This window comes from Myiozetetes cayanensis, unplaced genomic scaffold (genome assembly GCF_022539395.1).
Source record: "Myiozetetes cayanensis isolate MyiCay16 unplaced genomic scaffold, myiCay2020 scf39, whole genome shotgun sequence".
In the NCBI taxonomy this organism is placed as follows: domain Eukaryota; kingdom Metazoa; phylum Chordata; class Aves; order Passeriformes; family Tyrannidae; genus Myiozetetes; species Myiozetetes cayanensis.
Window position 1 is genome coordinate 292,397 of NW_026087620.1, and position 225,635 is coordinate 518,031.

The window sequence follows — 225,635 nt, forward strand, 5'->3', positions numbered from 1 at the left end:
ACTCTTGCATGTGTATAACGTGAATTGAGAACATGTTAAAAGTTAGTCACAGAAACATTCCTTCATTCTACAAAATTTTAGGGAAGTATGTATCCCTGGTCTTCACTGTGATGATTCTAAGACATTTGTGAGAACAGTAACAAAATAAGAATACAGTGGATATCCTGAAATATTAAGGTATTTGTTCTCTCCAGAAACTGCAGTCTCCCATTATACCAAATGCTTTATGGCTGAGATTCTGTCTAGTTTTCATAGTCGTCCTTTTTGGAGCTGTAGCACCATGTGTAACTATTTATGTTGCCAAGATTCTAAGTACCTGAAGTCCAGGCTTGGAAAATCTTTTTCTGAGTTGTGAATATTTACACAAGATGAAATACATGCATTAAGAGAGCTGGCCATGGAGCAGGTTGTTGGCTAAGCCTTTACCTTGGAATATGGGAGAAGGACAGAAAAAGGACTTACAGTAATGGTTTTCACACTGTAGCCAATTGTCACAATCAACAGACTACTGAGTTTGTTTTTGCAAATTTCCAACCTTTTCTAATTAATCTTTCTCTGAGCAGTGGGTGTCATTGTAGATATTTAATTTAATATAATGAAAATCAAATGGGTTTAGAAGTTTCCTCGTAAGTATGTCCAAGTGACCAACTGCCCTCTTCTTGTTCCAGGTCATGCATGCAGCATCTGTTTGATCACTGATCTGCAAGAGTGAGAGCAGTGGATCTCCTCCTCAAACAGGCTGCTTGGAGTTCCTGCCCCTCTTAAGTGAGCTGTCTGCCTGCAGCCCCTGCTCCCTTTTTGCCCATCCCCACTACAGGTACCTCATTTCACGTGCACTTTGTACATATAACTGGCAACAATAGTGAATATACCTATGTGGAGACATTGAATGTTCTTCTTTGTGAAATTACTGAACCTTTGATATGCAAAATGCCTCCTATGTACACACAAGAGCATTTCACTGTTGACTCAAGGTGAAGTACCGAGCTCCTGAGGAAATTTTGTCATTAAATACACTGAGCACTTGGTGTAGTAATTAGCAATCATTATTTCTGTAGAGTTAAAAATATCAGACAAACCCGTATTTGATTGCTTCTTGGTATTGGTTCACTTGTTTTAGAGAACTGAAGAAATACTGTATTTGCCTGCAAATCAAATCCATGCTAGACGTGATTGTTAGCATTTGCAATCCTGCAGCACTGTGTCCTGCAGAAACACATAGCATGCTGCAGCACTTCCTTGGTTTTTGGTTTGTTTTTTTTTTCCCCAGTGACAGACATAATCACATGAAAAAGTAGAAGGGGTGATGAAAATAGTGGTGCCTAATTTTGGCTTTAAATAATTATGCTTTTAAGCTATGCCTTCCAAAGAAAATTAGGTAAGATGAATACTAAGAGTTAGTTGACTGAGATACAAGAGGAAATCAAATAGCAAAAATAATGTTAGTCTAGATATTTAAGATCAATTTATGATAATTCTTTGGGGGTGGTCTGGGTAGACTGCATACCTGGCCTTGCCTAAGCAGTGCATTCTGTAGGGTAGTATCCAAACCTCAGCTCTTCTATTCCAGTGTTCCTTGGCTCATGTAAGGACCAGTAAACACTCTTCACAGAACTCTTCCTGTTCAAATCTCTTCTCCTTACTGGATCATCCAGAAACACCCTCCCATGGAGCCAATGAGATGCATCTGATTCAGTAGCCATATGAGCCAGACATCCCTTTATTTCTGGAGACAGCACTAGTGCCTGGTTGATGCTCCCATTTTTTGCTTTAGGACATAAATTGATTACTGCTGAAGTCAGAAAGGAAGGCTGTCTTCTGAACCTCTGCCTGCTGCTCCAGGGAAATGCACCCCACAGGGGTAATGGGCAGACTATTTCTCTACCGCTACATTCTAATCTTTCTGTTAACGTGAAGTTTGTTCCGAACGTAATTACAAATTGACAAGTATATATTTATTCTAATTGTGTTTCATAAGACTACTTAATCTTCATAAAGACACTAAGTCTGCACAATGTCTCCATGTCACAAGCAGTGACTCATCAAGAGAAGGAGGAAAACACAGAACTTTATGTCTTTATAGTGCTCTGCAAAACCTCAGTGGGTCTGACAAGGTATTGGATTTTTAATTTGAAAATCAGTCTCCTCTGCAAGACACTTTCAGAACCTACTATTTCTTTCTGACATTAGATGGGGAAATAAATTATAATATGTATTCATAAAAATATCTGGAAAGCTTTTGTTTTTCATCTGACAGCTGAAAATCAGGGGTTTTCCCAGCAGTCCAACAGTATTTATTTTCTGTTCATACAAAATGAATTATTCTAGAGAGAAGAGAATATGTGTGCAAGGGGAAAGAATAAAGAACTCAGTGCAGCTGGTATAGCAGGATTTATAACAAAGCAGTTTTTATGATTTCATCGTCTTTCCTCTCACTAAGACGATGCAACAGAGAAATGTCAGGCAGATGAAAATGATCCTCATACATTGCTATTGCAGGTCCTAGGAGAGAAAATGTAGTTATGCAAGGTGGATATTGTGAAGGTGATAGTCACTAGCAGGCCTTGCTCCTGCAGAGCAGCAGATGCAGTGCTAAGCCAGCATTCCCTTAGTTACATGGTTCTTACAGACTTGCAGGATTTAGGCAGCCTGGCTGGGGGGTTCTGTTACCTCAGGGAGTGGGATAGTGAACAGTAGTATGAGAGCTGAGAAAACTGTTAAACATTGATTCCAAACAAGCTTGAACCTGATTCTTTTGGGCCTGATTCTTACTTTTACCAAGTTATGTCTGGTGTTTTCTATCCTTCTGGAACTGATGTTTAAGAATGTTCTTATACACTGCTACCACCTTGAGCAGGAACTGAGAAGGTGCCTACCACCATGGTAAGTCAGATCTAATATACCCCTTTTAGCAAAGTGTATGGACGCCTGAGATGGTGAACAAATAAAACCACTTTATAATGAAGTAATGCAGAAGTTTCGCCCACCAAATGAATTTTTTTCCCACCTAGAATGAGAAAAAAAATATGCAGTTCAAGAGAGACACACTTCAAAACAGGCTGATGAGTGGATGGATGGGGTAAGTGACTCATACAATGGCTGAAGGACACTGCTGCCTGGCCAAAATGTACGTAGAGCCTTTAAATGAAATCTGTTATTTGGGCTGACTCTCACTGGCATGTATTTGCCAAATACAGCCTAAGAGACTTTATCCCAGTGGCTGGGCTACTCCCCCTGCATTGGCAGAAGACAAGACCTGCTTTTGGAGAATTTATTTTCATAGAATCATTTGGTCTCAGCACTATGAAAACTGCAACTTCAGAGCTTCCACCAGCTTGAGTGCAGGCAGAGATCACCCCTTAGCCATAATACTAAGATATCAAAGCAACAGATTAAACTGGAGTCAGAAAGACAGGCTCTGCTATTCCACCATTCCCATGAGTAGCATAGGAATAACAGTGTTGGGCTAAGTTACACAATTTCTTCAAATCTGTAAGAGTGAAAAAATCTTAAGTGTTCCTGTAGAGTGTTTTTGAAAAGTTCTGGATGAATACAGTAAATACAGGCTGTGTGGCCTTTTCCAAAAATCCTTATCACAGCAGTTAGTGATTAAAGCATTATTTAATTGAAGTACTAATATTAATGCATTAGCCATAATTTGTTTGTGGCTCAAAGTTAGCATACTGCAGTAAACAAATAAGATGGATTTGTAAATTGAAGTCCTACTTAATGACCTAGTGTTTCTGAAATTAGGAAAATTGTTACTTGGAAGCTGGGCTACTCACCTGGCTTCACCAAGTTAATGATTTCTCTGGAATGAAACATGAAAGTTTTTCTTCATAGTGTATATTCAGCACTCATCTGTTCTGTGAGCCGAATAATCTGCTATCCATCCATCCATCCATCACCTACAGCACTGAAAGGAAAGCTAAATGGCAACCTTTTGCAATGAACTGGCTGAGATGGGATAGAAATTATATTCTCACGTCCATCTGACAAGCTGTATGATTGACAGTAAAATATTAGTTCTGAAGACTGAACCATCCTGTATGCAGGGCAGGGACATCTGCAAGAGTTTTACAGAATTCCTTATATCAGTTCAACCTTAGGAGACAAATCCCTGGCAGTTTCTGCAGGGGACTAGCCACACTTCTAAAGGGAAGTATCACAAATCCCTTTTAGTCCAGGTCCTGTGTAGATGTACTGACTTTTGTGAAGGGTGTAGGTACACAGGAAACAATGTATTTGGATTTGAGGGTATTTCAAGCAAAAGATTCAAACATACACTTACATTTTTATCTGCTGAATAGAATCAAATAAATCCTATCAAAATTTCAAGCAGAACAAAAGAAAATGTGATAGTGGTAACTGTGATTTCTGTGTGCCATGTTTTGAAACATAAATATGCTGCTTGCAGACAGGCCTGGGAGAAGATGCAGAATAAGTAGTTTACTTCCTATCTCAGTGATGCTGTTTTACCTTTGCATTGTTCCTTTTAAAGTACCAATTAGATTGTCAGCACATGGTTTTGCTCTTTGAACATGGAAAATACAACACTTAACACTGGGGATTTCAGATCTTAATTCAGTTCCCTGTTGTATATAATTTAGAATGCAGTCTCTAATGACATGTTCACATGAGCTTTCTCTTGCTCTCTCACACACACTATTTTACTTTTGTTTTACTTCTCCCCCGCTCCACTTCACTGAGAGCACAGACAGCTTGCACAAGATGAGTCAGAGCTGTTCAATAAACAGAGACTATTAAATTTTCCCATCCTATGCTAAAAAAAGTTATATTACCTATGCCTAAACAGTCATCTCTTTGAAACTGTAGAAGTGGTTTTCAAGAGGATTTTTAACCCTGCTATAATAGACCAGTTACCTGAAAATATTGAGAGCTTAAAAAAACAACCCAAAGACTACCTGGACAGACTGATAAAAGCAGTAGAAAAATGTTGAGTCATACAGGACATTAATTAAAAAAACAAAACAAAACAAAAAACCAACCACAACAAAAACAAACAAACAAACAAAAAACAATAAGGGAATATTTTTAAGATAAAATTGCCTTTTTATGGGTAGAAAAATAAAATTAGGCTTAAATTATGCAGTGGTTTAAGTAAACGATAGTGAAAAAAGATGGAGAAAAGCACCTTTTTATGATCATAGGTGTTTTGATTTAAAACAGGATGAAAATATTTGTTTAGCTTAGTCTAAACACTTGTGTGATACATTTATCTTTAAAAATGCTTGAGCCTCTTTGGCATTCTTTTACATTGACATATGGAGTGATAAATGTGCCACATTTTATTTCTCAATTCTGCCCTTTACATTCTAATTAAAGGAGAAACAACCCAGTTTTCTGACTGTTTTCAGAAGGAGGAATGATGACATTTCTGCTAGTTTGTGAGTTAGAGCCTTGCACAAGACCTTAGAGAACAGAATCTGTTTCATAACTGCTAGAGGTAGGAATCTTTTAATGAGAGAATCTTGACATAAACATATCTCAGTTTATATCTTATCCTGAGAGAGGATAAACAATGAAAGATTTCTTATGTTCTCTAGTAATTCTCTAGTCATGGTGGTGTTTTGGATGAGCAAAAATAAGAATATTTCATCAAGGGCTAATTTGAGATGTGGATAAACATTCTAAATGAAACAAAATTAATTTTCCAGTATTGTTGCAGATTTTTATATGGAAAAATATTTAATATTCTCAAAGAAAGTTCTTTATATATCCCTTCAGTTTATCATTCATGCTCAGAATCACAGAGTGGAAGGACCCCTGAGTGTTCCTGTTACAATGCTTTTGCTGCCTGGTAATTGTAATTAATAGCCCATAGTCTGTCCTCTGAGTATTGCTTCTACTTGTATGAGCTTTATTCCTGTCCAGGTACAGCAGAAAGTACAGAGGCCCAAAGCAGTGCTAAACAAAACAGTGGCAGAGCCAAAGGCAGCACAGGCAGCTCTAGTAGGGCACAGGAAACCCTGTCTGATGGAAGTCACCAGGGAGAGGGACTGGCACAAAGGATGTCAAACCAAACTGCACTTGAGGTATTCTTCCAACTGAAAGCATAGGAGCACTCATGTAAGTCATATCAAAAACCATAATTTAAGATAATTTTCTGTAGTGATCATCCAGACAAAAGCCCGTAGGAATAGAATTTTTGTTGAGTGAGCCATCAGAGGAGCACTGTCTGGGAAGGTTCTCTGGAGATTACCTATTCTGAGCTCCTGTGGGCAGCCGGGTTGTTGCTGGTCCTGGATGAGGTCAGGCCTGGTGTGCAGCTGGCCTGAGGACAGAGCCCACATCCCTCTGGGTGCTGTCCCAGTGCTGCAGTGCCTCCTGAACAAATTCCTGTTCACAACCAATAACAGTGTCCCAATCTCCAAGCTGGGGCTGCTGCCCCTGGGTTTGCTCCCTTAAGGCTTTTGACCAGTTGTTTTTAAGCTGCCCTACAGACAAGTGTAAGCTTGTATCAGATGTCAGTGTCCCCTCCTATTTGCCAGAGGGACCACTGTATTTCACAGCCACCAACTGACATATCTTCTATTAAGCCATTTAATTAAAAACAAATGCATTTTTACTCTGTCTTCCACAGCAAGTATTTCCTTTTGGTTTTGAATGTCACTGCCTCTCACTTACATTACAGGACTCTCAAATTTCTCATCTCTTACCATTGCTATTCCTGTGTAGGAAATCCCTACTTTCTCAGTCCTTCCCACAAGAAAACAACTGTGCACTCCTTATTGGTTTTTTCCCCCTTCTGTTTATCATTTCCAATCCATCTGTATTTTTTGAGGTGGAACAGTGTGAAGTCACAGTTCCCCAAAGTATTCCCAAGATTCTTCATCGCAAGAGTATTGTGAAGTTGCAGAACATCTTCTAATTCCTTCTCTATTCTTTTCCTATTGCTTTCTTACATTTGGAGTGTCTTTTCATGTTAAACTTACATTCTTAGAGACCTATCAGAATATCTTCATATATTAACTGAGAGGCATCAGCTAATTTTAAAGCTGTAATTGAGGAAGCAAAAGTAATTATTCCCGACTCTGCATTGCTTTGAACTTGTTGACACTGTGTCTTCAGTTTCATCCTCATCACTCAGTGAGTTCCTTGAACACTACTTGGATTTTAGTACACTGGAAAACTCACTGGTTTTCACCTTTTCAGTACTCAGTGGTTTTCACCCTTTCTTGAAGAACATTTCTTCAAGTGGTAAACAGTACCATTCCCACTAAACATTCTTATTATTATTATTGCTTCTTGGTAAAAACTACCCACTGATTCCTAACCTTTTTTATGTATTGAAAGTGATAGTCCATCCAAAGACTTGTCTTTTTGCTCTAGGAGAATTTATTTTCATGAAGAGCCTCTGGTGAGATGTCAGAGATTTGAAAAATGCCTAAGTACACTTAGGTAATTTTAGCAGATACAGTGACTGATTTCTTTTAAGAGCTCTAGAAGATTCCACTTAGCATTTCTGTAATGGGTGTACCTTCCCTTTTTGCTTTAACTGACTAACATTTTTCAGAGAGTTTGCTCCTCTCCTCAAGTATGTATTCATATGTGGTTTTGATTTTTTGTCATTTGTTTTGCTTTTTTTCCGCTTGCTACTATACCTAATAACATGGATTAGATTATTTTAAGCAAATTTAGGATGCACAAAATGAGCTAAATGGTGGAAGTAGAAGAGCTGTCATTGTAGTTTTTAAAGACAGGCCAATTAATAAATGAAGTCCCCAAAACAAGCTCTGAAATTGCTACAGAAACTGACTGAAACTGAAAGCAACAGAAAATGGTTTAGGTCTGGCTCATTAAACAGCACTACATTCTCTGTATGTGTCTATGCACAGTCTTACAGAAGAGGTGAGGATTTTTCATAGTTGTATTTATTCTGTCTTTTGTAGCTGCTCGCTACCGATCCAATAGGCTTTTACAGCTGAAACACATATTGTTACATAATTGAGTTTGTCACTGTATATGGATGGGATTTTCACACAGTCACTGTGAAGAATCTTCTGACTCTTCTGCAAGAGAATTAAATTTCTGAGCCATGCATCCCAAAGGTATGGGCTTGCCATTTGTTGGAGTGACACTTGTGACGCAGCTTGACTACTCCTGGAAACGTGAAAATGAAAATATTGTGCTCAGTCTGGAGAGAACACCCAAATCCCTGACTTTACTGGTGACACAAATACCCACATAAAGAGGAAAACAGGAGCTACAAAAGGAAAGATGTTATTTCTATTTTCAACCTCTCTGTTTTCCTTCTAAAATCCATCCCTGATTTCACAGAATCCTAGAACATGCTGAGCTGGAAGGACCCACAAGGATCATTGAATCCAACCTCAGTCCTGCTCAGTCCCATCCCCAAGAGTCACCGCCTGTGCCCCAGAGGATCATCCAAACCCTCCTGGAGCTCTGGCAGCCTTGGGGCTGTGCCCACTGCCCTGGGGAGCCTGTTCAGTGCCAACCACCCTCTGGGGGAAGAACCTTTCCTGAGATCCACCCTGAGCCTGCCCTGACACAGTTCCAGCCATTCCCTGGGGGCTGTCCCTGGTCCCCCCAGAGCAGAGCTCAGTCCTGCCCCTCCTCTGCCCCTGCCCAGGCAGTTGGAGCTGCAGGGAGGTCTCCCCTCAGTCTCCTCTGCTCCAGCTGAACACACCAAGTGCCCTCAGTGTCCTCACACGGCTTCAAATCAAGGCCCTGCACCATCTTTGCTGCCTCCTTTGGACCTGCCAGATCACTGAATCACAAGATGGTTTGAGTTGGAGGTGCACTTATAGCTCATCTCATTCCACCCCTGCCATGGGCCACTAACCCAGGTTGCCCCAAGCCCCATCCAGCCTGGCCTCAAACACTTGCAGGGATGGGGCAGCCACAGCTTCTCTACACAGCTTGTTCCAGCACCTCACTACCCTCACAGTATGGAGTTTTTTCCTAATATCCAATCTAAACCCGCCTTCTGTCAATGTGAAGCCATTGCCCTTGTCCTGTCACTCCAGGCCCTTGTGAACAGCCTCTCCATCTTTCTCTCAGGCTCCTTCAGGTACTGGAAGGCCTCAGATAGGTGACTCTGGAGCTTCTCTTCTCCAGGCTGAACAATCCCAATTCTCTCACCTTTCCTCCCAGCAGAGCTGTTTCATCCCTGTGATCCTCTTGGTGCCTCCTCTGGACTCTGCAGCAGCTCCATGTCCTTGCTGTGCTGTTCCCCAGGGCTGCAGCAGCTTTGCAGGGGGGTCTCCCCTGAGGGGCAGAGGGGCAAGATCCCCCCTGCCCTGCTACCCATGCTGGGGGATCAGCCCAGGACAGGGGGGTTTCTGGGCTGGGGCACATCCAGCCCCTCATCCACCAGCACCCCCAAGTCCTTCTCCCCAGGCTGCTCTCGAGCTGGTCATTCCTCATTCCTACAGCAGATGTAGCAGCAGAAGCCTGATTTATAAATAGGTGGTGTTTGTAATTCACAATCTCTGTAACTGAAAGGTTCCTAAATATTGTTTTCACTAGGCTTTGTTCTTACAAATCACTGTCTCTTCAAGTGGCATGCAGTGTGGGAAGGCAGCTAGCAATATCATATGAATCAGAATGGGACTGCTGGCAAAATATTCCAAAACCAGTAAGTGTCAATGGAGCCCTATAGATTGAGCTTTTCTTTATGCTATTAAAAAAAAAAAAAAAAAGTCTAGTATTCATGTGCATTAAGAAAAGCTTAAAGATGAAAACACTGATAGCTAAGGCTGTCTTTATGGCAATAGGATACCTTTAGAAAATAGGTAGTAAGTGTAAAATAATGAGTTGGTGCACTATATTGGAACATGGAGTGCTTTTAATTACAAGATGTACCAAAAGCTGTGGGTAACCTGCTTTCTTTACAGGTTCAGCTGAGCATCCCTTTGGTCCTACCTGTCAGTCTTCCCCCAGAAAATGTGTACCTTGGCTGTTTAAGCAGACTTTGCATTGCTACTGTTGTATAGTCATTCACCTTTCAGTTGTCTAAAAGTCAGGGTCTGTTCGTTTCTTTGAATACCAGAAATCTCATTATAGAATTTGATTCCAGTTTCTCATGAAGACATGGGACTTCCTCCTGTTTTATCAGTGGTTAAAAGAGATGGTCTAACCTAAAAGTTTAAGTTTGGCTATATTTCCCATTAATGGCTACACACCACTGTTAGGTAGGTGCAGTTGGTTCTTTTCAATAGATAACTTGAATAAAAAGACTTTTCTGGTGACTACTTTGAGGGAAAACAACAGCGTGAAATGAAAAATTGAAATCTGTCACAGATGTAGTCTCTACCACCTTCCATAGGTAACAATTGTTTTAAATAAACCCAAAACTTAAAAAAATTCCAAAGTGCCTGTAGAGATGAGTTATGGAGAATGTTTTTTGTTAATATTTTTCTTCATCTGGGGGAAAAGAGAGTACAGGATCACTGAGTAGAAAGAAGCAACCCTGAGATGGGAGCAATGTGTCCTGCCCCCAGGGACACTTTGGACACTGGATCATCCAATTGATGAGCATCTGCTACTCTCTGAGAACAGCATATTCTTGGGTTGTGGAGTTACCTTGACCTAGCAATTTTCTATTATTTGCTTTGTTCCAATAGGCCTTATAACAGGATATATAGACCTGGAACATAAGATTTGAGTTTGACTGTTTCTGAGGCCTTGGCTTTGATGCAGGTGGAATTCTTTTGGTTTTAAGTCTAAAGCAGAATCAGCAGTTTCTATGTTTTGCTTGTATTGCTTTTTTTTCTTTTTTTTTTTCTTTTGTACATGACTGGTTCTGAATCTTTTCCACTGAAAAAGGTAAACAGAATTTTTTTTTTCCTTCATGCATATTTATCTTCAGTAAAACATTTACACATTCTCTAATCTATATTAACAATAAAAGTCTCCAGATGTATTCTATAAATCTTTTTGAAGGTATAAAAATTCTATTAGGAAAGTCTGGAAGGAATGTAAAATAGACTTTTTGAATATTTTTTTAACTAAATTAATAGATATTATAGCTATGTAGGACTTAGCACTTGTTGCTGAAAAAAACCCAAAACTAATACAAAGATGTATTGATTTGGATTGAATGACAATTTTTCTCAAACCAAAAATCCCGTTCATTAAAGACTGAGTGGTTTCTCTGCAATAAAAGGAACAATAGTGTATTTTTGTCTGTTTCTCTGTCCATCTCCCCACACATTCTCCTGTCCTGGGGTTCATCTCCACCTGTTTCTCCTCATGGGCAGGCACTGTAACTGTGCCCACCTAAGCCCTTAATTTCCAGTACAAACCCTCGGTTTCCAGGCAAACACTCTGCAGATGAAAGCCTTTCTCTGCCCTGGGAGACCCCTGAGTCTGTGCACAGCAATAGTGGGCAGCTTGGCAGCTGAGGGGCTATGAGATGGTGTCAATGCTTCCCCCACAGAACAGTGTGAACACAGTCAGCCCAGCACCTCCAGGGAGCACTGGCTGTGCTCTGTGTGCAGGATATCTTGTCACTACGTGTGCTTTTTTTTTTGACATACCAGGTTTGTTGTTGATGGAATGCAGTGGGTCTGGATATACCTGTATATGTCTTGTCAGGAAATCACAGAGCTGTGACAGCCCTTGGTCTGGGAATTGACTCTCGTTATGGATCTTTAATCTTATAAATATTACCATTCTGATCTCACTATGATTTTTGTTTTGGTCTAAGGAATCGAATTATGAAAGTTTAAATATAAGATTGTTTAAAGGGGAACTGAGTGAACACGCAGTTTGCTGCCTTCCCCTCTCTAACCATCTATTCTGCAGGGCCAGTCATTAGAACTGTGCTCAGCCAAGACAGTTAAACACTATTTCTGTTTTGCAACCAAAGATCCAGACCAAATTCCAAGGTTGCACTTGGAGATTCTTGTGTGAAATAGCTCAGATGTGAAATGAGCAGTGGTATTTCCATGATGCCTTCTTTAATAAGAACTGAATCTCTTGCTGAGTATTGTTGTCTCCTTCTATGTGCTGGATGTGACAGTGGTATCAGGAAATAGTTAAGAAGAAATAATACATTTGTCCTTTAAAAAAGATCAGCAATTGTTCAAAACTGGTTTTGTTAAAAAATGTGTTAGCTATTAAGTTTTTTCCTATATATTTTTATTTACATCATGAGCTTTTGTCACCAGCTACATGTAGTTTTGCTTTGTAACCAAAAAATGTGTCATGACTTGTCCTGATAGTATGATTTATGTTATAGAATTTAAATAATTGTTTAAAAAATCCCCAAACACATGAACTTTCTCTGTCTAATAGGAAAATTTAGATAGGGAGAAGAAAGCTTGCTTAGGATACTGATCTCAGGAATAGGAATGGAGTGAAACTGAAGAAATAAGACTGAGAAAAAGAATTGTACTATCCAGTTTTGATCAGGAGAACATTGAATATTCCTGGTATGATAGATATAATTAATGCTAATTATTTAAGGCTTTTGGATACAAATAGCCATAGGCAAGCCATCAGGTAGTATGTAAATACTTGAGAAGGAAAGATACTTGTTTATCTCACTCATTCATGAAAGCTTATTAAGGATATGGCAATGTTGACAAATGCTTGTTAAGCAGCCAGCTCTCACTTTTAAATTTTATCTGAGTTTTGAATCCTCAGGCTAACCAGGCAATGTGGTTTGGATATCTTGATTTTACAGTATTTTTTATGCTGATCTCTGCAGAAATTCAGTAGCATAGAAGTAAAAATCTAATTTTCTCTCTCTTTCAAACTTCTTGACATCCATTTAGTCCCCTTTTGAAATGATGGAAGGAATTGAAAATACCTACTGTTTTTGTAAATCCCTTTCTGAGCACTGCTAGTCTTCAGTGACATGGTGTCAGAGCAGGTGGAAAAGAGATCCATAGCTCTGGCAAAGAGCAGAAACATTTCCCACAACAAACTATGTATTTCTGTTTGAACTCAGTACCATCATTCAGTTGGCCAGATCTCACAGACTGGGTGCTGTGCTAACTTGTCTAGATGCAATTTGGCACTGTGGTGACAATCCTGCAGCTATGGAATGGTCAAATAAACCAGGACAACGTACCATCCAGCTAATGGTCTGCTAGAAGAAGACCCTGGAGATAATTAGAGGCATTCTTGGTACAAACAGTCCCATTTGCTACCTGGCTTTGGATAACTGGCTGTGAAGTCTGAGGGCATGAGGGAATATGAAAAACTGACAGGGTTTCCCTGTCTTAAGTCTGGTGTTCCATGACCATGTGGAATTGCATTTGTTAGTTAAGGGATGGAGTGGCTCTGGTTTGAAGGTGTTTGTGGTCCCAGGCCATGTCCCCTGCTCTGTAACATTCACACTGCAGCCCAGGCCCCAGTGTGATGTGCCCACAGAAAGATGTGCAGATTCATCGCCCTTATTGCCATGGAGGACACATTTTTGAATCTTTTACATAGTCCTTCCCAAAGTATGTGATTTAGAGAATAATCAGGAACAGCAGTAATAGTAAGATTGTAAAATGGTTTCTGGTAAATAAGAGGTTATATCCAACTTCTTCAACTCTCCAATAAGAACAAAATCCTTTTGGAAAGTTCATTATTCCAATCATCTTTCTCCAATTTTCACTGGCTGCAAGAGCTACAAATGATCTAAGGACTGAACCTATTGACTGTAATAATCTATCAGTCACCTCTGAGCTGTAAGAATTAATGAAAAGGTGCTTTTAAAAGGAAAAGTAAAAACATTTCTTTTAAATTTGTAGAAAATATAAAAAATATTTTGCCCAAAATGTTTTTTTTTTTTTCCCTTTTGTTTTTTTTTTGGTGGTGTTGTTGTTGTTGTTGTTGTTGTTGTTGTTATTATCTACTGTTGCAAAATCCTTTCTCCAGTGGGATCTCTCTGGCTTCTGAATTCTTATTTGTGGGGTTTTCTTGGTGGTTTTTTTTCATTGCATGTGACAGTTTATGACGTTTTAGTCGATATTCTGCACTGTGCCATGATTTCTTGTTTGTCTGAAGTGTTGCTTAGACATAAACATACACTGTTAATTCCATGATCAGAATTCACAAACAGTTGGCTCAGGCCTTGATGGTAGTTCACAAAACAATGTGTAACAAGTTATCTTGGCTACCTGGGCTTAGAGATGAGGCTTCCTGGGTTCATCACTTCTGAACTTTTGCTACAACAAGCAGAAAAGTAAGACATCACAGCATTTGATGGTACAAGGTAGTTTCAAATGTATTAGAGTGTAATATGAACTAAGTACTAATATTTATTAAGAAATTGCTTTATTCTTCCTTGCATCATACCATAGTATATCTTGATTTTTCTGCAGGGGGTTTAAGTGTACTTCCATGTGGAGTTGTGCTTGTAGCATCAAAAACATGAAACAAAACATCAAGTGAAGGCAAAGGTGATTCAGTAAGTTAGAGCTTCAAAGGAACAAGATGTTTGTTAGCAGAGCAAGCCTCACAGAAGATAAATACAATACAAACCTCCAACAATTTTTTTTTTTTAATTTTCCCACCTTCTTGAGAGGCCACATTAACTCACACAGAAATTAGAAATGTTCTGTATTAGCATAAGCTTTTAGGATCACTTAATTTCCTCAAGTAATTTATCTAAGCGTAATATATTGCATTTTAAGGGGTAATTTTTAAGCTATTACAGAAAATGGTACTTATGGAGCCAGTGTAATGCAGAAAAGTTAAAACTGAAAGCACTTGGCACTTATACAGGTTCTCTCTCTTTTAGAAAGCTTCTTGCCACACATTCATGCCCCTTGTGTATCATGGCTGAGTCCCAAACTGCAGGAGAACCATCCACACCCCCCAGACCTCAGCCCAGCAGGGAGGGCACTCTGTCCTTTGGTGGTGACTGTGCCAGGAATGCAACCCTGTGCCCCAGTGGAGGGACAAAGCAAACACAAATCCATTTTTACAGTATATATACTATATTTCAGCTCAAAGCATTATTTGTAAAGCAGTCTGTAAGTTTAGAGACAGTTTTGAAAGCTACTTATGTAGAATTTTATTTTAATAATCTACTAATTTATGGCGAATCTGAAGGAGATGTTTCCCACAGCTAAGGAATTTGTGGTCATGGATCAGATTAACAGAATTTTTCTGGTCAATAAAAATGATAATTTAGTTGATAATTTCTTAGAGAGGAAAGGTATTGAAGACTGTTTGGAATCCTGCATGCCCACCTGAAAATGGTCTTGGAAAATTCATTTGCTGCTTAAACTTTGGCTTTCCTTTTGCAAAGGGAAATACTGACTACTTCTTAATCATCCGATTGCAAGTCAGGAGTTAACTCTATGTTCTGGGTCATGCCCAGTACAGGAGAGTCAGTACCAGCTAAAGTCACTCCATAACGTACAAACAATTTAAAAAGACCTGCTCATTCCATGGGCAGCATGGAATTGAGACAGCACTGGCAGCCAGTGGTTTTGCACCTGTCTTTAGGAACAGATGTGTCAGTAATGATGTAAGGGCTCTTCTTGCTGCGTTTGCAGTGGCAGGGAGATCACTCAGCACACTGCATTTGTTTGGGCTCAGTATTGCCCAAGCACAAGTTGCAGGCACCCAGAAATATTCCGGAGGAGCTGCGTGGCTGTTTGTCTTGGAGGCATCTGTTGATGGATCACTGAAATCTGCTCATTTGCTGTGTGCTTTATGTGGGTTCATTTCCCACAAATCTCATTGAAATAAACTAAAACCAAAAGTATTCTGCAAGTGTGACACCTCTTCTTTTGCCTTCCTCTCAGCTTTTCCATAAGTCTGGCTTGGCCCTGTTCTCCATAACAGATGTTCTGAGATTCCCCACATTGTGCTGTTTGAAATCCTGGAATTACCAGCTCACTTGTCCTTCACTAATTTTTATCATGTGAAAAATTTTTGTCAAACTATGTGTCCTTTGCTTATTTGGTATTTTTTTCTGAATTATGAGGAAGTATTTATGTTTTACAGAAGCACTCTGGAATTACATGGGGGAATGAAAGGAACAGCTTTATATACTTAGTCAAATACATATTTATCTCTGTAAGATTGTTAGTGGCATGTATGAGGAACTACTAGAAACAGAAAAGGTAAAATAATCCCTCTGAAATACTTAGCCTTTCATTTTATTTTAGATGTTTGGATGAGTAGAATCAGTCTATAGCCAGCAAAACTTAGTCATGTTACAGCAAATTTCCCAACAAATCACTATACATTTTTAAAATTATTATTTATTATTTTATTTTTACCTTCTACTCCAACTTTGAAGTGCAACTCTTCAATGTTTCCACTGTGATATGCTAGGGAAATATGGAAGCGTTGCCCTTCAAACTCAGAGTACAAGGTAACAAGGTTTGTAATAACTTTTTACTGGAATTCTTTCTGCCCACAAAGTGGGAGATTTAAATAAGAATAGAAAAAAAAAAGATAATGATTTGTACAGAAATGTTTCCTTCCCTAGCATATCACATAACAGTACTCTCAGAGCCCAGTTTTAAGTGTGCTGTGCATGATGTGATTGTGAACAGAGCATGAGAGAGGAAATAACCTGTGTGTGACAGAAGTTAGTCAGGCTGTTTAATACAGACAGTGGAGAGGGTTTAAATGGATTTTACTGCCTTCCTGATGAAAGCATTGAAAATAGAGCAGAACAATGAGGGATATATTTGCTTTGATGGCAGATGTGTTACTGGTAATACATAATATGGAATCTATGGTCTGGTTTTGTAGCACTGAAGCAATGCTGAAAGATTATTCTTTATCTTACTAAAATTCTATTCCTATCATTGTTTAGAGTTTCCTGCAGTGATAAAGTCATTTTCCTTTCCCAGCACTGATATGATGGCATAACCTTCATCTTTTTAGAGACTTACTGTTGCAATATAATCTGATTTGGGTAAGAACCTCTGGATGATGGAGTGATAAGGACTGGGAAAAAGTGAACATGGCAGCACTCAACAGAAGTGGTTTTATATGTGGCTTTTGCAAACAAATACACAAATAGCTTTTGGACACAACTTGTGCTGGTGTTTCACCCTCAGAGTAAAAGGTGCCAGTTACAAGGTACTGATGCTTTTAATAGTCATTATACTTTATTTCATTGGCTAAACTCCAGGTATTTCAGTGCTTTTCACTATTGTGAGCAAAAGGGCACCTGTAAAACATGCTCCCTACTACTGGAAAGTGACTGTTACCCATCAGGACCTAGTCATGTCTCAGTCTTTCTAAGTCTATTAAAAACAATATTCTGCTAGATCATCTTTTACTAACAAATGTAGGAAATGCTCAGAGCAGTAAATGGAAGCTGTGGTTCTTGAAGTGCAGGGCTAGACTGACTGAGACACAGAGTGAATGGCCATGAACAGCGGTCACAGAACGTGCCTACAAGGAAAATCAGCAGCAGCAATGAGCTTTTTGCTTAGTGCAGCATTACTAAAGTCAAACTGCCTCTGGCTTGGAGAAAATGCAAGTGGCATTATCAACCTTCAAGAGAATGCTGGAACAGTATGTGTGCTTTGCTCTTGAGAATATTTGCTTCCTTTCTGACACACACATTAAAACTTAGAGCAAATACTCAGATATCTTAATGATCTTGCTGCCTTTGCTGTGCTTGATTTCCATCCTGGGGAGCCATACGTGAAAGGCTTTTGGGATCAGCCACACAGAATGCCTGTTTTCTCTTCCTAGCCATGAAATAGTAATCACTTCTTAAACTAGAGATGGACCTGAGGTGTGACTGTGGTGTGGTCAGCCTTTGATAATACTGATACTGTGCAGCTTTTGTTTGTAGTGCTTGCAGCTTTTATTTATAGTTGGCAAATATGTGCACCCTTGAGGTTCACCTAACTTTTCCAGAATAGGTTAGAATTAGAAGTCACTGGTAGAGAACTCATCTGCTAAAAAGCAAAAAACTGCTTTTGGATTTGCTGTCCTTTCTCTGCAGGCAGTAAAATGCCAGCTTCTTACTTTACCAACACAAACCCATTTGCATTAATAATGCCATACTCAATGTAGTGAAGGAAAAGACCACATTTCCCTCAATAGATACAGAGCATGTTGTAAAACACTAAGCAGGAAATCTGGCAAATAATGAGCACAGATTAGCAAACCAAATCTTGAAGCAGAGAGGTGATTCCTGGCAAAACAAAGTTTCACTTGTGATAATTCAGCATCTCATTTAGATCTTTTGTGTAGGATAGTTGGAAAAAGTATCATATATGTCATCATATCTGATGTATGTTGGTTTAGAAGTGTCCTACATAGGTAACAAGAAAGACAATATTGTAATAAGGATTTACTCACAGTCTTTCCTTATCAAGTCTTCAATGATTTCTGTTGCTCTGAGCCTTCCTGTACCTTGACTTGCACTTTATCTCCTGTCACAGAATCTTTCAAGACAAAAAAACCTAAACAACCAAACCACAAAACTCCCTCTAGTCTAGAAAGGATGGATTTTGCCTTATTAACAGTAAACTGATTTTCAATCAGCATAATTAAAAAAAAGTAACAGAACTTTAATATAGACTAACTACTGCCCTAGATGTAAGAGTCTTCATCTCTCAATAATAAAAGACTGCTATGACATTTCATTGATAAGATGCTAATTTGTGAAGATTTCATTAATGATCTCAAAAAGTCATTAATTTAATTTTAAAGAAGAATAGAACGGAATAAGAAAATGTGATGTTTGTGTTTTACAGGTATCACTCCTAAAGTTAGTGAGGAGATTTTAGTTCACTTTGATCTTACTTACAGGCAAATAGAGTAAAATGTGTCTTATACAGGAAATTAATTTCTCAGACTCTGGGAAAAAAATGTATCTACTGACATCTGACACATTCTTGAACTTTATGACACTACTCAGTCTGGATGTAGATTCAAATTTGAATATGCAACATCTCCAAACTCTAGTGGTCATGTGGTACAGCAGAACTCCCTTCTCTTCATGTTATTAAAATGCAAAGATTCTACTTGAATGAAAATAGTTTCCTCTGTGTATTTCTGACCATGTTGGATGTACCAGAACAACCTTTCTCAGTGTTGTTTAACTCTTTGTTTCTTCTCTGTTCTCTTTGCGGAGGTGATGCTGGAGCTGAAAGGAGAATAGGATTATTCTGCTTAATGTTCATCTACAGACACGCTGATCCCTGGAAGGAAGAATAGCAAGCTTCCAACTCTGTACACTGGTCCTTGCTCTTTCCCTCAAAGCTCATGTGCATTTAATTCCCTGCATTTGATGATAAAGATATAAACTGAACTTGAAACGTTGTTTTGCATACAGAACTTCTAAACCAGTAATTAAACAGCCATTTAATTTGCAGTGAGTGGTTTGTCTACCAGAAAAGTCAAAGTGAGAAAGACTTGTTTTGTTAATGGCATTGTCTCACTGCTGGGTTTTGTCGCTGTTTTGTTCTATCACTTTTCTTAATGGCCACCAATGGAACTGGCAGTGAGCTGCTCCTGGTGTGCAGGGAGCATTTGGGATAGGATCCACCTAAGGCTTTGCATTTTATTATTTTATGTTTGCAGAAGAGACCAAAGAATTTTCTGAGGTTCCATAGTCTTTTCTATTGCTGCATATTTTGCTGTACCATTTACATCTAGAGCACTTTCAGACCATCTGGAGCAAATCTGTGTGCAAAAGAAAATTTGAAAAAACCTCCGTGTTCTTTATGGAAATCTATTCTGTGAGCCCCTGCTCTCAGTAGGCAGGTTTTCATCGTGTTTTTCTCAGGATGGATGTAACACTGCTACTTATGTAACAAAGCAATGAGTTTTCTCTTTTGGAATAAAAAGTAGGGTAACCAAGCAACAAAAATCATCCTTGCCCTGAACAAAAATTGCTTTCTGATCGTTAGGATACTAACACCAATACTTTCAAGAATTCAACACTGATGGTTGCAGTGTGAACAAGTAGCTTTCAGCCTTCCTCATTCTCATTATGTTGTTTTAGTAATGCTCAAAATGTTTTTAAACCCTTTTTTTGTAGGGAACCCACACAACTTCCAAGAAGGTGCTGCTTTCTTCACGAGGATCCTGTCTTGGTATGTTTATCTCCATGTGCAAATCAGAATACAGGATGAAGGCACTTAACTTTCTGGTTGGGTAGAATTTTTTTCCATTAATTTGGCTTTGTTGACACCATACTAGTGCTGGCATTTAAAAACTTAATCTGAAGTTTTAACCCAGGGTTTTCTGATGCCTCAACTGAACTGTAAACTGCTTAATTTGGTGATCTTCTCTGACCCCTCGCACCCCAGGGCTGGGGGGCTGTGCTGCTGAGCTTCCCACGTGCTGCTGTCACTGCTGAGGTGGATCCAGTTTCTGATGGCCCAAATCAGTCCCTTGATAGGAACGTGAAGAGGGTTAATTGGTGGCTTTACCAGGGCTTTCCTCAGATGTCTCTGTGTGACCATGCAGGCTTTGTGCCTGCCTGCCACGCCTGCAGAGTGGGGCCAGCAGTGCTTTGCTACTTGGGACGTTGTGTCCAAGCTCCAGGAGCTACCTGCAAAAGTGTTCTCAGGGCATTAATGATGGCATGGCTCATGTAAGCAAGAGGAGGGAAACAATCCCTTTCCCATCCCGGTCCCTGTAGAGCTACAGGCATTCTGTGGCACTACTGTTGTTTACTGGTGTCTTATTCTTCCATTCCCTTCCCCCTCTGCAGTGATGGGGGCCTGAGCCTGCTTCCAGGAGCTGAGTGTGGGCCCAGCACCAGCCTCCACTCCAGATAGGACTGGGATTGTCTCCAGGCAGGGTCTTTTAATAAGCCAAGAGCTCTTGGCTTATTATAAAGAGCTTAATGTGACTATTCACACAAGCACACTCAAGGACACAGCAAGCCTTAGTTGGAAATATCATCTTGGGAGACACAAGCATAATGACACTTTCTCACATACCAATGTATGCTATGTATGATAAAGGAATTCAGCTTAAAGATACCATTCACCATTCGAAAAGAAAAAAAAACAAGAAAAAAAAAAAAAGAGTTTTGTGATCAAATTCTGAACCACAGGCTTTTTAGGGACCACAAATGGTGAAAGGGACTTTATCAACTGTGCAGGATGAAAATTTCTCAGACTTATTTCAACGTAGACTTTTCCAGTTAATTTTCAAGTTATTTCAATTTCTGCTCATGTAAATATTTACAAAGTCATACTTTACAGGTGTTGTGGGTATAAGCTTGTGATGGTTTGGACCTGGCTCCCTGACAAATGCCTGAACTTACAGTAACAACCCCTTCCCCCTCTGTTTTTCCCTTGGGGTAAAGGAAAGAAACTATAAAAATTGAAGAACCTGAAACCAATCGAATTATATAAAAAAATATATTTTTACATATATTACAGTACACAGCAAAGGGATCCCAAATGTCCCCCGAAGAGAAGGGGAAAGGGGAAAAAGGGACAAAAAGGGACAAAGCCAGAACAAATATGCACAATTGAACCCAAGAACTTGCAAAATAAAGAACCAGCAAAACAGATCTAACCATGTCCCTCAGAAAAACAAGATCACAGACATGGCCAGCACTCTCCAAAACCCCGTGTGGCAGAGCAGCCATCACTGCAGGCTCAGCCTCCAGATAAGCGAGACCAACACAGGGACCACTGCCCTGAATCTCACCAGGAGAGAAAAGAGCGAGGGTTCTCATCTCCAACTTATTGATACCCTGGGTTACATAAAAATCGTATGGAATACTGGGAACGTGGCCACTTCCTTGGTTATGAGCTGGTTTCCAGGAAGGCCTAGACCAAAACCATCCCATTCTCCACGCCTTATTCCATACTATTTTTATGTAACACTTATATTTCTTGTTTGCATACATCTGCCGCATATATACACATATATAGATATAGTCCTTGTTTGTCTTTTGGAGCAATTGTCTTGTTGTAGAAGATTAACACCAACATCAGTTCAGTTCGGATCCTTGGCCCTTTGGTCACAATCACAGTTCTGGTTTTAGGGCTGGTTCTCTGGTCTGGGCTGTTTTGTCATTGGATACCGGCATCAGTTTGTTCAGGTCTTTCTCATCTGGTGACTGGTTTCCTGCAAAACACAACTCAAAGCACATAATTATTTTTTCCCCAAGGTTAAATTTCCTTGAGGCACACAGTGGATCTCTCCATTCTTCCTCATTATCCACCAGGTATTTCCAGGCCCTTGAGCAAAGGCAATCCCATTAATGGGTTTGTCTTGGCCCGAGGTAGGAGTAACCCAGACAGCCTTACCTTGCATACCTTTCAGATGTATCACTGGAACTTTGTCTCCATCTACAGTGTGCAGGGATTCTGCTTGGGCAGGGCCAGCCCGACTGACAGAGCCTCTAATGTTAACTAGCCAGGTGGCCTTGGCTAAGTGCTTGTCCATGTTTTTGAAAGTTCTCCCACCTAGTACCTTCAGAGTGGTTTTTAACAGTCCGTTACATCATTCAACCTTCCCAGAGGCTGGTGCATGGTATGGGATGTGATATACCCCTTCAATACCATGCTCCCCTGCCCAAGTGGCCACTAGATTATTCTTGAAATGAATCCTATTGTCTGACTCAGTTCCCTCTGGAGTGCCATGTCTCCACAGGACCTGCTTCTCGAGACCCAGGATGGTATTCTGGGCCATTGCATGGGGCACTGAATATGTCTCCAACCACCCAGTGGTTGCTTCCACCATGGTAAGCACAGAGCGTTTACCTTGGTGGGTTTGTGGCAATGTGATGTAATCAACCTGACATGCCTCCCTGTATTTATACTTGTCCCAATGTCCACCATCCCCCTGTTTAGTGGCAGAACAGGTTTCACAATCGTGGACAACCTGGGAAAAAGTGTCCATGGTTAAATCCATGCCTCAGTCTTGTGCCCATCTGTAAGTGGCATCTCGGCCCTGATGGTCTGAAGCATCATGGGCCCATCGAGCTAGGAACAATTCACCCTTTTGCTGCCAGTCTAGGTCTACTTGTGACACCTCGACTTGTGCAGCGTGGTCTGCCTGTCTGTTATGAGTGTGTTCCTCATTAGCTCGACCCTTGGGCACATGGGCATCTACATGGCAGACTCTCACATTCAATTTTTTCACTCTGGCAGCGATGTCTTGCCACAAATCAGCAGTCCAGATGGGTTTTCCTCTATGTCCCCAATTTATTTTCTTCCATCACTCTAGCCATCCCCACAGGGCATTGGCCATCATCCACGAGTCGGTGTAGAGGTAGAGCCTTGGCCATCCTTCTCTCTCTGCGATGTCCAGGGCCAATTGGACAGCTTTGAGTTCTGCAAACTGACTCGATTCGCCTTCACCTTCAGTGGCCTCCGCGACTTGTTGGGTGGGACTCCACACAGCTGCTTTCCAGTTCCAGCTCCTCCCTACAATGCGGCAAGAACTGTCAGTGAAAAGGGCACAGCGTGTCTTTCATCTGGCAGCTGATTATATGGCAGAACTTCTTCAGCTTGACTAACTGGCTCTTCTTCCTCCTCATCTGAAGTTCCCACCTTCAGGCCAATTAGTTAGAATTTCTAAAATTTCAGGGCGATTTGAACTTCCCATTCTGACATGCTGCCTAATCAAAGCCATCCACTTGCTCCTATTGGCATCAGTAGCATCATGTGTAGTGGGCACTTTTCCCTTGAACATCCAGCTCAACACTGGTAATCAGGGTGCCAGGAAGAGCTGTGCTTCAGTGCCAATCACCTCTGAGGCTGCTCGTATGCCTTCATATGCCACTAAGATTTCCTTCTCCATAGGGGTATAGTTGGCTTCAGATCCTCTGTAGCTTCAGCTCCAGAAGCCAAGTGGTCGCCCTCATGTTTCACCAGGCACCTTTTGCCAGAGGCTCCAGGAGGGACCTTTATCTTTACATCTGGCCCCATCCTGACAGGCCCAAGAGCCACGGCATGTACAATCTCTGGCTTGATCTGCCTGAAAGCCTGTTGTTGTTCAGGACCCCATTGGAAATTGTTCTTTTTATGGGTCACAAAGTAAAGAGGGCTCACAATTTGGTTGTAATCTGAGATGTGCATCCTCCAAAAGCCTATGGCTCCCAGAAAAGCTTGGGTCTCTTTCTTGTTGGTCAGTGGATCCACTGCTACGATCTTGTTGACAACATCGGTTGGAATATGACGCCACCCATCTTGCCATTTCACCCCTAGGAACTGGATCTCTCTAGAGGGCCCTTGACCTTACTCTTCTTGATGGTAAAACTGCCTTTGGAAGAATCTGGATGATTTTCTTTCCTTTGTCAAAAACTTCTTCTGTTGTGTCCCCCCATACAATGATGTCATCGATGTACTGTAGGTGCTCTGGGGCCTTACCCTTCTCTAGAGTGGCCTGGATCAGCCCATGGCAAATGGTTGGACTGTGTTTCCACCCCTGGGGCAGTCGATTCCAGGTGTACTGAACTCCCCTCCAGGTGAAAGCAAACTGCGGCCTGCACTCTGTTGACAAGGGAATGGAGAAGAACTCATTTGCAATGTCAGTAGTGGCACCACTTCGCTGTCTTGGACTCCAGCTCGTACTGGAGCTCCAACATGTCTGGCACAGCAGCACTCAGTGGCGGTGTGACTTCATTCAAGCCACGATAGTCCACAGTCAGTCTCCGTCCTCCATCGGATTTACAAACAGGCCAGATGGGGCTGTCGAAGGGTGAGTGAGTTTTATTGACCACCCCTTGGCTCTCCAACTTCCAAATCATTGTATGGATGGGGATCACAGCATCTCAATTTGTCCGGAACTGTCTCCTGTGCACTGTTTTAGTGGCCATTGGCACTTGCTGATCTTCGACTCGCAACAATCCCACAACTGAATGATTTTCTGAGAGGTCAGGCACAGCAAAGTTTGGCAATACATTGATTCCTTTGCTTCAGGACACACAGGGTCAGGTGTTTGCCTGTGTTACTGGCAGAAATTTGGTGTTGTGAATACAATTGTACACTAATATTGAAAGCACTGGGTAAGGAAGCTGTATTTTGATATGGAAGGAAGGTTGTCAAATAAGTAGATACTAACTGTTCTGGAAATTAGCACTGAAGAAACTAAACACTTGGAATTAAAGAGAGGATGGCCAAAAAAAAAACCTAAACAAAATGAGAGGACGTGCTTAACAAAGACTAGTCTGGCAAGGGGCCAAAGAAAGTGAAAGTATCTGAAATAAGACACAGCACAGCAACTGAAGACAGAGGTAACTGTCGCTGTGAAACCACAGCTGTCCACCATTCCCAGTGTCTGGGGGATCAGGGCAGAGAAGCTGAAGAATAAATGACAGATGAGGAAGATCCCAAATACAAGGAATAGGTGAAAGTCTATTAGGGTAATACAACTGCATGGTGAGCTGTGTGTGCAGACCCAAGGTAGAGAGGGTTGGGTTTAGTATCCATTCATGCTTGGACAGGACTAGAATCTCATCAAAGCTGGAGTAAAAAAATAGGGTTTGCAGGAAGAGTTGTACAGAGGATGAGATCCCAACCGAACTGTACCATTTGCTGTGTTGTGCTGCAGTGCAATGCCCAGTGGGAGGAGGGAATGAAGGCAACCTTAGCCTGGCAAGGAAACCAATGCCTGGGTCACTGAGCAGGGCTGATAGCAGAGGATGGGAGTAGGATGATGGACAAGGGAAGATGACCCAGATAAGAGAGGAGAGAGAGATTACCTGTCTCTTTGAATCCAATAGTTTGGGGATTTATAACTTCCTTCTATGGACGTTTGGTTTCAGATTGTGCCTTTTAAATGTCAGGTGACACATGTGGGTCTGTTGCTGACCAAAGTACTTTCACTGTATCCTTCTATTTGATAAGAAATGCAGAGTCTCACTGTGTGATGTCAATTCAAAATCTTGAGAGAAATAAAAAGAAATGGGATTTGACTCATTAGGATGGAAGCAAATGCTTTAACTGCATTACTATGTCAAGACTCCTCTGAATTTGCAGTATACTGTGTTTTAAAATTGGTGTCTCTATCAGTTTTGAGTCCATGTAAAGCCATTAGAGGTTACTAAAGTACAACTTCCCAAACTATAAGGAAGACAGCAAAATAAAAATTCAGAGATAATCACGCTTTAACCTCTGGTGCCTCCGTGAAATCAGTGCCAGCCTCTCCTCCCAGGGGCACTGAATTCCTTCATTAATACTCGAAGTGCTGAGTGATTTGGGTAGGCTTTTTATGCAGTTCAAATATGTATTAAGTATTAATGTTGCCCCTCGAACATCACTGTTATTTTTTATATTTTTTTGCCATCCTTTCACTATACTCTGCACTGCACTGATTTCCCCAGTTAAGCTTGGTTTTCCTCTGTTGTGCTACTGAAAACCTACTCAAGATCTCTTTCTTTCCTTCTCACTAAGAAACTGATTGCTTTACTCAGACTAGCAAAACCCATTCTTTCACTAGCTTAAAATAAATTCATAGTTCTTGAGTTTAAGGCACTTTTATTTGTTGTTTTCTTATGGCCAGCCCTCCAAATTTCTTTTCCATTTCATAAATGCATTCTGTAAAGGTGTGAGAAAAGGACAGATGAGGATCTTTATTACAGTTCTCAGGTGTTTTCCATTTCCCCCTCATAAAGAAAGTACCTTTGAGGGCCTTCACTTGCAGAGAGATCATTCATACAGTTTGTGTTTCATAAGAGTAAACTGAATTACTTTCAAATGCCGGGGGCCCCCTCAAGGGGGCTTGAGAGGGGGCATTACATTTATGTTGTAAATTCGGAAGATTTTGTGATTCTGTCTCCCAAGCTCAGCAGAGACCTGAATCACTGTGGAGAATGGCTGGCTCCTCTGGGCTGACAGGGCACAGCTCTCTGGGATGGGAGCAGACAAAGGACACACAGGTGATACTTCTGATGCTGCTGAAGTCACACTGTACTCTCAGTCCCTAAAGGAAGAAGGGATAGGATTGTGTTGGTCAATGATTTCATGTTCCCAGTCTTCCCCAGGTAATTTTTAATGTGTACGTTCCCTGTGTGCAGCTTCTCCTTTGGTTCTGTGTCAGGTGTTGGTGTTTGCAGCTGTCTGGGCCAGGGACTGACCCAGCCCCACACACCTTCACTGAGTTATCCCAGCAGTCACACCACAAATTTTCCAAGTACTTCCTCTTTCATTCACTTTTTATGAATAAATTTTATAGATTGAGAGGAAAACTGTTAGGAAATAGATTAGGAGGGAAATTGGTAGATACTGAATAGGATTTAATGGAAGTTAAATATCTACAGAGACTTGATATCTGTACAGACTTCTCTGCACAGTCCCAGGGACAGAAATCATCTCCTAGGTGACCTTGATCCAGCAGAGTGCTTAAGGCAAATGGGTAGTTTCCCTGAGTTAATTGAGAATATGTATGTGTATTTAAGTGCTTTGCTGGACTTCAGCCTTGCAAACACTATGCTTTAATTTATATACCTTTTTTAGTTTTATGTTTTATGTAAGGATAATGAATCTCCACTGGTTCATTGCCTTATGTTATGAGAGAGACAAGTATCAATCAGTACCTACAAATTGAAGTGAAGGCTGATTTTTTCTTTAATAAATATTTAATAGTTGCCCTTAAGAACCACTAAATTTCTTCCATCAGTAATAAATAAACTACAAAAGCAAATTTTCTTTGGGGCTACTGGGAACAAGTGTGTCTGTTCTGTAAACAGTTTTATGGAGAAAACAAATGAGTTTAAAAGCTCACCTGAGTCCTTTCAGCTGAGTCCACAGGTCTGCTTCAATGGGAAATTATTTCTGGGATGAGCTATTTTATTTAAATGACCACTTACAAGACAAAAGGTGAGAGATGTTGAGTAAAGTATGTTTGCATCACCTACTCCTTCTCTATTTGTGCTTGGATGTCGCTTTAAAATAGTTTCTTAGTTTGCTCCTTTGGTGGAGACAGTAATTCAGTACTTCAAAATACTGATTAATACTAAGTCATTTTCTATTAAAGCCTAATTGAATCAAGATGATTACCTTTAGTAAAACTGTCATTTAGTTAATAATTTTTTTCAAACAGTGACAGAAATATGAATTATTAATTTACACAATTAATTGAAATGCTGAAAATTTTAATTTTATTAAAAAACCCACTACCACCACCACCAATAAGCATCCACCCAGGATTATGAAAACAGTGTGTTACAAAAGGTTCAGATAGCATAAGATCATGACACAGTTCAAAGGGAAATATTTGCAGTTATAAAATCATGATGATAAAGATGAATAACAAATTAATATAAAATCCTTTTAGTGAGACTTAACAGATGCATGGCAGTAAGTGCCTGTTTCTGGACAAATTTACAGAAAGTTTTCCTCCACTGAAAATGGGGAAAACTTCCAATGGAATCAATTCAGGATGTTTTTGTCCTAACGATGGCATTTGCTGGTTTTTGTTTGGTTCCCTGGCAGGAATAACCTGGTTGTTTCCATTGTTCAAACCCATCCTCAGTATTTATTTTTACGACGAGCTTATGAGCAGTAGGGAGTGACATTCCAGTGCTGATGCACCTGCTGACATTGGATTTGCGTCACCTTCTTCTGGGCTGAATACAGAATGCATTCCAGATAATTAATTTAGAGAAATGTAGCCTGCCTGTCACTCTGGATTTCCTAGGCAGTGTTTCTGGCACAATGTATATTTGATCTCCAGGATCTGATAAAGGAGACAGTGTGCAATTTTTTGGGTTGGGTGGCTTGGGGTTTTGTTTTTTGCTTTTGTGGGGTTTGGAGAGGGAGTTTGAGACTTAAGAAACCTTACTTTTTTATTTATTTACATTTTAAATGCTTAAACATGTTTAAAATCTCTTTTGGGGGGAAAAGAGACACATACATGCATGTTATTAAGTCCTAATTTTGCATATTCATAATATTGAACCACCTGAGTGTCAGTAACACCCCTGGTTTTTTCTTCCCTGGCAGTAGTTGACAAAACTTTCCAACTGTTTTAAGTGTACCCCTAATTCTACAAACTTTCAGTGCAGCAAAGCCTTCTTTAATCATTTAAGTCCTGGATAAATACTTTATACTTGCTCTAGACCACCTCTGTTAAAGTGAGTTTGTTTAATAAAACAGTCACATTAGAGATCCAGCAGGGGAGTTCTAAGAAGTTGTGAAAAGACAGAATGAACCCCTTTAGGAGTAAATTGATGGGTGGTGGGAAGAGTGTTTTGAGCTTTGATGGACAGAATGCTGATGGATATCCCAGGTTATTGCAGTGGGGACAGTGCAGAAGTTGGATGTGTTATATTAGGGACCAGAGATCTTTCATGGGTGATCATTTATTTATTTACTGTACCCACTTCTGACTATCCTGAATGGAAGGATCCTCTTAGATAAGCTTCAGTACTGAAGCTCATTGTGAATCAAAGCTCAAACATCAAACAAAAATGCTGACTCTAAGAACACAAGAACTCAGTGTCAGCCTCAGTGGTTTCTTGGGTCAAAAATGAAGTTGCTGCCTGATTTGCTAAATTCAGTTCTGCTTTCTCTACACTTGCCTCTTACAGTAGCAAATAAAGCTTAAAATAAATTGGTTTCAATTATCCTCAGGTAAGTGACTGAAGCAAAATACCTGAAGGGTAGAGATGCATTTAATCCTTGAGGATAGATTGCTTTCATTATACATGCAAGTAAAATTGTCAGCACTTTTTTTTTTCTCATTAGGGAGGACCATTTCTACAGTAAAATATTGAAAATGGGATAGGATAGAAGTTAACAGGATAGCTATTACAAAGATGTCTGTTAATGTTTCAATACTTTACTTATTTACTTTCCCTCTTTCTTATGAAAAGAAAAATTGGCATGAAAAACTCTGAAATACTAAAATTTACTTGGCTTGAAGAACACAGGAACTTAATTAAAACAATGTTTTCTGAAAGAGGAAATAATATAATGAAAATAAACTGCAGAGTATTTAATGATGTTGAAAATCTCCTTTCATTTGAAAACCGTGCCTGGGAACTTTTTCCCCAAGGATTGTGTACCAAAAGTGATTGTTAATTTAGAGGATTTAACCTTAGTTGAAGTCGCAATGCCTCATTTCTTTCAGTGCCTTTTCTTTTGGCATAAAATACATTCAACAGAAATACTAACACCAGTTAGTTATTTTGGACCTATTGTGGAAGATAGTGAGGGAAGTGACCAACTGAGCCAAATCTTTAAAGTTTTTTACTTTAAGGTTGCAGTTCTGAGTCTCACTGACTCAGGTACCTCCATCCTGAGGAATCCTGAGGTGTTTGGGATGGCTGTCCCAGGATGCAGTCTCAGAGCTGTTTGCCTGAGATGTGTGCAATGTCCATAGCTTAGAATTGAATGGATGGGGATTTAAAACAGACTGACAATTGCATTTTCAATGGAATTTTTTTCCATGGGGTGCATTATTACCTGCTGTGCAATGCACATAAAGCCTCTCACCATCCTCCCTGTTCCATAATTACGCCTGTACATTAATTACCTGTGTCTCTACAAACCCACTGTCTTCTAGAGGATTTCCCACGTGAGAGCTGATGTGAAAGTCCATAAACATGCTTGAAAATGAAAGACAAAGTGTGCAATATAGATTTTATAGCATTTGCACTGTGGAGCTGCTCTGGATTTTCAGAGAGAAACCAGACTAGGCATTGAGCTGAAGATTCAGGACACCGAGAACTCAGTCGAGGAGGAAAGCACCCTCCTCCCTGCATCACTGGAGCAGGCACACTGTAAGCATGTTCCAGCTTTCATCTGCTCTGCTCCTTTATCTCAGCCAGTGACTCATACTGCAGTGCAACCAGAGGCATCACATTTGCATCACCTATCAGCTTATTATTTAGGGCAAAGTAATTGTTGTTGGCATCTTAAAATACCCCACTGAGTCCTTCAGACTTTGTCTATGAAATATTAGAATTTTTCTTTGAACCAAATCTCTTCAGCCTAAATCAGCTTAATACATCCATGAAATCCCCCTGGCACTCTTATTAATGTTATTTCTAATACTATATTATTTTGTTCTGCTGGTTTTGTAACAGCTGGCAGGGTGTGTGATTGCAAACCCAAATCTTGTCTGAAGGAGCATGTCTACAACATCAGAAGAGGAAGGTAAACAGCACTTGAACCTTGTAGAACTTTCCAGCCTACCTTCAGTCTGAGATTGGCTAATGGAATATATTATCAAAATTAGAAAGAGATTTTCAGCAGGGCTGGCAGGCTAAGAGCAGAAGCTGTGATATTTGGGCCAAGTGTAACAGTGAGTTTCCTAAGGAAACTAGAAAATGCCTTTTTTTCCATCTTGATTTCTATGTAAAAATCATTCTTAATATTTAAGTTGAACTTATTTTGCTTCTATTTTTGCTTGAAAATTAGGCTTTTGGAAACTTCTGTTCACTGAATGTATGAAAACTGATTTTCTTCTAAAATACGTATTTTCAAAGCAACTTAGCCTTGTTTTTAACAAGGTTACTCTGGTTATACCCAGTCTGTCTGATGAGTTTTATTATGCCAGTATCTGCAAGCTATAATTAGAGGGATTTCAGAACCAATTATTTTCCCAGATATTTTGTTTTCTTAGTGAACAACAGAGAGCGAGGCCAGCAACTGGGAGCGAGTGAGAGGCAGAGCAGACACAGCAGCAGATTTCATCAAGTGTTCACATGAGTAGTAAAGTCCAACATGTTTCTACACCATTTCAGAAATGCTCTGCCTTCAAATACGTTCATTCATCAATATCCAGTTTAGGTAAATCCATCTCTCAGGATGTGCTGCCCTTTGGCAGGGTCTGGATTTCATAACAGTAAAATTCTGCTGCACCACAGAGCCTTTTTATCTTCATCATCTTCCCCTGAACCCCTCTGACTGGCCTGGTGATATTCTGTCACTTGGCACTTTCTTCCAAACATATTTTATTTCATTCTCTCTTAAATTCTCTTTAATACAAATGGAACCATTACCATAAGACCCCACTCATGCCTTTGTATTAGTGAAGTAAATTGGGTAGGTTTTAATGTTTCTTCCCTAAGTTATGCTGTTGGCTGGAGAAACCTTGTAAGACTTCTGTCGCGGGTCGAGGCGGGACACGACACAAAACCCTTGTGGATCCAGAGGCTGGAACACTTTATTGCACGATGTCTGCTACTTTTATACACTTTTTAGGCTACACATGTCAACTCTCCACTGGTTCCCACATACATAAATATTCTTCCATTGGCCACTAACGGTGTTATATAACTCTGCTTACTGCGCATGTCACGAAACACATTTTGCTGTGTTCAGCACATTTTACCAGAAAACCAGATTGTTACAACTTCCAGGTCCGGGCGTAATTCTCCCCTGAACAAAGGTTCCTGTTAACTTTAACTCTTCCCGAATCCCCCAGGCCAGCTGGGGGAGAGCCACCACAGACTTCAGTTTAAATTCAGTAACTTTGCTTATTTAACATGTAAGTGAAAATTAAATGGTCAGAAAAAAAATCACGGAAAACTTCCAACAAAATATTCTGCTTGTTGGTGGTTTTTTTTGTTTGTTTGTGTTTTGGGTTTTTTTGGTTTGGTTTGGTTTGGTTTTTTGGTTTTGTGTGTGTGTGTGTGTGGGTTTTGGTTTTTTTTGTGTGGGTTTTATTTGTTGTTTTTTTTATGGCCTGGAAAGGTTGATTTAACAATGAATGAAAGGCAAAAGGGATGTATTATAGAGCTGCAGGATGGGTTTTTTGGGGGTTTTTTTGTATTGCCTTCCCACATCCATTGACTTCAATAAATTAACTTGAACCAAGGTAAAACAACGGATAAATGGAAGTTTCCATTAAATCCTATCAATGTTTCTTCTGTTTTAGGCATGAAGTGACTGTGAAAGTATAATGAAACTGAGGCAACATTTCTTAGGATCATTCTATCTGATCTGAAGCGTTTCTGCTATTTCACTTAGTGTACCTCTCGTAATTTAAAAAAATAATAATTTTAGATACTTTTTAAAACATAATCATTTTACACATTTCTAATTTTAATTTTCTCCATTCCTTTGTTCATACTGCTGACCATCTGTAGAAACAAACTGGAAATTTCCCACAGTTCTTCTGTGGTGAGGAGACAGTCTTGGCGATGTTTGCCTGGTTGATGAGCAGTCAAGTTTTATCAGCACTGAAGAATGGAGCTACAAATTTGGAAGTGAGACACAGCTTTTTTGATGTTAGTGGATCGTCAGGGCTGGCAGGGATTAGGCAGTCACTGGAAGTGGTGTGCTACCTGCTAGGAACCAGAGAACTCTCAAAAGCTCACAGTCGGCTTGGGTTTTGTTCCCAGTTTGAACTGACAGGCTCCTCCAGTTCTACCTCCCTGGGATTTTACATATCCTTGCATTTCTACAGTTACATTATTTTTGTTCTGTATTCTTTCCTGTTTCTCCTTTAATCCCCATTTCCCAGATCTACAGTACTGCTGCTCTTTTCCTACTGAGCCCTCAGTACAGGCCTAATTGAAGATTATCCATCCTCAGCAGCTGGGAAAATGCACTGACAGACTAGAGAGTTAAAATAGACTCTTCCAGTTTCTAGCCTTACCTGTCATTAATTCTCTAATTTGGAGGAGTTTTTATCTTTAAATGTGAATTTTGGATAGAATTTTTATTAGAAATTCACTGAAAGTAAGGGTAGTTTTAAGTAAATCAGTTTTGCCTTACCTGCCAGTAAACTTCTGCCTCAGAAGCTTTTTGTTTGTATGTTTGGGGAGGTTGTTTCTCCTTCAGCTCCTTGTGTGAACAGATGTCTTGGGGACACCAGGGGCAACTTTGAGATGTTGTAAAATTGTAAAATCAATTGCAAGAATTGTTTTTAATTACCCTCATATACTTGTTGTGAATGTGTTCATTTAAATTTCCTAAATTTTTTGCATTGGAGGGTTTGGAGTATTAGTTTGATAATAACTTTTAACTGCACTTCCAGTTTATTATCAGACTTCGACAGTCACTTGTTTGAACACTTTTTTGGCTTTCTCTGCCATTCTCTTTCTCTCTGTGCCAAGAATACAATAGCTATGATCAGACAAATAAGGATGGTTGCAAGTGAGTGGCACCTGATGAAAACAAATGGATGGAGAACAGCCCACAGCTGGAGCTAGGCAGTCTATTGATTGCTAATTTTTTCCTTTCCTCATTTGTGAATTTTAATTTAAAGGCCAATGTAGGCTTTTCTGTTTCCTAATTATATGAACACCAAAAGCAAAAATTCACTATGATCCTCCTGTTTCCATGTTTGGGAAAATTAAAAAACCCATTCTCAGAACACTGGTGTGAACAAGCCCATCTTTTTAACAAGCAGCATCACAATGGCTGAGCCATCTGGTTGTTGAATTTCAGTGGATGTATCTGACCCAGGCTTTAAACTGCTTTACTAGAGAGCACAATTAATATCATATCACAAACTATAGTCCACTGATGTTTTTGTAGATATACTGAAAATATCACCTGTTTTGGCTACAATACATTACTTGCTTAGTAAAACAGAACTGCAATCTCAAGACATGTACAAAATAGATGCCTGGAAATCTAGGCATTAATGCTGTTACACTGAAGGCAGCATTTAATAGCTGTGGAAAGCACAACCCAATTAATTCTATTAACCCAGAAAAGTTGTGTCCATATATATCTTAACTTTCTGATATGGATCATATCTTCAGGATCCACAAAAAGTTATTAGTAATATTAACAGGGAAGGTATCATGGCTGATCTGAGTGATGTCTGTTGAAATGATTGATCTTTATAATCAATTGATTTGGGTTTTCTGAAAACTCAAGCACAGTTATTTACATCTTTTTCAACGTGTTCCTGTCTTGCAGGGCTCTTCATGGCCTTGATATGTTGCAGGATTTTCCCTGAATGAAGGAAAGCCTGGAATACAATTGAGCTGCACCTGTATTCTGTCTCCCAGGTAACACTCCTGCCTGAAACAACAGAAAGCTGTCTAGCCTGTACTCAGCGGCCTTATGGTATAAAATGAAAGCTGTCACACTGTATTTTGTCACAGATCTTAAAATGGCTTATCTGACATAAAGAATTGTGCTTTCATCTCTGTGGTATTTTAGGAAAAGATTTAGGAGTTTAAGTTATATGGTAATTATTGACTGAACGCCCAACTTGCAGACTTGTAATGTGTTTCTTGGTATATCACACTGTACTCCTTTTGTACCCATGTGCTCACTATGCCTTTTCATTTAAGCTACCACTGTAGTGTAGATGTCTTTTCAAGTGCTAGTTGCATCATATCAGCAAGCTGAAGTGGACTCAAAAGAGATCTTGTCTTCTGCTTTTTAACAAAACTTTTATTCTCATGAAATTCAAAAATTTGTTTTCTTCATAAAGACTTCTCAAGTGATGAAAAGTGAGTTTCTCTGGTAAGGGTAGTGATATTTTTTAAGTCTTTACTTGCTTTTCCCCCCAAGGTTATTGGGTTGTACTGCAAAAAACAGTAAGCACAGTAATATGCACATTTTGTGTAGGTGGATACAGAACTAAATGATCAATTGGAGAGCAGTGGCAGAGTCGGCAGTGGAACCAAGCCCTTCTCTTCTCACTCAACTCCACTGCATTTTCCTATGCAAGTAAGATTAATGTTAAAATTGCTTTTCTGTCATGCCGTATTTGTCATTCCCTCCCCCCAGTAAAATACACCAAGCAAAGCTGGGGTTCAAGCACAATCAGAAGTTGCAGTGGCAGTCAGTGTGTGCCGACCCAGGACCGTGTCTGTCAGCACAGCAGGCAGCAATTCCAAGAAGAAGAGGGGCTTTTCATGTACACATCTACCTAGGGAACTTTCTTCCCAAAGGCCCTGCGCAGCTTAACCCTCTGAACCCTGAAAGATAGTTTAAGATTTGTGTTTTCTTCACTGGTGTTTGATATGCAGCCCTGGAAATGAACTGGGAATTAAGAGAAATGCAGTAAGTAAAGGAGAAACACTTCCCTGTAGAATGAGTCAGGACACAAAGGTCTGTGTCTCCCAGCTATTTACTTTTACCAGAGCTAAATGTTTCAAATCACAGAACTCTGAGCACTCTTTAAGAAGCCCCTTTGTGAATTTGTCATCCATCTAATACAAGAAAGAGCTACTTGGCTAGGAGATATTGCAGGTATTGTGTACTTAGCTGCATTCAAAGTACTCCCTACACGTTCCAGCTGCCACACAACATCATTTCAGTGCTAAAAATGAAGTGCTACAGTCATGAAACCATCTCGAACACACATGCCTGTGAAATGACAGGACATTGTCTGAGATCCAGAGCTCTTACAAAACATGGAGGAACCATAGAGAAGCAGTTACTAAGAACCCAGATATTGGTTAATACTACTAGTGAATGACCTCCTGTAATAATGATAATATTTAAAACTTGGAAGCTTACTGTGTGCTGCAGGGTGCTAACACTCAAACCAGATAGCTCAGATGACCAAATTCATAATCCTATTTTCTCTTTTCTTTTTTTTTTTTTTCCCAAGGGCTCTAATCAGAGCTATTTGTGGGCCTTCAGACTCATTACTGGATAAAACACAAGGCTCTGCTACCTCGTTAATGAACTGAAGGCTGTAAAGAATATCCCAGTAAATGATTCCTGGAGACAGAGACATCAGATCTAAGGGTTAACTTACAGCATAAATCCATCATTGACTGAAACTCTGACAGTGTGCAGCAAGCTGGTCTGTTTTTATGACTTAACCTTTACTGATCTACATCTGTTAATCAGCTCTATATTATGCAGATGGTATTTATGTTTATAGAGATACAACTGAATGACCTTGGTGCTAACACTGCAAGATTTCTGCATTCTGTTTTCAGTCATATTCCTCCATGGTGATGTCCTCACCTCCTGGATGAGGCTCACTGATGTATTTGCTTCCTACTGTGATGGGACTGTTGCTACAATACAGTGACTCAGCTAATGTAAGTCATTTTCCCTGTATAAGGAACCAAAACATAGGATATCCTGTAAAAATATACAGGCTCAAAAGAAAATCCATGTTAATTGCCCATAAAATTAGCTAATTAGTTTCATCTACTTTGCCTAAATCTGTGAAAAATCTAGATTTCTTGCAAAATATAAGCACCTGACTTTTCCTGTCACTCTCATTGCCTTGTATTTAGTTTTAGTAGTTATCCATAGATTACGGAATGTGAAGATGCAGATTATGGAAAGCACTTTGAGCCCTTAACAGAAAGTTAAAATTTCTGTGATTGTAGGAAAAATATTAATATTACTCTATAAATTTTTAAACATTGAAATAAAACTCTTCCCCATAGCTTTCATAGTTGGCAAAAATGGGGCTGTCTCACAACTAAGCATCATTCAGGATTCCTGCTGCAGGGGAACCCATCTGTGCTTGCACGAGTGTTCTGCTACAGAAACAGCAGCTACTTTGGGAGGAGGCAGTTCTCCTGTTTCAGTGCTCTCCTGGAAGTTGTCCTGCCAGCTGTCAGAATTATTTATTTCCTTATTTACTGGGGGAGGGAAATGAGTATACCTTGGACATCTCTCCTGGTCCCAACAGACAGCAGAGAAAGAGGTTCACCCTTGGAGTGGTGCCCATGTTTCTGGATCAGAGCCAACAGCAGTGAAATAAGACTTTGAATAAGTACTAATATCTAGTTTTAAGAGAAAGTCCTCTTTAAGGGTTCCCACTTCTAAGTTCCCATCTCATGACATTTCATATGTCTTTCTTCCACGCTCTGGTTTGATTTCCACTCACAAGCTGTGACAGTTCACTGCACAAAGGGGCAGGTAAAATTAGGGTCTTCGTCCCAGACCATTGCAAAGTGCTTTGAGTTAAAATCTAAATATAAAGTATGAAAGTGAACAGCTTAGAAGGAACTACAACCAAGCAAAGGTTGTGGCTGATTGTGGAACTTCTAGATATATAAGTTTTGGGGAGTTCCAAAACCACTTATATTACTTTAAAAAGCTCTAATCTTTTAATCCCTATGAGAAAAGAAGTATTGTGTAAGCAGGAACAATGTAACTTTGTTTATCTATTTTGTATAATAGTTTTATTTCAGACTGAAAATAACAGGAACAGGAATATTTTAGCACAGCAATTTTGTAAAGGATGGGAAAGGGTATTATTACACAACTCTTTAAAAATCTTGTACCATTTGTGAGTGTTAAATGTCAGAGATCACTTCTTGTTCTCTCTCAGTTCTGTAAAAGAAACAGAATTAATCTCTAAACCCAAAAATGGTTCTAAGAAATCAAGTGCTTAAAGCACAGTTAGCCTTGGAGTGATTAGTGCAGTGCTACTGCATGATGAGATAGCTGAATGTCGTGGGTTTGCCCACCAGCGCTCCTACCCTGGGGCTGAAAATGGCTTTCTCCAGGTGGATTTCCAGAGAAAAAGCCAATCAAAAGTTTTAGTAACGCCTCTGCCAGTGACATATTTAAGAAAATGGAAGAGCAGGTTGTGGCAGATGAAATTAGGAGCCATGTAGGAGTGGTGGCAGGTCCCAAACGGGCCAGGGCCCCCTCCTCCCCCAGCCCTGGGCCAGGGGCAGGTGTGGCACTGAAGCCCCAACTTCTCTCCTGTAGGAGAGTAGAGAAAAACAACTTTAGAGAAGAACCTGGACAAGACATGCTGCAAAAGGAATTCCAGAGGGAGAGATGGCACAGACTCAAAGGTCAAAGCTGGCAGCAGCAGGAGAGAGAAGTTCAAAGGGGGGGCTGCTTCTCCCCCCTCTCTCGCTTGCTCTCTCTCCCTTCAGCAAGGAAAAGATTGAAAAATAAAACCCTGCCACCTGTGGAAGTTTATTGGGGTGAGGAGACCCCCGTGCAGTTCATAGAGGAGCCTACACTGAAGGAAGTTGATGCACGAGGAGGCTGAGACTTCTTGAGAGCTCTGGAAATGAAACAGAGCCCTGCTGGAGACTTGTAGGCCATGGAGAGAGAGAGAGACCTACACTGGAGCGAAACGGCTTGGGTAGGATGTTGGGATCCCAGTGAGGGATCCACGCTGCTGCTTGAGATTTGTGACCCTGAGGGACAGCAGAGAATGGAAGAACTGTTGCCCAAGGGATGAACCCATGTTGGAGAGGTCTATCAAGGATTGTTCTCTGGTGGGAAGGGACCCCACAGGGAACAGGGGTGGACTCAAAAGCCATTATCCCCTGTGACTCTGTGGTGAAGATCTATGGTAGGCAAGTGTTCCCTTGCAGTCCATGGAAGACCCTTCAGGGCCTGGGTAACCCCCCAGCCTCCGGTCTTAGCCCAGGAGGGGGGTAGGCCCAGCCCTGAGGTTGACACAGAGAGAGAGATAGAGTTCCAGCTGTGATGAATCGGAGTTGTCATCCTAGAGATAACAGAAGAGCTTTTGAGTGCTGCAAAGTTATTTAAAAGGCCTGGAGCTCTGGAAAAAGAGAGAAAGAGACTGCTTCTCCTCCTGAACTGATACAAAGTGGGGGAGGGGTATTTTTGTAAATACATAGTACTTCTGCCTGATTAGAATTGTAATATATATAGTTCTTTAGTTTATATCTTGCTAGTAATAAATGTTAATATTATTCTCCCCAGTCAGGTCTCTTTTGTTAGCATAAACCTTCTCTCAACTAATAGCAATTGTGTGAGGGGTGAGAAAAAATTGACCCAGAGCAAACCCACGATATTTTTGGTGGAGAACGCAGGCAAAGACTGCCCAGAGAGGCAGTGGCCGGATCAAACCACGACACTGTGACATATCAAAAGTTTGAAAGTCTTCCTCATTTTCTAAGACATTCAAATCTTGATAAAGACCTAAACCTGTTGTTCTGTCTTGCCCCTTTATCTTTTAGCCCTATTGATTTCAAATAGGATATTGGAAAAGAAATTTCTTTCTAATTTTCATTCATTAATGATCTCCGAATGGAGTACAGCACTTAATGAAACAGATAAAATTTAAAAATTGATGTGACAGTTTTAAGAGTAGTTACAGCACATTAGCAACCATTACTTTATGATTTCAATTCACAACCTCATATAAACATGTCACTGTGATGCACCAGTCTTCATGACAATACCAAAAGATACTGGGTAGATTGATATTATATTTTGGGTAGCTGATTCCAGATATTTTGAACAGAGAAAATCAAGATTTGCTTTTAGGAAGCACTCCGACATGTATTTTATGTCCAGCTGATTATTGGTTGGGTTATACATCAAAGAGTAGAATAGAACATATGCTTAAGATTGGGCTGCAACATTGCTTAGTGTGTGATTAACCCAGCAAGTCTGGGCTGGAACAGAGGTTTTCCTCAATTGTCTTGTGAAATTAGGACCCTCTGAAATCAGCTGTTTTCTCACTAGTGGGCAACGAAAGCAGCTGCACTGCTTCAGATGGTCATGTATTGATAGTGTTGTAGCCAGAGGAGCATTTCAGGGCACAGGGATCCTCACATAGATGATGACAGACTGCTTCAGTCTGTACAGAACTGACTACAGAACAGGTTTTACAGGATTCAATTTCCTTAGCTGGTACTGAACTTACTCTGGTTAAACAGAAAATGAAAATTGCCTGATAACAGCAAATACATTGCCATTTATTGTGCACTCCACTGCACGGATTTAATCACAGATTTAGCCCAAAGGTACCAGCAAATACATAGTCAACTTCAATGCAAAAGAAGTTCTCTCATGGCCGTCCTCTGTGGTTATGAGTGAAGATATTCAGGCTTTTAAGTCTCTGTGAGGGAGAATCTGTGTAAATTCTGTATTTATAAAAAGAGAAGAGGATCTTTTGTTGGTTATTCATTGAAAAATAGTTTGTCCAATTCACATGATTTTAATGGGCAACAAGACAAACTGTTTCACAGTACAAGACACAATAGTAAACTTATTCTTTGGATTTTTCAGATCTCTTACCCTCTGTGTTTTTTTTCTTCTGATGCTAGTGTAAAAATTTTAGGCAGAATTTCCATTGCATAAAACCAGGATGATACTAAACTTATTACAAGCAGAAAACTGGAAATCATTTTCTGAAGAAATCCACAAACAGAGAAGTGGTAACACCTGTGTAAAAGAGAATAAGTGTATTTGGCAGCACTGCAAGGAGGGACACAACAGCTCTAAACTTGGGGCTGGCTGCTTTTAATTGCAGTGAGAAGGACTAAAGGTATGTGCATCTTAATAATGCTTGTGGGCACACATCCAGTCTCTGTGTTTTCAAAATAGTTCTCAGAAATTAATAACTCTTCACTGCTTCAAAAAAAATTAAAATGTCTAATTACATTTCAGTAGCATTTTATCTACAGTGCTGTAGTACAAAGGTATCTGAGACAGAAGATTTCAGGTAAAAAGAGCAGCTGACAAAGCAAAGTTCATTATCCTACGTTCATTGTCCTGCGTTGTTGAATTATCCTCTGCATACAGTGGTTTCTACTCTTTCTCTCTTTCTACTGCTTCCCTCTTTCACAAGAACAGAATCCATAGGTGCACATTTCCACACTCTTCCTGAGAATCTCTGATTCTCTATTTTGCAACTGAATTAAACTCCTACCGTTACCATGTATTTGTCAGTAAATTATATATTCTACTCTGTTCTTTTGTATTCCATAGAAAAGTGGCCTTCGCATTTTAAAAGTGAATTTTAGAGTAGACAAGTGCATGTCAAATGGGATGCTCTAGATTCTGAGCTTCTGCTGTGCCAAAGGAAGGATGACAACATTTTGTCAGCAGAATAGAACCAGCTGATGGCTAATCACAAGTTGCAGTTTTGCTATAAAAGTGAGAAATACAGTGATAGCTAAAGGGTTTGTGAACCAAGTAATGCTGAAGTAATTTTTTTTTTCATTTTTCTGAGTTTCCCTCCTGTTTTTATCTGGAGGATATTTCAGTCCTTCAGCTTTTAGGGTATGGCAATTTCAGGGATGCTGAATGCATGCATTTAGACTGGAACCTGGGATGACTTATGCTTCACCTGCATCTAATTTGTTCACAATTCTTCAAGAAATGGTTGGGACAGGCCAGGCTAAGGACAGAGTTTACATAACTCAAGAACATTTTACTTTGCGCCATTTTCCTTTATTTTACTGCTTACTGGGCTGAGGTGTGAGGTTTTGATATTGCAGCATGGAAAATTATACAGTGACCCAAACTGCTTTAAAAGAGCGAACCCTGCTTTTAAAATATTTGAAGGTGTGCTTGTTGTCAAGCTATTGTCCAATTGCCAATGTGTGCAAGTATACAAGAGAGCTAGAACTGTTTCTGTGCTTTCTCATGTAAGCAACAGAGCAGATAAGAATTGCCAGTAAAACCAAAAGGGATATTTTGCGTTCTCAAGAGCCTTGAAAAATTGTAATCTCTTCAAAACATAACTCCGGAGGAGTGAAAGTATTTCAGCTTTAGGTACTAAGGAATCAGCTCCCAAGAAAACAAACCCTCCAGTTTTCTTCAAATTGAATAAATAATGTAATAGTACCCTAAGAAAATCACACACATTGTACAACTCTTGGATAGGATTTGGTGGCCAAGAAAATCTTATCATAGGATGTTAAAGGTAGGCAAGGACCTTAAAGCTCATCCAGTGCCACCCCTGCCATGGGCAGGGACACCTTCCACCAGCCCAGGTTGCTCCAAGCCCCGTCCAACCTGGCCTTGGACACTTCCAGGGATCCAGGGGCAGCCATAGCTTCTCTGGGCACCCTGTGCCAGGGCCTCCCACCCTCCCAGGGAAGGATTCCTTCCCAGTATCTAATATCTTAGCTAAACTTTCTTTAAAAAGAAAAAAATTGTATGCAAGATATATTACAGATTGGCTATCCCAGCCTGTGTATCCATTCCATGCTTTCAGCTAATGATCCTGAAGAACCTATTGTGAATGCATGTAATTATATCTGCAAATAAATATAATAAATATCTGTATTACATACATGCAAAAATGTATAAGATTTACATTTTATAGTTCACCTTTTACTTAGAAAGCAGTTTTTTCTAAAGTTCTTCATATTGACCTTTTTAATGTCTTATTTTGTAGAGTAGATTGGTATTACCTGACAGTGGTGAAATGGAAGGTAATTTTTGAATCCTAGACATATTGTATAGTACTGGCTTTTGATTCATTTGAGAAAAAAAAAAAGAGTAACAAAACATAATTTCATTGTTCAGCTTCTGTGCTGTCATCCCTTCAATGCTCTGCTCAGTTTGCATATTGCACATCAATGGCTTATCAGGTTTTCACATATATGGTATTCAAAATTAATTTGTGGTAACTAAAGCAGGCAATTAATTAAGTAAATGAGCATTCATCTTAATTACTTGACTAGCAACTTAAAAAGAAAATTACAGTTTTATTGTGAAGACCAAATTGGATGTAAATGTCATATTTTGTTTGCTAGAATTGTGGTTTACAGTGCTTTATTCTTTTTAATAGAAGCCAGTCCTGGGTTCATTTTCCACTACAGAACTGTGCTGCAGTTGATCCCACATTTATCTATTCAAATGAGTCAGAATGGTAGGACACTTTCACTCTAAATTTCATAACAAATACAAAATCTGCAGAAGAAAAAAGTTAAAAGAACAGACTGAACTATTTTTTATTGATTAAAATGACTGTGTATGATTTACCTGGCAGACTTTTTCATCTTCAGAGAATGTTTATATACTGTTCAGCCTCTTATTTGGAGAATAAAAATTTTATTTATATATCATGGGTTTTTTTCTGATTAGGAAAATCTTCAGGTTTTCCAGGACAAGAATCCAAGGCTGTGTAGGGCTGTAGATTGAGTGTACGCCACATGCAGCTGATGTAACCCAAGCCCCAGCTCTGCTGTTTGCAGCAGATGAACATTTTTTTCTTCTTTACTTTTTCTATGGCCTTTGAATAGTATTTCTTATTAGTTTTATTCTTTAGACATCAAACAAAGTGAAGTCCTCAACTATACAACTGGCAGCTATACATTGGCTAGAACCTATGAGGAATTTACATTTTTCTGCTTTTTAAAAATATGTTTACTCTGCTGTCTTGGTGGCATTCCAGTGTAACACTCACTGTGACTATATGTTTTATTTTTGTTACTCAGAACATCTGCTATTTGTTCCTTTTCATAAGGATGCTTCTCCTCCATGCCAAGTTTTGTTGATAGGATTCTCCCTATATAATACTTGTAGTTTGTAAACTGTTTAAAAAGATCTGTATTTACTCATCTGCAAAATACTGAATGTGTCTTACTAGTTGGGGGTTCTGAATTGGTTCATTTAATGATTTTTTTGTAATACAGAACATGGATTTTAAGAAGAAGCACTGCTCACTGAGATGCAAAGAAATAAACCAGCTGATTTTGAGATTAGTTGTATAATAAAGAGTGAGATCTCAAACCAGAGTAGAAAACACAAGCAATACAGGAGGTGACATGGGCATACCAGATTTATTGCATTCCTCTAGATGTATGATGCCAGTAAACACTATTTTATATATAGTTTAATATATGTATATTATCATATAAAGTTAAGATTTATATTAAAATACCTCTTATTATATAGTCAATTTGTCAGTCCATGTGTATAATTGTTATATTTTTTGTCATACATTGTATTTAAAGGTTAATAATTTAGATTTCTGAGGCTTGAGTTCTGAGATACTTCCAAGATTGCCTTCTGCCTTTACAGAAGGTTAGTCTGATGTGGAGGCAGCACTGTTTGGGTCTTAATTACACACTAAAAACTTTGTATTTGTATCAAGGTATTTAAAAAAGAATTTTTTTTTTAATATAACAATCAATAAAGTACAGAAGGTTGTAACCTGCCTGTTTCTATTACAGGTTATTCTCATGTCCTGTAGGGTATTTGTTTGGAATAATCCCCTCCCATCCCAGCAAGTATCATTCATGAGACTGTAAAGCCCTCTTCTGCAGTATGAATACATCCTTGTGCAAAGCTTGCAAAAGGGAAATGTCTAGTCTTTAATAAATTATGATTTATTAAGTAAATTGTCACAGCTTTTCTAGATAAGATTTAATGGGCTGCTGAGCACAAAGGATGTGTTATACTGTACAATTTTTGTTGTTGTTCCTTGACCCAGGAAATGACCATCTGACAAAAACCCAATTCTGGTTAATTTGTGTTCTCTGATACTGTTCACAAATCAAAGCATGAGAGCCTAGATTTGGGAGAGGAGGATTAGGCTAACTTTGTGTCCTTTCTAAAGCAATACCCGAGGAAGTTCCTCACCGGGGTACCTATTTCTGTCACATCTTCATATGGTTTAACTGCACTTCTGCCACCTTGGACAACCAAGTGCAAGGCAGATCAGAAATAGAAAGCTGACATGTTTTTGCTTCAGGGACATCATATCAGTAGGAGTTCTGGGACAATTCAGTGAAGCTGTCTAGTGAAACTCAGTGGAAGTATGCTAGTCAAGATGCTTCATCCTGTCTTCTTATTTTCTTCTCACTTTGCCAGCACAACTAATCCCCACTAATTTGATATCTTTTGGCATTTTGATTTCAATGTTAAGAAACAAAACTGTATTTAAAATTGCTATTGGAATTTCTGCTTTGATATTGAGTCCTTTTGTCATTTGACATACTGGCAATTCAGTATTCACACTTCCTAATTATGTTGAATTACCTCACAGATGTGCTGAAGGTGTTGAAATATCATGAATAATAGGTTGGACAAAAAATGCCATTAGTTCATTTTCAGGCACAGTATTATGAACTACGAAATTCAGCAAACTCCCTGTAATCCCTACTGATACTCTTTGAACAAAGTTCTCCGTCACAGAAACAACAGTGCTACACACAGAGTTCTGCTGTAGCTGTGTTCTGCACGAGGGACCAAGTTTTTGAGACTTAGACAAATTTAACTGCCAGTTGCCTTAGTGCGGTTTTGGATTTAGAAGGTTGCTACAATACTGTTTTAAAATCCTCTGACCCAAGCAGCTGAGAATAATTGTAGGGAGGAAAAGTAAAAACCAACCAAGAAACAAATCCCACAAAAAAACCCAAGTGTAAATTTCTGAGAAGATGTTTGTAGAGAAGAGCCAGTGCATTCAAAGTGAATAAAGTGTGTAAACTGGGAAATACCCTCTATTCTAGCATTCCACATATCCACAGCATATTCAAAGTGAACAGGGTAAGTGAAAAGGCTTCTGCTACTTGTCCAAACTGAATACCTTGTGAAACCAGAAAGGGCAACTGTACTGGAGAATATATTAACCAATTAGAATCAGTCCTTAAAATCTGAAAGTAATTGCTGGGCTGAGAACCTATGAGGAAGTACCATAGTTAGGAATCAGATTTCATCAATCAAAACCCAAGTTTTCCACACAGATATGCTAACAAGGATAGATCTTGCATCGATGCCATCTGAGTAGCTTAACCACTCTGCTGAATATTTCTTTGATTTTGTTTTATGGTAATGGAACCTGACATGCAGATTGCTCCCTATCATTTCCATTTGCTATGTGTATCTTGTCTTCCTACAAAGAACACAGCTGACACAGAAGGTAGTTTTCAGCCCTCTAGTAAAAACCTGGCAAATACTTCTGCTAATGTGCACAGCAAAATATAACACAGCTCATTCCTGCCGTGGTGAACTGGGCTCCACAAGACCCAGTGAACGTTGTCAGTACAATACTGTACAACTGCTCCTCAGTCTAGAATGGGAATCTAACAAATATCTAAATAGATTTCAGTATCAGACTGGTCAAGAGTTTTTTCAGCAATCCCTTTACAGGGAGGATGAAACAGTTTCTATCATATAAAAATCCACATCTGGAAAAGTATAAGCAATCCCTTTTTTTCCTTTGACTTTGGTCAGCTTTTTAGATGAGAAGGAAGGATGGAGTTTCAATATAACAAACAATTCCTCGGTCTTGTGAATTTTATCATTTTTGCATGTGTAATATGAGTGGAAATGCTACATTTGCACTTGCTATGGTGAACTGCGGTGTTCTAAGTGATTTGCTTCTCTGTCATGTGTTGTAGCTGATTTAACTCACATTACTGCACTTACAGACATGCTTTTAAAAAATACAAATGACCCCAAGAGATCTCAACACTACAGAGAGAAAAATATTCTCGCTAGATCCTACTAGGCCTAAATTTATCTAGATGTAAGTACAGGTCCACACGTTCTCTGGCAGCGTGGGCCACAGAGCAGAGAAGTGACAGGAACACTCTAATTGCAGTTGTAGCTCAGGGTGGTTCCACTTGTTTACATTTTCTGCGCCGTACATGCAGCAAGCTGTACCTGCACGGACATATTATGGCTTGGCAGAGGCAACATTTTCCCCCAGTATGTCCATGGTTTTTTAAATGTAGTCATCTTCTAATAAGCTTTCTGTTTTATTAGTATTTGTCATCATATAGCACATGAACATTTCTAAATTCGGCCATTCATTACAGACTCCTGTGCAGTTCTGCTTTCAAACATGTAAACTTCAAGCTGTTAAAGTGCTTAAACCTCTAACTTTAAAAAGAAATCACTGCATGAATTTACTGTGTTTAATATTAGAGCACCTGTTAGACACAGCATGGCCTGGAAAGATCAACTGCAAAATGATTATGTGTATCTCGCATAAAAGGATAAAGGCTGAGTTATGTATTTTACGTTAAACATGTAGGGATTATCCCAAAACTCAGGGGAAAGAGAATTCAAATTACTGTTAAAGAAAGCATAGCTTTTAAGAGATGGAAAAACACCCATAATTCTCGTGACAATGTGGAATTGCTTGAAGATGCACATCATTCCCTTCATTAAACTGCTTTTAAAAATAACCCCCGGAGGGGGGGATTATAATAGAGGTTCATGAGCATTCTGGGGGGTGCCAGTGCGGCAGTGCCCGCTCTCAGGTTCAGCGCAGTTGGAGCAGGGATCGCTGCCCTCGCTCCCTGCAGTGGCTGCACGGGGAGCGGCTGGACCGTGCCCCGACCGGCTGGAGCGAGCGCTGCTGTCCGCGCTGGCCGCTGTGCCTCGGCTAGGTCGGGGCTGTTCCAGCGCTCCCTCCCTCCACCGCCACCCCGACACCCTGTGCTGCGCTGAGGGGCGACCGGCTCGGCCGCCGGGGTTGCAGCTCGGGGATGATTCCCAGCCCTCTCCCCGGACCGGCGCTGCTCCTCAGCCCGCCGGGGCTGCAGCTCGGGGATGATTCCCAGCCCTCTCCCCGGGCCGGCGCTGCCCCTCAGCCCGCCGGGGCTGCAGCTCGGGGATGATTCCCAGCCCTCTCCCCGGGCCGGCGCTGCTCCTCAGCCCGCCGGGGCTGCAGCTCGGGGATGATTCCCAGCCCTCTCCCCGGGCCGGCGCTGCCCCTCAGCCCGCCGGGCCCGCCGCGGCCCCACCCCCGGCGCGGCCCGCGCGCGGCCGCCCCCTGGCGGCGGGCGGGGGCGCTGCCGGGGGAGGCGGCGCCGCCGCCGCGGCCGCAGAGAGGCGGCGACCGCTCCCGGCGGCGGATCGCGGATCGCAGAGCCCGCGCCCGCTCCCGCTGCAGCCCCGCCGCTCCCGCCCGGCCAGATGATGAACTTTCTGCGGCGCAGGCTCTCGGACAGCAGCTTCATCGCCAACCTGCCCAATGGCTACATGACCGATCTGCAGCGGCCGGAGCCGCAGCAACCGCCGCCGCCGCCTCCCGCGGGCTCCTCGGCCCCCGCCTCAGCCTCCCCGGCCGCGGAGCGCCGGCAGCCGCCGCAGCCCGCGCCCCCTCAGCAGCAGCCGCCGCAGCAGTCGGCGGGCAGCAGCTTCTTCAGCTCCCTGTCCAACGCCGTGAAGCAGACGGCGGCCTCGGCAGGGCTGGTGGACGCGACCTCCGCTGTCTCCGCGGCTGTCGGCAGAAAGTTCAAGCTGCTCCTGGTCATCGACGAGCCGCACACGGACTGGTAGGTGCCCCCGCATGCCCCTCCGCGCCCTCCTCCTCCTCCTCCCCAGTCCTTCCCCCATCCTCTCTGCGGTCCCTTCCCCCGCGATCCTTTCCCGGGCAGGTGCGGGCTCACCTGGGCAGGTGGGACGCGCCTCGGGCCCCGGGGGTGAAGCTGCGGGTGCGGGGGCCGGGCCGGCCGGCGGAGCCCCCCGCCCACCGCCCAGAGCATCCCCCACCTGGCCTCGCTGGGGGCTGGAGCGCAGCCTCACCAGCTGGAAGATGGAGCAAAAACCAGCAAGCCCCGGAGCGCCTGACTAGCCGTGAAATCTGTTCTCCATCACTACACTGAATAAAACGTATTTACCGCCCTGACAAAGCATATCCTGTGTTCTCTGGCGAAATAAAGCACCCGTGTGTAGTGGCAGGTAGGATTTAGGTGTCCTGGGTACCTTTTCTGCGTGGAACTGCGTGTGGTCGTAGTGTTACGTGTGTTAATTCATGTTTACGAGCAGGTTTGTTGTCACGCAGATCCCGCTGTTTCTGTGGCAGCGTCTCAAATGCGTGTTCGGGTGAAGGTCCTTCAGGATACTGAGGACCAGCCCTGGGTTCTACCGTAGCCCTTTGAAATCGTGTGGTTAGATTAATTAACTTGGTAGATTTTATTTGGACCGAGTGTTTTCCTTCCACTATCAGCATTAAAAATGTGGCATTTATAAAACCTGAAACTTGTACATCAGCTCGTTTCTCCTGTGCCTGGCTGGTACCAGCAGGAGAGGTTATGGCTGTTTCAGACGTGTTTATCACGAACGGCTCCAGTGGATGCTGTGGTTTATAGGAAGGACATATTCCTATTAATCCTTCTCTCACTTGTTTCCCTGTGTGTTTGCACATCAAGCTGTGAATCGTCTCATTCGCTCTTACTAATTACAGTATAGAAGGTCTTAACAGTGCCTTAAAATAATACAGAGTAAAACAGGTATGTTTTTATAACACTGACATCATTCAGTAATGGATTGTGGGTTTTTTTGTGGGAATATTTTATTGTCAGCTTCTCAAATTTACAGTCTTACTGTCTAAATGGACTTGTGCAGTTCTATGATTTCATCCAATTTATCCATTTTGCTTTAAAATGCTACTTTAATAAAATACCTGAAATAAAAATGTAAGCCTTTATTTATAGCAGATATGCTATTAATGTAAAGATAATATTACCTGTTACAATTTTCAGGTTTTTTCCTTCTGTGTTTGGTTTTGTGGTTGGCTGTGTGTGTTGTCTTTTTCAAAAAAAAAAAAGGTTGTTGTATCTGCCAGACTAAGGCAGCCTCTGTACCTACGTCATGGAGATGCATCCATGGACACTGCTCACTGCCTTGCAGAAACATCTATTTATTTCATATTCTACAGTGCACAGATTTCTGCTTGGGAAATTCAGTAACTCTATATGTTCACAATGTTTGTCTCAGAGAGATTTTCTCAATGCTCACTGAAGCCATCCTGTGTATTGTGGACATGGCATTTTTATGTACTTTATAGATGCACCCCAAATCAACACAATCTGTTGATAGTGGTAGAGCTTTTAAAGCTCTGCATGGTGAGTGCCACCAAGAGCACTCCAGCAGTGACAAATGTGCACAACGTTGCTCGTGCCTACTTGCTTTTGTTTTTTTAATTTTTTTGAATTTATTTTCCCCCTTCGTAGTATGTGACATGGATACATACTAGTTCTAGAAAGAACAATTTGTTGTACTGGCTCTTTCCTCTCCAAGAAACGAGTACTTTGTAACTGAAGATTATAAAATAAATTTTGAAAAATATATGTATGATCCTTGTGGGTCCCTTCTAACTCTGGATACTTGTGTATTCTCGTAATACAGGCAGGAGAGTTTGTTCCATACCTTTGGGAGTATGGATGTCCATATGGATATGCATTGGTCTGCTGTAGTATTTGACTACATGGGCTAAAATGGAATATGTATTATAATTCAGAGCGGGGGAAAAAGGAAGATTGGAACTAGCAGCAGGTGAGTGTCAGTCTGTGGCCACTCCAGCCCCCTGCCTGCTGTGCTGCACTGCCGTGCAGTTTAGCAAGAGGAGGTTGGGAGAGCTGCTGTCACGTGATGCACTGAGCAAAGCCTGTCAATAATGGGAAAAACAGCACCAAATCATCTCCTAGAGCCTCCTAAGGAACCAGTCCAGCTGATTTACTTTAATCCTGAGAGGAAGATCATATCCTGGGCATTTGGGTTTGTGATGCTTTGAGCTGTATTGTGTTTGTCTTAAATTGAAAGTGTATGTTTTGCTTTTGGATTGCAGTTTCAATATAAATCAAAGGATTTTGGTCTGGATCACACTGAAATCCTGTTGATTCAGTATCCTCTTTTCATCCAGGGGCAGAGGAATCTGTCAGCAAAGGATATTCTCTCTTACTCTGGTATCAAGGGGATATTTTATTTCTACTATATTTTATTTCTATGAACTATTGACTCAAAGCCTGAGATTCTGTAACCCAGCGTTGCTGTTGTGGCTAATGGAATCCTGTGGGATATTCTACATAGAAACAAATGCTCACTTGTTGCTTGCATTTTATAATCTTGATCTCAATGACATCTTTCCTCAATTTCTTGCCCTAAGAGGTTTGTCCTAATGCAAGTCTTGAAAATTACTTTACTTTCATGAGATAGGACAGGGCAAAAAATGGGAGAATTGGCTTATCTATGCTAGTTTGTATATTTTTGCCATGTTACCTGACTTCTTAAGGAAAGAGAAAATACAGTTGTTGTGTCAAACTATCCTCCTTTCTCAATCCAATACATGTTAGAGCTGTGAAAGATAATTATTATCCTACAGGTTCACTGAAACTTGCAGCCACCTAGATGAGAGAGACCTCTAAGATCTTCTTCTGAAGGCAGGACTGCAAAATAAGATGATGTCAAAGCTGCTCTACCAGCTGTAGCTTTACACATGCCTCAGTGGCAAGTGAAAGGAAAACAGAAAAACAGGCTGAAGGTTGTAGTCAGCTGTCAGAGACAAATCCAGGACAAGTGGTCTTTGTTGGTTCTGGTTCTCCTGGAAGACTTTCTCTTAGTCAGTCTATACAGTAAATGGTCCTGTGGTCCTAAGGTGGAAGCAAATAGCCAGCAATCATTTCCACCAATTATCTTTGACACTGTCGTTCCAGAACAGCACCATAAGGAAGAGATGGCCTGTAATGCAAACACTCCTTCAATGGAACAGTACTATTAATTTACATAAAGGCATTGAAAAAGCTGATTTTATTTTCAGGACTATTCTATATGCATTTGAATATGACATCCTTTTCAGCTGCAGGTGTGTACTGAACAGACCTTTTCAATAGCTTGATGTCCAGAACCCTTTTCTGAGTTAACATATCTGATTGAGAACCTCACAAAGTATGTAAAGATGTAGTGGAAAAGAGCCTGATTCGCAGGTGCTCTGTGGATCTGTTGGTGCTGGGGAAAAGCTTCAAGAACCACTTGCTGGTTTAATGATGATTTGATGTGGCAGATGACAATGGCTGTTTTACAGCTTTAGGGATCTTTGTTGAGAGCTTTTCAAATGGAGGAAACTAAGAAATGAAATAATTTGTTCAAGGTCATCCAGGAGACTATTAAAACCTAGACAGCTTGCTTAACCTTTTCATGTAATTCTGATTTCCTAGTCACTGTTCTTTGACACTAAGTGTCCAAAATTTTCAGCTAGATAAGTTTATTTTAAAATGTTTTTCATTTTCTCAGGAAATAACCATTTTGTTTTGTACACAAAAAGTACTGAATATTCAGTGCTGAACAAGCCATTGATGAGAGGCCGTACATCAGTGGCAAGGTGCCAAAATGCTGTGTGTAGATTATTATCTTTATTAAAAGCTTATGTGTAATATTTAGAAAGCTGTTTCAGTATTGAAAACTAATCATTGCTTAGTCTGTCCTGTGCTTTAAAGATTGAATATAAAACATGTTGGCAGTAAAGATGAAACTATAAAAAGGAGATGGAAAATTTTGTTCTTGTATTTTTAAGCACAAATATGGTTAAAAGTATCAGTACCCTTTTTTTCTGCTGGAGAATTACACATTTCTTTCAATGTTTGCTGCCTCAGTAGTTAGTCATCTTGTGATAGGTCCAAAAGATAATCCCCAAATGGCTGGGACAAATGTTATATGAAGAGCAAACTTTCTGCTTTAAAATGACTGAGTCATTTATGGGGAAACATTGCTCATCAAGAATGTATTTAATATGAACACTATTGTCATCGTGCAGAAAAACACTGGTTTATGATACAAAAATGTAATAAAGCAAGCAGCATGAGCTTCTTAGGGTTTTAGTGGGTTTTTTGGTTGGTTGGGGTTTTTTGTGTTTATTTTGTTTTTAGATGCTTGTGGTTTTGTGGGGGGGGTTGGTTTGGTTTTTTTGGTTTTGGTTTGGTTTTTGCATTTACTACAAGTTGGGAAACAGTTTCAATTAAAAATACACGTGTGATTGTTTTATGTAGGATAACTTACCAAACAATTTGCATGAATGCACTGCCGTGAGAATTCACTGCAGTCTTTCTATTCAGTTTGTTCAGTGGTTCCATTGTGCATAACTAATTAGTATTTCCTTATTCCAGATGGACAAGAATGCTCATTTATCTTATTTGGTTGTAACATGTTGATTTAGTAAATGCAGTTTTTAATGCATTCAGTGTAAGTTTTCTGTTAGCAAGTTTTCCAGTTTTAGAAGTTATCATTTGATTTCAATAATGCATAAATGAGGGCAAGTGCTTTGCCAGAGCACTCTCCAGTCCTCTGGGATGACTCTGGAGAAGGACAGCATCCTTGCAGCCTCCTGGCAAGACAGACCATACCAGGATAAAGTCCAGAGCCAGATGTGGAATGGGGAGGGAAACCCAGGGCATGGGCACACGTGGGACTGGCACTGGTTGCACAGAGGGAGGGGGGCTGAAGGTGACACACCTTTGGAGGCAAGGCCAGGCAAGGACAGTGGTGGTGCAGAGGAGTAAGAAGTCTGCTTTTTAGAAGAGTCTAAGCTCTTAAAACTGACCAAATAGCCAAATGTAGAGTGTAAGGAAAAGGTAATCTTATCGATAGATGTACTTTCTATGGGAAATAAAAAATACTCAAGCTCAGTTTGTTAAAACTTGGTGCAAATTAACACCAAGGTCAGGGGTTCAATCTCCTGTAGGGGCCATTCACCTCAGAGCTGGACTCGATGATCCTTCCAACTCCGAATATTCTGTGATTCCATGATATACTAAGTTGCTTTTATTAATTTAAAATGCTAATTAACAGCTGCTATGCCTTTTGCAACAAGAAGCTCCTAATATTAAAGTAAAAGTAACCTTGTCTTTGGGATAACACTGTAATCTTTCAAGGAGGCAACAAGTTCCTTAAAACCCCTGAAGCTGAGCAACGGGGATAAAGATTTTACTTTGGTTTCTCGCTAATTTTTGCTTCATATGAAAATTTCCTATTTCAAAATCATCTTTTTGAGACATTTCAGTCTATTTGTAGTTATGGCCTTTAGATTGAGGCCCTAGCACTCCAAAAAGGAACTGGCAACCAGATTTTACTTGAAGACAGCGTATGCTTAGCTCCTTAAAAACAGGTAATTAGATCAGTACTACTTCCCAGCACACACTGCAGTTTCCAGCTCTGCATTAAGGGCTCTCTGCTTTTGCAATCAAAATAAAAACACAATTAAAGGAGAGAGGCAGGCACATGTGTCTCTGGGCTGGGAGGGCACGGGCACACAAAGGAAACCACTTGGGTTTCTACAGAGCAAGGTGAAGCTTATCCTGAACTCTGTCTCATTTACTGTAAAAAAAGCAGTGAAGTTTAGCTCATTGAGCTGTGTTACTTGTTCTTCATCCATGGTTTACATTTTAAGTGCACACTGGGCAGGGTGTGAGGAGCAGGACGTGCAGCTGAGCTCTCTGCAGTGTGGGACATGTTAACAGCTCTCAGCTTGGAGTGCACAGCAACCTCGTGCAAGTTGTGTTTCGTGTCTGTTCACTGAAACAGCCAGCTGGTACAGCACCAGACACTGTGTGTGCTGGTATTTTAAGATGATCTAAGATAAAACTGCTGATTTTTTTTTTTCTGTTTATCTACAGTTCTGTCATGTGTAATACGTGGCTATATTAGTATAAATAGAGAAACACAGTATGGAATAGAGATTACCTCTTTGACTAGATATAAAATTTTAAAAAAGCTCTTAGTGGGAAACACTTTGTCCTCCATACTCTGTGTATTGCTCTATCTAAACAAGCTCTTACAGACTCTAATGTTATTTTAGACAACTTAGTGTATACGAGATTCTGACTATAGAGTTGGACAGATTCTATCTCTTGTCCTCCCCCATCCCACCTGTGTTCGCTGTGCTCAAGATTCAAGTGAATTTTTCCTTTTCTTGATCTTTGGAGAGATAACAGAAATATCTCTGAAGCTTGATGAAACCTATAATAAAATGTTTAGTTGAATAAGTTGTGTTAGAAAAAAAAGGTTTGCCAATGTTTTCTTCTAAAGTTTGCCTTCACAGAAAGTAAATGGAAAAACTGGCAAGGAAATAATGGATTTTAGGCAGGTTTATTTCAAAGTAATGAGACTAAAGTGAGAATTAAAAGGAATAACAAACTGCTTTTTAGACTATAGAACCAAGTGAAATAAGAAATTCTACTTACAATCTATTCAGAATTTGATAATGGTTTGCCAGTAGCAAATTATAACCTGTTGAAAGAATAGATTATTAAAACCTATAATATTAGACTTCTTGTTGTTCATCTTGAAAAAGTGTGTCTAGAGGACTTCGTGTATTCTGAGCTGTCTCTGCTAAATGGATGTTGGCCATTCTGCAGACACTGTAGGACACTGGAATACTGTACATGTTTTGGTGAAAGCAAAAGACTGATGCTAACTATTCCTGCAGTATCCATAGGTTCTTAAAGCAGTGACTTCAGTATATGCAGTTTTAGTACCCAGTTCTTAATAGCACCAAGCAAATCACCCATGGAAGAATTCGTATGCAATACCACATAATTGCATTACCTTAGCTCTTGGAAATCTGCTTAAATATCATTGAAATAGGCTGATGTTTGGGATTTTTGTACATTTGGAGGTACACTGCAATCTGCATTTAAAAACATGATAAAGTCTTAGTGAAAATATGTGAGTATGAAGTTGTGTCTGAGGAAGAGACTGACAAACAGTCAGGTTTCCATATACAACCTCCACAGAAGGGTTCTGGACCTGGCTGGATGAACACAGCAGCAAAGGGTAATTACAAGTAGGTGGAAAAGTTGTTGGTGGAAAACAATGGAGAAGAATAACTTGGCAGAGAAAGCAGTGCTGTAGACAACAATAAGTGAAGCAATAAATTATGAAGTAAATGTTACCTGCAATAATGATACTGTTTCCAAAGATGAGGTGATTTACCCTGTGGAGTGAAAAAATTGTGCCATGAGGTGATAAGACTTCATAGCCCCTATGGGTGAGAGGGCAGCGTCATACCTTGGTCTAGAATGAAAAATGCTTGCTTGATTGCACTGCTGCCTTTGCTAATTAAACAGCTTTATCTTTGCCGAATCAAACTGGTGTTCTCATAGAACAGCTCCTGTGCTTTCAGCCAGCCAGCTGGGGGTACAGGTTTTAATGGTGACAAGAGCTGCAGACTTGTTTAAGCTTTTGCAAAAAGCAGGAAGACTTTGCCCTTTTTACCACACCCACTGTCACCAGAGGTGTGTCCCTACCTGGCTGACACTCAAATAATAATTAACTAATTCCTAACAAAAAATTGGTGAGTAGGGTTTATACATTTGTAAGCATAAGTTATGGAAGTGTTTAATTCAGAAGACACTGACTCTTAAATCTGACAAGGCTGTTTCTGGTTTTCCTTCAGGTGTCTCGAGCAGTGCAGAGTTCCCCTCAGGTGGAGCTGAGGCCTGGTGCCTCTGCATGTGTCAGGGAATAGTGAGGGGTGTGTGGTTGTGGCTGCCCATCCATGAGCATGCTGGGCAGGGCTGCCAGATCACACCTGCTTGCTCCTTTGGGAATTGCAGATGCCAGTGGGATTCATTTGTTCATAGATTGGTCCCGTAGACAGTGCTGAAAAGCTCCAGGTTTGTAGAACCTGGGTTTCTTTGCACACTGTGGTTGTCTGTGTCCTTCCTGTGTCCCTGTGACAGGAGCTGGTAGAAGCCAAATGGGATGTCACAGTGTTGTGTAAGTGCAGCTGGGAACAGCTGGGAACGCCATTCCCTTCATTTTCACCTCCCAACACCCGTGTGTGCTTGGGCTTGCTTGGGAACTTCCTGTGAGCTCCTCAGATGAGGTGGGGGCAGGAAAAGAGACATTAAGGACTTAGTCCCACCAGTACAGATAGAGGCATAAATGGGCTTTCCCTATTTTCCTTTCTAACCCCAAACAACTCTGAGAGGTTTGGTGCCTAATAAAGTGTGATGACCTGTTTTTGCCCCTCATCATATGCCACCATCAGCCAGTCAGGTGGTGGAAGTTGTTAGAAAAGGCAGGTTTGGTACAACCATTAAATGCACTTTCCTTCAGCTTTTTTTTAATAGATGTTCTGTGTTTGACCTAGCTTGATTAATTATTTTGTCTCTATAGCCTTATAAGCCAATTGGATATTGGTGTTTATAACACATGATTGCTTGTAGAAGTTCTTATAAAGAATTAAAAATACACACATTTCTTTGAATTTTTACCAGGTGATTAAAAAAAGATAAAATATTATCAGAGCCCCATATAAAATATTTTAAATATTTTCATTCTGTTCTAAAGCACTCACATAAAGTGCTTTTATATAAACTAGTAGATTTCTTCAATTTAATGAACTATTTCTTTTTACATATTATGTGTTATTAAAGTATTTTTATATTTTAAAATGGAAAATGGATTAAACAAAACTGATATGACATTTAGGAAAAAATGTTGCTATAATTTCCTGTCCTAAACCCCGTTTTAAAAAAATATTACTTCTGCAGAAATAAACTGTGAGTGACTAAGCATTAGGGAATCTGACAATGAACAGATGAAAGCTCAGAAATTGTTCTTTAAAGAGGTGAGAGGTATGGTTTCCTCATAAATCATAAATATTGAGCATAAACAGTCATAAACCAAACTATCAGCAATATGTGCTGCTTACTGGAGAGCTGCTGCAGCTCATACAATCACTGAGGTTGGAAAAGCCCTCCCAGCCCATGGATCCTGCTGTGCTCCATCCCCACCCTGTCCCCAGCCCTGAGTGCCACGGCCAGGCCTTCCCTGGACACCTCCAGGGCTGGGCACTCCAAACCTCCCTGGGCAGCCCCTGCCAATGTCTGACCACCCTTTCCAGCAACAAATTCCTCCTTGGGGCCAACCTGAGCCGCCCCTGGCACAGCTGGAGGCCGTTTCCTCTTCTCATGTTGAATTAATTAGGAGATAATTATTTTGGTGTTTTTGAGAAGGCATAAAGCCTGTGGCATGACTAGTAATAAATCCCAAATTAGGTTTGTGTGTGGATGTGTCCCTGTCTCTAGGAGTCAAAAGTACCTTCATCCCTGTAACGTTCTGAGTAGGGATTTCAGAACTGAGTGTGAGTTTAGATACCCTCCATGCATATCTGAAAATAAAGTGGTTCTCTCATGAAGAAGTGCTGCTGTCTCCCAGTTTTGACCTTGCCAATCTTACATCGTTTATGAAACATTGCCTTGTTTTGTTGAATTGCCTGGTTTGTAGGGCCTGAAGTCTCCATGCTTACTGCTTCCTGGTGAGGTGTGTGCAGACGCCAAGATCCTTTATTGTGGTAAGATTGACTTCTTGCAGGAGAAACCAGGGGTGACTGTGTGGGGGGGATAAAAACAAGCCTAGGGAGGGGGGAGGAAGCAGAAGTTAAAATGCCTCCTATTTTAGTTTTGATTTAAAGGGAATTCCTTGAAGTTTTCTAGCTTAAACCCAAAGAAGCAACTTGACCTTCCCGTGGTGTGTGTATACGTAGCTCTGTGCCTAACTTCAGGTTTGTGTTGGTTAACCTCATTTCTTCTTCATTGCTTCTGATTTCTTACTAATAAAACTGATTATAATTCCACGGAAACAATGCAAATGTAGTACATTAAACTCCAGTCTGAGATCAGTCACAGTATCTTTGGTCTCACATTTGGTGAACTCGGATGGTTCCAGAGAGGAAGACTGAGCACTGTTTCCCCACATCTGAGTTTGCTACAATGGTTTGGTTTGCATTGGAGATCATTTCCAGTGAAAGCTCTTTATGTATGTACACACTTCACCATGGTTTGTCATTAAGAAAGTTTTAAAAAATGTCAAAGGTTTCTTTCTTTTGTAGGACCAAAACCATTTTATTAGAAAAGCCACCATGTCAGATTTATGATTCTGGAAGTGTGATATAAAGGTTTTAACATGATAAATATGTTTAATTCCACTGAGTGGCAATATGGCTAAATAATGTGCTGTGACTACAGGACTTGTTTTACTTAATAGTTATAGCCATCCACTGTTCAAGGTAAATAAAAACCCCAGGGATATTTTTAATTAGAAAAAATTATTTATTAAGCCTTTGTCTTTGAACTGGTAACCAAATTTATTATTCCTGAGCCTTATGTAATTGTTGCATACAATATATATTAATAAATGACAATAGTGCTTACAGTAGTAGTATTTCTAAAATTTTAGAGTAAAAGAATATTTTAAGTATTTGCAATGAGATTTTAATACACAGGCATTGGACTTAAAACAACAATAAGAAGGTTCCTTTTTTGGTAGTATGTGTAGTGACGGATGTATTTGTGTGTATGTACACGTAAGTATAATTTCTTTTTTGAAGAAGAATTTTTAGGAATTTTCCCTGATGGGCAAAGTCCAGATAGAAAAAAAATTTGTGGTTGTAGTTTTCTTGCTTTTGGGTTGCACTGGAATAAAAGGAGGCTCTTCCATTGTGCCAGTGAAAAGTCACTCAGCTATTTTGGAAATGGGTCTCGTGAGAATCTCCTGTAATAATTAAATTTGTATTTTCTGGTTTGCTATGTTTGAGGTAGCTTGTTACTGAGCTTTTTCCTGAATGTTTGTTAGTCTCTTCTTGTTTGAGGGGTCTAGAATGAATTTACGATGCTTTCTGTGGAACAGAGCTCCAGTGTTGGTTTCAGCCTTTTGAAAAACGTGTGGCGAGCTGCTGTCTGTCTGTCAGGGTGGGAAGAAGACTTTGTGCATGCAGCTGTTTGACAAACAGCAGTGGGAGGTTTAGAGAACGTTACTTCATTTCAAGGCTTTTTCCTTCCAGTTTGTGAATTTTCAGTTGAGTGTTTGAAAGGAAGAAAACCTAATTGATATCAAGAAAACATTTATTTTTGAGAGTCAAACAGAAGTTAGAATCATAGAATCATAAAATCACAGAATCAGATGGGTTGGACAGGACCTCTGAGATCATCAAGTCCAACCCTTCATCCAACACCACCAGAATTCTTAAAGAGAGAGCCATAACTTTTCAAATATGTTACCAGGGTTCTTTGTACCCAGAGCTGTTACCTAAGGCAATAATGCTTAAAACTGGTAAATAATTTTTTAACAACTCCTTTTACTGGCCTCTTTTCAATTATTGGATGAAGAATTCAAAGAATTCGAAAAATTTCAACCTTGCTGCCTTTCTCATTGCTCAGATTTTTGGTCAGAATAACTCAGATATTCTAACATCAAATCTTCCATCACCTGCAATGTGTAATTGTAATCCAAGATTCTTGTACCATACACACGTAGGCTGTGTCCCTGCCTGTGGATTTATGCAGTGGTAGGGGAGTGATTATTGCTTACTGCAGTGAGTGCCGAGCCACGTTCCAGGAAAGGACACTGTCCCCTTGCCGGGACACTGTCTGGGTGCTGCCCCAGCCAGGGCTACTGGATTGTTGTGCTTGCAGGTCTGTCACAGCACTTCTGCAACTACTGATGTTGCACAAGATAGCCCCAGAAGAATAAAGGATAGTAAAGTTTTCATGTGTGATTTTATCTTATGATCAGAACGAATAAACATGAACATGCTGGGCCATTGAAAAGATGCAGTCATCTTAAAATCTGTAGTTTGGACAAGTAATGAGTAATCATCCTATTACCATAACTAGTAGGTTTAGAATATATTACAAAATTATTTAAAAAAATATTAAAAGATGCAAAAAGAAAATTTGAGTAAGTAAAGGACAATTTTTTAGAAATCAGAATACTTCCCATATCCTGAAATGCAGGACATGTACACTGCAGAAGTTTTGATTTACTAGTTGGATTCTTCCAAATTTTCTGCTTTGAAGAAGTATTACAAGAATAGAAAGGCACTTTGTATTTCTTAAATAAGTCTGTATTTTAAACTAGTTTTTGAATAGATGACTAGAAATTCTTTAATTCTAGACATTGGACTCCTCAAGATGAGAATATTTTCACTTTGGGGACTTCAAATAACTTTCATGGTGCAAAATAGGATTATGTGCAATATATAAATCCAAGTAAATGATACTAATCAGCAAAAGCAGCTTGTTGTAACACACAGTTGATCAAAGTCACCATCTCTGCTGCGTGACTGAGTTGTGTACTTTGACTGGTAATCTCGTAATCTTGTTAGCAGACAGGACTAATTTCATTTGGGGCATCAAGAACAGGGAGCTTAACATGCATGTGTGTAAAGATGTGTACATCTCTGTGTCTCTGCAGTAAATCAGGAATATTTTCCTGGAAGAGCTGTCCAAGGCATAAAATTGTTCTGCATAACGAGAACAAATTCTTCAGTTTTGTCTGAAACATTGCCTGAAAACTCAGGGTAAAAACCCATGACTATAAGACCAGTAGCAGTTCTGTAAGTCTGTAAATGGAAAATAAATTGATTAGAAACAGCTTTGATCAAATAGTTAAAATTATAAATATTCAATCATCTTTAATACACTCAAACTTCTATTTAGATTCTGGTATTCAGGACCTGCCTCTGTAGCTTCTTTTATTCTATTCAAGAAGAGTAAGTTGGTTTTTTTCTGTTGAAACTCAAATTAAACTGGGGTGAAGCAATGCACAGTTACTGTCTTTCACAATTCTCTTTGTCAGCTGTCTTCACTAATACTGTTACATATTTTGAAGTCCATGTGCAGTCAGCTTAAAAATGTTAAAAAATCCCACCAAACTTCTAGAACTATTTAAAAAGTTGAAATTTTTATTTAATAAGAATATTTTAGAACTTGCTTTTGTTTGAATCAAGCATTAGTGAAACTCTTTGGAAAAGGTGAAGAGGAAAGCTCCAAGTACCTGTATTTTTCATGTCATAGTCTTTTTTTATTAGCAGCTTCTAATCTGACCCTTCATGTTGAAACCAAAATTGAACATTTAGGGTGAAGGTACCTTGGAGGCTTGGAAGTGACAGTGAAAGATATAAAATAGTGATTAGGCATGTTCTGCCACAATTCCTGGGTTTATTTACTCTTGTACTTTCCCACCTGGGCAGTTTAGGATCTGCATGTGATAGCAATGATGTTCTCAAGAAATAGTGTGATTAGACATTAAATTTTTACTACTTGTTGCTTTGTAAAAGAGCTCTTTCAAACCACTTCTTAGGGATTAGTTAATTCAGAGAAGTTTATTCCTGACTTTATTTTGCCATCTTTTATTTCAAATAGGTAAAATTGATGACATTAATTATTATGACATAAATGGTGATATTCTGCTTATAAATTTCTAGTGTAAGCTGGAAATGAAATAATCCTAAAAATATATATATAAAAAAATTCCAAAGCTCTTTCAAGCAATTAAAAGTATGTATTAGGCCAAATGTAGAGTACTGAGGGGAGTGTTGCTGTGGATCCAGCACAGCTCCGTGTCCAGGGAGAGCTCCATTCCATGATCATCCTGACATTTGTCACAGCTTCCCTTCCTACGAGCCATTAGCAATCACCTGGGGGTCTGTTCCCCTTCACAGCAGTACAAATACATGTAAGGATGTGACAGGCAGAGTCCACGGGGAATCTCCAGCTAGGAAATCATTTTCCTCTTCACCTTCCTTTTTTAGTAGAGTCTTCATATGGAAAAACTGGAAGATAATGGAAAATTTAGTGTAGACTTTTGCATCAAGGAATCATCACAGAATGAAGAGTAACATAATTCTTAGTGTACATTAAAGTGATTGCCAACAAATAAAATATTTGCCATTATTGAAACACATTTCCTCGGAAGTACCTTTCTGATTTCCAAATAAAGTATCCTTGCAGCTAGTGCAGACATTGTTAAAAAGTCCCCTCTCCAGGATTTTGGTAGGATAAATGTGTTTAATTTTTTCCTTTTTCACTTTGAGAAATTGTACGTCTGTTTACAGCAGTAGCATCTGTTTGGGAAAAAAATATATACATCAAATGATCGAGACTTGCATTTTGTTTGTGGCTTAGCCACTGACAGATTGCTTTGCTGGAATTTTTTCTGCTTTCCCCTTCTCATCCTTCCCTTCTTCCAGTCTCACACAGAGTCCTTTGGGCCTTAGCTCTTAGTGATTACAAGTACATGGCCTTTTGTGAAGGGTGTGAAGCTTCATGGGCTGGAATAAATTGTCCTTGGTCAAGCTGTAGAAATGGATTTTAAAATTTTCATCACTCATTACTGATACACTCAATTCACCATTGATACACTGAAATACATTCAGTATCTGAACATCCTAGTTTTTTGCCTTATATTTAAGTTACAATATCAACTGCATTTTGGTTGTCATAATTCAGGGTTCTCTCTTTGAGCACTTGCTGTCTGTGTGAAATTAGTTTTTCCTCTTTAACAAAATGTATCAAAGGAAAAGTATCATCACTCCTATTTCATTAGAGTATTTATTCATAAGAACCTGTTATTAGCTCACATGCATGCTGCTCTTTATCCCAATATCTACTCTTTCCTTAAAGCCAAAATGACTTACCAGATTTTCTCTCATGATCTTGCTGTATAAAAGAATAAAACTAAGGAAATACGTGTATAGTACTTAAATTTAGACACTGGTTCGGAGGTAGTAACAACATCTTGTAGTTTCAGTAGTAAAGCAGAATTTGGGAGCAATTTGGTCATAGTTTGTTCCCTGTGAATAAATAGCACAATACAGAAATAGATTACTGTATTATCTAATATTCTGAACCTCTACTTAGTGAGTCATAAGTACATTGGAAAAATATTGAAACCCTGTTTTCATAGGAAAATGTTTGAAGTTTGCATCAACTTCCATTTGTTCATGCTGTTTTCTTTTGCATGCTGTTAGCATTGCAGCATTAGCTTTTGAGAAGACAGATTGAGTAAGTGCTAAAATTCTAGAGTATATTGCAGGGTACTCATGGAGAAGAAAGGTCCATTAATAATCTCAAATTCTTCATCTAACTCTGGATTGTGATTAAGCACAGAATAATATGGAAGAAGTAATAACACTTATAAACAAATGCTTGTATTTTGCAGTTAAGGCCAAGAATTACTGGACAAGCAAACCCTGATGGCAGACTGGGGAATGCAGTGAACAGCTCATTCACCTTGTCAAAAATAGCAGGGCTTTCCTGAACCTGTTATTTGTTCCCAGGGTTTGCTTGAATTGTAGGGCACAGTGTTACAAATTACAAAATAAATGAGGAACAGGATGAAATTGAGAGTTGGACAACTTTGAGTAAGGCTTCAGTTCTGCACAGATGGGCAGAGTTAGTACAAATGATAATTATGGCTGTTCATCAGGTATTGACCCAGGAAATTACAGAGAAACAGCACAACTTAATTGTAATAAATACAGGAATTGCAGGCAAACCTCTACTTGCCTTTTTGGTTTTTACTTTTCTTACAAGTCAGGAATGCTTTAGGTGAGGAGATGTAGGGAACTCCTAGAAATCTCAATTTATTTATTTTTTTAAAATTTAGCAATAAAGAATTATGTGAGTGAGAAATTCCATCAAATGAAGCATATGGACTTAAATCCTGGTCAGAGATACCTGCCCAGCTGAGCCGTGTTCTCTCCATATATACAGACGAAATAAAACACTGGAGGCAAACGTGTGTGAGAGTTCACCTGACTGGAGTGCGAGCCACAGGGAATTAGAAACTGCCACACAGGCCACAATTCCATCATCACAGAATCACTGAGGTTGGGAAAGACCTCCAGTCGTGGAGTCCTCCCTGTGCCCGACCCCCACCTTGTCCCCAGAGCACTGAGTGCCACAGCCAGGCCTTCCTGGGACACCTCCAGGGCTGGGGACTCCAAACCTCCCTGGGCAGCTGTGCCAGTGCCTGACCACCCTTTCCAGGCAGAAAGTCCTGCTGATGTCCCACCTGCCCCTGCCCTGGCACAGCTGGAGGCCGTTCCCTCTCCTCCTGTCCCTGTTCCCTGGGAGCAGAGCCCGACCCCCCCCGGCTCCCCCCTCCTGTCAGGGATTGCAGAGCCAGAAGGTCCCCCCTGAGCCTCCTTTTCTCCAGGCTGAGCCCCCCCAGCTCCCTCAGCCCCTCCTGCTGCTCCAGCCCCTTCCCAGCTTGTTGCTGGTGGCTGAAGGTGCTGCAAGCCTGCCCAGGTCGTGACAAGCCGGTGTGTGGGCACTTCCCTGTGCCATGATGGCACTGGATTTCTACTTCTGCATTCCCCGTCTGCATCTTTGGGTACCAGTGTGCCACAGAGCTGCAGCAACAGCTTTCTTTGAGGGGGGCTTGAAGGGGAGCTTTCTTTCATGGTTATAAAATAATAATTGAAAAAAAAATAGTGTAAAGCAGGGTAATACTTGAAAATGTAGGAAAATTATGAATTTATAATGTAAAGTAATTAAAAAAATTTGAATTGCATTCTGATTATTCTTTTTAAATGCTTTTTAAGCTTCCTGTATATGCACCAAGATTGACTTTTAATAGTGTATTTTTAGTAGGTTTTGTATTTGTGGGACACAATGACATTCTACAAAGCAGTGAAATTCAAAATAAACAAAAAACAGTTTCTGCACTGAATTATTGTTTATCATTATTTCTTTGCTGCTTTTCAGACACATCTAGAATGAGTAGCAAACCGTATTTATCCCTGTGGGCATCTAGCAAACGTAGAATTAAATACACAAACACAGAATTTTCAGTGGAGTAATCATAAAGAGGCTTCAGTCTTGTGTTTCCCATGTTAAATATTAAAGATCTTTGGGTGGCAACAAACATATTTTGTTCATTTGGCTTTAAAAAAGAATTTTGCCTTTTTTTAATTATTATGATGATGATATAATTCCCGCAATTCTGAATCTTGCCTTTGGAATTTTTTTCTTTCCCTTTGATTATCATTTGAGAAACATTTCAGAAGAGGAACCTTTCACCTCCTGATGGCTGATGAACAGCAAAGGCTACCCCTTTTCCATTGTAGCAAACCACTGGAACAGATTTGCTACATTTCTAAAGCAGAGGGTTTTATCCAAAGCAGTTATATCATAAGAAGTTCAGGGCTTGGATGTGTCTTCTGAATTTCCAGGTCTGGTAAAGATTTTGTGATTAATATAACATTCATATTTGAACTGTATCAAATCCTACTTGAGTAGAAGGCAAATACTTTACATTTAAATAAATATAATTGTTTGCATAGAATTAGTGGACATGGAAATTTCCACTCACTTCTTTTTATGAAAATGTATTTTATTTCATCCTTGGATTTGGGCAAAAGTCTGAGTTGAGATCCTGGGGGAAGGGGAATAGCAGTAACCATCAAAAGGAATAAGGATGTGTTTGCATAAATTCTAAGGTTCAGTCCTCTGAAAAGGAAAAATTAATCATCACAGAAATGTGTCTGAGCTTCGAGAAAATCCCCGTCACGGGGCAGGCCGCGCCGTGACTCAGCTGCTGCTCTTTCCGTGGAGCTGCGGCAGCCAGGAGCGTTCTGCTCCTGCCCACACACACCTCCCTCCTCCCACGGTGCTCCCCGGCTCCACCGCTTCTCCTTCATGCTGCAAGGTGTAGAGAGGACATTCTTTGCTCTCTCTGTACGGGAGGGGCAGGTTTGTTGTTTTACAGAAGCACGCTTGTAGAGTAAAGCGTATTTAGGCAGAAAGGTAAAAAATATGTGGGACACTTTAGTCCTTATGTGAGCACTGGCACATGTTTGTCCTCTGTAAACACTAGAAATTTATCATGTTTCCAGCGTGAAGTGGAAGGGATTTGTTTTTTATTCAGAAGAAACCCATCAAACAAAAAATAAACTTATTTCTTTATCATAAAATATCTTACAATATCTTAGAGATGTTCAATGAAACTGTTTTTCTCTAAAAGGCCAGAGATGATGGGCAACTGTCAGAATCTTCAGGAGGTGAAAAGTGGAGAATGGAGGAAGGGCAGAATGGCTGTGTTTTTGGGAGGACACAGCAATTGTTGCACACTGTTCAGGCTCTTCACTGCTGTGTCACTCGGATGAAAGGAAGAGTTAAAACATGTATATATTACATGTATTACACAATGTGGCAGCTCTTAGTTCTTGTTGCATGGATTCCTGGTTTTCTGTTCTCACGTGTTTGTTTCTAGTTTGGATCTCAGTGACACGACAGTCCGTGTATAGACAGAATGACAGTGACTGAAATGATCTCCTGCTGTGTCCCAGTGTCTGGAAGTTGTTGAGGAGGGGGGGTGTGCTCTCATTCTCAGCCATTCAATCTTCCAGGGCATCTGCCATGGCGCCTGTGTTACAGCTTTACTGGAGAAGTCTGACCCTGCAAACCTTGAGGTTTTTCTAATCAGTGCTAGCACTTTGTCAGGTAGAGTTGACCATGTGGAAATCAAATACTGAAGTCAAATGTCCTTGAGCAAATATATTATTCCAGTTCAAAACAAACACAATACCCAGCCAAAATTCCCACTTTTCTGCATTACATCTGTTATAAGTAAAATGAAACTGAGTTGAAATATAGTAATAAAAATTTATTGAAGATTTATAGAAAATGCAAATAAGCAAAATAGCATGCTGGGCGGCTGGGGAGACCCCTGCTCCACTCACAGCCCGCAAGTGCAGTAGGCAAAACCAGTAACTTTTATTCCCTTATCAGTTCCCCTCCCATTGTTACTTGTTCTCCTTCTACTGGATATGAGTTTGCAGGTCTGGTTCTGGTTGGCTTTTCTGTGGGCTCGTCTCAGTTGCCAGGTGCTTTCCTGTCCATAGTTCCAATGAGTCCTTAGACCTTGAGGCCCAGTGTGCAGCTCAGTGCCCAGGCATCTCCAGATGTCCATCTTGGATACTCTGTATCATTCTCGATCCTGACTCTTTGATTCTTGTCCTTCCCTCCATTACTTTATGCTTGCTATGAGACAATAAGCTTTTTATAAAAGTAAGATACAAAAATATTTATTCAGTAAAGCACAATAATTTGTCTTTCCAGCTTAAGAATTGCAAGCTGCATGACTATTAGCTTAACCATTCTGTAACTTACAGTCTCCCAATCTTAACAGAACATTGATTATAATAACATATATATGTATATAAGAATATAACATGCACTACAATTTAATGAGTAAACTACTACTACTAATTTGATGAGTAAATTTAAACTACTACTACTATTACTTATTACACATCCATGCCATGTGTCCAGTTGCTGTTGAGCAGCTTTTCTTCATGCTCCTATTTGATGTTGTTCCCCTGCTCAGCAGATAAACTGAGACTACCTGTTTTCAGTTTATAGATTTTCCAATACCTGATCAGTTGTAACTTTTATTAAATTCCCCTTTTCACTACACTCACTGGCAAGTTTTTTAACTCTTAAAATGCATTTCTTAATTGAATACTTGTAAATTATAAGGGTAATTATAGTGGTTTGAACATACCTTGGTGGTGTTGCCATTTTAAACGATATTTTGTAGGGATCAGGCATGAAGCAAAGATCTTAGTGTTCAAGATGATGCTAATCTGACAGGCTTTCTAGTTATTTTAAAAAGTGCCAGTTGGGAAGATGTTTCGGGAAGCTTGGAATGCGATCCTGAAAGACTCAGAGGATTACAGCTTTAGTTTGTTTTCTGTACAAGTGTTTAAATGTTATCTAACAAATTATTCTCGCTCTTTTTTCATAAGCTTCCTTGGCAAAACCAACAGAAATTTCCCCATGCTTCGTGCCCTTTTCTAATTTAAGTAATTAATCAATTGGTTCTGAGCTCATTGTAAATAGATTGTAAAGAGTCACTTGCTCTTAGGATCTGTTTGGTACAGTAAGATGATTAATGATGAAAGAATTGACCAGCATATTTATAAGCAACTTCAATTCCAGATAAATTTGCAGTGAGAAATTATTCAGAGAGGTTCTCCTGACGGTAAGATGATGATTTGGATTTCTGGGTCCATTTTATATAAACAAGTGGCAGCAGATGGACAGTTTGAGTGAATGTTTTATTGCAACCAGGGAGATCAGTATTTTAGATTCAGTTCTTGTCAGTAGCAGGGACATTATTGAAGTACAGGTTAACAGAGAATATTTTTGGGCTGAATAATCACAGATTTATTTCATTTCAATTCAGAAAGGCAGGCATGAAGAAATTCCCTGTTTACTGATTGAACATCTTGGAGTCATGAACTTTTATTCTTTCAATTTTTGAGCATATCTTTTAGTTTTGCACTTGTATTTTCTTTGCATTGTCTTCATATTTGGTAATTTTATGAAAAAACTTAGTAAAAAAATATGAAAAATTTAAGCTTTACATTTTGCTCTGTTTGCTCGTAAGTCTTGCCAAGTCTGTGGCAATTTCTGTAGGTAAAGTGTGCAAACATAGCCTTTTGGTATTTTGTTTTTGTTATAATATAATTTTGAGAATTAAGGCCTTCGGGTAATTCTGTAACATATCTAATAGTGCCAGATTGTGACCTCAGAAGTGTCTCTAAATCAGACAAAATCTTATTTAGCGATGGAAGCTGCTTTAAATCCCATGACTAATGAAGACACCTTGTTGGAAGTTCTATTCTGATTAATTTGTCTGTGTTCCTATTAAGAAGAACTTCAACTGAGCCATTTCTTTCAACATTGCAGACTGTTAGAGGAAAAAGTTGATACTATTAACATTAGGAGAACTGAACCACACCTTGGCACTGCAGCTTCAACCAGCATTGATGAGTGACCACGGGGAGCTGTCTGAGGTGTGACACTTTTTGGTATTACAATTGCAAGGAATACAAAGTGGTATCTGTGAGGAAGGGAGGGGTTTATTATTTTTATTCCATTGAAAAAGATATTGAGATATCTATCTATATACATATAAATGATGAAACATGACATAATCTAGTATAATTGTATGCTTGTACAATTTTGTATGCTGCTCCCCTCATCGTTCACTCCTGGGACAGGTGTGGACAATGAGATGGTGATGGATGTGAGCATGGCTTGGTCCCACATGCACTGCCCTTCCCAATCCACAGTGGCTCTCTGGCTGGGGCTGTGCTGCCAGCAGAGCCGCTGAATAATTTCAATCTACATCTGCAAAAGGAAGGGAGCCAGGGAGGGCTGCCAAAGCCAACATTATTAGGTTGTACTTGGCCAGTGTACCACTGGGTAGTACATAAAATGATTTTACAAATTATTTAACAGAGAATGGAGATATGGAAGTAGAAGAGATGACAAAGAAAACGTTTTTAGCTGTACTCTGTGGAGTGTTTTAGCTTGTCTGTGAGAACCCTGTGCTGACAAGGAGTGAGTGGCCATTACAGCGTGTGAAAGCTCAGCATGGCTGGCTGCAGCAGTGCTGCCCTCAGGAAGGTGTGTACGTGTGCCAGGCTGTCAAAAATCCCACTAAATGTTGCACTTTCTGATGCTTCACAGAGAAAAACCGAGTTACCCCCCTTACCTGTGGATGGGAACAAAGGCAGAGCTTTAAACAGCGAGTGCTGTGTCCAGGTTGCAGTTCATGCAACAGCGATCAAGTAGCCAGAATAGATGTGGATTTTATTCTGAAGATGCACTGTAATTTTGGCTTTGTTTGTTTTATTCTTCAGGGAATAGCAGCTTGACCAAAGGAAGATTGTTTACTTATGTGTATGTGTGCAATCACAGCTCATCAGTGGAGGTTGTGTCACGCAGAGACAAAAACTATTTTTCTGAAGGAGTTCCTAGTTCCTTTGGGAGAAGCTCTGTCTTGAGAAGCTGCCGGTCCAAGGGTAAAATCTGTTCTTTTTTTCAGTGCTTTAAAATAAGGCTGAGAGGTGTTATTTCCAGTCTCTCCTAGCAAACTACTACTACATGGCTACAGGCTAAAAACTGAATTCTCACCTCAACTTCTTTCCAGATTCTTCCCACTACTAACAATCATTCAGCTTAACAAAATGGTTTGGAAGATACATGTCAAATTTTACCTTTGATATAAAAGCTTCCAATAACATTCATGTTCAGATGGATTTACTGTATGTGCAGAGGTTTTCTTAGGCCATTTACAAGCAACATTCTTGGCAGTAACGTAGTTGTCCAAAGTTAGGTTAGTAAAATACTAAGGATTTCTGGGAGGGTCTGAAATACTGTTAATTTCACCTAATAAAACCTCTCCACTGTTTGGATATTGGGTAGTGTAAAAAAGTTTTACTTAAGACTCTGAAGACAGTGTCTTTATTCTGCATTTGGCTCTCCCTTTCTGATTATGTCTGGGTTTGTCTCACTATTCCCTTTGGGGAATAAAATGTTATCTAAAATAAGCAAGTTTCATGCATTGACCTATATAACATATGCACAACTCTCACCAGCCTTCCAGGCAGTTTGTTTAAGAGTTAGTTTGGATCAAATCTTAGGTTGTTTGCTTTTACTGACATCCTTAATTTTAAATTCCTTCCTACGCTGTTAGAATGTGTGAAGGTGTGTGGAGGAGATGATTATGTAAGGGACATAACAGCAACAAAGAAGAAAGAACAAACAGCAACAAATACATTTGATTTTATATCTAAAAATCAGACAGAAGTTTCTCCTGTTAATAGTAATGTTTTTCCAGAATACATTTGCAAAGAAATCAAAGAGGCAAAATTACATCTCCTTTCGAAACGCTTTATGATGGAGTTTCCTGTGTGTTGACACACATTTCCTTTTTTTCCAGTATTTTTCCTTATGTAAACCATATAAGTATATGCTTCGAATGTTACTGGAGACTGTCACAAAGGCTCTAAATGCATGGAAAATGACTGGTTAAAAAAAAAACTAACATCTTTAACTTGATTCCCATTATTGCATAAATGAACCATTCCATTGAAAGAGATTGTTCAGGTACATAAGTCAGCCTAAAGGCTGACTGTGCATTGGTATCTTACATAGCTTGTGTGTGTTACTGAAAGGGCTGGGCTGGTATCAGAACTTGAAGAGCTGTTTGTTCAGTGGTTCTGGTGACAGACCTGGGAAAGGTAACGTATCCCTAAACACTCCCAGTAGCCCCGAGGCCATAATGAGCTGATACTTTCTGAAATGAGTGCATTCAAGAAAGTAAAAGTAGAAATTTGTAATGCTCTGAACTGCTTTTATTACTCAGTCTCCACTAGTCTTGTGTTTCCACAAGCCAAGGTACAATGACATTAATTATTTTTTCACGGGACAGTTTTTGCAGCAAAATTTACTCATAGTACCAGAAGGCTGTTTTTGGCTTTCTTTACTGCTTGTTCTCTAGTTAATGTCAGCATTTGATTGATAATGCATTTAATAAAGGATGTTTGTTTTAACTCTCACGTTCTCTAAACAAATGAAAACTCTGCTGTCCTTGCCTCCAGAATTATGTTCCTCACAGTGCCTGGCAAAACAATCCCACATTTCTTTAGGTTTAAGATCAAAAAGGCTTTACATGATGAAAGGTGCTGTCTGGAGTAACTAAAGTTGGTCCCTTTAGGCTCTAAGGACTGAGGATATTTAGGAATTTGTTGAGAATTTTGTGAGTTAGGCTGCTAGATGCTTTATCCCTGGCATGCTGCTACCAAAACTGTGAGCTGAGTGAGCACGTTTGGGGCAAGGTGTGCATATAAGGCTCACAGAGTTCTAGTCCTCCCAGTTCTCCCAGTAGCACATGCAGTCCCAGTTGTACATCATTGTCACCACCGTTTTTCCATCTGTACTGCTGTGTTCTTATGTCCAGAGGAAGTTTAATACATTGCCTGACTCCTTATAAGCTGGTAATTTAGAAATGTGTAAGATTTTCCACATCTCTACAAAAGGGAATGAGGTACCTCAAAAGAAAAACCTGGTTTCTGTTCAACTCTTTTTCCCCTGCTATTTACTTTAATTAATGGCTGTGGCATTCACAGAGTCATTTTAGTAATGTGTGTAATGGGTGGAAGTCAGGTGCTTTGTCATTGATTGCACTTGATAACAGGGCTGGCCAAACCAAAAATGAATTCCAGCTATGATAATTATGTCAGTGTTGATAAGTCCTCTTTCTTTTTTGCCAATGCTACACTTTGCCACCCCACTGCAGTTTTTGCTTTATGTTGCATTTATTCTGGTATGAATAAATCTATTCTACGTCTTCTGTAGTATGTTTATTAAGTTCACTTACTGTGTTATCAAAGTGACAAAATTGGACAGTTCTAACAAATGAGATTAGTTCTGTACTGTGCATAAGATGGAATTTAAGCAATTACAAACTTTGCAGATACTTTTGTTTCTATGCATTATTATAGAATAGTAGAAATCATTGATCTGGGAAGAATAAGTTGTATGTTAGATTGTCCTGTAATCCATAACATGTTTCCTTTTTCTGTATTGCAGAGGGGTGTAATACAGGCACTAAATGACTGTGATAACCACTTCTGCTTTTCATAGGACTCTTCTCAGGGGACTGCAAAAAGGTTTAGATTTGAAAATCAGCAACTTCCAAGAGGAAGAATATTGTATCTTAAATGCTCCGTAAATACCCACAGATTCTTTGAGCAGTCACAATCCCGAAATCAGGAAATGTGCGTCTCAGTAGGAGATTTGCATGAGCTCCTTGCAGTTTCATTCAGGAGATTGCTCGAAGCAATTTTGTATTTTCAAGACAGAAATCACCTCCTGTGATGATGCTGGGCAAATACACAGTCAGGGTTTCTCTGTTGGGGCTGAAAGCATGAAGGTGACGTGCAGTGATTACTGCAGGGTTTGTCTGGGGTTTGTGATGGGTAAGCAAACCTGCTGCCCTATGTATGTGTGAAAAGAGGGTATAGATTGAGCATTTGGGGCCGTTTTAGCTGATGCAGATTAAGACTTTGTGCTTATCCACAGCTAAGGACATTCCAAACCTAGTGTTTCTGGTTATCTTCTCAGAAGATATTTATTGGTTTTTAAGGAGAAATATCATCTCCTTATATATTACATGCTTTCGCAAAGAGAGCAAAAATTTCCACTTTTGAAATATAGTATTTTTTGCAAGACTTAAATGTATTTGTATGATAATGACTTCATTGATAACCTGTGAAACATGTCCAATCTGATAATTACTGAAGCTACATAAATATTCAGTGTGGATAACCACATTTGTCCATGTGTACTTGTCATTACGTGTTTTTGGTGACTTTAGACTCTTTGGTCTGTTTCTCAGCTTTAAAAGGCATTTAAGCCACAGGAAATTCAAGCTATAGAAACCTTGCTCAGAATGAACTGATACCGATTTTAGGCACCACTTACTCAGCTCCTTAAACTCAGGGAAGCATCAGGGGTGAAACTTTTGCAAACACACCTGCAGGTAGGGACAGGAGCTGCCATGGCCATGAAGCTGAGGAGTGGGTTTATGCTTGGATTTTATTTTGCCTCTTAGGAAAAAAGACTCAATTCAAATTCAGTTTGTTCTATTAGTCTTTCCATCAGTCATATGCATTTATAAATTTCTCAAAATCCATTTAAGTTGTGGTGAACACATTGAAATAAATTTCCTTTTTAGTATGTGCCATTCTCCAGTTCAGGCAAAAAAATTCAAGGAGCAAACAGCAGACCTGCTAAGAGACTTGGATGGTTTCAGCATAAGCTCTGCTTGCAGTACAGGAGCTGTACATGTGCATAAACAGAAGTGTAGGAAACCAGTGTGGAATGATCATTTCAATGTTTCTAAGCCTTGTTTAAGCAGAACTTGAAACACTGATGGTCACAACTGCCACTGGAAAATCTAAAAGAAATCCGTCCAACCTAGTGCAAGGCTGAGCCATCACACTGATAAAATTTTGTAGTTTTGTTGTTAAAATATAGAACAGGACACATGAGAGAAGTGGAAATTATTTCCTTATTCTTATGAAAGGACAGGTTATAGTTCCCCTAGGGTCTGTGGAAAAAATGAAATACATTTTTTGTACTTTGTGTTTACAATTCCGTTGATAAGACGGACAGAGGTCAAGAAGGGAAACAAATTCTCTGTACCAGTAAATGTCCACCTGCATAAATGATTTTTTAAAAATTTATTTCCTTCATATACAAATTGCTTACTTAGTCACAGCTGTCTGAATAGAACGGGGACAGAATTTTCTCTGCCATACAGGAGATTGTATTTAGAGTTGTGCTGAGTAGATGCTCAGTATATTTCCACTTTCCCTTGCTGAAAAATGGGTTCACGGTCAGAAGAATGTGAACTATGCTCTCAGCAGTTTATTTCTTGAAGTAATTATTTTTAAAAGAAGAAAATTAAAGAAATGGTATTGAAAAGACTCTCTTTAGAAAGAGCTAAAGTCTTCATTTTATACATCCATTTACATAAAACATTGATGAGAACTGGCTCCAGCATATAGTTATTCTACTGTGATATATTTTGTAGATTCAGCTGTGCTGCATCTGCATAAGTTACTTGGTCCAATTAATAGGAAATTATTAAAATATTATTATTAAAATACCAGGGCTGTGTCAGAATGATCTGATACTGAGAGCAAATGTGAAGCTGTGTTTGACGCTGTAGAAGGGCTGTGCTTGCACTCAGGCACTCTGCCCACTGTCAGGCTCCAAACTGCTCCCTCCTGATAGACCCTCAGAATGCTTTCTGTGCTGTCACTGGTTTGGATTGCTGTGCCTTTTGAACCAGAAACACACAGCTTCTGCTAAATGCTGGAAAAGCACAGCATAAACACGGTCCTTTCCCTTTTCAGATGAAGTTGGATTTCAAAATTCAATGTTACATCAGTAGACAGAGATTATTTAAATAATATTTTTAATCAATTACTAGCCAATAGTCATTCCAACTCATGCAAAACAACACCACACACACTTAAATGGCATTTCTGTGTGTTTGTACTTTTAGTAGTCAGCACTGAGAAGAGTTTGGTTCCATCTTCTTCACTCCTTCCCATCAGATGTTTGTACACTGATGATTACCCCCTGAGCCCTCTCCAGAAGATGGGCTGGTTGCAGTTGTAAGTCAGTTCTGTTTACAGTGTACATGTTCCATGTAACTGTTTTCCAGAAGCGTGAGCCTTGAAATAGACTGGGAATTATCCTGGAGGAAAGGGTTTTTGTTAGTACCCTACGTGTTGTCTTGGTGATCATAGAACTTCCTTTGGCAGAGGAGAATTTGAATGTTAATAAAGCCCAGGAAGAGTTCTGCAAAACAGGGTTTACATCATCTGCAAAACAGGGTTTACATCAGGATCCTCTTCAATAAAAGCAAGGAAATTCTTTTAAAAAGTAAGTCTGAAAAAATTCTAATAGAGAGGGGAGGGTCTGCTTACAAACATGGGGTTTATTATACTTTTCTGAACCTAGTAATTGTGGATATAGTGATTGGGCTGGTTATAGAATAAATACTTTCTCTCTGGTAGTATTCTGCTTGCTTTTTATGAAGAGTTATTACATTGTGACTCAGGTTAGAGGATCAGATTAAAAACCAGGGGGGTACTGTTTGGGGTTTGGAGTTATTTAGGTTTTTTTAACTTCATTAAGGGTGAATTTAACAAACGTCAGTGGTCTTATCTAGATGGGATGTAGGAAGGTAATTGTTCTGTTTACATTCTACATGGCTTCTAAATGTCTTTTAATGAATGATTTCCTGGACTGTAGCTCCATTAATTCCATGGGCTGGAACATTAGTTTCAGGAACAAGCAATTGATTGCTGCAGGTACCTTCCAGCAGGACAATTCAATATTTGTTTTTCTACAGCTTAGGGTTTTCCTCTGAGCAGAATTTTGCTAATATCAACTAACCTAATAAAACTCTATTTATTTATTTCAGCTGAGAATGTGTAATTAGGTCAGCTGTAATTTCTGTGCATTGTGCCCAAGGGATCTTGCCAGACATTTTTCCACCCCTGTGTGGAAGCTCAGGTTCTGCATCACCAAAGTGTTTAAACCACAGTGTGGAGGGGTTTGCATCAATATTGTGCAATAATACCATTTAGTGAAAAGGGGGTTAGAAGTGTCCCCCTTTCCAGTAATTTGTGTCTTTGTTAAGTTCCTCAAGCATAGAAAATCACCTCAGAAACAAGAATAAAAGGACTCACTAATACTTCCTAAACCTGGTGGCGTTGAAAGATATGTCTGCAATTCAGTGAATATTAAGCACTGGCTTTGCTGGCATTTCCATGAAAGGAAAAAGAAAAAACCCAAACCAAGACAAGTTTATGGCAGGATCTACTTATGCTGCATGCAATATATTTGCATATATTTTCCGCAGACACCATATGGCAATTATTCACATTGCAACAGCCAAGCGTTGGGAACTTATGTTGCTTATTTCTAAGTATAGGTCAAATATAGATTGCTGTGCTGATCAGTTTTATGCAAGTTTTCATTTATTTCATGCCTCAACTGTCAGTATTCAATATCTTACCCATTTTGGTTATGGAGAGTTGAGTCATTTGCATTTGAGCATTTTGCCTCCAGTTAGAACCCAAGTATTTTTTAAAAAGCAGAAATAAAATGCAAGGAAAATGCATTGTGTCTCTCACAGCTGAAGTGAAGCAATATTACAGACATGCACAGGTAGGATGTTTGTTTTAAACCTAACAGAATGTTTGATTTTGTATCTTTAACAATGCCATACCTTTATTTGCAAACTCCAGTTTTTGATGTGCTATCCTTCATTTCCTATCCTTCCTTAAAAATTGACAACTGCCCAAATAACGTAAAATATTTTATTATTCTTATGTTGCATTTCTAGACGTGGAGGAGTCCATAAAAATAAAATTTTGCAGTTGTGTTAATCAAATCTCTTATTAATTTACATGGCAGTCTATGGATTTTAAAAAGTCTGAGTCAGCATTCAGCTACCAACTTCAAAGGAGGAGTATTCAGTTCAGATTTAAGTAGAGTGTATGAGTCAACTCACCAGCTTTCTGGAATATGCTTTTTATCAAGGGAAAGCAATGCTGAAGCTCAGGATATTTTCAAAAATATAGATGGCACGAATAAGTTAACTGTGAGCAGATGATGGCCATGCTGCAGTGTACAGGGCAGTGCAGATTTTCAGCTGCCTGTGGGTAAGGTGTTATTGGAATCTTCTTAGACTTATCCAGTGCCACAAACTCTTGTCCAGCTTGCAGAAACCAATTAACTAAACAAGCACCAGGCCTATGCAGAAAGTGTGCAAGTAACAGAAAAGAAGCTATTCCGTGGCAAAGAACTCAACCGATATGTGTGTGGTGAATATAAACAGTAAATATACACACAGAGCGTGGATTTTTTCTTCATGATTCTGTAGCTTTTTGCTGTAGTTTAAATTTGTACTCTCATTTTCCATCATGGTATTCCTCGTGGATTTGTGTGTTCAGTTGCTTTACTCCTTCCCTGATTTTTTTCAGTTAGATTTTTTTTTAAACTTACTCCCTACATAGTGTTTATTTGCCAGTCCGTTTCTTTTTAGTTCAAGATGGAAATTATTCAGGCATTTTTTGAGGTCCCTATGAAAAAGGGTGTGAGCACTGATTATATTTCCCACAACATGACATGATCATAGAAATTAAAAAGAAACTTCGAAATTAATATGATAATTTTGGTAGTTCTTGAGGAAACAAAGTGTTTTAAGACCAGAGTTGTGCATTGTAGTGGGTTGCACCTGGCCGGATGCCACTGTAGCAACTCTCTCACTCTGTCTGCAACTGGACAGAGGAGAGAGAAAAACAACCAGCTAAGGGTTCCTGAGTAGAGATGAGAGCTGGGAGAGGTCAGTGCCTGATCACCCTCAGGGGCAAAACAGACTCCAAGTAGGCATAGTACTTATATTTATTACTGACAGGATAAGAGCCAAAGAGTGAGAAATAAAACAGTCTGAAAAACACCTTCCCCCCACCCTTCCTTCCTTCTCAGCTCTCCCTCCTCCCCCCAGTGGTGCAGGGGGACGGCAATGGGGGTTACAGTCAGTTGCTGTTTCTGTCACTGCTCAGGGAGAGGAGTTGGATCCTTCTCTGCTCCCGTGGGGTCCCTCCCATGGGAGACAGTCCTGGATGGACCTCTGCAGTGAGTCCATCCCTCGGGCAGCAGCTCTTCCCACCCTGCTGTCCCGTGGGTCCCTCCTCCATGGGGTCAGTCCTTCAGGGATGAGCTGACCCGGCGTGGGTCCCCCACAGGGGCCACGAGTCCTGCTGGGAAAAGCCTGCTCCAGCCTGGGCTTCCCTCTGCACGGGCTGCAGGTCCCTGCCAGGACCTGCTCCATCCTGGGCCTGCCCCGGGGTCACAGCCTCCTTCCTGCATCCCCCTGCTCCAGCGTGGGAGCCTCCAGGGGCTGCAGAGGGGTCTCTGCACTCCGATGCTCCCTTAGGGGCTGCAGGGCCTGGAGCACCTCCTACCCCTCCTTCTGCACCGCCCTTGGGGTCTGCATTGCTGTTCCCACGTTCCCACTCTGCTCCTTACTGGCTGCAATTCCTTCTGGCCCTAAATCTGTTATCCCAGAGCTGTTCCTGTTGCTCCTGATGGGCTCGGCCTTGGCCAGCGGCAGCGAATCCGTCCTGGAGCAGCTGGCATTGGCTCCACGGGGCAGGGGAAGCTTCTGGAAGCTTCGAACAGAACCCCTGGAACCCCCCCGCTACCAAAACCCACCCACAGAAACCCACTACATGCATGTAATGCATGAAAACAAAAGTAGGTGCAGTATGAGTAACAAAATATTTTGGATTCATTTTGCTTTTCCAGCAGCAATTCACACCTAATTAATATCAAAGATTTATTGACAAATAACATTTTGGCATCTGAGAATAATCATAAAACTGCTCACAGCAAAATGGACCTAAAAGGACTTCCTAAAATGACTTCAGGTCCTTTGATGTTAATTTTCTTTGCTTTACTTGTTTATTTTGATAATTAACTTGTAGTTAATTTTTTCATTAAAAAAAGAAGCAAATGCTTTTAGTAGAGCTTTTGTAAACGTGCTGCGCTTTCAGAGCAAGTAAAACCTTGGCAGTAGGTCTGAACCAAGCTTGAAACCTTGATTCAAATTTGTTGCAGTTCATCTGTTTTTCTGTGATAAAAGCACATACAAGCTCAAGGGCATTTTTCACTGTTTCTGCAGATTTCTGATTTTACTTTTTCTTAAGATGTTCAAGCATTACTGATGTTAATTTGTGCATACAGGCTAAAAGATAAGCTATGAAATAAATAATCTGCTACATGGAATTTCACTTCCTCTGGTTTGCACAACTCCAGAGCTGAAAGAATGAAAAACACAGCTGATAACTGATGACTTCTGAGAGATGTGGAGGGCAGTCCAAAGTGTCATAATTAGATATCACAGTTGTCTGTTGGCAATCTGTACTTTCAGTGGAGGAACTGGAAGAATTTGAGTTCTTCCATACCTTTCATTTTTACCCTTGCCTCACCTTCTGGCTTTGGAGGCCCTTGTTCTGTGGAATATGTGTCTGTGCTCTGCTTGAAGTAGGTTCTTTTCTAGTATCGACATTTTGGAGTGACTCTTTACAGAACTTGTGGCATCAGCAGGAGACGTTTTAGTGTGTGGTGCCTTCCTGGTGTCACTTTAGGTTTAACTACCTAAAGATGTGATTCACAGTGGCTTTGATCTGTGGCATGATTTAGTATAGCACAACATATAAATTAGCACAATCGTGCTGATTTATTTAGATCTGGTAATGTCAGAGGTACCTGCTAAAAGTTTGTTGTCATCCTCCGTTTTTTTAATAGAAACTTACAAATATTAAGAGGAACAGCAAAGGTTACATTCCCTTTGGAATCTTTACAGCAGGAGACTGTGTCAGGTGATACATTCACTTTGTGAGTAGGGCAGATCCCATCTGTCGTGTCTGTACATTGAAATTCTACCTATTTCTCAAAGTTATAGCTGAGTGCCAGAAGCAATCCAGCATTCTTCATGGCAGAATAATGTCTTTGCTGGCCATTAGTGTCTGTATGTTGCAGATATGTTTGGATTCTAAAATTTGTCAGTGAAAATAGTTTCAAAGTCCTGTTGATGTTAATTAATGTCTATTAATTCATGTCCTTTGAAACTAATGTATTCTGATAACTTATAAGATCCACATAATTTGTATAAAATAATATATGCAATTTTCAGACTTAAAAAACAGTGCTTATTTGGCTCATTTAGTAGTGTCTGACTTGCTTTTCTTCCAGTAGTCTAAACATAATATTCCAATAATATGCCAGGTTGGACGGGGCTTGGAGCGACCTGCTCTACTGGAAAGTGTCCTGCCCATGGCAGGGGGATGGAATGAGATGATCTTTAAGGTCCCTTCCAATCCAACCCATTCTGGGATTCCATGATTTTACAGGCACCTGGATGAGCCTGGTGGTATGTGAAGTCTGGAAGGTTTGCCCTGACACATATAACTGACTTCCATGGAGAAAGGTCAAAATCAGTCCCAAGTGACATCTGTTTCTCGGAGGCAGCATGTGCCACAGCTGTGGAAAAGGTGTTTGACCATCAGTTTTGGAGCTGAAAATGGTCAGTGGCTTTCAGTTACCATTTTGGATTATTGAAGTCCTGTGTACTGTGGAGGAAACCCCCAGAGTTTCATTTTCTTTTATACTATTTCAGGACAGTTAACCACGGTCATGTCCTTCTTTTAAAGGAAGATTTGGTTTATACATGACAACACTAACTTTCATCTGTTAGAATAAGGCAGATTTAGGACTTTTGCTGCAATATAGACATTTATCTTTTTTTTCAGAAGTAAATTTTCTGCAGAATACTTGTTCAGTTTTCTTCAAAAGTGTTTTTCTCAGTAGCAATATGCTTTCAGTGTTAGAAAATGTTTGATTTTGGAAATAATACAACAGCAGATTTTTACAGGTTGGGCTAATAATTTTTTTTGCTAGTGCTAAAAATGGAGTTGAAATATTAAAAATCAAACTACAAGGCACAGCCAGATCTCAGATATATTCAGAACGTTCTGTTACAACTTGCTAATTGCTTTTAAATTAGAGTATTTGTGCCCATGATGATTACTGCAAAGCATCATTAGAGTCTCACAACTGGAGTAGTGTCCTAATTGGGGTTTGATTTACAAAAACTACTTGAGAAACATGGTGTTGTGGATTTGCAGTCATATTTTAAACCTTCCTTGTCAATGGCCATCCTGCCAACAGATGTTATCAGTATTGGGTGACAGCTGCAGAAAATAAGTGAGGTCTGGGTTGGAGGGAGTGGTTGTTTCAGAAATATAAATGATTTCTTAATCTACCTCTAAAAATTGCTTCGAGATTTTTAAAAATATTTTCTTAGTCACTTAATACTTTGGGCCTGGTCCAGCATTAACAATATCAAACTTCAAAAAGAGAAAATAACAACACAAAGAAAAGAAGAAGCTATTGACTGACAAGAAGGGCCCTGATGCAATGTACAATATCCAGTGTAGAGGCAGGGCAGAGAGGAATTAAAGAGAAGATATTCTGTTTCTTTACATCAGAAGGTTGATATTCCCCCAAAATACTGTTTCATCATTAGAAAATCAGAAGAAAAAATATTAGTATTTATATATTATATATATAATAAAAATATATTTTAACTGTCTGTTTAAAGTACCCATTTCAGATTTAAAATGCTATTAAATTTGTATACCTTAGAATAGTAACTATACTGATGTGTGCAAATCTACTGTGTGCCAACAACGTACACACATTTTAATACAATGTGCTTTTCTCTGTTCAAGTGATTTTCAGAGATCCTCTACATGTCTATAGCAGAGCCTGTAGCATAATTCCATGACTATTTTTTCTTGAAGAAATCTTGTTGCTATAATAATAGATCTTCTAACATTAGTACTATCTCTTTTTAGCAGATGGTTCCTTCTCTTTTTCTGTGCCACATATCCACTCTTGATTTCTCTCCCACAGTCAGGATTTATGAAATACAATACCTGGTATTTCAATCCTCAGAACTAAGTGGTGCTATTTAAGACCCTAGTTATTATTTACACATATTTTTTAATGGCCAGAAGCTAAACACAGGAAGGTCAGAGAAATTCTCTTTATGGACTTAATTTTTCTCTAAAGTCTGGTGCAGTTTGTTGAATTTGAAGTTCGCTCCTATATTTTGATCTAAATGAAGACACTCCCTGCCAAAATAACTGTGAATATTAAAGAACTTTACAGATCATATTATTCAAAAGGCATTTTCCTTTACATCTTCAGCTGTGTCTTCATTATTTCCAGGGTGTTTACAAAGGAAAAAGATTTCTACCCTCTTTTTTTAATTTTCTGGTTTGTGGGATCAAATCCTAGTATTGTCTCTGTGATTCCACAGAGTGGTGTCAAAGCTTACCAAGGGGAAGAAGAAATAATAGAATCTCTTCTCTGTGCTTGTGACCTAATTCATACTTTCCTATCATGTAGCCTTAGTTACTCCTCTGTTGTGCTTTTCCATCTTCCCCTTGGGTTGTCACAGACTTCTGGTGACCTTCTGAGAAGGGCAAATGCCCCCAGATGGTAAACGGGAGCCAAAATAAAATAATACAGTTGCTGAGAAAGTAGGCAAGTGGAGAGAGCATTTCTAATTTACAGATAATTTAACAGTGGAGGGGAGGAGAAGTTATTTTCTGTACTGGCTTTTTTTTGCCTGCAAACAAAAATCTAGACAGGGAACTCTGAAATATGTTAAGTGAAGCAGTTAAATCCTCAGGAAAACTTGTGGCTGGTGGGTGATGTTATTTTTTTAGTTTCTATTGTGTGTTTCATTATCTGTTGATTGCATGAACAGTTGCTTTCCCTGGGGTGTGGAACTGCTTGATGTTTTGAATTTGAACAAAGTGCTATAGATAAGTTTTAGAAGCTATTATAGAAATTCACCAAGTCAACACCAAGTGTGCACTTGTTTGACATCTGTTTGTAGTTCTTCTTGTTTTGGACATAATGCTGCCATTAACACTGAGAAGTCTTACTTTTAAACTGTTCATACTAGATCATACCAATTATTTAGTCTAGTAATTTCAGTAAAACTGCACCAAAGAAGAAAGCTTGGAAGAAGAAAAATCCTTGATCTATCTGGAACATGACCTTGGTACAGAGCACCATGGAGGTGTTGGAGCTGGAGGAGCAGTGACCGCACCCCAGGGCAGGCCCAGGACGTGGTGTTTCTCCTGAGGCTCTATCCCAAGCTGCTGTGCCCACCTGGGAGGAGTCCAGACCTCCACATCTTCCTGTGCCAGAGCAGCCCAGCTGCAGCAGCACCAGGGTGTGCTCTGGAGCCACCTTCCTCCTGCTCTGCATGCCCATGTCCTGCCAGCAGCAATGCCACTGCATTGCTAGGAGTGACAGATGAAGACTCAAGCCACAGCATTCCTAATTCTGTTGTCTTCTGAAATGGATCAGTGCTGAGAGTCTTTCAGTTTGGGGACAAACACCCACCCCAGCTGATGACCTGACCCGGCTTTTGCCCTCTTTGGAGGGCACCAGGATGCCCCATACAGGCAGTCCCTGTCCTGGCTGGGAGAGGAAGGACCTGCAGCCCTCTGCTGCAGCTCCTGCTGCCTCCAGCAGCACAGGAATCCTCCAGGTCAACTATCAGCACCCTGCTGACTGCACCCAGGGAGAGACACTGGAACTGTTTCCTGTTCCTAAAGGGCAGGTGTTCACATGGGATGCTTAGTGTGGTATGAGGGGTCTCAGGCACAGGGGGTGACTCTTGGGGATGGGCCTGTGCAGGGCTAAGGGTTGGACTCGATCCTGGTGGGTCCTTTCCAACTCAGGATATTGTATGTATGAATTCTCTGATTCTGTTTGCCAGATATTGGGCATGTCTTACCCAAGTCAATGTGGTCTGTGAGAGTGAAGTAAATTGAATGTCACAAAGAATAAAGAAAAAGCTTTAAGGCGTCTACCAGAGATGCACTTTTTATGGGTATTGTTTCTGGCTTCTTAGCCCATAGATTATTTTAAAGGAGTCTATGGAAGGTGATTAAAACCAAAATCCATTTAAGGTATATTGCTGTCCATATGTGTGAATTTCTAAATAGGTGGATAATTCAGCAGTGGTTCTAAGGAGATGGAGAATGAGTTTCCCAGAGGGATACACCACAACAGCCTTTTTCACACCCGACCTTGTGTCATGTTCTCTTACCCCCTCTGCACTGAACCAGCTGGGAAACTGTTAAATGTCTCTGCTTTGCACTGAGCACCAGGGGCTGTGCTGGAGAGGGCTGTGCCAGTGCCAAGGGCACTGGAAGTGCGGGCAGCAGGTGCTCAACCCAGCACTTGGCTGGGAGGCGGGAAGGGCTCAGCATGGAGCTGGCACCAGGGCTGGGGATGGACCATATGGGTACAGAGATGCTTGTGAGGGAATAGCAGAACTAATGCACAGTCACACCACACCAGAGAGCTCTCTGTTTGACTGTCCCTTTCTGATACTGTTGATTGTTGCTCAATATGAAGTAAGAAGCCATCAGGGAATTTCCCTGTCCCCACACAATATGGTTCTTTGTGAAGAGATCTTTGTAGGGAATGATTTCAAGATAAACATAGAAGAAATGAAGGATTTAGAAAACATGAAGGATTTAGAAAAGTAACCAAAATCCCATGGAAGGTGCTTGACTTGTTTGGATGAAATTATTAATATGTGCCTAGTTCTTTCTCCTTGAAGAGATGCTGTTTTAAGTATTTTTGTGCTACCTTTTACTGTTTTCACAAGGCTAAATGGATTGTAAAGTTCCATCTCTCCTTCAAATTTGACTGGAAGTGCCTAGAAGGTTACTAGGGTTGCAGGATGATCACACAAGCCTTGCTTTTACAGAAAGCTGAACTAAATTCTCAGTAAAAACTGTGTATGTATGTACATGAAATTCATCAGTCTAAATACACCTTCTGTCTCATATGATGATTTTTTTTATATCAGTGAGAAAAGCATATGAAGAGTAATTAATCTTTTGGAGGTATTTGTCAGGATATCAAGTACAGTGTAGCTTTATCATATGTTAGGTACCAACTGCAATTAATAATACTGGGAAATTATCACCTTAAGAACTATAATTTGTATTAGTCTGAAGAACCAGTGGCAGGACATGATGTAAAATCTATAATATTGTGTGTTACCTGTTTCATATTTGCAATGCAAGAATTCTAGTTATATAGTTCACAGCTCGTTCTGTGAACCAGATGAAATATGGCTTTAGCCTTACTTTTTAAAACTGAATCTCTATAATTTCTCTATACTTTGGTCAGTGTGAGCATATAAATAATATATTTTTTGACAATTTATGGTGGTTATCATTCAGTAGTGCTGTTTCCATGTATTTTGATAGCTTGTAACTACTAATAGGCAAATTCTACCAATAATTATCCACAGGCTTGTCTTCTCCCAAGTGGAATAATTGTTAATAATTTTATGATTTCTCATTTTTTTGTGTTGAGTTGGTTTTTATTAACTGTTTGGGGTTTTTTTACAACTTCATGACTTTACAATAATTAAATTCATGTGTTTGTACTCAAAACATTCTATATCCTTGCTGATATGAGGAAGACAGAAATTAGGTAAGTAAAATTGTTACTCAGCAGGTAGAAAGATTTAATTCTGCTCTACTAAGCATAATTTGAATGTGAAGCTTGATTTTTCCCAGCTGCCAAGTGCTGCTGCTAATGGAAGTACTTGTTTTATTTTTAGGCACTTCTGTGCCTAAGTGCCTAAATCGTGAGAATTGAGGCACGACTGCAGTGGAAGTCGTGCTGTAGGACTGAAGCACAGCTTCAGGGCAGGGAACAAAAACACTGCAGCTCGTTACTAAATATACGTTGCCCAGAACAAAGAGTGTGTAAATAAGGTTTTAGGAGTGATAGCTTATACTGTATTTAATATAGTGATCAGTGTTTGCACTGATGTTCAACATCCCTGTTCAGTGAACCAGCTAAATCTGCTTCTGTCACTGACCACTGTCTTCCTCCTTCCTGGGTGAAATGGGATCCTGAGGATCCAGGTGTCTGTCTCCCTCCTCGAGCTGAGGTTTATATGCTATTAAACCACTGGAGAGCATCCAAAGGAGGGCCACGAGGATGGGGAAGGGTGTTGAGGGGAAGCCATGTGAGCAGCGTCTGAGGGCACTTGGTCTGTTCAGCTGGAGGAGGCTGAGGGGAGACCTCATTGAGGGTCTTCAACATCCTCCCATGGGGCAGCAGAGGGGCAGCACCAATGTCTGCTCTCTGTGACCAGGGACAGCCCCCAGGGAATGGCTGGAGCTGTGTCAGGGCAGGCTCAGGTTGGATCTCAGCGAAAGGTTCTTCCCCCAGATGGTGGTGGGCACTGAACAGGCTCCCCAGGGCAGTGAGCACAGCCCCAAGGCTGCCAGAGCTCAAGAAGCATTTGGATACGCGCTCTCAGGCACATGGGGGGATTGTTGGGGTGTCCATGCAGGGCCACGAGTTGGACTGATGATCCTCGTGGTTCCTTCCAGCTCAGCAGATTCCGGGATTCTGGGATTCTATGCTGCAGGCAGCTCAGCACATGCCACCAAGGACTGCAGCCTTCACCAGCCTGTACAGCTTCACGTCTTGTAGCACTGCAGGCTGCAGGGTTCCAGGGGTATGGCAGAGGTGCACCATGCTGCGGGGGCGTTTGTGTTCCCACTGCTGCTGTCCCCGAGCAGTGACAGAGAGAGTGTGAGCTACTGCTCTGCTTACTACACCCTTGCTCAGCGTGGGCCTCGTGCCTGGCTTCCCTTGGACGAGTGACCATGGGCCCTGACAGCATTACTGATGTGTAGCTGAAGGGAGACACTTGTGAGGAGTGCAGAAATGCTGCTGCCCCCGTCGGTTAGTGATGTTTAGCTGTACATTGGAATGTAGGCAACAGATTCTGGTTGTGTGTTTCAGACATAATTATTTGCAGAAAAAGGGTTGTAAAATTTTAGTTTTCTATATGGCATTTGGGCAAAATGACTTTTGATCAGGTGGCAGCATCTGAGTCAGCCGGACACTGGGAAGATCCATTCTGTGAGCTGCTTCTGAAGGGAGAGCCTGCGGCCAGTTCTCACCTTCCATCTGCCAGAAAACAAAGCTATGTGAGTAAGGTAATAAACTAAACCCACATTTTATATTGAACTCAGCTCAGAGTGTCTTATGATGACAATAATAGGGGGATATTTTGAATAGAAATTCGTGATTCATGTCTGAATTCACTTTTGGTTTTATTTTTCACTTGTGGTCCTTTTTCATGTAATAATACACAGCTATGACTGTTTAATTTCCTCCTTACTCACAAGTCAATCTGAGCACAACTACCTGACAGTAGATCTTTCTGTCTTTGCTGTGCAGGAACTTTTGGAGAAGGCTGAGCATAATAAAACTGCTTGCACCTCTATATACACTGTGTGTGTATGAGTGGGTTGTGTAGGTATGTATGCAAAATTAGGATTTCAGTTGGTTTTTTCAGCTTGCATAACTGTGGCTCGATGGCTTGACTCAGAGTGTTTGTGTAAAGTGAATTAATTTCTGCTTGCCAAAGATCATATATTCTAGAATCTGAATGTGCTTTCAGACTAAGCACTGAAAACAGGCACCTCTTGCAGTACTTTGTAAAGTACAGGAAAGCAATAGGAGCTTACTCATTAGGTGAATGATTGTAACATATTCTAAGTAACAGCAGAAAATAGGCAGTCCTCTCACTGAAGTCAATGTGGAAGGATGGGTATGGATTGGGTTTTTTCTTAATGTGCACACGTGCTAGAAATTGCAAGTTTTGGGGATATCAAAAAGTGTGGCTTTTCCTTTTGAGCAGAACACAGTGGATTTTTCCCTGCCTTTTTTTCGTGCTGCCTTTTAAAGAGTAGGAATTATTTTACACTGCTGGAACAATGCTTGTGAAGAAATTGCAACACTTTCTTCAAATGGGAGATTTCTAAACTGGAATGTTTCTCCAATCATAATATTTGTAAGCATTCTGTGTAATTACAGATTCCCAGAGCTGACTGCCGCTCGTGCAACTTGGTGTTACGGCAGAGTAATTAAGTCAGGAATGAAAAAAGCAACAAAACAATATTTTGGAACATCTCATCCTTGGAAATTAAATATTTTCACTTTTCAAAACCCTCAAGAAAAAATCCCACTGGAGCACTACAGTGAGAGAAAGGGAAGATGAAGGACACAGAATGCAGACACAAAACTGCCGTTTGTAATTCAGTGATGTAACAACAATATATCATTTGTTATCACCAGTTATTTCAGGTATTGATAAATTCAAGATAAAATATTATTGTGAGCCGGTGTACCAGCAATGTTAGTGAATCACATCAGTTTGTAGCAGTTTAATTCTTGTGTCAATATTCCTAATATGGGTCCTTTTGTTACAACCATTCTTTGTGACACATCTACTCTCCCAACAAGGACTAAATTAAGATATGGTACCTATTAGAAAATACAAATCCAGATCCTGTTCAGAAACTGTGAAGGCCATCATTTAGCAAGTGTTGGTCTTAGATCCATTTAAAACAATTTTTGTGATCTGTGAAATAATTCTTCATATTAAGAAGTTGATTCTGCTAGAAAGAACAGTTCAGGATGTTTTAAAGATTGCTTGGCATAAATACAGTTTTATAAGGGGTAGGGTTTTTTTTACCTTGTAATTCCACATGTGATATTTCAGCTCTAATAAGATTGTGTGGCTGTAAAAGAAAGGAAATTGGTGTAACATGTACTTGGATCCATTTATGTTCTCAGGGGAAGAAAAACAGTTATTCTTTCTTAAAATGAAATAAATTTACTGATTTAAAATGCATCGGCAAGATGCTGTGAAAAAGTCCTGTTAGTTTTTAATGCTGCTGTGAAGAGGTATTGTAGGACCTGGTGCGTCTGGTTGCAGCAGACCTTGCCATGAGTCCTGGCTTTTATCAGGTGCCTGAATCAACTTGTACCATTTTCATTGCAAGAGTCAAAGGAATGGGAAAGTGCAGTGACGGTAATTGAAACCACTCAGGTTTGAGCAGCATCCAAGTGGATAGAAGAGAAAGAGAGAAGGGATGAGTCATCAGGTTTTTCAGAATCACTGCCAATCCTTTATGCTCATATTTCAAATGAATTGGCACTGCCTGGAAACCCCTTTGTCCCTGTGTCTTTTAACTTCCCTGTCAGTACAATGAGCTTTGTTGTTCAAGCCCCACTTTGCTCTGTGTTTTTATTTCCTTGGAGCTTTTTTCTCTGTAGGCTTTATTACAGTGCCTGTACTGTACCTGTACTGACTTTTCTTCTAATTAAAACTGCCCAATTTTGCTATGTCTATAATCATTAAATCACATGCAAAAGGATTTGTCTAAAAGCAAGGAGACCCTCACAACTGACTGGCTTATGCAAGAATTTACATTGTCTTGCTACATAAATTCTGTAGACCAAAGGAGATTTTGTGGCTGATAATTTTCATGCCAAGCATATTTGAGGGCTTGGTTTATATTTTTCAAGCACAATAAAGACATTTGTGTATGTGTGAAAGAGAATGAAATAATAAAGAATCACAGAATATGCTGAGTTGGAAGGGACCCACAAGGATCAAGTCCAACCCTTAGCCCTGCACAGGACCATCCCCAGGAGTCTCACCATCATAGATTTATTTTTAAAATTAAGGCAAAGAATGATGAAATTTTGGAAGATGTGTTGCACTGTTGGCATTACAAAAAAAAAAAGATAGCTAAATGCTAATTTAATATTCTAAGTTTAAGGCCACTGGTATCTGAAGGATGCTTGCAATGTACAAGGAATTAATTTTGGTGGCATTTTGTTTTGCAGTGAGCAAGATGAACAATATCAAGTGGGAGTGACAGCTAAGATTGGCATCTGTGGTTATGGGCTGGAGGAATAAACAGCTCCCCGTTTACGATGCTTTTAGCGTAGAGTAACGTACAAAGGATGTGCTCTTTGGGACAGGGTTCTCACTGGAAGAGGCTGGAAGCCACATGTAGGCAGAGAAGGAGGGAATCAGCCCATTTTTAGTAACTGCAGAGAGGGACACACATCTGCTGGTTTACCTTCAGCTGTGGAATCTCTAAAGCAAGCCTGTCTTTGAAGCCATAATAAAAATTTCAGCAGGGAAAAACATGTCATGAAAAATGGCCTATTTGCTGTGGTAAATCCTTCTTTTTTTTTTTTTTTTATTTTTATTTTTGTGAAGAACTGTCTCCCCAGAGCAATGAAGTAATGAAAAATATAGGTAATCCTTTTTGCCTGGATTGTTCCTGCACACCAGAATGTCGACAAACCAGCAGTATTGTCAATCCTAAGCATTTAAAAGTAATGAAGTCCCTGAAAAACTACTACTTTATTGGAACATGTGAGGCTTTAAAATGTGTGAGTTATGAGAATGAAGGCACATGAAGCCAAAGCTTTCTCCTTTTCTTATTCCTGTTTTCAAAAATTGTGTTTTCCCAAATGTTATGAGGTATAACACTTTTTCTCTTTTGCATTCTCATCTCCTGTAAATGAGATTTTCATCAAATTATGGTGTTAATAATAAATATGCCACTCAGATTTACTGTTCCCAAGCCCAGGTCAGTAACAGGGAAGTCTGTTAAGAGCACTAGTGGGTCCATAGATAAGCTGCATACATCGAGTTTGGTATCAGATTTTCGTTCATCATTCTGCCCAAATCATCTTGAACAATCAGGCATATCTTTCTTATGGAATACATATCAGTTGTGTTAATGATTTTCCAGTTATTTGGAAGTTGCATGGAATATGTTTAGGGGTAGAGAGTGGTCTTTCTGCTGGGCAGACATTTTCCTTCTGCTGTTGAAGTTCCCTGGTGTATCAGATTGCCAGGCCCCAGCTGGGCTGTGACGTGCAGGTGTTCCTGCAGCTCCCTTACCCAACTGACTAAGCAACTTGCACAGATCAAAGGGACAGTGGGCAGAAATGAGTGGTGGTCTCAGTGCTCACACGTTTGTCTTGTAGATGTGGATATTCACATCTTATTCTGAGGGCTTTTTGCCTTCAGCTGAAATACAGGCTCTTCCTTTAATCAATGTTGCCAGCATTGAAACTGATTGTGCTCTTGGTCCGAAATTTGCAGTTACCTTCCCTTTGTGTGGAATTGTGACGTGACCTCTTGGGGCAATGGGCACTGTCTGGGTCTCATTATCCAGAATTCAGACATAAATGTCTTCCATTCAAATTACTGGGACACGAACATTTGTCAGAAAAGATATTTTTCTGAGCTACCACAAATATTCTGTGTGTACACACTGAGGTGCTGGAGCAGGAGATGGTACCCTGCTCTTGCTGTGTGAAAATCAGAGTTACTGTTGAGTTTCACGTCCTCCTCAGAGGCACGAGCTGTGTGAGAGACTCAGGGCCATGGTACCAACTTGTGCAGCAACATGTTGATACAGAAACAGAATAATTTTTGTTTAATATATTACATAATCAAAACCTTGTATTGACTTTTTTCCACCCGAGAAATCCTTTTTGAAGTAATGCTTTTCTTTTTTAACTGAGAGAGGAATTTATGTAGAGGGAGATGAATTGCTTTACTAGGAGTACACGATAGAGTCAATCTTTCAGGTTTCAGAGAGGCGTCTTCTTGTTCCCTTGTGCCTATGAAACTGCAATTTTTTTTGTTTTGTTCTCTTAAGTGACCTGTGTTTTTGCATTGATTTTCCTGCCCTATCTAGTTTAAATCTATGAATTTATAGTAAGATAAAATGATTAAAATTAAATAAGAAAACATGTAGCTTATTTCTCTTGTAGTCTACTGTTTTTCAGAGTAAGGAACATGTACATCGTGTTGAAATGGGTTATGTAAATGGTGTTGTTTTCTCTGGCCTAAGGATTGACTTGCTTGGAAATTTCTTGAAGAGAGAGAACAAGAGAACTCAGTTGTTTGCATGAACTACTTAAAGCTATTTCTCCTTTTTTGTTTCCTTTCCTTTTTAACTTGGTGGCAGATTTGCTCCTGTGTGCAGATTTCAGCCTCACAGCAAAGGAAGAGGAGCACAACCATTGATCTCATCTGTATTCAGCTCATAGCTGAGGGTTATTTAAAGGGCTTTTTACGGTGGCATTTGGGATTTCGTAATGCCAAATTTTGGGTGGTGATAATGCTACTGATGATTCAGAATTAGCCCTTAACCTTACCCTGTGGCATTCAAAGACTGAGTGTTGTCATTCTACCCTTATTCCAATGAAATCTATTGAGTTTTAATTTTCCGTTTCTTGTCAGTCTCAGATGACAACATTGGAATAACTGACCAGGCATTGAGAACCTCTGTTAATTCAGGTGATAAAGATCTTCAGAGAGTTGGTCAGTCAGAATCCACAGGGAGGATTCGACTCTCCAAGTCTAGCATTTTTACTCCAATAAATGTTTTTCTGAAGTTTGGTTAATATAATTATATTCTTATTTAAAAAAAGAGAAAAAACAAAACAAAACAAAAAAATGCACTTGTTAAAAGCCGTTACATCCGTTTGCTGTAATTATGTTTTATACCTGCAAGCTAATGAATAATTTTGTCTTGTTTTCTTTTTAAAAAATAAAGAAGTATATAATGTATATAGTACAGATTATATAGATATAGTCTATATAAATAAAATAGCTTATTGGAATAAAATTTATATATATATAAAGGGATTGAAAGATATATAAATATATTTTATATTAATATAAAGATGAAAAAAATATAAAAAGATTCCTGTGCTATTTATGCAGAATAACAAATTGCACAAAGCTGGATTTAGTGAATCTATTTCTGTGCTTCTTTAAGGTCACCTACCATTGCTGTCATTTAAAGTTACAAGGCCATTCTCACCCATTCCTGCCTCCCTGCTGCTCCTCTGACAACACAAATGTTCTTGGGACAACCAGAAAAATCACTGTTCAATGTCCCTGTTGCTCTACTAGTACTTTCCTTCCAACTGCCTCCTTCTCCTGCACCCTTCTCTTCGTGCCTATCCCCATCAGCATCATGGGCTCCCCCATGTCACGCTGGCGTGGACAGTTCCACAGGTTTCCACAGACTGCACTGTGGGGCATGCCTGGGCATTCTGGGCTGAATTTGATTGGAAATGCCCCGGGAAAGTACAATTTGTGCAGAAAGCTATAAATTGTTGACATAGTGAGTTTAAAAATATGAACCCTCATCATTATGCATATTTTTTCTCTGCCTTTATTGGGAGGTTGAGCAACAGATGATGGAGTGGTTGTTAAGGGAGGTTTCACTGTGTTCATTTTCCTTCTGCCCTTGTAATAATAACGGCCAGTCTTCGCGAGCGAAGATCCGGGGAAGGTCTTTCCACCTTCCAGCCTGCGCATTGGATTTTTTAGGTGAGACACAGTGTGCGCGGAACTGAGCCCACCCTTTAATCCTAAGGTTCATCTGCCGGGGCCAAGCGAGCTTGGACGGTGGCAGCGAGGTCCTTAGGACGTAGGTGGGTTGCCTTTAAGGGCTAACGAGCTCCATCAGCCCAGGAGTGGCCCTGACCGGGAATCGAACCTGGGCCTCGGCGGTGACAGCGCCGTGCCCTTAACCACTAGACCACCAGGGGCTCCCATGCCCTTGTGGTGATTAGTAAAATACCACATAAATATTGATTCTGGACTCTGATGCAATACTTGCACTCTTTAAAAGAAAGCCAGGGATTTATAGAGTCCCTGAAGGAAATGATACACTGTCTTCTTGCAGACCTCTGAATATACATATATGTACATATGTATGTACATATGTACACATGTAAATCATTTATACATAAGCATGCACAGACATAACACCCACCACTTCAGTTTTAGGTTGGACATCTGTTGCTGAAATAATTGAACATGAAACAGAAGCACTGCAAGTAAAGTCGAAACTGCAGAAAATATTACAGCATTTTTTTACTTGATGTTAAGTACATTGCTGAGCATACATGGAGGATGAAATCAAAAAAACTCTGAAACAGCTGGGGGAAATACAATCAATGCAGCAGAAAGGAAGGAGAACCTGAGAGAGAGGAAAAGTAGCTGGTAGTGGGCATCTGACATGCTGTTAGAAAGTCTGGCATGGAAAAGTGGGAGCAGTGTTTTAAGTGACCAGGAAGAGAGCAGAAAGCACAAAGAACATATTGGTTTACTCTGCCTGTATTTCACTGCATAAAAAATGCTTTGCTAGCAGGACTGGGGGGGAGTGTAAGAACCAGGGTACAACTTATGTGTAAAACAGATGATTTTGTCAGTAGGAGACTCAGCTCTTTTGCAGCAGTGTCAGCAGATCATTCGAGAAGATCCACAGCACTGCACTGGGAAATTACCAGTTAAAAGAAGAATAATGGCAGATTTTAATCTCCCTTGCTGGATTTGGGAGTTTCATGCCTCTTTCTTCTTTTTCAAGCTGTGACAATTTCAAATTCATCGGATAAGTTTTATCAGTCAAAAGTACATGTTTAGTAATCAAAAGTACACATTTCAGCAACTTTCAGATAAAAAAAAAATTCCTGTTTCTTAGAGGAAGTTTAACAGTTAATGAACACACTGATACATTCTTTGGGTCTGATTTGTGTCCTTGATGTTGGTTGTACTGCAATGGAATTAGAGCTGAACAGCAGTCGTGGCATCACAGCCGGTCCAGTCACAGCCTGGATTGTCTGACGATTGCTTTTCCACATCTACAGAGGAACCAGCACAGGTTATTAACATCCGTAATATTCCAAGCACTCAAAATTTTCTTGTAAGCATCTTTTTTTTTTTTTTTTAATTAAGGTTACATCTTTTATAAACAAGTAAGGACCCAGTTCTCCATTCAGATAAATAAGTGTACTCTTCCTTTGAAGGGAATCAAAAACGTACAACAAATAAAAGTAATCACATATCTGTTTTCTTTAAAATATCTGTTTCTCTTAAAATTTAGGGATCTCTTAATCCAATCTTATGATTCTTACTAGGCCTGTGACTCAGATTTTTTCATTATTTTTTGTATTCTAAGTTTATGCTCGAACAGATTTTGCCTGCCCACAGACTCCCTCCCATCTGTTCAGGTTAATGGGTTTTCTGCCTGTGCTCAGAAGGGAGCATATTGCGGGATTTGAGAGAGGAATTTTATCTCAAGACACCGCTAGTCCTTAGAGTCTACTTAAACTTGGTTGCTAGGACTACTCCATCCTAGGCAAACAGGATAATGAATTTGAGATTGTCTTACAGAAAAATGAGAAATACAGCCTGCCTACAGAATGAGAAAAAAGATAGGTGTGATAATGAAATATGAATTTTCGATAAACATTGTGATTGAGAAATGTTCAAGCTCTCAAGTCTTAAATCCGGGGAGGGGGACATGGGGGGGTGTGTGAGTGGGAAGAAGGGAAAAGGAGGAAGAAACTGCGAATCCAGAGATGAGACAAAAAGTTGTAATACTTTTTATAGGGGGATAGTACCAAAAAACCCCTCACTAAAGTCTAAATCAAGTGATGCATTTGATATGGTCTCATATTAGAACTGAGAATTAATCAAAGTATCTTAGTATTATGGGTTTGAATTAAACCCTTAAAAGAACTGCTTTCTTCAAGCTGTCGGTCCAAAGAAGATACTCAAAATATGGTGATTCACACAAGTATAGAAAGGATGAAGAGTTTGAAGGCTGGACCCACTACCTTTGGAGACTGTGTTTTAAGAAAGTGATTATTTAGAAAGAGTCACATTTGCTCTTTCCTTTATTTCATAAATCCTTCCCTTCCTTGGCTGTGCATCCCCCCATGTTTGTCTTTCCCTCCCAGCTCGGCAGTTTGGATGCAGAGGTCAGGTGTGGTGTTGTCAGTCTGGCTGTGCTGGCTTGGCTGGTGTTGTTCTCTTTATCTGACACAGTAATTCACATTCCTTCAGGGTTTTAGGACTCCTTGGAAGGGCTGCATGGCAAGGCTTTGCATTGCAGTATTTCTGTTCCTTTGCCTGCTCTGGTTGTTGGAGTGGCAGCTTTTGGGCCGTATTACAGCACGTGGGGGTCCTGTCTGTGCAGTGTGTGCTGGGACAGGGGAGGGAAGAGCTCACTGTGATCCAGCCCAAGGGGCTGACCCTGCTCCTCACTCCGGACGTGCTGGGGCATGGGGCAGGTGGCATTAAAGGCTCTGGAACATCTCTGAGAGAAAGGGCAACAGCAAACCCTACCTTCCTCAGCAGCAAAGTGCAAAAAACAGCCCAATTTGTGACAGGGCCATGGAAGTGTCTTCAAGGTGCTTTTCTAACAGGGAATTGTGTCTGAATGTACAATAGTGATCTGCTGGTTTCTGTCAGGCTTACCAAGGAAATAACACTGCTTTGGAGAGAGCTACTTACGTTAATTTCTTCCTTTCTGGGCGCATATATTGAAAATTGGGTGTTCTGAGTTGCTTTTAGACATGCTGTCCTGCCACAAGAGCGTGTACTGGGGATGATGTGGTAGTTTGAGAAGTTAGCAGGGGAAGGTGGAGAGGAACGAGGGTTCAGCCATCAGTGTGCCCAGCTGTCCCGTCTGTCCCTGAGGGCCCTTGTCAAGATGTTGACACTCAGTCACAAGGCCAGGCCTTGCTTTGATGGGAAATTAGGATTTAATCTCTTAAAAATAATGAAAACTGGATAATTTTGCTTTATTCTTTATTGTTTATATAAATACCTAATGATAAACTGGACTAAAAGTGACCATGTGTTCTGTTCTTTCTTTGGAATGAATGATGGTCATAAACTGGTGCAAAGAATTTCCCAGTTTTCTTTGTCTCACAGTTTTTGATACCTAGACCTGTCTTGTATTCATTTCTGAGTACAGGTTTCCACTTTCCCTCTGACCCTGCCTGTGGTGAGCTTGTTCCAAGAGCCGTGTCCGAGCCAAAGGAGCCACAAGGGGTGTTCCAGTCAATAATGGGGGACCACAACAGGCTCTCCCCCTGGAGATGCATTTTAACAGTTCCCCTTCTTCCACACACAGCACAGCTTCTTGAGTAAGATATACTGTGCTGGCAGGAAGAAAATTTTAGGAAATCTAATGTAGCTGTTATTGATTTATTAAATAACTATGCATGATTTTTTTTTTAATTTATTTTTAATTTTTTCAGTCTCTCATACTGAGGTAAAATGTAAAAGAAAAAGGTGGTGATGGCTTATGGCCAGTGCCAGCACTGTGCCAATGTGTCTTGTGAAATCTGCACTATAGCTTGGGTTGTGATAAGTTCACTTGTTTTATTGTAATCTGAGGGGCAGCTGAGAAAACACCTCATTTCTTTTCCCTTGGAAATTTGCAGAAGCAGAATTAGAGCTCAATACGTAGCAATAGAAAGTAGATGGAAGTTACTGCTCAAATTACCTTTTACTGTTCCGAGTTTATTTACAGCGATTAATATTCCAGTTTAAAATTAAACCACCATTACTTTTTAATAGTTTTTGATTGGCAAACTGGTGAGCCCTGGAAACTGGAATATTTTTTCCGGGTGATTTTCCAGAGCTGCAGCTCCCAGCAGATGGCAGTGCTGGACTGGATGTCGGTGACAACCTGCTTTGGTCTGTTCTGAAGAGGTGGCAATTCATGCAGAAGCTCTGATTCATTTCAGGGATTCATTATTCCATAAATGAGACATTGTAGAAATGAGTCGTGGTTTGTTTTGCTTTCCTTTTCCAGGAAAGTAGTGACAGTGAGCATCCCAGAGCAGTCTTGAAATGGCTGAAGATACAAAATAACGTACAGAGGTGTAGGATTTTTGTCTTAAATAATCCTGGTCGAATTGACAGAATTTGAAATGCATTTAGAAGAAATGCCCATAATCACGGGATCCTTCATTAAAACTCACGAAGATTGGTTTGGTTGTCCATAAATCTTGATGAAGGAATCTGTCCTTATTTGCTATATACTGTTAGTGCATGTTGTGACTATGTTATCAAAAAATGAGATCCACCTAATAAGAAATCTTAAAAAAACCCCAAACCCCACAAAAGTAGTATTTCCAGTTCTGTCTGTAACTCAACAGTGCAGGGTTTTTTTCATGACCTGCTGGACAATGGAATGTAGAAAGCAATTCATGAGAATGGAGAAACTCAGACTGTAGGAGCTTAACATGAAGTTAATGGACATAATGCTCACCAGGTTTGTTGCTGATTGCTATAAAAAATACATATTGTTTCAGAAAATAAAGTCATAAAAACTTCTGGGGATAAGAATGAACGTCTAAAGTGAAAAAGGAGAAAATACATAAAATACCAACTTCTAAAATGGTCAGAAATATTTGCTGACTTGCTTAAAAAAATTAACAACCATGTGTGCAAATCCTGGTGAATTTTCCTTTGACTGTGCTGTTAGGAGCATAGGGACTACTTGCTCATTTTGTTTGGTCTAGTTTTTTTCCTCATTCACATCTGAGAAAAGAAGGATTTTAGAAGAAACTGGCAGTGTGCCACTCTTTGGGATTTTGGTGGGAGAGTCTCCTCAAAGCAGTCAGTGCTATAACTACAGACCAGTTTGTTGATGCAGTAGCAAACTAAACTGAGTGGAGCAGCCCTTCTTCCTTAAGGAAATTAAGCTTGCAGTATGGATACCCTGGGTCTCCAGCTCCGAGAGGTTTTCAACACGTCCTGAATTTTTGTCCCAACAGGCCTTACTGTAGAATAATCACGAACATATTCTTCCTCTGAATACCGTTGTTTGTTGATGTTTTGTTTACTCACCAGGAGGATTATCCTTGCGCAGAGTCATAAATTCATTTCCCAGTAACTCTCTGCAGATTTGGGTGTTACGTAAGGAGGGCTTGCACATGCCTGCCGTAGGCTTTACCAAATGGCAGCATGTCCATGGGAAAAGCACTCCCATTCCCTTCTCTGGTGACTCCCATCCAGATGAACCCCTGCCATGGATTCCAGGCTTGTGGTTACCCAAGGATCCATTGGCAGAGAGGTGACCAACAGCATAAACCAGCCCCTTCCCGCTGGGGACTGACGGGTGGGTGTAGCCCCCAAGGTGAGGTAGGGCTGGGTTCAGTTCATCTGCTCAGCATCCTGGACTAAGTGCTCTGTGTCCCCAAGTGAGTGTAAGGCACAGCTCCTAGAGCAAAGACCTGCTGAAACCTCTGAGATTTTGGAACAGGTTTTGCTGCTGTGTGCAAAAGAGAACAGGTCCTGTTCTCACCCCTATATTCAGTGGGGAAATTAATTCTATAAATGTGAATCCTTCAATTATGTAATGATTGCAACTATTGCTGAGCATGACTTATATGTCAGAAGAGAATGTTTGTTTGCATTTTAGTTGCTTCATGTCTGTTACACTACCATTTTTAAGCAGTAAATCTCAGATTTGACAGCATTTAGTTGTGCAAAATAAACAGTGCTCATCTGGGAAGAGGGAGAGATGTTGGAATCCTGCTCCTGTTCAGTGGCCTCTGCTCCTCACAGCTGGGAGGGCTTTGGGGCTGCTGGAGGCTTGCAACACAGCCTCCTTGGGAGATTGCTGCTCAGTTCCCTGGCACACTGCTGGATTTCAAAATGCCAGTCTGAGGTACAGTGGGATGCTCCACATTACTCCACTGCAGAGTGAACACAGCCTGAGTGAGGTGCAGCCCCTGCCTGGAGCAGCCCATGCAGATGTGCAGCAAACATATGGGGTCGAGTGGAACTTGTTTGATTCCACTGTTCAGGAAGCACTACAGACTCAGCTCACTTGGGTTTACAAGCAGCGAGGAGGGTGTGAGCATTGTGGGATTTTGTATTATTGTAATGCATAATGAGACCAAAGTGAATGTGTCTCTCTCTCACAGAGACTTTTTTGTTTCCAGTTCAGCCCCTAATCAGATGCACTCTGAGCAGACAAACTGTTTGCACAGCTGCCTCCAGAAATGCCTGTCAGATACCACTGTCACACAAGTCCTGTTTCTCACCTCTGATGGCTCCCCCTTTGTCACAACATCCTTGAGGCTTGGGGTCTGTTTTGTATTGCAGATCCCAGTAGATTTGCCTGACTTTTAGGTTTTTGGACTGTTTCTGTGTAGGGATTTTAAAGTCCATATTTCCAAGGCCAGCCTCACCTGGGGAAGGGATGGGTAGTGCTTCCTGTCTAGAGTATGAATTGTGGGGCCAGTTTACTGTAGTGAAAAATATAATTCACTGACTTCAGCAGTATTAGAAAGTTTTTTTGTTCCTTTATCTGTAGTGGGAAGCTGAAAAAACTCAGGAGCACAGGCTCTTAGTTATTTGGATTTTTAGAGAATATTGAAATCAATAAACCAAACATGGGTATTTGAAGTACAGACAAAATTATATATGATTGTACTTTAAAGTAAAATATTAAAATACAGGGTGGTTAGATTAGTTTTCTAACATACTTGGGAAGCTTAAACAAAAGTGAAAAAGTGATAATGGCAAAAACATCTTCTGTTTTCTTGGTATCCATTTGCACTGAGAATTATCAGTATAATGTAATTCCGAGGGCTGTTGTAACTTGAGTATCTTGAAGCAATTGGGTTTTTGTGGCAGCATTCTGGACCTTCCTCTAAAGCCAGTGGGTAGATAAAATGCATGTTTCTGAGGCTCACTCTTCCATAATAACTGATAAATTAGTATTTTTGCTCTCAGTACACTTCATGAAATCCTTCTTCCCTTTGTGGGGGCAATTGCATTGGAGGTACCACCCACCTTTCTGATACGCTGGGAATCTTTAGTTTAGAGTCAGAGGAGACTGTCATGAAGCCAATGGAAACTCTGTGTGTGTGAGAGAAAAAAGACCACCTTAATAATATTCAGTAATTCAACTTAAAATAGGAGAAGTAGCATGGAAAGCATTAGCAATTACAAGTAATTTAATCCCTGTTGATGTCAGTGATTAATTTCCTTGTGGGTTGTTGCTAATGCTGTGTTAAATACATAGGGAGTGTTCTTACTGTTGCTGTTAATATGCTTTTTCTAGTAAACTATTTTCAAGTTGGGTTAATGATTACATGTCATACCCAACACCCATCCCTGAGCCCAGGCAGACACTTGGCTTATGATAGTGAAGTATTGTCAGTGTTTCCAGCCAGCTCCTGTGAGTTATTCCTGCCTGGCCCTGCTGCTCTTGCAAAAAGAAGGTACCCTAAAGCTGGTAAAGCCAGGATGGTCATGGATCTGTTTAGCTATTTATCTAATTTATCTATTGATTGGAAACAAGTTTTTAGCCAATCTGATCTACGTTTCTTCCCACAGAAGAGGGCAGCAAAAGCCATATACTCTTTCTTTAGGCATCTCAACAGAAGCTAAACCAAGATTAGGTTTTCTGATTGATCCACTCAGAGAAACAGGACAGCACTTGACTGTCTGAAGTATAAACATAAAAGCATAAGTTTCAGTTGCATGAAAAAAGTTGAAACATCAAATACTGTTTTACACCACTTATTTGGGCTCTATTCAAATTGGACCTCTAGTATTTCTGGAACATGACACTGGTGACAGAATTGGAAGAGACTGGATCTGCGTGATGAAGATGAGAGGATATCTGAGCCAAAGAGAAAGTAATTGCTGATCTGTGAAAGATATTTTTATCTTCAACTCATTTAAACCTAGTTCAGTATTGGTAGAGTCACACAAGTATTGCTGCAAGGGTGTAATGCTGGGGGGTTCCAGGTGGGGACAAGAATACCCAGCCTTGCCTGTGGCACCAGCGCCACCCTCTGCAAGGGCCAGGGGTGAGTGTATCTGCAGCAAAGTATTCTGGCACTCAAAGCAATCCTCCCTTCTCCATCTCCCCATGCTCCCCTGGGCCTTGTCCCTGCATGGGGCTCAACATTTAAGGTCTGACATTAGGACAGAAGGTTGATGTTGAACTTCAGCTGGTTTGACTCCAAGTCTGGGTGAAAGATGTGCCTCTCCCACTCTCTCCACACATGCATGACTTTCCCTCTTCCCTCTCCTTCTTACACCTGTTGACCAGTTCATTCACAGGCTCATCCACAGGACAAGCTCAGAGAGGAACAAGCTGGAGAGGTTTCCAAGATACAGTTTCTGAATTCAGTGCAGGATCCTCAACGGTGAAAATCCAAACAATGTGATAGCTCAACACGTTATCTGTGAGTAACACTCTGTAATGTCTCCAGGCACAAAGAGAAAAAATAGAAGGCAGATAAATTTCTGCTGAAGATTATATTGACAATATGGATTCAGTCTCAAAGATTCTTTCTCTCCATTCTGGTTTATATGGCTTCTCAGATGTTGCCAGAAATTACCTCCTGGCAGTGTAAAGTCTTTTAGGCTCTCCTTATTTTCTTTACTTCAACAAGAAAAAAGTAAACTAACATATCTCTACATTATATTTCTAGCTGGTTTGGTTTTTTTTCTATCATAAGTGGTTGAATTGTGGGACATTTTTGCCACGTCAAGGTAATTTAATGTGCCTTCCATTCTAAACAGTAGGGTTGCTCATTAACAGGTTGTACCAATCTGTCTTGGTTATCAGCAGATGAGTTGGTAAGAATGAATTTAGGTGGTAGGAGACTTGAAAATGAAAAGTTTGACTGTGTTACTTCAGTCTGCAATATAATTCTCTTGGTAGATAAGATTAAGGAACTTGGAGCAGCTGATGCAGAAGGCAAAGTTTGTCTTCATCAGTAAGAACCATTAAAGCCTCCACCAGGATTCAGAGCAGTGGTGTTTCACAATTTGGCTGGTGATGTTTTTTTGTATAAAAGTTGGAACTTTCTGTTCATCTCATAAATACAAATAATTTTATGACCCTCACCCTGGGAAAATGTAGTAGTCCTTCTAATGAGTCCAACAGATTTGGAAAAGGTTATAATGTGTTGCATCACATATTAGGTCTTCTACTGATGAGGGAATGAACATTTTAAAAGACTCTCATTTGTCACGTAATTTGCAAAAAAAAACCGTCAGAAGTTACATCGTGACATAAATCTTGCACAGGAGTAATGGGCTAATGGTAAATATTACATAATTGGAGGTGTGGGATTTTTGAGACATTACCAGAAAGGCAGCCCAGTGTTTGGGATGTAAGAGGATTTGTTTCACCTTGAGTGGGCAGAAAATGAGGCATTTTCATTTAAGCATGCTGCTCAAAAGACCCAGAAAATTTAAGTTCAACTGAGAGATCCCAGGGTAGGAGGCACTTTCTCCTTCATTAGCTCTCTAGAGAAAACCCTGTGTTAAGGCACAGAGCAGAGGGACCAATAGAAGGGCTCCAGATTAAAGCCACAAATACGGTTTGGGGGATTGCAAGAAAAAAAATGTCTGTGTTTTGTTACAATTTCATAATCAGAGGAAAGGAGATAGCATTCTGATACATGCCAAGGGATGGGAGAACTTGGTAAATAGGGAAGGCTGCTAATAAATTAGGAGAGTAAAAAAGGGATTGAAGTGGAGATTATGGAAGCCTCTGGAGGTGCTACATATAAAACTTCCGTGGAAAAAAACCACCTTTGTAGCAAGAGGGTTTTGCAGCACTGACAGGGAAATGCTTAATAAACTTGTATTCTTTCTTTCTAGATGGTTTATGCTTTATTTTTAAATAAGCTTGTAGAGCTGAATCTCTTTGGGCAGCCTCTCTACTGTCTGGGCAGGGAAGTCCTTCACGGAGGAGTGTTTGCTGTGGTTTTTCAGGAGTTCAGCCATCCCTGGGGAAGGACGTGGGGAAGGGGATGAGGGTTCAGAGCCTCTGCAGAGGAGGCTGCAGGACTTCTGGTTTATAAGCAGGTATTTAACCAAGTTCTTTACTCCAAGTTGCAGAAGTGAGGGAAGGAAAGCCCCGTTCCAGAGGAGCAGTGATTCCTACAGATGTTTCTGTGCAGTGTGAGCTGCTGGGGGAGCTGTGCTCTCAGGGCCCCAGTAAAGGTGGGCAGATCAGTGAGGAAGGAATCCTGGAACCTGAGAGAATTAGCTGTGTAAGAGGTTCCAGGGTTAGGCCATCTGGGGTGACTCCATCGTGTGCTAAGATACACCAGGACCATAAATGCTTGCCTTTGTTCCTAGTAATTCTCTTTCCATAGATTCGGATTGACAAGATTGTTATAGGAGTAGTCGAGACAGTGATTTCAGATGAAAATACACAGTGAAGCCTGAGACCTTACTGGCAGAAGCAGGTTTTTTTCAATGAACACACATTTTCCCCTTCAAAAGGCTGGACTAGGACTTAAGAGTGAAGAACTGCATTAGTTGTGTCCTGCCTGTCATACTGAAAAAATGAGTATTTTTATGAAATTAATCAAGTTTCAGTTGGAGTTTCTGTTAATTGTCATTCACACTGTGAACGACTGCAAAGAGCAATCCTTGTGTCCTTGCCATTGCAGTGCTTGCACTGGATTCCACCTGAGTGATTAACATCAAAATGCGACTGGCCTGATACAAATGTGAGCTATGGAACCTGTAAAATAACCTGTGCTGTTTCAGAGCCAATAAAATGTGCTGCTGTGCTGATTTACAGGCTCCTGGTAATGGAGATTATCATTAATCTGATGAAATCCAACTCAACAGGGAGCACTTCTAAAGCTAAAAGACACATTTGATGTGTTCTGTCATTTATTTTGTGGGGATGGTCTGCTTCTTCTGAGGCAATTTCTGTATGAAGTAATAGCTTGAGTAAACACAAATGTTTTATGTGAGAGTGAAATACTGGCTGGGTCAAGTGCCAAGAATATAACTTCACACTGCAGAAACAAAAAGAATGTGTTTTAAATCCAAATAGGTCTTTGCAGAACCCAAAAACAGTTTTAAGAGTATTACAGTCTTTAAAAGTCAGGTTTTAAATAGGATACTTATTTTTTGTAGGTCTCCTCTCTATCTCTTGTTGCAGAAACGTGGAACAAGTAATATTCTTAATATCTTCTTCTATTTAGTCATGATAACCTCATCAGAGCAGTTCCAAAGGATGAGTTTTATTAGCTTGGCTGATTGGTTGGAAGTCAGCATAGCAAATGTTGTTACTCTCAGATCCAGAGCACACTGATGTTGAGAGACATTCCCACTGGTTTTGGGAGATGGTTGTTTAATTCACATGAAATGAAAATACTGTGCAGATCTTAGCATATGCTTACTTTTTGTAGCAGTTTCTTATGATTTTCATGTATTTACAAAAGTCTTTTTTAAATTGAATTAAAGAATTAGTTATTTTTATTCAGACTTGAACTTGAAGACTGATCTTACTTTCTCTTCACCATTTTCTGGTCTGTCACCGAGTGGCACATTTTTTAAGTCCAGTGAAGTCTGGCTGTGTGTGTGGCATTACTCTGCCAGTGTGTTTACATGTGTGTGGTAATTCCAGTGATATCTGAGCACATTGTGTGTATTTGTATGTGTAAATGTACATTACCTTGCTTGAAGTGAATCCCCCCACCTGTTTGCAGATGTTGGCAGTCTGCAGTTTGTGTGCTCTACAAGGGGCTACTGATCTAAATGATGGACAAACTTTTGTCCTGATGTAGCAATTATTATACTATAATCATTTTAGAGTGTACAGTCTCCTTATTGATCAGATCAGTAATGAGTAACACTTTTAATGATTCATGCTTAATTCATTGTCCTTGCCAAAGTTCAGTGAGTGGTATGAGTTCGTGTTAGGCTGCATCTATGGCAACTGCATATTCAATAGCCTAATTTGAAATGTGCAAGGTTTTCATCCAGAGAATGAATTGTGAAGCAAGAAAGGCATAAATATTTCACATATATTTTGAAAAGATTCTGACTGTAAGAGGTCATGCTGGTGACTCCAGTAGGCAGCATTGCTACTAGAGCTGTCTGCTTTCTCTCAGCTGGCCTTTGGAAAGCACTGTTTGAGTGTCAGATGGATAATGGCACTACTTTTTTTCTCATGTTCAATGTAAGAAATCATCAACAACAGGCAGCAAATGTTCCCTGAACTGGGGCATGTTTGTTTTTTAACTTTACTCGTGCTGACAGGTCACCTCACATGAGACCTGTTCCTGGAAGCTCTGAAAGTGGATATGCAGGTGTTCTATGCTCAGGAGTAAGTAAGAGTAGAGTAAGCTCAGGAGTAAGTAAGAGTAGTAAGGCTTAATAGGAATTTCAAAATACAATTGAGTGGAATTCTGTAAATTCTTTGACTTTTGTTCCCCATCTCCCTACAGTGAAAAAAAAATAAATTAATGTAAGTGTGTAATGAATGTCTTTATGATAAGATTGCACATTCCTTATATTGAAAATGGGAAATTCAAGTCAAGCAAGGCATGACTTTATTTCCTAGTAGAGTAAATAAAAAGGAAGTTAGATTCTGTTTCACAGCAGTTTCTTAGAATTTGTTCTGAAATGCCTGAGTTGTGAGTCTGTAAGTTATTTTTTAGAGATATCAAGATAAATTCTTGTACTTTTTTGGTCACCATTTGGAGAAGAACGCGGAATATCATAGATTTTTATAAAAATTGTTCTTGAAGCTGCTTTGAAATGAAGTCACTAAAAGGTTCAATTTTGCATTTGTTTTCAAGCCCTAGATTGCTTAACTTCAGCACTTACTATTACTGTTTATTTTCAAAGCTGAAGTCATTTGTTGACAGGTGAATCATGCCAGAGTTTAGTTGTTTGGAGATTGCCTCATCTAAATGGTGTTTAAGTAGAAAGACTGAATTTAAAGGAATAACACCTCACTAATTAATAATTAACTAATATTTTCATTGTCTCCCTAACTGATACGTGCAATGCACTTGGGGGCAAAGAGCAAAGAGCTTGTCTTTGGCTCTCTTTGGGCTCCCAGTTCCATTTCCTTTCTCAAGGAAGAAATCAGTTGCTTTTGTTTGTTAAGGTGAGCACTGGGGGAGGTTTAATCTCTGTGTATGGCCAAGTTACACTTCAGCTTTGAAGAAACTACACTTATTCTTCACTGTTCAAGAGGCAGCTGCACTATAATGTAGCCAACATAATTCTATTTAAATTGTGTCATGTGATGTCAAATAATGCTTTTACCTCACCTGTTGCTGCCTCAGAAATAAAATCTGGGAGCTCATCCTGTCCCCAACAGAATTCAACAAGAACACTGCTGTTAAAATCATGGGGATCAGAATGGGAGTTTGAAGTATTTTTTGCAGTGGTAAATCTTAGTTTTTCAGAGAGACATTAGAGCTGTCTTTGTGAATTGAGTGTTTTCTCCTGAGGCAGATCTTTGATGGTGAGACCTTCCTCTCTGGTCTGGCACAAATGTCCTGGGTTATCCTGCCTCTGTTAGATTGAAATGGTCCAGCTGATGCTTCAACATAAACAGCACTATAAAACTTAAGCCAGGTCCAGACATCTTCAAAGCTTTCCAGAGGTAATATTCATATTCCCAACATGGGTTTTCAAACAGATTTAGAAAGAAAAAGAAGTGATTAATGATATTTCTGTGAGTTACACTTGTGCCACAGAATATTAACTTCGGCTTTTGATGTTGGCAGAAATGTTTGCTAACGTTCAGGTGAGTATGCACCTCCTATGATAAAACAAAGGATTTCAAACTTCACCTTGCATGTGAATTTATTGCAAAAATATAGGATAAACCCATAACACAAACACTTTCTTCATTGTTTTCTTCTTATCAACTGCACATATGCACAGAATGAATTGTTGGGCAATATTTTAGTGTGTGATTTCAGTATAAACACTTTTGCTTTCTACCATCCCTTATCCATAACACATAAGATGTCCTTAAGAAATATTCTGCCAAAGAAAGTATTTCCAGTTGTTTATTATGAAGTTTGGTTCTTCCACCGTTGAAACCAGTGGTGAAACTCTTCTGGCCCACAGTGGGAATATGACTCTTCATAAGCAACAATAAATTGTTTTAATGTGTAGTATGCAGTGCTTTCACTGGTGAAGTGGACTTTGTGTAATATAATAGCAATTTGTCAGATGTTGGAAAAGGACAGAGTTACATTTTTTTAACACTTGAGATGATGTTCTGTGCTGTTCTGGTTTTGGATTGTGCAACAAATTTGTGCTTGCATGTAATAGAAGTGGGAAAGGTACTCTAAGCTTTGGCTTGAGCAAAGAAAGTGCAGAGAGACTGATCCCATATCCCTTTCCAATGTCAGTGTTAGAGTAGTTCCCCTTTATCAACAGATTGACTTTTTTTTTTCATAATTTCTCTTCTACTCCAAAGCAGATCCATGCTACCTAAGGGACAAATTCCTAGAAGAATGTCATTGTTAGGCCTGGGAGACTGGATCAGGGAATTCAGTTCTGTTTTATTGCTGCAATCCTGGTGCATAATAATTACTCATAAGCTCTCCTTCCCATTAATTACTTCAACTCAAGTTATAGTCTAGAGAAAGGAAAACTGATCAGTAAACCAGGCACTCGCAAATTTGACAAGTCTTCAGTACCTCTGATGCTTTCTTTAAAAACAATGTAAGGTTTCTAAGCACAGTGTTTCCAATAAACCATTTTTCTAAACAAACTACATGGATAAAGATGAACATGAGTGGTTTCTAGGAATTGGTTCACATTGAAATTAATTTCCACTGGCGTTGTTGACTTTAACAAGAGCAAGATTGCACCTGTTTAGTGGAACTCCTTTTAGATTAATAAATAACTGTGAAACATGTATTTCAGTATGTTTTAATATTTCAGTAGGTTTTCACTTCAGTGTTGAAAATCACACTATGCTTTTTATCACAAAGTACTGCGTGGTGGGATGTTAAGGATACAGGGATGTCAAAGAACAAAGAATTGTGCATGTGTAGTAGATAGAGACAATTATTATGTATATGTGTTTTTAAGACACTTGAAGGCCATGCAAGCAGCTTTTCTGTAGCTACTGATTACAGATACATATATCCTTGATTGTCTCTCTCCCTTTTTTCCTGCAGGGCCAAGGCTTTTCGTGGAAAAAAGGTCCATGGAGAATATGACATAAAGGTTGAACAGGTAACTGACTTAATCTGCATGTTATTTATATTTGTGTATTTATACAAATACAGATATATACCACATTCCTCCCTGGAGGAATTTAAAAGGCATGGAGGGGTGGCTCTTAGGGACATGGGTTAGTGGTGGCCTTGGCAGTGCAGGGTTAATGGTTGGGCCCCATGAGCTCAGAGGGGTTTTCCAGCCCAAGTGATCCCCTGATTCTACAGGCACATGTGTGCAGATAGACACACAATGTCCTCCCAGCCCGCTGGGAGGCACTGACCAAGTTGTTGTGTGGGACTGAGCTGCCAGCTAGGGTTAAACCACAGCCCCTTTTTTGGCACCCAACATGGGCTCTTTTTACAGGATTTTGACCATAATTTGCACAACATGATAAACATCTTGTATTCAAAAGTTGTTGCTTAGAGACCTTAAAGTTCCCAGATGCTCCATGGATTACTTGTGGCATTTCTGTATCACTAATTCCTCACTCAAAAATGTAAATGCTCTCTGGTTGCAGTGTTAGCATGGGGGGTTTAAAAAACCCTGTAACAAATAGGAATAAATGTGGAGATATATTCAAGGTGTATTAGAATTATGGCTATTTTATTTAAGCTGTATATCTGAAACTAGGGGAGTAAATAAGTCTTTTACTTACTTTTCTTAATTTATTTCCTTTTTCACTGCTTTTCAATCTTGAATTCTACAAATAGATCCTACTGCCAGTAGCGTCAGTACTTTAACTGTGTTGTTTTGTCATGGAATTCAAAGAGTGAGGGAAAATGATCACTAGCTGTGTGGATCCAGCTTATCTAAATTCACTGTAATGGTACAGCATCCATTCTTTACAGCACTGAATATCTGCTGATGCTCTTGGCTTGGAAACATGAAGGCTTTGCCAGAGATCTTCAAGAGTTTTGAGGGAGAGGCAGGAAAAAGAAGACAAGCTGTTTTGTCCCAAAGTGCCATTCACACCTAGATCAGACCATGCATTTGACATCACACACACTGTCTCTTTAATGTGAACAAAAGCTCAGTTTAAGCCTGGAATTTCCTTCATATGGTCTGTTGTGGGACCAGAATTGCCTTTAATCAGGGAGAGACTGGAAGTTTCTGAACCACACTGATCACTTTGTAACACATCAGCGCTGTGACACTTGAATATAAATAGTTATTCACAACTGCTTCAGAGGTCTGTTGCTGATACCAGAGCAGGATTTCATTTTACACTGCCTACAGCAACCTATCTTAACACAACAATATTTTCCATCAGGTACTAAGCTTTTAAAATGATTTATTATTCGGAGAGTTCAGTTGTCAGTCTCAGATTTAATGGATGGTAAATGATTCTTTGACATTGTCAGCACTTACACAAATATTTCATTCTCCCAGCATTTGTACTGCTTTAAAAAAAACTTAAAAGTGTCCCCTGTGCTTAGAATGTTCTAATGCTGATCCCAGAAGGTGTAAAAGTGTAGGGGATTTAAAGAGCAGAGCTGTGTGCTGGAAATCAAGTGCACACTGCAGAGATGGAGTTGGAACAGTGGTTGGAAGAGTCAGCACTCCCTTAACTGGGCACCAAGTTGTGAGAGCCTCACACAGATTTCACTGAGGAAGACTTTCAGTGATACCATTTGTCAAGAGGAGACTAATGAGAATTGTGACACTCTCTATTCTGTGCTGGTGTCCGGGACAGCAAAGACGCTTTTATTTATCCCCCAGAAGACAGTTGGCTGCATTTCAATTATTCTGCTGGGTAATGTTATTGTAAAGTGCCTTGAGAGTCTAAGCTGGTGAAAGACTGGGGATAAATGAAAAACATCCTGTCCTTTCCTTTCAAATAACTGTAGATTCAGAGTATGGAAGTGGTTCCTTTTAAATTCCCCATATCCAGTGTGAGAAGACTTTTGAAAAAGTGCTTTAATTGTGAATTTTGTGAGACAATTGTTCATTAGCACCAGATCTTTTTAGAAGAAGAGTAAATGCACGTGAAGGAAATAGAAATGGCTAAGCTATATGAAGAGACACTAAATTCTGTAAGAAAATATTATTTTTGCCTCAATTATTTTAATGCTGCTTTTATACTATTTTCTTCAAAATGTTATGTAAATGTTCAGTCTGTTTAATAACACCAAGCAAAGCAAAAATATAATCCCTAAATTTCTATGCAGACATGAACAAGTAAATCCACTTGCTACTGCCCCACAGTCCACTTTCATCAATGTTTCTTACTTTTTGCTTTATTTGGATTAGAAATTGTTCAAATATCATGTGTCATACTTGGCAAATACTGCTGGATTAATGTCCTCTTGGTGCTCATTGTATTTCAAAAGTATATTGTCGGCAGTTCAGACACTAATGCTTAAAATAAGGGATTTAGGAAAAATAAAATAAACCAGACTGACTAATGTGAGTCTTGTTTTCATAGGCAGAATTTTCAGAAATCAACTTGATAGCCCATGCTGATGGCAATTATGCAGTAGATATCCAAGTAATTCGAAATGGCACTAAAGTTGTCAGGTAAGAAAAACTAAATAGAAGAACAACAAAAAGCAATTAATGGCATAATGTGTGTATGTAAAAGGGGCTGAATGGTCTTTTTGTGTGTGTGCAATAGGGGGTTTGACTGATGCAGTGCACCTTGATCATGAAAAATAGGAAATAAAGTATCTGATCACTGCAGTATGTCCTGCTTGTGACAGGAGGGACATATCTTGACATTTTGGTCATAGGAAAGATAGGTTTGATTAAGTAGGGAGTGAAGTCCAGTGTAAAGAATACATAATTGGAAAATAGGGTTATTGATTTAGGTTTTATTTTTGCTTCGAAAACAAGCACAGTCTTGGTGATTCTGTACTGGCCAGACTTTCCCAGATGAGCAGTATTTATTTCCAGTGTGGAATATTTGCTGTTGAAACAGGCCAAGTAATAACACTTCTCTCAGGGCAGTTACTGGAATATCCCTGTCTGTTTGAAAGATCTGAATGCCTGAGATTTCCCAATAGGCTGTTTTCTCCAAAAAAGATCATGCCAACTGAAGACATAATAATTTAACAACATTTTTTTCAGTGAGGACATCAACAGCCTTGTAAATGTAAGGGGAGAACACGGGGGTATGTCTGGGCAACATAAAAGCTTCAGTATTAGAAAAATTATATCAGGCAGTCCTATATTTTATCTAAATTGTGAAATTACTCCTATTTTGGCTGGTACAGTTAAGTGTGAGTGAAGTGTAGCAGGTTTTTGGCTGAATTGTATTCAGGAAGGTAGAGCCAACAGTGATCTTGGATTTTATTGTTCATGTTTATCTGTGGGCAAGAGTGAGAGGTTAGGGAGCTGGACAGCATGTCTTGGATCTTCATGGCTTTGCACAACATCTCTCCAAATAAAAGATGTGAAAATCTTTACTCATTCATGTAATAAAAATCAGGGGAAAATATATTGAAAATAAGTTTATGCTTCAAAACTCTCAACTGTTTAATCTCTTACATGTTCTAAAAATATTGCAGCTTAATACAATAACAATGGTCTTGTGCCAAATTCACAAGATTTCCTTAGAAGAGGAAGAGATTTCATTGTTTTAGGTTTGGTGGGATTTTTTACCCAGTGATACAGGTTTTGGAGCCAGGAAATCTTGATCACTGCTCCTTAGTGGCTTTTTTGTAGGGAGCTTTCCAAAAAAGAACAAAAATATTGAGGCCAAGTTAGCATGAAAACATATCAGTGGTTTATGAGTTGAGAACCTCCAGAAAACAGCATCTACAAAAGTGTATATTTGTAGTTCATGAGAAAACTTAGCAAAGCTGCTGCTTATGTCATCAGATAACTCTGACAATGAGATGACAAGGGATTTTGTATTTTCAGTTTTATGGGTAATTTGTTTATCCAGATAGAACTGCCTGAAGTTGATAAATGTCACTCAAACCTGGTGTGAGATACCTGCATGTGTGTGTGTGTGTGTGTTGCTTCTGGTGTGAGAGGGGGATTGAGACATGATGGGAGAGCAATTTTCTGTTTCTATGGTAACTGGAGATATGTGTCATTAATTTGAGGTCTGAAGTGACCCTAAATCAGAGATTTATGGGCAGCATATTAACAAAATCAGAGCAAGTGACAACATTTTTCTGTCTCAGTTTAGGAGGGAAAAAACCCCGTCTATCAGGCGCCTACTTGTTTGGTTTCTGTGAATGAAAGTCAAATCCCGAAAAATTATATCTTATGCTACATAAGGCTGAGGGTTTGGATCTTACAGATGCTTGAGCCAGGATTAAAATTTTTCTCATTACCCTTTTCTGTATACAGTCACTGGCCAGCATTAATTACAGAACTAGAACAATTATGTGAATGTATCATATTCCTTTGAGGAGCTTTTGCAAAGGAAAATTTTTAATTTTTAAGAACTACATTCCCTCAATTCCCCAATTGTTTCATTAAATGGGTCTTTTAAAGGACACTTTCTGTTCTTTTATTTAAAACCATGGTGCTGTCTATGGGATGATGTGTTACCCCCTTAGCACTTTTTCAGGGGGTAGAGGTGGTCTCTTTCTTTCACTGAAGGATCTGCAGTTTTGATTGTTAGTCCTCTAAGTATTCTATTCATGCTGGGCTAGTGAATTGGATTTCCGTGTTTCAAACTCTTGGCACAGCACCATGAAACCCAGATCACAAATTGTCAGAGCTGTGCTGCAAACACATCTTAGGAAACCTGCTTAAGGCAGACATTTCTTGACAAGTTTTGGTCGTGGAGCTGCAGTGCCATTTTAATGACTGGACAGCAAATCTATAACGTTGCTTTTGGCAAATCATGCAAGTTTGGTTTGGGGTTTTTTTTGCAATGGCAGTGGTAAAACACTGGCACAGTGTTTTCACCTCCAGAAAAGCTGGGGCTGCCCCATCCCTGGCAGTTGGACAGGGCTTGGAGCAACCTGGGCTAGTGGAAGATGTCCCTGCCCGTGGCAAGGGTGGAACAAGATGGGCTTTAAAAACTCCTTTCCAACTCAAACTGTTCTATGGTTCAGTGGTTTGAAAGCCAAGTTAAGAATCCAGCTAATCTACTTTGACTACTGCATTCAGGCTGGAATCTCAAAATTGCTAAAGCAATTTTAAACATGGATTTTAGTCATTTTGGTTTGTTTTCCTGGAGTGAGACTTCTTAACCATTTTGTGATCTTCAGAGTTTCTCATTCCAATATACAGCTTGTGTTTATTCAAGACATGTAAATAATTACTCTAATTTACCATGTAGTTACACCTCTTTCAGGAAGTTGAAAGCTTCAATTTCTTTCTACCTATAAAATTGGAATGCAGAAGAAACTCTTTCAGCAGTCAAGTTTAGGAGCAAATTGCCCCGTGCTGGTGGCTCTGTCCTGTTGTACTGTTTCTTCTGTTTTCCATAACCTTCTTCAGTAGCCACATGTCAGGGTTTGAGTAAAGTGAAGGTGGTGTCAGACTGCTCTCAGAGGTGGAGGGTGATAGGGCAGGAAACCACAGACACTGCAGCAGGGGAAACACTCATTAGATTCAAGAGGGAAAAGAGGGCTTAAAATGCAGTTGTAAGTTTAGAAATTCATATATTGACAAATCTCTTGATCAAAAGTTGAATTGTGGTTATCTCCATTTTGGTGTGATACCTTTCAGCAGCAATGGTGTTTTTTCATCTCTTACTGTCTTAAGAACAGCCTGACAATAGTTGTGAAAAACATTTTTCTTCAAAAAGCTCAAGTTTCTGGCAGAGCCATTTGCCTGCTTTAGTTTTGATTGTCTTTGCTCAGAAATGGGAGCACACAAGCTTAAGAACATGCTCAGAGTTTATGTATGTGATTGTTATATGTGCTTTTCTTTCTGGAAAACAACATGAAATCAATGATAATTTCTCTTTCCTCTTAATGGAGTCACATTATTGAGGAGATGCTGATGTTTTCTGAACCTCAGTTGAAAAATGATGCAGTACAGATTTTCATAGAGCCATCACAACACCTTCCATCTTGTAGCCTTTACCTTTGGCTTGAGTGGTCTTTCAACCCTTCTCTATCCCTCAGATTTTCCTTTTGAATATTTTGCTCTTGAAGGAAAAGCACTTATATCATTGACTATCAGCAATGTCTCTTTTCCCTGCTAGGTCGTTCAGGCCTGATTTTGTCCTTGTTCGACAACATTCCTTCAGTATGGCCGAAAATGAGGATTTCCGTAACCTGATCATCGGGATGCAGTACGCTGGGATCCCCAGTGTCAACTCCCTGGAGTCCATCTACAACTTCTGTGACAAACCCTGGGTGGTAAGTGATGCACCCAAAACTTCTGCTACTGCTGCAAAGCTAGATAGTGCCTTTTTTTGACTCCTGGTTTAGTTCCCCTTCATGAATATTGACCATCAGACTGCAAAGTTCCTTTGCTGAGCAAAGTGAAAGGAACAGTGAAAGGAATAAAAAGTAAACTTATATAGGGGTTTTTTTTCCAAAGAGACAGTGTGGAGACAGAGAGAAAAAAATATTTGTAGTACAACCAGTGCTCTAAGTGAGAAAGCTAAGGGGAAGGCTGTTCCCTGCTAACATACTTCCTCAAGCGAGGAGAGGGTGTTTATTCACAATTTGTCTGGGAAAAGCAAGCTGAGAATATTTTTCATATTTGTGGTTTTGAGCATAATTTAAACAGACTTTAGCCAGTGTTTTCCTCATGCCTGTGAAATTCTGGGGGCCATGCTGTAGCAAGGAATCTGAAGCTACTCGTTTCCTGCTTTCAGAGCCCTTTTCACAGCCCTGTGCCCATAGGGTAGGAGCTGCTCCTCGCAGTTACACCTGGAGGGTCACTGATCTGGGCCACTTTTTGTGGAGAAGCCAATGCAGTTTATCTTTATGTGCTTTGTTGTGCTAGAGATAGAATTTGGTGATCTTTTGGATTCATAGAGAACTAAACATTGTTAGCCACAAATTATCTATGGTGCAGTCACTATTCCTCTAATTCAGCTGTCCAAGACCTAACAGAATTTTAAAGAATCCCACATGTTATAAGTAGCCAAAACCTTATTTTTTTCTCTGATGTCTGGGTAAGAAAAGAACAGTTGTCAATATTTTTCACATTGAAGAAAAGTTTTTACAATAATACTTCTTATTGCCTTGAAGATGTTTATTTTTTCACATTTACTATGAAAATCCATCCAAAAAATTGTCAGCAGTTTTGAACATATACCTCTTTGTGGCTAATTTTATTATACTTTTATGTAGCAGCAAACTACTGGAGGGAATAAATAATTAATAGAGCATTTATAACTTATCAGAATACATAAGGATCAGTGTTGGATTAATTATTTTCATAAATTACATTTTCTAGCTGTGTGGTATTTCTCAATGGTTTGATTCACTGTATACAATAAAGCTGGGAAGCAAACCCAGTAGCATTTATTTGAAATGATGATGCAATAAAAAGTAGATTAATAATTCCTCCTTACACATTGCCATATCTGTACCTTTGGGTTTTGGCTGAAATTTCTGTTGTTTATCTCAGCATAGATATGAATGAAATGAAAATATTTTTCAGATGATCTTATTTTTACTTGAATATAGAGATGATGGCTATTTTTCCCTTTGAGATTTTCTGCCTTGCCACTTGTACATCTGACAGCCAAAATATGTTTTCTTTTAAATATTCAAGTTTTGCAGAGCTCCAGCAGGAGTCCATTTCACATCTCCTCTGTTCCTCCTCTCAGAAATAACTGTTGTCGAGACATTTTAGCAGCAGACAGGTCCCCTGCTCCCAGCTGGTTTCCTTCATGGTTTGATGATCTGCCGTAGTTCCCGCAGTGGTTTTCCTGAAGGTGTAGGTGGGGCAGGGGCTGTGCATGAGGAACTGGAGCAGCATCGTTCCTGTGCTGTGACTGTGGCCAGCTTGGCTCCACCACCCAGCTCAGTCCTGAGTTTTAACTCCCCATGACCATAAGCTAAGCCTGGAAACCTGAGGTTGGTTCCCTTTCTGACTGTGTGGTGGCAGTGTCCCTTAGCTGGGTCCTAATTAGGGGTCTGGGCTTTGAGTACCAAAATAATTTCTATACAAACAGAGGGGGCTTTCTGCACAATTCCTTTGTCAAAACCAATGACCTGACATTTGTATGAAAGTTATTTCTATAAACATTGGAAGTTCAAAAGCCCTATGAAAAACTGGAAAGGAGAACGCCAGATAAAACCGTAAGTAACAATCTTTATTAATTCATGAGAAATAGACTGATTTTCCTGCAGGTAAAAAATTTGAGTGGCAGAAGTGAATTGCAACTTGGATAACAGCAGAAAAAAAAAAAAAAAAGAAAAAAAAAAGGGTGTGCAATGGAATGGGCTTTTAAAGAATGGGAGATACTGAAGGGCAATCAATCTTACTTACACTAGTGCAAAATCAGGAGTAGTACAGAACTAGGAAGGGAAGTCTGGGAAGTTAGACTACTTGTAAAAGGGCTCTCTAATAAAATGAGAATACAAGACCTTTGGGTTTTAAATTGCTGTTCTTCAGAGTGTCAGGTGTTTGGTGTTTTTAGAACTCACAGCTCCAGGTGCACAACATCTCTTTTCAACCCTGAGGGCAGATGCGTAACCTGCATCACAAACTAAAGCACCTGCCCTTAATTTTCCAGCAGAACTCTTTTTGTGCTCTGCCTGCAGATACAGCTGGGTTTCTGTGCATTTGCCAATAAACAGTGAACAAATTTGTATTTGGCCTGAGTTATATTATTGGAAGATGGGGTGTGGTGGGAAGATTGCCAAGAACATACTGAAATCTTAAAGCTTGTCTTCTCTGGTGTCAGGACATATGTAATTCCTTCAAATGCTTCTCAGAAGTTCAGAGCATTGTATAGCCCTTTGAAAAGTTGGGTGTGAGCAATATGGCAAAGAAAATGTTGAAATTACTGTTTGTGCTGAGATGTTTGAGTACTGAAACATTCATGATTTGGGGTTGTTGCAGTGCTCGGGTTATTTAACTGCTGTGATAACACCACCTACCTCATGAAAAATTCATGATCCTGCCTTGAGATGAATTTCACTTAAATGCCAGTGAGAATGTCAGAAAGTTACTTAGCTAGGGGGAAAGTGTGAGTTTTATAAATAAAGACTGAGTTCTTTATTGCTGAGTTCAAGCAGAGCTGTGGAGGAACCTCATCTGTTCATGCCCCTGTCTCAACACATTAGAATGTTTCATTGCAGTGTCATGTTGCAAGAGAATAGTCTTGTGTGTGACATGTCTCAATCAAATGAGACTAAAATTTTATCTAGTTTAATTTACAGCTTCACTGAATTAAGGTGAGGCAAAACCTTATACTATCCTAGGTGTATTCCCAATCCATCTCACAGTTTCACTTATGTCTGATGTGTGGATCCTATTGTAAAGCATTTATGAAAATAAAAAGTTGAGAGCAAAAAGAGCATAACTAATTACCCAAAGTTATGGTTTTATATTATTTAAAGTAACAATCTAGACATTTAATTATGCCTGTTTTCCTTTCAAAAATGTCATTCCAGAAATAAATGAGACTTTTCTTCACCAAGGCTTAAAGGTTGTATGTAAACTTTCTCACAGTACGTGATGTCACCATCCCTGGAGGGATTTAAGGCATGTAGGTATGGAACTTAAGGACCTGGGTTAGTGATGGACTTAGCAGATTAAAGGTTGGTCTTGATCTTAGGGGTCTTTTCCAATCTAAATGATTCTGTGGTTCTTTGTAGGTGGGTGAAATAACTAATTGTGGAGGCCAGAAGTAACTGGGAAATGTGATGATGATGTCAGTGCTTGCAGTAATAGGTAAAATGTAAGAATTCAGACTGGGGAAATAATATTTTAAAAATATGCTAGTAAGTGGAATTAGGAAGGGAGGGAGTATTAAGTGGAGTACACTAAACAGGAAGACTCTGATTTACTTGTCAGGGATTGCAAGGTTCAATGTCCATGGCTGCTGTAGATAGAATATAGTTTTGGGGTTTTTTTAGTTTCAGTTAGACCTGCACAGTGCTGTACTAATTACATGCATTAAAGGAGCTGTATTGCAACTTCTGGGTTCTGACAGAGAAGTGTTTCAGCACTGCAGAGACCACGGAATCGCTGCAGTTGTATGGAAAAACTGTGTGTGACTGCATGGTAGGGGTTGGGGTATGAGGCTACCAATGTAATAAGTAGTAATAGTTAAATTTACTCATCAAATTAGTAATACTAGTAGTTTACTCATTAAATTGTAGTGCATATTATATTCTTATATACATATATGTTATTATAATCACTGTTCTGTTACGGTTAGGAGACTCTAAGTTGTAGAATAGTTCATTAATCTATCAGCATTGTAAGCTGACAATGATGGGTTTGCAAAAATCATTTGCACTTGAGCACTGTGACCTTAATTAGCTGTTGCCACGGGGATGGAAGGGGCTGTGTTCAGCTTGAAATACTGATGATGGAATCACAGAGGGATGTCGAGAGGCCACTGTGGTGTGTGGAGCTACAGCAGAGCTGTGACAGCTTGGGAAGAGGCGTCTGTCAGTGTGGGGAGGGAAAGCTGGGTGCTGAGCAGGCTTGGCCTCGACAAAGGCCACTGCTGCCATGGTGACACCCTGCTCCAGCGGCCAGGGATGTGGGAAAGGGAGGAACCAAATAGGAAGAGTTTTCTGGGCAAAGGCTGGCAGAGCGGAAGGCAGAGATACCTGTAGGAGGTTGAGACAGCTGAAAGGTCCTGGTGTTTTTTACACAGAGCTCCAGATGAGAACCCACTTTGTCCTGAGCTATCTTCAGGTGTCAGACTCTGCTTCATTGAAGGCATTTATTTTAATTCAGGGTTTTAAGTGTAAAAGAAGTTCCATAGAGCACTTTCTTATGCCAAAATTTACTTTCTTGCTCATCTGCAGCCATTCTGAGGGAAGGCTGGTTATGGCTTTTCCTTTTGTCAGATTTGGTAATACTGTAATCTCACAGTTCTTGTTTGTTTCTTTTCCTACAGTTTGGGAGCAGACGGCCAAATACTTTTTTGCAAGTTTGTTGACATTTTTCTTTTCTGCTCCTTTTGCCAAGCTTACACAATCCTGAGCCTTCATGACAATATTCTGCTTTACCTTTCTTTTGCTACTTGTCTGTCTTCATCTTTCTCCTCTTACTGGATTTCTGTATTCTTATTTTGCTTTCTTTGGAAGGTCTGTTTTAACTGCCCTTTCTTGCTACTTGATGGTATTTTAGTGCTCTCCCCACCTTGTTTTCTCGTTCATGTGTTGCTGCTCAAAGTTACCCTCTTGTGCTTTTTCCCCTTCAAGTTATACTTTAATAATCTTGAGTAACAGACTGGGGACTGGCAGGACACTTGTTGGAACTCCACAGGGAGGAGCAGAGAAAAGAGACTAGTTCTGTTCATTCCAACATCCTGTTAACACAAATTATTGAAGATATGCTAATAGGAGATACAATCACATAGATGAGTTTCAATTTTGTGTCAGAGTATCTTATGGAGAGTGAATAACAAACAAAATGAATGTGTGCAAGAAGAGAAGCATTTTGAAAGCCTATTTACTGTAAATCTAGGAGGCACTGGAATGGCCTGCCTAGAGAGGTGGTGGATTCACCGTCCCTGGAGGTTTTTAAGACGAGGCTGGATGTGGCACTGAGTGCCATGATCTGGTAATCACAGTGGGGTTGGATGAAGGGTTGGACTTGATGATCTCAGAGGTCTCTTCCAACCCAGTTAATTTTATGATTCTATGATTTGCAATGCTTGTCCATGTTTGACTTTAAAGAAAGAAACTATAAATATGTATTGCACTATAAGAAAATTCTGTGCTCCTTACCCAAAACAAGATTTGTGCAATAATGCTGAAGAATGGGATAGAATTTGGCTGTTTATTGCTCTCCTCTATATGCCAGAGGGGATCTTCTTAAAGGTCAAGGCTAAAGAATGAATACCTGCAATCTGAGAAGACATTTAGAGATGTTCATATTTAATGTCTGTTATATCCAGGACTGGAACCAGGAGCTGTGTCCCTCAGGCAGGGCAGAGTTCCTTGTTTGAGGCACTGGACACCATGCCACGGGTGGCAGAGCTTGAACAGCCCCATGTGATGGTGTGTGGTAAAGTCTGTAACAAATTCCATTGGCCTGTCAGCAAATATTTACATCAGTGGGAGAGGTCTTTGTGACCCTTATTCATATGAAGGGTGTTAAAGTGAAGGCAGAGGTCTCTGTATCTACAGGGCAGCCAGAGAACAAACTGTCCACAGGTGCTTTTCCTCCAACACTGCTCTGAGCACAACTTTCTTCAGCATAAAATCTGCAGTTTAATTCTGTCAGCCAGTGAAGATTTGGCCTCTTTGCCCAGTCTGCCAGTTAAAGCAAAACATGTTGATGGCTTTGTAGTGCAAGAGCTGAAAGTAAATTCACAAAACTGTGTCAGAAGGAAGGTGAAAACATTTTAAGCTTTCTGCTCAAAAGACAATTTTACTACCAGGTTTGAACATGGAACTGGAGCAAATTTCATAAATAGTTACTAATTTAAATGCCTAACTAGGAATCTAAATACATGAAACCTAGCAGTGTGTTTGCTCTTTGCACCTCTTTATAGAGCTGCTGTAGTTTAATCTAGCCTTGAAATAGAAAGGGTATATTCCAGTCTTGCTTACTGATTTTCTGTCCTAAAATAAGTAAGCTCACTTGAAATTCCTTGAAAAAAGCAGAGATCCTTAAATAATGACTATAGCTCAGTGTGGTGCTGATTTGTTTTCTGTTCCATACAGACAGTCATTCTCACAGCTCTGTGTTCATCAGTGCTTGCTTGTGCTCTGAAGGGCTCGGAAGTACTTACAATGGATATATTTTGCTTTGACCAGCATTTACTGCATTTCATGCAAAAGTAGGCTCAGATTTTTTAACTGCATCCCTGAATTTCATGGTGGATGGCTGCCACTTTTCCCTGTTGTTCTCTGCACTAAAAAGCAGCAGTGGGAGCTCTTGACATCCATTACAGACTTTCATTGCATTTAACATTTCTGGTGGCAGAAAATTCAAACAGACTTGTAACCATTTCTTGTCTTCTACTGACAGAAACTGTATTTAAAGAAAGGCTGTAAAATTAATCTGAAAAACAGGACAGTAAAGCTGTGGTTCATATCCCCTTTTTTATCTGCTGTTCCTGCCACGGTATGGAAACTCAGAAACCCTCTTTTGTGCTTTCTTAAGGCAAATATCCATAACTGAAGGCCAGATTATGAAAATAAGGTTTGATTTCTTGTGCATTCTTAATATGTCATTAAAAAGGAAACCTGTGGGTTATATTCCCTATTTAAGTACCTTGGAAGATCATTTTTTCAAGTCAAAATCTAGGTAGAGGTTATATTTGCTTCTTTTATATATGACCATGGGGACTCAGTGCTGAGCAGAATCAGCAGGGGAGGACTCCCCTTCCTGATAAAGGAATTTGTCACCCATCCAGGAAAGCCCCTCCCATTGTACTCCATCAGGAGGATAATCCCCCCTCCACCCTCTCCCCTCTCCCTCTACACAAGTATTGCTTTCCCCACCTTATCTCCAGAAGTCCCACCGGTGCTGATCTTCCCCTCTGCTTTCCTTGCTGATATTCCTTTGTGTTTGGATTCTATCCTTACTCCAGTTCCCATCCTAAATGGATGCCAAGTGCACTTGTCCTGGTTTCTTTGGTGAGGTGTGGTAACTACCACACCTGCTCTCTGAAGAGTATTTAGTTGATGGTTCAGTTTAAAATGCTGGGTTTTTAAAAAATGCACTGTTTGGGTATCAAGTACCTCAGAGAAGTCCTCTGATTTTTCTGTGCTGGACTTAACAGAAAGTGGGTTGGCTGGTGGTGTCTGAGGAATGGAATTTTACCACGGAAATCCACCACTGATTTCTTCCTCTACTGTGAAGTTTCATTGAATTCAGTTTTTTTATAAAAAACTACTATTTGAACTGGAAAGTTTCAGGACCTTAACATCCCTCAAAAACCCCACAAACAATAAAATATCTTTCTATTGTAGTGAGCCCCAAGCCCTTTTGAGAAGTGCTTTAAGCACATGCCCGAGTCCCATCAATACAAACAGGTGCACAAATGTTTCCTCGATCAGAACACTGCACATTCTCATTGCTGCAGGAGCACCCAGGAAGGAGTTCCCAGAGCCTCTCACTTTCATAAGCTTCTTTTTTCCCCATCTGTAACTTTGCCTTCTGGAATAGAGAGTTCCAGAAGGCCTCGTGATCTAGGTAGGCATCATGGTATTACTTTTTGCAAATTCTTTTCTAACAAACATGTCTTGATCTGTTTTTTTCCCTTTATGCTTGTAGGCTGTTTTCCTTCATTTTAATCCCTGTGTCTTCCTTAAGTCTCGCTTTCCCCAGTGTTTACACATTTTGTCAGTTCTTCCTCTGTCAGCCAAGGTGATTTTCGTTGCCAGATGCTTTGCTGCCCAGCCCTGCAAGCCAAGAGGAGATGTTTTTGTGTCTCTAACTGTGACCCTTTTCTGGTTGTTTGGGGTTTTTTTTAATCCTGCTTGTTGTTGTAGAAAACATTTTTTTTCTGTCATGGATGCAGTGTGGTAATTTGTAGGCGAGTTCATGCAGTTCTTCCAAGGGCATGAGGTTTTTATTTAAGACTTTTTTTTTTTATCCTGTAGAAGCTCTTAATGGTTTGTATCTCATCTGCTGTAACTCCAGTGTGAAAATATTCCAGCAGTTAATTACAGCAGTGATGAGAGTGGGAGAGCTGTGCCTCTCAGAGGCAGTGCTCGTGCTGCAGGGGAGTCCAGGACCAAATGGATGCCCTTGGAAATTCTGGGTAACCTGGAGCAGACAGCCCAAAGCACTCTGGGAAGGGTCAGCACAATCCAGACAGGCTGAGCAGCAGCTCAGGAGGTGCAGACAAGAACCCCAGGGGTCGATGGAGCTGAAGATGAAGAAGGTGAGGAAATATCAGCTGCAGTCAAAGGTGGAAGGTAAAGATGCTGTGAGTCCCAGAGCAGGGCTTGAGGGGAAGGTCCAGTTGGGGAGAGAGCTCAGCTGGGAAGGCAGAGATCACCACCTTGATCTTGTGGGATGCTGGGCTGCAGGAGGGTTAGGGAACATCATCCATGTTATAAAACTACCACTTGAACTCCAGAGCAGGGTCCATGTCAGGAATCTTTCCATTCGTAGTCCAACTGTGTTGTCTTTGGCTTTGGATCATGATGGAAAGCCACTGGAGGAACACCAAGTTCTGTTGTCAGTTCCCATCTTTTCTGTATTCTGTTAATGTGCCCAAACTGATTTGTAGGCACTGTTCCACCTTTCAGTTGCCATGTCAAACTCTGAATTGACTTTGGAAGTTTGAATACTTCCATTAAGTTGTCTGTCAGCTCCTGCTGACAGAGAAAAGTACATAAGCTGCAGTCAGTGGTCTGTTCTCCTCCATTCTCCTATTAGGTATCAAATAGCAAATCAAATGTGTATGAACTCACCCTTCTGGAAAAGTATTTAATGTTTACTAAGGTGTAAGAGAAGAAGTGTTGGCCAATCACAATAAGGAAGCACATGGAGAGGGTAAAAAGGGTAATCCAGATACTTCCCAGGTAATAATAATTTCAAAACCCAATCATCCAAAGAAACAAACAAAGACAATACAGAAACTATGTTTAAAATTCAGGCATAATGAAAACTGAATTGACTCCCACAGAGTACATGTGCCAAATGTGTCCTCCTGACCCCTTCCACACAACTGCCTAATTCCTTCTCCCTCTGAAGGGTGTGAAATGTTTGTGTCTCAATCTGCTGGCCTCTGAGGACCCCTGATATGTTTGCTCTGATGGTTCTGGGTCTGTGCTTTTGAACATCCCTTACAAGGCAATTATGCTTTTCTGAAATGACCAACCACATTTCTGAAAATGGACATTTCAGCCTAAAAATGGACTTCAGGGTATTTGTCATGGTGCCATCTGAAGGGGGTGAGAAAGTCAATGTGTCGTTTTCTTTATTAGATTCCTATAATAGAACTGTAACATAACCAGCCTATAATGTAACCGAGCTCATCCTCCAGCTTCATAACCTGCAGACCTTCCAAGGGACCTGTGCTGGCCACTGTAGGAAAAAGGGACCTTCCCTTTGGAGATGGAAAGGAAAATCCCATTGCTGAGGGATCAGCAGGCTCACATGTGATCATCCATGCTCCCATGGTGAATCCTGAAACCACATTAGAAACTGAGGAATTTTCCTTTAGGAATTTCACAAACACTGCTGCTCATTAATACATTTGGTAAGGAGCAAGTTTATGTGTGGAAATCTGGAAGTAAACCGGAATTGTGTGGAATTTCTTGACTCCTTAAGTGTGCCCACACCTTAGAGAGGCCAAAGATAAGTCTCAGCTAAAAGTGCTATTTTTTATGACAGAAGGATTCAAGGAGTGTTCAACCATCCAAGTTTTTCTGTTTCTCTGTCTTAGAGAATGCCAACCCATCTGGACTGACTATCCAGAAAACGTTGGGATTGTTTTAGTTGTTCCCATGAAGTATTAGATGGCTGGTTGGAGTTCTCCCACTGCCAGCAGAAGGAGGGACAGGGAATGAACACTCCCAAGAAAGGGAAATCTGTGACAAAAGGTTCAGTGATGCACTGCCTGTGCTGTGCTGCCCTGGCAGGGAACGACTGCAGCAAATGGGAAGCAGTTTGTTGCATGAAAATCTTACTCAACATCCCAGGAAATTCCCCACAGGAATGGGGGATGATATAAATCCTTCAGCCTGAGATCTCTTCAGAGAGATTAGCAGTGTGCTGGAATTCAAGATAACACAAAGCACCATCTGGAGTAATTAGTTTTAAATATCAAGTCTAATTATCTTTGAGGGAAAAGATTGTGTGGTTTGTTCAGGAGCAAATCTGAGCCTTTCAGAGATGACACAGGTGTAATTAAGCACATTTTAACTCATCTAAAGTGATAAGCAAAGTAATTATTCAGACTGTTATGAAGTTAGCAAAGGGATTTTTGGTAGCTACTGCGTGGTTGCAGCCCATTCTGTGCAGTGAAATTTAGAGCGTTCCAGTCTTAGGGTGATGAAATCCCAGAAAGCTTTTATATGAAATAAAAGGGAATAAGTGTCTTTTTGACTAAGTATTTCTTCTCATCTGTGTCATACCTTGTTGGAGAAGAGAAAAAGTACAGCTGGCCTTCTTCTGTTCTGCTGTGGAGGAACAATCTGTAGGCCTGGATGTGAAAGCATTTAATCCTGACTAGAAAAGAGAAGAGCTGACGTGACAGTGAATGTTACAAAATCCAACTCTTTTCCTTTTAAAATAATACCCTGAAAACTGTAAATACATGTACCTAAGGTCACCCCTCCTTGAGCTGAAAACAAGATGCAAAATTTGAAAATAAGAAGTAAATTCAGCTACCTAAACTAAGAACTTTTTTCCACTTCCTTGTTTTTTTCTAAAGATTTTGAGAAGACTTCTGCTGGAATACTAAGCTCTATGACTTTATTTTTATAAAGTAATTATTAAAATCTCCCAGGGTTTTTGGCATATAAAATATTTCATTTAAATGTAAAATGGATCTACTAGTATTTTCTACTTCATGAACATCCCCTGTCTGAAAACAGTCAGCATTGGATTAGATAATTCAGTAGTTTATCATCTAAAAAGATGATGCTCTTGCCCAGGACTGGTATTTATTTGCTTTGGCTGTTCAACAGGAAAATATAAAAAGATATAGTCCAGATCAGACTTAAAAATTGATAGAAGCTCATTAAACTTTAGGGAGATTCCCCTTTATAAATAGCCCCGTAGGAATCAGGGAAAGTAATAAATATTTCTAGGAATTTGTGGATGCAAAAAATTCTGTGTGAATTGAGGTTGAATTTATCAAGGTGCCCTTTGGGGAAGAAATGTTTGACGAGATTCTGAGAATTGTAGATGTGGAAGTGAAGCAGCATCCCAGCAGGGGCAAAGGATAAATCATCCCTGGCAGTGGGAAATCAGAGATATTTCTTTCCTCTGTCTCACAAATTGAAACCTTCTTTTCCTACTTGTTATTTCATAGCCTAATTACTTGACTAGAGGATACTTTAGAGGGATGCATGGGTGTTGTCTGTGGTTGATACTATTTGAAGTAAACAAGCATTTGCTAGTATTAATCTGAATTACAGCTTTCTTACCTCTTGCCTGAATACCACAAGCCCTAAAAACAGTGTCAGTTTCTCACTGTCCTTTCCCCCTTTCATTGAAAATGGAAAAGAGACCAAGAAAAGAATCACAGGAAATACAGTAACACGATTTTTTTAAAGTTTTTTACCTAAAGCTAGGTAAATAGATTTATTTTAACCTAACGATTTCTTGGCAAAAATTGGATATTTAATTGGAACTATTTACTTGTGACATTTTGAATTTGGATTCTGCATAAGAACAGCAATAACTAGTAAGTTGTCAGGAATCCTATTCTCAAACCACCTTATTTTGGTAGCTGTGATAATATTTCCTTTCCTTAAGGTCTGATTTGCACAGCACACTTTTCAGGTACAATTTTGTAGGCTTTTGGTGAAGACTGCTCATCATTACAGTATTTTCCACTGGAATTCCAAATTTAAAGATGTATTTTACCAAACCTAAGTAAACACCACTAAATTAAACAAATCCTCTGTGCCAGCTGGAAATGCATGTGAAGCTTTCATCATTTCTTTTGCCTTTAAAGAGTTTTTGCTCTCCCTGCCCCCTCAGTCTTTCCTCAGAGTAGGTATTTTATCTGCATTACGGACAGGGTTCTATTGTTCTCTGGTTTTTGTGCTGTTTGCAACCAGCAAATCCCACTATTCAGAGTGTTGTGCTGAGTTGTTTATGTCTCATGCTGGCAAAATGACAATTGAACACATCACAGGCATGTCCGAGCCAAAGCTTTGGAGTCCTGGAACAACACTGAGCTTGTGGCTGCCAAAGCCCTCCTGCTCCCTGGAAACCTCCCTGCTCAGCCCCGGGCTCAGGAGTGATTTAGTTTCTGAACTGCTACAAGAGAAGAGTTATCTGCTCACTAAACAGAAAGAACAGCCCCCAAATACATTTCTATTTAATAAAGAATTCTTTGTCTTTTCGTGTGTAAATGTTGCTTTGCTTTCTGTGTTAAGTTACTGCAGTCCAGAGCACAGGTAGGCTGGATGTGCCACCAGAAGGGTCCAGGAACACGAATAGAATATTCTGTTGGAATATTGTATAATAGACATTACTAGAAGTGGCATAACATGGAGCCATTTAAATTATCCACATCTTTGTTGATGGTGGAAGGGTGGCCATGTGCTACAAGGCTGTAGCCTAGGAAATTAAGATTCCCCTCTTTGTTCCTCATCTGACCTGTTACTGTGACATAATTACTGCTTTTATCTCCTTGCCAACTCTGCAAAATCATATTTCAATGTCAGGGAAGTGCCAGACACTAAATTAATGATAAACCTGATCTTTAGATTAAAGATAGTAGAAAAGGTGAAGTTATAATTTTATTATCACAAAATCAGTTTAAAATATATAAACAATGAGATATCTGAAGTCCAGTGTTCCAATATATTTCATTTTCTGTACCTGTAAGGGCTTAACTCTTAGAGATGTTGTGCTGTGCTGATCTCTATATGAGATCCCAGCTTAGATGGATTAAAAAGGTATGTGTGGGAAAGAGGAGGAGAGAGGCCACGTGTACTGGGGGTGTGGACTTGCTGAGTTTGTGAAACACCAAAGACAAGAAGCAAAATGACAGTATGAGATCATTTGGGTATAATGTGGTTTCTCTCCTAAGCTTCCTGTTTTGTTTTGCTTTATTTTACAGTTTGCCCAGCTGGTGTCTGTCTACAAAACTTTGGGTCCCGAGAAGTTCCCCCTAATCGAGCAGACGTTCTATCCAAATCACAAGGAAATGGTATGTGCAAATAGCAATCCTAAATCTGCTGATGGGCTGTGTGAAACAGCAGCTGTGACACACCATTCCTTTTTCCCATTTACTGCCTGTTTTAAAAGCCATTTGGAAAGCTTTCAGGGGATGAGACTGGGTGACCACTTGAAAGCATTGTCATGGTGAGCTGGAGGATTCTCAGATGGGGAGGTGGTAATTTTTCAGCTAACCAGCTTCAGATCTTCAAGAGATCAAATGCTGCTAAAGACACTGAACAGCCGTTAAAGTGCAAGAGTTATTTTTATGGTTTGTTTTCACCCCAGTCCTTTATAAGTGTTCAAAGTGTTTATTGTCTTTTGAGATGATGCACAAGGCTGTGTGCTGATTAGTGAAGGGCTCTGAATTCACCTAAAATCAGGGCGGTTGTGACTTGTGATCATCACGTACCTGAGCTAGCATTGATTCCCATTCCCTTACAGACATGAATGCATCCTAAAAATAACACACATGACCTATACTCATGACCTGTGTTACTCTGCTGTCATTTTTTTCTTATTTTGATTAGAGTTTCTAATCAAAAATTCTTTCCTGAATTCTTTCTTGAGAGGAAACACTGAGAGACTAGAGGAAGGCTCTTTGCTGATTGAATAGCCTGGCAGAGAAGCATCAATTATTGTAGAATCTACTCCATTCAGTGTATGTCCCACAGCTGGGATTCAAGTACTGCTGCAAGGTCAGGATAAATGTGTGAGTTGGCTGTTTGTGCAGGGTCCCTAAGCTGTCACTGCTGTGTGTCTGTCCTGAGACTCTGGCTGGCACTTTGTCACCACAGGTGGGACCTCAGGTAAGCCCCGGGGACAGCAGGTGACTGAGATCCCTTCTGAACTCTTCCTTCTCCCACGTCTACCTCATCCTTTGGTAACAAACACAGCATGGAGCAGTTCTGCTGTATTTTTTGCAAGAGTGGCAGGATGGCTCTTCATCCTGCTTTTCCAATTCTCTCCGGTTCCTTTGGATTATGAATCCACAGATGTTTCCACTTCTCTTGTCATATGTGACAGTTCTGAGCAGAGATCTCACCACACTGAGGTGGTTGGTACACAGAGGTTTCGTAGAGCCAAAGGCACTGATTTGGAGCAGCAGGTCTAAATGTTGTCCCAGACGGTCAGATCTTCCCAGAGGGAAAGGGGGTTTTGTTGATGGATCTGTCAGGAAAATATACAATGCACAGGAAGTGGGTTTTGCCTTGGGCATTCCTTCATAAGCGGTAGAGAGGCAGAACCACATCTCATTTTGCAAGATGCTTTTTAAAATAGTAATAAGTTTTTAGATCTATTTTCCTAAGAATATCTAAGATATTCTTATCTGGTTTGTCATTTCCTGCCTGCAGTTTATTGTTCTTTCTTCATTTTTTTATCATCTACGGGCTCCCCAGGAAACTGGCCATGGCATCTCACCAAGCCTGTCAGAGTTCAGGGAGCATCTGGGTGATACTCTTGGGTGTGTGGTTTAGTGTAGGCATTCCTGGGGGACTCCATGACCCTTATGGGTTCCTTCCAACTTGAGATAGTCTCTGATTTTATTGAAAAAGCAGGTGTTTTGAATGCATTGCTAAATTGCAGTACATAGAAACAAAGAGAATATCCTATAATTTTGGGGCAAGAATGAATGTGTTAGATTTATAAGTTTATATGGCATATTTTGCTGAGGAGTATAACAACAGAGTCAGTGGTTTCTCCCCTCTTTGTTCCCCTACATGCTCATTAAAGTCTAAGCTGCTAATTTATTTGCCTTTTGTTTGAACTTTGGAATGTTATTCTCCACAGCTGAGTACTTTTCTTTACATATTTTATGTAATGAATGTTAATCTAGAGAAAATTAACATGTTTGGGTATTGCCTTGCCATATGTGGCTTACAAGTGCTGCAGTGACTGGGATGGGGCTCATTTCTTGGGGTTTATTCCTTCTGAAGAAAGGATTTGGAACTCTGTGGCTTGGGAAATAATCAGGCAACATGGTACAAGATAACACTGCATTCAAATTTCTAGAATGCAGAGTTCTAAGATGGTGTGGATACCAGTCTTCTGTTGCTGAACTGAAAACACATCATGCTATTTATTTTTTGTTTCATTTTTTAAAAGCTGGACTCATTTGCTTATACAGAATTTGGATACTACAGTTTAAAATATTTTTTCGGTAGTTCCTCTTCTGTTTGCTCCTCCCTTTCTTACTCCCTAAGTAGAAACCTGGAGCTCTCCCTCCCCTCCAGTGCAAAGCAGCCCAGGGGAATGGGGGAGCAGGAGAAATTCCCAAGTCTCTGGGAGTTGAGGGCTCAGCTGAGCGTGCCAGAGGTGCTGCTGTGTTGGGGTTTCCTCTGCTGCTTTCGTGCTCTGCTGCTCGTTTGTGCCGAGTCTTGAGCCGGCAATAAAAGGTAAATAAACAAAGATGCCATTCTTTTGTGTAAAAATGGAGCTGCTTTAATGAAACACTTTTTGAAACAGAAACATTCATCCCAGACTGATTATACAAAATGCAGTAAGGCTTTTGAACTCATTGGTAGTTGAGTCATATCTACAGCCTTTCCCTCAGCAATTAGTTCCCTTTATTTCACTACATTCCCACCTCTTATGTTCTCTGTCGTGGAAAAAAAGACAACACGGCTTTTTCAACATAATTGTTGAACGATTTAATTAAAACTTAACTGGAACATTGAGAAAAAGCCAGCAATATTCAAGGTGGTGTTTCCTCCCTGTTGACCTGTACAATCTCCCTTCTCTTTTTCTAATCTTATCATAAGTTGTGTGAGTCATTTTCAAATTAAAATGAAGTGTTGTGCCAGGCTATATTCCTGCTCTAACCTTTCATATAAACACATACATTTACAAGAAGTAAAAATGAAGTGTTGTAAAAATAATCTGCTGTAGATAATATATCAATGTCACTATGGTAAAAACCTTGATAGGAAAATAACATATTGAGGATGCCACATTGTAGTCAAGCCTTTTCATAATCTTTCTCAGTGCTGAATCTCAGGGAAAATAAAAACTCATTCTGAGAGGGGTTTTTGTAAAGCTTTGCTTGCCATATTTACTGATATGAGGGAGAAAAATAATCTTTGTACCACCCATTGTGGAAAGTTTGTTCAGATTTATGCTCAGCCAGAAATCAAAGTCAACAGCCATTACTTGTGAAACACCTCATGTGGGATATTTTATGGCAGGACAAATATAAAATGTGTTTGAAACTAATTATGGCACACAATTTGTATTACAGTCTGTTCATAAATATAAAAGAAAACATTTCCTTGTACAAGGCACACAAAGACGACAATCTGCGTCAGGTGAGTTGAATTTAAGGTTTAGTTACTCTAAAACTAAAAGAGAAACAGAACTATGTTGAGTTAAAAAGCAGAAAATCTCTGTTTGCTGCAGAGTGCTGTTCAAAAGACACCATCACATCCAAATGGATTTGGAAACAAATGCTACACTGGACATGTATTAAATAATACTCAGCCCTGTGCTTGGGTCAGACATTGTTGGTTATTGAGCTCTCATGGGCTTCTCCAGGAATTGTTTTGATTTGACATCAGGAAATAAGGCCTGGCTTTAAGTCTTTCTTTAAATTAGTAATATAGATGCACGGGACTGTTAGTCAACAGCACTGCCAGTATTTTCACTGCAAAATCAACTCTTTTTGGAAGAAATGTAGCCATTTTATTCTTTTTATTTCATTTATGTAAGTAGCCATAGTAAATCTATGGTCCAGATGAGTAGTGTTTGGTGATTTTAGTTTTGTCTTTACAAATACATGGTGTTTTAATTTAGAATTGCAAATTAAAATAACAAAGCTGATTTACAGTGCTTGAAAAGTGAAATATTGACTTTTATATGTTATAGGACATATTTTTCTCAAAGAAACAATGGCATGCCCTCCTGTTGGCCTTGCACCATTTGCATTTTATTCTCAGAAGAGTGTTTTGAAACCTGTCCTTTAAATATACATTTGTGCAATTGTCAAAATACACTTTAAAAAGCTGAAAATATGTCACAAAGATAATTTGTGCAGGGGATTTTTTATCTAATGCATCATATCTTAGTGTGTTCTGAGTTGCATGGGACATGCTGAATTTCATGGCCAAACTACTACCTGGGTGAATTGAATGGCATCAGAGATGTCTGTGCAAACAAACTGCAGGAACTATTTGGAAAACCCTTGAGCAATAATGTGGTGGCTCTGACTGAGGCCCCAGGCTGGGAATGTCACCCTGGGGTTCACAGGAGCCAGTAAAGGACGTTTGTTAACCCTTTAAATAGACCTGATCCAACCAAATGAGACAGAACTGTCTAAAGCTCTGCCTGTGTTCTAAAGTCTCATATAGGGAACACACAAGAGTAATTCTAGGCAAAATTGGAATGAAGTCAAAGAAATCCAGTATAGAAAATTGGAGAGAGCAAAATACATCAGAGAGGGTGGCTGTTAGAGATTCCCATCCTGCAGGAGGGTTCTCCCCCAGCTTCTGGGACACGAGGAGTTGGAAAACTGTCTGAACTTTGGCATTTACTGAAATAGTTTCTGAAGTTTCACCACTGTGAATTTAATTCCTTTTGTAAACTTAGATATGTGTGAGCTTAGCTACTAGCTACAGGAATCAATTTAGAAAAGTTAAGACACTAAAAAAGTAAAAGGCAAAATGTGTCCTAACACTTCTCTAGTACAAGTTCATGAGAGCCAAATTCACTGTGACAGACTATGGTGGGTGTTCATGAATGAAAAATAATGAAATATGGTCAAATATTTGAGAGCTTTCAGAAATCACTTGCTGTGTAAGTGCAGTATCTACCGCATATATTTTCACATGAGTTTCTAAAGCCAAGGCTTTTAATAGTGCCAGAATGCAATGACCTGGTCACATATTGAGAGAGGAATTACCAAGTGCTGCAGCTGCCCTGAGGGTGGACAAGTTTCCTGTAAATATGAGCAGTTTCAGCCTCTCATCATTTGTGTTGGTTCCATGAAATGCTGAAGCATTAGAACATCTGGCTTGTCTTTCAGCAAGGTGTGGTTAGTCCATAGGAGTGCTGAGTTGGGAAGAGGATTTTGTTTATCAAGGCTGTCTCTTAGCTTAGTTATCAATGAATGTTACAACTCTAGATAAAGAAAGCTGTGACATAAGCAATATACAAAATATGGAGCACAGATTGTTTTAATCCCAGAAGTGTTCAACTTGTTTCAACAGGTAAGGAAATATTTGTGATTTTTTTTTTAATAGCGCATTGTTATAATATTTTACATATACACTGTACAATAATTCTTTTGTGTCAAAGACTTTCATGCAGAAAAAATAGTTCTATAAAACATTCTGTAGTTCACTGGAAAGATCTGGAATACAACGCGGGGTGCTCTTAATCTGTAGGTTATCAAACAGGGGACAAATTCTGGCAACTCTTTTGTTCTTGTACATTCATATTGGCAAAAGGGATATTGTTATGCCTTGGAGGACACAGAGGAGCTTTCTCAGCTCAAGCCTCTGTGCAAAGCATAACAGCACAGAGTGGGTACCTCCAGGAGGTTTGTCCTTGTCCTGCACCAGTGCCAGTCCCACAACTCGGACTTTACTGGGCAGGACAATTTGTGTTTCTAAGCGACAGATACATGAGATGATGGCAGTTCAAAGCTGTGAGCGGGCAGTGGTGGATGGAATGAGACCCCAAGGCTTTTTAGGAAGTGCTGCTTTTAAGGTTCACTTATGTCAATGAACTCCTTCTCAGGGGGGGGCCCACCTCGGTACCAGCTGCAGGTGCCGTCGCTCCTCTTGATGCAGGCGTAGTGCTTGGCTTGGTGCCCGTAGAGCTTCCTCTCGATCAGCCAGTCTGTCCACAGGCACTCGTTGGGGGCAGTGATGGAGCAGGGCACCATGTAGCACGTGGTTATCTGTGGGAAACAGTGCATTGCTTCAGCACCTGGCAGGTTTCCTTAAAATACTGTTTCTAAGAGAACAGTTCCCACTGCTGGAGACTGCTGGTGCCTGCCAGGTGGCTCCAGCACAGCCACTGTTCTGTTCTGTACTCACCTTGCAGCCACAGCCCATTTGATATCTCTGATTCAGACTCTTCTTTTGAGACAAGGATAAATCATCCCATGGTTCAATGTAGTTGCACAAATGGATGAGGACTTTGCCATCACTTAAAATTTGGCCTGCAGCATGGAAAGCACAAAAAATAAGGCAAACAGTTAAAAGTGTTTTCTAAATACTCCAACAGAAGTGTAAGAATACCTCAAGGTTTTTACTAATTGCTTAACACGCTTTAAAAATTTAATTATAGCAGAGAAAATATTCTTCTGCATGCTGTATAGATGTAAAAGATTTAAGAAGGATACTTTTCAAAAGATACCGATAATCTGCCAGCAAGGGACGGATGCAAATGCAGTATGTTAAACAAGATTTTAGGACTCTAAAGAAAAATCTGTAGTTCCTCAGTACCCCAGGCCTGCACACTAACAGGCATGTGTTGTCTCATTATGCATCTGCATATTCCTGGGAAAATCAGTACTGTTGGTTTTAAGCAAATAGTAATGGTATAATTCTTTCTATTTACTAATTATTACTGACCTTCACTTCCTTTGGAACTACTTTAAGATTGTTGGAGGAAGGATGGAAAACATGGAAGATCACACTATAAGTACAGCTTAACACAATTTGTACATCTCACTGTATTTGTGTTTAGTACGTACATACATTCCTTTTTAACAGGGGCTGGTATATTTTAGCAAATTCAATCTAAGTAGTTACTCCTGGTTTTAACACTGTACCTGTCAGAAGATACTGTTTTTTGTTGTTGGCTTCTAATTTCACTCCACAGAGTGACGAATCAAAAGGGGTATAGACATACTGGACATCCTTGAGCTTTTCAAATCCTTTAAACATCTGAAAATTATTAGAAACAGAGAGTCAGTCATGGAAAAAAACGTGAAAAACCAGTTGCAATAAACAGCTGAAAGAAATACATGGTGAGTCTCTTTAAAGAAGGCTCCAAAGTCCAAAATTCTATGAGAAAACACCAACAATTAGACCCTTTCAATTCACTGAATGAAACATTTGCAAGAGTTTTAGAAGGAAATTAGGTAGTTCTTCATTTTTTAAATTATAGGTTTTAAAATGTGCTTTTTCAGTGTTTTTAATGGATCGTTAAAGCTTTCCCTTCAATTTACATTGTACTGGCATCTTCCATTCAAGGAGCAATGCAGAGACATCAATCATCTCAACCTTGGTGCTGCAGCACTGTAAAAGGCAAATGTTTTTCAGTATATTAATATGGGAAATTTTCTCTTCCTCATTGTAATGGTGGGTATCTCCTGGGACATTAAACACCCTGAGGAACTTAGTGTTGTTCTTATATTTGATCACTAAAGCAAGCTGGTTTTCCATATCCAGAATTCTGGTCCATGGGACCTTCTCAGATAACTGTTGGAAAACGGGATCCATCTCTTATAATATACAGCCCCAAAATGGATAGATTCGGGATCAAAGCGCTTTCCAGACTGGCTGCTCCTTAATCAGCGTTTTCAGATGCAGAAAGAAACCTTAAATGAGCCATCGAAAGATGCAAACAAATTTTGCTGTGTCCAAACGTGAGAAGGATCAGCCTCAGAAGGCTCGGCCTGTCATCACCTCCAGTGACATCACCAAGCCCAGCGGTCTGGGGTGACCTCATGCCACGTGTTGACAGCTGTGGACAATGGCAGGACTCACAGCTCCCCAGGGCAGCTCTCCCAGTTGCAGCTGGTGTCACTGCAAAATGTGTTTGTGTTACTCAAGTTCTCCCAGGAGATTTAAATAGCACAGGGCACTAGAAAACACACTGTCATATGTTGGTTTTTCTGAAGCCTTATTTATGGAAGAGAAAAAGCCAAAGTTGTTGTCACTTCTGATCCAAAAATATTAAATGTGATTTGAAACACTTAGTAGAAAAAAGCAAACAGACCAAACCAAAGCAAAACAAAACAAACTGGTATCTTGTAGAGAGCAGCAGAGAAAATCACAAAACCCCTCTAAAATTATGAGGAAAATGTGCCTAATTTTATTAGGGTAAAAGTAGTCTGGTGTGGCAGCCCAGTACAGAAGTTCATCCCTTGATCTCAAGTAACTTAAGAGGCATTATGCAGGCAACACAAATCGATTTATTAACTCCGCCCCCAGCAAACATAGCAAAATATAATACAGATCTAGCTAATATTTAAATGAGGTTGATGTTTGTTTTGTTGCAGGATTTTTGGTTGCTTGGTTGGGGTTGTTTTTTTGAAATTACAGTCTAACTTACCTTAGGTTTTGACCTATATATTTGTTAAAGCATTTATTAAGATTATAGTCTTCTGCTTAACTCAGTAAATCGTATTTGATCTTCTCAATCATACTCTCTCATCTCCTGAAAGTGTGGATGTGTCTCTGTGGTTTGATTTCCATTCTGCCCATTTGGGCTCCTGACAGGACTTCACTGGGGTAGGAAAATAGGGTGAGGAACTGGGAGAACAGAGAGATGTGAGCCTGGTACCAACATCTGTCTTTACACTGTCCCTGTCCTCCTGAGGGGGTAACCAAGACCAGCACACAGCCAGGCTTTAAAACTTTAAAATACTCTTTTTTCAAAAACCCTCTGTATTCCTTCCAGTGTCTCAAGCATGTACTGTTATAATAATTACATTCTTCTATCTTCTTTCTTCTTGAAGGCTTTTCAACTGTATCATGGCTTATTTTCTTAGCTTTATATAGTGATTATTATCTGGTTTTAAAACTGCAGGTGTCACTGTAAAGTGTAGATACCTTTACGTTTAGCTTGAATATCTCCTCATATTCCCACTGGGAGTGACACTCCCCCCACCTTGGAAAAGCAGTCTGGTTCTGTCAGAGGGTTTCCATCCATGCATCTCGTGGAAAATACTTAGCAATTTTGTTTATACTTGTTTAATTTGGTAAAAAGTGTTGATTTCATGTATGTACTCATGGCACTGTTTTAATGTGTAGCTGGCTCCTCAGAGCAAGTGTGATGACCCAGTCAGTCACGGTAATATTATATAGACAAATACTCAATTGCATATAAATCACATATTATGTCCTCTCTTTAGTATAATGCTGTAAATAAGAACAGTAATTGAAAAAAAATTATGGCTTCTCTATATGCCAACCCCTCTCTATAAAATTAATAAACCCCATTGTTATTATTTCTGAAAATAATATCAAAATATTTCATATTTCTGACTAAAATAACAATGTTTTCATGTGAAGCCTAATGCACTGGATTTAAAACAAGAGGAATATCATTTCTGTGGCAGGGTTACCATAAGCAAGCCACATGACTGTTACATGTCAAAAGGCCCAGAGAGCCCAGAGCAGAGAAACAGCAGCATTTGGCTGAATTTTCAGTTGCAGTTAAATGTAACCTTCATAGGTTCTGTGTACCTTTTCCCAGAGGGGAGAAGAATTGATGAGGGAAGTGTGAATATGTGAGTAGCCTAAAAAGTACTCACCAAAACTCACATGGAGTTGATAATTGTATTTTAGTTCAATGCACCTTTTAGCTCAAAAGAGATAATTAGAGAATCTGTTCTTCCTTTCTGTGCTGTATAAATCAAATTCTTAGCCTATCCCCCATCCTGCAGATGTTACTGCACAGGATTAGCCACAACCCCGTGGGCAGTGCCACTGGCCATTCCAAGGGCCTTGCAGTTTGTCCTGCAGGTCATCAGAAATGGCTCTGTAGCACAAGAGAAGACTGTAACAGTGAACAGAGAATGTTCCACCCTCTGACATGCACTGCTGATTTAGATTCTTTGAAATCTTACCAGCTGAGGTGAGAAATGGTGTGACCAAGGGAATTGCTCTAGCCAACAAGTTCTCATTACCCAGGAACTGAGATCCACCTGTGGGTCTGAGGCTCCATTTGAGGGTCTCTGACAAGCTATTCCTGTGCAGTTACTGATCAGGTGTGAGCTGTCCCACTCTGTGGAGATGGCCAAATCTACCTGGCTTGATACATCACTGTATTATTTTAATTGATTATTTTACATTTATCAAATGTTTACATGCACGAGCTATTTAAAATTCCTCACTCTTTTTACTTTTGTGACATGGTGAGGGCTTTACAGTGTAAACAAATTTCTGTTAAACTTCTGTTCATTTAAATGTATTTCTCAGTCATTTTTCACTGTGCTCAGTCCTGTTCGATTTTCACCCACTGACCAACTGTGAATGACATGCTTAGAATGTAACAGGTTGCCTCCCTCTCTGTCACTTTGCAGGATTTATCAGGCACAGTTGCCTGTAGGGGCTCATTTCAGTTCCACAGAGGATGGGCAGTCACAGAGCTCCTGTGTGGTGGAGATTCCAAGCCAAAATCCTTCCGTTTAGGCTGCTCAGTGCCTGGAGCAGGGATGGGTCCCAGGGCAGCTGAGTGCCAGGCTTGGCTCCTGCCTCCTCTGAACTCCTCTGGCCAGAGCAAAGAATTCAAAGGGTGGGACAATTCTGCCCCATTTGTTGTTAGTCTAATGTTTCATGTAATAATGTAGAGCATCTTTTATTAGAAAACAGATCTCTCTGGTTTGTCCAGTCATAGCTGACTTGCCTTCTGAAGCTGACTGGAATTAAATAAACATCTCTAACTGAAGCTGAGTATTGAAAAATAGGGAGAAACTCCAAAGCAGCTTCGATATCCAAATATATTTCAGAGATTTCAGTGTGCTGTTACTGAAGAACAAGATTATAGACTGAAAATAATCAGTCAGGCTAGACTTCTGGTTGTTCTTGTTTTGCTGAAGTGTAAGATGATTTGCATTTCTATAAAGTTACTGAAGTGCTGCCGAGTAGCAATAAAACATTAAAGTGCTAATGGGGAAGGAGAATTCCCCTGGTATTTATACATTTATTTCTGTAAAGAAACATTTGAATATATCCTTAATATTTAAGAAGACAGAAAGTGGCAGATGGTGAAGAGCTTTGGAGTTTGCTTTAGCAATGTATATACTAGCTTGTTGAAATTGCTATAAAACCTTAACAGAAGTTGTGTGTGATAACCATCCTTGTTTACTGTAGATTGTTCTGAGTTAAACCTCCCTGAGGGGATCTACTGATATAGCTTGAATGATTGAATTTTCTTTCAAAAGCACGTAGCCATTCATAAGGATTTTCTTAAGTGTTCTAAATAAATGGAAAAGTGCAAATAATATAAAATAATATTCAGTGAAAAATGAGAGGTGAAACCACCTGGAAAACAAACCACCCAACCAACCAAACCACCCCACTAATGCACACTCACACAGGTAAATTTAGAGAGCCTGGGTTTTGTGTATTGCAGAAACAGGTAGATCATGATTATTTTAACATCAGTGAGAGTTCAGCAGTGACTTGAAGGGGATCAAGATATGTCTTCTTAAAGTGCATTAATGAATATATCCCCTTATTGGAGCTGAACAAATAATGAAAAAATCCTGTGAGATTCTGAATTACTTTGTCTTTGAGTACTCCCACTTGGTGTTTGCTTCCCTAGCAACATTCCTAAAAATGGAGTTTGGTTTATGTGAATATGAGGGAAGAACTCCTGTTCCTGCAAATGTCCCTATTCACTGTGGACAAAGGGCCTTGCTCTTTCAGACTCTTTCCAAGTCTTCTTAAAGCAATTGTGAATAATAAAATTTTCATCAAAATATCATTATTTGACAAACAGCTCTTGAATGTCAGAACAGCTGTCTTTGCTTTTTTTCTTTTGCATTTTTTTTGAACCCTCCTTTGATTTATTCTGTGTAGTTCACCCAGGTCTAACTGTGGAGGCAGCTGGAGTCTTTTTCAGCTTCCAGCATTTTAGGCTAAACTAGTCCTATACAGAGGTTATCACCATTGGATTTCAAAAGAGCAGAGTGATTCCATGTACCTTTATTTGTTTGATTTCATACCGGATCATTTTGTGAGTATCAAGGGGATCATCGCTGGCAGGAACCACCTTTTCGCTGGATATTTTTGCTCGAATCACTGTAATAGAGAGAAAGATTTAAATGCAAATAAGCACATGCCTCATTTTGCAAGCAAAAATGAAAATTATCTTGATAGATATTAGCATTGTTTTGACACTTTAGCTAGAATTAAGGCTCTTAGTATAAGATCACTACCTTAAGTCCTGAAAATAAAAGTAAATGGGCTGCCTGGGATGTAAATCTGAATTCCCATGAATCTGGAAATCTGATTGATGTTGCCACTCAGTTTTGACAAAAACTGTCCATCAAAATTTTTTGAAAGACTTGAATCCCATAAAATTTACAAAATACCCATCATTATAATCAGTGTGGAAAGGGACACTTCTGTTGATGACAGAAGAATTGTTAATCAATTAAATAGACTTGAAGTAACATTGAAAGCCTGTGCCAGACAAAATGAAAGCACTGATTTTATGCATGAAATCAGAAGTCAAGAAGTTTTATTCACTTTTCTGAAGTTAACAAAGCACATCATCAGTTGTGTAAACCTGTATAAATCAATTCCTCCCTCTTCTGACACACTTTATTTCCTGTTCTTTAATCAAGGAAAGTATGAGATTTAATGAAAGAAGAAATTGATTGTTTTCCTCTCTTTGTTTGGGGCACCTCTCTTGTATATGATGTTTAAAACACACCAGGACTATCAGGCACAGTGAATAACAAGGTTCTAAGAGTATGGTATATGGCCAAAAGTCCTCTGGGGACTTCTATCTCCCAAAATTATTGAGTGTCCCGTTTTTGCTCCATTCTGGATGGTGACTGCTGCAGCTCCTCTGCAGATGAGGGGCTTGTAAAACAAACAATCTGTGCCTGCATGGACGCAGACTGGCAAAGGCCACAGTAGAGGAAAATTTCTGGGACATCAAAATCACACTTTCCAAAAAAAAAAAAAACCATTTCTTTGATAGATTGACCTCATATTTATCATATCTAACATCATATCTAAAGAAAAAGACTGAAAAACACAGATTGAAACCCAGCCAGGTAGAGGTCAGTCCCACCTAACCACAGGCAATTCTCATTTCCTCGCTCATTAGCAGAGCAAAGTAGATGTGATGACCAACGTGATGCAGATGCCAACAGCTTCAAAGCTCAAGTCCTCTATCTTTTGGCACCATGATCCCTCCTCCAGAGCCATTTAAATTCTTTTTAAGGCACATTTTAGACTTATGGATTGGAAGGAAGGAGTTCTTTCAAGTCTGAGCAGCAAATTCCTCATTTCACATGGTAAGTGGCAGCATCTCTTTAATCATTTGCAGATGTGCTGTGTTCCCACAAATTAACAGTGTGTCTTCAGAGCTTTGATCTAATTCCAGAGGAAAAGTGTTGTGGATTGTGTGTACTACACTGCTGGCAAGGACAAATTAGAATCATGTTTTGTTTTCTTTCCATCATTACTGCTTAAAAGAAAGTTTTCTCGTTAAAGAGTCTGTTCAATATTGAAGGTAAGGGCTGAGAAAACAGGATTGAGCTCAGGATTATTTTCCCAGTACCATAACATGGTTTATATTCAGGAAATCTTTTCCTGCCTACTCAATGCAAACATTTTTAGGATAATTAAAACTGTGTTCCCTCTTGTGTTTGATGTTGAAACATTACTAGTTTTCATATTTTTATTAAATTCTACTTGTCTGAGCAGAATCTGAGAGGAACATTACAGATGATCACTGATAGCTGCAGGGGTCTCCAAGGAGTTGGGAGAAGAGGAAACTAATATTCTGGGGCTTGTCATTAAGAGATATGTAGAAGAAAATGAAGAAGAAGAAAATTCTACTGGATGTATAGAAGAAAACAAAAAGTATTTTTGTGTTGTGTGTGTTTCATTCATTTGTTTAACAGAAAGCTTCCAGATGACAAAGGAAGACCAAATCGAGCTTTTGATTTTTGATTTTTTTAACAGTAAAAAAGTTTTATTATTACAGGATGTCTAAATTTTTAGTTATTTGGATTTTACTCTTCTGTTCTCCTGAAACCAATTCAAGTTCACACAGATTTTTTGGGGCCTTTTAATCCTTCTTGGGTTTCTTTTTTTCTGTGTGTTAATATTTTTTTTCAATCAGTGTCGTCTAGCTGTCTCCTGAAACCTCTGATTCATGTGGTTGCTTCTGTTTTTAACCACAAGCACTTCCTGAAGGAGCATTCCTGGGCCTGGCCATCTCCCTCTCCTCGCTCGCGGTGCAGAGGGTGGTCAGGGCTCAGGATTGCTCTGAGTCTGCACTTCTTTTCAAGACACGGTTTCAAGTATTCCGTGGCTGTCTTGGCTTCTCCTCTGTGTGAATGAGAACAGCCGCTGGTTGTTTGGTGTAATAATATCATTTCTCTGGCAGGCAGTTATTGGTTCCTTACGAGGAATTTGCATATATGGAACACACATGCCTAGCCTTGATATTCCAGTGCCAGGAATCCCGTCAGCCTCAGATTCCTTCAGCACTGAAAATACTGACTGTTTTGCAAAGGACTTTTGATATTTCAGTAGGAGGATGTAGCTTTCCTGTGGAATTCATATGCTGTAACTCAGATTTAATAAAATTTAAACTTTTATTCCCACTTTGTATCTGCAGGTTGTCTCAGGTAACTGAGCTGAAAGGGAGTTAATGTGAGTTGTAGCAGAACAGTGCTCTGGTGAGTGAATCAGCTTGCCTCTTGGATAGTCAGTATTACAGATGTGTTAGGAATATATTTTTCCTCCTTTCCTCAATAATAGTAAACCTCTTCCAGCCACTTCTACATCCATGAAAGGTCATTGTGATCTGGGTAAAAGACAGAACTTACTTGGTGTAACATCAGATATATTTGTGTTTAATACAATCAGGAGAAAAGGGTTGAGGTTTATACAATCCAAAATTGTTTATATATAATAAGAGTAGAAAGATATTAAGCACATCTTTCCCAAGCCTGGGGGATTTCCCTCTGAAATAAGCTACACTAATTAATACCTGTAAATAAACAGTACCATCACTTTGTTGTGTTAGAGATTTCTATGATCATGAGGAAGTACTTACACTAAGGCCTTTTTTATAAGAAGTTCACTGCCACGAGAGTAATTTCACCCCAGTTGGCAAAGACAATGAAATACGATGGAAGAGAGGACACAAAGAACTGGAGGGCCCATCCCAAGGCACAGATAGAGCTGAAATCTGAACAAAGCAAATCCTTACACTTTGTCCACTGAAATTCATATGTTCCCTAAAAGTAGGATCTTTTTAGACTGTTGAGTTATTTATAAGGCAGTAACAGAGGGAAAACTCTTGACTGAAGAACTACCCTCATTGTTACAAGTTAGTATTATGAAATAATATATTCTGTATTACAGTATTTTATATAGAATTAATGTACTTAAACAAGTGGTAAGATTATGTTCCTTAACCTACTGATCACAGTCCCAGTGTTTGAAGACAGGCAATTTTACTCAACTAAAATAATCATTTATATATTGGGATAAACTACTTGGGAATACCCAAGACCTGCAGTACTGTGGTGGTGGTGCCACAAGGTTACGTTGCAGCCAGAACAAAACTCAGCCAAGAGCTGTCTGTTAACAGATCCTGACAAGCAAAGGACAGGGGATTGCCTTCAGGTGTTTGCTGTAAGATTAAAAGAAAAAAGAAGGAGTTTTATTAACACCCTGTCACTTGTTGTAAACAATGCTGAAATCTGTGTATTCCATAAGAGAAGACTGGGGACAAATCTGTTAATGAGATTTCCAGCAGTGCCCATCTTCAGTCTGGGAGGTGAATTCATTCAGAGGATTCAGTGTGAGGCCAGAGGGGAACCTTGAAGCCCCAGAAGGAACTGAAATTCATTCCTCCTTGTCACCAAGTAGCTGCTCCAGGTGCAGTGCCTGTGTTCAGCATTACCTGCCCATCATCTCTGAAGGCAGGCCAGACATTTGAATGTGAACAACCAGAAAGCAAATTAACTAAAAATATATGGGCAGAACTGGCCTCATCTACTGTATTCACCTTAAGTCAAGTTATGGTAAAATAGTGCAAAGAGCCCCAGAAAAAGTCCATGGAGGGGGTACAGCCACACTCTTTCATTGACCTTATTTGATCTAGAGGCCACAGATGTACTCTCCATATTACAGTCCAGGCTCAAATACTCTTGGTCTCTTGAAGAAGAGGACTGGCAAGAAACACTCTCAGAGCTGCCAAGGAACCCAAGAACACAATGTGGAATACTTGTGTTTCAGGACTACAGAGATATGACCAAAAAAATTTATTCTTTAGACAGGAAACTAGACTTTCCTGCAGAGAGGGAAAAGAGTCAGCAGGCAAGGAGAATGAATGATCAACCTCAAAAAAGAACAGGAATCTGCAGAGAATTTGTCACAACAGACAAAAATTAATGAACCCACTTAAAGCAATACTGCACAAGATAGAATAGATAAAAATCTTGGATAGAATTCTAAGTAAAATATGGTCTATTTGCCACTGATTTGTATTGCCTAAAAAATCCTAAAATATACAAGAATTTGTAAGAGCCTTTTTCTGTATTTTAGAGCAACTCCCCTTCTGTACAGCATTACCACTCCCCCTTTCTCTGCCATCTATTTGACTAAACATGCTCAGTTGTTCACACTTCCTTGCCACATTTGCTCATGGTATTGAGTCTCACCAATGAAGAAAGCAAATTAACCTGCTTAAATATTCATGTACTATGTATTCATGGATATGGAAAATATTGTAAGTTCTCAAAATACATAAGAAAGGAAGAAAGAGGCATTGACAATACAGAAGGAGCATCATAACTGCTTGAATCTCATAGGTATCACTAATGCTACCAAAAGAAGGCAATTTGTTCAAAAGGAGGCAAAAGTTATGAACTGACTGACATTAAAATAAGTAATTTAATACCCAATGTATACCTTTACATACACACTGATATTTTTAAAGCAGATTATTTTAGAGAGTTTTAGAAATTTTGGGGAGAATTAAGGTTTTCTTACACGTGTGTTTCAGTGTTTGATTTACCTGTGCTGGCTTCCATAAGGATTGGCAGTAGTGCCACGTCAGTCATTTGAAATCTCTAGGAGAGAGGTGTGTGAAATACAGAGGGTGCACCTGTCCTGTGTAGAGGTGCTGGAGCATTCACTGCTCATTCACTCAGGGAGAGGAAGTGGAGCCACTGGTGTGATAAACTGGGGAGATCTCTGCGTGTGTTCCACACACCCCTGGCAGGAGGGATCAGTCTGCTGTGTTCTCTTGCAACCAAGCACTGAGCAACACTGGCATGTGCCAGTACCATGAGGATGTCATGGATCAGTAAGCTGTCCCCAACCCGAACTGTTAAAAGCCTTTTCAGAGCAAGTCCCTGAACTGCAAATGTTCTGGTTTCTCTGTTCACGCTGAAGGATTTGCCAACTACAGCCTCATAAAACTGCCATTATTTTTTATCTTGTTCCCACTTACAATTTTTTTCATTTTTCTCTACTCCGAAAAAAGGCTCTGCTAGTGCTGGAGCTCCATTTACGCATTTTGGGTTGAGGTCATCTGTACTGCATAAAAAAGGTTTGTACTCCACCTTTGTAAAAGCTCTGCTGCTTTTTATTGCTTCAGGTATTTGCTTTTCAACTTGGTGGCTGGGAATCCTTCTCTTTATTTACAAAAACCTGAGCTCAACTCAGGCAACTTGCACTTTTGCAGATTAATTTGTATTTGTTTGGATCTTTCAGAATCTGGTAGTTACGAATTTACTGGAACACTTCCAGTCATCCAGAGATGACTCTGCCATGGGTGTCCAAATGCTTTACCAACAATTAGTTTTGATTTGGGTTTTTTAATCCAGATTTGCTGGCTGCCGTCATCACCACTGAAAAACTGTACATACTATTCATGGGGGGTTTTCTTTTTGCTTGCTTGCTTTTGATGCTTTACAACATCAAGGAGACTGCAACCATTCTTTTGCAGTGTTGATTTCTGAATGATTACACAAGTTTTTAATTGTTTCAGATTTCAGTAGAGAGAAAGATGTTTACTTCAGGATATCCACTGAGATTCTAGTTCATCCTGATTCTTTTAGGAATGGAAACCTAACATTAATCCCTATACTTTTTTGAGAATCAGTCAGTGTTGAACGTTCTTTGAATGATCTTTAAACAGCTAAAAAAGAACAAATGTGTTTAGCAAATGGCTCATCTGTCAATTTATCTTTCAATAGGACAGATCAGCAAACAGTAGTTTCACTTCCAAAGTGTAACTCAACTCAGCTGTTTGAAGCTGTGGTACTAAGTTCAATTCTAGATGCAAACAGAATGAGCAGCAACAAAGATGGCCCAATCCTGAGAAAAAATCCTTCTCCTGTGGGCTTGCAGGATGGATTTCTTATCTGTAAGTCTACATTGTCAATATTCACTCTCCCCAACTCCTATACCCAAAGTCAAGGCATTTTCAGTTCAAAAGATCTCTCTGCTTGTTAGGACATAAAGGCAATTTTATTTTTCCTGCTTTGTATTTTAGTTTTCTGATATTCCATCAATAAATGCTTCTACCCACCCGTAAGATAACTAAATCATCAGTGCAGTAATGAACTGAACCACAGTTTCTGCAATCACAAGGAAGAAAAAAGGGGAACTTTCTGCACTTTTTGGACACAAGTGTTTTGGATCTGTAAACAAAGAGCTTGTTGAAGAATGTAACTGTAACAGTGGCGTGATTTCCCCCTTTTTTCTATAGAAAGCCATGTATGGATCAGTATTGCCTGGTCTTAGTGGTGTGTCCAGTTGCATGAGAAGTGTGGGGAGATAAGAATCATCTCTGTAACTGAAAATCCAAAGCCTTGGAGTGAAGGTTTGTCACTTGAGCTAAAAAGAACTCCATTGTAATTTTGGAAAAACCCATGAATACTTTCAAAGTCAATAAACAGATACCAAGGATTTTTTTTATTACCATATGATATGGATGTTAATTTGCACTGTCATTATGTAAATGCTTTGCAGAATTTGATTACTCTTTAGTGTTTTATTAACACAGATCTGTGCTATTCTGCATCCAAACTGCATTTCCATTTGAGGCTTTCAGAATGTAGAAGGTCCATATTTAAGCTCATTAGGACTCTCAGGTAGGTCATGATTTTGTGCATCTCTGTGTTTTTGACTCAGGATGCAAAAATTCCTTGTGTTGAAGGCAAGAGTTGATTGGATTTGGCTTCCTTGTTAAACCAGATTATGTGTTGGTTTTGTTTTTTTTTTTTAATTAGAAGAATTCCATTTATGAGAATGAGGTTTTAAAATCTAGTTTTTATAAACTTTCAAATAGAAGAGGTGAGTGTATTTTTAACAGATGTATGGTATCCTTTTAACTTAACTATTACTTAAAAACTAGCATGATTTCCTAATGTTGTTCAAGGTCAGTTTTATTTTTCTGCACTGTTTTTACAGCTGCTGCTCATGTTACCAGAAATATTTCTCTCTACTTCACAAGCCTCAAATACCACATCATTTGACTAGTAATCAACATCTGCCTAATTTCAGCTGAAGAATAACACTCCCTTTATGTCCTGAAGTCTGTAGAACAACATGCCTGATGTTATTGTGGATTTCCACTCACCCTGGCCTGGCCCTTCCTCCGGGCGGAAGAAACCCCACATTGCTGAGATACTTTTTAATGAGAAAGTTAGGGATTAAAGTTCGGAGAATAATAGGATTAAGGGTTTAACAGTCTTTCATGTTCTCTGTTTTATAGTATTTAGTCTTTGTTTCTAGGCTTGAATTTTGTTTTCCACCCAGTGTGTGTAGAATGTTGTTTTCCAAATGATGTGGTTGAGTTTCCCAGCACTAAAACACGTGCTTTTAAATAAAAGTAACTCACTTTCTTAGCTTTCTTATCCTGCATTAAGAACACACTCAGCAACAAGTTGGTGTTACCAGGTTCTGAATCAGGCAACCAGCTTAATTATTCTGAGATTTCATTCTACTACACAATAGCCAGATTTTTTTTTTTCACTAAAATTAAATTGTTAGTTTTCAGCTGCGTTCAAATTGACAGGAATGTTGTACTCAGTGGATTTGGCAACTTAAAAATCTGTCCTGTTGTTCAGTTCTGTGATGCCACTGCATTTTACCACTACAACTTTGAACTGTTGGGAACAATGTCATGAAAAGCCAAGCAAAGGGAAGGAGGACAACTGCATTTTCCCCAGATTGAGCCCCACTTTCCTGTTTAAGTAGAAGGGTTTTGAAGAGCAGTCATCTGCAGAACATGGGAAATGTTTGGGAGAGTTGCATGATATGGGCATGCTAAGTCTTTAATTCAGAACTGAGAGATTAACTTACCAAGGACTTTTGAAGTGTTTGTTTCTACCCTAAACCCTCAGTAGATGTGGGGTTACTTGCAGGTCTTATTCTTTCTACTCTCAGACAGGAAATTCAGTCCCATCCTAGGCAGCTGTTTCACTCCCACTTTGTTAAATGTTAAAAGTTAAATGTGAAGAGTTAAATGTTAGCTGCAGATGGAAGGACTCTGCTATTCCCATGGCAGTGCTCCAGCAACTCCTGGCACAGGAACACTGAGGTGCTTCACTGGACATTCAGCCAGACAGGTACAAATACGTGTAGTTGTAAGCAGTGATTATCTCCACAGCATCTCTGCAGTCAGAACAGCCAGGTTTTGGTATTTTTGAAAGCACTGAGAAGTTTCAGGCTCTGATGACAAGAAATTTATATGTACTGCAGTTATACCTTAATTGTAATCCACAGGCATTTGTACCAGTGATGGGCCTTTGCAGGGTGGTAGGTATTTTTTTTTCACTCTAAATGCATCAGTATTTACTACTTGAAATTAAGTAACTTATTAGGATTCATGTTGTCCAGGGTTTTTTAAATTTTATTTGAAAATTCTACTAATTTATATTAAAGTATATATAAGAAACAAATAATAAAAATTAATATGTATTTCTTTTGTATTTAGAGAAGTAAAGAAACCTGTCCTCTTGTGTAACTGATTTTGATAGCCAAAATAGATGAAAATGGGTTGAAATGTCTATTTCTCAATAATTTTTGTTAATGAGCTCAATATTTGTCATGTAAAAAAAAAAAGTGGGCATAGGGAAGAGTGACTGTTTATGATTCATACCTACCAACTCTGTTTCCTGAGCACTAGTGGGACTCAGGAGTGGAACTCTGCTTTCCTCAGCCCCTTGTTGAGGACATAAGGCTGAGACTTGGTATTTTCAGCCCCTGTGCATTAAACATACTGAATATGAATAACATTAGTTTTGAGAGTAATATAATTTCTAACTTGTTTTAAGAGGATTGATTGGTTAATGTAATTAAGGCTCTGAAGATACAGCTCTGACAGCATGCTCCTTCCATGGCACTCATGCAGTCTCACCACTCCTTTTTCATAATAATCCTTGCAAGAACCACGCTCAGGTGCCTGTTCTTTGAGGTAGAACTAGAACAGCACTAGGCCAGTACAGTATTTCTGTCACTGAATTCACAATTCTTGGAGTAAAAACTCATCTTCCACTTCTGTGTGAGATCCCTGAGAAATAAGAAAATGCATATTCTTTTGTCAGTGGCAAGTTACTCTAGAAACGCATTATTGTCATTGATAAACCAGACTGCACAGTCCCACTGCTGTGACAGTGAGGGTGTGGGGAGTGCACAGAACACAAAAGAAGTAAAACATAAAAACTGCTTTAATTTCACTGTTCCCCGTTTCTCCCTAACCTGGAAGAAGTACCATCCACATTTCCAATACATTTTCCAATGCTGATATTTCCCGTCAGGCAAAGTTACTTCCCACTCTAATGATGTACAAATTAATCAACTCCAGCACAAAACTAGGTATTGTATTGCAGAGAGGCAAAATTGTGGGAGACTGAGCTCTGGAAGTTTTGAGATTCAATAATAAAGAAATAGTATGTTGTAATTTTCTCCCAGAGGAGCTGACTTTGAAAACTTAATTTTGGTGTATTTAAAGAAAATTTTTACTGTTATGTTTAAATGTGATTAAAATTTAATATATCATCTGGCACATCTTTACAATGCTTGATCTCAGTGATCTTAGGAGATTTTAACAGGCTGAAAATGCTGCCAAGCTCCAGCTGTAAAGTTTCCATCATATTTTGAAACAGGCTACTCTTCTCAAAAGCTACAGAACTATTCTCTGGACCTATATTATGTATTTATTGGTACTCCAGATCATTTCTGTTGGAGTGTGGTGCCCAATATTCAGTTAAAGTATAATTTTTAATATATGTCTAAGAAAAAACAATAAGACAATTTAAATAAGAAATCTGACTTTGAAGGTTGGGAACTGGTGTTACAGAGCTAAGAAATGCAAAGTGTTTACATATTTGTCCTTCTGTCAAAAAATTAACCTTGCTTATGCCTAAGGGAGAAAATCATCACGACTTAGAAGTACCAGACTTAAGAAAGGTATCAGTGCTCTCCACAAATACAATTTCTCTCTACAGATTGTCTGTTTTGATGTTCTCACTGGTTTAGAATTGAGTCCAGGAAGACAAAGTCAGTGGCAAAAGGGAAATCTGTTATCTTGGCATTGTCTGGCAAACCCAATTGCATCCATGTTTTGCTCCAAAAAAAAGCAATTATCAGAAGAATTTTGTTGTATTGGCTTGGCACTACAGTGAACTATTTGAAATATTAATCGGCATATCGTGCCCACATTGCATTTCTGTGAGGAGAAAACCTGGGCATAGGGGTCAGCACTGACAATTAGCAGTGCAATTAGTGGAAGTTTAACAAACCTCCCTCTCTATTCCCAGTGAAAGTCCTGTTGGAAAGCAAAGGTGTTTGCTGGGGTCTGAAGGCATCCAGCACATTCCAAGAGGGCCTCAGCACCATTTAAAGGAACAGGAGACTGTATCTCCTTTTTTAAATAAAAGGTGTGTACTTCATGGTGCTCAGCACTTCCCACGGATGAGGAGTTACCTCTCTCTGAAGAGAAATTTAAAACTTCTGAGAAGTTCATGGAAACTGCTCAGATTTGTACAAAATCACGTCCTATCAAGGCTACATGGTCAGATGAGCAAACCCAAGGGCAGATAAATGGCACGACTGGCACAACACTCCTGATTTACTGTTCCTCCCATGGTGTACAACCCTCTAACACCTGTAGGGCTCTTCACTCAGCCCTTATTCCAGGTTCAGGCAGCACCCTGCAGGGCCAGGAGCTCTCCCTGACCCCATGTCTGTCAGGAAGCCCGTTATTGCTACCAGGTTACTCAGTCGGGTGGTACCTGTGGGCATGTAGAGAGTAAAGCCACAACAGCCTCCCAGCAGTAGAAGACAAAAGTGTCACAGCACTAATCACAAGAACAAAAGGAAAAGGGAAAGAGCTTGTCCTGGACTTCATTAATTTCTCTGCCTGTTTTTTTCCTTGGGTCTCTCCTATAAACACTGAGGTTGATGAGTGGTTCCACACATTCAATTCATGGCTCAAGTAAGGTCTGTCAATTCAACCCCCTCCACCTCTGTTTTCACTCCACCCAAATGACAAGTCATCCTAAAGGAAATTAAAAATGTGTAGAGTTATATAATGAAACTGAGAAATAGCACAGTAACTGGACAGGGTAGGACTGCTTGGTAGCTCCATGAGCAAATCTGAGACTTGTCTCCATTTTTACTGTGGAATGTAGAGGCATAGTGTGGGGGAGATTTGGTTTTAATAAGATATTCTAGGAGGTTATTCTTCAGGGAAATATTTGCCTGTGTTTGTGGGTACATAGGCAGGTGAATTCAGTAAGTGAAAGGAATTGAACAGTCTCAGCATATCACTGGGTTAGCATTCAGCTCCCTTAGACTTGGGTAGCTGAAGAGTGGTTGTCCCTTTCTTTATCAGTATTTTGGAAGTATGAAAATGTTGAGTCTGTCAGTGTGGTGCTGCTGCCAGGAGAGGTCTATGATGTGTCTGCATGGCAGAGCTCCTGTTTTACAGTCCCTCTTTGGATGCTGGTGGCCCAAAGAGCACAGATGTGGTCCTAAGGCAGAGCTGTGGAGGCACAGCACTCATTCCCAGGGGATGTACTGCGTGTCCAGGGCTCCAGCCTCGTGCTGCCCCTTCCCATGGGCAGTCCCAGCCCACAGCCTGGGGGGAAGCACAAAAGCTGCTGGCACTGGCACTGAGGAGGAGCTGTCTGTGCCAAGCTGCTTCGGGGAGTTTGCTCTCACACAGGGCAGGCAGCTCCACTGGCCTTCTCCAACTCCTTTAAAGGGAGTTTGCTTAGCTTATGCAAAGTATTGTGGCCAAAGCAAATCTAATAAATGCTTAGAGCTGGGTTTATGTGTATGTATATGCAAATGTATATAGAAAAACATGTATGTGAGGAATTACCTTCATCTATTGTTTTGTAGTATATATAAATGCTATTTTAAAATTACAAATATTGAACAAAGGGATCCTTGACATAAACATTTCTTAGCCAAAAGGTGCAGCTTACTTAAATAGGAATATTTATAGAAGTGAGAGCTTGAGCATCAAGCCCAAACATAGTTTTATTTATCTATATTCAAATATCAAAGATTGCAAAAAAGTAGCATGATATAGCTGCCATTTGTAACATGTATCTCAGAATGGGATAAATCTTAAAATATTCAATATGGACAATCCTCCTTAGGGAAAGCCATCCTTATGATCTATATTGAGTTTCCTCTATACTGTAAAATTGTGTATTTAGGAAAATCTCTACAGTAAGTCTGTTGAAAAACAGTCACTTTCTTATTTACAGGAATGCAGCAGACTAATACAGTACACACATAGAGCTGAGCTCCTGGTAGCACAGCTTCTATGTCCTTTCACTCCTTAAACAGCCCCGAGTGTGTCATGGCTGGTGTAGGTAACTTCATGAAAGAGATTGCTTAACATGGGCAGATTAAAAACCAATTTAACTGATGGCCACAAACAGAGCTTAGAGTTTGTAGTGGCCACAAAGATTTTCTGTCAGGGCATAAAAGCAATTAATCAGTATGCAGAAGGTATTGCCTGCCCCATAGAGATGCTAATTCTGTGACACTTTGGAAACTCATGTTCTACATTTACTGTTCACACCCGATGGAAGTTAACCAGCCTTGAGCTAATGAAATCAAAAGCCTGCAAAGTGTCACATTTTCCCATCCCCATGGACTTTAATTCTGTGATCTTTAGTCTCTTTCTATAAGTTGTTTGACAAGCATAGTGCTGACTGAATATCGTGAAGCACAGTTGTCCCAAAGCCTGGGAAGTTATATGTATACAGAGCTGCTGTAGCCAGTTTGTCCGCAAAAAATAAAGGTCCTATCACTTTCCTGCTCAAGAATTTTTTGAAAATTCCAGAAAACCCCAAGAACAAATTAAAGAAATTGTAGTATAGCAAAACAAATATCAAATGTTTCGGCACGTTAGCACTGGGGACTTTAATTTTGTGGGGCTTTTTGTTTTGTTTTGTCGTCGTCGTCCCCTCCCCAAAAAAAAGTGCTATAGAAATGTCTATATGCATAGTTTACACGTAGCAAGCATATTTTAGGTACAATATTCTATTACAGATACTGCTAAGCTAAGAGTAGCCATTTGAAAGCCCAGGTATTCCTCCCTGCTTACTCTAAGTTAGAACCTAAAGAGAAGCCGTTTCTCTGCTAGAAATCAGAAAAAGCCACTCTATGGCAGAGCAGTTTCAGCAATTTGTAAGCACGAAACGCTCTGGAGAAGCGCGGAACAGCTTCTGGCATACATCGTGCCGCGTCCCTCTCTTTAGGAGAGCGGGCTCTCTGAGATGCTCGCGGCCCCCGTTCCCCGCGGAGCCGCTCCCCCCGGTCGGACTCACCCAGCGCGGAGTCGCAGAGCAGCTGCTGGGGGTGCGCGGGGGCGCAGCTGCAGCACAGCCCGGGCCGCGCCGGCAGCAGCAGCAGCAGCAGCGGCAGCAGCGCGGGGAGCAGCGCGGGGCTCATGCTGCCCTGCCCCGGGCCTGCCGCTCGCCTCCCGGCCGCGCAGCCTTCAGCACAGCCCTCTAATGCTCACCGCGAGCATCGGCCCGCGCTGACCGCCCGCGGCTTTCCATAGGACCCCTATTTATGGCCCCGGCACCGGCTCCAACTCCGCCTTCCCGTAAGAACGAGCGCATCATTGGTGACAGCCCGAGCCTACCTTGGCCGGCTGCGGGCCGGCACAACTATTAATAATCCAAAAGCCCGTACAAAAACAGCTCGTGCGAGGATCTGAAGCTGATTTTATGATTTAGCAGAAGAAAGATTTTATCTCATTGTAGTAAGTTTCTTCCCAGCTTGGATTTAAAAGCCAGTCCTGCGACCTTCTCTATTTGGTCAAGTAAACAAAGCTGTCCTGTTTTAAGCTCAGTTTTCATTTGCAGGCCCTGATCTTCCCCTGCATTTCTGGGCATTTTCTTGAACTGATATCCCTGTTTTCAGGCTGGACAGGACTTCGTTCATAAAAAGGAAACATCTCAATGCTCTGTTTGTGAGCCTTGAACAATTGGTAGTTACAAGGAATAATTAATCAAAAATAAAGGCTACAATAGAAGGCATTTTTAAAAATAATTTCATCATCACAGATTTAATTTAAAATAATAAAGAAAAATATCCCAGTGGTGTATGTTGGAGGCTCAGCTCTTTCCCTGCATTCCTTATTAATGTCAGTCCTGCTCAGCACAGATCACAGTGTCTGTATTTTCTAGCTGATGTTCTGAGTGAAATACAAACATAAGTACAGAGTTCAGAAATCTTTTTCAACTTCAAATCTTTGGTTGCTGTAGCAATCTGGGTATGTGGAACCTACAGCCACCCTCTTTTTATAAAGAAAAATGTTTCATGAGGAAGCAATCTAAAGTTTGATTAGAGAGTAATAAAATACATCTCCAGATTGACATGCAGGACAGGGCTGCCTAAAGGATTGCATATTTTGTCACTTCCCAAGTCGGGACCAGGATTGAAAATTCATTGACGTGACTTGAATCATGTCAATCCAGAGTCATGAAAATGTATTTTGTTGAGGCTGAGGTTTAGGTGTAACCAAAGTAGCTTGTTACCTTTATGGATATGTGTTCATGTTTTACAGCAACAGATTTATTTTATTTCTGAACAGTTATACAAATATTAGTGCTCTGATTCTTTTTGTTCCTCCCATCTGCCTTGAGACACACTGTTAAAAAATATACACAGATACTCAGAATTACTAGAATTGGGTCTCATTTTTAAAATACAGATCCACACTCAGCACTGAGCCAGAAGTGTTGTCACTGTGCCCTGACTTAGTTCACGCAGCCATGTTTTGATGTTTTACTTTTCCAGTCTGAAGTTTTGGCATCAAATAATAAGGCTGGATCCTAATCCAGGACTAACACCTGAAAATAATTTAGACCCGTTTACATCTCTGCTCTTACCAAGAGGAACCTGACTTCTTTCATGTGGGTGAAAAGGTAAAAAGATGTGAGGATGAAGCCTTACACAGGAAGTTCAGGCTATGAGAAGGCCACAAAAAGCCCCAAGCAGATATGTCAGTGGCCTCTGTGCTCAGGGGGTCTGGAACCATTGATTTGCAAGTCTCACTTAGGGCAGTAGGACTGGAAAGTGATGAAGGAATTAATTGGGAACCACTGATTGGTTTTCATATGACATCAAATGGCTGCTGTTATAGATGCCTAACTAGACCAATTTGATTTCTCTTTGCTTAAAATTCAAATAATAGAGAAATGTGCTGGGCAAACTGTCTTCTCTCATGTTGAGTGTGCAGCTCTACCTTTCCTGTGGTTACTTAAGGCACATTTTGTCCAAGATTCTCCAGAACATGTCAAGTTATGTTCTGCGTCCTCAAGACTTTTATATCTAGTACAATCAAACTAACTGCATAATCAATATAAAAACATTATGCTCAGAACAGAACTTAAAAATAATTTTGAGACAACTTAAAAATCCACTATCTGGTAGATGTAGTTGAGAATTAAATACTTTCACCTGAGTGTGTAAAAGTGTAAAAATGTTAAAACTAAATCTCATATACTAATTGTGCAAATGCCATTAACATGTTTTAATTATGATCTTACCTGGTATTGCCTGCAACTGCCCTTGGGATAATTCAGTTGGGTTTCTAGGGGTGTCTCAAAGCCACGTGTACATGGGTGGAATATTGGAAGTACAATCACACCTAGAGAAACAAGTGGCCATAGTAGAGGGTCTCAATAAATGTGTTTCCCAGTGGTCCCTACCCCTAGCTGGCTTTGGGAGGGATGGGGTGGGACATTTTTTGAAACCTCAGCTCAGCACAACTCCTATTTTCTGATAAATCTTCATTCTGAAAAGTGAGTTTTGTCAAGTTACTGTCAGAGTTTAGACAATTACACTGTAGCTTTTGAAAGGCACTTTAGTAGGTCTGTACTCAGAAACATGCTCTCACAGGTGCAATAAAATGCACTTTTAGCTTCTCAGAGGAGACAAATACTACCTATATCTTGTTCTGTGTCAATGCAGTGCTTAAGTACCTGTTATCACTGAACAGTATCAGCAAGCATTTGGTCTTAGCTTGAGGCTGCATTGGCCTTTTCTATATTTTATGTTGTAGTAGTTTTCATTTTATTAGGAAAATTACTTTTAGGGCCTTTAAAAGGAGCCCCTCTGCTCTGGAGCCAGGCTGGGAGCACTGGGGGGTTCAGACTGGACAAGAAAAGGCTCTCGGGAGACCTGAGAGCCCCTTGCAGGGCCTAAAGGGGCTCCAGGAGAGCTGGAGAGGAACTTGGGACAAGGGATGGAGGGACAGGATCCGGAATGGCTTCCCACTGCCAGAGGGCAGGGTTTGGATGGGATGTTGGGAAGGAATTCCTGGCTGTGAAGGGTGGGCAGGCCCTGGCACAGGTTGCCCAGAGAAGCTGTGGCTGCCCCAGCCCTGGAAGTGCCCAAGGCCAGGTTGGACGGGGCTTGGAGCAACCTGGGCTGGTGGGAGGTGTCCCTGCCCATGGCAGGGGGTGGAATAAGACAATCTTTGATATCCCTTCCAACCCAAAGCATTCTGGGATTCTCTGTGAAAAGGACCCCTTGACTCAGCACCCATTCTGTATTACAGTTAGATCTTGACCTCGTAAAATAAAAAGATTATTCCCAAAAGACAGGAATATTCCTTGACTAACTCTTAAGCAAAATAATATTGTATCTTAAATAATAGTAGAGAATTTATAGCCAACATTTTACAAATATAAGCAAGAGGTTTCTGTTTGTATAAATGGACTAACAGTACAGGGCTTCTTTCACTGCACAGTATGTGATGATGGTAATTTTCCTTTAGTTTGATAAGTAAACCATGATCTCATAGCAAATTATGTCATCACACTCATGAAGGATGGAGGGGGGGCAGGATGAAATTGTGCCCACCCCCTGGTTCTGTTCTGATACAGCTGCCACCACTTGCTAATAAGAAACAGAGAAGTTCATTTATCCTGATTCCTTCAATTTGTTATTGACACAGTAGAAGTAACACTTGGCAATTTTTCATTTCTGTCTGCATGAGGAAGTCTGGTGTTAAACAACTAATGTCTGTTTTCTACTGAAATACAAGAAACTAAAGAGGATTGGGGATGAGCCACTGTACTTGTTGAGTTGTGCAATATCAAAACAAGGTAGGAGACCTGACTGCAGGCTAATTTATGATCAGCTTCATCTCTTCTTCAAGGGAATCCTGATTTTGTACGGGACTTCTAGTTCTAGAGGGGCTTTTTGCACTGTGGTTGTCAGGGCCCCTGCTAATTTTTACTATGAGGCATTAGCATCCATCAGCAGCATTGTGGTCATTTATTACCATCACTGTTTCTTTGTCTTCAAAAAAACCCCAGAGACCTTTACTAAAACCACTGGGACTCCTGAACTGTGCTGCAGAGGGATTGTCCACACAGCCTTTTCCAAAGGTTTTTGGTTGTATGGGATATTCCACAACCACCTTGCCGTCCCTTCCAGCTGTCCTGTGATCTGGGTCTGCTCAGGTTTTTGCTTGCACTGCCTGCTCTGTGCATTGCCTTCTGGCAGTCCACAGAGTACAGGTTTTTATCTGTATCAATCTTATCTTCTCTCCATTGTAGCTAGTGAATCTCATTTGAGAAGGTAGCAGGCAGGATTCTCCACAGCAATAGTTTATCCCTTGCCTACTCGATGCTTTGCTATGACTCTTTCCTCCCTGGTTCCCATTTGGCATTGCATTTACTTCTCCTGAAAACTGCTTGCAGTTTACCTAATCTAGTCACAGTCCACATCCTGAACAGAACCTGTCCAATCACGTAGAAAATTCAGAGTTAGAATACTATTTCACAAAATAGATGAGCTTTCAGGGATTTTAAATTCCAGTGCCTCTGTGTTTACTACCTGCTTCAAAAGGAAGGGTATTTATAGCTGTACCTCTGAAACACTACAGTAAAAAAACCCATCCAGTTTATAGTCACAGCAACTGGGGTAATTGTTTTATAATGTGGCAAAATGTTACTGACTTTAGAGGCAGCAGTTTGCTAATTAGTTAGTTGAATGTCAGGGACTGAATGAAACACTGGTATGCCAGAATCAAAATATAATTTGTTTCTGCAAAGTTTCTGTCTCCAGAATTTCTACTAGAGATCTGTGGGAACTGCTCTCTTTGATTCACTGCCAGTACACTTAATGTTTTCCCTCTTAGTGACAATTCCTGTTTTCATCCCGAGCAGTTGTTGAAAATAGAAGACTTTTCTGCCATCAAGATCACTTTGTGTTGATTTGGATACCTGTGATTTTTCAATTGAAAAACCAGTTGTGGGGACAAAAGCACTGTAGATTGATTTCCTGATGACAGTGGGGTGTCACTTCGTACACTCAGATCATCCCCAGCCTTGCAGGGATTTCAGGGAACTGGTTTCTGCAGATCCAGGCTCTGCAGTTGATGTTGGTGGCAGTTGAAGCCACGGGGTTCTCAGAACACCCAATTCTGCACCAGCTCCCATGACCATCAGTGGGATTTGAGGTGGCCCAGCAATTCTCTTCTATATTGCACTTAGTTTATAAACTTGTTTTGGGGAAAGGACTCACAGTTAAGGTGTACTTTCTTCTCCCTGGGTACCTGACACACTAATAAATTAAAGTTCTACTCTTTTTATCTGCTTCAGCTTTTAGATTTCTTTAATGCACCTCTATCTAAAACAAGAAAAAAAATACTAAGCACATCAGATTCTCCCCTGGCTTGGGGGTATAAAACCTTACTGCAAACTATTTTACACCTACTTTTGGCAGGTACAAGGCAGTGGAAGATTTGGCTTGACATTTCCAAACTCTGTCTGTGTTTGTTGGGAACAGCAGCTGGTTGAGGATGAGGTTCCTGCTTTCCTTGATGCAGAGAGGCCTGTGCTGGGCTATCCCAGTGTGATAGGAACTCCTGCCTGGCTGAGCCCCCACTTTATCTGGAAATTGTGTTTTCTGAAAACCAAACAGACCAGAGAAAGTACATCTGCTGCTTGTTTATTGATTTAGGACTCTTCCTGCCTGTTTCTGGGAAAGAAAAAATGAATAAAAGGCCACCTTCGTTATTTCACTTTTAATTTCCTTTCTCCAAAGTAAGCAGAGCAAAATTAGATTTAGGCTGATGCATATTCCACAAATAAATTACATGGAACTAGAGTGGTTAAATGAACTTTGCTTGGGGATTATTGGAAAGATAAATATTTAAACACTGAACTTGTTGTTTATACAATACCTGAGGTTTTTTTCACTACTTCTCCGCCCCCTCTTTTTTCCTTATTGTGGCTTTTCTAGTCAGCTCCACCACGAGGACATTAAAGCAGGGTGAATACAACCTTCAAAAAACTGTGTTGTCTGTATTGTTAGCAGAGGGGGGTTTTAACTTTTTTTATAACTGATGAACTTTGCCTAGTTCTATTTTTATAGACAGCTTTGGTTATATTTTACACTCTATCTTAGTTAGAAGAATTCAAAGTAAATTTAGAAGAATTCAAATTATGTCTCTTGGAAACAAACCAGAACTCTGAGCATTGTTCAAAAATACTTAAATTGCAGTAGAACTTATAAACCTTTGGATGGCCATAGTGTATATAGCCTAAATTTTAAGGTTTTCTTTGAAATTAATAGACTTACAGTGAAGAAATTGCAGGATGACACTCTACTAACCAGACCTTTAAAGTCCAGGAAATTTCTGCAATAGGAAAGGAAAGGTATTTCCATTACAAAATGCTAACAATAATACAGATGGAAACTGTGCTGGTTAATTCTATAGCCATCTACTGGGGAACTGAATTACCTGCAGTACATATTATCCAAGACAATAATAGTGCCTGGAGGTATTGTGGGAGAAGTTTTATCAAACTAGAATATTCCCTTCAACAGTAAAAGGTATGTTAAGCACATATATGAAATCTTTAGGTGGGCAGATGCTAAAGATTGATATAACAAAGGGATACTTGTCTTTTTAATCTTACAGTACACAAAATATTCAATTATAAAGGGTTGATGCAGATGAATCGTTAATAAGCCATGATAATAATTATCCTTGCTATTGTGACATCAGTAAGAGAATTATAAATTAACTGGCTTTTTCAGTTTTCATACTAATCTAGAAGTGCCTCTAACTGTAAGCCAGCTTTATTGTTATCAGCTAATTTACATCAAATTTATACTCTCTAGAGGATGTGTCCAGAAACTCAAGACCTGAAATGTCTATAGTTGTCAGCATTTTGCAAGTGTCTTTTCATTTTCCAGACTGAGCCTAGCTGAGTGTCTGGGCTTCATAGCAAGATAAAAATAAAAAAGGATGTGCCTTTAGTGGGTATTCATGGTGTTTTTGTGTAGAGATCCCTAGGCAGTGTTACCAACTATGAAAATGTCCTACAGTGTCAACAGCCAACAGGATTCCCAGGTATGTGTGAATGGGGTTGTGGTTGTAGTTATTGGATCTTACAGGACCAGGTGTACACAATTCTGGGATTTCAAAGCTGAGCTGGAATCAGACAATTCCTTCAAAAATTATTGTGGAAAAACTATCACATTCTGCAACCAACAGGCTCCATTCCGTGGGGGTGGGGGGAACCATTAAGGAGGATTTCTGACCAAGAACTCGAGTTTGGCTCGAGTTTAGAGAAGAACAAACCGAGGAGGCAGAGGTGTGTTGGTAAGGAGAGATGTCAGATCTCTGATCACTGCTCAGATCCTGCACAGCCAGCCCACATTCACCAAACAACAGTGCTGCCAGCTGCCTCGGCTGACAGAGGGAGTTCCTCTGTAAAACAGGGATGCAGTTTGTTTTGTTGGGTTCACTGGAAGGACATGACCCTCACTGATGTGTTCAAGTAACAGGAGGTGTTTCCCTGTGGCTGCTGCTGCTAGGCTGGAACTGCATGCACAGGACCCACAGTGCAGTTCAAAGGAAATGGATTCAGGAAGGACAGAAGCATTAGGCATTTCTTAGTAAGAGGTACTATGGCACAGTACTCCTTTTACTTCTGATTTTTCATTAAAGATCACTGAAAATACCGGTAGCAGTAGAATGTGAAAACAAAGCACCTCTTCCTGGGTATAACATTAATTCATGAGTTAATTTAACTGCTCAAATGTCAGAATTGTAGCATCTCATTCAATACTTTCCTTCTCACAGAGCAGTTCTTGTTTTGCTACTTGGTTTGGCTTGTTTCTTGGTTTGTTGTTTTTTTTTTCTACCTGGTAGTTCCAAACTGGGGATCTCAATACCACGGAGCTGTGTAGCTGTTGATCTGTCATATACTCTAGGCCAGTGGACATAAATGTTGGTTTGAATAATGTTAATTAATTCTTTGACAAACATTCTATGCTTAGATAACAAATTAAGTCTTCCAGAAGAATATGGATTCCTTTTCTCAACAAGAAAAAGAATCCTCTGCTGGCTTGTGACAGATAAGGAGAAGGGAAAGTCTGTGTTTTAACTTTAACTATTTTTTCTTAACTTTTGGCTGGCAGGGTGTGCTTAGGTTTGATCCTGCCATATGTTCTGAATGCAACCAGTTAGCCAATTTACTCCTGTGCATCTCCAGAGCAGGGGTCAGGAGCTTTCAAGCCTTTTCATGTTCATGCAGTCCTCTGGGACCCCTGATTTCACTGGTTATCTGCTGTGACAACAGCAGTTCTCAACATATTGCTTGCTCTTTTAAGCACCTATATAATGTGAGCAGTGTCTTTGTTTAACTGTTTTAATTTGGCAAATTTGTCTTACATTCTGGCAAAAGCAAAGACCAGTAATTGCAGTGCTTTCTGATTGAATTTGCTGTATGTCCCTGTTCATTCTGTTTACTTATTAATGGGAACAGAACAGAAGACAGGCCACATGTAAATTTCCTGCAAAAAAACATATGCAACATATTGAAAATATCTTGACATTTCAGAAAAGTAGTACCATGCTATTTTGCAGATTTCAGGCATTTAAAATACGTTCTGACCAGTAACTAATGAATCTTTGAACCTAATTTGTGTTTGAATCCCATTTGAAAACTTTCCTTGCAACATGGAACAGGAACATTTGATGTAATAACATCTACAGAGAGTGGAAATCCAAAGCGTTTCAAGCCTTCATTAGGATGGTTTGATCACTTACTGCTCCCAGCCCCAGCAGGTTTAAAAAGCCTTGTGGTCTCAGGCTGGGTAACCCCACAGATGTCATGAGCTGAGAGACTTAATGACATGAGAAACATGCTCTTGTGACCTGTGTCAGAATACCTGGCAGGGAATGCACACTTGCCTTAATTCAGGTTTATCCAGCAGTTTCAGAATATTGGGTCAAATCCTCCCTGTCCTTCCATCAGTAGAACTCCTGTTGCAGGTAGTTCCTTGTCTGTAAATCTAAATAGCTTAATTGCAGCTGTAATAACTTTGTAGGTTCCCTGTATGGGAAACAAAAAAGAGCAAATGGAAAATTGGAGAAATAATTAGTAACCTGAGTTCCAGTACTGTCTTTGCTCTTATCAAATTAATACGAGTAGATCCAGTGAAAAATGAATGGTGAACCCACAACTGTGAGACCTGTTGAGGGGCTCCTGTCTGTGATGTTTTCAGCAATTTAAAGGAATTGAAAAATATTGCAGTTGCTGCTGGAGGTGGTTTGAAAGGATTACTCTTGGACATGGGCCTCCAGTTTCCCCCTGGAGATTGTGGAGTGCAGATCTCGGGGTGTTCAGCAGCTCTGCCAGGGCAGCTCCTCTTGGTGTCAGTTCCCATTGCAAGGACGCAGCCAAAACCCCACATCCATTCATTGGAGAAAAACTGCTCCTGCAAAACTACAATAATTAACTTCAAAGGTGTTCATCTAAAAAAACCAGAATCAATTTTGGGGGCATTGACGCAACACCATGAAAAGATTTATTTTCAACTGGACTGCCTTGAAAATTATAAAATAAATGGTAGTTCTGTAAAATAAAGTGATAGTAAAGAATTAAGCAGTGGGCAAATAAGCTCCTGAATGACAAATACTAATAGATAGTCATTTGGGGAGAGAAAAGATAGATATTATTAAAAACATGATGATTTTTCAGACAGGATATTACAGTCACATTTTAAACCCATATATTCTGTTGTATTTCCATTACAGATTTAATCATGTCTCATATTTATTCCCTAATTCTCCTGTGTCCTTGAGCCCTTCCACAGTGCAGTTAACTGTAAATAAAGCATTAGTCTTCTAACACTTGGGGAAGTGCCTGGCCTGCCAAGAGGTGTTAAGACATTGCTGCTACACTCATTGCAACTCATGTCACCTGTGAGCAAACCCCCGGTTTGAAGGTGTAACAACCATTAGATTTGTCCAGTCATTAACTCTGAATCTTTATTCACACTATTAGTATATGACAGAAACCACTGAAACATGTCAGTTCAGTAAAGCCACTTCCATGCTAAATATTTATGGGGTTAAAACTTTAGAACCGACTTCTGTTATCCAGATTTTAAAAGGATTCCTCTTCAAAACATTTTTCATTAGGGTTAGCCTTTTATCTTCAAAACATAATCTACTGTTTGCTCTCCTTGGCAATGTGTCTTCAAGTTCACAGATCAAAGGAGTAACTACTACTAGCAGTTACTAGAAGAGAGCCATGCAACTTATCCCAAGTCAATGTTCTGTTGAGATGAGACGTCATCTTTACATAAAATAACAATATGAGAGGTTAAAACCAGATAAATGGAAGTGTGTAGACTGAATCCATCTTTGCAATTTTTGAGCTGATAAAACATGTGACTACTCAGTGGTGTTATTTTGCTTAATGATATTGTATTAGCCTGGATGATATTGTATGATATTAATGATATTGTATTAGACTGGAGCCCCTGGTGGTCTAGTGGTAAAGGCGCCGCGCTATCACCTCCGAGACCCGGGTTCGATTCCTGGTCAGGGCCACTCCCGGGCAGGTGGAGCTCGTTAGCCCTTAAAGGCAACCCACCTACGTCCTGAGGACCTCGCTGCCACCGTCCAAGCTCGCTTGGCCCCGGCAGATGAACCTTAGGATTAAAGGGTGGGCTCAGTTCCACGCACACTGTGTCTCACCTAAAAAATCCAATGCACAGGCTGGAAGGTGGAAAGACCTTCCCCGGATCTTCGCTCGCGAAGACTGGCCATTATTGTATTAGCAAATATCAGTAGATACCTCAACTGCTTGTATACGTGTTCCTACATGACAGTTTTTCCAGCCGCTACCAACATTCATTACTGATCCTATCATATTCCTATCTATCTACAGAAAATTTTATTCCTTGTTTGCCAAGTATTCTGTTTTCTCTCTAATTGATAATGATGGTTTATTACATTGCTATTTAAGTTAGAAGTCCCATTTATCCTATTTTTTTAATTCTGCCATATTTCATGTGTATTATAGGTATGTGCAATGTTTCATGCAGTGTAGACATTTCCATCTCTCATATTTATGAACTTACCAAATTTATTGTTGGTATTTGGGTTTTTTTCCCTCAGTTTTTAATTGCCACTATAGAATTTTTTTGTAAAACAGCCTTTCCCCCTCAATGATACATTCTGAAGCCAACCCACAACGAGTACTGTTAGTATCCACTCTGTTGAAAGTGGATCCATTGATAGATCTTCTTTCAAGGTGCCTCCTTATCAAGTAATTATACTGTAAATTAAAGGGAAAATCATGGAACCAGGAAGTTTTCACTGTCACTATCACATTATCATCTATAATAGATAGATAGATAGATAGATAGATAGATAGATAGATAGATAGATAGATAGATAGATAGATAGATAGATAGATAAACAGAAATAACTACAACTCCATCAGCCCTAGGTTCATGGGCCTGTCACAGGGATAGATAAAAACAAGAGAAATGCTGGGATAACTTAATTTTGTCTGCCTTCTATGCTACCTGGTTTTTTACTCTCTGAAATTTAAAACACATCATTCAGCTCTTTTTCCCTGCTGCCACCTCTTCCCTCAGGCTGTGCTGGGATGTGGTGTCCCACATGGAATCTTGGGATCAGGCTCCAGAGGGAAATGATTAGTGCATTTTGCGAGGTAGAAAGCACAGTTACTTTTGCTTTTTTTTTTTTTTTTTTTTTTTTTAAATGAGTTTGTTCCTGTGGCCCATAGAGGGTTCCACAGCTTTGGGATCATAGGAAGATATGTGGTCCTCTTAATTACAGGAGTGCCCTTTGAATTGCTATAGTTAGAGCATTTCCATTACAAACCCCAGTGCAGTGGTTTGGAGTTCAATCACAGAAATGTGGTCCTGTCCTTATGAATCTTGAGTCAGGCAATGATTTGTTCCCACTCTTGCCCCCCAAAATTGAAAAAACCCCACCTAGCTTTAAAATCTGAAAGCAATACACAAGTGATTAGATGTTGTCCATGCAGGATTTGTGTTCTTAAATTGCTGTGTAGGTGACCTTTACTGTATAATGCTTTTGCAAATGCTTGTGGCTATACTGAGACTAACCAATTGTTTTCATGCTTATGTGCCTTAACTTATGTTGGTTAGGTTGAAACAGCACTTTAAAAAACAATTAAATGTGTTTTGGATTTAAAGACCAAGGCTTGAAGTGGTGCATAAGCAAGAGTTAAATAGAGGGTGTTGAGAGTTTTCAGTAATCAATTCCTGCAATGTTGACCAAAGTATCCAGAATTTCTCCAAGAAAATACAAGTACACAGGCACAGAAATGTGGCAGCTGCAGTTACATGTATGACATCAACTGGTGGGAGAAGGCTCTGCTTGCCTGTGATCCTGGATTTTAAGGCTCAGGGGTGCCCTGGCAGAAGATACATCTATGAGATCTTAACTTATGGACACATCTTTAAATCAAATTTGGTTTTCTCCTCCAACAACACACTAGCCCTAGTTTAGGGTTTGATGCAAAAATCAGTGAGGAACCTCCCCAGCCTGTGTTGTGTAGCTGCCAGCTGTGGGACCCTGTAGTTTCATCAGGCTTTGAACACTCTGGTGTGTTAAAAGGGTGGATCCAAAGATTCCTTCTGTTTCTTGTGATGAGGCAGAGCGGAAACTGAGATTCTGTCAAAAAACAAAGAACTTGCTTTGATTTGATTGGATGTCCTTTATATATATATATATATTTATATTTATATTTATATATAATATTGCATCAGTATGCATTTTAGAAAGTTCATTAAAATAAGAAAAGAAAGAGCTTCATGTCTTGTACTGGGAATGTGAGGGTCTGTAGTGTGGAATATGAACCTTGCAGTGAATGCCCACTTGTTCTCGTGCAGTTCCAGTATTTTTAATGCAGGCATCTTTAAATCATATTGAAAATAAGTGTTTAAAATATAGGAAAAGTGTGTGTGTATTGTAACCAGCTTTATAACCTACCAATATGATTGTATTTACTGCATTGAAATGGGGTTCTAAATGAAGGTTTTGGAGCCCATAACACTGTCCTACTGCTTCCCAGTTTTATTACACGTTGAAGGTGTTCGGTTTTTTATTTCTAGTTATAATCCTCTTCCACTAAGTCTGTGTGTTTGTGCTTGGTTGATATAGATGTTCAATAGATGTGCATTTTAGGTGGAAGAAAAAGAAGTGTCAGCTGTGCCCATGACTGGGAGATCTAAAACTTCAAATGAATGATGGAAATAAAACTGGCCATTCACAGACCTTTCTGAGAGACAGAACCACTGCCATTACATTGAATAAAGTGTTTTCATATGCTTTTGTATATTTGATTTCCTACCCAATAGCTGAATAATTCCTTGAATTCTATGCTAGAACCTTTCCTAGAAAACTTGGATGTTCTGTATCAGAAGTAGGATCTGTCTTTAAAGCATGTTTTGTGGTGAATAAACATCACTGCTTTCATAAGTGGTCACAAAATGTATTTATAGCCATGCTAAATAATGGAAATCAAGGCGAAAAGGTGGTTAATTTGACATTGTTAATGATTATAACCTTGAAAAGTGTGAGTTTATTGGTCAAAAAACACAAGCAGGAAAACATAAAATAGGAAACAGCAGAAATTCAGTTAAAAAGTGAAGTCAAAGGAAAGACATATAGAAAAGAGAAATACACCAATTGTCTGCATGGGAATAACACAGACCTCAGAAAACAGAGTAAGTCATCAAAGCACAGTATTATACAGATGATAAACAGTTCGAGTAACCACATGGCAAGAGCAGCTTTGGCCTCATTCTTATTATACTTAAATAATTTCCCTAAATGATGTTGCTTAATCCTTTAACTCCTGGTTGCTCTCTCTAACCTGTCTGTTTTGTTTCCCCCCTCAGCTAACAATGCCAACCTTTCCTGTTGTTGTGAAGATTGGACATGCTCATTCAGGCATGGGAAAGGTGCAGATGCTACTTATTGCATGTCAGGAGGGTGTTTGTCTAAAATACTGTGCATGTTCATTCCTTTCCTGGATATTTTACCTTTTAACTGTCCAGACTCTGCCTCAGATCCCTATCCTTCCAAATCTCTGCTTGTCTCTTGTTCAAGGAAGCATCTCTCTTCAGGAAAATAGAAACATGCACAATATGTTTTCACATTGAACCTTTGCAGTTGATGCATTGCCCTGCACAGGAAGCTCTTTGAAAAATGCTGAGATGCTTTCTCGAAGCAAAACCTTGTTTATGAATTTGGTTGATTTACTGAAACTCTTTAAGAGTCAAGGTCTGTTGCACAATCCAGCTTTTTGGACCTGGGACTATTGGAAGGTTTTGCCTTGGTTCTTCATTAGTTTCAGCTTGATACTGAACTTTTATTAATGTATTCTGTGTGATTGTTTTATACCACTATATAACTGCTGCTTTCTTTCTCCAAAGTAATTGCATTTCAGTGGTGAGTACAGTTGTTTTGGTATCACTTCTCTCACAGTGCTGGGTCGATGGGATATGATTTCAATCCCGATTTCACTGCTATCAGTGACAATTTCTAGTCATTACAGAGTAACTTCACTCACTGAAAACATTTCAATGCTCTAAGTGTTTTAGATGTTAAAATAAATCATCAGAGAATAGTTGCATTTATCATTTTGAATCTTCAAAAGCTCCATGAACATAATATTTGCCACTAGCAATAGGAATAGAAAACTGATTTAATTGCAAGTTGTACTCTATGTTATCTTCTTTCTTTTATCACTGTTTTGCTTTATTTGATAGTTAGTAAGTCAGTGGAATTCCAGCAGACAATTTACTTGTGAGCAGAATTAACCACTAATTAAACTGCAGTTTCTGAGGATTGCATATGTGCATATGTGCATAAGTGTTAGAATGTTTATGTCATATTTCAATATTCACCTCTCATTTATAGAAAAATAATGGACAGAAATGTTCAGCATATCAAATGTCTAGAAATAAATCTAGGGGTTTTTTTAAGCCCTTAGAGAGCCTTTTGTTGTTACCTGCTTAGTCAAAGGAAGGTTCTCCTCATGCCAGCAGGAGTGTTTCCAGTGGTCCCAATTGCACTTGTACAGGCCAAGGAGTTTTCAGAAAATCAAGTTGAAAGTGGGGTTTGTGTCTAGTTTTGTGGCTCTCAAATGGCAAATTACTCTGTATCTTTCTCCATCTGAGAGAGCTGGGAGTAAATAGTTAAGACTTTTGGACCTTTAAATGCAAGTCCCACCTCCCTGAGGGCCCTCAGGTTCCCTTTAAGTACCAGGTGATAGTAAAAGCAAACAAGACACTGGACTTGCAAAGAGTTACAAACTCCCCTAATATTAGATATCATGAGAAATACTAATCCCTGCCTCTTTTCCTCGCCATTCTGACATGTCCTTTGGAGCAGTATGGTGGAGATCCATTTTCCCTCTCCCATTTTCTACCAGCCCTAAGGTTTCTCTTGTGAGTCTCTTTTCCCCCCGTTTCAGCCAGCTTTGAGTTAGCCCCAGAGATGTGCCCTCCCCTGGACAAAAGTGATGTGTCTGGACTCCCTCTGCCCACTAAAGTCTCCTCCCTTTCCCTCCCGATCAATATTCCTCACTTTTCCACCTCCTCCTTATTTCAAGATGTTGAAGTTGATGGCTTAGCACCATTTAGAACCACCTTAGCACAGTGTTCCACCACTAGGAAATTGTGCTCCTACAAAGCCCAAATCCTTGCAGACAAGTGGGAAAAATGAGAACAATGATTCTGCTGATTTGAGCTGCCCCTCTGTGCATCCTGTGAATGTGTACTCATCAGGATATCGTGACCCTTCAGCTCCTCCTTCCTGGGAGAAGCGGATGGGATGATGTGACAGTACACGGTGGGCTTCAGCTACACTAAGTTACGTGAACAATTTACAGAGGCAGCAAGAACTCTATATTAATTAGAGTTACATATCACACCTTAAAAAATCCTAATGCCTGCAGATGTATAATTGACAACAACCACTTTAAAAAAAAATTAAAGCAAAATTAAATTCTACTATCTGCAATTTTCCTTCTATAGATGATCAGGTATTTTGCCTAGAAAAATAGATACTTTAATGCAGAAATGTTATAGAATCTAGAAATCAGATAAAATATCCTATACTTTTTTGTAATAAACTCATGCTGTCAAAAACCATACTTCTCATGAATGCCATTTGCAACTGCAATTTTACATTTTATTCCTAATTCCTCTTTTTTCTTTTGTACATGCTGTTGTCTTGTGACATGATGGCTGCAGATCAAGGTAGACAACCACTACGATTTTCAGGACATAGCCAGCGTGGTAGCCCTCACTCAGACCTACGCCACCACTGAGCCCTTCATAGACTCCAAATATGACATCAGGATCCAAAAGATAGGCAGTAACTACAAAGCATACATGTGAGCCAAAACCTTATCTTCTTTCATCCTTTGTTTCAAAATTGATACGCACCAGTAAGATGATGTTGGATGAATCTCTGAGCTGATGTGGTGACTCCATGCCTCTGGAGAGAGTGTTTCAGACTTTTTAGATTTATCAAGACTATTTTTTAAGTTGATTGTGATTGGGAGGAGGAGAATAAGACAACAGGTGAGCCTGCCAGAGTAGTTTTTCTGCTAACCTGTGCTTATTATTTTTGTTTAAAGAAAAAAACAGTTGGAAGGGGATTTGTTTTTGTAGGGAACTTGTTAAATAAGATTCCCTTGTATCTTTTCATAAACTTAGGACCAAATTTTCTTCTCCCTCTAAGGATAGTTGGATGTCAGTCACACACACAAATCTGAATTGTCACACTTTGTCACACAAAGCCCTCTCTTTTTAACATAACACTTGTGAAAACAATTCCAATCTTGCAGTGACCTGCACATAGATGGAGAAAAATCTCTTCTAATTTTAGAATCCAGGTGTTTTTTTAAAGGTCATGACTATATGAGAGGATGTTTCAGTTTCACAGACAACACTACCCTGGAGCAGCAAAACAGGTTATTGTGTAGCAGTTGAGCTATGGTAACTGTGCTTATACATATTTTTACTTACCAATTTTTAATTATCAAGCAGTGTAATCTGACATACAATGATTTTGTTCCTGGTTTTAAGACAAGTTAGATCATCTCATGTCTTAGTTCCCTCATGCTTAGAATTCTGAGGCAGGAAAAGTATATCAGAATACAGATAAAAATACACTACATATGCACACCCATCTACACACACAGATACGTTTCTCAAGGAACTTGTGAACATTGGAGGGATCAGAGATTTCTTGTATGTTGACATTTGTAAGGTTCTTCTATCAGTCAAGTTCTTTATCAGTAGAAACATTTGAACTCCAAGCAAAGCATAAATACTAAGAGCAGAAAAAGTTGGAGCTTGGTTAATGCAAATGCATAAAATGTTTTACAATTCCAATGTTTTTATCATTTAAGTGGGTTGACATTAAGTGCCAAGTAACTTAGGAGCAGCTAAGAAGTTCTAGGAGAAAGAACCTTTTGCCCAATGTGTAAAAATAAATCTCCTTAGGTTGCTCTCAGAGGCCACATTCTCTGGACTTCTCCACTAAGACATGACTGTCAGAGAATCAGAGCTGAGTAACTGCTGCTCTGTCCTGACCTGGGACTGACAAGGCACTTGAGACAGAACACCAGAGATTAGGCCTTTCCAGAACAGCTCAGTAGTTCATCTGCCACTCACTGTACATCTGAGGGGCCTCAGGAAAGCACAGCACAGACTGGGTGGAAATACTGTCCCCATAGATCAGACCCACCCAGCAGTGTGGACTGGTTTGTTCTGAACTCCTCCTGATTTGGTTTGAACCCCGAGTTATGTAAATTTTGCAGAAACAGTGCGTTGAAAATTTGAGTTGGGCACAGTGACCAAGGCAGAACACTCAAAAAACTCGTGAGGATTGAAAGGTTTCTGAAATCCTTTGCTGGTGATTTTCAGTGTTTTCAGATACAGAACTGTGATTTATGCTCCCTACAGAATTCAGGTGTATTGGGCCTTCCCCACCTCTCCCTAAAGACAAGAAGAATCTTTAAAAATGCTTCTGAATGATACAGCATTCAATCCCCAGCGTCTCCAGGAAAGTTAATTCGAATTCTGCTTGTTTGTCTTAACATTGGTACTCCAGACTGTTGACTTTTTCTGGCTTTACCCCCTCTCTGAGGACACCCATCCTACATTTCCTAATAGCACGGTGCTCCTGCACCCCCAGGTCACCTCTCTCACCTGTCCAGGCCATATCTTGATCCAGTCCCACTGCTTGCCCAGACCCTCCTGTCTCTTTAGTCCTTACCTTTTATTCCTAAGCTGTTTTGTTGCTCTAGGCTCTCCCTCACCCCTTGGATTCTCCTCAGTACCATTCACCAGTCTTGCCCTCTCACTCCTCCCATTCCCAGCCAAGCTTCCTTCTCCACCACAGACCTTTTCATGGAACTATTTCTGCCTCTGCAAGACTGGATGCTATTTTCTCTCTTGTTGGAGCTTTGACAGGTGGATTCCTTGTGCTGTGCTGACCATCTCTCCCCTCCTCTCTTTTTTATAATAAATTCAGCTGATTTTTCCCACTCTTGCAGCTCCCAAAGGCAGAGTCTTAGGAATAAGGCCCAGCTCTTACTGGCTCTGATACATCACCACATACCAGCAGCCAGTATTAGTAAGAAATGCTCATCTCTTATGGTAGAAATTGGACCACAACATTTTGTAGGAGAGAGCCCTTCTTTTTTTTTCCTTTGACTTGAAATTTAAATGCTGTTCAGTGTCTAGAAAAATTCTGAGAGTCAGCCATGGTAAATTTATCATTTTGAAACGTAAATGTTTCTTGTTCACAGAAGAAGCAGTTGACCTAAGGGACAGCAAAAATACGTTGAAATGACAGCCTGTTCCTCCTACCTTTTATTTATTTTTAAGTTTCTACTCAGAAACCATGAGTTCATCCAAATGCTAAAAGCCTAGTGATCATTTTTTCTCTAGATTCTTTTGTACAGCTTAATCACACACAAAAATGAAATACTGATCCATTGATACAGAGCATCATGGAAAGAAGATTTACCAAATGTCTGAAAATTTATTCATGTGCATACATATCCATGATGTCAGTAGAATATTGTTTTACAGATGGTTCTCATTTTGTTCTGTGACACAGGAACAGAGCACTTAGAGAGTTACCACAAAAAAATACCAGCTGAACATTTGTTTTTGTACTTTAAAGAGAGTTATTAAGAGCTTCAGTTTTATAATTCTGTGGGAAATTGTGGTTTAAGTGGATCCATGACTCACCAAACACCGATGCTTATTGTCTGTCAGTGGAGATTATGGCCAAAATGCAGTATTGGATCCGTGTAAATACCACAGCTCCTTGGACCCTTTGTGACACATACTTAAGTGCCCTGGTACCCAGACAGAATTCAGCTGACTTCAAGGAAATAGAGTTGAAGAGGGTCACACACAATGTACAAAACCAGAAATACAAAAGCCCTGTATGTAAATCCCCCCTCCAAAAGCAGTGCTCTGAAGCCGGAGCTTAAAGTGCTTTGGTCAAAAGGTCAATAAACCAGAAGTACAGCACATCAACCAAAGGAACAGTGCTAGAGGATCAAACCACAGAGCAGGCTGCCTACACAAGAATAGTAGGCAGACAGTTCTACATATTTTTCTGATGACCAGTCTCTGTCCCAGCAATTTGCATTGGGTACTGTAAATGCTACTAAATTAAGCAGGAAGGTGTTGGAAAAGGGGAAGCTCAAGTTACTATGAATTGTTTACCAATTTTAAAACAGTTCTTCCTTCTTGCAAAGACCCAATCCAGGGTAAACATGTTAAGCCTAAGTGTAAAGCACTCAAAAGTGTAGGAGTTGTTTTATTTATTTTTCAGTGTTTAGTAACAGAGGAGGAAATAACGATGTGAAAGACTCTTTGCAATTATCAAAAGTGAAGAAGGGTGGGAAACCTTCCTATTTCAGTAGAGGAGTTCACATGTGAATTACAGAAATCATATCTAGCGTTTGGAGTGCCAGATGGTCTGGTTAGATGGTTTTGTATCAGTTAAGCATGGCCTGATGGAACCCCTCTGGTCCCGAAGGGCGTCTGTGTCAAGCCCACAAGCTGCTGAGATTCCTGCAGTTAGGTCTAAATCCATAGCCTTCCCCATCTGGTCCCTACAGCATCCTCAGAGCCTGCCAAGCATCAGCTGTGACATTTCTTCAGGTTCAACAGGAGCCTTTGGCACTGTGGAGTGAAAGCAGGGCTCAAAGCAAACCATCTCTGCTTCTTTAGTCAGCAGGGCTGAGGTTACGTCACTGCAGCTGAGGATCTGGAACTAAATGCTAGCTAAAAGTCCTCAGGATGGTTTTTCCTGATTTGGTCGCATCTTGCTTCCTAAAAGTCACCTAAAATAGTCCATGTTAATGATGCCTGTGAGAAGTCTGCAATAGAGTTGGATTGGGATTTGTGAGAAGTGGTCTCTCTCTGATGCAAAATGTGTGTGTAGAGTAGTAATGAACCTAAAATTATTCATTTGCAAGTAGACACATATATATAAATACCACTTTAAAAAATGAAGCAGAAATCACAACACAGCCTTATTACTGGGCTTATTACATGCACGTTCCCCTCTTGTTAGTTTCTCCCACATCCACAAAGAACATGGCATGGTGTGCTTTAAAATTCAGCTAACTTTATGGGACTCCCAAAGAAGAGGCAATATTCCCCCACAATTGCTACTGACCCTCGTAATTATGTTAATGGAAAAATGGAGAAAAAACTATAGCTGCTGTCTAATATACTTTTAATACATTACAGATGTTTCTATGATTTTACTGACTGGAAACACTTCATAACTTTTATCCATAGCCTTTTCCCAGTACAGCATTTAGGGTTCAGAAAACAGCAATCTTCTCAGCCCTGATTATAATCCCAAGGTCTGAGGAGAAAAAAAAAACTTTACAGGGATCTTTTTTCTTAGAGATAAAACAGAAGGTGGTGTACTCAGGTCCTGACATAGACTATTTAGATTATATTAGGAGATAGCAAAGAGTGAAAAGTGGAGGACAACCCAAAATCCAGCTCCAAAACAGCTCTGAAATCACAGTATCACTTTAATTACTGGGAGCTAACTCTGCAGAGGTATGGGTTTGAAAGGAGAAGCTGAAGGTCCTTGACATTTCCATTTGCAGTAACAGTATGTTCCAGGCCATTCAGTTCCTTTACAACCAAAACCAGCTCTTTGCTAACACTGTCAGTCATAGTAGGGTGGGGGTTTTTAAAAAGTCTTATCTGAATAAATGGGAAGCAGAAATTTCTCAGCACTGTCATACTTTGTAACATGCCTCCAATGAAGTATTACTGACAGTGGCAGTGTCTCTTGGAATTCCTCAGGGTTTAGATGTTCTGTTACAACATACCAGGTATGAAAAAGGTGTAAATAGTGCTATTGTGTTCATGTGAAAAGCAGAGTAATGTAATGGAGAGTGAAAGTATGAAACCATTGGCTCTCTTTGTAATATTTTCCCCCTTTCAGGAGAACTTCCATATCTGGAAACTGGAAGACAAACACAGGCTCTGCAATGTTGGAACAAATTGCCATGTCAGATAAGTAAGTCAAGTCTCATGTAAAAGGTAATTAAAAAAAAATGGAATTTTATTTTGAATTAATTTTTTAAAAAAAATCACAGTGTTATCATAGAATCATAGAATTAACTGGGTTGGAAGAGACCTCCGAGATCAGCAAGTCCAACCCTTGATCCAACCCCACTGTGATTACCAGATCATGGCACTCAGTGCCACATCCAGCCTTGGATGATAAGCAATTCACAGTAAGTGTATGTATTGTGTTTGTTGTGGGAAAAAAAATCTTGCAGTTAGAAGAAAGTCCATGAGGCAGGAGTTCCACATGGCTCCTCTCACAGTTCACTCACCACACACAGCAGCCTTAGGGGCTTATGTGCACCCTTAAGTTCCTACATCTATATCTGCACCTCGAAAACTACTGCAGTTCCTTTCAGAAATTTTATATTCAACCTGTCATTCATTTCCTCTGGTTCCTTTGTCTCTTTTACCTTTCAGTCTTACCCCATGCACGTTGTTTTAAACTTTTCTCTTTCTACCTCTTCCATCATAACCAAGCAATAGTCTTCACTTTGCCTATTTAAATCACATTTCTCTCTTGTACTTTCAATCCTAAATTGCTAATTTTTTCTTTTATAAATTTCCACTAAACTTCACTATGAGGCTTTTCCCCCAGTTGATGAGATACACTGAAGCTTATTTCCTTCATGCCATTGTTCCAGCTCTGTACTTTGGTTTACTATACTCCTCATTTGCTCCAAATTCCTCCACAACACCTAAACCTCTTCTCCCTGCAAAATAAAACTGAGAGGCTTTTAGATGGCTATGAATTTTCTGTTGTTCAGCTTCTCCAAAGGCTGCTACTGGTTTTAACTGGAAAAAAAAGTGTGTACAATAAAAGTGTAATTTAATAGGTGTTACAATTCAACAGTAATCTTTTCTGGTGTTTGGGGGTTTTGTTTGTTATTTTTTTTTAAGTCTGGAACTTACCCCTTAGTCCCTCTTAAGAGCTGAGGGAGACACAGGAACTGAAGCATTGCCTGCCCTGGAAAGGTGAAGACAAGTGAGGTGGGAATTGCAGCTCCCTGCTGAGCAAGGCCTGTCTAGACTGTCCTCACTGCTCTGCCCTGGGAGGGACCGCAGCCACAGTGTTCCTTGCTCCTTCCTTACCCACCCTCCTCTAGCAAGGGAGGTTCTGTTTTCACCGAGAAGGAAAAGCAGGACTGTGCTCTGGGCTGTTGTGATTACAGTGCATGGGCTATTCTTCTGTGAAAACACAGGCACTGCAGTTCTGCCCTGAGGAAAATGAACAGGATCAGTAGCAGTGGGAAATGCTGCCCTTGCCCTGCACTTGCTGGAAATACTCCACGTGCTTGGCTTCCGCTTCCATTTCTGAATGTAAGATAATTAGAGATTATAAATAGGTATTTTCCTATTTAATAATAATATATTTATTTAATAATATTTATTCTATTAAATATGTAATTTAATTTTTAAATTTTTTTAAAAAATTTGTGAGTTTATATTTATATATAGTATATCTATATAATAAAATAAAGAGGTATTTTCACATTAAAGCGAAGTCCAACAAACCAAAACTTTTAAGATAGTGAAGGCAGAAGCATGGAAAAGATGGATGTTTTCTCATAAGGGGTATGTGTGATCACCCATGAGTGCACACTGCACAGCAAGGGAGAGAAGGGAAAAATAAAGTTTTCTGAAGAGTTGAAGCAGTTTCACGACACAGCAAGACCAGTCAGACCTGATGCATTTCATTTATAATGCATGCCATGAGTGAGGAACAAGGGGTTTGAAAGCACTACCCGATTGACACTGTTGGTTAAATACAAATCAGAGCGTAGAAATTAGAAAAGAAAGATTGTGGCCCAGCAAGGGGCAAAGAGGAGGTGGAGGAGCAGCACATTTCTGTTTACACTTTGTCACTGCCCCCCTGTTCCAGGGGCTCTGCTCCCCAGATAGTTCCAGAAGAACAGAGAGTTGTGTCAACAGTGCCCACCTCACCTGGCACGCCTGATATTTTCTGTCAGACACCTGGAGCAATCCTGTATTACCTTTCTTTTCCCAGGCTGCTGCACTCTGTATTATTGGCTCTGGGAAAATAAGAACTGTGACTTTTTGTCAAACCTACTGGGAAAACCTTGGGTTTAAAACACTACAGGCTACTCTATCCAATACCTCTCTTTCCAAACATAACTGTATTTTTCCAGCTCTCTGTGTGTTGGCAGAAGATAGACTATTAAAAATACTTTCATAAATCTGATTCATGTTTTGCTATTTTAAGGAAAATGTCTTAATTTTTGTTTTCACATAAAGTCCAGATATTTACTGTTAAAGACAAGTTGTGCTGTCCTCCTGACTTTCTAAGATATGCAGTATTTAGCAGCAGAAAAAGAGTTATTTATAAGCAAGTGCATGCAAACAGTCCAGTCAGTCAGTGCATCTACAGATGTGGAAATTGTCAGGCATCCAAAGAAACTTCTTCGACAAAAAACATGTTTCTCCCAGGAAAAAAAAAATTATTTTCATTTCTTAGATATTACCATCAGGATCTTTTCAAACAGTTGTATTGATTTCTTTGTATTCTGCTGAAAAGAAAAAGTTTTCCACTGGAACAGATTTGACAGCAGAGTCCTGTGGTGATGTCACCTGCAGCTCTGTGCTTGATCACAGAAATTGCCTCACTCTTTTACTACTAATTCCCACTGCACCACCTTGTTGGTCAGATAATCTCTCTATTCATAGAGAAAGGAAGAAAAATAAATCATATTCCTGCATGTGGAATGGGTCAGATGTCCATGATGTTGCAAAAGAAACAGAGGAGTTTTTATATTCAGTACTGTATGAAACACTAGCCTTTTTTAGGAGCTGTAGAATTACTTTACATTCTTTAAATTCCAGTTGAATTTTGTTGTAGTTGTTCTACATGAAGTCTGCATGCTACATAACTTATTTAAAGTCATACATCTGGCTCTCTTGCATCATCTTAAGGGTTTTCTGGCTTGATTGCTCTTTTGCCATGTTCAGTACTGTAGGTATAAACCATCATTGCCTCTTTGGAGCACAGTTGGAGCTGTGATTTGGGATGGAGGCTCATTCCCTGTTCTGACACAGGAGTGAAATCCCCCCATAACTGAGCACACTGGCAGGCACAGCAGGCAGGACCAGCACATTTGAACCTGGGCACAACTTTGAATTTCCCAGAAAAAAAAACAAGCCTACTTTCTCAAAACCTTTGGCATCTCTGAAGCCACAGAAACTGATCAGATGATAAACCCTCCTACTGTGGAGAATTTCTGTGGCAGCCCAGCCACAACCAGCTGGGGGTACTGGCATGAGAGTGGGATAGAGCTAAATGTGTTTGTGTTTCAGCACAGCTTACCTTCAGGTTACTCACAGCTGAGAGCAAACACACAAATTTGGATCAATCTAAACTGGGACAGAATCCAGCATAACACTAGGTCAGGATACAGAACCACAGCCTTGCTGGAGTCTGCTGGGAAAAGCAGAGTAATAAGGCCAGTGCTTCTAAGCTACTACTGTGAGAAATACAACTGACAATATAGGGAAAATTCATATAGGGCAAATGTTGTATAGAACACATTACTAGGTAAGCCTGTAGAAAATCAAGAGCCTGATGAGATACTCACAGAAAATAATTCTTTTTATGAAACAGGTACAAGCTTTGGGTTGACACCTGTTCAGAAATCTTTGGTGGCTTGGACATCTGTGCTGTTAAAGCTGTACATGGAAAGGATGGAAAAGATTATATTTTTGAGGTAAGCAATCCCACTTTTTTCAGTATATGCTTTTATATATCACACAAGTAAATAGCCAAGTAAAGAACGTTTTTGATCGTTAGGCATTGCCATATTTGTGTTTCAGGAAAGGCTGAGTATTTTTGAGCACTGTTGAAATCATAATACAAAGCCACACGTCCAAATTAGTGGCAACACTTGCTGGAAAATGTAACCATATAGATGGTAATGCCTTTCAGTGTTTGAGGAAATGTACACAAACTGCAAAACAAAACCAAATGTGGATGTCACATTTTCCCAACCCTTATGGTTTCTTTCCTGAACAGGCTTACCAGTTTTTCCTGGAAGGTTTATAGATAGCACTATCCCAAGGGAACCCCAACAAAATTACACCTTTCCATAGAAAGGGATATTAGGAATGAAGTGGAAACAACTTTTTTCTAACCAAAGTATTACCCTCTAGATCCGAATCCTCATGAATCAGAAGTTTCTGCTATTGGTAATTTTGAGAAGTTTAAGGTTTTCATTTACCTTAAGTTTACTATGGAGAAATACCACTTTGTGTAGTATAAAACAAGCTATTATCACTTGCCTATCACACAATTCACCATTTCTTCAGCATCTTCCACATTCTTAGAATTTTATTCAGGAGGTGGGCAGGGATCTTCATAATCTTCCCCAATCTAAAAGAAGTTGGTGAAGCAAAAGTAAGAGTATTTTTTCTAAAAACCTGGAGCTTATGAATTAACCCTTATTTGTGTCCATTTATAACAGAAAAACTTTGTAGAAGCAAAAACCTTTGTTTTGTCACAGAGTTAAACAGCTCTGTGTATTTTGCTCTCACCTAGTATCACAGAACTATTTATCACTATTGCAATTGCTAATAATTCCCAAATCAATAACAGCATTATTCCCAAATCAATAAAGGCCTGAGCAGCTCACAGTGTTAAAGAAACTGAATCAGTCACTGCCTCCTGAGATGCTGAGGAGGATTTCAAGAAATCATTTCCTTAGTCTGCACTGAACCTCCTCTGTTCTCCTTCCTGCAATGCAGCCTTTCCCCTCCGTTTCACCCCAGAGCTCTGGTAAATCTGTGGTGTTTGACCCAAGGGCATCTGGCTGAGATTTGAAAGAGAGAAAAAAAGGTGTTTTCCTCTTTCTGCAGCCAGAGTGCTCTGCCCTCTGATGATCCACTACAGTGGGAATTCCTGAGCACAGCAATTGTCCTGAGTGCTGCTCCACAGCTTGGTTGTGGCCATGCTATGTCTTGGACATATCTGCCACCTGGGAAGGTACTGCTTTCCACTCCTCCCCAGCAGATGGGCTTTGGCAGCCTCCCTGTGCCAGTGAAAGTGTTGTGGGATGCTCTGCAGTTCCTGTAGCCCCTCAACCTCTCCGAGGTTGGGCCTTTTCCACACACCCCCATGTGTCTGAATTCATTGCATTTGAGAGAGTTCATGCTGATTTGACTGGCTTTAATGCAATACATTTCAACCTCACTCTTTGAACTATTAAAGAAATGTGGATTATTTTCAGATAAGATCTTAGTTATCTCATACTGGTTAAAAACTGAAAGACTGCAAGAAAAAAGTTACAAAACTGGAGCAGGACGGCATTTAACAAGAATACTCTTGTAAGAACTAGAGATTTCACACACAAAACAATGCTTCCTGTGGAAGTGAAGGATGTCTCCTTTATTTTAGCAGTTGACACCTCTGTGGAATTTCTCAATTAGCAAGTTCCTGTCAGACTTTTTATTCCCTGAATGCGACTGTTTCCACATTTTTGATATTGTGCAATATTTTAAATTTCTGAGCCAAGCCAGCAAGCACCATCAGCCTGCTTGAAGCCAGGCACACAAGCTAAGACCTGCCCTGGGAGGTCTGCTGGGTAGGAGAAGAAGAGGGAGCAGTTTTTTTGAAAATGCAATAGCCAGTGCAAACACTATAATGGACCGAGAGCCTGCATCCCTTCCTACTGCTCAACAAATGCCCTAATTTTCCGTGCCAGACACAGCCATTTCCACATCAGTTCCTAAACCCCAGAATTCTAAGAAGTGCAGGTCAGGAACTGGGTTTATAGAGCATTTTAATTAGTGTACCTAATGGATGTTGCATTTTAAGAAAGCACAGATAGAAGTGTGATGATTCTTGCTGTTGCACAGAATCAGCTGGGTTGTTTGGAAGATGTCAATGCTCCTCAGCAAGGATACTGAGAATCTGTGCGAGACATGGAAATGTAGAACTGTTTGCAAAGTTCCCATCCAACAGAACATCTGTAAAACTTACGATTTTGCTGCTGAAGAGCCAACTCCCATCAGCAGTTATTGCACTGTAATTTTAATGGGCATCGCACCAGAATCCGTGATACAATGAAGAGGGAAAGACTGTCTGCACCAGTATAGTCCTGTCAACAGGGGAAAACAAATGCTGGAAAATTCAAGCTGCCAGGTACATGGTACAGCCAAGCACCAGGGGCTGAGCAGGACAGTCAGTCCATAAATCCTAGGTTTACACCCAAATGCAGTTGCATCCTCAAACCTCTGCTCTCGTTTTCATGGGAACTGCTCCACCTGCAACAAAACTGAGTGTTTTGGTATCACTGCTGCTTTAATCCTGCAGATGTGATCTGACCAGGAACACACAAACTTCCTAATGCATGAAATAATGTATGCAGAAATGTTCTTCCTGATTTTCAGTTTGAACATGGAGCCAGTGTACCCTCCAAAAGGAAGGAATATGTATCACCCACCCTCAGCATTTTAGGCAGAAATTAATTCTGTAATAAGGTTGGGTGAACAGCATTTTACATGAATAACTACTTAACACAAAGGTGTTCAGCAAGAGCTTTAGGACATGCATAATTGAAGACAATAGTTTTAAAATAACACAGTGTATAAGTATTACATGTAGCAACTCATATGCTTACAAAAATCCATTTTAAACTAATGTTATAAAATACAACACATAAACTACTTTTTACATTACTATTTCTGGAAGGTAATTAATTAATTTCATATTTCCTTTTTTATCCTATACCAAAAAGTTATAATTTTAGAGTTGCAGCCATTCAACTGCTTTATGATAGTCATTTTGTCACTCCTTGATTTAATATTATGCTTTCTTTTATTCCCCAAAACCATGGAGCAACACACTGTGCCAGTGGCTGATATTAGAGAATCAGGACAACCTTGTTGACATGAATCTAATGTTCTAGTTGTACCTCTTAAAAACCCCACATTAAAGTGGTCTTTCATGTATGACCTAGTACAGAACACTTACACTGTAGGTAAGAACGTGTTGGTTCTTAATGTTAGATCCAGTCATGTGCCCCACTTCTTCAGGAAGGGTAAACATATTGTTTCTGTTTTAATTTCTCTAGTTTAATCATATTTGATTAAAATGATGGGAATTTTTAAATAACTTGTTATTTTAAAGCCCCCTGGCCATTCCAGTTATGCAAAGTGTGCTTGCTGTAAGTAATGACCATTCAGGAATAACCTGAAGGATTAGAGAACTAAAAGGAAAGGAAAAAAAATTAAGGATATTTAGTGACACTGAAGCAGTTCTAGACACTTAATTTTTGCATAAGCAGATATTGTTCTGAAAAAAAGAAATACACAGACCTTTATTCCTGTCTCCCTCATGGGAAGTGCACATTCCTTTGAGCGTGGAGGTCTCCATGCAATATAAACCCCAGACATTGCCCAGTAAGTACAGCTTTATAGTTTTAGGGGGTAGATTTGGGTCCATTTTATAGATTCCCAGGAAAATCCAGACCAATTTTTCTGAACACAGGAAGGATGAAATATTGAAGTAATAATATTATTCAAGCACAAAACATCCCCTTTTTTCTATGAAGCTTCACAGTCTCTGCATTTATGTTGCTTTTGATGGGGGTTCTAAGAGGTAACTTTGCCCTTTAAAAGAATATAGTCTTTTAAATATGGTTCTTTGAAAGAAACTGCCTTCTCCAAAAGAACCCAGTGGTTCTTCTCTGTTCCTGCCCTACTCCAAGGAGCTGTATCCAAACTCCTTGTACAGACCAATGTACTAATTAAAGAATCACTCAGATAAATGGAGGGGCTGTCAGGTTGATCAGGAGGAGGGGGCCAAGTTATTATTCTGTTTTATCTCTTAATTTAGTGCCTTTTCCCTTCAGTGGGAACACTCAGCTGCCAAGCATCATCATGCCAGAGACAAGCTGTAGAAACAAGATTCTTATGAACACATCATTTATTAACACAACATTTTTAACTGTCTGCCCAATTCTTCCTAATAACACTTCAGATTAAGGTGCATTCAACTTTTAACTTCTTAAATGTAAGAAAGGCTTTTAATCTTTCCATTCTTAAATGAACACTTCTGTAGTTTCAATACTTGAAGGAACAGATACCTTGTTTATATTTCTGACTCCACTGAATATTATCTTTCCTGTTTCACCCTTGGAAAGCCAGACCTCTGGGAAACTAAACAAAAGCTCATATTGTGGAGATGAACACAGTAAAGAAGAACAAATGGAAGAAAATCCTTTACAGTGGCCTCACAGGCAGTCTCCCAAATTTTGCTTAAAATTGAATGGGTGAGTGGCTGCAGCAGGTGTCTTATTTCTACTTGCTTAATTGTACCCTAAGCTAAATTAAATTAGCTTCCTAGTGGTTTGTGACCTAGAAAGACGAAAACTGTTTGGACTTCATAAAGAAGACTTTCAGCCACCAATAAACCAATACAAGAAATTAAGAAACTGTATTTGTGTGTAATTGTATGTGAAGCTGTGCTTTGGCACAACTTTATTGAGCACGAGCCTCCAATGCTTCCTGCCAAGTGCTCAGAAACTAAACTTACTTCTATCTTTCCAGTCATTAAAGAACATCCTTTATTCAGGTTAGGAATCCAAGGTTAGGAATCAGGTTAAATCCAAGTTGATAAAGTCACAAGTCTCTCATAATTTATGATATGGAACTATAAGAAATATTGAACATTTAGAAGGCTAAATTACATTTTTGGTGGTATAAAATCAGTTATAATTAAGACCACATCTCTGTGAACATAATTCCAAAGCAAGAGCATTGCTTCATTTCCTTAATATAACTTAATTATTCCTAATATAACGTAATAAGAAACGGCTAAGAAGGTACATACGATTCTAGAAAAAAACCCAACCTATTAAATTAAGATTTTTCCAAGTTTATCATGCATTAGTGCTGAATTCATTAATACATTCCCTCACATGTGGGCTTCAAGTGATAGAAAAAAATATGTTTATTCCATGGTCTTATTTATATTTTGGAAGTAGCATATTTAATTCATTGAAATTTTCCAGCCATCATTTCAGAAACAATTACATCAGCTGTTCTTTTAGATAGAAAAGCAAATGAAGTGTATTTAGTGACATAGTTAATGAAGGGGGCAAATACGTTTTTCTAGGACATTGGTTTGCATTTGAATGGAGCAATATTATTGAGCTGCATCAATAACATTAATATTTTGGTTTCCATACTATGAATAATTATTCACTTTTTTTTTTTACACATAATATTTATGTTTACTGTATCTATTGTCAAAATACCTGTAACTTCTAAAATTTTAAACTAACAGCAATAGCACTCCTTATATGTGACCACTTAATGTTTTCTTTAGTAAGTAATGAACCACACTTTGTTAATAGGGGGGTGAAAACAGGTAAAATTCATGTGATATTAAAACAGTTATCATTTTATAGATTGAAACACTCTCTTTCACATACTCTCTTTGAAGTCCTTCTACTTTTGTCAGATACATTAACTGCATCTTCTATATAGTTTTACCTCTTTTTTACTACAGTTGCATGAGTTCACAACATGCAAATTCAGCATCATCCAGAGATTTTGATTGAATGTAGAAATCATTGGCTTGGTTTGTTTTCATTCCAGGTTAAATCAAGACCATATCAATTTGTCTGTAGGCACTTCATCTAGAAGTGCTTGATGCACTTTCCCAGCTGTTCTTATTTTTCCTGCAGATGTTGTTATTCACCCACTCCAGGAGGGACTGTAAAAGTTTCCAGGCAGTCACCACTGATTTTCTGTACCATCCCCTTCCCACTTCTCAGGTGTGGTTACGTTTCCCATGACAAATTATCTCTGCATCTGCTATGGAGACCTCAGGGAAAGCCCTGGGATTACCTCACATCCAGTCACTCCCTCACTTCTCAGAAATCACACCATCTCTTCGTAGTCCCATTTAGTCTTAAATATCCTCCTCCAACTATTAGTTTTTCTTTAGGTCAGTGACTTTCCTATACTCAGAACTCTTAAATTAAAATCTGTATCGGCCTCTGCCTTTACAGTCAAAATTTTCACCACAATGGGAGACATCCAGGTCCAACAAAAACAGCCCAGCAGAGTAACAGATGGGTAACGTGGTAACATCACCCAGTCCAGCTCCCCTTATTCCAAGAGCAAATGTGTTTTCCCACTTCTCCCACTCTCAAACACAGACCTTCAAAACGACCCTGATTCACAACAAAATTAACTCCTCCTCCCTCTGTACTTACCAATCATCCTACCTTCTGGAATTCATAGGTCTTTTCCTATTTGAGTTTTCTTAAAACTCTGACCAAGCCATCCCAAGTCTTTGGTGGTAAAGCCATGATACAACAGAGCTGTGTCTGGGCAGTGGCAGAGGAGTCTCTCCCTCAAACATGATGATCTCTTTGTAATTACTGATATCTTACAATTGCTTTGAGTCCTTTATTAATCCCATCCCATTTCCTTTCCTGTTCCTCAGAGTTAAACAATATTTCTCTTTTCTTTCTTGTGCCAGGCTCAGTCTTGCAGCCCAAATTTTAGATTTCAAATTTTAAATTGACTAATTCACTAAAAGATCGTGTTACTGAAAGGTCTTTCACTTTGTCACAGAATAGTGTTGACTTCAACATGCTTCTGCACTTTCTGTCACTACTGCCAATATATCCAGTCAGCTTGTGAGTGGTAAGAGAAATTCATCCATAGAATTGGCTACTGAAATGCACATAAATGAAAGTTAACAGTGATGTGAATGAAGTGACCATAATTCATAGTGCCCCAGGTTTTTACTGGCATCTGCAAAAGTAACAGATTTGATTTTATAAATTACAGATGTCTTTTTTTTTTATTAAATCCTCTTAGTGGGATGTACTGAACTAAAAACTGGCTGGTGTTTTAAAACTAACACAGGCTGTAAATAGACTATTTATAAACAGGGTGCAATTACATATGTTTAAACTTTGTTAAAGCTTCTAAAGTGGGCAAAATGTCAGCCTGACAGACCAGTCAGTGCTCACAGGTGTAAAATACTTCTAATCTGAAGATACTTTTATATAAAGCATTACTGATTTGTGGTAACTGTCATTAATTATTTTACTGGGAATGAAAATAGACTGCCAAAAGAAAGTTTGTGTGTAAAGCATGCAGTTGTACTAGTACTTCAAACCAGAAATTCAAACCCAATCCTCCAGATCTTAATCCTGACTAATCCTTTGGCAGGACCTTATTTTAGGCAATTTATTTCACAGTCCAACTAATTGTTTTAATGTAAGTGGATGGTAAACAAAAGGAGGTTTTCTTTGCACACCTGTGAAAGATATAACTGATGTTGGGTTAGAGGGGGGCTAATATGGACCTCATAGTGTATATTTGCAAAAATAGCTGCCAGTAAAGCCTGCCCTCAAGAGGGGCAGATTTTCAGGCCACAGATATCATTTCCCCTCTGAAAATCAAATGGTTTCCAGTGGACAACTAAACATCCAATGCCCTTAACACCAACATCAAGACATTCTATATCCAGTCATTATTAACACCTTGCAGAGCCTCTGGCACTGTGTCTGCCTCCTCCCTCCAGGCATGGTGCAATTAGGCTGGCAAGAAACAGCTTATGACACAATGAAGTGGATCTTTAGGAGTTATGACAATGTCAAGAAATAGAAGCAATGGAGCAGAAATGAATATTAAAGATTTGTATTTCAAGAGCCACACCACCTACATTTTACCTCTTCAGAAACTCACATTGTTTCAATACCTTTCTCTCAATTAATTAAAAACACTGGGGATGTTCCACTTAAAGTTATGATTGTTAAAAAAAAAATACGGTAAATTTTAAAGAAACTTTCTGTGTACTCATTAAACATTTCTTCACTGTTGCTGATGTGGCCCAAGAGTGGAAAACCATTCATTCATTTCTTGGGAAACATTTGCTCTGGAGTTCAGTTATAATTGCATTGTTTACTTTGGGGTTATTTTAAAGGCTTTTGGCTGTGAGGAAGCTCAGAGGAGACATCCTAGATCTGAAAATCCCAGCACAAATGTTGCCAGCATTTTGGTTGCCAACACACAATGCCAGTGTCTCTTGTAAATGAGCAAAGAAAGAATAATGTAAATTATTTTGGACTTCAAACTAGTGCCATTTTTGGATCAAAGTAGTCAGTAAGAATTTCCGTAGCACTCACCATAATTTGAAAACCTTCATATTATTTACCATGCAGCTCCTTCCCAACTGCTGAGCAAGGTGAGAGATTACATTCCAGTGTTGTAAGGGACACGCACGTTCTTTTAAATCCAAGTGTCTTTTTATATACCCACTTTTTGTATCTAATTCCCAGAAGCACTTGTGTCTCAGTTTAACACAATTACAACTCAGAAATTAGGAAACCTCAGGTAGATCTGTGGAAAAGGAAAAGAACAGCTCTTTATTAACAAAATCCGAATAAACAACAAATGGTGCAATTAAAACAAAGTCCCAATTCCCCGGGGTGGGGGGGAGAAACGTTGGGAAAAAAATTCCAACATCTTTTGTCAAACCTGTGACAACCTGAATATCTGAAAGAAGCAAGGTAAAACTGTTCTCTGTTGATAAAGGAGATGTTTCATGTAGGTTGGTGGATTGAGAAGAGTTTCATTCTCCCCACTATGTCCCTTCCAGCTGAGGAGACTGGACAGGGGTGAGAGAGGTTCAAGGTGTTTCTCTGACCATAAGCACTTACAGTTGCCTTTATCAGCACTTTTCTGACTGCTGAATCCTTTCAGTCTTGTTCCATTTCCCTGCAGTAAAGGGGGAACCTCAGAAGCCAAAGAGATACCAGGAGGGGCACTTTGAGAAGTACTAGAACACCCTTATATAACTCACTGATCCTTCTCCAGCTGTGCAGAACCCAAGAGCATCCCCTACTAATGATTCAGTCCTTCTTCCCCCATCACCACCTTCTCTCTCACCAGCACAGGTTGTTACTGTGTCTGCTGCAGCTTTTGCCAATACTATATTGATATAGAAATCAATAATTTGAGATATTGAGATATATAATTGGATATATTTGATATATTTGATATATTGATATATGATTGGTATATAATTTTAATTTGGCAGCTTTTCACAGGCTCAGAGTTAGAGGGACGCAACTCAGTGTGTAGCAGGGCTCTCACTGGATCAGATACAATGGCAGCCATACAGTGTGTTACTGCTGATGTGGTCTGACTGCTTTATCTCTGAAATTAATTATTAATATTGTTGTTTGTATTGTTGGCCTCAGTCCCTTGGGATCCATCCCTATGAAAAACACTAGAGTACAGGGCTGCAGGTGACATGGACCCACCTTCACCTGCTTCTGAATAGTCTTGATGCACATGGGAAAAGGATTGGTGTTTCTCAAAAGTAAATTAAATCCTATTATTTCATGAAGTAAGAACATCCAGTGCCATTGTGAATAATTACTGGGGTTATTATGTTATGCTTTTATTTCCTCTAAAACAAACACAGATGTGCCAAAAGTAGATACACTGGAGAAATAACAAATATTTGTAACTCACTGAAGTGATGAAATTCAGTATTAGCTTTATTCATCTGAATAGCTGCAATAAATAACCATTGAACACTGTTAACCTGTCATGTTTAGAATGGAAATGTGCACATTTTTATTTTCCTCTCTGCTATCCTGCTTTCTTTGTAGAAACTCTTACTTCTTCTTTACATCAGCTGCACTGCAGCCACACTACTTTTTGAAAAAGAGTATCAATAATAAGGAGGTATTGTTTAATTTTTTACATGAATCAGCAGGGATCCAGCCTTCCCTAGCAAACTCCCACAATTATCTAGGAAGCTGGAAGCTCTACTTTGCATTTTCATGTTCTAATTCAGCTCATGGACATGGAATGAGCCACAAAAAGAGAAAACCTTCAGATATGTAGCTGAGACAGAGGAACAATTGCTTCAGATTTTCAGCACATCACTGAACAGCCCGAGAAATCTCACTTTCCTTATCTGCTCTGTGCTTCCCACTGGAGCCCCATTCCCCAGAGAGTGAATCCCCAGGTGTCCCACTGAGCCTGTATTTTGTTTTAAGGTTGGAAGGGGATGGCATTGCAGAGTTGCTCTCCTGCTCTGCTGCCCCATGCCCTGCACTCCAGCTTTGTTCCTGATACAGCACATCCCATTTCTGCAGTTCCTGTTTGACTTCTGTTAAAAACAACTAAGTAAATAGATGAGCCAGCATTCCACCCAGCTGTGGAAGAGGTTTCCTCTGTGCCCCCTCTGTAGCTGCTGATTGATTTTGCAGGTCATGGACTGTGCGATGCCTCTGATCGGGGAACACCAGGCCGAAGACAGGCAGCACATAACGGAGCTGGTCGTGAGCAAAATGAACCAAATGCTGTCCAAAACTCCTATTCCATCTCCTCAGAGACCCACTGCCACTCAGCAGCCTCAGGTAGGAAACTTTTAGTTTTAAAATGCAGCGTCTTGGTGTATAATTTTAAGCTTAAAATCTTCCTCAAAGAAATTGGCTGGAAACCCATGCAGACACCTGGAGCTACAAGGATTCGAGACCTTATCGACATGTTTTATCAGTTTGTAGTATTTAAATCAGATTGTCTCCAGCTACAATCAAGAAGTGCAAGTATTGGTGTGTTTCTATGAGCAAATGATAAGTGTGGACTCAGTGAATTACCAGAATTTGTACTGTTTCCTTTCAGTTACATGTGTATAAAATATTGTGGAAATAATAAGAAGCACAGTCATAGACAACCTTTGCCCTGAGGATGCCGGAAAGAACATTAAGACAATAATTCTTGTTGTTCCTGGGAGAAATTAATTACATTATAATCTTTTTTATATGTGCTGCAATACATGAAAATACCTCAGAAATCTAGAAAACTCCTGAAATATTTTTCGCTTACTGGAAGACGTGTGCCAAAGGTTGCAAATAGATGCACTTCATGTATTTTATCATGTATGGCCTGCCAATTAAAGTGTGGGATGCAGAATTCTGCCCCTGGCCTTGCTTGCAGGCTTTCAAGCTTTGAAAATCATCTTTGTGTTGCCATTTCCGTGCTTACAAAAAGTGAAGTTTATTTTACTGATGGTTTAAAATAACTTCAGGGAGCGTGGTATTTTTGTAAAAGGCTCTGAGAACATAAGAGTTTTGCTCCTAAACTGGGGAGGTATGGATTTGATGGGTGGAATATTAAGGCAGACATCTGTGCCCAGAGTTATCAATGGCTCAGTGTTCAAATGGAAACCAGTAGCAAGTGGTGGCCCTGGAGGGTCTGCACTGTGGAACACCTTCATTAATGGCACTGAGTGCACTCTCAGGGTGTTTGTGGTGACACCAAGCTGAGGATGCGGTCAGTAGAGGTCAGGGATGCCAGCCAGGGGGACTGGGTGGCAGAGTCCTGCACTTGGGCCCTGGCAGTCCCCCAGTGTCACCAAGATGGGCGATGAATTGGTTGAGAGCAGCCCTGCCAAGAGGACTTGGGGATGGAAAACTGGGTATGAGCCAGGAATGAGCACTTGCAGCCCAGAAGGCCAGCTGTGTGCTGAACTGCAGCCAAACTGTGACCAGCAGGTAGAGGGAAGTGATTCCTCCCCTCTACTCCACTCTGCAGTGCTGCCTCCAGCTCTGGGACCCCAGCATGAGGACATGGAGCTGTTGGAGCAGGTCCAGAAGATGCACAAAGCGCTATCACCTCTGCTGTGCAGACAAGCTGGGAGAGCAGGAGGTGTTCCCTGGAGAACAGAAGGCTCCAGGGAAACACCAGTGAGGCCTTTCAGTACATAAAAGGGGCTTACAAGCCCCTTTTTTTGACCAAGATTGTAGTGATAAGGTGATAGTTTTAAACTGAAAGAGGATAGATTTAGGTTGGATATAAGGAGGAAATTCTTCATGGTGAGGTTGGTAAGGAACTAGAACAGGTTGTCCAGAGAAGTTGTGCTTACAGTACAGTAAAATCCCTCTGACTATAACCTGTGAGGATGAATTGCTGCTCTCCCAGCACAGCTCCACAGTGATCAGTTAAGGAGCAGAATAAGCCAAACTGTAATACAGGAATTACCAAGCCTAAATCAGGAATCTATTTTTACTTCCAGTAGGCTCCACACCAGGTAAACAATTTGAAAACAATTTTGTGGCATACCTCAGACAGACTAGTTCTTGAGGCAGAATGACTCATTTGTTCTTCAAATATATCATCATGCTTTAAGATACAAAAATACACCAGCCCACATAAAAAAAGTGGTGGGGCTTCTATTTATAATATGGCCACTTGAAACTAGGCACAAAATTGTTTCAACCACGGAACCACGTACAATGGAGAAGTTTCCATCCAATGTGACTCAAGTCCATTGTAAAGGGATGAAAAAAGAAGAACTGGGAGGGAAAAAATAAATCACCTTATGCCAAAATAGTTTCTTTCAGGAATAGGAAATTATCCATATATTAAAATGAAGTAAAGAGTCAAATTTAGAGTTGCCCAGTCAATTCAAGTCAACATAAGTAAAAATTTAAACCAGTGATAGACATTACTGTAACATTAATAGATTCACATTTGATAATTCACATTTTGGGGAAAAAAACAGAAGTTCTTGAGTCAGCATGCTTTCCTGGATTTCAGAGAGGACAAGGGAGGAAGAACATTTACGGTTACTGGGGTCATCCAAAGACACTGACTACTTGTTGTATGTAAATAAAGTTTTCACTAATTTCCAAAGAAAAACTGCCTACCTAAGTCCAGAATGAAAATAAGGCATGAGGAACATTTTCAGGTGGTTTCTAAATTCCTGGTTCATTGCTGTCATTCAGCATGTCCATTGAATGGATTTTTCCCCTCTTGAATGAAAAAATTTTGAATTTATCCAAAGATAATATTCTGGCTATCTGATGGACTTCTGGTAGGTTTCTATTTAGCTCAGGTTATTGCTGAAGGATTCAGCCCTTGCTAATGACAAACAGGATGTTATCCAACATTAATCTTCTTTTCCGTATCCCATCCTTTATTTCTGGATTGCAGTTGACCAAAACCAGAGATATCCCTTCAGAATACTTACAGTATCTGTTAATTTTCTTCTCAGTTAATCAGACTCTGCTTCCTTAGAATTGGTCTTGCTATATGATCCACCAGTTTAGGACTGGTAAATAGGATCTGAATTTCTACAAAAGAGTCTGTTTGCAAATGCCCACTAATCTTCCCAGCTTTAATGGAAAATCATGGAACAGCTCTGTAGTATTTAAAGCAGATTTCTCCTCATGTGCAGTTCATTTTTAGCTGGGTTGTTTTGCTAAGAATAAAATCAGCCTGCTAAAACAGTCTGCCCCTTTCATCTTTGAACAGTGTTCTCCTTTTCTAATCCTGTTCTTGGGAAACACAGTCCATTTATTGGTGGGGCAGGGGGACACTGCCCATTTCTACAGGTCACATAAAATGCAAAGCCAGTCATTTATCCCAAATCAACTCTGTGCATGTGCACATGTGGTCTCAGAAACCAAAGTAATAGAGATATCAAAGAGTAATTGGTGTGTTTTGCTATTTCAGTTTGCAGCTAGAGTTGTGCCGTGTTTTCAATTCCCCTATTATCTGTGTGGGCTTTTAAGAAGCATTTACAATCTGCTCACTCCTGTAGCACTGGGTGCATCGTGCATAAGACATCCTTCAATTCAGAACTGCCCACAATGGTCAGGACTATTCCAATTAACCAGCCATCAGAAAACAAATCAATGATTAGGAAAATAAGCCCTTGTTTAGTGCTGTGCAGCCAAGTCTTGGTGGGAATGATGGGCTTTGTAGTGTGTTATGAAGGCTGACTCCCTGTCTGAGTGCCAAAAGGAGCAAATTTCAAAGGGAAACCTCAGAGGGGCAGATCCTGTGATTCTTAGAGCGTTAAATCTATAATCTGAGGTATCAGAGATATCAAGATTTTTTTAAATACATGGTTTGCATGTTACATATTTCTTTATCTATAAACATTTGCACAGACTCTGTAGCAGGTTCTGCTGGTGCACAGAGGGCAGTGGAGCTGTGCAGGAGGACACTTGCACTCAGAGAAGTTCTATCTGTTGAAACTAATTACAGTCAAAATAATCTTTCAAAAAATGGCTTCTATTAATATAAAAACATGACAGCTTGTTTTACCCTAAACCATGTAAAAAGATAGCAATCTAAATTTCCACCTTTTGCAATGTCTTTGCATACTTTTGATAGATCTCTAGAGAAGCCTTTTTCAAGTCTTTCCTAAAAACCAAACCAGTGGGTTGAACCTACTCAGTGAAGTGTTCTCACCAGGGAACTGCTTCTCCCTGCCTGCATCTGCTGACAGGACAGAGCACTGCCCAAAGTGCTGCTGCCAGGACCTGCAGAGCCCTGCAGGAGGGTGCTCAGTGCAGGCTGGTTTGGGCTTCTTTCTGTACCAGCATTTGTGTATTGAACAATAATGGTCAAACCTCTCCTCGGGTCATGGTGTGAACTGTGCTGAACCAAATTCTGCAGGGGGTAGGACACTGTCCATGCACATTCATAAAATGCCAGTGCTGATGGTCGAGTTGGAGCTGAAGCTCAGGAAAATCCATGAGGGAAATGGTAATTCAGTCCTCCTCTGGAGAGACTGTGTTGCATTATCCACAAAAGAAGGAATGTATTATTCTTAATGGAAGGAAGGCATTTGTGCAGCACAGACACAATATCCATGATGCCATGACATCACAAAGAGCACAGCATTCCCACCTATATCGTGGCTCTTTTGGGTTTAAAAGAGAGGAATAGCACTGCTGGTAATAACCCCAAACTAAAACCACGTCATTCTTCATTCCCTGACCCCTCCTTTGATGTTGCTGGAGCCAAGCAGTTTTATCCACTTCTATTCTTCTGTGTTCAGAGAGAAAATTGAACCAAATGTCAGCATAGTGCAAACAAGAAAAAGTATTAATTTTAGAGAGAAAAGCAAGCCATTAACAAACTCCCTGCTCTTGGACTTCCATAGGAGCAGTCACAGTTCTGTTACCTTCCATCTGTTCCATTTAAGGTTATTTTAAAGCAAACTGCTTATGATGAGCAGCAACTTGTTTCAAATTGCCGAAGCTTTTATGATGACCAGACAATATGGTTACTTGATTTGATCCTAACTGAAGGGGAAGGCATTTAACTGGAAAGGATCCCATCATGGAGTTATATGGAAGTATAGAATTCTGTATTATTCTGCTTTTTAGAAGTAAACTATGCTGCTATGGCATCATGTGACCATAAAACTGATGTCTCCAGGCTGGTGGAATAACATCTTAAACACACTCAAGGGTCTGACTTTCTCTTTGCACTGAGCAAGGCAGCACAGAGGTGCTGGAGGAAGTCTAGATGAATTTTACTGTATCACTCTGTAATAAAAAACTGTATCACTCTGTATTACTTTAATATTTTAATTAATGGTAATTATTTAAAATGTAATTTACATATTTTATATATATTTGTAGTTTATTTATCACTGAATTCATATCAATAATACTTTAGTATAGGAATAATATTACTATATCACTCTGTAATTTAAAAATTAAAAATTCAGGTTACTCTGATAAACAGAGCAATACAGCTTGGCAATAAACAAGCTGTGTAGAGACTAATTGAGTACCTTCTGTAATCTGCATTAGAAATCACTAAGGTTTTCTCAGTTCACTGTTTACCTCAGAAGGTCTGTAGGAACTTTGACAACCAGCAGTGCCTTCAAAAAACACCTGTGTGCTTCATCACCACTTACACCGCCCACCTGCACAGAAGTTCTTTTAAATCAATGCCAAGCAAATTATGTTTCATATCTAAATGCTTACAGAGTTATTATCGTGGCTGAAAGGACAAAAAGGCAGCAGCAAACGCCTTCCTAAATATATCGGTAGAGAATTTACACTGGCATCAAAACGCATGAGGAGCGAGGGGAATATTGGTAGGACATGCAAATCGCAGAGCACGGAATGCAAACCCTTCCAAAGGTTCCTGAAGTCGAAAGCCATTCCCAAGTGCCGAATCCCAGCGGTCCTTGCCGCGGGGAAGGCAGGGACCTCTTTCCCGCAGTGTTTCGGTTCTTGGCATCGCAGCGACATCTTGTGGGATGAAGGATTTGGGGGTTATCTGTTATTTGGTACTGCAGCGTATTCCATCGGGTTACAGAAGCAGTGTCACATTAAATAAGATGTTGGCTATCTATCTTACAAATAATAAATGCTATTTTAATGTGTTTGTTTCATTAACTTTATTATTTAAATATGGGATATATTTTTATATATATATTTTATTGTGCTCATATGTGTACATATATATAAATGTGTGTATATATATACACAATGTTTATTTTTGTATAGTTGGAAGGGAAGATGCTTATTTTAATCAAAGGGGGTTTTTAACCTCTTAGTTATTTTATGTTTGTGAAAACGTAAGAAAAACGGCTGTTACTCTTTTAGATCCTCATAGAAACATAAGGCATTAAGAAAAGCAGAAAATAAACATGCATGGAGCCTGAGCTCCCCACATCCTGGTAAAAGGCTGCATTTGAGGCACACTTTATCCAGTAAATTTACTTATCACAAGTATAAAATTATACCTCTTTTTTTTTCCTACATCGAGGTTGTTTTTTCCACCTTTGAATATGAGCCCTGTTTGGGGCAGGTGTTCTGGTGGGACAGAGGTAGGGACTCAGACCAGCTGCTGACTGAAGGATGTCTGTACATTTGAAGCAGTCGCTCTTTCATTACAGAAGGTTTGATGTATTTTGATGTAATTGAATCATTTGAACTTGACATGTGCAGGTATTGTAATATATTAAAATATAAAAACAAAGTTCATGCAGGAAAATAAATCCTAAGACTTTTAGTATTGACAGTAATTAAAAACTAATGAGACAACATAAAAATGTTGAGCAGAGATTTTACTACTAAGTTGCTCATGGAAGTGAAAATAACTTGTTCTAAAATAGCTCCTGAGCTCCTGAACCAGGAGCTGGAGTGGCTGCCAAGGGAGGTTCAGATGAACTGCTCAGTTCTGTTGCTTACTGGGTCTCCCTCTGCACAGGAGTCACAGGTAAATTCCTGGGTGATAAAACTCCACATAAATGCTTTTGGGTGTTAACTGGGAATGCATCCATTAAATGAGCGTGATTTAATCAAAACATTTATAGCTGCTTGTCTTTCTTAGCTTGTTTCAAAGCAATGTGCCAGGACCCAGTTAACAGTGTTCGTTCTGAGAGGATCTGATGACCTTTAGGTTATAGGAGAACATATGAAGGGGCATATATTGAAGGCTTAGAATTGTTTGGTCAGAATTTCTGTTACTGGCATCAACAGAAATTTGCCCAAATGAAATAAAGCTTTCTGGGTGTAGCCTGATAATTGTATTTTTTACTTCTGAATATATTGAATGCTTATCACCAGCAGTATACCTGGAAAAATATGTGATCCCTGCAGAGAAGCTGAGCAAAGCTTGGTAAGAGAACGGGTTGATAACAAAATAAAATGACACTCATTAGATGAGAAGCCCAAAGGAAAAAGCCCCCAGACAACCTGACAGGTTCCAGCCTCAGGCCCAGGATGACTTGGATAAATTCTGTTGTCTGTAGGATATCATGATTTAGGCATAGTGCTAATTTTATAATGCAGAAGGCAGCAAAGTGCTAAAACTGAAAAAACAGTTACAACTACTTAATACATACTTTTCCACATTTATATAAGAACAATACTGTTCTCTTTTTGTCTTCATTCACACAACAGAATGATTCTTTTGGTAACCTTTTTTTTATCTTCTGCCAGAGGATCTTGTGATAATCTCCCAGTCTGCCAGTGGTATTTAGGATTCTGAATTCCATGGTCACTCCCCTCAAGAAGAAAGAAAACAACTAGCTTTTAAGTAATAATGAGCCCACCACTGTGGAGTAGCCTGTCTGTTCTTAGTAGACTTCTGTGAGAAATACTTTTTGGTCCCACAGGCATTTTTTTGGAAGCTTCAAAAATTGTCTTCATTCCATTAGAGAGCAAACTCCAGCCCTTTCCAAATTAAAACAAGGGAAGCAGGAATTCCATTGCTAGAGAACAGGCAAGAGCTGCCACTTACACAAGCAGAACAGGAGAGTGAGTCCAAGTTCGAGCTCTTTGCTTTGTCGTAGTGCTATAATTACTATCACATAACAGACTTTGATTTTATCTTTTATCTGATTTTTCATCTATTTTTACTCTCTGATTTTGTTTCTTTAAGCTGGACCTAATAGAAATATCTCTTTTTTTGGAAATTCTTCCTTGGTCTCCCTTCCATTCCCCACTGTGATGGGTGTTTCCTCTCTACTTTTTTTGTTATTATTCCCTGTCTCCACTTGACTTTTCTGTTTGATTTCTCTGACCTTTAAATCATAACCTGTTAAGCAAAGCAGTTTGGCTTTACTTCATGTTTAACTTGCAAGGATTCTGCCCCTCTCCCCAGCAATCATTGCAGTTTGTTTTGAATAAGGACCATGTGCTAAATACGTGTCAAATTTTTAAACAATGATAAGCACCAAGAGAAATTATGGAAGTCTGCAAACCAGAGCAGCTCATTTTCAAATGTTCTTGATTTGTCCGTAGAAAAAAATAAGCAACCCACACACAAACACTTCCAACACTGGAATCTGGTGATGGACCAGGCTCCATCTGTCTGGCTGCCAGGAGAGCAAACTTGTCTTCAGCTGCTTAAATATCCTCCTCCAGTGTCTCTCAGCTTCTAGGAGAGACTCAGGAAGCTCCTCAGGGCTCAGCCCAGCCACTGGTACCCCCGTGTGTGGCTGTGGATTTGTGCAGCACCACAGGGAGCAAGAAGAGAAGCACCATGGATGGTTGTTCTGCTCTGTTCATACCACAGTTCTGAACTTCATTTTTATTTGGGAGAGAAGCTCAAGTATCTCACCCAGTGCCTCCTCCCACTGCACTGCTCTGATACAGAACTAGTGAGATAAAATGTGGGTTATGACACTGAACTTGAGTCAGCTCCACCACCTTTTTTCCCAGCTTTCTTGTTTCAAAGCATAAACTTCAATTCTGGATGGATCCAGTAATGATGGATCTTGGTGGCTCAAGGTGAAGTTCTGCAGATCTTAAGCTCTTCCTGTTCATGCAAGGATCACTTGCCAGCCCATTTTTAAAAACAGTAATAATAATAACAACCTACCTTTTTTTTTTTTTTTTTTTTTTAAAGACTGGAGAAGCAGATACAGCACAGCATCAGCCAGAGCCATAGTCCCTGGATCCAAGGGTCAAAACCTCACAACTTCAGATCTCAGCACAGGATTTTGACACCCTCAAGCCCCAAGGAGTACCTTATCCACCATGTACCCTGGGAAAGGTACTTCAGTTGGAAGGCAGGAGGGCTCTGCAGAAGGACCTGGACAAGCTGGATCCATGGTCTGATTCCAAGGGGATGAGGATCAACCAGGCCAAGTGCCGGGTCCTGCCCTTTGGCCACAACAACCCCGGCAGCCCCAGGGCTGGGGACAGAGTGGCTGGAGAGCAGCCAGGCAGGAAGGGAGCTGGGAGTGTGGAGGGACAGGAAGCTGAACATGAGCCAGAGTGTGCCCAGGGGGACAAGAGGGCCAAGGGATCCTGGCCTGGCTCAGGATCAGTGGCAGCAGGAGCAGGGCAGGGATTCTTGCCCTGCACTCAGCGCTGGGGAGGCCACCCCTGGAGTGCTGTGTCCAGCTCTGGGCCCCTCAGGTCAGGAAGGACATGGAGGGGCTGGAGCAGGTCCAGAGGAGAGCAGCGAGGCTGGGGAAGGGACTGGAGCACAAGTGCTGTGAGGAGAGGCTGAGGGAGCTGGGGTTGTTGAGCCTGGAGAGGAGGAGGCTCAGGGGAGACCTCAGCACTCTCTGCAACTCCTGACAGGAGGGGGGAGCCAGGTGGGGGTTGGTCTCTTCTCCCAGGCCACCATCAGTGAGACAAGAGGGCATCATCTTAAGCTGTGCCAGAGGAGGTTTAGGTTGGATATTAGGAAGAAATTCTTTACAGGGAGAGTAATCAGGCATTGGAAGGGGTTGCCCAGTGAAGTGGTGGATTCTCCCTGGAAGTGTTTAAGATGAGACTGGATGTGACATCAGTGCCATGGGCTGGGAACCGCGGCAGGGTTGGATCAAGGGTTGAACTTGATGATCTCAGAGGTCCTTTCCAACCTGGCTGATTCTGTGATTCTCTGATTCTATGAAATTTAACTGGCCAAGAACTGGATGGTCTCCCAGACCTGCTATGCCCCTTTCCCTTGCCTTTCCATCTGTCTATGAGCTCTTTCCCTGGTGAAAACATGCAGCACACTCATTTAGTCTCAGCACATGGGGGAGCTCGTTCCTATCCCATACTCCACATTCCTTGCTGGTCTGTGGGGAGCAATTTTTTCACTGGAAAGAGCTATGTGAAAGCTGCTGTGCAACTGCATGTTTTTAATGTTCCCTATTCAGGAAACAGAAGTGTAAATCTGACTTCTTCAGGCAAGAGTTGCAATAAAAGATCTGCGTCCTTGTCCATTAGAATTATTGATTGGCAGTGGAAGGAACCAAGCAGCTTGAACAAGTGAATTCAGAAATTCTTTTTCCCTAATAAGTCAACATCCTATTTTCCTTTGGAAACCTCATCTCTTTGGGGGGCGGGGGGGATGGGATTATTTTTATCCTAGAAAATAGGGCTGGAAAGGCCAATGGGAAGTCAGATGTTTCATTATCTAAGGGAAAATACTGGCGTGTAGATATTGACAGCAGTGAGTCCCTGCCAGCGTACTCATCTTCTCTGACAACCTGGCAGAGGGTTGGAAACAGATGATCTTTAAGGTCCCTTCCAACCCAAACCATTATATGATTCTACGATGTGTAAAAATATTCTAGAAGAAAAATATTGTCTAGTAAGTAATTAATTATCTATCAATAGAAAGCACTTAGTCTATGAAATCTAAGTTAGAATACTTTTTGATGTTTAAAAAAAAAAAGTGTCCTTTTCAGTGCATTTTTAAAATACTATTCCAAGTAAATATTGTGCTGTATGGCTTGTTTCCTGCTCTGAGCAGTCATTTTCCTTTCCATTCAGTGGAAGACCTTAACAGGATTTGAAAGTTGGTTGAGCAACAACAAAAGCTGCTCTAAGTTTTTGAATTCTTTATCACAGCTTCGACATGAAGAAACTCTAGGCTGGCATCAGTTCTGCTGAGTGTCTTTTCCATACAGATTTCCAAGGCTGAACACTGGTACTCCAAAACCTGCAAAAAGCAGGAGCCAACTCTCCTCTAAGTGCCCCCCCCCCTGCACTAGGCAGTGTGAAGGTGGATTCTCTTTAAGGTGTGCTGTATAAACACACCTCTCCATTGTAGCTGTCCCTGTTTCACTGCCTTCCTCAGTCCACAGGGAATATAACACAATAAATAGCAAAACCTTTATAGTCCTGTTCAGCACCACTGGAGCAAAGCAGATACATCACCTGTACCAGATTCACCTGAAACAGGGTAAGGTCTTGACCAGCAACAAGAAAGCCTCCCTGCCACACTCACTGCACATTAAATGTATAAAGCAGGAAGCAACGAGTTCCTGAAGAGTTTTGTATTTTTGGATGCTCCCTATCAGAAAGCCACTTAAGGATTTCACTGCTTTGCTCAATTATACAATATGTGTTTATTTCCAGCCTGGTTTTATTTAGTTTATAGACATTTCTTCTTGTTTTGTATTGTCCTTTGGCTTGTTTTTCTGCCTCTATTTCTTTACCAGTACAACATGTTTATAAAAAGCAACTGTACTGTGTTCAAGCCTTCCTTTTACTAAACCAAGCAAGACATATTCCTGCAAATGCTGTAAGCAGAGCCTCTTCTGTCTGCCTGGTCAGTTGAATAGCACTTTTCTGTGCCAGCTCAGTCTACATTCAGCTTCCCTGAGCAGGGCTGATGTCAGTGATACCCAGCACGTCTCACACCTCCTGTAAACACTTCACTGAGCCTGTGATCAGATTCTGTTTCACTGCACAAATCTTCCCCATTAGATTTCAGTGAGTGAGCTCTGCATTTCTGACAGATGCATGTTACTATGCCATAAATAAATTATTTTGGACATTACATTTAAGGGGTTTGGTTTTGGTTTTTTGTTGTTATTTTTTGGGTGTGTGTATTTTGTATGTGGGGGGAGGTCTTTGTTTTTTTGTTTGTTTGGGGTTTTTTGGTTTTGTTTTTGGTTTTTGAAACTTCACTCATCAATTTTGTTCCTTCTTTAGGATATTTTGGTCCTACAGTCTTCCAGCTCTGTATAATCTACAGGTTTTAGTAGCACACTCCTCCTTCTTTTTGCCAACTTAATTAATGAATATTCTACTTGAGTTCTAAATCTCATTTATATCCTTCCGTGACTTTTTATTCAATAACTGCCCGTATCCTCAGCAGCCACTCCCTTACCCATAATTTAATTCCAGTAGCAATAGTGTTTAACCTTCTCCAGTGTACCTTGTACCTTCCCAATAGCTAGAGAAATCTGGTACAGAATCCTGCATTTCATGAGTCAGCTGGTTTTAATTTCTGAGATGAAGAATGTTTGATTTTTACCTGCATCTCATTTTTAGCTTTTATCCCACCTGCCATCCTGCCCCTGCTCCTGTATTTATCATAATCTATGACACTTCAAACATTCATTTACTGTTGACATCCTAATTAAACCATCTAAATTACCTCTCTCCTTAGCAATAACATTTTTTTTAAGTTCTCCTGTTACTTAATTGTTTTATTATTTAGTCTTGGTCCTTTACAAGATCTAACTCAGCTCATATTTTGGCAGCTCTCAATTGATCCCCCTCTACTTCTTGACCTGAAAAATATGGCTTTTCCCTTCAAATATTGAAATACCTGGGGAAAGCTTCTGTCCTTGCCTTACAAAGAAAACCAAACGAGACCCAAAACCAACTGTACATGCTCCAACTATAGTTCACAAAGTCTTCAAACTCAGCCAAATCAAAATCAATTTTTACTGGGTCTCTGTTTAGCATCTCTTTTGCCCAAGGGCTGTTTTCCTGCCAAGTTGCTGCTTTTGCTCCCACCCAGTTCAGCATTCTTCAGACTATTCAAAATTCAAGTGTATGTGGATCCAATCTGCATTTATATAAATATACAAGGTAGAAAAGGAAGTAATAACTTGATCAGATTCTAATACAACATATTTTGTAGAACAAACAGTTCTTTCCTCCAGTTCTGTCCCTAAAATTCTAAGGAGACTTTCAGGTAAGCATGGAAAGGAAGGAAGTGCTACAGATGAATCTAGAGGCATCTGTCTTCTAGATAAGTAGTGGGGTTTCTGCTTTGGCTGTAATTAGCCAATATTCTTAAAGATCATTATGCAGCCAAACCATCTCTTGTTATACCCAGAGCTGAGAAATCACTGGAGTATATTTGCAGCATTCATGTGGCTTAGAGGTTTCCCCAAGTAAAGCCTTATTTTTTTAGGATAGTTATATAAACAGTAAAGCCCTTTGAACAGGAGAGCTTCTATAAGCTACAAGTTCTTTATAATGTTACTGTCAACATCGGCAATCCCTTCTCTTTGGGGAATTTGGATGTGATATAGAAGTTGTGTTCCATAAAATGAAAACCAAAAAGGCTCCTTATGACATCAGTTACCACACCTCGCTCAGGTAATCCTAAACCAGATCAAACACTGTCCTTTCTACTTTCTATGCTGATAATTTTGCTCTTCAGCCCTGAGCATCCAGGTAAGAAACTCTGAAGGGCCATTTTCCATGGTCTGTGCTGCATTTAATCCTTGATTCATCCAATGTTTGATCGGATGAATCAGCAATAGGCAAGTTTGTAGCTCAGAACTGTATTACAGGAAAACGTGTTTGTGCTAAAGGGAGGGAGGAGGGCGAGATTCTAGGCTGGGCAACAAAGGAGAAGAGAAAAAAACAAGAGGGGTGAATAAATCTGCAGGACAGGCCTGGTCCAGCATCTCTGTTGAGAGAGGCTGTGCTGCTGTGAGGAGTGAGCAGCTCTCACAATTACATTGGCACGGCCCCTTGGAGAGGTGAGAAGGAACAGTCTGGAGTTAATTTGCCAACAACTGGTGTTTTAGAAGAAGCCTGGATTTTATTAAAGGTCTTGGCTCAGGACAGCAAACGAGGCTGGTTCAAAGCCTGTCTTTAATATCAAGTATCAAGGTTTCTGACTGTCTGAAAGAAAGACTCATAAAAAGGGCTGGATTACTACAGACCACTGAAAAACCATGAGTAAGATTTCTCAATTAGGAATGTAATGCTAATTAGACTTTTTGGGTCAGCCTGGGTGGGTTGGCTAATTAGCCAAAGTAATATACCCATGTGATTGGCCTGGAGTGTGGGTGAGGTTCCTGGAAGCACCAGGTGATATCTGGTGGAAAAAAAAGGATGTGTGGGTGGTAAAATCAGGACAGCTGCAGTCAGTGACTAGAGAGGGGAAAATACATCTTCAACAGAAAATGCACAAAGGCTCTAAACTTTCAGAAGAGTTTAGGTAAGGATTAGCAAGCTCCTGTAGTGTTTATTGAAATTTTAAGTTAGGATAAAACAATTTCTTTGTGAGATGGAGAGATATGCAGATTGCATCAGTGCTGGCACTGTCACAAGTCAGTTGAGTTGTGTGATAAATCCCGAGACCATTTCAGTGCAAGAACAAATGGCAGATTTGCTCCAGCCTCAAGGCATGGAGGAGACAGAGGCCCTGCAGTTGTTATTTTACCATGAAAGTAGATGTGAATTTAAACTGCCAGCCTGTGTTTTCAGTTTCTAAATAAACATGAGTTTTACCTACACAATCCTTTGTTTCAGCAGAAAAATGATGACACTCGTGTCCTTACTGGTCACCCTGTGCCCCTGCAGAGAACACACAGCTTGGGTTATGGCCCTTCCTAAGCCTATCTTATAGTAGCCACAGTACTTATGACTATGAAATATTCTGTGTGCTTGCTGACAAAGTCACATGGCCTGTTTGGTGCTTCAGAAGAGAACTCCTGGACATCCTTAGGCCCTGGAGTTTCCCCTGGGAGCAGTGCCTGTGTCCCAGTGGGCTCCCTGTGGTGCCCGGGCACAGAGGAGGCTGCCAGGTACCTCAGAACAATGGGATAGCAAAGGACTTGGCTCCTCCAGGGCAGCTTTTCAAGGTTTCCACTCTGGGCTGATTGCCCCATCTCCAGGGAGCTGCGGATGGAAATGCACATTGTTGCAGTGAGCACATCAGACCGAGTGCATCCCTCAGACACCGCACTGATCACACTCAGGGGAGCACGGCAGCTCTTACATGGGGATCAGAAAGTCAGAGGAAGGAAGGAAACAAAACAGAAAGGACTGTAACCCACCCTAAAGCAGTGCAACATTTTCTGCTGGCTGTGTCTTTCCTTACAAATTTCTCTTATTTTCTATATATCCTTATCCTCACAACGATGCTAACCCAGAACTGTGTTACTGGGTCAGGTAACGCCAGGAGCAGAGTTTGTACCTATCATTTTTATTCCTCATTTGGGCTTCTGAAGGTTGGTAACACTGAATAATTTGAGTTTTAGACCTGTCCTGTGTCCTTTTATTTATGTAGCTGAAGCAGACAAAGCAATTTTCAATAGCTGCATGTGATGGAGTGTTGTCTTGTAACATTTGAAACTGTAAGTGCTGGATTACTGTGCAGGAATTCACAGCTCAATGACTTAAGAATTATTGTGTTATGAGATCAAATACAACTCTACCAGGAAAAAAACCAGTAAGCCTTGCAAGAAACATGTTTAATTGATTTTACATTTGCTATGTAATACATTCTGGGGGGTTTCCCTCTTGACAGATGGCAATATAATTCCTGGATTCTTAAAGAGAAAAAGCCCCCGAGCTATTATGCCCAACAATTTAACGTATTTCACATTTCAGAATATTAGAGAGGGGAGGGTGTTCTGCTCCAAGGTTTTGTTTCAGGCCCATCTTTTCCTCTCAACAAGTTTACATGTGAAAAAGACAATGCCAAATAAATCTCCTGTTTTGAAAAGTTAAGTATTACATGTGTTTCTAATAACATGTCAGATGGAGTAGCATGAAATAATTTCAATTATTTTTATTATTTGTCTGTGGGGTTTGCTTCCTTCTTTCAGTCTGCTTAGCAAAACACTTAAACCTAGAGCAGACCATCTTCCCATTTGCAGGCAGTGAATCAAAGTGAAACTATCACTACAAAACACCCTGCTGTGCTCACACTTCTGGATACAAGTGAACAGTTAGAATATAAATTAGTTCTTAAATTACACAGAGGTATTTGTTGAAATCCATTTCCTAGTCAGTCTATCCTAAAAAAAACAGAGCAGAAGTACTGAGGTACAGAAAAGTCATTCACAGTTCTAGGAACTGAGGAGAAGGACTTTGCACAAATGGAGGTAGGTTTGAGAAGGCATTCCCTGTATTGTGACCACATGCTTCAAAGGGAAAACAATATTTTTAAGAGCTTTGGATTAGCCCAGGATTCATATATCATGTCAGACAGCAACTAAATTAAAAAATGTTATCTGGAATAAATTTCAAGTGTATGTTCAGCCCCAACACTAAAGAGGTTTCTAATGAAAATAAAGACAAATTAGTGGAAAATTGGAGCTAAGCTACTCTAATTTTTTTTTCTCTTCTGTTTTCAAATGTATTTTCCAGAGTGGATCACTAAAGGAGCCAGAGCCAAACAAAATCCCACCTCAGCGACCACCACCTCAAGGTTGTTTACAGTACATTCTCGACTGTAATGGCGTTGCAGTAGGACCAAAACAAGTCCAGGCTAATTGAGATAACTGAGACTAAAAGCAAGCGTTAAAGCAAAACTGGAAAACAAAAAAAAGAAAAGAAACAAACATACAATCTTAACAGCAAACATCCCAATTTTGTTCAGTTTTTGCATTGTTTCAGTGCTGACCTGGACTGTGTTTTTTCTATGCAGTGTCAACTCTACCGTCTGGTTGTTTCCTTGTTCCTGTCTGTGCGTGTAATGCTTTACCAACCTTCCTCTGTAAACTCGTGATTGCAGGGCTGTTGTCAATGGTGTATAAAGAATGTGCCTCTCTAGAGCCCCGTGCAACTGTACATTATGGATGGTTAGACAGTATTTTTTGGGTATTATATATATCGTTAAGTAAAATCCCACCGAGGTGCAAATGGAAATCCTTTGGCTTACTCTGTGAGTGTGTGCACACTGTACTCATAGCCTTTATTTTTGTGTGCATGACTAATAGCTAGGTGATCCAGAGATATTTTTAAGAGTCTAGATTAGAATTTGCTAGTGAGGCTTTTTATTTATAATTTTATAAAGTTTATTAACTTTTGAGTTTTACTTATACGCAAGTGGAAGTCTAATATTTCAGTGACTCCATAAAATACAGTTCTTCCCAAGGAATATTTAAAATATCTTCTATTTTACATACTGGTATTCATATTTTTAGTAAATCTGCATTAAATTATTAGCTACAGAGCTATGTAAATGGGCCACCTATGTGCAATATCTCAGTGAAAGTGTGAGTATTTAATGTATCCTATTTCAATTAAGTAGTACCTTTTGTTGTTGTTCTGAATTAGTAATCTATGGATATTTTTAATGAAAACTGATGCAAATACTTTCAAAAAAATCTTATACTTACCTAAGATTTAAATCCCAGGTTGTTTAGTGAGAAGTACCTCAAGGACTGTTAAACTTCCTATAAGAGCTCATTTTTTTTCAAATACTGAGATGTGAAGGGATGGCAGACCAAGGTACCTTTAACCAACCAGAGATGTTGCTCTTGGATTAGAATGCAAGACAAAAGTATCAGTGGTTTTCTTTACCAACTCAGGTTCTATCTACTGTTTTACACCCAGAAGTATCTAGATAGTTATAAAGAAAACCCAGTCCTGACATTGTCCACATGGATAGGGTTTATAATAATTGCTTGTCTTCAAAGATGCAAAAAGACTTGGGATTCCTGACAAGTGCTAGATTTTCTGTGGGTAAATTATTTGTGATTTTTACAGAACCAATTTTTAATGGGATTTTATGAGAACTCCACAGGCAGGCAGTTAATCTGTTGAGAGAAATCTAGCCCAGAGTCACAGGCTACACACTACTGGCATACCAGAAAGCTTAGTTGCAAGTGAGCCACAAAACTATAATTTTCATCTTGAATATGTACAAAGATGAGTAGTGGCTATTAGTTTCATGCAAACAATTATGTTTAAAGGGAAAACAGCCTTATGTTCTACTTCTGTTTTCCCTACAAGCACTGGAAAAAATTATCAGTGAGTCTCATCATTCTTAGTGTTTCTTTTATTTGTACAAGCTGGCTGGTGAGATGAGAATTAAGGTATGCATTATTAGCTATTTAAATGTTTGTGGTAAGTGCTACTGTTTACTACCTATCAGTAAATTACATGAATATTTTGCTTTAGTGATCAGCATTTGTCTGGGTCAGTGATCATTCCAATGATGGCATTGGCTATTTTGTTCTATATTAAGAAAATTTCACTTAGAATCAGGTTCACAAATCCTTCTCTCCAGACACCCTAAAAGTGAAGAAACCATACTGCCCTGGGGTGGAGAAATGAATCTGATGACTGATTTTTCTTTCAAGCAGTTGGTATTTTGTTTTGCATGGAGTAGTCCCAGTGCTCACAAGTGCTTCTCACACGACATTTGTGTGCTGTGTGTGAACAGAAGGGGGTTCCAGGCAGGATTTCAGCCTGCTGACTGTCGAGGATTCGCAGGGGCACACACTATTCCTACATCCCACAGCCAAGACACAAGCCAAGATGTCTCTCTGCATGTCAGCATGCTTAGGTGCAATATTGTGGGTAACAGGGAACAGATGTTTTACAGTGTAGGCTCAATGTTCAGTTTTGTTGACTTATTTTTGGTAAAAGTTTCTTTCATGATTGTTGCCTTTTGTACAACCCAGCTGCAAGAAAGTGAGCAAACGCTGGAAATGTGACAGCAGTATATCTTTTCTGTGAAATATCTTGTACAGCTTAATGTGCAATAAAAGAAAGTTATATCTGTCTTCAGTGTAAAGTTTCTGGCATTCAAGCCTGTATGTACAAGTGGGGGAAAGAAACCTTTCTGAGTTTCAATATTGAGTGAAAGGAGACAAATAAGAAAATGATCCTTATTAAGATGTTGCAAGACCATGTTATCACCTTCAAATATTTCCTACAAAAGTGGTTCAAATTAAGAAACAATGCAGGCACATTCCTTAACATACAGTACGTGCTATTTATGCTATTTATCTTTCTACACCACACTGCCACACTGCTACAACTGCATGAAAACTTACTGAAGCATTAGCACATGCTGTTGTCAGACACATACTCTGGAATCTCCTGTAGTAAGGGGAAAGCTGACTACACTAGAAATTTAGAAGCCAAAAAAATCATGTATTGCAGTGGTGCCTCAGCTATGAAGGTTTTCTATGAAGACCTGAGTAGATGAAGTCTTGCACTGAATATCTATGTAAGCCTAAAAATTCCCAAATATCTAGAACATCAGTTGTGTTGTATAATATTTACTGTTCAGCAAAGCTCTTTTCCTGAGTGAAACATGATCCAAACAAATACTCAGAATTTCACCCTGTCCTTTCTTCCCCTACAGTCAGATGTCCTGTGTGCATTGTCATGTGCAAGAATTAAGATTCAGTTCTAACATTCAGTCCAGAAAACCACAATCAGACATGGGACACGAGATAAAAGCAGCCCACTGATATCTGACACAGCACTATTTCAGTCAGAAAGCAGAAAAGGCCCTGCTATGTGATGATGTAGCATCTCTGAGCCATGGATTTCACAACCTAAGTCTCTACTACACATTGTCTTTTCACACTTAATGCAGTAGTTTGCCAGCATCCTTCCTTTTCAGTGGAAAGATCATCTTGGTGAAGAATTAGTAATGACTTTCTTGTATTTCTTGTAATGTTCTTGACATATCTCACTAAGGGGTTAAGTAAGTTATTAAAATACTTTAAAATTAGCCAGGAAATTTCAGTATAAAGTTGTTTTACTGCTGTGCTATAAGAGTGAATCTAAGAGGACTATTACAGAAATAATTTAAAGACTTTGGAGGAACAAAACTGCAATAACTCCACAGAAAATAGTAACTGTATTGCTGAAATAGATATTAGTGCTATGTTCAGTTATCTCACAGCCTTAGCTTGGGCCAGCATTGTTCTGGCTGTAACTCCATTGGTTTGGTTTGAAGTCAGTACCTCTACTGCTGGGATAAATTGGGTACTATTTAGCAGTTTTAAGGATGAATCATGGGTGCTCCAAGCAAGTTACTAATGTGCCAGTGTGATTAGTAGTATTGGCTACATGAAAGTACGATCCATATTAGTAGAATTTTGCCTCAAAAGTAGAATTAGTCACATTGGAGGATTATTTTAAAGTGTTGGCTATGAAGTCTGATAAGGACTCTTTGAAACTATAAGATTATGAAGTTTTTCTTGTGCTGAACCTAGGGGGCCCAGTGCAACCCCAAGGAATGCAATCCCAAAGCCAGGAGCCATTGCAGCCCCAGCGCATGTTCCCCCCTGGGCAGGCAGCAAAGCCCTCAACCTCCCAGCCCCAGCGGCCGCCCGGACCCACCACCCAGCAGCCACGGCCCCAGGCTCCAGGTCCTGCCAGCAGCAGAATAGCAAAGGAAGCAGAGCCACAGCCACAGCCACAGCCACAGCCAGCTCCACAGCCAGCTCCACAACAGAAGCCTCAGTCTCATCCACAACTTAAGTAAGATTTGCTTTTTCCATTTTCTTTTCTCCTTCTAGTACAGCTCTCGTTGCTATAACTGTAATTTGGGAGTTGGGCTAATATGGAGGAAAAAATGTATATGTGTTCACAGGTTTAAAATGAGGTTAAAATATTTCAAAATATTCGAAATATTTTAATATTTTGGGTGATGGAACAGGCTCCCCAGGGAGCAGCACCAAGCCTGACAGAGCTCAAGGAGTGTTTGGATGATCCTCTGGGGCACATGGTGTGACTCTTGGGGATGGGTCTGTGCAGGGCCAGGAATTGGACTGAGTGATTCTTGAGGGTCCCTTCCAACTTGGCATATTCTCTGGTTCTGTGATACTGTTTATGGTAATTCAGTGTCATTTGTTATATCCTAAGCACCGCATGAAATTTCATTTCGTGGTTGTGCAATCTCTGCCCTAGTGAGGTCTGAAAACACATCATCTTTCTCCTCTTTGTTTCCTCCTCCTGGTGCCACTGACTCACAAGCTGGGTGTGCTGTAAGTCTGCACACAAAGAGGAAGTCTTATCTATTTAAACTTTTAACCTTGCAGTCACTCAGACAACAGATTCCATTTCCAAAGGCCTAGCTCAGAAACAAACCAAGTGAACACTTTGGAGGGTGGCTGCCAAGTTGTTTCTTCAGGGCTGCACTCGGTCCATGGCTGTGTGGTGACACTGACTGTGGAGCCTGCTGATGCTCAGAAAAGGCTGCACAAAACTGTCTGTGGGTATCTCCCTTCTGCAAGATTCCTTACAGTGAGGAATATGGAAAGGATTCCCCCTCAGCCTAAACTCAGCTGGCAATAGAAGACTCGGAGAAGTTCTTAGCAATGATGTGCAGTTTTTCAGCACAGAAATCCTATTGCTGGTCCAGTCACAGCCACGTTCTCCTTAGTTTGGTACATAAAAGACTGGCATGTAGGCTTGGGTTCATCCCAGGAATACAGATCCCCTTGTTCCACCCTTGTTAATACTGGTGAGAAACAACTCTGAGTGCTGCCCTGAGTCCCTTTTAGTGGAAGAGGGATGTTAGATGACAATATGTAAAGGTGACAGTGCTTTCCTTTCCTTTGTAGGACAATGTCTCTCTCTATTCTGATTTATAAATATAAAACTCAAGTTAACTGATCCATCATTTAAGTGTACACAGTGAATAGAGAGGTTGATTTTCTTAAGCAAGAGGGAAACTAGTTTGGAGTTTGAAACTTGACAGCTCCTGACACTGGAGAAAAGCAGCTGAGAAGAGTTACAGGCCTGTACCATATACTGGTTTCAGCTTCCTCCCTTTAGTTCTTTGTTCAAATCTAGATTCATTTTTCTCTTCTTCAGATGGAAGAGTATCTATTTAAAATGAAATAATAAAGGAGAAATTAAAGTTTTTAAGACGTAAGTCATAATGAGAGTAGTTTTCCTTTCAGAAGCAGTTTTAGGTCCACACCAAGGCTCAGATCTCCTGCCTGTAGGATTAACTCTATTTGCATGTGTATGCTTTGTATTCACCCACATGCTGTTGCCTAACCTGTATGTACATGTTATTAATCTGTGAATAAATATTTAATTAGGCTACTTATTGTGTTACTAATCAAGTCAAGTGCTGCTTCCCACCCTCCCTCTTTCAGTGAGTACAAACAAACATTTATCAGTCTATTCTCATTAGCACAACTATAATTTATGAAAAACCTAAAACGCCTGTAGCATTGTTTGCTGTACATTATTAGTTTAGAAGCAGAGAGGCTGCAAACCATGAAGAGTCTCAGGCAATCAGAATAAAAAAGTGTTTCAGTTTTACTGTAGCCCAAGCTGAAATCTGTTGTACTGAGATAAAAATGAAATCAATTCACTAGTTGTACTAATGCAGGGATGTCTTTTTACAAACTTTATAACTCAATTATGTATTCTATTTAAATTGAAGCCTATTTTTTTAGATATTATTTTAACTGACAAATCAGGAGTTAAAGTTTTAAACTTAAGCTAATTTCTTTCTTGTTTTCCTTGTGTGTTTTGTGTTTCATGCTTATGGGAACGCACACAGAAGTTACTAAGGATGGAGTAGCATTGCCAGACTAACTGCCTGTAGACAATAAAAATTATATCTGATTTGCAGTATTTTTTGAAGCCAAAAAGTGTCATTAAGCCTCCATTAAGGATCTAATGCCCAATATATATGGAGAGAGAGGAAGAGCACATTACAACTTTGGGATTCATTCTTCAAACTCTTGCCAATATACCTAATTTTTCTTTATGCATAACTGTTTGCAGCCTTAACAAACCCGGTTATTAATCATTCATGTTCGGTTGTGATTTGGGTTTAGTAGGCAGGGCCCCATTTTCCTCAAGTTCTAATTTACATCATCCAGTTTGCTGGAATACAGTGCTTCAGATCTGTAAAAAGAAAACAAACCACCAGTGTGTACCTTAAAAAAATCTTATCCTCAGATATTAATTCAAAGTGCAGGATGAATGTGGTGAGTTGCCCATAACTGTGTTGCTTGTGGTCAATGCCCATTTTGTTCACTGTCCAGGGAATGGCTGGAGCTGTGTCAGGGCAGGCTCAGGGTGGATCTCAGGGAAAGGTTCTTCCCCCAGAGGGTGGTTGGCACTGAACAGGCTCCCCAGGGCAGTGGGCACAGCCCCAAGGCTGCCAGAGCTGCAGGAGGGTTTGGAGGATCCTCTGGGGCACAGGGGGTGACTCTGGGGATGGGCCTGTGCAGGGCTGAGGGTTGGACTGGATGATCCTTGTGGGTCCCTTCCAGCTCAGCACGTTCTTGAGATTCCATGGTTTTCCTGCTCAGTGACACAGTGAGGAGTGGACAGAGCTGGGGGACAGTGTGACCACACCAAACCTGCTGTGTTTCTGTCTTGCAGCAAGTCGCAGTCTTTGACAAACGCCTTCAGCTTCACAGAATCCTCCTTCTTCCGGTCATCTGTGAACGAGGACGAAGCAAAAGCTGAAACCATCCGAAACTTGAGGAAATCCTTTGCCAGTCTCTTTTCTGATTAGCCAGCTTCATCTCAGTGCACCCAACATATAGTCTGGAAACTCCGTGAATGTTCCATAGGTTTTGTTTTCCCTGTGCCAGTACCCTTCTCTACTCTGCTAACTGTTGTATTAAGCAATATGTTAAACTTAGAGGAAAAAAATAAATAGCAGGAGGACTTTGATGCGATCCCATCCAGGAACATGTATCTGTAAAGAAGGAAGGGTTCAATTGCTACCACAGAATGCTGAAGTCTAAGGTCCTTATCCATTGTAATATTGTGGCCTTACTGTGACTGAAGTATATAATCCTATTTGAGACTCCTTTGTAGAACTGTGTTAATAAAGCATTGAGGAATGGGTTTCTCCTTGCTTTACCCATTCTCAATGCATTGCCATGCATGTGTATTTTGTGTGTAAATGTTTTGTACTGCAAAAGTATAGTCTTGACTTGTTCTTGCCTCCCGGATTTAGGAGGCAACTCACACTGACATTGTCAAGCCACATAAATAATGTGAGAAATTGAAGCAGTTTCTTCCTCCTTGTACAATCCTTCCATCAGCTGGTTGTAGACTTCTGATGTATTGCTGGGAGTTATCAGTACACTAAATGTCATAAATAGAGTGTAAATGTACTACTGTATTTCCACGTCTATTTAAATTTATTTCCAAACTGTAGCCATAACTGGGTTTAGTTGCAAAGAATATGCATGATGTTACCCTTATTTTTGTGAACACCTTCTAATAAATGTAAAGTCCCATGCCTGATTTAAAAAAAATGTCTTCTACAAAGCTTGTTTTAATGTCAATATATATTGTCTACTTTGAGTGATATCAAAAGGGTAGCTTTGTGCTTATAAAATATTTGGACACAAACCACAGATGTAAGAAAATAAACTATCACAATTAATTCCTTTGTTGAATCAGCATAATAAAAAATGTATAAATTCCAGGAATCACAGTTACATTTTCTAATAAGTAGTGTCTTTTAAAAATATTTAACTTCTGAAAACATAATTGATCCCAGACTTTGAGGTAGTAGCTGCATTTTTTATTTTAAAAAAAATTCTAAATCAAACTGAAGTTCATTAGTAATCTCTAGATTACTCATTTCCAAAAGATTATCAGGTCATTTTGCCTATTCATTGCCAGGAAATGGTGCTAACAGGGGAAACAACAAAAAAATAACTGTAACATTAACATGTCTGAGGGAGAAAAAGAGCAACACCACAGTAACTTCAAAACAAAATGGGTTTTGTAATGGGTTTGTAGAGACACATCTGTTTGCCTCAGAAAGTTTAGTTCCTGTAGTAGATCTGGTAGTTTATGAAGGCCGGGTAAATCAGAGTCAACATTTGCTGGCATCAGCCCTGGCAGCAGATTTGGATTCCTTTGGGTGAGGAGCCTGGCCCGGGGTTGGCAGTGAGGGATGGAAACTCTAACGGGCAGTGATGTCAGCACGGAGGTCGGACACGGCTGGGGTGGCTCTGTTTGTCAGCAGGCTTGGCTGATGACCTTAACACACATTTCCTGAAAAGCAGGCATGTCCAAATCCCTCACAGCCAACATCACTGGCACCTTTGGGAACTGACAGAGGGGACTGACTCAGTGCCAGAGTTCCACATCCATGCCCAGAGCAATCCAGGTGAGGACTGAGAGGAATTTCTGGGTGAGATTGCCCTGCAACGTTGGGAACACAGCACAGAGCACTGTCCTGTAAGGTGGAATCTCTGCCCCTCAGCTTTGCATTGACCCTTGGAGGAGCTCTCTTACTCACTTTCTTTTCAATTCTCTCTTCTTCCAGGATAAACGCACTGTGTACAGAAGCCTGTAGTTTAGTCCATGAATTCTGTGACAAAAACAATGCTTTAACAGTTAAGAGTTTTTATTCATAAATATCAGCTATACTTTGATTTTTTCAAGCTTTGTCCTCCTCACCAGATTGAAACACCCTCCACTGGGCTACAATAACAACCTCGAGCACTTACAGAGCCTTTCATGTCTGAGAGGCATTTTACTTTTAGATTAGAAAGATTAATCAAAGTTGCTAACACAAATTAATTACTGCTTCAGAGAAAGCATAGTAATTATGCATAGTTTGGCAAGTGTCATGATTAGTACATGCCTAGTTTCAGCAATATTTAGTACAATATGAATTACAGGTAGTTCATTAGTCCAGGCCTCAGATTTCGACTCGAGGCAAAGTTTCTCGCTCATATAAAATTCCCTCCCACCTCTTCCTGGGAGAAAACGGGTTTCACTACGGTCTTTGTTTTACCATCTGGAACAAAAAAAAGAAAGAAAGGAAAGAAAAAAGAGAGCAAGATGATGCAATCAAATCTGCATGGTGTATCCTCCCACACAATGTACATAACACATTGCCTCTCCACAGTGCCAGAACTTCTCTGCACCTCCGAGCGTGCTAAAGCGTGTCACACACAAGCTGCTGCCTGCTCGTGCTCCTCCTGCACTGCTTCGTGTTTAAGACATTTCTAAGCAATCTATAACACATCTCCAAAATACTCATCTGGGAAAAAAGGGTTTTTACGAAAAGTCTGTTCAATCTTGGATAGTCCGTTTTGTCTTACTTCGTTAAAGAGGCTGTGCTTTGCCCTCATGGGCGAGCTCTGACCAGCCAGTTATCCAGAGGAATGCTGTGTAGGGATACACAAATGGCAACACAGGAGTGGCTGTGCTTGCTCATCTCTCTGAACCTCAGCCCAGGAACACAAGGTCTGTACTTCATTTGCACCTTTCCATCAGATGCAGCTTATGATGCCACAGGTTTCTGTCCATAGCACTCCATCCTTTTTCATCTTTCACTTAAAAATCAGGATAGTGTGAGGGCTACAAGAGCTACTAATCAAGTTTAGTCTTGAGATTGAGATGGAGCCACTTTCTGACCATTAGGCCTGAAGCCAATTCAAAACACTGAAGGACATTTCAAGAGATTGTAATTATGGTCAGAGTGACTAATCCAGCTTTGAAACAACCACTAACTCTCCAGTAAAAATTAGTCAAAATAGTACTAAGGTACTTTGTAAACACTGTGTGTGCCTTGCATGCTTCCTGCTTCACTCAAAGCCCTTCCCTGAGCCAGCATTGGCTCCACGAGCAGCTCAGGTGCAATAAAGCTGCTGTTTACAGAGCTGAGGCACTCGGGGCACGTTGTCTGGGCACTCACAGCGCTGTTGCGAGTTCAGTACTACAGATCCATCTCCTGGCATTGTCCATCAGGAGCAGCTCCCAGCAGGGATGCAGGAGGCTGGGTAAGCCCAGCACAGCTCTCTGTCAGATTTATCTCAGCCTGTCCCAGGGAGCAGCAGAGCCACGCAGGGCTGAGCAGGGACCTGGGGGACGCTGGGCACAGCTGCAGGCTGGGCAGGGCAGATAGAGGGGATCCACAGGGGCACTGCTGGCCAAGGGTTGGGATTGGGTTTCCTTCTCTCTCTGGACACTCAGCTATCCCAGCCTTCAGAGTTATTCCAGCTTCCAACAAAGAGGCAACTTAATTGGGCTCTGCCTTTGGGCTTCCCCTGGCAAAACAAAGCTGTTTAGCTGCAAACAAAGAGGCATTTGCAAGTTTTACTCACTAGTAGAGTTTATTTTTCCATACCAAAAGTAACTAGAAGTGATTATTCACTCACAGCAATTTAAGAAAGCTCATCTAAACTATCACACGTGCCACTACAGATGAGTTTAAATTCTGAAAAACAATACATGTCTTCAAGGTGGAAATGCCTTTTATTAAACACACATTTCTAAACAAGCCCGAATTTTAAGTTTTTTTTTTAATCTTGTATAAAAAAATTCAAAGTGAGTATGTAAAATTAGTCATTCATTTTGTAAATGCATATTCAGTTATGCAAATATGCAGCCAAATTTCCAAAATCCCATTTTTAACTCATTTACTCTACTTTTTCCTCTTTTTAAGGAAGAATATTCCACCTCAAGTAGAATACATTAAGTTTCATGAAACACTGATTTGTTCCTCTGTCATTAAATTATTGCAGCTGAAAAATTAACTCAATATTAGTAATGATAATTAAGCTTTTTAAAAGAGAAAGAATTCAAGTAATGTCTATAGCATCGAGTAAGTCCTTTAAATGTAAAATAAGCCAGGAAGAACAACAGAAAGATTATCCCCCCCTTTCACATTAAGATAACCCTGGAGAAACACATTTGAGGGTTTTTTTTCCCCACAGATAACAATACAAAAAATTAGAAAGAAGATCAATTTAAACAAAACAAATAAAATAAACAGAATTTGTGGCTTTTACTGAGACTGGAGTTTTAACTTCTTTTAGCAGTGGTAGATGTGGTGTTTAAAAACTGATCCACTTCACATTATTTGACACTGCAGTTCCCCAGGACAGGATGTGTATGATGGGGAGGGTCCCTGGATTTACAGCTCAATCTCCCTCCTCTAAAAGTAATGGGTGGTAACAGGTAAAATGGAAGGTAACCTGACAACGGATTTAATTGGGAGCTAAGTCATTAGTCATGGGTTTTATTAGCATTTTTCTCCTCTCCAATTTCTACTTTCCACATGTGTGCCTGTTTCTCTGACCAGTCCCAATGAGCAAAATTCTACCTTCAAGGCTTTATAAGCTCTGAGGAGCCATTTTTCATTTAAAGTCAAGATTTGGAGTTGTTATTATTGCCTTGCACTTCCCAACACCATGAAGATAGTGACAGTAAGCAGTAAAAAATTGAAGCTGACTGTTCATGTTCTTCCCTCACTTTCTTAACTAAGAATGAATTTTTGGTAAAAGACGATGTGGATTTAAAAAGTACCTACACAGTCAATACAAAAGAACTGTTGTCTCTCCAGGTGAGAAATGAAAGAAAAGAAACAAGTAGTGCATGTGGGCTGGTACTTGACTATTTTTTCTTTTGGGAGCTGAGCTACTTCTCAGAAGTCTGTCACAAGTGTTTGAGTGACAAGCACTTTTCAGAGGTGAGGTGGTGTAAGGACTTGAAATTATACAGCTTGATCTGCTCCATCAGTCACAGAATTTCTGCAGGGAGGAAACTCTAGATAGTACTTCAGATGCCTGAAACTAAAGTTAACAGATGTGCTTCATTAGTGTGCCATGTTCTCTTTTGAGGCTGTAACAAAACCTGTAGCAAAGTGGGGATTTCTTTTTCCTATAAGAGCAGTGAAGATGATCATCCAAAGAACTAACGTGGACCATGGATTTTAGATTATTAGTAATTCTGCTGTTAAGGAAAAGCAAGATAAGCTGATGCTTCTTTTCCACCGCCCCTTAGATATTTCACATCAAATTGTGACATTTCAGTCCCCTGACATTCTGTTTGTGGGAGCTGGGGCTATCGGGCAAAATATTCCAGATAATTAGAAAAATACGCTGATGTGAGAGGAGATATTTATTTCATTCCCACACACCACAATAAAACCTGAGCATCTCTCAGCCTCACTCCTGCCATGCCTCCTCCCCTGAAGCTGAGCAGGGCAAAGCATCCTTTCACTAAGTGCCTTAAGCCAACACCTCTCTTGCCAAGGGTCTAGCTGGAGATCTATTGTACAGATCTCTCCAACTGGTGATTATGTAAATCCTCCAGATGGGCACTTTAAACAGGAGATTGCTATCCTGACTCTATCTATCATCACTAAATACTTCATCATTTGGGCTGGTTCAAGCCAAACTGCTGCAGTCTCTGCTTTTTGCACCTTTTTCTTTCTTTGCAGCCCATGTTACCTATAGTTTCATGAGAATGGGGGTACCTCAGGCATGCTTTCCCCATGGGCAATGTTTTATCCTCAGTCATGCACAGCCTGAGCCCACAAACCCCACTGGCCTCAAGCAGTAAGGACAGAACATGCTACAAAAAGGTTGTCGTCAGAGTTTGGTGTGCAAACAAATCGTGCTACCAGGGGGACACAGGACTCACAGTCCACGTGTGATTGGTCTCACACAATAGATCCACCAAACACTTCTCAGTGCCAGGCACTCCAGTTTAAGAAAAAGGAAATGTTCCTTTCCTCCCCTCTCCTCGTGGGGAAATGGAAATTAGTCACTCCCAATCCACTCACTGAACCAGCACTGATTGCTCCTAAAAATGCTGTAAATCCCAGCTGTGCTGGGCTGCAGTGACCTGTTTGTCCTGGGGACACTTTCAGTATCTTAGCAGTGACTGCTGGATGCTTCACCTTAAAACTCCTATGGAACTGGGTAGTTTCCGTATAGAATGGATTCCACCTCTGATATTGTTCCTACACAATCCAAACCAAACATTCATCTTTTAACGCTCTGGAAAATGGGTGTTGCACCCACGGCGACTCACTGGGAAAAGGTCTTTTCTCATTGCTTGGTGGAATTGTAACAAATTTGGGTAAATGGAGGAGACCTGTAATTGAAAGGCCTCTGCCCCACCTGTTATGGGAATGTCTCTGAACTAGGATCAAGGAAGCATTCTTTTTCTTATTTAGATGTTTTTTTGTCTGTTTGCAAGTCATGACTTAATCTATTGAAAAAGCAAACTGGTTGTTTTAAAAGCACGTCTCGATTTCTTCTCCCCTTCACCTGGAAGTGAACTTCAACCTAACACCACTCTGTAATGTGTATTCTTTTACTCAGCTTTGTTCTAGGGTACATTTTTGAAGACATTAGCATTTTTCACACCTTTTTTTACTAGAAAGGGAAAGCATGTGCATTGACTCTGGGCCATGGAGAGCTGATGTAATTGCATGGCAAGAAGACTCCTGCTGCCCTTAAGAATGTTAGTACAAGTTCTGAACTGACTTACCCTCCTCTGGAATAATTACACATTCCACTCTGGCACATTTTATCATGCAGCTCTCCTGCTTTGTAGATTACATGTCTTGAGGAGGTACAAAAGGGAAGAGCAAAGACTGGTTTATTTCTATATATGCTTCTAACAAAATTATATATACACACACGCCTCAAATAGTACTTTTAAATGTAAAATTATGTGAGAATTTACAGACTGATTTAATATGTACATTAAATACAGGCACCCTTTCATGCAGCAGGGAGATGCAAGCATCTCTTGGGAGGAACACAGCAAGTATGGGGAAAATATATTGTTAAATTATAATTGGACAAGCTGAAACTTGTTGGGTTAAACAGCCCACCCTCAAACTGCAAAAAGCCAAATTTTGCCCTCAGCAACTTCTGAAAAGCAAACTGCCTTCAGTGGATTTCTGTGAATTTAACTGTCTAGAGTCTCCAGCCACATCAGAATACGTCTCCCTGATCCCAGAGATAGCAGTCCCGGCCTAGGAAGTATTTGGATAAGAGACCACTTGGCATTGCAGCCAACATTAGGCATTATCACAGTGAGCTGAGAGCTTGGATGTGAGGGGTGCTCACACATCAGACTTACAGTGCATAAATAAACCTACCCAAGAGGTTTGAGAATGAGTTCATTAGCCTACCTGACTATAGCAAAAGCCTAGAATTGGTTAAACCCCCCAATCCCAAACAAAAAAACCCAACCAAAGCTGTTCCTACCCTCCAAAAAAACCCCCCAAACCGAAACAGACAAACAAGAAAAAAAAAATTAAAAAAACTCCAAAGCAAAACAAACAAAAAAGCAAAACCAAAAACAAACAAAAACCCCAAACCAAACAACCAAACTGGAGGCTTAACTGGCCTGAGTTCTCTTTATCAATAGCAAATAATAAAAACTGGCTGAATGAAAAGATTGAATTCAATCTGAATTCCGTTCTGAAAAATATAATATATTATATATAATATAAAGTATAATTATGTCCAAGAATGACTCCAGAGCAGGTCAGTTTTTAGACTGAAGACACAAAAATGGGTGTTGGTGGTCAGCAGGTGCACAGTGGGAAGTGGAGCTACTGGGTAACGTTACTTGGACACTTGTTCTCAGGACAAAACCAGGAAGAGGAATTTTGCTATCCCTACAGTAAGTCTTTTCAGAGGTGTTTTGGTCCATCATTTTGAGGTGTAGATATTTCAAATCAGCATTTTCTGACCTTCAGTATGTCATGCCAAGGACTTAGAAGAAGAGTGACCCGTAAAGGGCTTGGTTTTTCATTTTGAACACTCCTGAAACATTAACTCCACTATTAAAACTTTCTACCTTGGTCAACAAAACACAGAGCATTCCATACTAAACATTTCTGAGGACTGGTCAGTCATACTGAGCTGCAAACCCCCCGTGTTCCTCTGGGCTGTGGGGTGAGACATGGGGGATGTGTATGGACAATCTGTACCCAAAAGGGTTGGAAAAAGGCCCACAGACGTTTTCAATTTCCATCTAATTCTGAAATTCAGATGAACCAACAAGTCAATAGCAGAGGGACAACTTGGATTCCTGTTCCTATCTATCTGAACTGCTGTTCAAAACTTACAGTCCTTCCTACTCCCTACACACAAGTTCTCCTCATTCATTGCTTGCTTCCTGATAAGACCAAATCTCAGATTTTCTATGAGTTTATCAGATTTATGATGGGGGGTGGGAAGAGAGGAATATATAGGGGCAACACAGAGATCAACGTCACAAAATGCAGATAGTTACAAATACAGATCTTCATTATTTTCATGCTTTTTCTCCCCATTAACACACTGAAGACCTCATTGTGATAAACATTTTTAAAAAGCCAAAATTTACATTAAACTGGAAAATGGTGTGTTAAGTTGCTAAAGAGTAGTGATGGTTTTTGTGCTCCCTCACACATATGGCTAACTGAGAATGTGTAGCAAGCTCAAGCTTGAAATGAAGCTTTTTTTTTAAGCAACCAGTACATAACACTAAACATGATTTAATAATGGAAAGACTGGCACAGCCTTAAAGGAATATCATCAAGTAGGCAAGGTATGCTGTGACTTATTATAAAACAGTTAAATCGAGTCGGAAGCATAATCCAGATTCTTTACATAATTATGGCAGACGGGTGTGGAGAAGGACTATCAATTTTTTTCTAACAGTAAAACAAGCAGTGATCTCTCATTTCTCTCAGCTCTCTTGAAAGTGCCTGTAGCTTTTCATTTCCATTAGCCAACTGAAATGCCAGTTTAATATTTCGCTAACATTGAGCTTATTCTTCGGATGCAGAAGTCAGTAGAATTTTTATCACAATTATCACCAGGTCAAGCTTCTTTGGACAGTTTTGTCTCTCCTGAGTCAAGCTGATTACAAAGTAAATGAAACAGCATTGCTGGTCCTCATTCCATTGGTAATAAAATATTATTAACTTAGTCACATACAGAAATTACTTAATTGAAATGATGCAATCTGATAGTATGTACAAAATCAAAAAAGTGACTGAAAATGGAGAATTTGTTGGTTTACACTCAGTTAAATTTTAAATAATTCCTGCTACAATTAAAAATAGATAATTTTGTGCTGTTTACTACAATAAAGACTTTTAACTCGTGTTCAGAATTACATGTACCTCAAAATATTAGAATAGTTTTCCATTCTTAGACATGCCTTTGCCCTGAATTTCTGTGCATAAGCAACATTAGAGTTCCATGGCAAAAGACTGAAATGTCCTTAGATATCTGTCTTTCAAATTTGCAACCCTCATTCTTCGAGATTGGGATTAGAAAACAAGAATGTGATTTGTACACGCTGGGTTAGGTCTGAGGAATCGAGAGTCCTTCAGCAAAGCTATTGAAACAAGAGGTGTGTCTGTGATTACCGAGAGATCTTCCGGTGATAAAAGGAGAATTGCATCAGCCTTTGGCTCGGGGTGTCAGGGTGACTCAGCAATCCAGAGGAATGCGTTCCCATTTGCTTTCCGGCTGGAAGATGGGAAACCGTCACGAACACTTTCTCTTGAACAGCCATGAGATGGGCAAAGCGGGCACGTTTCATCCTCGGGAACAGGCTGCCAGTGCTGAGCCCAGGAGCCCACTGATCCCACTGCAGTTCCTGAGCTTTCCCTGCAGCAGCACCGAGGAATTTGTTTCCAGGGCTCAGCAGCCGTTCCCCTGTGACTTACCAGCTCATTGCTGCAAGTCAGCACAACACACAGCACAGGAAATTCTAATTTGGAGCTGAAATTTAATTGTGAGAGCAAACATTCCTTGTAATTCTGATGATTAATTAGTAATTTATGGGGTTTTTTAATTATTATTTTGGCCTTCCAAACCAGAATTTTCTCCATTCTGTAGAAGTCCAAACAGAAAAGTAGAACATTTCAGGAAATTCTCATTAATTGGGACTCTCTATTTTGGGTACTACACCAAAGTACCATGGTTATCAAAATTAACTACATAAAATATATTTTTCCTGACATCCTCTCATATTGCCATTAGTCAGAGATGGAATACTGAATTATACTGACCATTGGGTGGACCCAGTAGGACAGTTCTTGGGGTCTTTGTCTTCTTCCCCCTAAGCAATGAGTTTGCACTTTTTACATTAAGCCAGCCCAAGTTAAAGATCCTGTGGCAGGGTTGCCAGAATTTCTTCTGAAACAGGATTGTAGCTGTGCCAGTTACTCGTGGAAGATGAAGGTTTCTGTTTCTTTCCTCACCAGAAGGGCTTGTGAAAACTGAGTGAATCTACCTGGATATTTGTATTAAGTCTTCACACAATCAGCCAGTTTGCATTAGAAATAGTAGATTCAGGAACATTTATACTTGTTTCTGGAGACTGCTGCTGTTTGGTCTGTCACTGATACCAGAGTCAACATCCAACTGCAGGCAATTTATACCCATACCTGGCCTTTATCTGCGTTTCTGTCTCACCACTCAGCATCAGCTCAGCTTGGCACCTCTGCTCTCAGAACTGCAGGCCCCTCTGACCAAAACTAAGCCCATCACTCCTTACTTTCCATTCTATCCCTACTTTCTAATATGTAAATCACTTCCTTGACCACTGGCAGGAAGCAATAACGGTCTGTGCATACTTCATCAATATATCACCAGACCTTACCTAAATTTCATCATCAGACAGTGACAGAGCAGACATTTCCTTTGGGCTATGTAATGTTTAAACAGTGGTCTTCG

The 225,635-nt window shown here is 39.9% G+C and overlaps 2 protein-coding genes across 2 annotated transcripts; one reads left to right on the forward strand and one right to left on the reverse strand.

Moving 5' to 3' along the window:
- Window positions 1–48,254: 48,254 nt before the first annotated feature.
- On the forward strand, window positions 48,255–215,620 carry SYN2 (synapsin II). Its single transcript, XM_050328274.1, has 13 exons — window positions 48,255–48,700; window positions 109,664–109,721; window positions 112,132–112,223; window positions 115,822–115,978; window positions 129,481–129,570; window positions 169,232–169,294; window positions 171,593–171,735; window positions 176,850–176,924; window positions 180,591–180,693; window positions 191,236–191,385; window positions 207,592–207,652; window positions 211,407–211,674; window positions 214,549–215,620. The coding sequence occupies exons 1-13, from the start codon at window positions 48,339–48,341 to the stop codon at window positions 214,682–214,684; spliced, it is 1,758 nt and encodes a 585-aa protein (XP_050184231.1). The 5' UTR covers window positions 48,255–48,338; the 3' UTR covers window positions 214,685–215,620.
- On the reverse strand, window positions 131,995–155,522 carry TIMP4 (TIMP metallopeptidase inhibitor 4). The gene is made up of 5 exons (XM_050328292.1): window positions 155,326–155,522; window positions 141,462–141,559; window positions 136,354–136,468; window positions 135,614–135,738; window positions 131,995–135,474 (listed from the first exon to the last, which is right to left on the reverse strand). Exons 1-5 carry the CDS (start codon window positions 155,447–155,449, stop codon window positions 135,277–135,279), a joined length of 660 nt encoding a protein of 219 aa, XP_050184249.1. The 5' UTR covers window positions 155,450–155,522; the 3' UTR covers window positions 131,995–135,276.
- Window positions 215,621–225,635: the final 10,015 nt, after the last annotated feature.

Bases quoted from the DNA above. Each gene is read 5' to 3' on its own strand.
- SYN2 (XM_050328274.1), top strand. From the start codon at position 48,339: ATGATGAACTTTCTGCGGCGCAGGCTCTCGGACAGCAGCTTCATCGCC. The intron at 48,701-109,663 runs GTAGGTGCCCCC...TTTTTCCTGCAG, and splicing joins GACGAGCCGCACACGGACTG to GGCCAAGGCTTTTCGTGGAA. The intron at 171,736-176,849 runs GTGAGCCAAAAC...TCCCCCTTTCAG, and splicing joins AGTAACTACAAAGCATACAT to GAGAACTTCCATATCTGGAA.
- TIMP4 (XM_050328292.1), bottom strand. From the start codon at position 155,449: ATGAGCCCCGCGCTGCTCCCCGCGCTGCTGCCGCTGCTGCTGCTGCTG. The intron at 135,739-136,353 runs GTACAGTGTTAA...TCCATGCTGCAG, and splicing joins AAAACAGTATCTTCTGACAG to GCCAAATTTTAAGTGATGGC. The intron at 135,475-135,613 runs GTGAGTACAGAA...TGTTTCCCACAG, and splicing joins AAATGGGCTGTGGCTGCAAG to ATAACCACGTGCTACATGGT.